Source organism: Ictidomys tridecemlineatus, chromosome X (assembly GCF_052094955.1).
Source record: "Ictidomys tridecemlineatus isolate mIctTri1 chromosome X, mIctTri1.hap1, whole genome shotgun sequence".
Lineage (NCBI taxonomy): Eukaryota > Metazoa > Chordata > Mammalia > Rodentia > Sciuridae > Ictidomys > Ictidomys tridecemlineatus.
The window spans coordinates 105,116,392-105,404,749 of NC_135493.1; the positions used below are offsets into that span (position 1 = coordinate 105,116,392).

The 288,358-nt window shown below is 34.8% G+C and overlaps 2 protein-coding genes, 1 long non-coding RNA gene, 1 other non-coding gene and 5 pseudogenes across 4 annotated transcripts; 2 read left to right on the forward strand and 7 right to left on the reverse strand.

The window, feature by feature from the left end:
• The first annotated feature begins 2,621 nt into the window (after positions 1 to 2,621).
• LOC144371646 (uncharacterized) lies at positions 2,622 to 220,194 on the forward strand. Its single transcript, XR_013431598.1, has 3 exons — positions 2,622 to 2,768; positions 4,479 to 4,519; positions 220,126 to 220,194. It is a non-coding gene; the product is annotated as an uncharacterized LOC144371646 (long non-coding RNA).
• LOC120890590 (small ribosomal subunit protein uS13 pseudogene) lies at positions 90,389 to 90,978 on the reverse strand (annotated as a pseudogene).
• LOC101963244 (melanoma-associated antigen B10-like) lies at positions 114,045 to 114,989 on the reverse strand (annotated as a pseudogene).
• Positions 138,486 to 141,525, reverse strand: LOC106144622 (melanoma-associated antigen B10). The gene is made up of 2 exons (XM_040288148.2): positions 141,435 to 141,525; positions 138,486 to 139,938 (listed from the first exon to the last, which is right to left on the reverse strand). Exon 2 carries the CDS (start codon positions 139,896 to 139,898, stop codon positions 138,846 to 138,848), a length of 1,053 nt encoding a protein of 350 aa, XP_040144082.1. The 5' UTR covers positions 139,899 to 139,938; positions 141,435 to 141,525; the 3' UTR covers positions 138,486 to 138,845.
• LOC101962962 (melanoma-associated antigen B10-like) lies at positions 161,689 to 162,708 on the reverse strand (annotated as a pseudogene).
• LOC120883652 (melanoma-associated antigen B10-like) lies at positions 172,439 to 176,460 on the reverse strand. The gene is made up of 2 exons (XM_040288164.2): positions 176,367 to 176,460; positions 172,439 to 174,042 (listed from the first exon to the last, which is right to left on the reverse strand). Exon 2 carries the CDS (start codon positions 173,981 to 173,983, stop codon positions 172,943 to 172,945), a length of 1,041 nt encoding a protein of 346 aa, XP_040144098.1. The 5' UTR covers positions 173,984 to 174,042; positions 176,367 to 176,460; the 3' UTR covers positions 172,439 to 172,942.
• LOC120890950 (U1 spliceosomal RNA) lies at positions 190,121 to 190,282 on the forward strand. The gene has a single exon (XR_005735420.1). It is a non-coding gene; the product is annotated as a U1 spliceosomal RNA (small nuclear RNA).
• Positions 192,761 to 193,239, reverse strand: LOC101962686 (calmodulin-A pseudogene; annotated as a pseudogene).
• Positions 213,720 to 216,042, reverse strand: LOC101962406 (DDB1- and CUL4-associated factor 8 pseudogene; annotated as a pseudogene).
• Positions 220,195 to 288,358: the final 68,164 nt, after the last annotated feature.

Genomic DNA, 288,358 nt, shown 5'->3' on the forward strand with positions numbered 1-288,358 from the left:
TTAACAACAAAACCAGTGGTACATCTGGGTGTGGTGGTACATGCCTGTAATCCTAGCAGCTAGGGAGGTTGAGGAGGAAAGAATGGCAAGTTCAGGCCAGCCTCAGCATTTAGCAAGACCCTGAGCAATTTAGTGAGACCCTGTCTCAAAAGGAAAAATAAAAAGGGCTGGGGATGGGCTGGTGTTGTGGCTCAGATGTAGAGTGCATGCCTAGCATGTGTAAGCACTGGGTTTGATCCTCAGCACCACATAAAGTAAAATAAAGACATTGAGTCCACCTATAACTAAAAAATAAATATTTTTAAAAAGGGGGCTGGGGAATGTGGTTGAATGGTTGGTTAAGCACCCCTTGAGTTCAATCCCTGGTACCAAAAACAAACCAAAAAAAAAAAAAAAACAAAGAGCAAAACAAAACAAAAAAATACCAGTACATGCCACATAATTTAGCATTTAAACTTTAATATGATAACTAAAACATATATATATATATATATATATATATATATATATATATATATATTTACTTGTTTATAAATTAGGTACTATAGATATAGATAACAGGTATTGATATGGACTTAAATTATTTGATGTGTAAACACAGAATGCAGTGGCAATCACCCATCACCAACCATATTTAAGCCATAATTCAAAGTGATTTGAAAATTGAAATCACTATAGAAATGATCATTGGGATTACTACTAACAACATTAGAAAGAAAACTTGCAATATACCTTCATTTGAGGAAGCATGTTCATGACCTGAATATAATTCAATATAACTATAAAAGTATCAGTGGACTCTGGAATAATTTATTTAATCAGAATAAGGCTCACTATTCATTTAATCAGAATAAGGCTCAGTTTCCTCATTATTAAGATCAGGAATTTGAGTTAGATGTACCTTCTATCTTTGACATTTTGTCTATGATTATGGGTTTTACTTAAATAAAACAAGTTCATTAGATAACCTGGGTTTTGTGATTATAAATGGGAAAATAATACTTTGTTCACAGTACAAATAGTGTATGATACAAATAATTTCACTGTGTGCTTTGCAATTCATTTTCATGTAGTTTGCCTTCCAGAAAGCATGCATTTTGTCTTAGTATTAATCTTATTTTTCTCTTACAATTATACAAAGTAACAAAAGTGTTCATTACCTTTAAAAAATATATGTAAAGATGTCTCTGTATGGTTCTTGAAGAACTGTGAAGTATTTATAACATGGTACAACTTCACTCTCATGTCTTATTACTTTAAATGATATTGTGCTCATATTTATTATATATGATACACAGGATCCAGACTGAAGTTTCATGATAACTACATCTAGTTAACAGTTTCTATGGAATCATTTTTCTGAGCTTTATCTCCAGTGTTGTACAGCACTAGGAAAGAGTATTATGTACTTTTCACAGTCAACAAATTTATCAATTAAGCTAAACTAATTTTGAAAAGTCACATATATTAGGGAAGGAAGCATTCATAGAAAATTGAAGGGAAAAAAGGGAACCACTTTTTTATTTTAATGACAATAATACCTAATAATGTGAGATTTTATTTTTCCTCAAGAAACACCCAAGACATGGGGTATATTGCTCTGTGTATTTAAAATGGCACTAGCAGGCAGGAAATCTTTATCTGTATGTATTTTTGTTAAATTGCTTAATTCACTTCTGCACAAAAGAGCAAGACATTTCAATCCCCCACTCACCTCCCACCACCAGTAACTTTTTGTGACAAGTAACTGAAGCAAGAATTTGGAAGGAACATGCCATTTGAAACCGAGTTGTAGAACTGGTAATTTCAAACCTCAGAAAACTGATTATAGTGTTTGCTCATCTTCTAAGACAGGGAAATCCAAGAGAAGAGGGGAAGAAAAAAATTGTAGCTTGGAAATTGAATTGACTCTCTATACTTCAATAAAACAAATAGCAAAAATAAATAAATAAATAAGACTTCTTTGTATCATTACATAGTTTCATGTTTAAGTCTGAATTTGAACTCCTTGAAGAAACAGAATTTACTTGAGGAAATTCTAAGTGCCGCTGTCACTATAGAAATTTCAGGTGCATACATGGCAACAGTCAAAAGTCCTGGCATAAAACTCTGTTGAAGTGACTTAATTAAAATGTTGCATGACTTGACAAATGTGATAAAACATGGAGTTACAGATATAGTGTAGTTGTCCATTTCTGTGTCTATTTTATGTCAGTGTGAGAAATTTTTCAACTTACAAAAACATGGAGTATAGAATTTTAATGCAGGAAAGAAAACCAAATGATATTTGATTACTCTCCACTTCTCTCTGCCCCCACTTGAAAGATCTGGAAGTTGAGGCTCTGAAAGGGTAAGTATTAGAGCAAAGATTTCTGTTAGTCCATCACAGGGCTGGAATTTAATCTTATAACACTCTTCCCTTAGTTTTCTCTCTTCACTGCCCTGACTCCAGTATTCAGCTTTCATTGTTTTTTTGTATATTTTATGTGATTTGCTTTTTTCATTGCTTATGGAGCAGGAAGATTAATTAACCAGGCCTGCAACCATGTTTGGTTTCCTAGACAATTCCTGGTTGCTATGGCTGTGTCTAGAATGTCAAGGTTTTACATTGCCCTAAGAGTTCTGAAGGAGAAACAGGCAAAATCCAAGTGCCAGGTGCCAGAACATTTTTTTTTTTTCTGCTCCAACTTGATGTAGTCACTCGCTGTGGGATTCCCATACATTAGGATCTATCTCTGCCTAGTACACAGGATGATGAGAAAACTCAGGTAGGATTTTTTTTTCCTAGGGATTTCGTATGAACTGATGTAATATGTAGGTATTTTGGACTGACCTTTTATATCTTATGAGTTCCTGCTCTAACTCCTGCTACTAAGCATTAGTAGATAAATTATTTCCAACCAGTGGCAGTGCGGCCAACCTGTATGGGGTGGAGGTCAGATGTGGCTGTGGTCCTTCACCTAATTTCTGATCTATCATCACATGAAGACAAATTGTTTTGATACAGAATTGTTAAGAATTCAAACTCTGGGTTCAGAGCTAACAGTGTGATCTTGAGGAAATAGCTTGAGAACTCTGTGCCTATTTCTTCATCTACCAGAGGAGATAATAATAAAACATTAATCACAGAATTTTTGTGAGTGAAAAGCAACCCAGCTATTTAATTGAAGAATTTAGCATTATTTCTGACATAGAGTAGCACTTGATAAAATTCATCTATGATTATTATTGTAATGGCTATTCTATTGCCTAAGCAATAATTACTACCACTGTCTCCTCACTTCTAAAAAGAGTTTATTTGAGTCTACTGCTACAAGCTCCTAGGTACATAAATTCCAGATAGGTTATTCATTCTTTACTTCTCTGATAGCACTCCTGTATAAAATACAGATTGCATTATATAATTATTTTAAAAATAAGATGAGATCTGAGATATGACAGTCATTAAGAGGGTTTTTGTTTGTGTCTTTTGGTCAGGTGATGCTGTAGAGATTTTACGGAAATATGTTTGCATGGTGAGGGCAGGGATAAATAAAGGGAATTTATAATCCTGAAAGGTTCTTTAGAAAATAATTTAGTACTGGGAATACTTGTGTATTTTGGTGGTGCTTTGGGAAGTTCTGTAGGTGTAACATAAAAAGTAAATTGTCCAAATGAAAAATAAAATATGACATTATCTGTTACCCCATTGAATGTACAACAGAATTCATGGCAATTTGCAGCTGTTTGTGGATATAGTGTATGTGCTGAAAGCCTAAAGGTCTTTGGAAATTTGAAACCTCATAGCTAATAAAGAACACAAATGAAAATGATAATGTTGCAGTTTCAGTAGGCTGAGTTTTGGATTATTTTATAATTATGATGTTATGATTTTCTCTTATGAAAATACCAACAATTCACTAGACCAGTAAAGCCTAATCAGTTGGTGGCTTGCCAATTATGGTAAGCATAGCATTTGATTTGCTCCTGTGGTTGCAGAAGAGACTGCTTATTTCTGAAGAAGAAACAAAGAAAAAGCTCATTTAAATAATACAATCCAGAAGTTAAATAGAGAAGGGAAAGAAATCTGCCCTGGTCTTCAGGGCTGGCCAGGCTCTGTCCAACATGTAATCATCTATAACAGCCTTTTCCAGAAAGACAGTTCCCATGAAATATCAGAACTAACACCACCAATGATTACATTTTATACTGTTTTTTTTTTTTTAAAAAGTTTATTAGTGAATTATAGTTGTACATAATATTGGAGTTCATTTTGACATAATCATGCATGCATGGAATATAATTTAATATACTTTAGTCTTTAGTACTTCTACTTTCCCTTCACTTCTCATCTTTCCCCAGTTCCCTTTCCTCTACTGGTCTTTCTTTTACTTATTCACTTTTATTTTTCAAAATAAAAATATTTCTCCCCCAAATAGTATATCAATTCTCTTAGATTTTGATTCAGATTCTTACTAGTTGATTTTTCTTTCTCCCAGAGCTGAATAAATGGCCAACAAAGGGAAGCAGAGAAGAAAAGGTAATGTGTTAGATTGTATTTTTGCTGAGAAATTTTTACTTACTCTTGCCTCCCCCAACCCAAGTGGTGGAGTATATTGGTCTGAAGTGTCCTTGTGTTTTACTACTTGCAATCTTATGCTGCTTCCATGTCATGACACTATCTCTGAGCTAGAGATATTCAAGGAGGAGAGATGCATGGAGAAGATCTGCTCCAGGTAATCCTATCCCAGATTAGGTAATACCCAGTTTACTCTCTAATGCATAAAAATTCAGTGCAAGTGTTGTATACAACTCAGATTTTGTGTTTGTTTCACAGTGTCATAGAAATAGGTAACTGACAAAGTAGGATATGCTGGACACCAGTTTTCATTATTTCTGTAACTTTTCAAGTTCCTTTCTCTTCTTACTAAGCCTGAAGAATATTGATGAGGGAGTAAACTGATAGACATACCTCTGCTAAAGTCATTATGTGCTTTCCAGGACCAAGTAAAACAGCCAAAATTATATTTTCTTTTGATGTATATCAAATGGCCTCCTTAAAGCTTGTTGTTTTTAATTTCATCTATTGTTTTTAATCTACATCCTTTCATAAAGACTCTCTTTATACAAGACAAATGATCAGTGGGGGCTCTATTACTTGTCTCTTTTGCTCTGATTTTCTTGAATTTTCCTGTGATGATTTACACAAGCAAAGCCTTGTCTTGGATTGTTTATTCAAACCCAGATCTTTATTCTTAATATTTTCTTTTTAGCTCATTGGTAGTTACTATTTTGTATTTCATTAAGGAAAATACCACTATTGAAACTTCAATAAAATATATGAGATGGAAAATGGAGTAAAGCATATTCATTTTTATTTTTTTTTAGAAATGCCTTTTTACTACTTTTAAAACTTTCAAAATTTTCTTTATCCTCTGAAAACACATGTTACAAAGTTAATCAAATCAATCAGAAGTATAAATTAAAATATCAGCTTACTCTTTCATCTTCATTCAGGTGAATCTTGCCAGTTTTATGAAGGAAGATTCTAGAATTTAGTTCTTTGATAAGCTATGAAAACGTTTCAGTATGTTGAATGGAATACATTCAACAGAAAAGCAGAATTTACATAAGATTTTTGTACATACCTCTGGTAATTGCATGATTTATTTAAAATTGGTCCATAACTTTCTTTTTTTCTTTTCAAAATACAGTTTTCTCTTATTCAGGTCTCCTTTCTTTACTGTCTTATAGCTTGACAATTCTGAGTATTATAATAGTGATTTTTCTTATTATACACTGTTTCTACTATTAGAAAATCTTATAAGTTCTAAAAAATACCACTACTTTTGATCTTTTTTTAAAATATTTTTTTTCTTTTTCAAGTTGTTGATAGACCTTTATTTTATTTATTTATATGCAATGCTGCGAATCAAACCCAGTGCCTCACATATGCTAGGCAACTAGGCTACCGCTGAGCTACAGTCCCAGCCCACTACTTTTGATCTTGATACAACCCTAGTCAATCCATTCTCTACCTGAGTCAAAGTGATATTTTAAAATTCAAATCACAGGGGCTGGGGATGTGGCTCAAGCGGTAGCATGCTTGCCTGGCATGTGTGCGACCCGGGTTTGATCCTCAGCACCACATACCAACAAAGATGTTGTGTCCGCCAAGAACTAAAAAATAAATATTAAAAATTCAAAAAAAAAAAAAATAAATAAAATAAAATAAAATTCAAATCACATTACCTTGAGACAAAAGATGACAATGGGGTTGAGAATAAATCAGGATTGGGGTCTTGTTTTTCTCATATTGAAGATTGAGCACCCAAGAAATGCTGAGGCAAGAGCAAAAAGTTGTATTTAATGAATAGAACAGAGAGAGAGACACACACATACACAAACTCCTCCCCAGAGGAGGGGATCCAAAGCTGGTGCTTGAGGGAGTTGGATGTCCTTCCCCTTTTATAGATTTTAGATTTTCTTGTTCATGCCCCCTCTTCCCATCCAACCCATGTGACCTAAATGGTGGAGTGATCCAAGGGTGGAAAAGAAGCCAGCCACCCCAAAGGTAACAGGCAGGAAGGGAGCCACCCAGCAGGCTACTCATTAACAACTCTTTGCTGGAAGGAACAATTCCCTGGAGGCAGGTGACCTTAGTAACAGGTGAGGAAGGGGAAGTGCTTTGGAAGTATTAGCATTTTATTTCCTTTTGAATCAGCTGCCAACGTCTTGATTCAATCACTCATTGCCTACACTGACTATCTTTTGAGCCCTCCCAACCTTATTTTTTACTTAAACTCTGCAGTTATTTGCAATAGCACTTGTAGTAAAATCTAGTCATAAATATAGTCCTAAATCTTCTCAGTTTCCCACTGTGGTTTCATGCCAGTTTACTATCTTTCTTCATATCTTCTGAACACCCTATTTCTGGAAAACTTTTCCCCATGTCAGTATTTAAAACTTCATCTGCCCAATTTCTCTTCTTCTGGCTCTCAAGTTACACATCACTTCTTCAGATAGCCCTTCCCAGACTTCCTGTCTGAAATAATTGAATTAACACTATCCTTTCTGTACATTTCCTTCATCATACTATTGAAATTCATGATTATATAATTTGTGAGAACTTTAATATCTGAATTTCATCCACACTAAAAGCTGCATGGTTTAAGGATTTAGTTACTTTTCCAAAGACTCCATTCAAAGCAGTACTTCCTACAAGAAAATTTCTTTTTGTGGTAGTCTTTTTTCTTTGTATTAACAAAATCTCTGTACTTATTTTATCTCAGTATTGCTCAGAGTAACCAACACTTTGCAAACATTCACACTCTTGTATAGGTTCTGGATTTGCCTGCTCCTCTGGCCCTGTCTCCTTCATTTTAGGAGAAAATGCTGTGAACCAAATTTTGATATCTCATCTCAACTCCATCACTTCCATTATTCCTGCACAGGAACCAATGAAACTTAGATGGAGAATGGGGCATCTCTAACTTTCATTGTCTAGCCTCCTGATTATTAGTGAATAGCTTGAATAGAGTTCATCTAAACTTACTCTTTCCATGCCTACGAACTATGTCCTTTACAGGTAAAATCTAAGCTAAAATAATAGTGGGCCAAGGCAGAGGTGGGTGGGAATCAACCTGTCCCTCTTCCTACTCCCAATAACTTTGACTTCTTAGGCAAGAATATATAGAGATTTCCAGTCTTGAAGCTTTAGGACAACATGAAATTATTTTTCTTATATATTTTTTATTATTAAATTAAGAAAGATGGAAAATATCTCTTTTACCCTGTAAAAGGATTTCTGGGGTTTGTGCACAGTGCTATACAAGCTACCTTTCCCTATTCACTCCTAGTAACTAGGTCATAACAATCAACACTGTCTGATGGTGCCAATAGGAAAAAAAACAATTATCTGATAATCTTCAAATTTATTTCTGTTGGTTCAGCAAGTGAACTGGAATGAGCCAACATTCCAGGTTCTGATATAGCCAATTTGTTTATAAGAAAAGGCTGAAATTAAAACAAAACAAAACAAAACACTTTTATCTGCCTTTCTAAGTCTACTCATTATTTCTCCTTTAGTTTATGTGTATGCATGTATGTTTGGTATTTGGTATTGAGGGAGTGCAGAAGAAGGAGCGGAGCACCCCACCTGAGTCAGACAATCAACAAGAATTTTACAGGGCTGATTTCTTATAATGCACGAAGGACTTCTCAGAAACTTTAAAAAGCAGTTAAAATTTTGAGTGAAGGTAATACAAATGCCAAAAATGGGTGGAGGCTGAATGCTGATATGAAATTTTTGGACTAAAAGAATGGTAATCCTGTCAGAGAAAATAACTTATAGATTTAAATAAAGTGTAAGCTGTGGGAGTCTGAGGAAAATTGACATTTCAAAAACAAGCAAAAGAAAAAGAAGACAGGGAGACAGTTCTCCATTTGTGTATTGTATTTCTGCATGACTTGAAAGCATAGCCTCCAAGTATCTTTTTTTTTTCTCAATCCCCTTTTTAAAGATGTTTGTATAGTGAACATCCTTGAAAGACAGAGCTAGTGTTTTTTTCTGGAATAAAGGGCAAGCTTGTTCACTGCCCTGAATAAAAGTTTTGGATCTCCTAAGCTCAGGATTCCTTTCCTGTTACTGCACCCACTGTGAATGAGGGTTTCATCTGGCCCTCTTTACAACACCTGTTGGAACCCAGACTCATGGAACACAAATGATGATACTTTGGCTACTGCTACTGCCAGTAATAATAAAGTCTTTTGATTCTGACCAAGGAGTCTTGTGCTTTCTGCAAGCATCTATAAAACTATTTCAAGCTCACTTATGAAAATCTCACACTGTTCATAATGTGCTAATAATAAAAGTAAGAAGCCAGAGAGGTTGAACAAAAAGAATGGAGGTTTCTACAATGTTAAGTATAATACATCAATGGAAGAGAGAATGGGAGAATATAGCTAAACGAATTCCACTACTTGTACACTCTTATGTTGTCAGAAACCAGATCAGGAAACAGAGCATCACTAGCAATTCAAAAATCCTCCTTGTGCTCTCTTCCCCTGCTCTGTCAATAATTACTTTCCTGACTTCTAATAGTAGAAATTAGTTTGGTTTTATATACACCAAAACATATACTCTGTAGTTGGTGTCAAATTTCTTTTCCTCAATCTTTATACTGTGATATTGATCCAAAATTGTTAAGCATAGTCAAAGATCATTAATTCTCTTTGCTTGTGGTATTTCACTTAATGAAAATATTGGGATATGTTTATTGTTCTTACTATTTGGGGGCATTTTGATGGTTTCTAGTTTTTAGCTAATATGAGTGATTTGCTATGAACACTTTATATATATCATTTAATGAACAAATAAACCCATTTCTGTTCAGTTTATATATGTGAGTAGAATTTCTGGCTCAGATTAAAAACATGTTTGGATTTAACAAATACTGCCTATTAGATTTCTTTTTAAAAAATATATATTTTTAGTTGTCAATAGATCTTTATTTTATTTTATCTATATGCAGTGCTGAGAATCAAATCCAGTGCCTCATACATGCTAGGCAAGTGCTCTACCATTGAGCTATACCTCCAGACCTTGCCTATTAGCTTTCTAAGGTGAATTACATAACTCCAAAACCCCACTAACAGTCAATAGGAGTCCTCCTTTTAATTTCCACATCCATGCTAACATATGGTATTTTAAGTCATTTTTTCTCATTTTTTTTGCCATTTTGGCAGGTTTGTAGAATAATAATTAATTTTTAATATAACTCTATGCAGATTTCTATGGAGGGGGAGCATCTGGGATGTATTAACCATATACTGTGTACTGCTCATCATCCTTGAGATTACTTATAAAAAAATAAATAAAACTCATCATAGTCTTCTGAGGAGAAATGAAAAGATGCCAGGAAAGCTTTCCTAAAAAGAAGTGATGCTTAAGTATAGTTTAAATGAGAAGATATACATAGAAAAAGTGTGGAAAAGGACATTACACACTGAGCAAACAGAATTTGCATAAACATGGAAGTACAAGAATTTATGGAAAATTCGGGAAAGGAAAATTGTTCTAATGTGGCTTAGAGGACATATGAGGAGTGGATGGAAAATTAGGTAATGTTTGTTCATATATTACAGAATGTATTTGTATTTTTGTGTAAGTACAAGTGATAATATATGCATTGTATAAATGCATATGTTTTTCTTGGTAAACCAAAATAAGTGCAATAAATTCAAGTTAGCAAGTGTGATTGAATGTCTCTTACAATATAGGTGATATAAATCATTTAAGCTCTTTGAGCCTCAGTTTTTTTATCAAAATAAGAAAATTATAATACAGGATTATTGTATTGAGAGATTGGTTTTTGTAAGACACACTAAGTACTCAGCATATTGGAAATATTCTGTAGGGAGAATAACATCAGGGAGTTAACTGTAGTGAAGAATATTAAATACAAAACATAGATTTTATTCCCAATGAGATTATAAACTCTCTCAGAACAGAATTCTTTAAAGAACAAAAGGGTAAGTACCCATTAACCTACTCATCTTTTAATATAATTACTAAAAACAGTAAAATTTTCTGGACCAATAATTTCATTTCCCAATTGCAGACTCCCACCATGAGGTCACTGAGGAAAGTTTTGAGGGTGAGTACTGACCTCAAATATTAAAAATAAATAAATAAATAAATAAACTCACTATGGTATATTCCTAGGACCCCCTTTCCCTTTTAGGTTCAGCCACCATGTATTTCTCGCAGAATAAGCATATTTTTCCAATATTGACTAACATTTTAAATTTGATTACCTTCTGCTATGTAAAGTTTACATGAAGTCTTAGCCATCTACATTGTTAAACAGCTAAAAATTACTACTCTAGTTTAGTTTTTAAAATATTAAGACCATGATAAATAATGAAGACTATTGAAATGTTTAGAGGAAAATGAATGTATAAAACATCTAAAATCTTTAAGAAAATTTGCAGTCTATATATCACTTTGAAAATAATTCAAACCTTTAGAAATAAACTGAACTATGTTTTTTACAAATTAAAGTGACAATTTATAAGTATAAATTTTTCAGATTGCTAATGCCCCTGGTAACAAATAGCACTACTGTAAATGAAAATTATAATATTCTGACATTCAACAATTTTATTGTATTTGAAACCATAATTGGAGTAAAAGGTTATTAAAACAAATTCAACTTTAAAATGTTGAATATCCACATTTATGCTAACTGGAAAAGGCCTAATGGAGTAGAATGCAAATATTAATCATGACTATAAACTGAGTAATGCATTTAAATAATAATTCCATTTTTCAGAAACATTATTTATTGTTTTTGCTTTGGTTTTGATTTGGTATTTTATTTGGTTCTTGCCAGACCCAGGAATTGGTCTCAGAAATTTTCTGTGGCATAGTTATTGTTTTAGATATACAGTGTTTCCTAAGGGATATTTGATGGCTCTTAATGAATAAGAGAGAAATAGAATATTTATGGTACCTGCATTGTTAATGTTTTGGTGTGAAATGTAGATTTGCATCCTAGGTAGTACTTTCATGACACTGGACAAGTTACTTGAGCTTTCTACATTCCAGTTTTCCTCTGGGGATAATCATAATACCTTCCTCTTACACTCCTTTCAATTATTTGAGATAATAGCTGTAAATTATATGCATCACTGTACAATATTGGGTTCCCCAGAAAACTATGATGTGGAGATTCACTGTAGTGTATTTATGTATGTATACAGGAAAGTTAAGGCAAATTCATTCCATTGTCTTACCTATTCCTGTCCCCCCTCCCTTCCCTTCATTCCCCTTTGTCTAATTTATTGAACTTCTATTCTTCCCCTCCTCCCTTGTTGTATATTAACATCCACATAGCAGAGAGAACATTGTATATTAACATCCACATAGCAGAGAGAACTTTGGTTCTGGAGGTTTGGCTTATTTTGCTTACCATAATGGTCTCTAGTCCTCTATTTTCTCGCAAATATCATAAGTCATTTTTATGGCTAAGTAATATTCCATTATGTGTATATACCACATTTTATTTATCCATTCATCTGTTAAAGGATAACCTAGGTTGGATCCATAGCTTAGCTATTATAAATTGAGCTGCTATAAACATTGATGTGACTGTGTCAATGTGGTATGCTGTTTTTAAGTCCTTTGGGTATTTACTGAGGAGTGGGATAGCTGGGTCAAATAGTGGTTCCATTCCAAGTTTTCTGAGGAATCTCCATACTGCTTTCCAGAGTGGTTGCACCAATTTGTAGTCCTACTAGCAATGTATGAGTGTGCCTTTTCCCTACCTCCTCACTACCATTTATTGTTACTTGTATTCTTGACTGTTAACATGCTGAATCTTAAAGATCACTCATGAGGTGGAGGTAAGAAAAATGAATCTTTTGAATCTATACAGATCAGTGATTCAATGTAGACCATCTGAAATGAAGGAATGACCTTGGCTGAGGCTTCTCTTCAGCTGAGGCAATCAAGAGGGCTTGACAGTTTGAGGGATGTCAATCAGTATCCAACAGCTGTAATAATCAGCTCTTTATTCCTCATGGGGATCTGGGCAGCACACCAGTGTCCATAAAATCAATGAGTTTAACAATATATATTATTATGAGAAGGGTCATATTTCATATTATAAAGAAGCCTTAAAAGTTTCATCTGATGATTTTATTTAATTCATCTGCACTGTTTTTTCTACTCACATTTGCTCTTCTATATTGAACTAAGCACCCTATAGAGTCTTGCATATCATACAACACTTAGTTGTCATAAAATCATGATAGGATTTTTATCATGTTCAACAAATTAACTATGAAGAAATTGAGGTCAAAGTGGCATTTTTAAGTTTTTGATTTTACAAAGCTACCATATGGTAAAATATGAAATCATATTCCAATAATTTTGATTTATGAGTTAATTCTAAGAGTTAATTTAGAAATTTGGTATGCTTGGACTTTTCTATAATTTGTAACTTATTCAAGATATTTTTAGAAATCTCTTAATGCCTGCATGGGTTTTACCTTTTTTATGCTGTAAGCAACAATTATCATATTGAGATTAAAATGCTAATCTTTTTATTTTATATAATTTATAAGTAACCTAATTATATTGATTTCATTTCATAATTAAAATGTGTACTTCATTTGGGTAGACAGGTAAATCTAGAATTTTCATAAGTGGCTATATCTGAAGCAAGTATCATTACATTTTACATAAAATATATCGGCTCCCTAATTTCTTGCTATACTATTTACTCATTTTTATCTAGAAGCACAACTGAACTGATTAAATGAGGAGTTACCTCTTAAACACCAGTATTCAAAACAGAATGGACTGAAAAACTCACAGGATTTAATGTTAAATATATTAAGTAATCTCCAAGAAATGAGGAACATTTATTAGCTTTGCCATATCAAAAAAAAGGGCAAACGCAAAAGTTGGTGAATAAAAGTTGTAAACATTGACAGCACTACAAATACTGGACAAATCATATCTAAGTTTTTTTCTATATTTGGAAGAATAAAGAACATAAAATTTTATATACCAACAGTCTATAATCATAGAGATTTTTGATACAATGACAATAAGTAATCTTCAATGAGAGATCTTAGTATGAAAATAAGTGTGTTAACCAATCAATCAATCAATGGTTAAAAAATGCATTTTCAACATCATTGTCAGTGTAGAAAATTAAACAACCTGGAATTTTTCTTTCTATGATGACCTACAGAGAATTGTTCCTTAAGGGAATCATCCTTTACAAAGGTCACATGATATTTCCACAGGAAAGCCTAGATAAGCTCAGTAAACAAAATTGTAAAACACAGTATACAAAATGATAAAAACACATAGTAAAAAAATATATCATGAGCAAAATTCAGCAGGCATAATAAGAGAAAGTAATACCAGACACTGAAAAATTTGAGAAAATATAACAACTAATGAATATGTTCATTCAAGCATTATCCACAAGAGCCAAGATAGAGAATCAGTTCACTTGTTCATCAATGGATGAATGGTGTGTATGTGTGTGTGTGTGTGTGTGTGTGTGTCTGTGTCTGTGTGTGTATTTACACAAAAGAATATTATTCAACCTCAAAAGCAAGGAAATTCTATCATTTGTGACAACATGTATGAATTTGGAGGACATTATGTTAAGTAAAATAAGTTAGGCACAGAAAGACAAATACTGCATATTCTCACTTAGATATGGAATGAATGAATGAATGAATAAATAAATAAATAAATAACAGAAACAGTAAAATGTTGGCAACCAAGGGCTTGCTTGAGTGTGTATGTGGGGGGAGTTGCTTTTAGGGGGAAGTTAGTTAAAAGATACACAATTTCAGCTTTGCAGGAAGAAAAAGTTTAACATATCCATAGTATAACATGATGAATATTTTAATAGCCATATATTGTATACTTTAAAGTAGCTCAGAGTAGATTTAAGTGTTCTCACCACAAAAAAAATAAGTATGTAATGTAATGCATAATTAGCTTGGTTTAACTATTCCACAGTGCATTCATATATCAAATCATCATGTGAATTACCTGAAATATCTACTATTTTATTTGCCAATTTAAAATAATTTAATAAAAATATAAAACCAATAATATGAAATAAATTTAACATTAAGAAGTGAAATAATAGTCAAACCAAAGATCAGAAATTGTTGAAGAAAGTGTCAGTGCAATCAAAAACAGGTCTGAATTTAGTGTGTAGGCATAAAGAGATGGGAAACATGGAAAATATGTAAAGGTATAAGGGTTGTAGTAGTAATTTCCTGAGACTTCTGTAACAAATTACCACAAACATATAGCTTGAAACAACAAATTTTATTCTCACCTACTTCTGGATGCTAGAAGTCCAAAATCAGAGTGTTGGTAGGGCCATGCTCCCTCCAAAGTTTCCAGGGGAGAATCCATCCTCGCCTCTTCTAGCTTCCCGTGACTCCAGTCATTCCTTGGCCAGTGGCCACATAACTGCAATCTCTGCCTTCATGTTCACATGACCTTCTCATTTTCTCCCTGTGTGTCTCTCCTCTGTGTGTCTCTTATAAAGACACTTGTCATTGAATCTAGGACTCACCTGAATAATTAATGATGATCCCAGCTAGAGATCCTTAATTAGATATTCAAGAACCATATTTCCAAACAAAGCCATATTCAGAGGTTCTTGGGTTTAGGATATGGACATACCTTGTGGGCGCCCATGAAGAGAAGTTCTAACTTAATTTGAATGAGAGTTAGAAACATGAAAGAAGAAAATGAGGGAGGGGAAATATGTGAATTGGTAATAGCTGAGAATTTTCCAGAACTGGCAATATATATGAATATATAAAAAGAATGTACATATAAAATAAGTGATCATGGACAGCAATAATGACTGAAAGATGTTTTCCCATTTAAAAGAATGGTGAGCAATAACACAGTAAACAAATGAGTAAACCTAATTAAGCATTTGCTATATGAAACAAAAGTAAATATGACTAAACTGGGATCATAAAATCAAGATGAAAGTGGAAAAAAAACTTTATGTAGACATTTTTTATCACTAAATCTTCAATGATGAGATGTCTTCCCATAGTCAATATTTTCCAGAAGAATGTCTAAATTTTTCTTGGCTATGTTCACCATTCTATTAACTTATATTTTATTGTCCTATATTCACTGAACTGGAAAATAGGCTAGTGTACACAATTACAAAAACTGTATCAGCAGATTGCAGATACAAAAAGGCAGAATATTAAACTAATCTTGGACCTATTAGGAAGGTGTGATGATAAGAAGATAGCAAAAAAATCATTATGGAGATTGGTAATGAGTGATTAAAATGTTAAGCATGCAACTGAAAATAACAGAAAATGATGGAGTGGATTCAGTGTTGCTGAGAGGTATTGAGGAAGCAAATGGGTCATGTATGGTACAATGAAGTCTGAACCTAGAAATAATGGGATTTATATGACTATGTTAGATGAAAAGGATATGCAGTGTAGGTAATGAAAGATTTAAATGTAAAATTTAGTACCAGAGCTTTCTGAGAAAGGATGAAGCTCAGGAAACTTTCCTTTATTGGAGTGAGTAGTTGGAATAATGAAAACTTGAAGGTCACTGGAAAGCAGGAAATTAAGCACTTGAGAACCTCAATTTTTGGATAGGTAGACATTGAAATCACCCATAATAGCAGGATCTGGGATGGAAAGGACAAGATGAGGCAGGTCTTTAATAAATAGGATATAGTCACTGAGATGATAGTAAATGGTATCAAGGGAGATGGCATATTTTTTTCAAGAGGAAAGAGATGTTACTTGGTCTTTGAGGAAGTCTATCCTGAAAATAGTGGTGGAATACACTATTTTCTCTGAGATAGATGAGAAAGAGGAGCACAAACAGTACACTATGAGAAGGTATCAGACAATAACTGTTTTTTTAAGTAGCTCATTCAGATATAAGACAGGGGAGTGGATGACATATTTAGTGAAGCAAGTAGAATTTAGGAGCATTTTTCCAAATGCAAGCACTTAGAGATAAAACCTTGGATGCACAGACAAAGTGAAAAGGAGATATAGAGGATTAAAAGCATCATGAGCATCATTGAAGCAGATACGTAATAGGAGTGGTTTACATTTTGGGCCATGACCAATGATTGCAAGCAAACAAAGCATGTTGAAAAAGGCTATTTTAGGAAGCTTCCAAAAGTGTTATTGTCACAGTTCAATGGTAGAAGGGAACAGTGACAGCCTCCAGGTCATGAAATTGCAGCTTTGTTACATGAGATTTCTAGAAAATTTGCCCAGGTTATAGCACTAAGTTTTCTGTTTTCATCTTTGTCAGTGATATTTTTTCCTATCTTTTGTTGAGTGTGTCTTCAAGGTATTTTAAAGGTAAATTGGTATATTGCATTAATTTTACACAAGAAATTATATAATTTCTATACAGCAGCCTTTTTCATAGGAATGAATCAATAGCTAGAGAAGAACATCTCATCTAAAATTCACCAAATGAAAGCTGAGATTCAAAGAATTAAGTCTACCCAGTCTTGGACTGGTCCTGACAAAAACTCTTTGTGGGGTGACAATGGCTTATGCCTATTTAAGATAATACCATTCCGTTATTATTCTCAAAGTCCTTAATGTAGAACTAGATAAAAATAAAATGGAGGGCTGGAGAGATAGCTAAGTTGGTAGAGTGCTTTCCTCACATGCACAAGGCCCTTAGTTCAATCCCTGGCACCACAAAAAAAAAAAAAAAAAAAAAGGTGGGACGGGGTGGGGGCAGGAACAAGGTCACTTGGATCTGGGGATTTAGCTCAGTTGGTACAGTGCTTGCTTTGCATGCATAAGGCTCTGGGTTCAATTTCCAGCACCACAAAATAAAAGGTAAAAATAAACTGGTTCGTTGTATAAAAATGGAGGTTTACCTTGAGGATACCAACATTATTTTATTATTTGTGTGATATGTACAAGTGCTTTATCTAACAGATTTAGAAGTTGAAGGCTCAGAAAGTCACTGATGACATTTCAGGAGATTCAGCTTAAACAATCCATTGCCAAACAAGGCCAAGGAACCTGTGATTTCTGAGGGGAATGTCCCCAGTGATCACCGTGTTGATTTCAGTGTATCTAAAACTATCAGGTGGACCATAGCACAAGGAAATAAACATTAAAAAGCATCATACAAGTAGTGGTGTAGGAGCTTGAAATAGGTGAATATAGATGACACAATTGAGAATATTGCTCTGGAAAGGATAATTATAGAGCCATAGCATTATTTTAGAGTCACAATGGCAAATGACCAGAAAAGTTATGAGATAAATAATTGATTAAATTGAACTTGATGTTAGAAGGAGCTGACTCTGGAAAGTGAGAAAGGAGCAAATACAGTTATATTCCTCATAGCAAAACTTTCTTAAGCACTTAGAAAACCAGTTTTCCTTGTATTTTAAAATGTGGTGCTTCCATCAGGGCACAGTGGCTCATATCTGTAATCCCACTGGTTTGGGAGGCTGAGGCAGGAGGATCACAAGCTTGAGGCATGCCTCAGCAATTTAGTGAGGCCCTCAGCAACTTAGTGAGACCTTGTTTCAAAATAAAAATAATAAGGGCTGGGGTTATAGCTCCGGGGTAAAGTGCCCCTGGGTTCAATCCCCAGTACCAAAAGAAAAAAAAATGGTCCTTCCCAAAGGACCAGATTCAATTAGATAAGGACTTTGTGCCAGAATGAAATTCTGCTTTTTTCACTAAGGAAAATGTCTTAGTGGAAAAAAAAAAAAGTTAGTTGAATCAAGTAATGTGTTTAGTGATATAGTTGACTTACATTCTGGCAGAAACTTGGTTTGCAGTCTGGTAATAATAGTTCATAGTCAGGCAGCCAATATGTGAACTTGATGTAGCATAGTTTTACATCTATCATTTAATTTAATCTTTAGATCAACATAATGAGAAATAAATACTAACCCCATTTTTCAGGGAACTGAGAATCAAAGAGTATAGTTTACTTAAGTTTCTGCAGTTAAAAAGTGCTGATTGAGGATTTTCAACGTAGAATGACTCCAGAGTCCTCTTGTTTAATTATTATGCTTTACTGACATTCAGGATATAAATGGACTTTAGACGCTTTTATACAATAATATTTAATGAAATATCATTTACATTACATATTATAAAATGATAAAAATGGATGTGTTTGGTTAGATTTGGAAAAGTGGAAAGTTTGACATCTTACCTCCTCAGAATCCATTGGCGTGACAACCTGCCTTATTCTGTGTCTGTACACACAGGTTGGAACAATCCAGACTAGATTGTCCTAAAGTTTGGCATAGTTATTAGAGCCCAAATAAATTCTATTTTATTCACTAATATAACTGCTATGATTTCAATGTGTCCACAAGGTTCATTTGTTGGAAACTTAATCCCCATAACCCCAGAATCCCTTCTCTAGAACCATGAGCCACATAAGTTTCTATTGTTCATAAATTAGTCTGTGGTATTCCTTTATAACACTTTTAAAGTGGACTAAATTAATGACCAAGATGTATATATTAGAGTATACAAATTATAATTTCACTTTTAGGTGAAAACTATAGTTATAGAACAAAAAGAAATAAGTATTCAAAAGTGTGGGGGAACATTGTTAGGACCATTCCAAAATCTACCTAGGAACACCTTAAGTCCTTATTTCATGGCTCCTACAAATGTCTCTTTACTATGTTTTTATTGGTAGAAAGAATCAAGGGGAAAACTTAAGTATGATAAAAGAAATATGACTCTTCAGTCTATTGCTTTTGGCTAAGTAAATTCATGTTAATTCTATTTTTAAAAAACTTGGAGTCAGGGGCTGGGGTTGTAGCTCAGTGGTAGAGTGCTCACCTAACACCTGGGAAACACTGGGTTTGATCCTCAGCACCACATAAAAATAAATAAAAAAAAGGTATTGTGTCCAACTACACCTAAAAAAATATTAAAAAAAAAAACTTGGAGCCAGGCACTGTGGTGTATGCCTGAAATCTCTACAACTCAGGACGCTGAAGCAGTAGGATTGCAAGTTGGAGACCAGCTTTAGCAACGTAGTGAAGCTCTAAGCAACTTAGTGAGAACCTGTCTCAAAATAAAAAATAAATAAAAAGAGCTGGAGATCTAACTCAGTGCTAAAGCATACCTGGGTCAAATCCCTAGTACTCAAAAAGTAAAAATTTAAAAAAAAAATGGAGAGTACTGAAAGCATATCAAACTATGTCAATGCTATGTTATTCTGAACACCTTGTTAGGATCAGTTGCCTTGTTTGTTTTGAAAGACCCTAGCCCAGTTAGCCTAGTTACCTAAGGCCAAGATATGAAACCAAGATACCAGGCAGGCCATAAACAGGTTCAGGCACCAGGCATGCTCTCCGGACAACCGGTTGAAGAACAGAGCACCTGCATCCTGAGGCATAAATGAATAAACCGGAACAGATAAGCAGGAACAGAAAGAATAGAATGCAGACCTGTGGTTTTTGGAATGCAGACCTGTACCCCCTAGGTGGCCTATGTGCTAGATTTAAACAAACCAATAAGAAACCTGTTGCTTCCCGCGAAACCTGTCCCAAACCCTATAAAAATCTCTGTATCCCCAAGTCCGGTGTGCCAGTTCACCAAAGCTCCGGCTGAGGTTCTGCTGGGCACCCGCAGGCGCCTGTGTCCCAATAAACCAACCTCTTGCTTTTGCAGCCAGTGTTTCGTGTGATTCTCCTTGGACAGGGATACGGGGGTCTTTCATTGGACGGGGGTCTTTCAGTTTGTTTGAAATATAAAATTTTTCCCTTTAGTGAATCAAGTTTTTCTTAATGCTCAGAGGGATAAAGTTTGAATTGCTGCTATGATAACTCAAGTGTGTATATTGAATTATATTGAAGGCTTGACATTGTATTAAAGAAGTCATCAAAAAATCTGTAAGTTTTGCATTTCTTCCAGGCATAAATCTAAGAATAAAAATATAGAGTTAACAAAGGGACTTTGTAACATTAAAATGCATTATATGGAAATAATCATATAAACCAAAAATGCTACATGCCATAACCTTATTTTCAGTAAAATAATTTTATACCACATATATGAATAGTCTTAATGAGTGATCAAGTAAAATAGAAACCTGTTGATGCAATTATTTGGCTTATCCTTCTCAAAATATTTCTTACAATATGCTTCTGTTACTAAAACCATAACTGACAAATCCACAAACATCATTCAAATAAATATTTCTGATTATGCAGTTCACAATTAAAGAAAATACATTATTAAGTATCAAAGCATTTGCTAGTTCCACTCACATTCTGCTAAGTAGTAGTTACTGTCATTTGCCATTCCATAATTTACACTCCACTCAGACTTAACTTCTTGCAGCTTCTAAAACAAACAAAACTGTTTAAGTCTTGGATGCCTGCTGACACTGTTCTTTTTCTTTTGGAACCACATTCCACTTTTAATAGAGTAATTAATGCTCCCTGCTGTGTCAAAACAAAACAACCTCCCCCGGACAATCTTGTCTTACCACATGAAGATTTACTGGATTTCATAAAATCGAAGTCACCATCTATTGTAAGATGCATCATTTTGAGTAGCATTAAAAAAGAAAAATAAATTATTCCAATTAAACTATTGCACAGTGTGCTTCCTTATCATGTTAACTTTTAAGACATTTTACAATTAAAAAATGTTTTAAAATAATGTTGGAGGGAATGGGTCAGTGAAGCACGTAAGAATCAATGTGATACTATATTATTCTCCTGTATATAGTCTAGTGAGGATTCCACAGCTGTAATTGAGGCTATGCTGTGATCAGGGCATCTGGGCTTTTTCCATCTTGAAGCTTCACTGTATCCTGGGGACTTCTCAGAGCTCTTCATAGGATCCCTTTCATCTGGCTGGTCAATAAACCAAGAGAGAGAAAGAGCAGAGGATGGTAATGGTTGTTTCATTTATTTTGGTTAGAATGTGTTGTTAAAAATGCTAAAATTAACTAGAGGACTGTTACAAAGGTCGTATGATAAACTATATTCCAGCATAGAGTTAGAAGTCATTAGCAATGGTGAGTCGATAATATACATTTTGAGATCAGTGATGAATAGTATTTTGTAAAAATACATTTTTAGAAAAAGAATACTAATTTGTTTTTCTAAGTAGAAAGAGGTAAGAATAAAGTACAAATAATCAAGAGATAAATGTATCACTTTAGATTTGAAAATGCTTATACATATAAACATTTATATATAATATATAAAATAAATTTTATATATAATATAATATAAATTAATATATAATATATAAATTTTATAAATAAATTTTTATATATTATATATATATGTGTGTGTGTGTGTGTGTGTGTGTGTGTGTGTGTGTGTGTATGGTGCTTGGGATCAAACCCAGGACTTTACACATGCTAGGAAGTGTTGTGCCATTGAGCTATATTTCTAGCCCCTATTTCTCTGTATTTCAACTACCAACTTTGGGCCTTTCAAATACTACTTATCTATGAAAAATAGAAATAAGTGATTTTTAGAAATCAATTCATATGTTGACGTATATATATTTATATATATAAATATATTTATAGAGAGAGAGGGCATGTGAGATATGTTTGGTATAAATACAGGTAAAAAGGTCGTGTGTGTGTGTGTGTGTGTGTGTGTGTGAGTGTGTGTTTGTGGGTGTGTGAGTGATAATGATAACTAGCATTATTGAGCCTCTCAATGTATCAGACACTATTCTCAGTGATTTTTATATGTTATCACAATAAATCCTCACAACAAGCAAATAAAGTAGGTGTAATTAACATACCATTTTATGGATATGGAACCCAAGGTACAGAAATTTCACATGAAGATAATACATTTATAAAGTTTCAGAGTCCAAACAGTTTGACTCCAGAAACTGGGTTCTTAGCAGATTTAGATAATTCTTACCAAATTAGACAATTTCCAGTAACATTAATGAATCAATTTGGTAATTGATATCTAGAGGAAAATTAAATCTTAATAAATTTTATATCTTTGGTGTATGGATATAAGTAACACTTTACAGTACATAATTAAGAATGGATTAGAAACTCTTCTTTTCTACTCCTGCCAAAACTGTACAAACAGGATATATAACCATAAAGAAATAGCAGACCATCACTCTACAAAATAATTGTAATCTTCCAAACTGTTAAGGTCAAAAATACAAAGGGTGAGTAACTAATTGTTCTAAAATAATGAAGGCCAAAGAGACATGATAGTTAAATGCAACACATTTATTGGATTGGATCCTCAATTGGGAGTGAAGGGGGATAGATATGAAGGAATTTATTGAGTAAATGGACAAGATTCGAATATGGCAGGTTTGGACAACAGTATTTAATCAATGTTAAATTTCCTGTGCTATGATTATATAAAAGAATATACTTATTCTCAGAAAATATACACTAAAGTGAGTGTGCATGTTTGTATGTATGTGTGTATATGTGTATGTGTATGTGTATATAAAAGGAAAGAATGACAAAGTAAATGGGGGAAAATGTAAATAAATATAAACAACTGATGAATCCAGTGAAGGGAATAAGGGAAATTTTCTTGCAACTTTTAGATGTTGAAATCATATCAAAATAGAATGGAATGTTGCATACGGGAAGCAACATTATAAATTATTTAATTTATAAACTTATACAAATATAGATTAAGAAACCATCAAGCATTAAAGCAGGCACTGAGGATCAAGTGAAATTGAAACTAAGTATTTTTATTAGGAATGCAATAATCTGAGAATAAATGTGTGAAAGTAATAAAAACTTTCAGTTAATTAGGGAAATAGGATATATCCATTTAATTTTTAATGAAAAAACTATCAAGAGAATAAAATAATATATCCCAGATAATATAGTATTAAGATATATTGGCCCTTTTCACAGCAAATGTGCATTTTTACCATAAGATTGTTTCTTTTCCAATGCACTTCTGATTGATAACATTTTTTTAAAGAATATAAGATAGGTACTTCCATTATATTCTGTGAGTTAAGAGCTCTAATTCTATTTTGTAGATGAGGAAACTGAGGCTCAAAAGCATTGTTTGTTCAAGGCCACACAGGTACTATACTTCTTGGATTTCATACCCACATCAGTCTGATTCTAATCCTATATTTTTTCTACCATAGCCCCTTGACATTTAGTGAAAGGTAATTCATTAAAATATATGTAAAGAATTGAAATAGGTAGGAACATTTTCAATGAAAAATGAGAGGAGATTCTTCTGGGTGGCAAAATCGATTTTTTAGTTCTCCTTTTGTTATGAAATGCTAGCCTTTTACAAATTAGAAGTTTGATCTTTAAACAATGGCTACTTTCAGTCAGTTTATTGAAGACAAAAAAGAACTAACAATGGAAAGAAAGAATACAAGGAACACTACTTTTATTCAATAATGTTCTACACATAAAAGTGGTTGATTAACTGAAAAATTTCACTTTTCACATAGTCATTCTGACACTGAGCAGTTTTAGACACAGTTGGCTGAAAACCAAATGATTCCTTTGAGACCTTTTTCTACTCCTAAAGCAACGTGCACCTTAAAAAACTCTCCTTGGCAGGAGCCTCAAAGCTGCTGCAGCATTTTGTATGACAAAATATCTGACAGGAATTCTTATGACTGGGACAGCTATTAGGAGCCCAGGAAATATGCCAATAGACTGAGTGATCCATCACCCTAAGAAGATGTGCCTCCTTGGCTTTTTCATTCTATTTTAAACAGAATCATAAAGTAAACTTGAGTCATTGATATATGAAATAATTTTTGAAATCTTGCTATTGCATTAAATAATTATTATATAATTAATATAGCGAGGCATGGTGGCACATACCTATAATTCTAGAGACTCAAGAAGTTAAGGCAGAATGACTATAAGCTCAAGGCCAGCCTGGGCAAATTAGCAAGACCTTGTTTCAAACCAAATGAATAAAAAGGGCTGAGGATTTGGCTCAGTGATAACGTGATTCTTGGTTCAATCTCTGGTACCAAATAATAGTAATAATGATTAATTAATTATTTAGTTATTTAATATACTTTAATACACTACACTTAATGCTCTGCAACAATGATTGCAGAAGTTCATTAGAATCTCTTTTGGGAACAGCAGATTGCTACATGCCACTGTCCAAGTCTCTGCTTTAAATCTGGGGTGATGCTTGGTAATTTATGACTCTAGCAAGTTCCTAGAGGATGTTAATACTTCTAGTCTAGAGACCACACTCAGAGAAGCATTGGTCCAAAATATTTGTAACATTTTCAGATTTTCAAACTAAGATTACTCATCAATCTTCTATAATCACATAAAATTCTTTGTATTAAAAATATAAATATGTAAACATAAGTATCTTTAAAAGACAATGACTCCAACTTATTCAACTGATGGACCTTGATCTTCACTGCCCCTCACAATAGATATTAGGTATATATGGCTATTTAAATTAATAAATGTTAAATAAAGTAAAAAGTTTAGTTCATCAGTCATACTAAGCACATTCAAAGTCTCAATAATGATATGGGACTAGTGGCTATAAGATTGTACAGAAAAGAACATATTCTTCATCAAAGGAAGTTGCTTTGGATAGTTAATGGAGTCTTCTTTTCCTTTTATAAGCTGACTAAACCCAGGATAGCATTTAACATAAACAGAGCAGGCAGATCCATCTGTGACATGGTTTCAGGCATTTGTCCTTCTTCTCTATCCCCCTTCATCTCAGAGAATCTGTGCACACACACACACACACACACACACACACACACACACACACACTTTTTTTTATCATTCAATAGCTAATATCTAAAATCTGACCTTCAATGATTGGATCCAATTTAAAGACATAGATGCATACACATGTGGAAGATTGTCCTTAAACATTTTAATCATGTACAACCCTGTGAGTCATAAGAGTTTCCCAAAGTTCTGTTTGAAGGTTTGGATAGTTGAGAAAATTAAAATTGCCGCAGTCTGGCTGGGCAGAATTCACGAGCCACTTATCAAGCAGAAACAAACTTTATTTTTAGAACACACACGCCAGCACCACACGAGCTCTTCAGGAATTCCCTCAGAGCCCAACTGCCACCACTGGCTTCCCACAAGCCTCTCAACCCCCCTACTCCTCCTGCTCTTGAGGCCGATTGGCTGGGTCTTGGGGGCGGAGCCAAAAGAGTCCCCCCAATGAGCAGCTCCGTGGTATTAAAGGGCAGGGAAACAGCCAAATGAGCATCAATGCAGAGGAGCCAATCAGCTGGCAGCTGGAAGTTTAGTGGGGCCCCTTCGGCTGTGGCTCTCTATTTAAACAACAAGCATGTGGCTTAGGGACCGTGCCTGCCTTAGGTTGTCCAATAGTACATATGGTCCTTACCTGTCATCGGATGAGATGACCTCAAGGCGTCAGCCTCCTGTCTTAGGTTGGTACCATTGCAATTGGATCTTACCCATCACTGACTACCGGTCCAGTATACAGCCACACCTGTGGAGAGGTCTTTGTACCAGCGGGGGGCAGGGGGGGGTGAGGTTCCTTGCCCCACCTCTGTTGGCCCCCAAATTTTAGCTGAACGACCATCACAAGCAGAAGGGAGGAGGATACACCAAGCCAATTCACGGCTTTTTTTGGAAAAATTGTACCACCGATTGCACCATCAGCAAAAATACCCCAATACTACCACAAGTCACTGCACCAACAGATAGTTCACAATGTATACAAGTGATACATAGTCCAGGCAAGTTCTGCAAGCAGTTCAGTGATAGCTATTGCAGAAGCTGTAGATTGGTTTTATCTTTGTCTTCACTGGAACTGGAATGAAGATAGGAATTCTGGCAATAATGGCTAAAGAAAAAATTATGTAACATTCCAGCAGGCACTAAAAGAAAACAATTTTCTTAACAATTTACATTATCCTGAACAGAATTATTAAATATAATGAAAAGGAAAGGTGAAAGTAAACAAACAGATCTGTTAACCTTCTTTTTTGTTCACATATTAAAACAATCCTCAACAGCTGTTTACCCAATTTAAATTAAACCATTTAAATCACGTGAATAAAAAAAATATTTGGATCCATTGTTTCATGAGTGCTTATCATATATGATATATGGACATATGTACATAAAAACATACAACACAAAACACAAGTGTGCACACATAATATAATACATACAACACATAACATAATAGTAAAGGCCTTATAACTTTTTACAGGTGAAATCTCCATTGCAATGGTTAAAAACTCTATAGTCAAAAAATAGAACTGATCAGCAAAACATTAACCTAGGTCTGTAATAGAACTATTCAGCAAAACATTAACCTAGGTCTGTATGAGCTCAAAAAACAAAATAGAACTTCATAATGTGGGAAAGGGCAATAATAAAATAGATATTGAAAAAAGCATCCTGGTTCTGTTGCAGATGTAAGGATAGCCAAACTGGAGTTCTGGATATCTGTTATGGATTTGAGCCAAATCATCTTCTTTTTGGTCTGTAGAAATCGCTTTAGTTAATCTCTCTGGAATCCAAATCGGCTGCTATTCTCCCTGTGGAAACACACAAACAGACCCCCGACTCCAGACAATTACTGGGTCAGGACCTTTCCATTGTCCTGTTAGAATATCCTTCCAAAGTGCCTTGTGCTTATGTACATTTTTTGGACACATATGCCTTTCCACAGCACTAAGCCCTGATGAATCCAAATTTAAATAGTTTAGAGTAAAAAGGGTTATTTTAAGTTTATCTTTGGGGAATATATACCCCTTCCCAATTCCATCTTTTTGCTTTAATAAGTACATTTTAATAGTTTGATGAGCTCTTTCAACTATGCCTTGTCCCTTTGGATTGTATGGGATTCCTGTTATATGAGAGATGCCAAATGATGAGCAAAATTGTTTAAAAGAGGTAGAAGTATAACCAGGGGCATTATCTGTTTTTAACTGTTTTGGAACGCCCACAGTGTCAAAATTTTGTAAGCAATGAGCTATAATATCTTTAGTTTTTTCTCCAGCATGAAGGGAGCCCATCAAAAATCCAGAAGAAGTATCAACTGTAACATGCATGCAAATATTTTAATTTTCCAAATTCTGGCAAGTGTGTGACATCCATCTGCCAAATATGGTTAGGTATCAGTCCACTAGGATTGACTCCAAGATTAACTTGTGGTAAAAAGGTCACACAATTTTGATATTGTTTTATTATTTGTCTAGCTTGTTCCTTGGTTATTTTAAAACACTTTGTAAAGTATTAGCATTAACATGGAACCTTTTATGAAAATTTGTAGCTTCTTCTAGTGTAGAGAAAACATGTATGTCATGTGTAGTTTTATCTGATAAATCATTGCCCAAACTAAGGGCTCCAGGCAATCCTGTATGTGCCCTGATATGTCCTATAAAGAATGGATCTTTTCTGTCCCAGAGTAGACTTTGTATAGTGGAAAACAAAATAATAAAACATATTTGATCCTGGAATGTCAGTCAGAAGGAGCTGACAGAAAACAGGAGAACATGCCATTTAGGAAGTCTGGAAAAGCTTCAATTTACTACCCTGTCTTCTAAATCAGTCTGAATATTATATTGTATCCTTTGTATGGTGCCAACTGGATTATGAAGAATACAGAGCAGGCAAATATGAGTTCCCATAAGAAATTCTATATGCTCATTTCTTCACTTGATTTCTTTCTATGGTTTTGTGAGATGTATTTGGATCTCAATGCCTTAAGAGACAAAACCAATAGGACTGTTGTGGAGAGGACATGAAGAAAGTATGCTTGAATATATTTAGTACACTGTTAAGACTAATGCAAATTTTGTGTTTTGTATTTTTCTCATGTTAAACATTGACCCTCTAGTTGTGAAAGCTGATTAACAGCTTTACAAGAAACAATGGCAATACAATCCCAGAATTTATCATCTTCCTTTCTCTGAAATAGGCCTGTCAATTGAGTCCACTTTGTAGTACTATGCAATGATAAAAAGCAAGATATTTCAGCCTTTTAAAGTTTGACATATTTTATCTATAAATATAGGATGGATATGGTGAGCAATATTCTGAGACCACTCTCAATGTCCCTTGTCCACCTTTGTGATACTCCTCTGCCTTTGAGTGTGGGTGTAACCTTTGAATATGATATTACTCCCATGATTATGTTAGATTACATGACAAAGGGATTATGCACATGTCATTAAGAGCTCAAGTCAGTGTGAAAATAAGGAAATTATCCTAGATATAGTTATTTGGTTACCACATACAACCAAATGAACCCTTAACAGACACTAAGCATATCCTAATTCAAGAGATTATGAATGTGAGAGATTTCTGTTCTTGGCATTGAAGAGGATGGATATAGAACACCTCTAGGAACTGAGAGTAATCTCAGATGATAGCTAACAAGGGAGTGGATAGCTCAGTTAAACAACAAGAAAATTAATTCTACTAACAACCTGCATGAGTTTGGAAGAAGATCCCAAGTTTCACATGAGAAAGCACTCAGCTGATATTTTGATCTTAGTTCTGTGAGATTCTGAGCAAAGAACCTACTCATCCTATATTCAGGTTATGATCTATAGAAACTGATAGATCATAACCTGATGTGGTTTTTAACTGTTAGGTTTGTAATCGTTTGTTACCAAAAGAAAACTAATGCATTGCACCATCACTTAGAGACTGGCTTTTTAGCATCTATTATTTGAAAGTAGGAGACAGTCTGTAGCATATTTATATCTAAAGTATTTGAAATCATAGCATGATATTTGTATTTGTTGTGGTTCAATTCTTCAGGATTTAGAGGAGTTAATGGGAAGAGAGTACACAGAGAGTTGACAATGATTCCTGGGCTCTAATTCAGTAGGTCTAGGGCAGTAGCTTGTAGTTAATCCTACCAGAGAACATCTGTGACTATTTCTTGAGAGGACTTAATACAAATGAAGACCACATGGCCCACACAATGAATTTTATAATAGTTTATGGATATGTAGCATGAAAATCCAGTAATATCATTCCAAAATTGACTTATAGAGAGCATCATATATATCATTGTGCATATTTATATCCATATAATATATATATATATATATATATATACACACACACACACACACACACACACATATAAATCTATTTGTGAATACCAAAATTTTGCCAATATCATAAACTTTCTTTCATCTTCATTTAAAACTATAATACCATACAATGTTCTGTAGGAGAGAGGGTAAAGCAAACCTTATCACAGAGATGTCTTTGTTTTGTAACAACCAATATTTCAGAATGGCGATTATTAGTCTACTTGTCACTGTAGGCTATGTCCTCAATATTTTAATACATTTGTTTTTTTCTTGTCTTAACTTGTAAGTTTATTATTATTACCATTACTTTATTGATGATGAATTCATCTCAATTATATGCAAGATCAAGAAACAAAAGGAAATCATATTCAAGACTGTTTATTAAAAGTCATCCTGCCTTAAGAGCAGAGCCACAGCAATGATTGGAAAATTGAACATTTTCTATCCCTTTTCAAAGTTAATTGCCAATTTCCTTCTAACATTAACATTAGACTTCCATGTGTCTAATTGTATTTTTTCTCAACACCCATGAATCGATCTTTTAATAATTCTTTAATTTGATATTATTACAACTAGTTCATTGATCTACTTTTGAGAATCAATTGGAGGGATTGCTGGTAAAGAAAATTAAGGGTGCCTGAGAGATAGTTTGATCAGACCCTACTATAATTCAAAATGATAAAGTTACCAGATCTGTTTATGTAATCAATGATGACATTGAACTCGTGATATAGGGATTTCTTCCTCTTGGAAATTATCTCCTAGGCTTACACAATGGCATTTCTAAAGGTTTTTCAGAACCACCTAGAAAGCTTGCTAGAATGCCTATTTTGGCCTCCCCTCAGGCCTGCTGAATTAGAATCTTTGATTTTAGGGCCCAGGAATGTACGTTAAACAATGTCCTTATAAGATTTTTATGAACATCCAGGTCAAGAAACAATGATAAATGAAGGGTAAGAAGTGGAGTAGTTCTGTTTCCTTATAAAGTAGTGTCCAGATCCTTTCATTCTCAGCACCCCATAGCTTATGGGCTTCATGAGGCTTATCTGCATGGGTTTTCCTCTCAGATATGGTGAAAACATCTTACCTCAATATTGAATGGATTTATACCCTCTATCAACAGTATATCTCACTTAAGGGGAAATGTCCAGCTTGTCTCAAGTTTTGTAAATCTCTCAATTTCTTCTATTTTAAAAAATATTTTTTAGTTATACATGGACACAATATTTTACATATTCATTTTTATGTGGTGCTGAGAATCAAACCCAGTGCCTCACATGTGTAAGGCAAACATTCTGCCATTGAGCCACAACTCCAACCCCTCTCCGTTTTTTATTTAGAAGAGTAAATCACCTAGAATCATTTTAAATATGACATCACTATTTTATCCCATATGAGTTAATGTGGTAGGAAGTCTGTGTGCTTCAGGAATCCACCTTGATGTCTTTATGAGAACAGAAGAAAAATGGTGAAAAACCAGTGACTTCTTAGTGCACAGCAGATTTCAAGAGAAACATTTTTAAGTCAAGTCATGAGATCATGTGCTTGTGTGAACTTTTGGGGAATCTAAATAGGGATGATTAAGTTGGATGAATAAAGGATGAAAGTAGTCCCACAAAAAGTCAGAAGGTGATTTTTTCACCTATATGTCTTATATATGAAAAAATAGGTAAAATATATGTAATAAACAAATATCTTTATATATAAAATAAATTATGTCTAAAGATTTTTTGTTACATAAAACAGTGTATAGGGGAGAAAAAATTGTACTTTGGAGAGGAATAGATCTGAATTTGAATTCTAATCCTGCTATTATCATTATACATTCAATCCCTATGTGTCTCATTTTTGTTACTTATAAAATTTACTTACCTTTTATTGAAAATTTTCCAGATAATGCATAAGATGCCCAGTTAAATTTGAATTTCAAAATAACAACAAATATTTTAGACTATTTAGAATATGTGTACACTAAGAATTTATTTTTTATCTGAAATTCAATTTTACTAGGCATCCTGTATTTTGCTAAGTCTCACCACCTTACTTTAGGGATAACCTTGCTTATATCTAAAGATTTTTGGAAAAGCCAAATGAGATGGGACACGCAAAACACATAAATGAGTGTTTGGCAAATATTTGGCACCACTGCACACCATTTTCCTACTTCTTTAACATCTGCTCCAGTTCAGATACTCTGCATATGTTGAAGCACTGATAAGGAGAGAGCTGCTGGCCTTCAAAATTTCCTATCTGACTAAACACAACTTTTATAGTTAAATTTGTATTAGGTTTCACAGCTTAGCTATAAGTAAAATTTTATACTCTATCTTTAAAATAGATGCACAAAAATACAAACTATTTATTTTCTGGAACAGATTAAGAAATGTATCTAATAAAAACCAAAGAAAAGCCTTTCTCATTGATAAGAACTATGCAGGTTATAAGTGGAGTATATTATAAAGGAAGTTATTTCCTTTGAGTCTATCTTAAAAATTTCTAAGAAACCTCATGGAATTGAGTAGATAGTTTTTCCTATAATGCAGAAATGTTTCAAGAATCCAAAACAGTAAACCTTTTTCTGTACTACCTCTTCATAAACTAAAATGATGTTTCAGTCTTATTTCTAGCTGTGATTTTATTGCTATGAATTTCTGTATAGAAAGAAAATATTTTTATTTCTAAACTTCATTTAAACACTTATGTAAATAAGTCCAGACTTATGCAGCACAATGAAAATGGGAGGCTTGTTTATTATCATTCACATCAAATTGATGATTTGATTTTCAGTTGGGCACAATTCAGCAGATCCAATTAATTGGAACTTAGCACAGTTCAGCAACTACTGCTAAGTGATTTTCAATTGTCCTCAGGCTATAATTAGGAAGATAATAATTTAGGGCCTTTTTAGATCAAATATCTCAATATTTTAGATTGAACATGTCTAATATTAAATAATTGAGTACACTTAGGATACATAGATAAAACAAAGGAAAATGGCTGCTTTTGGTAACTTATTGAGAAGATAAGTTCATGATTATTTTACTTTCTAGAGTTTCAAGAGTGTTCACTTTTTATTCAATTTCCATATTTATTCCTCAAATATCAAGAGATTTTCACCTAACAAGTGTGTCAAATTTTGGAAGAGATACTATTACCATTGATCACTGAATTGTGTGGTACACATCTTCTTCCCCATTTCAGGGACTTTTGTGTGAGTCAGAGGAGAATTAACATAAAAGAGAAGATCTAGCCTGCTAAAGGGAAAATGGTTCCCTCAACAATCAACCCTTTCAACTTGCAGTGTGGGTAGTTGCAATTTGGAATCTTCTTTCCCAATCCCTTCTAGCAGAAAATACCATGTCTTCTAGCAGCAGCATTGCTCCCATTGGGCCATATCTCTTGACAGTTTCAAGCCTGAAGACTAAGAATATCTTAAGTATGTATCATAGACAGTTACTTAAGTATGCAAGTGCTTCAATTTGCAAGGTATTTTTTAAAGTACTCCACATATATTGACTTTGTTTATATTCTCCACAAATTTGTGAAGTGGATAACATCATCTTCATTAACAGATAAGGTAATTGATACTTAGGAAAGTTAAGTAACCTACCTAGTGTCACAAAGATGGAACTAACTGGTGGAGATTAGATTTGAACCCAGGTGGGCTGATTCCAGTTTGGAGAGGATAGGTCCTTCCTCATAACTCATTTTTTTCTTATCAAACAACTGTTTCTATTAGTGTATCCCAAGTTAAATCTAGGAACAAAACTTTTAAGCTAAACTTATGTCTTCCTTTATTGTCCGTCACATGTCTTTATTTCCCCAGCATGTTAATTCCTTCTATATTTATGTAGCACCCAGTATGGGAGATTATTTAAGACTTCAAGGTTAAGGATGCAGATAAAATAGTTTGTACCTTCAAGGAGACAACAGTCTACTAGGAGTTTTCAACTATTTAAAAACAAATTAAGGGAAGTATTAAAGGCACCATGTATAATACGTGCTGGGAGAACAAATAAATAAGAAGATCCTCATTTCTGCCTGAGGCCTTAGAAATCTTCCTTAATATTTTCTCTCTAAAATTATATGGTTTTGAGATAAACATTAGCATAATTAGAGTTTGACTGTTAACATCAAAGATCTGCCATAATCACACTCTGTCTTTATATGCAAAGATACAATATGAGTCACATAAATATCTACTTACAAATTTGATGACATATAACTTGCTATATCAGTTCTTATTCATAGATTCTCCTAAGCAAGCGTGTAACACTATATTCAGGCTATTTAGTCATAGTAATCTTCACATTGTGTGTGAACTCATTTTGCTATACCCCTGCTATTTTGCCCATCCATAATGAAAAAGAAATGTTGGTAAGTTTATTTAAACTCATGGCATAATTATTTGTCTTCCACTCTTGTTGGTCTCACAATCTTTTCTGTACCTTCAGAAGATGTTTTAAATTATTTCATTTAAGTGGGTGTGTGTGTCTTCAATTGTGTGTAAAATGTGTATGAGTGTTTATGAATATGGTTTTAGATTTTGGGAAACAAGAACAGGTTTGTTGATGTGGTAAAATTACCTGAGATATCTATGATTCCTATGTCTGGCATAAAGTAATAGAGTAAATTGGTACAGAACAAATATCAAACCTTGAAATGTATCTATAGTTTAATATTTTATCTTTAATTCACAAGCATATTTTTCTTCATAGGTGGTTCAATCTTTTCCCATTGAATCACTTGTATAGAAGAGAATGGTAGAAATAGTTATAATAAATCAACTAATTGGAAATTGAATTTAGGGGCTATTGAAAACTTACCATAATTAATGAAGCTTGTAGTAGAGACATCGGGTATTTTCCCATATCCAGTTCTTTTCCTTCTAGAAACACAAGAGATCTATGCATCCTTACTCATCTGCAGGTATATGGAGCTATTATGACTAGTTCTTGCTGATGGATTGTGAGTGAAGTGTCACTTGTATTTAGAATCATTTCTACACTAAAAGATTCAATTTTCACAGTGAGACTTTCTAGTGCTTTTCTTTCCTTATGAACCAAGGAAACAACATGTTCTGCTGGCACAGGGAAAGGATAACAGCTTCCATTAGCTTGGATTCCTATGTCACGACACGAAATATTGCTGACACAAAGAGTTACCCAGACCTACCTGGAAATTTGCATGTTGTGTTAAGCCAGTGAGATGAAAGATTGTGTGTAATGCATCCTAACTAGTCTATACTGCTTAATACATATTTCAAAAGATACATAATTCTGCAAGCATTTATTTCCAAATAGTTTTGTCTACTTGGGATTCTTGCTCTGTTGTGAATGACTGGTAAGATTTAAACTAAGCAACTTACAAGTATATTACAGGTGTATCATTGATTACTTTTACAAAATGATTTCAAAGATATTATGCCATTTGATCCTTGGTTTTTTATAAACACTGAGTGAAGAAATTGAGGCATAGAAATTTTAAGTAATTTCATCCAAAGGCTCAGATAGAGGTGAAATACAGATGATATTTCTTGCTTCTGTATTTCTTCTATTTAACTAGCATTAATAATCACACACTTATTTTTCATGTGAAATAACCATATCCTAGATCTGAAGACAAAGAAAATAATTGAATGTGACTGGACAGATTTGAATTTCTTTAAACTTTTTAAATAATCTCATAATTGTTTTTAAATTGTATTATTATTTACATTCAAATAATATAAGGATGTTGCTTATAGCTATCCTATGTGTTCTACATAGTTGTTTATTGTGTCCACCAAAAAAAAAAAATGGTTTGAAGACCAAACAGCCCCTGTGGGAGTGTTTATTCAGGAAAAATGGGTTCTGATGATGATAAGAACCACAAGATAACAGCTATAATAATGTTGCTTATATTACATCAGCTTGACTCGATATCTTAAATAATGAAACAGTCATCATTTGCTTATTGTTAGAGAAAACGTCTCTTAGAACATTGGCTAAGGGAAGAAAAGAAGCAAATTCCTTCATTCTTTTATTCTCTACACAGTTTTGGCATTTAAATTATAGATGGACTATTATGGTTTTATAATAAACACATTAAATGTCTATACTCGCAAATGTACTTCCCTTCCCACCCACAACATGTGCATGCACATAAAAACAGGAAAATAAAGATTCAGTAAATGTCCATTTATCTCACATTTCATATAGTGCATAAAAAAATACTTAGATTTGTTTTTTTCCTTTCCAGTTTGATTTTCTAAACAATTCAGGATTTATGACAATGAGATGACACAGATATATTACTCTGTGGAGATATGCACTTTCACGACATTGGCAAGTGGTTTGAGATTGATGACACAAAACTGCTCCAGCAGTTGATCTGGCATTGTATGCTCTTCTGCTCTAATGAAAGAAGGAGCTACACATGGATCATAATTATCAAGAACTATCTGTTACTGTCAGTAACAAAAGAAAATCATACTCAGTTTCACTGTGTGTATTAGATATTACTGCTAAAGATTAAATAAAAGTAATCTACTGTAGATACAGAAAGAATACATTAAAATTAGCTTGAGATATTTACAAGATGCCACATAGGAATCAGAGCTTGTGGCATTAACCAAGGTAATGATGTTTTTGGCACTGAAATTGACTTACATATTGACACAATGGTACATATTTTCTTGTTTCAGAAGTTTATTTTTATAGAAAAGGCAACAAGCATGTAATAACTAGTATTAGGTATATTAGGGGAAGTAACTAAGCAGATGAAATCTTTCTGGACATTCTCCAGCATCATAAAAATATACTTAATCACATGGCTGCCATTGAGTTCATGGATTTAAAACAAAATTAAATAAACATAAAGCGCGAATACCTTAAAATATTTTCAGCCTGAAAAGGACCAAAAACAAATTTTGTGTTTTAGGTGGGAATAAATATGTAATTTAATCTAAATTCTATAAACTAGAAGGACTTTACTATGTTGTTTTAAAATCTCTTTAAGTTCAATATTATTTAACTTTGAAATGAAAGTGACATATAGAATTACTATTTATATTAGTGGTTATAAATTTTCAAGTATTCATGATAATAGAAGGGAACCAGGAAAATAGAGGTTTCAATTAAATTTGAATTTGGAGTTGTAGTCACCTATTCACAATCTCAGCATGCAGCTAATTCTGTTTTTCTTTTATATTGTTAAATTATATAAGCTATTTCTGTGCAAATGTTAGAGGAGTTGAGGGGTATAGTAACTTAAATTTTACTAACCAAGGAGAAGTGAATTATTTTCTATCACGTTAATCAATTGCTACAATTGATGACACTGAGCAGAAAGAACTATCAAAATCCAAAGCTTCAGAATTCCCAATAGATACTAGAATGGTTTCATTACAGTATCTGTTCTACTTTGGCTGTGTGCTGCTATGCAGAGCTTGGTCTCCTTAACCACTCCTACAATTATGTATTGATTTTATGCCCTGAAATCCATTTTCAGAGAATCTCCATTTGCAATTTTTTCATCTGTTTATTTTTCTAATGTGAAAATTAAGAGTTCATTTCTTATAAATTCAGCAAATAAGTTCATGCATAATTATAGTTAAGTTATAACTATAAGTTAGTTAAACAAATGAGCCATCAATACATGTTCCATAGACAAATTCCAAAATAGGAGTAGAGTTGTCTAACATATTTAACAGTTTAATAATCACAGGTGTTATAATCATTGATCCAATTTCTATTTTCAGTGCTTTTACCTGTTATTATTTTAGTTTACATTATTTTTATTTACTTCTCATTTTTTGCTATTCTGGTTTATGCTTTTAACTTTTCTGGTATATTGTTTTCTTTTACATCTTTTTCTTGCCAGACTAAGTGGTTTTACATGTTTTTCTTTCTCTCTGTCCTTTAGAAGATAATTTTTTTTTAATTTCTAAAATTGGATGACATTTAGATGACTAAAATGTTTGACATTATCAAGTGTTATCAAGGATATGGAGATATTAGAACACTTGCATTGCTTGTGATGATTTAAATTTGCACAGCTCTTTTGGGAAAAATACTCAGCAGGACTAATTAAGCTATACAGAGATTTCAGTAATTAATTTAAATCTTGATATATTAGAAAAAAAATGTGTTTAAGGATATAGAATGCATGTACAAGAATGACCCCAGAAGTTGTATCCATAAGAGCTGAAAGCTGGAAATAAATGTCCATCAAAAGGTGAATGGGTGAGCCAGGCACAGTTTTACATACCTGTAATTTCAGCAACTTGGGAAGCTGAGGCAGGAGTATCACAAGTTTAAAGCTAGCCTCATCAGCTTATCAAGGCCCTAAGCAATTTAGTGAGACCTTGTGTCAAAATTAAAAATATAAAAAGGGCTGGGGTTGTAGTTCAGTGGCTAAGCACCCCTGGATACAATCCATGGTACAAATAAAAAGTGAATGGGTAAATTGTGATATAATTATGCAATGAAATACTACATAATAACAGAAAAGAGAAAGTTGTCAATACATGCTAATAATATAGCTTAGTTTCATACACATGATGCTGAGAAAAATAAGCTAGGTACAAAAGAGTACACACTCTTGGAAATGGGCATAATTCAATTCATATGAAGTTAAAAAGACACAATTAATCTGTGGTAGTAGAGATCATAGCAATGTTTATCCTCAGGGAGAGGCTACTGACTTAGAATACAGGAGATGTTTCTGGGGTGCTAGAATTTTTGTGTAACTTAACATGAGAAGTGGTTACATATGTATACATACATAAGAAAAAAATCCACACAAATTAATATTTATGCAATTTTATATAATTCCTCAGTTAAGAAAAATCTACTGGTGGTTATGTATCAACTGAATTATTGAGTCAATATTTCTTTACTTGACAATATTAAGAATTAAACTAGACCTTCTAATATTTTCTATACCCAAAGATGAAAATCAACTGATATATTTTTTCTGGATTTTGTCTGGTATCTTAGTTTTAAATATTTTAGTTTCTGTTATTCTTGGTAATTTAAGATGTAGAAATGCTTTTGATTTCTATTTGTGGTCACATTTATAACAATTATTTAATATTAAATTTTTACTAAATGGTTTTAATCATTTCCATCAGTCTTACTCGTCCCTGAGGTTTTTGATTCATTACAAAATATTCCTTCAAGGGTAAATAATCTATTTTTCTAAGCCCTCTACCTGTGACACTTTAACTGAAAACAAAACCTCTTCTAGAGATAAAATTCTTTTTTTATCTAAAACTGCACATATCACTTATTTAATTTCTGGACTTTAAATTAAAAAAAAACAGAAGACTTGGATCAGTAAGGCTCTTTTTCATCGTGACTGGTTATAGAGATTTTAATCATATTGTAAAAATTATATATTTCAAACCTATCTAAAGGTATTTCTTTTTCCATCAACTTTGTCTGAGACCCAAGAGCCCTGGCTTTGGACATATAGTTTTGTGTGTCTTTATTCACATGTACAACTGGATTGGCTATCATATTTTTGTGATATTTAATTCTTCAGTTTTCTTTATTTGATCATAAATTTACTGTATGTTAGATTTTCACTTTATTCTATGATTTTTTTCTTACGTTATGGAGTATATGTTTATATGCCCTCTGAATGCATATTTTGAAATGCTAACCCCCAACATTATGGTATTAAGAGATGGATCATTTGGAAGACAGAATAAGAAAAGTACATAAAAGTGAATACTTAAGGAATGGGATTATTGCCCTCATGAGTTAAGAGACAGTGAGCCTATTTCCTCTCTTTGCTTTTCACCACAAGGATATAATAAGATGGCTCCCTGAGAACTGGAGGATAGCCTTCACCGCATTTCCACCATGTTGGCACCCTGAGCTCACATTCAGCCTCCACAACTGTGAGACATAAATTTGTGTTGTCTATAAGCCACCCAATTTGTAGTATCTGAATCTTGCAACCTGAACTAAGACCATTTATTTTATTTTTTCCATCTTTATTTTTAAAGAGAATCTCAGATTTGCCCTGCGTATTACTATTTCTATACTTGTAGAATTATGATTTTGTTCTTTTTCAATTCTTATTTGATTTAGTTTTTATGATCAGACTTATATTTGTATTAATTTCCTTATGAACCATAGCTCCCTAGTCTTTGCTTCTGAATCTTATTCAGTCTCTTTTCTGGGTAACTGTTTTCTCAGTATCTCGCTGTCTAATCTTGCTTCAGAAATCTGTATTTTCTTGAATTTACTTGTAATAACATGACAAAAACTGATTATGGTTTTTATTTTTTTGCATTTTTCAAATGATTTCCCTGCTTTTGTTTGTGTTTTTATAATATAGTGCATATTTCACAAACTCTACATATCTTTTGATTTGTTTATTTGAGCAATTGATATAAAAAACAGGCCTGGTATTTGTTTTCCCCCATTGTTTTAAGTGAAAGCTACTTTCATTCTTTTTATCCCTTATTTTAGCACTATTACAAAGATTCTATCATTTACTAAGCTCTAGATCTGCTTGAAAATTCAGTTATGTGGAAGCTACAGTTAAGAAAATGATAGTGATATTTGTAAAGTATCTAGTCAGAGAACATTCTTATCTGATCATTTTCTCTGTTTTTGATAAGACAATGCAGTGTTATGTGACTTCTTAGACTGCTTCCCAATGAAATCCTATTTATCATGAAAGAAATGTATTATTTGAGATGTATTGTCCTCACTATACCTGCAGAAGATATTTTTGTTTCCTGTTGCAGTCCATATCCTGGGTTTAACATTTATCTAATCCAAGTGTTGCTGATAAGCTATGGTAAAGAGGATACCAAATGGTGCCTTCTCCATCTGCCTAATAGCTTGGTCTTTAGTTTTGCCCTTACTGTTTTAGCCTCTTTTTCTTTTTAATGTCCATATCCACAGATCCATATTTTCTAAAAATCAAGTTATTTCTTGGTCCCTTTCTAACATTTATTATCATCTTCACCACATTTAACATGATTACCTTTCATGTCTCTGCCATGTGTATAACTCTCTCCCATAACTCACATTATTCCTAGTATCTATAAAACAACAATAAGAATTTCTCAGAAGAAGCAAATGTTTTTCTGGCATTAGCATTATAGGGATTTCCCCCCAAGAGCTATTTTATGAAAAACACTGTATTTTGCACTTTATTATACAATATACTTGACTTTTTAATCCTCAATAAGTGAACTGTTTTTAAAAATCTCATTTTGAAGCATTCTATATTCTGACCAGCATTTCTTATCCTTCTGGATCGCTTATACCAGCACTCTTAATTCAGCAACCGTTCGTCTATCTATTCTCACTCCACTCTTTCTCCATTATGCATGCCTGACTAAAGCCATCTATCCAAATACGTTATGCCTTCAGCCAGGAAGCTGAAATAAGCATAAAATACACACAAATATTCTACTTGGGCATATTTTACATTCATGATCACACATTTCAAATACATACAACATTACCAGATGACCTTATTTTACTTTCTTAACTAGACTGATTTCCCATTTCTCAATTATTTTTTATAGTTTGTCGTTTCTCCTCAAATAGTTATTATTTTTCCATACCCTCCCTTCCTCCCTCTGTTATATTCTTATCTCATTGTTCTCTGGTCAAGTGGAAATAATAAATGAGAAAACTCCCTCAGCTTTCTTTAATCAAATCTATCTTTGTGACAACTTTTTACTCACAATCTTTGCATTTCCTTCTTTGCATTGTGTCTAATGTTACAGCTGGCCTAACCAATTACCACTCTGATCTCAGACTTCATCTTCTCAAGGATATCATTCTTACACTTACATACTCTCTCCCAAAATATCAAGTCTGTCCTACTATGCATCTCCTAAAACATGCAAAATGGTATTTTTTCAACAATCTTAAAAGTTTTGCTGGAGTATTAGGATAGGTTTAGCTTTAATGAAGGAAAAAATTAACCTAGATAACTCAGGCCAAACACACAAAGTTTTCTTTCTTCCTCATGTCACAGCCCAGAATGGATAACTTTGATCTTCTTGGTGACTTTCCTCAAAACTGACTCAGCATCCCAGGTTGCTTTCACTTCATGATTTTATCATCTGGAACACATGACTTTGTTGTTGAAGGGAAAAATAAATGGAAGACTGAGTAAGATGCCTTTAAAGCCCCATGCCTAACTGGGGACCTTAATAGGACAAATTAAATTCCATTCATGTATGAATATGCCAAAATGAACCCAACTATTATGTGTCTATAATGCACTAATAAAAGCATGAAAAAATTCCATACCTGGAAATGTTATCCTATGTTCAAACAGTACCCCCATTTTTCACAATCACATGGTATAAACTAACTGCAAGGGAGACTGAGAAATGTATTTACCCTATGTTGAGGAACAGGAAGCTATTGTGAATATTTTCTCTGGCATAGTGGCCTTGATCCCACATACTCCATCCAGTTGTTGCTGCATGCTTGTGCTCTTATTAATAATACAGTTTTCAAAAAGTTCTCTATTTTGACATCCTCAAATTAATTCTTCTCTTTAACATATGGTAATCCATTTTCCATGTCTAATAATTCATACTGCTCCTCTCAACGATCTGAAAGGTGACAAACAGAATGGTTGGATTTGATCTTCCTCTCATTTGTACTTTCAGCAACATTTTCTTTCTTTCTTTCTTTCTTTCTTTCTTTCTTTCTTTCTTTCTTTCTTTCTTTCTTTCTTTCTTTCTTTCTTTCTTTCTTTCTTTCTTTCTTTCTTTCTTTCAGCCACATCCTGGGCCCTATTTTGTATTTTATTTAGAGACAGGGTCTCACTGAGTTGCTTAGGGCCTTGCTTATGCTCAGGCTGGCTTTGAACTTGCCATCCTCCTGCCTCCTGAGAGCAACATGTGTTTCTTGAGACATGTCATTTTTATTGTACATGAGACTACAGTTCTTATCTTTCATCCACTCTGCTGAGTTCTCCATCTCAGTTTGCATTATAGTTCTTTTAACTCTCAAATGTTTTCCTTAGACTCTTTACTTACTATTCCTAGAGGACGATATCCAGTTTTATATGTTTTAATTGATAGGTGCCACTGACTCCTAAATTTATATCCCCTGTCCCATTCTTATTTAAATTTGGCTTTTTATGAATAATGAATTTTAGTTTATTTCCTTTGTTTTTACTGCCCTTCCAAATAATTTATCAGTGAGTTTCATTATTTATTTCTGTAAAATATGTCTTGAATGTAAACCTCCTTTATTTAATCTTTTTAAATTTGTTTTAATTAGTTATACATGACAGTAGAATGCATTTATGCACTTTTATATATCATACATAGATGGGATATAATTTCTCATTTTTCTCAGTGTACATGTTGCAGCATCATATTGATCATGTAGTCACATGCATACATACAGTAATAATATCTGTTTCATTCTACTATCTTTCCTATCACCACATCCCATCCCCTCCCCTCCCATCATTTCCCTCTATTTAATCTAGGGTAACACTATTCTTTCCTAGTGTCCCCCACCTTATTCTGAATTAGAATCCATATATCAGAGAAAATATTCCACCTTTGGTTTTGTGGGTTTGGCTTATTTTGCTTAGCGTGTTATTCTCTAACTTCAACCATTTACTGGCAAATGCCGTAATTTTACTCTTCTTTAAAGCTGAGTGATATTCCATTGAGTATATATACCACATTTTCTTTATCCATTCATCTATTGAGGGACTCCTAGATAGGTTCCATAATCTAGCTATTGTAAATTGAGCTACTATAAACATTGATGTGGCTGTGTCACTTTAGTATGATGATTTTTAAGTCCTTTGCATATAAACCAAGGAGTGAGTAGCAGTGGAGATAAAAAGGAGATTTACATTTAAAAAAATGGGAATGTAAACTTCCTTTTTATCTCCACTGCTACTCACATATTTTTTCCCCTCTCACCTGGCCTAGTACAGTCATTTTCTAAATGTCTTCTTTTTTTTTCTCATGTCATAGTTTATAAATCTTGTCTACCTAAAATCTATCCCCCAAAATAGCCAGAGAGTTATTATAATAACTAAATTACTTACTCTCTTACATACAGTCTTACAAAGGCTGATCATCATTTATTTATGTAAAGTATGCCTTAAATGTAAACTTCCTTTTTAAAAAAATTGTTTTAATTAGTTATACATGACACTAGAATGCATTTATGCACTAGGCACTGTGGTTTGGGGGTTCTCCATTGAACATTTTTTTTCTCACCTCAGAGCTTTTGCTTCTACCAGAAACGCTATTCACCAATACCTTCTCAAGGATGGCAGCTGCTTACCATTTAGATCTCCTTTTGTTTTTGTTGTTATTGTTGATTACTTATATATTTTTTAAATTAAGTCTTGGGTAATTTACATTGTGGTAAGATTCACTATCATATATTCATATATGTACTCAGAAAAGTTAGGTCAGATTCATTCCACTCTCCTTACCTTATCCCAACCCCGCTCCCCCTCAATCTCCTTCTACTCCACAAGCTTTCTTCTATTTTGATTTAGATCTCATTTCTAATACCACTACTTTAGTGTAATCTTTCTTAATTACCCAACTAAAATGCTTAATATCCCTCTCCTGTTTTTTTTTTTTTAGTTTAAGTTGCCCTCAAAAGCAAATCTTTGTTTTTAAAATTTTTTATTGGTTATTTTTAGTTAGACATGACAGTAGAATCTATTTTGATATTATTGTAAAAGCATGAAATATATCTTATTCTAATTCAGCCCCTAGTAGCTCCTCTTCCTCTCCTCTCTCCTGCCCCTCTGCTCCCTTCCCTCTACTCTACTAATCTTTATGCCATTTGCCCAGTTATTTTTGTAATTAATTTCTTGTGGATGTACATGATAATGAGATTCACCATGGTATATTCATATAAGTACATAGGAAAGTTATATCAGATTCATTCCACTGTCTTTCCTTATCCCTCCTCCCTCTTCTTCATTCCCCTTGGTCTACTCCACTGATCTTCTTTTTTGTTTTTAATCCCCACACCCCGCCCCTCCCCACTTATTGTGGATTACCTTTCAAATCTTGAGCTTAGGAAGTTTACTAAGCATGTGATTCCAGGAAATGCAAATGAAGAAGTGGGGAAAATGAGGCAGATAAGTGATAAAAGCCTATAAAATAAGTCTTAAACAATAGATTGCTTTGAGTAAGTGGGACCAAATCCTTCTAGGAACTTTAAACATATAGAATACACCTGAGAATTGTTCCACCAGAGGAGGCTGTGGTATTTGTATACTAATTCTCATTTCTCAAGGGTTGAGTCAACCCCAACCCCTGAAGTACTAGTTGTTCCTGGTCAAGCATGCTCCTGTGGTACCAGAGAAAGCCCCTGGACAAAGAAACAGAATATGCAGGTGCTTGAGGTTCCAGTTGGTGGTCTTTAATAGTTGCAAGTGGACTCAGAGGTAGGTCAAGGAGATATAAGGCAGAACATCAATAGCACCAATCATACATTTCTGTCCCTCAAACACATACACACCAAATATGCATATACAACTTACTACATCTCTATTACTTCTCATTTAATATTATCAAAGTTATCTTCTTTATATATCTGTTTGCCTGTTTATGTTTGTTCTCCCACAAAGAATATGTATTTCCCAAAAAAAGGTCCTTATATTTCATATTGACCATGTCTTCCTGAGCACCTTAAGCAGTGATTAGATTGCACAAAGCAAATATGTCTTAAATGAAGAAAATAACAATATTCTCTACCAATTTCTTACCAAAAGTCCTGAGAACATTTTCTAGAACCCTCTGAATTGAGATCTACCTTATTATAGTCTTGAAGTTTATCATTTTCCTTTTCTTATAGAAGCAGGAATAGTGCTTTCTAAACCGTGACTGTTTTGTATTATTTATTACTGGAGATGTCAGCATATTTTGTGCAGTTGATGATGCTTCTTCTAAAAAATGCCATCTGCCAGCCATATCAATCAGTAAGTGACAAGGGATATATAGAAAAATGTCTTTAAGCTCAAGTGACAGGAACATATAAGCATGCACATTTGCCAACTGCATTCAGCTGTCCTAAGGAAGAATTAAGTTGTATACAAAAGATGAATTGCATAAAAAAACTGAAAAATGAGAAAGAGATTTAAATAATAGGATTAATAGATCCTAAGTAGGTTCTGAAAAAGAAATCACAAAAGACAGATAGGCTTTAAGTAAAAGTTTGAAGGAACATAAAGACATGAGTTGCTAGACAAAGTATAACATGAAAAGGTATATGCATTTGCTCAGATGTGAGTGGGAGTGCACTGAAGATGAGGGAAATATTTTAACATTAATTTCAGAGAGAACAAACTGACCTTTGGTTGGGGTGGAGATTAATGCTTAAATCACAAGTAATCAGCTAACCTCTTTAGATAACTAATATGATTATCTGAAAAGCTTACATCTGTGAAATGACTCAGCTTCTTGGATAATTTTGTTGGGGTCATAATAGCTATGATTTCTGCACCTACAGCTTCCACATTCCCCCACCCCTGCCAAAATCACTATCATGTTATTGTATTTAGGGTGAGTTGCTATGATGGTTTATGTCTTGAGCATTTCTAGAGAGGACTATGATAATGCATGATATTGGGAATTGGTACAGTAAGTTAAACACAAGCTATCTCTAAAGCAAAATGCGGTATCTTGTGTATAGATTCCCATTTTCTCAGATCACCTCTTGACTTTGTTCCTTCCCTTTGTTTTCAGATCAATCTTTTAACTTGAAATCTTCTATACTTATTTAATGTGTGAAAGTATTTGACATGGGACTTCTTTATAAAGAGAGAAAGGAGGAATCAATTTCTTCAAATTTTTTCTTGCAATATTTTTGAAAACATTTAAGGTGAAAAATTGTTGGTAGAATGCTGAAAAGTAAGATGGAAATTATTTAAAAGAAGCCAACAAGAAACTATTTGTGTTCATTTGTATCCACATACACCTAACTTCATTTTGAAAATAAATCATGTGACATGAAAGCACTTCAAGTGAAAGAAATAATTTTACTATATACTTTCTTTAGTCACTGATATCAATAGCTATCTATATATGATCTTATCTTTACATACATGTGCAGGATTGATGTACAGGTTGTTTGAGCCATGAAATAATTAATCAGAAATAATGTTCAAATTGATTTAAGTATCCACCATATAATAGCCTTGTTAGCTGTGACATTGAAGCCAGAATTAGACAGGTAGTCAGTGTAGATAGGTAAATAGAGTCAGGTCAGATCTAAGAGGCCAATTTTGAGTGAGTCTGGGAAGTTGGAGACTGTCCCCTGAGGGATCTTATCAAGAACCTGCCCCTGCTCCAACCTGTTGCCAAGGTAACCTGTCCCAGGAATTTCCCCTCCCTACAGGAAGCTGTAAGGTTGTTAATTAATGTGTCCTGGGCTGCTCCATCCTGCCCTTCCCCCTTCAGCCCACCTGTTTTCCACCTTTTGGCCATCCCACAGAGCATTCCTGGGCCTAGTCACAGGCACAGGAAGGAGAAAGATAAGGGGGGGAAAGGCAGGAGAACACAGGAAGCCTAAGACATATAAAAGGGTAGAACACCCCGTTTCTTGGGATACCAGGATACCAGCTATGGCCCCCTTCTCCCTCGCAGGGAGAAGTCTATGTTACCCATTTTTAAATAAACCCTACTTCATTTGCTTGCCTTGGTGTGCTTCTCTAATGTTCAAACTTCAGCATGTGGGGAAGCAGGACTTGTCACCAATAACCAACCTGTCACCAATTACCACAGAAGGAAGGGGAAACCATCACTGTAACCTGCAATTTTGTGTGACACTACCTTATTTATTTATTTATTGGTACTGGGGATTGAACTCAGGAGCACCTGACCACTGAGCCACATCCCTAGCTCTATTTCTTATTTTATTTAGAGACAGTTCCCACAGAGTTGCTTAGCACCTTGCTTTTGCTGAGACTGCGTTTGAACTTGCAATCCTCCTGCCTCAGCTTCCAGAGAAGCTGGGATTACAGGCATGTGACACTGGATCATTTTTGCATTCTACATATATCTGTATGTCAGGGCTCAAGAATCATAGCTAAGAAGATGCTTATCTCGTTTTTGGTACCAGGGATTGAACTCAGGAGCACTCAACCATGGAGCCATATCCCCAGCCCTATTTTGTATTTTATTTAGAGACAGGATCTCACTGAGTTGCTTAGCACCTTGCTGTTGCTAAGGCTGGCTTTCAACTAGCAATCCTCCTACCTTGGCCTCCTGAGCCACTGGGACTACAGGTGTACACGTGGTCATGGCATTCTCTTTTAATCCAACAGATTCTCTTCTTGAAAAAAGAAAAAATACAACTGTGATGGTAAGAGGAAAAGTTAAATCATTTAACACTCTTCCAGAGAACCACTACAGGCATGAATAGAGAAAGACATTTCAGTAGTACTCACGGTAGAAAGTCACTGGTCTTAAATTGTTCATATCAGAATTCCTCCAGCCACAACACAATGCTAATCACAGAAAATAGTATTAGCTTTAATCCTGGAGGTTGATAATAAATAAAAATGTAGTAGTCAAGTGAAGTTCAAACCCACAACTAAAAGGCTTTTCCAAGTATAAACACTGTTGCATTTGGATTGGTTTTGTTCAGTATCCTCAAAAGTAAAAATCACAACAGAATAATTGATTTGAGAAGTTATGCATAGAAAAAATTGTATCCAAAAATAAATAAATAAATAAAAATAAAGGGAGAAAAGAAAGGGCAACAATGGGATATAGGAAGCCAAGGAGATAAGGAGGAAAGGAGAAGGAAATGAAGAATCAATATTCTAAGTTTTAGCTCTGTGCTAGGCATGTTACATAAAGCAACTTCAAATTCTACTTATAACTTTACACATAGCATTCTAAAGTATCTAATTTTATTTATGTATTCACATGTCTATAATTGGACTTCTCCTCTAGTTAAGTAAGCTCCATGAGGGAAATGACTTTTTCATTTTTATTCATCATTGTATCTCCTGTACCTAAATGGAGTCTGACTCATAGAAGATATCTAGTGGGTATTTGCTAAATAAAAAAGCCCAATGAAGTAGGACTTTTGTTTTTGAAAACAACAACAAAAAAGCCTAATATGTTGTTGGTAGGATAAAAGAATTTTTCCACAGGAACTAAAGTTATGAGTAATTGTCTTATCTTTTTTTCTTATTAAAGATTGTATTTTCATGGGGATGAGGTTTAGGCTCAGCGGTGGAGCACTTGCCTGGCACATGTGAGGCACTGGGTTCAAGCCTTAGTACCACATAAAAAAATAAATAAATAAAATAAAGTTAAAAAATAAGATTATTTAAAAAAAAACTGTTTTCACATGCCTGATGTCTACTGTCAGGTTTAAGATACTATTAACCTGTGAGAACAAGGTGCTTTCCTATCTAGGTTGTAGTTATACTTAATTCTATTATAAATTCTTATGCATCATTAATATTTTTAATGCATCTACTTGCTCCACAAATTGAGAAGGCAGATTTATTCTTTTTTTTCTAGAAAAAATAATAGTGGTTTCTGCTGTTGCATCAATTAAAATCCCCCCCATAATGTGGGAGTTTTTAAGAGGGTTTTTTAAAAAATATTTTTTAGTTGTCAATGGACCTTTATTTTTTTAAATTTATTTTATATGGTAATGAGAATTGAACCCAGTGCCTCACACATGATAGGCAAGTACTCTTCCACTGAGCTACAACCCCAGCACTGAGAGAGGGTTTTTAATAAGCAACTTTTATGTGTCTTCAGGGGGCAGGAAAAGGACCAAACAGAGAGCTTCAACAGTGAAACTTCAACAGTTAGACAAATAAAAATGATATAAACATTTGAGAAATAAGAAAATCATAATGGCCTTATCAAGAAGCCATTTGATTTTTATGTGGGTATAATTTGAGTGTAATTAATGAATTTAAGTATCTTGGCTTTTACCCGATAAAGAAAATACAATTCAACACTGAATTATCAAAAGTGGAAAAATTGCTTAAAATTTATACTTAAGAAGAGAATTCAGCCCTACTTTTTACTTTTTCACTTTGAACTTTGCTGTTTACATAAATCAAATCAAATCAATGCTTTACAAGCCTTTGTATGTGTTGAATAAATTTGGCCTCTGACTATCTACTCCAGGATCCGAATGTTAGTTTGAAACCCATAAACTGGACTATGGGTTTCAACACACCCGATCACATCTTAAACCCATAAACTGAATTCTAATTTCTACTTCCCTATTTCTAGTTATTGATTAATTGCACATTGCCTATCAATAATTTCCTCCTTTTAAGCCTTGCTGTAATGGGCACATATTTCTCTAATTATTTTACTCTCACAAAAAAAAAGACATTTTGACAGTTAATTCTATAGTCTAAGTACTATTTTGTAAGGAAACTTTGCTTGTATTGCTTGTAGAATAATCCCCTACTCAAATTTAATCAATAAACCTCTTGTTTTTCTAATTAGTTATTACAGTGGCTCAAACAGTTTCTGGAACCAATTCATTCCTTTCTATTTCAAATCTCTGTATCATGCAATGCTCTTACAATTTTATTCTTTAACTCTACCTACCAGTCAACTCTGTCTTTATAATTCATACCCACAACCCAAAAATATTTTTATGCCTCTGACTCTACAATTTTACCTCTATTGTTCTTTTCCAAGCTTATGGAAATTGGAGACAAGCCTGATCTTTTGAATATGATACAACTCCCATTTAATGAGACAGATCTAATAATTTTGAAATTGTTATGCCAGATTCGTGGGAGCCCAATAGACCTCCAGGAGCCGAATCCGATGCAATCACACAAGAGTCTTTATTGCAAGCTGGAGCCTGGACTCACAATCTTTCCCGTCGCAGTGGTCCCAGGGAGTAAGTCCTGCTCCTTTGTTTAGTGAGATTTTATAGGTTTTGGGGGAATACTTTTTGTGTCACAACATCAAACAGCGGGAAAAATCAAACAACTCTTAACATTGATTAACACATTCACTGGTGGGAACAAGTAGAGTAGGGGTGATTGGTTGGTACAATAGGGGGATTCATTTGAACTGATTGGTTTAGGCCAAGAGGTGTGTACGTGGTTTCCCATGGTTTCTACATGGTTTCCCAACATGTTATCAACCACCATAAACTACTTGAGGGTCATCTGGCATTCCAGGTATTTTCACTGTCTTATGCCGATTGGAGGTTGCTATGGGGGTTGCTATGGGTCCTCACCTACCTAACTGAGTCAAGGACACCTGGCGCTGCAGACCTCTCCAGTTATTTACAAACAACTCAGCAGAGTGGGTATGTGCTTAGGAGTGCTCCCTGGGTTTTTCCAAGGACAAGAGTCATGCCCCCTTCCTTAGGCCTTGAGGTAGAAGCTACTGTTATTTATTTAATTTTTAAAATGGAGTCACAATAGTTTCTCAAAATGAAATACACTTTATGACATTTTCCCATTTTGTCTCGTTTGAAAATATCATGGCTTCTGCCTGATCCAATGATGCACTAACACATAGTAAGCTGTGCATAATAAATTTGAATCTGTTATATTTCACAATGGGCCACAATTAAGAATCATTAATAACTTATGACAAATTACAAAATTGTTTTTAAATGATTTATATCATAAAATTCACTTTGTGTTGTGCAATCTGAGTTTTAACAAGTACAGCATCATGTGTCTACAACCAAAATCATAAAGTGGAACAGTTCTTTCAACTCAAAAATTTTCCTCATGCTTTTCCTTTATACTCAACTCTTTTCCCAACCCTGAATTTCTAGCAACTATTGATCACTTTTCCATTCCTATAGCTTTGTCTTTTCTAGAATGTCATATAAACAAAATCATTTAGTTAGGGCCTTTTATCTGGCTTCTTTTAGTTTACAATACATTTTGAGATTTATTCATGTTTTTGTGTGTGTCAATAGTTGTTGGATTTTTTCCCACTGTTATTGCTAAATAGTGTTCCTCTATATGGATGATTTACAGTTTAGAAGAAGGACATTTGGTTTGTTTCCAATGTGTAGTGATTATGTGTAAAGCTGTTCTACATATCTGCATATAGGCTTTCATGTGAACATTAGCTTTGTCTTTTTTGAGGATATGTGGGATTTCTGAGTCACATGGAATATTATCTTTACCTTTATAAGAAATTACCAAACTGTTTCTGATTCCCAAAGTGACTGTATTATTATATAATGTATGTTCTAGTCATTCTGCATCCTTTTAGCAACTAACTTTTTTTAGTCATTCTAATAAATGTGGTTATTATTTCATTGTGGTTTTAATTTGAATCTCATTAATGACAAGGGATGAGGGCAATATTTCATCTATTTATTTACCTTCTTTAATTAAGTTTATGTTCAAACTTTTTGCCCATGTTTTTATTGGATTGTGTACTTTGTCACTGATGAGTTTTTAAAGTTCTGTATGCATTCTGGAACCATGTATTTTGCCAGATACAGAACTGACAAATTTTGCCTGTCTGTGGCTTATCTTTTCATTTTCTTGACAGTGTATTTTGCCCTCATAGGTCTCCTTTCAATCTGTGTATGTATGCATGCATGTGTGGTGGGTGGCAGTGGGGCCCATGGATAACTTAGGTCCTAAGTGTGAATTTACAGTCTCTGTCTATAGTTTCTAGCAGCTCCACACAATCTCTTGACAGTTACTATTTCTCTTTACCATTTTTTAATAATTCCACTTGTATTATTTTTTAGATTTTGTGCAATTTGGTTGCCTATGACTGAAGTTCACTTACAGATATGAGAAAACTTGGAAACCTATAGTTTGTCCAGCTTTTGTTATTGTTTTAAGGGTGGAATAATGTTCCTTTCTAGCTCTCTGTTTCCCAAGAAGCAGAAGTTTCTTGCTGTACTTTTACTGTAACTTTTCATTTCCCTGTGTTGGGAAAGTATGATTAAAACTGAAAGTCACCTGGCAACCCAGAAAACTTCTCCACAAATTTAGAAGAGAAAGAAAAAAATATTATTAAATAAGTATTCAACTGGAATGTGATGTAATTCAAAGACAATCTATAGGAAATGCAAAGCAAGCAAGGAAGCTCACCCTTTTATAGAACCAATCAGATACAACCCATTATTCTCAAGATAAATGATATATAGTCTTCAAGTAAGTTGATAGTACCCTCTAACATATATAATTCATCCTAAATACACTTGGTAATTGGAATAACCATTTGCATTTTCTAACTTTCTTTATCTAAAGGAAGTTTAAATTCTCCTATTTTTAGGAAGGGAGTTAAGTTTCCAACTTTGAACTTGATTGAGCCACAGTTAGGCTCTGGAAACTTCCCATGAAAACTGAGGAGTAGGGGCACTGTATTTTTAATGTTTACATTTTAAAGAGATGACTCATAGTTCTTGAAAAAACATTCTTGAGTTAAAAACTGGCAATGGCTTATTTAGCATTTGAAAAGATTTATGTACATTTTCAAAGTGTCAGAGAAAGAACTTAACAGGACAAGTTTTCTATAGTAAATGTTCTAAGTAAAGGGGAAGAGAGGGAAGCCTGTTTCCCTGTTTGAGTTTTGTATTTTCTCTTAGACCTATAAACATCCAGAGCACCTGGCCTACAAAACAAGTTTACAGGATATATTTAAATGCTTTAGCTTACTTGAATTTCACAACAATATTATATAATAAGCCAGAAAGTGATTATTTCTGTTGATCTGATTTAGTTGATGAGAGAATTAAGACTCAGAGAGCCAGTTGACTTGTCCAGTTACATACTTCTAAGAAAAGACTTCAAAACCATCTTCTCTGGTACCAGCTCCAGTCCTGACACTCTAGGCTGCCTTCTCAAAAGCATACACTACATAATGATAATCCAGAGTTTATGTTTAAGAGAAAAGGACATACATATGTACACTTTGTAAATCACAATAAACTTTTAGGATACATAGGCTAGCCATATTAAATTCACTAGAATTTGTTCAATGGACAAATCATTTGGTTGAGAACAAGAGGACAACAGAATTTATATATATATATATAAAATCATTATGCATTGTCTAATCTAATTATTTCCTTCAACAATCATTTACTAAATGTCTGTTCTAAACCACACCACATTCTGGGGTCTGGGGAAGCAGTAGTAACCAAATTGATAAAATCCCTGCCCAAAGGAAGCTTACATTCTAAGTGTGAGGAAGAGAGAATAACTTTTAAAAAGTACATAAAATGTCAGGTCTGTGATATAGGTTAGTTTAGCTATGAGGAGGTGAAGGGTAGTAACTTATAGAGAGAAAACCAGACCTAGCATCAAAGAAAGACCATAAGTCACAGTACTGGTAATCACGGGAAAACTTATCAAAGCAGACAGGCTTGTGGAAAATGGCAACTGATATAGCAAACCTCTCCCAGCCATAGTTATAACCCCTTAACGGAATTATTGTTTCAATGTAATGTCATACCCAACCGTTGAGACCAGGTCATCTTGACCCTCACAAAGGAAATTTGTTGAAAAAAGGTAATACACCACTTGAGGTGGGGGGTGTGTGTGAAACTAGGGCAAGATCAAAGAAACTCAGAACCCTTAAAAAAAACCCATTCTGTAAGAGCCATGCTGTTCTCTCCAGTGACAGTCCATGCAGTGCCTACACTGTACTTGATCCTTATTCCTCGGTTTTCCAATAAACCCCTGTCTATACTCAGTGTGACTTGATGGAAATTCTCCCTGGGATATCACAGGAACTGAGGGCTATAGACACCTCACCCCCACCCCTGCTTGCCAGGCAGCCTTGCTCTGTGGGTGGATCTTCTCTGCAACAACATATACATGTAGAATGACAAAGAAAGCTAAGGGGAACAAAATGTATAAATGTATAAATTTGGAGGATAGTGTTTGTATTGTTTCTGTTTTACAGTGGCCTGAAAGAAGCTAAGGGTGAGCTGGGATGGATCTGGCAAAGGAACTTATGAACAGAGGAAGATGAAATTAAAAGTGTTTGAGACTGGTCTACGTAAATTCAAGTAACAGCAAAGCAGATATATGATTGGAGTAGGTCATAGGGTCCAGTGTGTTAAGAACTTTTTAAGTGAGACTGGAACTTTGTGTTTTGAAGAGGAGTAATTTGATTGTTTTCTCAAGTTTACTCTGGCTGGATATAGTGGGACCAGGGAAAGAGCAAAGAGACCAGGAAACAATTCATCTAAATTTATGGTACCAAATAGGAGGAAATTTCCCTGCTTTGCTTTATTGTTATAGCTTTAAAATTCACTTTTTCTCAAAATGGTTTTGATGTTTTACAGGAGGTACAGTTAATTAGATTTATGACACTATGTGAATAGAACATATTGACTTTGACACAGCAGAAAGGCATTTGCTTAGGAAATATTTCATTGACATTTCTTGTAGAAAATAACTTCCCATTTGCCTAGATAGGCTGAGACCATGACAGAATGTGTCAGTAAGAACTCTCAGAGCTGTGTTTTCAAATAAGAATTTACTTGATTGCTCATCACATATACAATATACAGGGTAAAAGATAGTTTGTATATTTAAATTCATCTTGTAATAACATTTGGGATTATGATTATGGAGAGATGTACTGAAGTAAATAAATTCCAATCTGCTTAAGAATTGATAAAACCTGACTTGTTTGTCAGTTTCTCGAATATTACTGAATATGTATCAATCCACTAACAAACAGTTGCAAAATATCTTCCACAAACTTAGTAATGTTTTTCTGCATTGTGTCTTTATTTTATCAAATGACAAAGTAATATACTTCAGCTTTAGGATAGTCATCAAATTCCTTTCTATGTTCCATAAAAATCTATCCAAAGGTCTTTTTAATCTTGATATAATTTTACTGAGATCTGATATATAATTTCTCTGGTCTTTCTATTAAGTTTGAAATGACTAACTGCAAGCTTTGGAAGAAAATCAATATTTAAAAATGTTTTCCCGTTTTTAATGTTAGAATGAAACAAAAGTAAGTGTAGAGGTGTCTTTGGCTACCTTTAAAATTCTCATTGTTCTCATAGCATTCCATGTTTGCTGATCCTTAATTGAAGAACTATATAGGCACTCACAATCATAGATCTTACTATACTCATGCAATTTAATGTACTTCTTATGTGGTACTTGTTTCTTAAGAAAAAAAAAATGTTCTTTATTGTACATCTTATTTTCACATTAATAGATACTTGATAGAGAGCATCTTTTTTTTTTTTTTCTCGAAGCTTTTATTGACTCCTCTTCTTTGGCTGTCTCATCATTACTATTATTTTAAAGAATATAGATCCATGGCCAGACGAGGTGGTGCCTACATCTGTAATCCCAGCGGCTTGGGAGACAGAGATAGGATGATTGCTAGTTCAAAGCTAGCCTCAGAAATGTTGAGGTGCTAAGCAACTCAGTGAGACCCTGTCTCTAAATAAAATATAAAATAGGGCTGGGGATGTGGCTCAGTGGTCAAGTGCCCCTGAGTTTAATCCCCAGTACTCCCCAAAATAAGTCTAGTCCTATTAAAAGCCATCTATGTTTACGCTTTTCTTTGATCTAACAGCTAGGTATTTTTCTTTCTCATTTAAATATACAATGAGAATATTGTATTCATTACCATAGTTTCTTCATTACCATAGAAACTTAAGTCATTATTTCATAAATGCACTCATTTAATATAACTCACATATTTAGCATATGGATCTAGTGGTATCATAAAAAACAAAACAAAACAAAGCAATGCACTTTGTGTACTAGGATCACATGTGATTTAGAGCTATCATGAAACTCTTAGACTTTTTGAAACCAGTTCTTTTATTTGTAACTAAAACCAAAGCCTGAGGAGTTAAGTGACATCCTTCAGGTACACAACAAAGTACAGAATAAACAAATTGTTATTTTGATCACTAATTTGTGTTTTTGCTAATCCATCACAATTATTTCAGTCACAAAATAGTCATAGTAATGATATAATAAAACAATATTTGGAAAAGGAGGAAAATTTTGCTATAATGTTGATGGTGATAGTTGCATTACTAAACATCTCGGCTATGCCAGTTCTTCTTTCTTTTATCTAAAGTCACTAAAAGAGACATTACAAAGCACTTAAACAGATATACTTACTTGCTGTCCTATAGTAACTTATAAGGAAGAAATGGCTGTTTTTTATATGGATTATTTCTAAATGTGAATCTAATCATGAAACATCCTCAAATGAGGAAAGTAATCATTTGCATTATAAAATTTAAAAAATAAGTAAATAAGGTGGCAAGGTTTTCATTCATTTAAATGAGAAAGAATGAAAGGAGATTCAATTAAATTTCAATATATCTTTTTATTATTATTTAAGGAGGATAAAATTTTTAATTGGCGATTTCTGTGTGAATTTTACAACATAGAGTGTCAGAAAGTCATAAGGGATTCAAGATGAGAATAAAATAAAATGGTAATTCAACAATGAATCCCATTTACTGCATTCTTAATTTTGGTTCTTAGGGTCCTCAAAGTCTAGTTGAAAGTAGAATGAATTAATACTATTCAGTAAACTAATTTATACAGTATAAGTAGGAAACTCAACACAGAGGACACACACACACACAAAATATGTACTCAATGTGCTAATGTCAAGAAAGGCCTTACTAAGGAAGTGATGATTAATGTCAGTATGAAAAGTTAAGAAGACACTCGTGGAGAGCTATGGAATCTCAGTAGGAGAAGCAATCTGTTTTATGGTGTGGACAGTGGGGACATCATATAATGTAGCATGTTTGAGCAAAAACCAGCATTTTTCCTTCTAAGTTATACTGAATGATATTTCAGGAGATAAGAATGTAGAATTAGAGAACAGTAACTGAGAAGGCTTATACGACATATGCAACAAACAACATTGTCATAAGAAGAGAAACATACACATAGATGGAGGAAACAGCAAAGTAAATAAACAAATCTATATTTCTTTTGGTGAAGTTTGTTGACTCATGGAACATGGAATATATATATATAATAGTGAAAATTAATGTTGTGTTACAGCTTTAGGAAAGAAAGAGATAACTCTCCTCTATATGCCCCTTCTCACTTATATTTCCATGAACAGCCCATTTACTCATTTTTTAATTTACTCTTTTGAGACATGTAGGCCCTTTGTTGCCATTATTCTCATAATTTGTGATTTGAGGAGACCATGGGGTTTTAAAATAATTCCTCAGCAAATAACATTGCACCCATCAATTGCAGGAAAAGAGAAATTATCAAATCAATTAATTCAAGGAGGAAAGAGTTTGGATAAAGGCAATGGAAATTTCATAGGAAGCTCATGTTTAAGATGAAGGAAAATTAAGACAAAGAAGACATAATGTTTTGTGTGAAAGAGAGTAGGGGACTAGAAACTAAACTGAGATCCTTAGAGCTGTACTTTAGAGTGGATTTACAAAGGGATAGTAATTTGAAGCAAAGCTATTGAAACAAAATATAATAAAGAATCCAAATTGTCCCTTTTCATAAGCAAAGACCATGATTTAGTGACATTTTCTTGGTAATGGGAGCTCTATAGGAAATCTAAGATCAATGCTGGATAAAGATTTACTTGCATTAAACATGCTGATTCTACATTATTTTTGAAAGGTTAAGATATTCAGAGACTGGTACAATATAAAGCATTTGTTTGACTTGTTTTTTAACCTGAATAGGTTGAATGAAACCCTAAAATGATTCTGTAAAATGATAGTTGTAGCAGATACAGTTGATATCCCACCACCCGTATCCTCTCACTTTTACCATCTCTGTTCGTACCAGTGCACTTCTAATTGCCAACTACTGAATATTTAGTTTCTTGGCCTCTAGGGCTTGGAGTGCAGCTATCCAGCAGGCCAGAAGTGATGCACAATTAATAGCCCCCAAGAACATTCCTCACTCAAGGACTGAAGGCAATCAGTATATAACTATCCAAACTTTATTGACATTTAATTGGTATACCTCTCAGATGTATCTTCAGCAAAGATAACCTCCATTCATCCACAGTGGTAGGTTGCTTAATAATCATCCTTCATTGCCTCTCTTTTTCCTGTCTCATTTACTAATTTTTTTGGTGCAGTCGCAAAGCCTTGAGCTACTTGAGAGCTAAGGCAGGAGGATCACAAGTTTAAGGCCAGCCATGGTAACTTAGTAAGACTCAATCTCAAAATTTTATAAAAACTTTATTGATTGATTAATAGATTTATAATGGGGATTGAATCCAGGGGTGCTTTGCCAATGAGCTACATCCTAGCCCTTTTTGTTTTATTTTGAGGCAGAGTCTTTCTATGTTGCTGAGGCTGACATTGAACATGTGATCCTCCTGCCTCAGATTCCCAAGTAGCAGGGATTATTGGCAGACATCACTGTGCTCTGTATTTAAAAAGAATTTATATTGAAAGAATGGTAATTTTATTTTGTTCAAAGATTTTTACTTCTTTTTTCATTGAGACATAAAATATTTTACGTGTATTAAAATGATTACTTGTCAGCTCTTAAATTTTGTTGAAAATACAAAAATCTTTCTTATTTGCAGTTCTGCTTTTCCTGTGTTTCAACATACTCATTGCCCCACTCTCTAATTTTGCCTTATCTTAGAAAACAAACACACAAAGTTGCCAAGGTAATCAAACATTTTCATTTCTTGATGAGAACAGGCTAAACATTAGTTTTGAAGATTCGTAAGAGCAGACAAGACAAAGCAATGGATTAATAGGTAAATAGTATCTATGTTTTGTATATCTATTCAATATCTGTACATTTATGTATGTGTTCATGCATACACCTATAAAGAAAGTAGGATTTTTTTTTAAACTTTGAACTTAATTTATATTGTTTTTTCAGCTGTGGTATTGAATCTGTATTACAAAATTTACTATATGATTTATTAAGAATTTTCTATTATTACATAATTAATGAAAGAGTGAATTAATTTCTGATACTCTATTTTTTTTCTCTTCATGGGATTTATATCAAAAGAGTCAAGTTGAAGAAAGAGATTTATCATGAAGATATGCAAATTGCTTCTGCCAAAGAACAATAGTTTATTGCACATAGACAAGAGTTTCTTTCTTTTTTTTCATGTATCTGACAAGATAAAAATCCATATATTTAGTAGGAAAAAGAATAAAGTCAAGTCAACAACTTGAACTTGATCCTATCAAATTGCAAAATACCAATTATATATTTATAAGGAAAGATAGTAAAGTTACAAGTTTTCATCAAATATCTGAGCATCTGTAATTCAGAGCTTTTACAACTACAAAATAATTCATTTTCTCCTAACATATAGCAGAAATAGGAAATCTTTCTCTGCATACTTGCAGGTTTACTATCTAAATAACATCTTTTAGCAATTCTACAGATGACCTCATTTTGAGAACTGACTTAGGATATTGAACTGTAGAAACTGCAAACAACTGCAAGTATGCTAAATGAGATATACAAGTGTGTGCTGAATAGTTGAGTGAAAAGGGAAATGATACACCCTTTTTGAACAGGTCTGCACAACTATACATGTTGTGATCTCTGTCACTGTAGTCTTTCTGACTGTTGATTAATGGAAAAGCAATCACTTTGGCAGTTTAAATTCAGGAAATATAACAAACTCTAAATAAGGCAATCCATAAGTATTTTTTGACATTATTGCCACTTGTTTACAGACCCTAACAATTATAATGGCAAACAATTGGTTTGTTAATCATTTCTTAATTTAAAATACAAAAAGATATGACCATCAGAGAATTTAGCTGTTCATTGCTTTGCCACAACTACTATGGGCCTGAAAATGGAGTAAGAATTAGAACATGAAATTAGGTAATTCTTTGCCTAATATATAAAATGTATTAAGTTCATGGTTTCCTTTTTTCTTAAAAATTTATAGAGTCCTCACTCCTTATGTTACTACATAGATCTCTAAACTCCAGCTTGGAGACAACTATGGGTGAATAAAAGGTAGTAAAATTGTACTTAGTATTTGTGGACTGAATCATAAATATTAGTGAAAGCAAACACAAACTGGACTGGAAATTTTTCCAATATATTTTTTTAAATATACACCAGCCCCTGTGTTTTCCCTAGTTCAAGCTTCTCTAGCCATTTTTGCTAGTAGTCTACTCCTTAGTTTTTCTTTCTAACATTCTTCATAAGAACAGTCAAATCCATTGGTGTGTCTGTCCGGGTTGCTCCTGAAAATAATAAATTTAGATTATTTTTCCCACAATGTGTCTCTAACAATAACCAATGTGGTAAATGTCATTGTGACCATACTCAATTTATTTCAAGCAAGAAACCTCACTACTTTCATTCACTCTGTAAATCATTAACAGTTTCTACTTTTATCATTTTCCCAAAGATATAGTCCTGGTTCTCTCTACACTTAAATATACTTGCAGATTTTCTCCTTCAGTGGACATTGGTTCAATTGCATTCCAGGAAAAATCAAGTTTCTTTCCCTTCCTTTCTTTAAAAATATTTTTTTCTGGGCCACAGTGACACAAAAATACATGACTGAAAGGATTTTTATGCTGCTATCATACCTTAATGGGAAGGCAATTTGATTGTGTAATGTGGGGAATTCACAGTCATTTATTGGTGCATTGAGAGATTCCAACTTGGACCAGTAAAGGGTTGTTTTCATCACCTTTTACACCACTGTGACCAAAAGAACAAGAACAATTTTAGAAGATGAAAAGTTTATTTGGGGGTTTATGGTTTCATAGGTCTCAGTCCAGAGATGGCTGGCCCCCTTGCTCTGGGCCCAAGATGTGGCAGAATATGAAGGCAGAAGAGTATGGTGAAGGAAAGCAAGCAGCTCAGAAAATGGAAACCAAGAAGCAAAGAGATTCAGGGACAAAATATATACCCCAAAGGCAGCCCCCAAATGCCCCACCTCCTTCAGCCACACCTTACCTGCCTACAATTACCACCCAGTTAGTCCTTATCAGGGGATTGATGCACTGATCAGGTTAAGCCTCTCATAACCCTATCATTTCACCTCCAAACTTTCTTGCATTGTCTCACACATGAGCTTTTGGTAGACACCTAATATCTAAGCCATAAGGATACTCTTCTAAATATGATTTTATAAGGTTTATGATTATTTTTAAGTCCCTTTATTTGTTAACAAACTATTATTTTCTCCCAGAGGTCTTACCTTTTATTTAAGTTCTTGTTCCTTGAAGTGTGGTCTACAGAACAGCAACATTATTATTTCCAGAAATCATTTGAAATGTAGAATCTCAGACCCCACATGAAACACAAAATTAGAATCTGTATTTTTTTAAATATTTATTTTTTAATTTTAGGTGGACACAATATCTTCATTTTATATTTATATGGTGCTGAGGATCAAACCCAGTGCCTCATGTGTGCTAGGCGAGCACATCTACCACTGAGCCACAACCCCAGCCCCTGTATTTTTTTTAATATTTATTTTTTAGTTGTAGTTGGTCACAATGACTTTATTTTATTTATTTATTTTTATGTATTGCCGAGGATCGAACCTAGGGTCTCGCACTTGCTAGGCGAAAGCTGCACCTCTGAGCCACAACCCCAGCCCCTAGATTCTGTATTTTTAAAAAGACCCTACTCATAGGTGGTACATATGAACATTAGAGTTTGGGAAGCATTGTTCAAAAATGTTTTTTAAAATGTAAAAGAAAATCCCATTTGGTCACTCCATTTTGTGTATGATATACTCTGTACTCTTTCTATCTTGTCTAATTCAAAATGGGCACACACATCTTTGCCTGGATGCTGTTTAAGGTGCCTCAAAAATATGATTTTTTTGTGGATGCTAGATTGAAAAGATATATTTTCTATGAAAATACTTTTTCTATATTAAAATGTGAAATTTTATTTTCTGGGTCAAAAACTGTACTGTCCAATATAGAAGGCACTAGCCACATGTGTCTATTAGAGTCAAACTAATTAAAATCAAATAAAATTTAAAATTCAATTACTCAGTCCTTTTAGTCACATTTAAAATACAGAGCATGTATTGGATATTGCTGATACTAAACATATATATCACCCCAGAAAATTCTATTGGACAATAATTATCCAGAGACTACTACATTCTCAGTTAGGCTTTGAGAGTGTCAGTTGTTGCAACAGCTTTCAGATCAGATTGGCAGCTTCACAGAACCAGGATAATCAGCTAAAAGAGAAAATCTAGTTAACTTGAGGGATTATTCCTAGTGCACTTGATCTATTTCTGAAATATCAAGCTATTTCATGTAGGTTGGAAGTGCGGGAGGAATGGTACTAGAAAATGCCTCCTCTCCTTGCATGCCTCTACAATTAAAAAGAAATCATGGCGAGAGCATCCTACTGGAATGGAGAGTCTTGGAAATGGAAGCATATGTGTTAGTTTCCAATCACTGAGTGTGTGCTATTGGCTAAATTGCTTGACCTGTCTGGGCTTGAGTTTGCTTCTTTATGCAATGAGAATATTGTATATAGTAGTTACCATCTGTTTCTATAACTCTCAAAACTAAAAATGAGAAACATCTACTGTTGCCATGTGAAATCAACCCATAATTTTCATGGATATTATTTAATGAGGGATATATATTTGCTATATAGCAAACACAAGTACTGATGCTACAAATTGTTTGAAGAAAATTATCAGTTCTTAGGGAAATCATAATTAGAAGAATGGTCATAGAGTCCTTACAAATCAGGATAACCCAAGTTGAATCACTAAATAGAAGAAATGTTATGTTAAAATTTTACTATATTTTCATAGTTTATTCTAAAATGAGCCTTGAAAAATATAATATACAGATCATTATGTGTATATATCAGTGAAATATTGACAACAAAAATATGCATCAATAAGTATTCATGAACACGTTGTTGATGTCATAATGCATACATTTATTGGAGTGCATGTTCAGATATTTTTGAAGTTCTTGATGGACAATCATAGAAGTTTATATAGCATTTGTCTAGAATAAAGTTACACAGGAAAAGAATAATACAGTGAGCAAGAGAATTTCATTATAAATAATACAGGATTTGGGATAGGGGTATATTTCAATGGTAGAGCCTATGCTTAGCTTGCATAAGGCTGTGAGTTCAGTCCCCAGAACCAGAACAAACCAACAAAAAAGAATGTAGGTACAAATAACTCAAAATACTTAACACCCCAAAATAAATGAATAGATAACCCAATCAATAAATGGGCTAAGGAACTGAGCAGGCACTTCACAGAAGAACAAATATATGAAAAAAATGTTCAACATCTCTAGCAGTTAGAAAAATGAAAATTAAAACTACACTGAGATTCCATCTCACTCCAGTCAGAATGTTAATTATCAAGAATAAAGTAACAATAACTATTGGCGAGGATGTGCAGAAAAGTGTTTACTCATACATTGCTGGTGGGAATACAAATTGGTGCATCCACTCTAGAAAGCAGTATGGAGATTCCTCAGAAAACTTGGAATGAAACCACCATTTTACCCAGTTATCCCAATCCTCAGTTCTTACCCAAAGGATTTAAAATTCACATACTATAGTGATGCAGTCACATCAATGTTTGTAGCAGCTCAATTCATAATAGTAAGCTACAGAACCAACCTAGGTGCCCTTCAACAGATGAATGGATAAAGAAACCACAATGGAATATTACTCAGCAATAAAGAGAATGAAATTATGGCATTTGCCAGTAAATGGATGGAACTGGATACTATCATGCTAAATTAAATAAGCCACCCCCAAAACACCAAAGGCTGAATGCTCTCTTTGATTTATGGATGCTGATACACAATAAGGGAGGGGGGATGAATAGAAGTTCAGTGGATTAGACAAAGAGGAATGAAGAGAAGAGAGAGGGTATGAGAATAGGAAAGACAGGAGAATTAATTGAGCATAATTTTCCTATGTATACATATGAATACACAACCAGTAAAACTCCACATCATGTACAACTGCAAAAAAATGGGATCCTAATTACAATAAATTATACTTCATATTTTTATAATATGTCAAAATACATTCTACTATCTAAAAAGAATAAATAAATTTTTAAAAGAAAAGAAAAAAAGAACATAGGAGTGGGAGTGTACAAATGCATAAAAGAGGGACCCTAAGTGGGAGTGCAAAGGCAGGACATTTTAGAAGATGTGGTCCTTGAATTAAGTCATCAAAGTGAAAAAAAAGAAGATCTGGGCAGAATCAGTAGCATGTGCAAAGATGAATATGCACTAAGCTAACATGAAAAATGTAGAAACCACAACTAGTTCAATGCAGCTAGCAGCTATATTATACCAGGGAAGGGTAAGATACAAGCCAGAGAGGAGGTATAGCATGCTTGCAAAAGCCCCTGAGTTCAGTGGTAGAGTATGTGCCAACCTCTATCTATTTGTCTAGTTTCCAGAAGAAAGTCTATCAAAGTATTTCAGCTATATCCTTTTGTCCTTGCCAAATATGGATTTTTAAAATATTTTTTAAAATTGGGGTAACTTATCTTTCTTTGAATAACTTGAATCATCTGCAAATTATTATAAAGAAAAAGGGAACATTTTGATAATTTTTCAGTTTCCATATTTATTAAGCTAGCTTAAGCTTAGTGCAAACATTAAAGAAGACTTAAGACCTCTGAAGAGCTCCATGACTTTTCTAAATGTTTTCAAACATTTGACCTATTCTAAACAGTAGATTATTTTTTATCTTTCTAATTTCCAGTGGTTAGCATTATCCTTAGTTCTACTTCCTTTCTATTATTTTTAAAATCCTAATATTTAGAGAAAAACAAATAACATATGTATATGACCTTGATTCTACTCAGGAGAAAAGGGGAAATATTATTTTTTTTCAATGATGCTACATATTATTGTCAAGGAAAATAGCTGACTATGACATTGATCAAATATACTATCTATATATGTATGAACATATATACCTGTAAATTATAGCAAAAAATTTTTATCAGTGTTTTATTAACATTAATTTAATTAATTACTATTAAAGTTACTAATTTGAGAGTTACCCTAGATTAAAATACATGCTATTACTTTGTGCTAGATTCATTTCATAAAGAAAACTAATATGAAAAACAGAGACATTAAAATGTTTAAATAATCTCATAGGAAATAAATATTTCACTGAGTATGTATACATCTGAAACACATGATTTTATTAAAGGCATAAGAGTACTAGATGGCAAACATTCTTCTGTCATGCCCTTAGTATAAGAAACATCATTACATTTTCCTTTCTGTCCCATTTACTGTCTGAAAAACTTTGGTCTTGGAAACACAACTAGAATGTAGACAATAACAATGGTATTAAGACTTAAGTTACCTTTATGTTTTTATTGGTTCATTAATGACATCAATTCACTTATTCCTACAGACCTTGTCTATTTTGGATTATTTATGATTTTAAGATAGATTAAAATAATGCTAATTAATCATCTCTAAATATTCTATGTAACAATGTGGTTCAATAAGTTTATGTTTAAGGAAGACATTTGTACCATAGGATACAAGTTAAATACTGTACCAATTATGGGCTTGAATCTCAGTAGAAGATTCCCTTAGAAACCTTTTCTAAATCCTTAAAAAACATTCCCTGTGAAAGTACTTCATTCTGAGGTTTACTACATCAGTTTACTGTGTAAAACAAACGTTTCATGACATTTTCTATTAATAATGTTTAAATGGCAGTAAGTAAAGTAAAATTTCCTTTAGTTGCTAAAGAACTGTGGTAAAACTACTTCTGCTATTGATTCGAGGAACAGCTAAACTCTGAAAATGCTGAGAAGTGATAAATTCTTTACACTTCATTATTTTATGGCATATTTCTTTGTTTGTTCTCCATGCTACACAGTTATTTTATAATATGAAAGTATTTTCAGTAATGAAACAGGAACGCAAAATGCTTCTTAAGAGACTTTTTGCACTCTCTGTTAACAATACATAGATATTTGAGAATATAAAATTTTATTAAATCTACTTCTAAATTGATGACATGTGACTTAGATTATGAGTTCTACAGAGGAGGATTTGATCAACTATAATGTATTTACATCAACAATGTAATACGTATAACAGGCCAATTAAAGGCTTTTAACTCACACAATATCTTAGGATGTTAACAACTAAGTTTATATGTAATCCAAAACATTTATTACATACTATAAACCAGTCACTTGCTGGTCCATTACTTAAAATATCTTTTTAAATGAGAACAGATAGGTTTTAACTTTGAGTGTCTTGTGACATGTTATGTAACCTTGAGAAAGGCCCTTTTCTTCTGCACTTCAGTTTCCTCATTTTTCCTTTAATCATTTAGGTATTTGCTTCAATGATGCTGCAAAACAATTGCTAAATCTCAATGGCTTACAACAGTAAACAGTCATTTTTTTTTCTCCCTGATATATTTGTAGGTCAACCATGGTAGCTTTGTTTCAGACTGTGGATTGGATCTAGGTCTCCTTACATGTCTGTCATATTGAGAGGAGCAGTTACTTTTGTGGTAAATGCACAGAAGTACAAGAGGCCAATACAAAACACCCCAAAACAATTGAAGCCCCCACTTACATCATCCTACTAAGTAGTCATTATCTCAAGCTACTCATAGTAAAGCTCCAAGTCAATGGGGCAAAGAAGGAAAAGCCACATATTCTATTAATAGACACTACCAATTTCATGGCAAAAGGAATATGAGCAGAATTCAGATAGAGGAAAGGAATGAAAAATTAGTAACAATAATTGAATCTACTTTATTTCTCTTCATTCACTGAATTTGTAACTGGATTTTTTTGATAAATGAAATGGTTTCAAGAAACTTTATTTGTAGGGGTTGCATATTTACATACTGCTTTAGAAAATGACGTGCATGTGTAAGGATCCTTTGGTAGAACTATGGTATATTATTTACAGGCTAACAACACATTCAAATTAGAAAAAAATGTATTTACATTTAGAGAATTAAATGTTTAAATACATATTATGAGGCTCTGATAGCTTTAATTATTCATTTTATCATCATTATCATATTGCAAGAAATAAAAATCTTACAGAATCCAAGTGATTGGGTGAGTAGACATATGATTTTTAATTTAGTTTTACATATTTCCTTTGCTAAATAGGGCATGCAGTTTACTGGACAGTGCATAAAGCACAGCTCTCCCTTTTGGAACCAAGTTGGCAGGCAATTTGGTCTTAATCCTGTCTGCAGATTGCTTGTGCATTCCCATACATTTCAACTCTGATCCTCTAATGGTCATCTGTTATGCTGTGATTACATAGATGAACTACAAAGAGATCATCTGACTAAACTGTTTGTTAAGGGCATATTATCTGTATAAAGAAAAAACGTTGCAATTCAGAATAAAATATACTGATTATTTACAATGAAGTTTGACCCCTTAAAAAGAATACAAACATGCAACTTAAACATTCTGCCCACAAAAATAGTCTAAGGAGTAATTCTCTACATTGTTGACAATCCCAACAAAATGGTGAGATTCAAGAGGGATTTGTGGACAGGAATATCTTTTTTTATTTGTCCTTTTTAGTTATACAATGATAGAAATATCATTACACTCTAATGGCTACATTATTTTAAAGTTACGAAGTGCTGAGAAGTAATAGTATCTTCTACTGGAACTAATAGTTTTATGTAGCATTTTTGGTACCCTTTTAACAGAAAAAAAACTGACTATTATAAGCTTTTCCCAAGAATAATGTATTACTTGGTTCAAGACATTATTACTTCATCTAATGCTTCCTTCCATCTAATAACAAAGATAAATTTTGACAGTAACCTAGTGGTTTTTTAGAGAGGGATACAAGAGGTTGAGTTCAAAAAGGCCCAATTTAAAGTGAACAATAATCTCCCTTGGCATATAAAGCATGCAAGTCCTTTTCCCTTTTATTCATGCCATAACTAGAATGTTAACAAAGGTTGCATACTTCATTTGTTTTAAATTTTTGTTTGCTCTTTTTAGTTATATATAATTGTAGAATATATTTTGATATACATAAATGAAATATAACTTCCCATTCTTGTGGTTGTGCATGATGTCGAGTTACACTGCTTGTGTATTCATATATGAACATAGGAAAGTTATGTCTTTCCCACTCCCATCCCCCCTCCCTTCCCCAGACTCCCCCGTTCAATCTAGTGAAACTCCACTCCTTCTCCCCCACCCCCACCCCCCCAGCTATTGTGAGTCAGCATCCATTTATCAGAGAGAACATTCATTAGGCCTTTGATTTGGGGGGATTGGCTTATTTCACTTAGCATGACAGTCTCCAGTTTCATCCATTTACTGGAAAATGCCATAATTTCATTCTTCTTTAAGGCTGAGTAATATTCCACTGTGTGTATATATATCACAGTTTCTTTATCCATTCATTTGTTGAGGGTCATGGAGGTTGGTTCCATATCTTAGCAAATGTGAATTGAGCTGCTATAAATATTGATGTGCTGCATCACTATAGTATGCAGATTTTAAGTTCTTTGGGTATAAACCAAGGAGTAGGATAACTGAGTTAAATGGTGGTTCCATTCCAAGTTTTCTGAGGAATCTCCATACTGTTTTCCATAATGATTGCACCAATTTGCAGTCCCACCAGCAATGTATGAGAAGGTTGCATACTTCTAAGCATCATCTTACTTTTAATTTCCCAAAGTCCAGTTTTCCATGTATATGGTTTCACAGACAAAAGCTAATATCTGATTTCTTCTTATCATCTTGAAGGTAGTTGATTCCCCTTTTCCTTTTATCTGTATCACATTATCAGTAAACACCTAGTGAGGATCTTCTAAGTTATCTAGGTACTATGTATGCACAATTATATCTCTACTATCTACTCACTGACCTCTACTTCATTTTCATCTGAAAATTAGAAATAATCATTATACTCACATTCTGAGATGGTTTTAAGGATTAAAATAAATGCTGGATATAAAGCGCTCAGAAAAAAGTGCCTAATTCATCATTCATTGAAAAATACATAGTAAGCATATAGTACATGCCCAGGCACAATTCTAGACACTAGGAATTCAATATTTGAATAAGACAGACAATAATGCTGTTTTTATGATATTGATATTTAAATGAGAAAATAAAAATGATAAAAAATGAACAAAATGGTACTACTAATAATAGTCCATGGTTGGTTAGCCCCATTCCTTTTAGGCCTGCAGTAAGGTTAGTACATCATGGTGTGTATGTGTGGCAGAGGAAGTTGCTCACTTCATGTTAGTCAGGAAGTAAAGGGTGGGGGAAGGGTCTCAAAATACCTTTCAAGGGCACTCTCTTATACAACCAGAAGACTTCCAACTAGACCACACCTTGGAAGGTTCTACAACCTCTCAATAGCACCACTAGCTAGGGACCAAACCTTTAATACATGTGACTTTGGGAGACATTTATACAAACCATAGCATTGATAAATCACTGATACTGAAAGAAATTGCATTCTTCCCTGTTATTTGACTCATTTTTTATAATGTGGTACAAGATATTGCATTAAATGTTTCAAATGGAATATATTTTAACATAGTGTCTTAATTATTTCACCTGAATCTACTAGGAGCTCAATCTTAGCATCACTGTAAGTGGTATTGCCAGACATTATGTGCCTTATGATGTGATGGAATGAAGTATTCTTGCTTTAAAAAAATGAAACCTAAGTCAAATCAGCCTCTAGATTAATTTAGAGTTTATAGGAAATACATAGCATAAAGGAACAAGTTAAATTATGCTACTAGAAAGCACAGAAAAAAATATATATATATATATGTTGAGAGCCACAGCCAAAGGGGCCCCAGCAAACTTCCAGCTGCCAGCAAGCTTCAGACTGCCAGCTGATGATTGGTTCACAGTGGCCCCAGCAACATCTAGCTGATTGGCTCCTCTGCGGTGATGTTCATTGGGCTGTTTCCCTGCCCTTCAGACTGCCAGCTGATGATTGGCTCACAGCGGCCCCAGCAACATCTAGCTGATTGGCTCCTCCACGGAGCTGCTCATTGGGGGACTTCTTTGGCTCCGCCCACGCGACCCAGCCAATCGGCCTCAAGAGCAGGAGGATTGTGGGAGGTGGAGAGGCTGGTGTGTGGGGGGAGAGGCTTGTGGAAGCCGGTGGTGGCAGTTGGGCTCTGAGGGTTTTTCCCTGGAGCTGTTTTGTTTGGCATTTGTAGTTCTAAAAATAAAGTTAGTTTCTTTTTGAAAAGTGGCTCCTGATTTGTGCCAAGCCAGACTTCGGCATTTATATATATACATATAAAAATAAGAAAAATGACTTAGTTTCTCCAGAATAATCAATGATTAAAAGGAACGGAGAGCTTTATAGAATAAAAGAGAATTAAAGGACTAAAGAGACAAACGTGATATGTGGTTCTTGTTTGGTACAATTAAAAATGAAAAAGAAACTGTAAAACTCATCAAATCATCTTGGGAAGAATGAGTGCATTGAATATTGTTTGGTTATTAGATGGCAGTAAAAAGTATTGTAAATTCTGGTAAGTATGAAAAATATGTAATTGTCATGTAGAAAAATTAAAATATATTTATAATAAAGTATACATATGTATGTACAATAAAGTATTACATATACATTGAATCTAAAAGGGCTGATATCATAGAAGTGGATAGTAGAATAATTGTGGTTACCTGAGGCTGAGGAGAGTGGGGGGATGAGAAAAAGTCAATCAACGGGAGCTCAGTTACAGTTAAATAGGAGCTTAAAGTTCTGGGGCACAGTTGCACAGTAGGGTGACTACAGATAATAATAATGCATAGTACATTTCACAAAGAAGAAAGGAAGGTGAAAGTTTTCCCCACAATGATCAGTGTTTAAGGAGACACCAATATCTTATTAGTGTCATATAGAGAAGAAATAATTTTTTAAAAATTTGATATATATATATAACATACAGTATTCTTACTAACTCATTTAAATTTACTTAAACATTAACTAATTTATACATTTATTGAACATTACATAGTAACCAAGTAATATATATAAAACTTTCAGTTTTTAATTATCACTTAAATTAAAATTTGCTAAATTAAAAATAAATAAATCTTTGGGGGAAGAATGGGATTGGAATTTGAGCTATACTCTGTTATAACTTATGGGATAGTGAGATTGCTACAAAACTCATACTCTTTTTTTTTTCTTTTAAGAGGACACAACATCTTTATTTACATTTATGTGATGTTGAGGATCGAACTCAGTGCCTCAAGCATGATAGGCAAGCATTCTACCACTGAGCCATAACCCCAGCCCCCAAACCTATATTCTTTAAGAAGCAAAATATTAGCTAAAATTGCAACTCAATACTCTTTAACTTAAATTTAGTGATTCTTAAATCTGGTTTTCTCCTAGAACCTTAAAAAATCAAACATACAGAGACCCTACTACATATCAATTAAATAATAACCCCTGATATTTGGTCTTATGTATTTCCTATTTTGTTTTATTTTTGGCTTTACAGTTGTTTACAATACGAAGAGTTGTGTATTACTGCAACCCAACCCAACTCTATTAGGTTGAGCAAACCTGGACAGGTAGATAACTATACTAGCTATTTCTTTGTAGTTGGATATTTTATAGAGTCTGCACAAATGATGTCCCAAAAGTAGATCCCACTGGTGGCAGTAAAAAGATGCTTACATGTACCATTCCTAGAGTGAAACACATTAGTATAGAACAATGTTTCTCAAACTTGGTTTTCATAAGAATAATCCAGGGAACTTGTTAAAAATATATTAAATGGCCTACCTAGAACCTGCTGAAGAAAAATCTTTGAGGATTTCCAGGATAGGACCTCAGAGCTTGTGTTTTAAAGAAACATCTTGGACCAATCTTATGGTGAGGGAAATTTGCTAAACACTGGGGAAAGTCAGAGAAACTAATATATTGCACCTAGTCCTTGTATCAACAATTGCCATTTTTCAATCTCCGTAATTTTAGAAGATGGAAATTTTAAAGAAATTCCAAATGTTTACTCACTATATTATACATATTCAGTTTATAAATATATATATTTTTTTCACATACATACATACACAAACACAGTAGCCATTCTAATTGGGTGGACATGATATCACATTTTGGTTTTGGTTCACATTAAATTTTTCTTTAAACACACACACTAGAATTTTAACCAAAAATACAGCACAATAATATTCAGTTTGATTAATAAAATTTCTGATTTTTGTCAACTCCATAATTTCTAGCTACTTAAGAAACCATATCCCTAATTTTTAACAATTCTTCTTGGCCTCATAAGAAATCACTAATTTATGGTCTGACAATGTAAATATGTTTTATATTCAATGACAACAGTTAACCCCAATATCTTATTAGTGTTATATACAGAAGAAATATTTTTTTTAAATTTGATATGTATAACATACAGTATTCTTACTAACTCAATTAGCTGATTCAGAAGTCTCAATCAATACTTTATTTGAAGCCTCACCGTCATTGTCCCCTCAAGTTTTTGTCTACCAGCATGCCTCAAAAGTAAAGATGAGTCTTCAGAATGTATCCTGTTTTTTACTTTATTTTTTTAAGAGAGAGTGATAGAAGAGAGAGAGAGAGAATTTTTAATATTTATTTTTTAGTTGGCAGACACAACATCTTTGTTTGTATGTGGTGCTGAGGATCAAACCTGGGCCGCACGCATGCCAGGCGAGCGCATTACCACTTGAGCCACATCCCCAGCCCCAAATATATCCTCTTTTTTACATCACTGTTTCCCATTGCATCAACGATAGTACCTGGAACATCTTAACTGGTTCATTAATATTTGTTGAATGAATTAAATGCATTAAAAAACACTTTAGGAGTTGAATAGTCTCAGAACATTCAATAGGCCAAGTCATAATTATTTAGAATCAAATATATTTGTTTCTCTGGGACTTTTCTTTTTACACCTAACAGCATGTACCAATCCTAGGCCCCATTAGGGACACATCACACTGTAAAATAAAAATTTAGTGTTTATGCACCTCAGATAGAGCATTAATCTCCAGATTATAAAAGAACTCAAAAAACTTAACACCAAAAAAAAATATAACCCAATCAATAAATGAACTAAGGAACTGGACACTTCACAGAAGAAGAAATATAATCAATCAACAAATGTATGAAAAAAATGTTCAACATCTCTGGCAATTAGAGAAATGCAAATCAAAACTACACTGAGATTCCATCTCACTCTAGTCAGAATAGAAATTTTCAAGAATACAAACAACAATAAATGTTAGCAAAGATGTGTGGGAAAAGGTACACTCATACATTATTGGTGGGACTGCAAATTGGTGCAACCACTATGGAAAGCAGTAAGGAGATTACTCGGAAAACTTGGAATGGAACAACCATTTGACCCAGTTATCCCATGCCTAGGTTTATACCCAGAGGACTTAAAATCAGCATATAATACGCAGTCACATCAATGTTTATAGCAGCTCAATTCACAATTGGAAACAACCTAGGTGACCTTCAACAGATGAATGGATAAATAAACTGTGGTATAAATACACAATGAAATATTATTCAGGCTTAAAGAAGAATGAAATTATGACATTTGCCAGTAAATTGATGAAACTGGAGAATATTATGCTAAGCAAAATAAGCCAATCCAAAAGAACCAAAGGCCAAATATTTTCTCTGATATGCAGATGCTAATTCACAATAAGGGGGGCGGAATAGAAGTACTTTAGATTAGACAGAGAGTAGTGAAGAGAGAGGAGGGGGTATTGGGGTAATAATGATAATAGAATGAATCTGACACTATTACCCTATGTGCATACATGATTTCATGACTTGTGTAACTCTACATCATGTACAATCAGAAGAATAAGAAGTTATACTCCATTTATGTATGATGTGTCAAAATGCATTCTACTCTCATGTATAGCTAATTAGAACAAATAAATTTTTTAAACAAAAGAATTTAGTGTTTAATTTATACTTTCTGTTTCTCAGATGCAATTAACCCCATCTAGAACCTGACTTTCATTAGGGCTTTGCAGTCTCCCTCACGGATTTTATGTTGATGATTTTCTTTATTAACATGTAATTTCTTCATGTTTTCCATTTGACAAAGAGTAAGATTTCTTATTTCTTCTTTTCCTCTTTCCTTCTAGAGTATTCTTAATTGCCCTCTCACAACCTCTTCTAGAATCATCCATTATATTCATGATTCAGTGTTCCTGCCTCCAAAGGTATGGCGGTAATAGATCTAGTGACAGAGACAAAGGGAAATGTTGCCAATTGCTGGTGTTCATGATATATACATACATATATTATATAAATGTATATATGTGTGTGTGTATACATTATGATATGTGGTGTTCGTGATATATTCACGCACACATACATATAAATATGCATATATACACATATCTATTTCTATATTTAATTTTTCTCAAAACCTTGAACTAAAAACTGTATGCACAATATTATATTGTAAAATATTTCAAGCATGCAGAAAATTTTACAATGAATACTCATATACCCAACACCATTATTCTATAATTAACATTTTATTACACTTGTTTTATCACACATCTATTTTCCCACCCATCTCACAGCACATCCATCATGCCATCTTAGTTTTTAGTAGGCATTTTAAAGTAAATGGCACATGTCAGTTCACTTCAGTCCCTAGCATTTCAGCATGCAAATCATAAGCTAGAGGTCAATAAAAGTATTTATTTTTCTAAAATTTGAAGTGACATTTACTTACAATGATAATCACAAATTGCAAACACATAGTTTGGTAAAATAAGTTATTTTGAAAAAATAACTCAAATCCTGTCACAATATAGAAATGTACTACCATCACCCCAGAAATGTATTCTCATGTCCCTTTCTTGTCAGTCCCCAGCTTTACCCTTCCTCTTAGAGGTAATCATCACTCTTTTTACCAACATAAATTAGTTTTCTTTTCTTTTGATTCTTTTAGAACTTCCAATGAATGAAATTATATGCTATTCCTCTTTGGGGAAAGGCTGCTCACAATCAATATGATTATAACATTTATACATACTATTCTGTATGCAAGATGCTTACTACATTTTAATGCTAATGAGTATTTCATTATATGAATATACTACACCTTGTTTTTATGTTTTTCTATTGGTAAATACCTGAGCTGTGTTTCCAATTTAGTTACTATGAATTAAAACTCTAAGAATATTCTTGTATGTTTTCTGCAAACATGTTTGCATGTATTTTGGGTAAATACCTACAAATGTACTGCTAGTTTTAATGCAGGTATACTTTAGATTTATATGAAATTGCCTGACCTTTTTTCCAAGGTACTTGTGTTATTTCTCTCTCTCTCACACACACACACACACCAGTATAAGAGAGTTATATTCTAGTTATTTCATATCCTTACCAACATCTGGTGTTGTCACTCTTAATTTAACCAGTTTTGTGGGTATAGTAGTATATCATTGTGGTGTTAATTTTCATTTACCAGATGAATAATGATTTTGAGCTTTATTCATCTCCCTCTTGGCCACTCCTGAAATAATAATATTTGTTTATTAGAAATTGTTTTTCTAAATTTTTACTTACTAGTATATTACTAAAGATTCTTGTGACCATATTCATTAGAAAATATAGTTGTTCTTATTGTTTAATGTTAGATTTTCATCCATCCATTTTTATATGCATATATATAGCCAAAATATATTTTTATCAGTTTTCCTATTTAAGAATGCAAAGTTATTAGAACTTGCTTCCAGAGATGTAGACCATCAAGTGCTTAGTGTCTATTTTGTCTTTGGTCCATGAAGATATTTATCTTTATTTTGAACCTGTCATTTTTATTTTTATGTTGTTTATTATTCTTTGTGTTTGAATTACAAAGAATACATATCATAATGTCATCTTTCTGTGTCATCTTCACCAGAATTCACATCTTTACCACTGTATCATTAATTTTTGGTTTGGTTCTTGGTTAGAGTTTTATTAGATGCAAAGGTTCTTTTGATGATGGGACCAAACACAAGGACATTCAAATAGCTCTGAAAGGCAGAACACTTTGTTACTTACAGATTCAAAAGAGACAAGGCTGCTAGGCAGGGCTATACAGATGGTTATAGCAAGGGACAAGTTAACTATAAGCTGGAACTATAGGGACCATCACGTATATTAAGAGTTTGTTGGCTATATTGTGCAGGCTACCCACAGATTGGCTAATTTGACTAATTTCAAGTGCTATAAGGAAAGATGTCTGCTCCTATTTGTCTGATACCTAGCCCCAGGGCTATTGAGGCTGGTGTATAGCAGCCCCAATTGTGAAAGTTGATTAGGGAAGTGGTTGAAGTGTGGTCTTCATCAGCCACTTAAGAAGGAGAAATGTCAAAGGCTAGGGTTGTGGCTCAGTGGTAGAGGGCTTGCCTAGCATGTGTGAAGCACTGGGTTTGATCCTCAGCACCACATATAAATAAATAAATAAATAAAATAAAGGTATTGTGTCCATTATACAACTAAAAAAATATATTTAAAAAAAGAAGGGGAAATGCCCTCATCCAAGAACTCAAAACTGGGTCAACACAGCATTTTTTTAAAATATTCTTTGGTTGTTAAAAATATTTTTTAAAAATATTTTTTATTCATTGATATGTGGTGCTGAAAATTGAACCCAGTGCCTCACAGATGCTAGGCAAGCGCTCTACCACTGAGCCATGACCCCAGCTCTGAGACAACATTTTTAAAATGTTTTTATTAGTGCATTATAGTTATACATAATGTTGGAGTTAAGACAGCATTTTTCTAAATCTATATTATCATTAGGCAAACTAGAGGTCCATATATACCAGTTTGTCATTCCTGGCTTTTTCTGAACTTTTAATGGAATAGTTGGAAGATCAATTATGTATGCAAGTTAATAAATAAAGATTTGATATTATAAAATTAAAATTTGATAAATTGAGCTAGCTATGCCAAAATTTAAAACTTCTGGGCATCAAAGGACACAACAGAGTGAAAAATCAATCTACAGAATGGAAGAAAACATTTGTGAATCTGATAATGGGTTAATATCCAGAAAATGTGAAGAATTTTTGCAACTCAACAACAAAAAAGAAAAAAAAAACAATTAAAAATGGGCAAAGGAGTTTGATAGATATTTCTCCAAAGATGTGCAAGTGACCAACAAGTAATGAAAAGGTATTCAATATCATTAATCATTAGGGAAATGCAAATCAAACTTGTAATGAGAAATCACCTAACATTAACATTGCTTGTATCAAAAAGGGAAAATAAACATTAGCAAGGATATGTCAAAATTGGAACTCTTGTGTACTGTTTGTAAAAATGCAAAATGGTGAAGACAACTATGGAAAACAGTATGGTGGTTCCTAAAAAAATTAAAATTAGAATCACTATATGATCCAGCAATTTCACTGAAACTGAAAGCAGGGTCCCATTGAACCCAGAATTAAATAGGCAGTCAGTATAGATAGGTAAATCAAGTCAGGCCAATTTTGAGTGAGTCAGTGGAAGTTGGAGAATGTTCCCTGAGGGATTGATATTAATTCCTTCAGAGCCTTTCCTCCACCCACTCCAACCTATTGCCAAGGTAACCATTCCCAGGAATTGCCCCTCCCTACAAGGAGCTAAAAGGTTGTTAATGTGTCCTTGGCTGCTCCATCCTGTGCTTCAGCCCACCTGTTTCCCTCCTTTTGGACACCCTACCAAGCATTCCTGGGCCTAGTCTTGAGCCTAGTTGTGTAAGCAGGAAGGAAAAAGATGTGGGGGCCAGCGGGGGGCATGAGAACAAAGGAAGCCTAGGACATAGAAAAAGGCAGAACACCTGTTTCTTGGGATACCAGGATACCAGCTATGGCCCCCTTCTCTCTCACCGGAGAAGTCTATGTTACCCCTTTTTAAATAAACCCTTCTTTATATGCTTGCCTTGGCATGCTTCTCTAATGTTCAAACTATTTATAGCAGCATTATTTATAGTTAGCCATAAGGCAGAAGCTGCCCAAGCATAAACTAATAAATGAATAGACAAAGTGTGGTATTTTCATTGTTATTATTATTATTATTTATTCTCAAAAAATAAAGAAATTCTGACACATGTTATAACATGTATAAATGTTGAAGACAATATGCTAGCTGAAATAAACCAGTCCCAAAACACAAATAAAAATTCCACTTATGTGATACCTGTGTACTCAAATTTATAGAGACAAAAAATAGAATGGTGATTGCTAGGAACTTGAGAGTGGAGGATTGGGGGTTATTGTTTAATATGTACATAGTTTTAATTTTGCAAAATGGGAGAAGTTCTGGAGATTGGTTATTCAACAATGTCAATGTACTTAATGCTAATGAATGAACACTTAAATGGTTATTACGATAACAAATGTTATGTCCTTTATATTTTATAATTTTAAAAATTACTAAAAATCTGTCACTTTATTTATTTTGGGGAGTCAATTAAATAGTTATATTTAACTACCATGTATTATATATATAATTGTATCATTACTGTTTATATATCATATATCATAAATGCATGAACTTTATAAAATATAATATTTTTATTAAATATTTGTGCTGAAATAATTTGGATGGCATGATAGAAAAATCTGAAATAAAGAATAAATAATTAATTTTAAAGCATTAAAATTATAAATGCTTTAAAATTAATTATTTTAAAAGCATTTATAATTTTAAATTATAAATGAAGACATAATTAGTTTTTCTTTTCCTATAAGATTTCTCTGATACCAGTGATTGTGAAAAAACCTGAGTAAAAAGTTGTCTGGTGAAACAGTTCTGATAACTATTGCCTATTAAATGTAAAGCATATGATAGTTTCATTGATTTTAAAATTGGGATAATTCCCTTTTTTAAAACATGGGATGTTTATTATATTTGGAAAATTTCAGTTCCAAACTGCAGGCTGTTTATTGAAGAAACATGATACTCCTTGGTTGGAGACTTATTTATACCAAAAGCCTTCTGCCACTAGTGAGAACTGATATCATGTATACAGGGACTAAATTAAAGAGAAAAAGAATGTGAAGACGATACACATAAGTCTCAGTCTCGAAAAGAAATATATTCCTAAAACACAAAGTAATTTTCACAATCATGTTGAAACTACAAAATTTTATGTGACTTTAAACATGATAGTTACATAAGTAATGACACATATTTTTACATAAAGCCACTGCCATTATCTCTGTCCCAATATTTTGTTCATATATTCCTCCTTAGACAGGAATTTTGGATAAACTTGGCATCAATTTGTCAAATATTTTGATCAGAGCAATGCAAACCTGACTAAAACAACTCAGACTTTATAATTAAGGTAAATTTGGATAAAGGAATATATATGTACATAGAGAATTAAAACCATTTACAAAATCAATGTTTGTGCCTATCAATGGATGAATGGATAAATAATTTTTGATTGATATATCTATATATCTGTGTGTGTGTGTATATATATATATACATATATACACAAATATATATATATATAGACATATATATATATATATATATATATATATATATATATATATATATATATATACACACACACACACACACACACACACATCTGTGAATATAAAGCTACAGATATATATACAAAAAGGAATATTGGGCCGGGATTGTAGCTCAGTGGTAGAGTGCTTGCCTAGCATGCATGAGGCACTGGGTTTGATCCTTGGCACCACATAAAAATAAACAAATAAAATAAAAGTATTGTGTCCATCTACAACTAAAAAAATATTTTTAAAAAGTAATATTATTCAGCCACAAAGAAGAATGAAATCCTATCCTTTGCAGCAAAATCAACATATTTACTGCAAATTCTAGCCAGAGCAATCACACAAAAAGTATGTGAACTGAAATAAATAAAAATAAATAAAAACAGATCTTTTTATTAAGATCCCTTCTATTCACCTTTAAAGAGAACCTTCTTTATTTCAGGCTTATAATCTAACACTTTGCTATTACAACAACTTCCTCAGTGTGCTTGTTGGGTAAACAACCAATAATTAGTATCTCCTTACTGGAAATGCTACAACCATTTTTGCAAAAAGCCAACAACATGATCTATTTGAAAAGCAATATTACAAATAGTTTTGCTGCTTAAAATGCTTCTATGGGTCCTAGCCACTTGTAGAATAGGTTCTAAATTTCCTAAAAATGCCTTATGACCCCTCACCCCTTTTTTTCTAACTCCATCATCTCTCATTCCCTATTTCAGACACTAATAACCCTGATTAGTCATTAATTCCTTCACCCACTATGTAATTTTGCTTTACAAAGACTTTTATTATAATGTCCAAGGATATCCTTCATCTCTTTCCTAATCCTACTCTCACAGCCAATGCATACTTGCACTATAACTAAGTAAACACACTATTTTCTTCCTGAATTCCTCATTTTAAATCATGGTATGTGTTTCTCCTAGGCATCCAGTAACACCATGTGCACATTTCTATTAGCATATTTATTGTTTTATGACTTATCTTTTATCTGCAGTGTTTATCAAAATAAATTATTATTGCCATTCAATGCTACTTGGTTTCATAAATCTTACAGAGATTTTTTTAAAAATTGTAAAAAAAGGAAAGAGAGAGAAAGGAAGAAAGGAAGAATGGATGGATAAAGGAAGGAAAGGGAAGGAGGGAAAGAAGGAAGGAATTCTACTGTAGGATATATTTGACATTTGAATATATTTTCCCTCATAGTAAAGTTTCTTTTCATTCCTAGATTCCACCATTTTGGGGAGAATGAAAGAAATTTTAACAATGGATTGATATTTTCCTTTGTGTCTCACACATATATCTCATGGCTGGATATACCATATATCCTCATTCATCAAACCAGATTGTTTGATACAAGACTTCCATGTGATATTTCTCTCTCCATTGTCAAAAGTTTTATTCAGAATGTTGATTTCTAAGATCAGGACTTTTCCAACTATTACTTTTATCTGGTCCTTTGATTGAAAAGAAGTAATGCTTTTTATGGCAGGTAGATTTGCTTCTTAAATTTATTGTCCAGCTATATTCCACTTTAACTTGCAAATTGAGCACTGTGCTTACAAAGAGATATTTTTCTAGTCTTTACAGCTCTAAAGCCAGGTCTTCTTTTATTCAGGAATTAATGAAGTGGTCCCCTGTGACCAGAGAGAAGGAAAGTTTAATGCTCAGGGCTTCTGTTTCATGTCCTCAGCCTCCACTGTTACAAAATATGCAGTCACACAGTTTATTTATTGTCAACTACAGCCTTTATTATGCATTTTTCTATCTTCATAGACTAGTGTAAATATAAATAAAATAGCAAATAAAAAGTATGTAAAACAGCATGACAGAGATAATTCAAATGGAAAAAATGAAATAAGAAATTCTGAGTGTGGAAATGAGTCATAAATGTCGTTTCTATATTTTGAAGAATACAATTATACATTGTTTTGATATTAGAATAATATAAAATTATAAACCTACTTTAAATCCACAAAAGCAATAAAGTTTAAACATCAAGGTTGACAGTCTCATTATATAGTACATTTGCCCATCCTCAAGACTGCTTCAGAGATATCCAAAGAAAATGTATTTCTATGATCCATGGAAATATTTAGTCTCCAGCCACATCTCTGGAGATCATATAGTCCAAAAGCAATTTATTTGAGAAATCTAAGAAATTGAGATTCACCAACCAAAACAAAAACAAAATTAAAAATAAAAACAAAACAAAACAAAAAATGATTTCTGTATTTCTACTCTACCATTTTCATTAAACTTTTTACTCATGCCAGCTCTCACTTATGCATATTTAAAGCAATGTAAGATAATTCTGATAATTACAAATTCCCTAAGCATTGAAAAGACGTCTACTTTAAAACTATGGTAGCAACCCTTGAAAAGAAGTTCATGAAGACTGTTTATTTTCAGTTTTGACTAGTTAACAGTTCCACAGTAAAGTAAAATCCTCTTAATATAAGGAACATGATGGGCTATGAAAACTTCTTAAATTATGCGATAGTGAACTCTACCTTACTTAACGATCTTACTAAGCATCCAGTAGGGGTTTTTTTATGTTTTTGTTAGACACATTACAGTAATACAAACTATTAAGGTCGATTTTGACATCCATGAAATATAATTTGCTCCACTTCAGTTCCAGATACTACTTTCCCTCCTCTCATTTTCCCAACCCTTCCTCTATTTCCCTTCCTCTGTTCTACTGGTGTTTCTTCTTGTTATTTATAGCTCTTTAAAATTGGTGCTTTATAGATATAGATAAAGGTGGAATTCACTGTGTTAAGTCCTTATATGTACATACCATAATTGAGCCAATTTCATTCCACCATTCCTCCCTTTTCCTTTCTTTCCATCCTCCCTCCCGCTGTATCGCCTTCCTACTATACTGATCTCCCTTCCATTTTCTTGGGATTCCCCCACACACAACAGTGTTTTTTGAGAACTAGGGGCAATTAGGAATTAATATAACTTTCTAATGTTAAATGAAATGTTTCAAATTACACAGTGAGAGATTAGTTAGTATAATAATATTGTGATTTTATCCAAAACTTAAAATTAGCATATTATATTATTTATTTATTAAAAATAAAACATTATACCATCATTTTTGTTTTATAAAAATATAAACTCAACATACAATATGGTATGCTATGATAATGGAAGCCTTATTTAATAAAGATATACTTTTCAAAATGAATATGTTTGCTTGTATATATATGTATGTATGTGTAAAATTGAAAAAATAATTGACCACCTAAAATAATTTGGGTGGGCATATTTTCTGACGGAAAGTTTGGTCTTTAATCAATTTTCATAACAGGCATTTCAGGAATAATCCTCTGATCGAATATTTTTTTAAAAAATAGTGGTTTTTTTTTTTAAAAAAATTGAATGATTCCAAAACATTTACAGCCAAATAATATGGGATTATAAGATTTGATGCAGATTTGAACACCATGGTAATGCAATATACCCATTAGAAAGACAAAAGGGCAAAGTTAAGTATCATTCATTCTTTGTATCATCATTATTTTATGAAACCCTTATATAAATAAATCTTAGTTGGCAGAGGATGTAAAAGTGATGTTGTGAAACAATACATAGTACAGAAATTTTAAGAATCAGCTCCTGTGAGTATGAAAATAAATTACAAACAGATCAAGGTTGCTAAATATGTGAAGAATTTCAGCTGGGAAAATTGCGGTTCAAAATTAAGGGTAGAATTTGGTTTTAGTGCTATGAATCAAACTGTCATTCTCTATTTTCTTGGTTTCTGTTAATCTTTGCTACCTATCCTTCTCAGAGTGATAACATTCAGTCACTAAATGTTTTTAATTAATTAAATACAATATATAAATGATCTAACATATATTAGGTATTGATATATTTTAGTTTTACTATATTTGAACAGAATAATACCATTTTAATTATTTTGTTTCATTTATATCCCTATTTTCATTATTAATTATACCAATATATATTTTTTAATTTAGTCGTCTTTTTTTCTTTCCACCATAAATGGAAATAGACAGCAACATTATTGGCCTGATATTTTTTGATTATTCTTTAAAACAAAACTTCCAAATCTGGTTCTTGGAAAAAATACAGCTGATATGGAATATTTAGATTATATCATTTTTAAAAATTTTTATTAGTTATTGTTGGACCTTTATTCATTTATTTGTTTATATGTGGTGCTGAGAATCGAACCCAGTGTCTCACTCATGCTAGGCAAGTGCACTAACACTGAGCCACAACCCTAGCCCCTAGATCATATCATTTTATGTATAAAATGTTTTGTTTTGAAGTATGTTTCTCTTCATTGTGAAATGCAATCCATATAAAAGAGAGAAAGATCCATGCTCACAATTAATAAAATGTTTCACTTTGCTGTGAATTATTTTGAACATGTATATTATTTAAAGATCAAGGAGTGTATTTATAATATTTTCTTAAGGAGAGACTTTACATAGCCAGGCATGGTGGTGCACACCTGTAATCCCAGCGGCTTGGGGATTACAGGTTCAAAGCCAGCCTCAGCAATTTAAATACATATATGGCTTGGAATGTGGCTCAGTGGTTAAGAGGAGATCAACTGCTTAATTATCATCCCAATTCATTGATTAAGAAGGAAATAGAGTCTGTTATCTTAAACCCATGATATATTTCATGATTTATATGAGTATTGAATATATATGTACATATTATGTTGTATATAATTTTAATATTTTTTTTAGCTATCCTGCTCAGTTTGTTACCTCCCCTGGATACTGCAGTAGGTACATGAGGGATAATTTAAAGTAATAAATTACAGAAGAGATAACCTCTCCACACTGCATCAACTCTTCCACACACATAAAATATTGCTGTATCTATGATATATTCTACTTGCATTGTGTTTGTATGGGAGTCTCTAGATTAGTATTATCCAATAGACATTTCTGCATCTATAGAACTGTTGCAGTGTAGTACACTCTAGCAGCATGTGACTATCAAGTACTTGATATCTGCTAGTGAGACCAAGGAATTGGAATTTTTAAATTATTCACTAATAATTTTGATGCAAATGGTAATTATCACAGGTGAATAGTGACTACTAGACAGTGCACTAGATTGGATCAGTCAAAAATCAATCTTATTGCCAATGGAGCAGAGCTTGCTAGGTGGTTCATTACACATTACACATTTCATTATATTAGCCTTTCAGAAAATGGGCTCCAGGCCTACCAAATGAGAATTTCCAATATCAGCATTATTGATATTTTGGATCAGACAATTCTTTGGTATGTGTGTAGGGGAGGTGTTCTGTGTATTACCCCTAACCTTTATTTGTCTCTTGGATGACAGAAACATCAATATCCCCAACTTAGGGCAACACAATGTCTTCAGATATTGTCAAATGTCACCTGGGATTTAAGGAGCATCCATTAGAGAACCACCGTTAAGTGTAATTATTCCTGTTGAAATTCTGACCCTTCTTTGGGAAAATTGTCTTTAAGAATACCTGGCTTATTTAAGGAGGTTCACTGACATGTCCTGTAGACTGAATGTCTGAATATATGTATGGAATATCTGAAGTTATGACTATGTAGTCAGAGGTGGAGAGAAAACAATGCAGGAAAAAAAAGAAGTGGAGAACTAATTCCATTATAAACTCAATAAAAGATTAAATTTTAAATCCGATACTTTTGAGTCTTTGCACTTTTGACTTTGCAATGTGACTTGCTCTGTGTTTCCTTGGAATTACTGTCCATTTGAAGAGTTTCTAATTTTACATTATTTGTTTGGGCACATTTAATTGAACAAGTATTTAAACACATTCTTAAATCTCACCCCTGTGTGATAAGAATAGAAATAAAAATCTGTTCTAAATCTGTTCAGGGTCAGAGTCACATTTATAACCTCAAATGAAAGCAAATTGACACAGTACACGTGAAGAAGGAATGGGTCTGGTCACAGGCAGTGAGGGTGAAGAAGGTATTGTCTATAGGTGTAGTCCTAAATACAAAAATTCTAGAAGCAACAGTTATATACAGTCTTAGAAAGAGGAGTCTCTGGACTCAGAATATGTAGATTCAAGTCTAGTCAGGCATATTCAAGCTGTGTGACCTTTGGAAATTATGTTCTTCATAATTTCTTCATAATATTCTTCATGTTCTTCAGCCTGAATTTTCTCATATTAATTGTATAAAGGAAAACTCTATGTAGGTACTTCATCTTTGATTTAGCATTGAGAATAAACTAAAATGCTCTGAGTATTTGTAGCATTATAAACACAACTAGATAATCATCTCTTTATGTGCTCATCATATAATCTGGGCTGCAATAACTTATATTCATAATGAAGGCCTACAACAATGTAATAATTACCTGTGATTTTTTTTTCAGAGTACATAGTATATATTAATTTTTAGTAAAACATTTCTCATTTATCTGAAAAGCTTGACTTCGGTCTACCAAATTAAAGTTGATTGTATAGACTATAATTTGTCATTGTGTTAATGTCCTCTTTATTTTTTAAACTGAAATATTAATATCTTTGGTGGTTTTAATACAAAATTTTAAGCTTTTTTGGAAACAAATCTACATGTGTTTACTAATAACTTAAGTGCACATTTCATTCTATTTATTCCTACTGAGTGTAGAAAGATTCCTCCATGATTTGTTGGGGATCATCTTGGATATAGAGCTATATATGATAATAAGGAAGATATAATTCAATTCAGCAATTACCAAATGCCTTTTATTTTCAGGTGGTTATTAAGGAAATATGCCAGCATTGTATTTAAAAAATTGTCAATTCTTGACATAATACTTCTAAATATGTTTTAGATTTCAAATTATTTGTTTCTCTCTATACCAAAGAAAATATGAGATAGGAAAATACCCATAATAAAAGCAAAAGAGATTTTGACTGTATGGTATGTTGAGGAATATCACTTTAAAATTGTGCTGTGATGTTTTAAAATCGAAACCTAGAATGCAGAGTTTTGCAAGGTAGGTAGGGATTATGAAAATATGATGAGCTCAAATAAAATCAGTTTTTAAATTTTGAGGGAGTTCTCTAGGAATTGTGCATTATAGACCAAATTGTGAAAGTATGATATTTAAAATAAAATGCATGTCAAGAAAATATATCTTAACTATATAAAAGACAAATATTAAGAAAACTTGGGGAAATTTTTATATAAGTTCCATTTCAAAAATAGCTCTAAGTTTTTTAATTGATGATGTTGTAAACATATGTAAGTAGAATGCTTTGGTTTAAATGTTTGTGTCCCCTGCCCAAATTCGTGTTGAGGTGTAATCCCCAGTGCAACAATATAAACATGTAGAGATGATTAGGCCATCAGAACTCAGTCCTTGTAGATGGGATTGTTGCCCTTCTAAATGAGATTGTTGCCCTTCTAAAACAAACTTAACAAGGAGAAAATCCATCCCTTTTATTCCCTTTGTTCCTTCTGCCATGTGAAGACAGTGTTCTTCCCCACCAGAGGACACAGTAATAGGCTTCATCTTGGAAGTACAGAGTGAAATCTCACAGGACATCAAATCTGCCAGAGAATGCATAGATATTGAATGGATGGATATTTTCAGATTCCAGAACTACAAGAAATACTTTCTATGATTTGCAAATTACCTAGTCTATAGTATTTAGTTATAGCAACATAAGGAAACTAAGCCAGTAAGGATCTCCATAAATAAGTATTTTGAAATGATTGAAGAAAAACTGAGCAAAAGAGCTTGGCCTAATTACTTTCTCTATTTGTTTATATTAAAAAGGTTTGATTGCCTTGATTAAGTGCACTACTATGATACACAGATGGTCTGTTAATAAACAATGTCAGAAAATGAAGTATTTCTAACAGAGTTAATATTTTATAATTTTCCATGAATTCAGAAATATAAATATATAAATATTTTTACAATAATTCCAACCCAATAAAGTACATCGATGATGGAATAGAATCCCCAAATTCTGGATTAAGAATTAATTTATTTTAATGCTCTTGGAAGACACTACCTATTTGGATAAATCAATGTTGGGGTGACCCTCAGGGAGTATATAGAGAACACAGAAAATAGTTCTAAGTTATAAAGCTATTTGAATTACTGCAGTTTTATAGAAGAGCTTTTAAAAATTTTTATTTGTTCTTTTTAGATATACATGACAGTAGAGTATATTTTGACATATTATACAAACATGGGTTATGTCTTATTCTAATTAGGATCTCAGTACAGGATGTGGAGATTGATTGTGGTGTATTCATATATGTACATAAGAAAGTTTTATCAAATACATTCCACTGATTTTCCTATTCCTATCCTGCTCCCTTTCCTTCATTCCCCTTTGTCTAATCCACTGAACTTTTATTCTTCTCCTCCCCAACACCCTTTTTGTGTGTTAGCATCCATGTATCAGAGAGAACATTCAACCTTTGTTTTTTTGTTTTTGTTTTTTTTTGGAATTGGCTTATTTCACTTAGCATGATAGTCTCCAGATCCATCCATTTACTGGAAAATGTCATAGTCATTGTTTTTTTATGGCTAAGTAATATTCTGTTCTCTATATATACCACATTTTCTTTATTCATTCATTTTTAAGGGCACCTAGGTTGGTTCCATAGCTTAGCTATTGTGACGTAAGCTGCTATAAACAGTGATGTGGCTGTGTCACTGTAGTATGCTAAGTTCAATTCCTTTGTATATACACTGAAGAGTGGTATAACTGGGCCAAATGGTGATTTCATTCCTAGTTTTTGAGGAATCTTCATACTGCTTTCCAGAGTGGTTACAATAATTTGCAGTTCCACCAGCAACATATCAGTATATCCTTTTCCCCACATTTATTGTTACTTGTATTCTTGATTGAAAGTGTTCCTAGTCCCTTCGTGATCAATGGTCACTTGGCTACCTTGTCGAGGGGCGGGGCAGGGGGGGGGTAGAGACGCAAAATCAACACAGACTCCGGAAGCTGTTGAGAGAACTGGCTGGAGACCTGCCTCAGGTTGTAGTCCAGTAGCTCAGTTTATTTTTAGAATGCACACAACAGTTATAGGATTTGAGTGGGGCGTGCCTGTCAATCATACATAAGCAAGACAATATCCATAAGCCAATCATCTTCTGCCTAATGTAACCACACTGTGAGGAAACTCTAAATATTGCTGTCTTGGCAGAAAGCAATCTGGAAGGGTCTTTAGCCCTTACTGAGTCAGGGGTTTCATGCCCTGAAGCCCCTGACTCTGTTTCTTGGCTGGGCAGTTTGGTAATGCTAACCACAAGTGCTGAGGATGTGGTTTCACCCCATCCTACAGGCACTCCTGTCAGGCCTGAAGGAAGGTGGATATTTCAAGCACTTCCAAGCTGCTAGTAGCTGCTAGCTGTGACTGAAACTTATTCCAACACTTGATCATTGACATTCTGACTGGAGTGAGATGAAATCTCAGTGTAGTTTTAATTTGCATAGAAGATCTTTTATTATAATGATAAGAAGACTCTTTAAAGATGGAAGGGTGGGGGCGGGGAGTCAATCATTTGGGAGTTTGTGCTTTGCAGTGAATAGAAGCCCAAAACAAATCCACAGATTGTAATCGATCAAATGAAAGAAAAATTTTCCCCTGGTGTGGTTGGAGGAGTAATTTAGGATAAATAACTAACTGACTTCTAGTCAGAGCCATAGATATAATTCATATATGTTGCTTTATTTAAAATTTATGAAGCACATGTGACCTCCTTGAACTTGGAATCAAATCAAATGCTACAACCTCAAATGTTTATGTCAACAAGAACCTTACTTCTGCTTCTTTAGTTCTTATAATACAGAGTCCGGATCTCCAAGTCTTTCACCCATTTTTAATGACACATATGTGGGTGTGCTTGCTGACCTTTTGTGTCAGCAGATCTTATCTAAAATCAACACAAATTAGCACTGAATTTCTAATAATGTTTGAACTCCAATGGGATGTTACAAGTGTTTCAACCCTTTCCTCCCATGTTTCTCATTAGCTCTTAGGCAAATTTATTCATCTCATTCCCAATAAATAAGATCAATACCAAAAGCTATTGAAAGGAGGCTTCTGTGCTTGGCTGACTATAATGTAGATATATATATCTCCCAAGTTTACAAATGACTCATTTTGTGTATTTGAAAAATTAATAATTGACATATAAGAAGAAGTAGAAGGTGAGGGCAAAAAGAGAGAGAGATGAAAAAAGAAAGAGGAAGAGGATGAGGAATTCCAAGATGAATCTTTTTTTTTTTTTTTTTTTAGTAAATAAACTGTTTATTAACAGAAAAAGCCTACTGACTCATTTCTTTTTGGACACATCCACAGTATAGCCACAGTGCCCAGTGTTCTTGGTATGCTGGCCTCAGACATGAAGTCCCAGAAGTGGCATAGCCCACTCTGGGCCCTAATCTTCTAGTTGCTCTAGGTCTTCCCCAAGCTTGTTGTTTAGACCCCTGGCTGGAACCTGGATGTATTTTTCCTTCTTTACATACTTACATATTTTCAAGAACCAGTCTGGGATCTTGTAGTTTCATGGATTCTGCATAATTATAATTACATGTTCAACTTCGTTCTCAGTGAGTTCTCCAGCCCCTTGGTACGGACAATATCTGCTTTCCTCAACACCATATGAGCATATCTTTGCCCCACACCCTTAATGGCAATGATGGCAAAGGCTCTTTTCTGCCACCCATTGAAATTTGTGTTGAGTACTTGCAAAATGTGCTGGAACTTCTAAGGAATCACTATAGATATGGCATCAGCAGATTGGTAGCCTGCAGACCTCCTGTGGAATAGAATAATTACTTTACAGAAGAATTTCAGGTCTTTCTTAAAAATGTTTAAACTTAATGTACCCATGAAGGTTGGATCAAATCCTGTTTCCAACATTCGTTAGGACACATATGCTGCTATTCAGAGAAGACAATTATTATGATGCAGATCATTGTGTACTGTGTCATTTTAGTAACAATAGGAACTATGTGTAGTGAACTGAGGGCTGTAGTGCATGCCTGAAATCCCAGTGGTTTGGGAAATTGAGGCAGGAAGATCACAAGTTCAAGGCCAGCCTCAGCAACTTAATGAGACCATGTCTTAAAAATATATGTGTGTGTATATGTTCCATATATGTGTGTGTATATATAGAACTGAGAATGTGACTCAGTAGTAAAGTGCCATAGGTTCAATCATCAGAACAATGACAAATAAATAAATAAAGATATATAGTGAACTAATCTCAAAATCATTTTATTTCTGTATTTCTAAAAATATACTAGTTTTTGTTTAAAAAGCTGGTTTAAAAATAGATGACATATGGTGTAAAAGACAGAGATAAAACAAATGGAATTTTTTTCTGTAATAATACAATACTCAGAACCATATCCTATTTACAACAGGAATGAGATGCTATATGGAAATTCAGAAAACACAAAAATAATGTAGGAGAACTTGTAATAGCAGCAATCAGACAAAATCCATTCTGCATTACTAGTAAAGAAGATTTAGAGGCCTATACACAAGTTAGAACTTTTTTAGCAAAGGTGAGGGTAAGAAGGATCAAAATCTACAATTATTTTCATAGGAGTAGAAATTGTAGGGACCACAGTCAATTACAACACACTCAATTGACTGATTTTCAAGAGAGCACTTGGTCAACTGATTTGGGGACTTAATGACATCTGTAACATCTGTTCACAGCAATATGTAAATTAGTGTTTGATTGAGTAACTGGGAGGTATATATACTCCAGGGAATGGGAAACTGAGGAGACATCTTAATATTCTCCCTGTCATAATGCCTACAGGCCATAGGTTAATATTTGTCTCCTTCGGGAGCTCTTACAAATTTTCCCAAGGACACATGAGGAAACATGTTTATTAGAGCATTGTTTGTAAGGAACTAGTCAGAAACAATTTAATGTAAATGTCTATTAATAGATTACTGGATATAAAAGGTATTATTTTTATATAATGTGAAACAGTGGGCTGGGGTTGTAGTTTGGTGGCAGAGCATTTCTCTAGCATGTACAAGACTTCATACCTGAGTTCAATACTTCATACCAAAATAAAAAAGGTTAAAAAATATGAAATATGTAATTGAGCCATATGTATCAAAATAGATGAACCTCAAATATATAATGTTGAAAAAAATGCTAGTTTTAGCAGAATCCATAAAATTTTATATCATATTTAAAAGATAGTATCTGCAATACTTCTCTTAGGGGTATCAAAGCAAATAACACCTATAATATAATTAACTTTAAAAAAAAGCAATTAGGATATAGAAAAGAACTTCACAGAATGTGAAATTTTAATTTAATATAAAATAAGCATTTTTATTAAAAAATTGGAAAGTGCACATTATACAACTAGATACTATTTCATATCCTTCTGAAGTTCTGGCAAAAACTAAAAAATGTGAAAAGCCTCATGTAGGTTAAGATCATTCATAGAATGTCAATAAATATGCATATCGATGTAATTATTTTGTCCATTGAGGTACTTTTTGGCAATGACTGGTTATTGAAAATGTCATAATCTGAGTACTTAGAAGGATTCCTTCTATCATGAAAAGGAGATGTACATGATTATATTTATTGACAATTTCTCATAAGAGTAAAAATTTGAAGCCAGGCATGGTGGCACACACGTGTAATCCCAATAGTTTGGGAGGCTAAAGCTGGAGGAGTGCAAGTTCAAAGCCAGTCTCAGCAACTTAGTGGGGCCCTAAGCAACTTCATGAGACTCTGTAAATAAAATTAAGAAAAGTTGGGGATTTTTAAACCTTTTTTATATTGATATGAAGTATTGAACTCAGGGCCTTGCACATGTTAGGGAAGTGCTCTACCACCAAACTACAAAAAAAAAAAAAAATTGCAACTACCTAAATGTCAATAATAAGAGAAGAAATTAACAAATAGGGGGTCAGTATGCGTACAATGAATTTTATATCTCTGTTTATCTAGTAGTCATAGCTGAATGAATGGAAGAGTATTTGTATGTTTCTTAATGTCCATAATTCCACTGATAGGTATTTGCAGACTTTTTAGTGAACTATGCTTGCCCACATGTGTGACTGTTAAAATAAATGTGTATATTCCTTTTAAAGAAACTTTATGTAAGAATTATGAAATGTGTTACAATTTTGAGGCTCATCAATAATTAGCTAAGTGAGTGCTACTACAGCTATTATGTAATATGGCAAGAACAGAGTGATCAGTAACCTGGATTTTGAAGTGATTCAGATAAGGCAGAGAGGAATGATGATCATCATCTCCACAAAATATTCATAATATCTTACAAATACTGATGACACAAACCAGAAAAGTCCTAAATAAATCCAGAAATACACTGTGTAAATGCATTGGAAAACTTAAAATAGTGAAGATATGAGTTCCTCCCAAATTGGTCTATAGATCTGTAGGTTTGCCTTAATTACTTTGAAAATTTCAGCAGTTTTTTGTAGACATAGAAAAAGCTTATTCTAAAATTTATATGGCATGGCACAAGCCTGTAATAGCTAAAACAATCTTCCAAAAGAATAAAGTGGGAAAAATATTTTTACCCAATATTAAGGTTTACTACATAACTATGATAATAATGACAATGTAGTGTTGGTGGAGGAACAGAATGAAGACCCAGAGGCAGACCTTCACAATGTGCCCTACTAATTTTTGACAAAGGTGCAAAACTAATTCAATGGAAAAAGTATAACCTTTTCAACACACACTGCCATAGCAATTGGACATGCTATGTTTAAAAAAAAATCAACTGGACATCCCTACATTAAAGAAAAAAAATCTTGACCTAAACTTCACTTCTTATTTAAGAATTAACTTAAATGTTAAAGGTAAAATTTTAAAACTTTTGAAATAACATACAGGAAAATCTTTGGGTACTGGGTTATGTGAAAAGTTCTTAGACCTTCGACCAAAAGTATGATTCTTAAGAGGAAATATTGATAAATTGGACCTCATAAAAATAAAAACTTTTCTCTGCAAAAGATCCTGTTAAGAGGATGAAAAGCTATCCAACAAGGAACTAGTATATATAACATATAAACTCACAAAGTTCAACAGTAAAAAATAAATGATTCTTGTAAAACTAATTATGCACTCATGGGAATTTATCTCATACAAATAAAAATTCATGTTCACATCCAAAGTTTTATGCTAATAGACTGATTCTAGTGGCTTTATTTTATTAGTCCAAATTGAAAACAACAAAATATCCCTCAAGGGATGAAAGGCTAAACAAACTATGGTACAATTCCTACCATGGCATTTTGGTATAATAACTTTCTTGATATAAGATGTTAGAGAATTGGCAACCAGACTAATAATTTTCAGGGGCCAGGAATGAGGTATACTTGGTATAAAGGCAATACAAAGGATCCTGATGGTGATGAAACAATATATCTTCACTGAGTTAATACTGATATCTTGTTTGACAGATATATAGTACTAACATTTTACAAGATGTCATCATTGGGGAAACATGATAAAGTATACACCAGGTCTCTCTGTATTGTTTGTTATACCTGCATGTGAATATATAATTATCTCAAAACAAAATTTTAATTAAAATTCAGTGTAATTAATGATTAAAATTCTAGGTTCTAGAAACAGACTACCTAGTTTCAAATTCTTATTCTACAAATTCAGGGTTTTTTGCTAGAAGAGTAGATTTTAGGTACTCTTGCCACAAAAATATATAGGATGATGGCTATATTAATTTTTATGACTGAAGTGACCATTTTACTAACTATATGTATATGAAAATATCATATTATACACATTAAGTATATACAAAGACTTTTTTTAAAAGACCACAAGAGGCTGGGGTTGTGGCTCAGTGGTAGAGCGCTTGCCTAGCATGCGTGAGGCATTGGGTTCAATTCTCAGCACCACATATAAATAAATAAAGGTTCATCAACAACTAATAAAATATTTTTTTAAAAAAGATAAGTAGTAAAAAGAAGTTAGGAGCTGGGGTTGTGGTGCAGCAGTAGAGCATTCGCCTAGCACATGTGAGGCCCTGGGTTCAATCCTTAGCACCACATAAAAATAAATAAATAAAATAAAGGTATTGTGTCCAACTACAACTAAAAACTAAATATTAAAAAGTCAGAGTTATAAATTATGTTATGGTTTATCCATACAGTCTTGCAAATTATATTTGTTACATTTATTTACTTATATTTTACAATGTTTCTTTTAGAAATGTAAATTGTTTACTTAGCAAGAAAAATAACTCATTTGCCTTATATTATTTTGATCTACAAATATTCCCATATCCAAGTCTGTCTATATTCTTCTCATTCTCTCAACTTCTGCTATTCAGAAAACCTCTAGGTCTGTCTCTTGCATTCACAGATTTGCAGACTACAAGTAAAATAAATCATGGAGCCAATTTAAAACCAATGTGAAGCTTTGTTCTTCCACACAGAGTAGTGGGGTAAATGGATGCCTAAGAATTTTATTATGATATGGTAGAAGAATGCAAATCCTCATATAGGTTAACAACAGAAGGATATTTAATCTGAACTCCCAAGAGTTATGGAAGTCTATCTAGAGGAAATGGCTCCTGATTTAGGTCTCAAAATTCAATAATGAAAGAGTAAGGAAAAGACAGGTTTTCTACGAAAAGGAAACTTAGGACAAATGATAAAGAGATATGAAGTTGCTTGCTATCGAGGTCCAAAAGCAGTCCAATAATTCAATTGCACAAAAAGAGTGGTGAGCAGTAGTAAGAAATAAAACTGGAAAGAAGAAATAATGAAAAGGTTTCAGTTTATCTAAAACATTTTACATCATGGTAAGACAAGTATTATATTTTGTTGAAGAAAAATAATAATTAAAAGTTTTTTAAGTATATGAGGCATAGGTAATTTTAATTTCATATAAACCACTTTGCGAGTAGGGTTGGGGGAATGGATTTGAAAAACCTCACAATAAAAAAGAGATCATTTTGAGGGTCGCTGAAATAATAATGCAAGCTAGAGTTGAGAAGAACTTAAATAGAACAACGGCATTTGAAAATGAAAGGGTAGATTCCAGAAATGTTTGAGCAATAAAATTGGCAGAATATGGTGATTCACAGGAAGTAAGAGAAACAGAGTAGTTGTATTTGTTATCATAATAAATTACCTCTGCAGCTGCAAACAATAATAAATATTTATTATCTCACACAGTTTCCATGGGCTTGGATTCTGGGGCAGCTTACCTGGATGGTTCTGGCTCAGGTATTCTTATATGTTAATGTCAGCTAGTGTTGCATGTTAGCTGGCCTGATAATGGTTGGAGGATCTGCTATCTGGGTAACTCACTCACATGGAGGCTGGCAAGAGACCTAAGTTCCTTGTTTGCTGTGGCAGGAGAAATAATGTCCTTGCCAATGAACATTTTTATAAGGTTGCTTGAATGTCTCCGTGATATGGCATCTGGTTTTCCCTACAACCAGTAATTCAAGAAGAAGGACAGATAGAAAGCTGTAACCCTCTTAATGATTTAGCCTTCAAGTCAATCAGGCATTTATGAAATACCTTATAGAAGTAGGAGTTGACCACACACAGGCATGAATGACATGAAAAAAAAAAATCATTACAGACACAGCCATCAATAAAGTCCACAGTTTCTTGGATGTTAGGTGGATTACAATGAGAACTACATGATAATCAATAGAAAATGGGCAGGATTATTGTAGTTTATTTGTTTGGTATATCTTGTTTCTTGAAAGTGGAAGGTGTCAAGTTAAATTTTGGAACTATATGACAAATTCCTATATGACAACTATATGTCAAGTTCCTAAATGCTTAGAAAGTGTGTGTGTATATATATATATATATATATATATATATATATATATATATATATATATATATATATATATTTAGTGATGGAGAAATAGATATTTTGGAATCATCAGCTTTTATATGGTACTTAAAAACTTAAGATTAGGGCTGGGGTTGTAGCTCAGTGGTAGAGCACTCACCTAGCACGTGGGAGGCACTGGGTTCAATTTCAGCACCACATAAAAATAAATGAATAAATTAAAAAGGTATCATGTCCATATACAACTAAAACAAGGAAATATTTTTTAAAAAATCTTAAGATTAGTCAAATTTTCCAATTAGAGCATTAAAAATGAAATGAGAGAAAACATTGTTTTAAAAGGTTCAGCATGAAAAAAATTAAATGACCAGAGAAGAAGAAATAATGAAGATTAGAATGGTAAAAATAAAGGAAGTGAATAGTTTAAGAAAAATAGCAGTTAACAAAGTCAAAGAATGAAGAAATATCCAGAAAACTAAAAATGAGGATTGGATTTGGCAATATTTATGCCACTAAATGATGTTGCCAGAGCAGTTTCAAGTGTGGTAATATTAAGACAGAAAAAAGAGAAGTTTTTTTGTTGTTATTGTTTGTTTGCTTGTTTAAAAATTTTATTAGTTTTTGATGGACCTTTTTTTATTCATTTTAATTACATGTGGTGCTGAGAATTGAACCCAGTGCCTCATATATGCCAGGCAAGCATTCTACCAATGAGCCACAGCCCCAGTCCCAGATTTCAGAGTTTTAAGTACAGGAAAATTCAATAAAAATAATTGTAAATATGTATTAGTTGTATTCTTCTCTGGAAAGAGAAACTCTTCAGAATACTTAAAAATAGGGAATATAGGGGGCTGGGGTTGTAGCTCAGTGGTAGAGCGCTTGCCTAGCATGTGTGAGGTACTAGGTTCAACACCACATAACACTAAATAAACAAAATTAAGGTATTATGTCCATCTACATCATCTGCTATGGTTTGGATTTCCCCCTAAAAAACCCATGCAGTTGTGTTCAGAGATGAGGCCTTTGGGAGGTGGTTGGATCATGAGGGGGTCTGACTTCATGAATAGACTTATGAATTCACAGCTTAATGTGCTATTAGAAAGCAGTGGAAACTTCAGGAGGTGGGGCCGAATTAGAGAAAGTAGGTCATTGGGAACATGCCCTTGAAGGGTGTAGTTTGTCCCCCCATCCCTTTTCTTCTTTCTATGTCCTCTCTCTTCTCTCTCTCCTTCATGGTTACCCTAAAATGAGCATCTTTGCTTCACCACATGAACCACATACTCCCTCCATGATGTTTAGTCTCATCACCACAGGCCCAAAGTGATGGGGCCAAGTTACCATAGACTGAAACCTGTGAAACTGTAAGAAAAAATAAATCTTTCTTCCTTTAAGTATATTTCTCTTCGGTATTTGTCATAGTAACACAAAGCTAACACACGTTATCTCAGAAATTCTGAAGGGATAAAGTAAGGATTTGAAGTTGCAAATACCCTAAAATCACAGTATCCTGGAGGAAGTTAGAATCAACTCTTGTGGGACATGGAGCCATAAAACAAAAGCAGCTGTTGCTGAACCTGCCTTGTTGACAGGCCGTGAAAATAACTGTGTTCTAATAGTGTTTCCCATTGGCAGACTACAGCTGAAGACAATTGAGCTGACAATCTAGGAGAAATATTTCTCCTGGGGTCAGTCCCAGTATGATACAAAACATAAAAAAAAAGGAACGGATGTGACATCAAAGAAACATGTGACATAACTATTTTTTTAAATGTACTAACCCTGTAAAGACAAACCAAATTTAGAAGCCCCATGTGAAAAACTTTGTAGAAGTTTAATGCATAATGAAAAATGACTTTCATTTAAGATATTTCAAAGTCTAGGCATATGCTCTAGGTAAAATACCTATAAATTGAAGTGCTTTTATCTCACCACTTTCAATGTAGAAAGATTTAGCCTGACTTGAAATAATTGGGCTTGATATTATCTCTCATAATACAGGAAATCATCAAGAATTCCCTGCACAGAATATATTCATGCAAGATTTAGAACTCATTTTATTTCTAATTAAATATTTCCTTTCTTTTTGATTCAGTGAATTTTTCATTTTTAAAGATATGAAATAGTAATAAAATGAGATGTATACAGACATTCACCCTAGCCATAAGATAGACAACATGAAAAATATAATTTTATCACTCGAGTTACTATAGATATTGGTCCATCAAAAATTTAAATATTCTCAATCTAGTAGGATATTCGGTGGTATACAATTATAATAAGCATTGTTGAAGGGCTCACAACATCCATTCCCTCCCTCTTTGTGAATCCTTATGGAATCTTGATTTAGTTCAAATATTTAATATTCTCATTCAATCTGCCTCAGGGGAATCTGGTTCCACATATCTCAGTGGTGTGAGCTTGACTGGCTTAAGCTAATTAGTACATACTATTTCCTAGATACTGGAAAAAAAAACTGGGCAAGTGGCATAAATGGATTATTGGGGCGTGGGGATAAAGATTTCTCAGAGTGCAGTAATGCAAGAATTCTTTCTTTTTCTCTGCAAAATTGTTACATGCTCTTGTGGGGGACATAACTGCTGAAGCCATCTTGATATCAGCTAGCGAAAAGGAGCAAGGGTAAAGTCAAAATAATTTCAAGAAAATTAGGCAAAAGTTATTGACTTATCCCCAACCTGAAACCTGACCTAAAACTTCTCGGTCAGTTATGGGAGTAAATAAATTTTTAAGAATTATTTAGGTCAGTTTGAATTGTGTTTTCTCTTTCTTGGCTGCCAAAAAACATCATAAATCAATGTACCAAGTATGTGTATATGTTCATTTCTAAACTTATGAATCCTACACTTCATTCTTAACAATGTAGATATCATTTTAAACACTAAGATATTGAGAACAATGTCAACAGAATCTATATGCAATCTCAAGTAACAGTGATATCTAATGTATAGTTGTTTTGGAAATGAATTTTAGCTCAGTAAAAGGACTTCTTTTACTTCATATCTTAATATTCTAAATTAAATCTTTACACTTGAATTGACTCTTCCTCTTTGTATATGATCTATCCTTATGTGAATGAGTCAACATCTGCTTACTGAATCATTAACAAAATACAATTAATAAATCTTAGTATTTAACCTAAAATTCAGTAGTATTGTAAAGGTCGGGCAAACGTCGGAGGAAAAGACCACCAAGAGATGTCTCATACAACAGCAAAGGGTTTATTGGGGGTCCAGCATGCTGGGGCTCAGAGCTCACTTCAGAGGAGCAAAGAACAAAGAGCCCTGGGAACAACTTGAGCAGAGCTTATATACATTCTTTGGAGGGGGCAGGGACTTTACATGCATCATAGCATCCTTTAGCAAATCATCACATACCGCGGGAAAATCAAATAACAACTCTAAAACATGATTAGCACATTCACTGGCGGGAACAGATCGGGTGGGGGTGATTGGTCAGTACTAAGATGGGTATATATTTAAACTGATGGTTTAAGCCTGAGGTGTGTATGTGCAGGACTGCATGGTTTCTGAGGAAAGGGGGTTGTTCTCATTGAGCAACTAGGTGGTCAGAGGAGATTTTCGACACACATCTAATGGGCAGTTCCGGGAATTGTTTTACTGCCACATGAATTTCAGGTTCCGAATGCAACTTAAAAACTTTTCAGGACAAACCTTATCCTTTACATTTCAATTTTTTTTTTAATCCTTTCAGTATAGTAGATACTAGAGCAAAAATTCTCACCAGTCCTGGAATCCCTAACTCTTTTCTAAATCATTTTAAACACTTCAGTTTTTATTTATTTTATTTTTAGTTGACAAATAATAATTTTATATATTTATAAGCTAGACTATGATGTAAATCAAGATAATTAACCTACTACCTCACCTATTCATTTTTTTAAAAGAGAGAGGAGAGACAGAGAGAGAGAGAGAGAGAGAGAGAGAGAGAGAGAGAGAGAGAATTTTTTAATATTTATTTTTTTAGTTTTCAGCAGACACAACATCTTTGTTTGTATGCGGTGCTGAGGATCAAAGCCAGGCCACAGGCATGCCAGGCGAGCGGGATACCGCTTGAGCCACATCCCCAGCCCACCTATTCATTTTTTAATGAGAACATTTAAAATCTATTGTCTTAGCAGTTTTGAAGTATAATACATTATTATTAACTAGAATCTGTAATTTAATAGATCACTAAATTCCTTTTTGTTGTTAGATAATGAAATGCACTGACCCTCTTCCATGGAGGAAAATTATATAATAGGTAAATACAACAAAAACTTGCATAAACTCTACTGGATTCTTAGTGTGAGTAATGACAATTCCTGTAATAGGTTACCCTTTATTCAATAGCAAAATACAGCTTAAGGAAAAACCTCTATCATTGTTAAGGCACATCATTTAAAAAAAAATTAAATAAATCTGACAGATAACCTTTTAATGAGGAAGAATTTACCTTGTAGTTCTGGGTTTGAGACCTAAACTTGGAGAAAAAAATGTTAGCTCAGAGATAACTATAATCTTATTCATTGTGGTGTCCCTGAACACATAACTTGAATATATTTTGTTATTGGTCTTTTTCTAGGGGGTAGATACCAAGGATTGAACTCAGGGGCACTCTACCCAGTGAGCCACATCCCAGTCCTATTTTTAATATTTTTCTTAGAGACAGGGTCTCACTGAGTTGTTTAGCGCCTCACTTTTTGCTGAGGCTGGCTTTGCTGAGGAACTCATGATTCTCCTGCCTCTACCTCCTGAGCCACTGGGATTACAGGTGTGTACCACCACATCCGTCTGTTATTGGTCTTAATGCTGGGGATTTCTTTTATTTTTGCACGTTTGAAGTAACAACTCTTCAAAGATATTCATCTTACATATATTTATATGTGGTTTATATGCTTATATGTGATTTAAGTAATACTTAAATACTCTGAAGGAGTTAATTTGTATTCATCATACTTTAAACATAAGATTTGGTTGATATTTGGAAATACTGTATCACATACTTATTAAAGTGTCTGATAAAACTACACATGAATGCAGAAACTCTACTGGATTCTTAGTGTGAATAATGACAATTCCTGCAATAGGTTACCCTTTATTCAATAGCAAAATACAACTTAAGGAAAAACCTCTACCACTGTTAAGGCACATCATTTAGGACAAATGAACAAACATGAAAATGACATGTGACCACTGGCATATCAAAAGCTAATTCTGACATCTGCAAACATTTAGAAGAATTTAATGGTTTCTATTTAATATTCAATAAATGCTTGTTTTGTAAGTGAATCCACTGATTGTCATATAGAGTAGTTTGCCCGTCCTCACCCCAGTACTGAGGATTGAACCCTATGGTGCTTTATCACTGAGCTACATCTCCAGCTCTTTTTTTTTTTTTATTTTCAGATAGGGTCTTACTAAATTGCCCAGGCTGGCCTCAAACTTGCGATCCTACTGATTGAGTTTCCTGTGGAGCAGGAATTACAGGTTTGAACCACAATGCCTGGTTGTAGTATTTCTTTCAAGGTGACCAAAATGGACATGCCACACCAGGCATTCTAATTACCTGAACCCGTGTCCACTATGTGTTTGAGTTTCTCATATTATTTGCATATATTATTTTTATATCAGCCGGTCTTTATAGTATTTTAAGGAATGAAATAAAATGTTTTGGCTTTGTAGTCCCTAACTGGAAATTATATTGTGTCAAGGAAACAAAAGCTTTTCCTTGCAATTAGGAATTAATTGCTGTTTCTGTGGCATTGGCATTTAACAAGAACATCAATAATGAAATTATTTAATAAATCAGAGTAATTTATTTATAGTGTTTTAGTAATAGGACAATTGGGGATAAACAAACTGGGAAAAGCATCCTCTATTTTCTCTATGGAATAGCATTTGTTTTATCAAAATTTAGGAATTTGTACAGAAACAACAATACTTAAATTACTCAGAGTTCTAAAGTATTCTTATTCAATGCTGTCATTTCTTCATATTCAACTGCTTTTTAGAACGATTTAAAAGACAGAATTTTACCTATTACTGGAAAAAGCCGTCAATATTTTTGTTTTAAATGATGAATAAAAATTGTGTGTATTTGTGTTATACAACATGATGTTTTGATATACGCACACTTTGTGAAATGACTAAATGAAGCTAATTAACGTACCATTTACCTTATAAGCTTGTTTATTATAGTGACAACTTTCTAATATACTCTTAGTGATATTCAAGTATACAATACATTATTATTAACTATACCCACAATGTTTTTCAACAGGTTGCCTGAACTTATTTATCCAGTCTAGTTAATATTTTCTATTTTTTAACCAACATCTCCTCTAGCCTTCCCTTCTCGGGCACTGATAATCACCTTAATCACCTTTCTGTTTCTGTGAGCTCAACTTTTTTCAATTTCACACATAAAGGAGATCATGCAGTATTTGTTCTTCTATTCCTGGCTTATTTCACTTAGCATAATATCCTCTGCATTCATCAATACTGTCACAAATAAAATTTCCTTTTTTAAGGCTAACTAGTATTTCATTATGTATGTACTGCATTTTTTTATCAGTTCATTTCTTCATGGACATTTAAGTTGATTTCATAGCTTAGCTGTTATAATACTGCAATGAACATTGGAGTATAGATATCTCTTCAAAATACCAATTTCAATTTCTTTGGATATATATACCCAGAAGTAGAATTGCTGGATCATAAGGTGGTTCCATTTTTACTAGTTTCAAGGAACCTCATCACTGTTTTCCATAAAGGCTGCACTAATTCACATTCCTACCAATAGTGTATGAGACTTTCCTTTTCTCTACATTGTCACCAACACTTGTTATTTTTTTTATAAATAGCCATCTTAACAGATGTTAGATATAAACTGATTGTGGTTTTCATTTACATTTCCCTGATGAACAGAGATGCTAAGCATTTTTTCATATACTTGTTTTCCTTTCATATGAATTTTTTAGAAACATCTTTCCATATACTTTGCTCATTTTAAAATTGGGTTAAAAACAAAAGACCCTGAATAGCCAAGCAATGTTGAGCAAAAAGAATAAAGTTGAAGTCATCATACTATTTGATATCAAAATTTACAATAAAGCTATAGTAATCAAAACAATATTATATGGGGACAAAAATCAGACATATAAACCAATGGAATAGAGTAGAGGGCCCAGAGATAAATCTATGCAGTTACAGTGAGCTGATCTTCAATTAATGTGCCTAGAACCTACAACAGGGGAAAACTGGGTACCTATATGAAGAAGAATGAAATTGGGCCCATACATCACCCCATATACAAAAGTCAATTCAAAATGGATTAAATATTTAAACATATGACTTGCTATAAAGCTATTGGAAGAAAACTCGGGGGAAAGATTGTTGGCATTGGTCTTGGCAAAGAGTTTTTGGATATGAAACCAAAGCACAGGAAACAAAATTGATTTTAGACAATTTAGATCACAATAAACTAAAAAGCTTCTGCAGAGCAAGGGAAACAAGAGAATGAAGGAACAATTTACAGAATAAGAGTAAATATTTGTGAACCATACAAATATTCTGATAAGGGACTAATATCCAAAATACATAAGGAAATCAAACAGCTCAATGACAAGATGTCAGTATTGTTTAAATATATAGAAATATTTAAGGTTGAATGTTTGAAAGAGCAACACACTGAGGCTTTGTTGCACAACTACAATTCCTATAATATACTTTGTTTATTAATATAGAAAAACATACACATGAAGTGGTCCATTAAATAATACATCAAGATTATCTGTCATTATTAACAATAATCCAAGTCATAGTGATAAATCAAAAAGTATAACTTTCTTGTAGCTCTATGTTATATGAAAAATTAATTCTTACTCATAAAAATGGACTAAATGTAAGATTAAAGTTTTGGTTACTGATTTTGTTCTTGGAGAAATTGCTGTGAAACACTGAGAAGACATGTTTTGAAAGAGCTAGTATCTATACTTCCATGGACCTCTGTTTTTAAAGGCTATTTTTCATAGAACTGAGCCACTGGTACTGTTTTTCCATCTGATACTTTTTTGACATTCATGCAGCAAATATTTCAAATGGGACATTATATCTTGAGAGGATAGATAGCTAAAACTGAGTATGCAATCCTCTTCTCTTCTTTTCACAGTAATCACAACTTGGCCTTTGATCTGACTTGAAACTCTTTATCCTTCTCTAAAACACAGTGGGAGGAGGCTTCTTCTGCTGGAATTAAGTAGGGCAAGATGTCATGTGATAGTAATAACTCCTTCCATCTCTCCTAATGTGAAAAATCTTTAGATACCAACTATTTGGTAAAAACAGATGTATAATACATTTTTGGATTTTATCTCCATTTTTTCTCCTGCCAGTTAGCATATTATTTTTTCTTTAAAAGCTCTAAAAGTTTCATGTCAGTGAACAGGAACAGAATATTTTACAGAAAAATTTCAAAGAGATTTTTTTGTAAAGATGCACCCCTAGTGATGAAGCGTTTGTGCCGAGAATGATAAGGGTAGTTTCCCTATTGTTCACACAGCAGGTTGTCATCTTTTTCTTCTTAATAGGGAAAGGTCTTATCCTCAGCAATGCTGCATGAGTTTTCCAGTTACTTGGCAACAATAATAAAAAAAAAAAAGACAGAAGCAATAAAGGGCCCATCATCAACATCATGACAAATCGGATGCCTCAGCTGGTTTTAATGGTCATATGGAGATATTAAATTCCTTGCTTTCAAGAATTAAACCCAATGCATGTGATCAGGATAAACCCTGGTATGTGTAGCAATGTGAAAATTTCAACTTCTGTATGTGATTTAATATGTAGAAAATGTGAATAAATATGAGACACTTAATAAACAAAGCAACCATGGAATATAAAAGGCATTTTTTTCTAATTTAAATATCAGGATAAATTTATTTGGCACATCCTTAAAATCACTGACAGCTAATATTATGAGGTCATCTACTATGTGTGTGCTGCTGTCTGTTACAGGATTAATCAACAGAAAATTTTGATCAAGAAATACAGCCATTCATAAATGAACTGTTAAGACCAATCAGAATCAAGAGAAATCTTAATATGATACACAAACACAAACAAGTGAAGCTACCTGTAATAAAAAGGAATACCATAACCATACTGAAGGTGAGGGTGAAAAAAGAACTAATCTAAGTAACTTTGGAAAACAGCAAGATGATTGGTTGCTATAAAGATAAAGAAAAAAAAGAACTCTGCACAAGTGCTGTTTTCTGGTCAGTAAATGTATGTCTCATAGGAGTATTAATAAGACATTCTGAAACTAATGTATGTATATAGGTTTAAGCAAATAATAAATATGCTATAGATAATAAAAATCAGGTTCATTTTGGAAAAATGCTGTTAGAAATAAAGACTAAATTGATCTCTCTGCTGTTGAATTAGAATCTGAGATACCAATAAAAACTAATTATATGTCTAAACAAAGAGATATATAAAAATAGATGTGTTTTACATATGAGCTAATGTCCAAATATTTTCCAGTGTTGTCTGCTGCGAGGCCCTAGAACAAATGACTCTTCAGTAGTAATTAGCATACCTAAGTGCACAGATCTTTGTTTCTAGGCACTATTCGTACATAAAAGGAACCAGATTCATCTAGGACAAGAGTAGGAAAAACCAAGAGGAACTTATGGAACCAGAATAATGAATGTTTTCAAAAAATATGGGAGGCAGTTGTTGTAAAACAGAGAAGCCAAACTAAAGAACTTCTAACAGAAAAGCCTTGAGCAGCAAAATAAATAATAAAATAAATAAATATTGAATTAAACTAAAAATAAAATAAATATTCATGATCTTTTGCTAATATAAATAAATAATTCATGAAGTATATTTACAAAATGTGACAGCCCTTCTGTGTAGTGGAATTATAATTAATAAATATGTTAAGAAGTAAATAGAAATCTCCAGTAGGAAAATACCACAGTGGTTATTATTGCACACATGATTCACCAATGGGTACTAGAATCAGTGGACAAGGATTTAAGATGATATTTCCATAGTCTTAATGTTTCTCCCTTGAGATATGTTCTCACTAAAAGAGAAATGATTGGGCTGGGGTTGTGGTTGAGTGGTAGAGTGCTAGCCTAGTATGTGTGAGGCCCTGGATTTGATCCTCAGCACCACATATAAATAAATAAAATAAAGGAATTGTGTCCAACTACAACTAAAAATAAATAAATAAATATTTTTTTAAAAAGAGAAATGATCATAATTTCATAGCAGAAATGATCACCAGAGACCACCTTGATTAGGTAATCAAGGTCAATGTCACACGTAGTAATACATACATAGCAACATAATGAAGCAATTATATGGAGCACTGAGAAGGACTTTGCATCATTTTTATAGTTCTCTTTCCAAGAAAGTAAGATCTGAATCTAATAATAAAAGGATACCAGATATCTTTGAATTTAATTGATGGATATGCAAAAAAAGAACTGATCAGTAATCTTAAAGCTATCAAGGTCATGAAAAACAAGGAAAATCTGAGAAACTATCACAGATCGTAGGAGTTCAGGGACAAATATCTAAAAGCAATGTGGGATTTTTATTTGGATCCTTTAAAAAATTACATTAGTGGAAAAATGGTGAAGTTTGTATAAGACAGTTAATTTGGTTAATGCTATTATGATAATGTGACTTTCCAGTTATGGTTACTGTACTATAGTTGTCTAAGATGTTAACATTGGAAGAAGCTGAGTGAGGGACATATTGAAACTCTATTTATTGCTTTTGAAAGGGTTCTATAGATCTAAGAGTACTTTAAAATCTTAAAAATGTGCCATTATTGAACAAATTCAGGAGAACTTCATTTCTAATTACTACAAACTGTAAAAACAGGTAAAATGCATGAAATGATTATTTTCAGATGCTGAAAAATAGCCCAGAATTTTGATCTCTAAAAGAAGAAAACCACATGATGTAAGCTTCCAAACCTTGAGAATAGAGCATCAAGTTGAATTCTGCCTAGATGCAATGTCTAGACTGATGCATGAAAGATAAGCCTAAACACAACACAATGGACCCTGTACTGAGGACACAGTGATCAGAATTTGGGAATACTAAGACCACTGGATTTGACAGGATAAGTTTTTGGAAAGAAGAAAGCTGTGTAGAGTTAATGCTCCAGAAATTTATACAAAGGTCCCATTGTTCTTTCACTGAACATTACACTGTTCGTATGAAGGGGAGGATTCCATGAGGCTGGACAAAGAATAACTACTGGTGGGATAAAGGAAAAAATACTGGAAAGCAGTGAGCTGAATAACAACTGGAAGGCAAAAATGACTGGGATATCATTAATATTGAATAGCCAGCTGGAGAATCTTCTTTGATCACTAAGAGTCAGTAAAGCCTCAGAAAACAAGAATAATGGCTACCATTGTTGTATAACAGATACAGGATGTGTTATAATCCTGGCATTTAGGTACCTATGTTGTTTGAACTTAGTGATTCCTTACATGGGCTCTGGAAATTGCTCTATCCCAGATCCTCTTGATGTTTCATATTGCTAAAGGTGTCCATTCCCTGACACCTGATCATTTTGATAAAAGTGTTTCCTCCTCAAAGTAAAGGGAAATATCTTGTTGATATTTTATTATTTTAAAGCATGCCCAAAGAAAGTCTGGTACTCAAGACAGAACCAAAAAATTTTTAAAAACCCCACTTTCTATGGCTGAGAGATTAAGTTAATTTTCTGCTCAATCTACTTAGAGAATAGGGAAATTAAAAAATACAACAGTGAGACAATATAGCTTCAACCAAAATTTTGAACAAAATTTAAAAGGTTGATACAATAAAATGCCTGTGAGGCTTTAGAATATTCACAGCTATAAAGAATATGAATTGGTACAGCTTTATAAGAACAAAATTTCAGAAACATTAATAAACATTTGCAATCATCACATTTTCTACTTTAATCCAATTTTTACTTCACTATCTCCTTCCTATAAAATGCATATTTGCACAAGAATTCATGTTCAATGATGTTGATATCAATTCTATTAATCATAGTAACAAATGGGAAACAATGTAAGTGTCCATCAGGAAAAGATTGGTTAAATTAATTATAGCATATCTACACTTTAGAATTCTAAGTGGCTCTGTATGTATTTCCAGAAAGATACTGCATTCATTTTACTTGGTGGCAATGGCAAGAGAAGGAACAATATATAATCTGTTGTTCAAATATGTTAATAACTCACAATGTAGTTTTTTTAACTGGTTCTGTTTAGTTATACTTAGGTCAGTTCCAAAAAGCTGAAGGATAAATTTTTCTCTGATATTTGGAAGCTAACCCAATATAAAAGGAGATTAAAAAAAAAGAATAGAAGAAAGATCAGTGGAATAGACAAAGCGGAATGAAGGGATGGATAGAAGGGGAAGGATAGGGAAAGACAGTGGAGTGAATCTGACCAATGAATCTCACCATCATGTACATCTACAATGTAGTTTTTATAGTACATCTATGGAAGGAAAGTCCTAGAATAAATTTTAAAATTGAATGAGTCTTTAATTGTGGTTACTTCTGAGGAGAGGCATGAGTTTTGGAGGAATATGATAACAAAGGAGAATAGTCATTTCTCCATATTTAGAATTTGGAGGCAATAAGAGTATCAGCAAAATTACCTAAAACCAAAATTTTTCTCAGGAGTGAACATAGAAACAAAGGACAGTGAATAATTCATTAATTATTTATTTTCTTATCAAAGATAGCCTGTTATAGAACCATTTGTCAACTTCCAGAAGGACTCCTATGTTTTTCAGGATTCAGCCTCAGTATATGTTTGTTTACATAGCAATTTCCTTAGTCTTTCTTCATGAACTATTTATTGTATAAACTTTTGGTTTCTGACCTAGGTAAGCTCACTCATTGCTCTAATGTTCAGTGGCCAGTCTCAAATAATTAACCCTAGTAGTATCTGACCTCAGATATCAGGTGATTTCCAAAACCTTTTTTTATAACCACTGGTTTATAAATTAAGAACAAGTAGGTTCTGTACCAAATCAGACTCTACTCACCAGCAGATTTGAAAGCACTCTGTCAGTATGGTGAGGCCACCTAGGGAGGTGAACTCTAAACTTCCCTGTCTAGAGTGAGATGACTGTTGCTGTTACAAGAGGTTCATGGTGCAGGACAGGACCTCCAGAGGGTTGGAATCATCTTTCAGGGAAAAGGCAAGGGAATCTGGGATGTCTGTTCCTCTGGGAGCAGATGTAGTTTCCAGAAAATGATGCTGTGAAGAGTTAGGAAGCAGCTAAATTCCAGTTTGGACAGGAGGGCACAGTGGGGAAGACCCAGGGGAAGGGTTCTATAATGCAGAAAAGTGCTGGAGCTGGGCACAGGTGCTGAGACCAGGGTAGAATCAGCACTAGAGACACCCCAGGCATAGGGGCAGGAGGACCCCAGGTAAATGAAATGAGCTCCACCAATAGTTTGATTCTTTTTCAAATTCCTTCTTTGGGTCTGCTTTTGGTATGTTGGCTACAAGATATTTCTTTTTATTATCTAAGAAGAATTGTGAAGTAGTGAGAAAAGAATTAAGTAGTGGGAAAAGTGGATCACTGTGGCTTTTAGAGGAATTCAGAAAGGGATCTGGTCCTGGCCCTCTGACATTAACTATGTATACTAGGCAAATTACCAAACTAAATGAGCCTTAATTTCTTCGTCAGTGAAGTGGGCCAGGCAAACCCTATCTTCTCGGATTTGTGGGAATGCATGTAATTCACATAAAGCACCTGGTACTGACTGGTATGCATTGAGATTTTGAAGAATGGTAGTTATGGCCAGGCACAGTGCTGCATGCCTGTAATCCCAGTGGCTTGGGAGGCTGAAGCAGGAGGACATCTTGAATTCAAAGAGCCAGCCTCTGCAACTTAGCAAGGCCCTAAGCAACTCTGTGAGACCCTGTCTCTAATAAAAGATTAAAAAAAAAAAAAGATTTAAAAAAAGATTTAAAAATAAAAGATTTTTTTAAAGAGAAGAATAATACAAGTGGAAGAAATGATTTACAGTAGAGGGGGTAGAGAGAGAAAAGGGGAGGGGAGGGGAGGGGAGGGGGGATAGTAGAGAATAGGACAGACAGCAGAATACATCAGACACTAGAAAGGCAATATGTCAATCAATGGAAGGGTAACTGATGTGATACAGCAATCTGTAAACGGGGTAAAGTTGGGAGTTCATAACCCACTTGAATCAAACTGTGAAATATGATATATTAAGAACTGTGTAATGTTTTGAACGACCAACAATAAAAAAAAGAGGAAAAAAATAAAATAAAATAAAAAATGTGAGAATGGGGGAGGGAAGCTGGGGATGTGGCTCAGTGGCTAATGCTCCCAAGTTCCATTCCCGGTACCAAAAACAAACAAACAAAAAAAGAATGGCAGTTATTAATTTGATGTTTTGACCCCAGATGATACAATCCCTTATGAGATGTGGTCTTTTTTGTTTGTTTTCTGTTTGTTGTTTTTTAATCCAAGAGAAGGCCTTGAATATGCAATGCTGTAGGACATGGAACAACAAATTGACCAAAAATTCTGCCTAGCAAGAAAAAAATAACCTAGTAAGTCTTCTCCTCTTACAGGGTAACTTATTTATTTTGGATGTGGGAGAATTCTCTCAATCAGGATGGAACTCAAATCTCCTAAAATGTGTATCAAAAACCAACTCCTGTCACGCAGGGTGGCAGACACCTGTAATCCCAGTGACGGAGAAGGCTGAGGCAGGAGAATTGTAGGTTCAAGACCAGCCTCAGCAACTTACATTGGCTTAGTTAGACCCTGTCTCAAAAAAAGCATGTGTGTGCATGTGCATGCATGCACGTGGTGGTTGGGGGGATGGGGGGGATGTGGCTCAGTGGTTAAGCCCTCCCCTCCCCTCTGGGTTCAATCCCCAGTAGCCCCCCAATGGAAAAAAAGCTCCTTCCCTTCCTTCCTCCCAATTTCCTTTTGATCCACACTTTTCATATTTTCATCATGTAATACATATCCAAAATCAAGCCCTCTCTCAAAGTTTGTCAAATTATACTAAAGGTAACCTAGTGCCCTTCTAATGGAGTGGGCTCTGATTTCCTCAACCTAGAGCAACTTGTATTAGCATAGTGTTTTATGGGCTTATCACCTCAAGAGAGTATTGTCTAAATGTTGGCAAGGATGGAGGAAAAAGGGTACACTCATACATTGTTGTTGGGGCTGCAAATCAGTGCAGCCACTCTGGAAAGCAGTATGGAGAAAACTAGAAATGTAACCACCTCAGAAAACTAGGAATGTAATCACCATTTGACTCAGTTATCCCACTTCTTAGTGTATATCAGAAAAAGATAAAATCAGTATATTACAGTGATGCAGCCACATTAATGTTTAGAGCTGCACATTTGCAATAGCTAGGCTATGGAGCCAACCTAGATGCCCACCAACAAATGAATAGATAAAGAAATTGTGGTATATTCCATACAGTGGAATATTACTCAGCCATAAAGAAAAATGAAATTATGACATTTGCTGGTAAATGGATGGATCTAGATATTATAATGCTAAGTGAAATAAGCCAATCCCCCAAAAAACATAGGGCAATTGTTTTCTCTGATTTGTGGAACCTAACCCACAATAAGTTGGGGAAAGAATAGAAGTTCAGAGGATTAGATGAAGGAGAATGAAGGATAGGGAGGGGGGTTAGGAATAGGAAAGACAGGGGAAAGAACCTGACATAACTTTCTTATGTACATATATGAATACACCACAGTGAATCCCACCATTGGGTACATCCACAAGACTGGAGCCCTAGTTAGAATAAGATGTATTCCATGCATGTATAATTTTATAAAAATGGACTCTACTGTCATGTATACCTAAAAAGAACCAATTTTTAAAAAGAGAGTATTGTCCTTATTTTTAAAAAGCAAACAAAAACTCCTTGGTCATGATGCCGATAAAATCACTAATAGGAGCATTTTATATACTTGCACTGGAATAAAGAACAGGACAATTTCCATCCCTGTTCCAGATGGAGAATTTGCTGTTGTTTACCCATTATTTCAAATACCTGAAAAGAGCACTTTTTCTTTATAGGCTTAGTCTCTCACCTCTGAGACATACCTCCCAAGGGTCCAGTCCCTGATCATCCTCCTTTAACATACCACCCAGCTTAAGTTAAAATCATCTCCCATCGAAAAGCTTGAGGTTTTCCAAGACCCTACATTATCTTGTTTCAGGGCATTTATTCTTCATTGCTCTCATCTGAACCTCCCACTCTCACCCACACTTCACTATACGTTTTCACTTATCTTTTATGTCTTAAAGGATATATTATCATCTTATATGATAGCTGCTACCGGACTAAAATTTTATAGATAGTGGTTCAGTCTTCCTTTTCTTGTCACCCTTACTTTTACCATGGAACTTTCCAAAGAGCAGATGCTCAATTAATATTTGAGGAATAAGAAGTTATTATTTTTTCAATAACTTAAACACATCAGATATAAAATTTTACTATACAGAGTAACAGGATAGAAGAAATAAGGAAAACCATGAATTTGCCATCTTTTACTAATATTTTTCTCTATTTATTAATTTCAACTATGTTACTGCTCGTTTTTTTTTTTTCATGTTTTTAGGGAAATGTCCATTCCAATGTCATGTTTTCTTATTATAGACCATTAAATAAGATGGTAGCTTTCTCAATTTGTTTAATAATATAGCAAAACTCTTAACTCTTTTAAGATTTATAAATAATATTGAATATGTAACCAATATTCATATACTTAGATACTGAAGCTAATTAAACTTTTCTAAAAGAATCAACATTTGAAATCTTTCAACAAGAAAAAAATCTACAAGTTATTCATGTAGAACAGAAACACAGATACGATATGCACTGTGTATCTTCCAATAGTATCTCCAGCCTCCGACACTTGATTGAATGCTCTCTTCAAACACAAAGTAAGGAAAGTGCTTTAGCCATCATTGGGGTGGGAGAAGCTGCTAGAACTGAACCCGGAAAGTGCACTGGCCATTGCACCAGTAAGAAACAGAGCTGCAAATCTGGCTCAGGCTCTCTATTCCTCATTTCTCAAAGCTTCCTCATACCAGGATGGGAAGGCACTAGGGACCACATCATGGATCTTGGCAAGATTCTCATTTTGCTGGTTTTGGCATGGGTCCAGGGGCCCCACAGGAATTGATAGGAGGATCACTGCTGGGCACCTGCTGGTACTCTAGGTACCTTTCCTGCACCAAGTCTTGGGTGATGAGCTTCCTGGGTTCTCCATAGATGGAGCACTTCCTTCCAGCATATATCCCCATCACATTAAGACTTCCCATAGATCTTCCTCAGTGGCACAATTGCCCTTCTTGAAGCTCACATATAGGACAGACATCAAGAAGCCAGTCTTAGGCATGATCTCCTCTCCTTAAAGCCTTGCATCTCTGGTGGGATGCAATTTGCTAACAAAGATATAGCAGTGCCTGGTTGGATCAACTTTCTTTACTTCAATACCAAAGGCAAGCACCGTGAGCTCAGAGGATTTCTTGAGGATCTCAGGGAAGTGCTTCTTATACTCTTTGATGGTATACTTCAGCATGTCTTCCTTTGTTATGGAGTCTCTCATGTTATACTTGCATAGCAGCAACTGCACCAACAAAATCACATTCTCATCTAAAGGAGTTGTGCATGAATGATTGCTGATATGCAGAGCCTGGGAAGTGCTTGGCCTTTCCTCATCTTGGCTTTGAGAATCTTCATCAGATTTATTTTATGAAACACCTAAAAAGGTAGTGGTCATGGATAGGACTCTCTGAGGCTGCTGAGATTTGCTACATGACTCAGCAACAGGGGAGCTTTTAGGATTATCATCAGGAAGAGGAGAGGAGGAAGAGGGGTATTCTTCTTCCTCTGATGCAGTGGCCTGAGCACCCTGAAGACCCTGAGTCTCACTTGAGCCCTGCTGGTATTTCTCACAAGCACAGAGCTTACTTTTCTGACCCCAAGGCATGATGACCCTGGTCAAGGACAGGGGAAGGACAGCAGATAATGCAGGTACCTGGAGGAGTGAAAATGAAATGAATGTCTGCGTTAACCAAGTTTGCCTGTACAAGTATCTGTGAATGCACTATTTTAAGAACCCTCAGGGCTCCTGTTGTAATCAGCCTGTCCCCTGAGAACCCAGTGGAAGAAGTCAGGCTGCAGCCAACCAGCCCTGCCTAGGGCGAGTAAGGGCTAAAAACAGGTGCTAGCTGGTCTACACCCTGCAGGACATGAAGTTTACTATCTGGATCATCCTGTCAACTGTTGACAGAGTCTAGGCCTCCTTCCCTCTTTGGTCCCTGAGAAGGAAATGAGAGTCTTTGCCAAGTACCCCAGCCTGGTTTTCCCAATTTAACAACAGGAGTAGGTTTCTTTGGGATCCCTGCTTTGTAGATGATTAGGGTTTTTGTGACCATCTCCATTAGATCAAGGGCCTCACCTTCCTGAGACCTCCCCATTCCTAACGGCCCTAACAGGGGCCCTTCCAGGGAGGCCAAAGGGGCAGGTGTGTGTATATCTACCCTCTGTTGTAATGTTGAGGGTCCCCTCAGTCCTCACTCAAAATCCTCTCCCTTATTTTGTATAAAGACCAGCCTCAAATAAAATTCTTCATTTTAAGAGACTAAAAGACAGGCCTAACAGCCCTGTCTGGGGTCTTAACTTAGCACTGTGGGTGGGGGACAAGGTGTTGTTCTATGAGTCTTCCTTTGTTCAGCCAGGATATGAGAGGCTTAAAGTTCTAAATGTCTTCATTTTGACTCTGCATCACACCTCTCCTCTGCAGACCAAGGCTTAGATCTCCCCAAGTTTCCTGAAATGGAAGTCAAGGGAATATTTCAAGCTGAAAACTCTGCCTGGAGTTTCTCAGGGGTGAAAGTATGGGTAAGGCTCTGTGCAGGACCTCTCTATTCTGAGGTGCTTCAGGGTTGAATATGGAGGAGAAGTAAGGTGTCCCCATCCTTGCTTTTTTAAGGCTCCTTAAAAAATAGCAACTCCCTAAAAGGTCTGAGTAGTTTCCCTACTGCAAACCTTGCAGAAAATGGGTCATATTTCCAGATGAGATAAAGATAAGAAAGCTGCAGCACAAAGTAGAGCTGGATGTGTAGTGGGTTGTAAGGAGTGGGGGTGGGGGGCACTGTAAGATGCGGTCTGTTTGCCAAACTGCCAAACTTAAACTTTTGGGACTCTTCTGTTCCAAAAGGTCTGCTTTCTAAGGGGAATTGCCTGAGCTGAATGATTTTGTGAGTCTCGGATCTGTTGACAATACTAACATTAGTCTGCCCAGTTTAGTAACTTTATTTTTTGCCCCTCCTTTATGGTATAACCTATATTTACAACCCTAAACAAATACATGTGCATGTGTATTATGTTTCATGAAAGAACTCTTAACCCTTGTTTTATGTGGTTCACTCTTTTTTGCAGTTTGATATAATATTAAATTTTAAAGGCCAGTCATCAGCCAAAAATAAATGAATAGAAGTTTCAGATGGTTTTTAACACAGTTTTGAGAACCATCCTGTCTCAACTAACTCAAACCTTTGTGTTGTTTGATACTATCCCAAGATACTTGCACAAAGGGCCTGATGTACATTTCCAGATACTTCAGTGAAGTAGAAATTCATTGTTCCAAGACACACTGGGAAGAAGCCTAAACTTAAAAACTTGTCCAACCAATTCTATCATCTGCTTCTTTTGCAAGCTACAAACCTATCTCTACTTCAGGGCATGCTCTCACTTGCCCACAGCAAAGTACTAGTTCAACACAGACTTTGTGTCCCTCAGGGATGTCTCACATTTGTTGTTTTTCTGCTGTTCATATTGTTCTTTCGTTCTCTTTTCTGTTGTTTCTCCAGGGTTGATTTTGAGAAACAGCAGCCAGAGTCTGGTTGTCATTCCAGATGTAGGCAGTATGTTAGTCTACTTGGACTGCCATAACTAAGTACCATATACCATGTGACTTAAACAACAAAAGTTTGTTTTTTTTTTTTTTCACAAATCTGGAGACTAGAAGTTCAAGATGAAGTTGGTCAGTAGGATTAGATTTTGGTAAGGACTTTTTTACAGGCTTGCAGACACCAGTATTCTTGCTATGTCCTCACATTGCATATTCTGTGTACCTCTGTAGTGAGATCTATAGTTTCCCTGCCTCTTCTTATAAGGATACCAGTTCTTTCAGATTAGGGCCCCACTCTTATGATCTATATCAACCTTAATTACCTTCCTGAAGGCCTAAGTTCCAAATAAATTCACATTGGGTGCTAGCACTATACATACGTGTGTGTGTGTGTGTGTGTGTGTGTGTGTATGTGTGTGTGTGTGTGTGTGTGTGTGTGTGTGTGTAAAATTGGTGGGAGCATAATTTAGTCTACAATAAACAGTAAATCTGTAAATAAGAAGTGACATCTTTACAATATTCTTTTCCCCATGAATAAACTACTGTGCTGATTTCTTTTATTTTTTGGAACTTATTTTCCTTAAGCTTATTTTTATAATTTCCTTCAAAAAGATTATGTACATGTTGTTGGGTTTCATCTTGGATAAATTTTGGATATTTTCTGCTATTGTGAGGATTCTTTTTATTATCTTTCCTAACTAGTTATTGATTTTGTGTGGCTAGGCTTCTGAGTTTTTGTAGAGATATATAAACAAGAGCTTTCTGAAATCTCTTATTCCTTTGAGTATTTTATACACTTATTGCTTTGGATTTTCTAATTAGAGGATCATATTTTCAACATTTATTGTGTCTGTCTTTACAGTAGTTCCACTTCTTATTTAGTTTGATATTTTTATTGCTCTGGTTATGTATTCAAGTCCATGTTTTAACAGTAGAGATGGTACTGTATATCCATTTTTGTTTCTCAACTTAAAGAGGATATTTCTAACACTTTACATTTATGTAAGTTTTCTGTAGATTTTAGGAAATGAAAATTCTCTTATAATGTTATTATTTTTAAATATTTATTTTTTAGTTGTAGTTGGACACAATACCTTTATTTTATTTATTTTTATGTGGTGCTGAGGATCGAACCCAGGGCCTCACACTTGCTAGGCAAGCTACCCTACCACTGAACCACAACCCCAGTCCTCTAATGTTATTTTGCTATCAGTTTTTATCCTGAATAGATGTTAAATATTTTTTATAAGTGTTTTTTCTGCATGCTTGGAAATGATCAAATGGCTTTATTTTTCTCCAAGCTATCAATATAAAGAAATTTCAACTGGAAGTTTTCCTAATGTTATATCATCTTTGCATTTCTTAGACACAGCCTACTAATTCAATGCCACATTGACATGAATTTGTTTATGATATATGCCTCTATAGGAATGAGTTTGGATCAAGTGATCATTTATTGGGATGTCATTGCATTGTCTTTGTATCAAGGTCAACTCAACTGTTAAAATGTGCTTAAAAACTTCCCATCTTTTTGCATAGCTATCAAGAGTTTAAAAAGGCAATTGGTTTTTTCCATGACCATCTAGTGAAATTGGCCTCCAAAATTTGAAGGTTCTGTAATATTTTGAGGGAGGAATTGAGCCTAAACTGGAGTCTTAAAGTTCATAGCAAAGTACAAGCAACAACAGGAAAAAGAACATCAATAGGACTTTATAAAACATTTTTAAAACCAAACAGTTTTGTATATCAAAGGATATTATTAAGAATGAAAAAAATAACCTTTAAGTTACAAAATTCAAGTAATTCACAGAAAGGCAAAAAGGGGAAATAAAAGAACCAAAAACAGAGAAAACAAACAAAACAAATTGTAAAATGAAAGATATATCAATAATTACATTAAATCTAAATGGTCAAATCATAACAACTAAAACAAACTGGTAAAATAGATATACTTGTCCTAAACATTTTCTGTCTACTAAAATAACACTTCACATTTTATATACATGGGTTAAGAGTAAAAGAAAAGGAAAATACATGCTATACAATGTGGTATGCAAACCATAAGCAAATAAAAACTGATGAATGAGATCCTAGATTCTATCCTTAGTTCTGCCACAAAATATATAAAACAAAGCAAAGAACAACAACAAAAAAAAACTGGATTGAATTGACTTTATTAATGTTAGAAATGTAGATTTCGTAATAAAGAGACTACCAGTGATAAAGAAGGGATCAAATAATGATAAGAGAGCCAATTAATCAAGAAGGTAAAATAATTATAAATGTCCATGCATATAAAACATAGTTTAAAAATATCTAAAAAAAAAAAAACTGACAGAACTGAAAAGTACACATATTCAAGGTTGTACTTAAGATCTTTAAGACCTCTATCTCACGAATCAAAAGAACCAAGAGAAAGGAAATTATTAAAAGTATAGAGTGAAAAACACTATCAGATAACAGTATCCAGACAATACTCATAAAACACTTGATTCCCAAACACTCAAATACATATGGTTCTTATGTACACAGGGAACATCCACCAAGAACAACAATATGCTGAGTCATAAAACATACCTTCAAAATGTAAAATAATTGAAATCATGCATTTACATTCTCTTCCCCTAATGGAATTGAACTAGGAATCACTACCAGAAACAAAACAGGGAAATTTACAGACAATTAAACAAAGCAACATAATTATAAATCACATGTAGATCAAAGAAGACTTCTTACTGGAAATTTAAAGTATATAATCAATTAAATAAAAAGGAAAAATATTTCAAATCTTTGGATTGCATCTAAAGGAATCACTTTAGGGAATTGTATACCATTAAATTTTTTATGTTAGGAAAAAATAAACTTCCTTCTTACGAAACTAGAAAATCAGACAGATTGAAGGAAATACATTAAAACAAAATTAGAAACCAATAATAATGAAAACAGAAAAAATAGTAGAGAGTATCTATTAACTAATAATCTGCTTCTTTTAAGATAATATAAAATTAATACATGTTTAGCATGATTGACAAAGAAAAAGGCACAGACAATATTAGAAACAATATCAGAAAAAAAGGAGAGGAAATTACCAAGGACCCAAGAGATATTAAAAGGATTGCAAGAAAATACTATAAGTGACTCCCTACATAAAATTTGGCAACTCAGAAAAAAATGAACCAATTCCTTAGAGACAACTACCTACAGAAACTCATTCGAATTATAATAGCATGAAGATTTCTATAACTATTTTTCCAAGTATTTCTTATTGGTTAATAATAGTTATATATAATATTAGGATTATTTTGACATAATTATAAATGCATGGAGTATGACTTGCTCTAATTAAGGCCCTAGTACTTACCCTTACCTTCCCCTTCTTCCCCCTGTTCCCTCTCCTCTACTCTACTGGTTCTTCTATTTATTTCCATTTTTTGGTAAAATCAGTGTCATGTGGATATACATAATGGTAATATTCAATTTAATATACTCATATATTTGCATTGGAAAATTATTAGGTCAGATTCATTCCACTGTTTTTCCCTTATATCTCCCTCCTTTCCTCCTCTTCAATCTCCTTCTTCTGCTTCCCATAACTATTTTTAAAATGGCGTTCATAGCTAAAAACTTGAAAGCACATTCTCCCAACTTAGGTGGGAAATTCCACCAACCACTTAAAGAAGAAATAACACAAATTCTATAAAACATCCCCAAAATTAAAAATGAAGATGGTGTTTTCCAACTGGATAATGATTATAAGTACTTTTTTATTTTTTATTTTTAGATATATATGACAGTAGAGTGTATTTTGACATATTATATGTACATGCAGCATAACTTATTCTAATCAGTATCCCAGTCTTGTGGTTGTACATGATGTGGAGATTCACTGTGGTGTATTTATATATGAACATAGGAAAGTTAAGTCAGATTCATTCCACTGTCTTTCCTACTTCTATCCCTCCTTTTATCCCCCTTTGTCCCTACTCCACTGAACTTCTATTAAAATAGACAAAACAATACAGTGAAGGAAAACTACAGAACAATATCTTTCTCTCAAACAAAAATCTTCAACAAAATACTAGCAAACCAAATCCAGAAAAATGTGAAAAAAAATAAGGCATGAAAAATTCTAGGAAATGCAGGGCTGTTCAAAAATTCAAAATCAATCAGTTATCTATTATATTAACAGAAGAAAGAAAACCACAAAATTGTATTGAATGATGCAGAAAAAGAATGTTACAGAATCCAACACTTATTCATTATAAAATTTTACAAAACATTAGAAATAGAAAGGAATTTTGTCAAGGTGATAAAGAACATCTATAAAATATCATAGCTAATATTATACTCCATATGGAGAGAATGAATTCTTCCCCATGAAGATTGGTAATAAGGCAAGTAGGTTGACTCTCACCACTGTGCTTTGACACAGTACTGGGAATCTTAACTAGTTGATATCACAGGAAAAAGAAATAAAAGTCATGAAGACTGGAAGTAGATGAAATAGAAAAAGTTCCTATTAGCAGATGACATGATTGTCTAAAATAAATCCCAAGGATCTACAGGAAAAATGGGGGGAAAAAAGTGCCCAAATCCTTTAAATAGTAAATTATCTAAGCAAGTTTGTGGGCTATAAGCAAGATGATGAAATAAAATCATTATTTTACATATTAGCAATAACAATCTCTTGGAAATCAAAATTAAAATACACAATACCACTTACAACAACTAAAACTTAAATACTAAGTTTAGGTCAAATAATGTGCTTATTTAGTCTGTAAGTTAGAAACTATAAAATGCTAAAGGTGAAATAAAAGACTTAAATAGAGAAAAGCATCATATCCATGAATTTAAAGAATCAATAAATAAAGATGGAAATTTTGCAAAAAGCACTCTGTATGTTTAAAATTTGCTATCAAAATATCAGATGTTTTGTACATCTATACAAGCTGATTCTTTGATAGAAAAGCAAATGAATTAGAATAATTAAAACAATTTCAGAAAGAATTAAATGGGAGGAATTATACTATCTCAGGGTTAGACTATAAAACTGCATTAATCAAGTTTATATTAATTGACTGGGATATATACATAGACAAATAAAACTAAAATAGAAACAGACCCTTACCAGTATAAGCAACTGATTTTTAACCACATACATAGGAATAGCAATTCAATAGAGAAACAGTAGTCTTTTCAATACTGTTGGGACACTTTGATGCTTACAGATTATTTAAAAAAAAAAGGCACATTGGCCTAAATCTCCTCCCTTATAAAAATTATTTAAAATAGATTATAGTTCTAAGTGTAAACCATAAAGTACATTACTTTTAGAAAAGAAAACAGGAAAAACATCTTGATGGTGACTAAGAGTTCAGATATGGATCTGAAACTATAGTTCATAAAATAATTTATGGGTAAATGAAATCATATATCCAACAAAGCATTTGCAATTTCAAGAATTTCTTAAATTCAACATCAATCAAAAGAAGACTCCAATTTTTTAAAAAGACATATAATTGAAACATACACACTTCAACCAAAGAGGGTATATGGATCACAGACAGATGAAAAGGTATTCAAGATTATTATCATTTAGGGAAATGTAAATTAGTAGAATATAACATGGCCTAAGCTCTCTGGACAACAATTCATAAGTTTCTTATAAAATCAAACATGTATTTATTCATATGATGTAATATTTACCATAGAAAATGAAAACTATTCATAGCAGCATTATTTGTAATAAGCAAAAATTAGAAACACCTCATATATCCTTTGATGAGTGACTGGATAAACAGATCATGGTACATCCATGGTACATAAGAAACACTACCCAACATTAAGAAGAAACAGACAGATGATAGAAGCAATAACTTGGATGTATATAAGTATGTTTTGATTAGTGAAAAATACCAATCTCTAAAGGTTACTGTGTAATTTGATTTACATAAAATTCTTAAAATTGTAATATTATTACTGAGGAAGGACCAATAGTTTCCAGGTTAGTTGGAAGACAGTAAGATTATAAGGAGGGTATATAATGTCATTTCTTTAGGGTGTTGGAAAATTTTGCATTCTTATTGTAATAGTGGTTACAAAAATCTAAACATATTACATATACACATATATATCTTTATTGAATTATATATATATATATATACATATTTTTTTCTCCAACATGAAAAACTAACAAAAACAATAAAAGCAATGAATGCATGTTGAAATTGGTTAAATCCAGATTAGATTTTCATTTTAGATTTATTTTACTTAATAACATACCAGTGTCATTTTCTGAGTTTATATCATTGTACTATCATTATTTAAACTGATATCTTTTGAGAAAGCTGAGAGAAAGGTGTTCAGGAACTCAATGTACAATGTTTGCAATTTTTAAGAGCCTAAAATAATGTTAAAATAAAGGGTTTAAGGACTTATGATTTTAATTCCAACATAGAAAGAGCTCAGAAGTCATGACTTCCAACTTCATAAGAACTAGCTGGAAAAAATTGAAAATCAATGACTTTCCTTGGACTCAACAGGGATATTAGGTTACAGAGGTCAGAAAGCAAACTGCCACCCTGAAATCTGAAGAGACAGGCACATTCAGAAAGTTACAGTGATTTGCTTACCTGAAGCAGAAATTACTGTGAGCCACTGAGGCAAAACCAATTACTTCACTAGTAATATTGACAAACTGCTGTAGGTTGAATGCAGACTTATGTGACACTGCAAAACTTCTGGGGGTTACAATCACAGAAGAGACTGTAGACATTTTCAGTCTTTCCCTCCAGGAACTCCCATCAAGTTCTCATTTTTTTTTAATTTATTTTTTTTTATTAGTTGTTCAAAACATTACAAAGCTCTTGACATATCATATTTCATACATTTGATTCAAATGGATTATGAACTCCCATTTTAACCCCGTATACACATTGCAGATTCACATCGGTTACACATCCACTTTTTTACGTACTGCCATACTAGTGTCTGTTGTATTCTACTGCCTTTCCTATCCTCTACTATCCCCCCTCCCCTCCCTTCCCCTCCACTCCCATCTTCTCTCTCTACCCCATCTACTGTAATTCATTTCTCTCCCTTGTTTTTTTCCCCCCTTTCCCCTCACTTCCTCTTATATGTAATTTTTGTATAACAACGAGGGTCTCCTTCCTTTACCATGCAATTTCCCTTCCATCAAGTTCTCATGATGAGGATCTGAGAAAAATCCCTTGGTGGTTCTATCACAGGGGAAGGAGGAATAACCACTATGTTGTCTTCACAAATTCTTTTCCATAACAGAGTCCTATTCTCTAGGGCATCACAGAAAGCTTATCTCACATAGAGGAATCAATTTCCACTCTAACCCCTAGCAGCTTTTCTGTTTCACTTAAGGTGGGGAGGGTATGGGGATCCAAAGAAATATATTGGGAAAGACATAGCCACTTCTCAGAAGATGATATATAATCAATCAACAAATATATGAAAAAATGTCCATCATCACTAGCAATTAGAGAAATGCAAATCAAAACCACTCTAAGATTTCATCTCACTCCAATCAGAATGGCAGCTATTATGAAAGCAAACAAAAATAAGTGTTGGCAAGGATGTAGGGGAAAAGGTACACTCATACACTGCTAGTGGGACTGCAAATTGGTGCAGTCAATATGGAAAACAGTATGGAGATTTCTTGGAAAATTGGGAATGGAACTACCATTTGACCTAGCTATCCCACTCCTTGGTCTATACCCAAAGGACTTAAAAACAGCATACTACAGGGACACAACCACATCAGTGATTGTAGCAGCACAATTTACAATAGCTAAACTGTGGAGCCAATCTAGATGTCCTTCAATGGATGAATGGGTAAAAAAAAAAAAATGTGGTATATATACACAATGGAATATTACTCAGCATTAAAAGAGAATAAAACCATGGAATTTGCAGTAAATAGATGGAGTTGGAGAAGATAATGCTAACTGAAGTTAGCCAATGCCCCCCCCCCCCCCGCAAAATAAATGAACGAATGTTTTCTTTGATATAAGGAGGCTGATTCATACTGGGATAGGGAGAGGGAGCATGGGAGGAATAGAGAAGTCTAGATAGAGCAGAGGGGTTGGAAGGGAAGAAAGGGAAATGGAGTTATTAATGATGGTGGAATGTGATGATCATTATTATCCAAAGTACAGGTGTGAAGACACGAATTGGTGAGAATATACTTTGTATACAACCGAAGATATGAAAAATTGTGCTCTATATGTGTAATAAGAATTGTAGTGCATTCCACTGTCATATATAAATAATAATTTGAAAAAAAGACATAGCCAGGTATGGAAGCTAAGAACAGAGGCAGGCAATATGGTGATAAACTCTTTGAAGAGGAACAGAAACATTTATGATGATCAAATTCCCTAGTAGATGGACCATTAAAATATTGAGATCTTGTTTAAAAAACTATAGAGCACTTTTTCTTTCCAGTATCCTTCCACCACAGCAACAAGAGTGCAGTATAATAACAATGGATTACAATTGAAAGATCTGCAAAACACATGTGTTCTCTGAAGACCAATACAAAGAGATCTTAAAGCAAGTAGAGGAGACAAAATCAAAGATAAGAGAAATTTAAAGCTTCTTGTACCTATAATTACCAGAAACATTAAATACAAGCCAACTCTTAGCCATGTTAATGTCAATCCTTACTACAAAAGCACATTTTTCTCAGTACCTGTCACTAATACACATCTGGCTTTCCAGAAAAAAAAAAAAATTATAAGGCAGATAAAAAAAAATCAAGAAATAACACAATCTAAAAAATAAAGCGAACACTAGAACCACACTTAGACATATGGCAGACATTGAAATTATTAAATAAGTAAAATAATTATGATTAGTATTTTAAAGCCTGTAATTGAAAAAATAGAAAATATGTAAGATCAAATGGGCAATATTGTGAGTGAAATAAAAATTTCAATACTCAAAACTAAATTTTAGCAATACAAACTGCAGTAAAAGAAACAGAGAATACCTTTGACAGGCTTATTAACAGGCATGATACAGTTTTGAAAAGAGGGTTGATAAAAAAAACTTCACCAACTGAAAAGAAAGAGAAATATAATTAACAGAACATCCAAGAACCAAAGGATGAAATCAAAAGGTATAACAGAATAATTAGAATGTCAGAAGGAGAAAAAAAGAATGTGGCAGAAAAATATTTGAGGTGATACTGATCAAGGGCTTTCTATTATTAACAGATACCAAACCATATATCCAAGTTAGAGAATATCAAGCAAGGAAATTATCAAAACTAACAAACTCTACCTAGGCATATCATATTCAAACTGAAGAAAAAAAGACAAAAGAGAAAAATGTGAAGAAATTCAAAGGAGGTTCAATATACCTTTCCTACAAAGAAAGAAAAGTAAAAATTACAACAAATTTCTTGCAACAGAAAATGTGCAAGCAAGAAAAAAAAATAACTGTTTATTCAGTTTAGAAAGAAAAAACATGTCAACCAAGATTTCTATAGTCAATACCATTGGTACCTCAGGTTTCGGGTGATAAATTCTGCTCCCTCACATGTTGAAGTATAACAATAGAGAAGCACACCAAGGCAAGGATATAAAGCAGACTTCTCCTGGGAGGGAGAAGGGGGCCATAGCTGGTATCCCGGTTTCCCAAGAGGCGAGGGCCTTCTGCTTTTTTATATGTCCTAGACTTTCTTTGTTCTCCTGTTCTCTTCCCCTCATCTCAGTCCTTCTGTGTATGTGACTAGGCCCGGGAGATGCTCCAGGGAGAAAAGCCAAGACCCAGACCTGGTTCCTCAGGAGTAGGGGTGTCTTGCTTTTTATAGAACACCCCCCCCAACACACACACACACACACACACACACACACACACACACACACACACTGGATCTCTTTCTTTTCTGCATATAACAAGCCCAAAAGGCAGGAAGGAGTAGCCCCAGGGGGTAATCCTTGTGTTGCAAAGTGAGATCCTCCTTCTGCCCCGGAGGTGTTAACAACCAGTTAAGCAGGGAGGTTACCTATTAACAACTCATTTACTTTTCTTTGATAATCAGCCCTTTTGCCCCAGTCTCCAGTGAAGGAATAAATAGAAGTAAAACAAAATATTTAATTTTTATCATTCTTAACACATCCCTGAACTGACTGGTAGATTTCCATTATTCACAGCTAAATGAATCTCAGAATATTCAAGACCAAGGTTCCTGGAAGTGGAAAGGCTAAACCATCCAGGAAGCTTAGAAAGCTGAACAAAAAGCACATTAAAATTGTCCCAGTTACCAATATACTGTACTGCCAATCAGGCGACTTGTTTTTTTTTTTTTTTTGGTACCAAGATTTGAGCCCTGGGGCGCTTAACCACTGAGCCACATTCCTTTACATTTATTTATTTATTTATCCATTTATTTATTTATTTATATTTTAATACATATATTTTATACATATATATTTATACATATACTTTTTATTGTTTATTTTGCTAAGTCATTTTTACTTTTTATTTTGAAACAGTCTTGCTAAATTGCTTAGGGCCTCACTAAGTGCTGAGGCTGGCTTTGAACCTGTGATCTTTCTGGCTCAGTCTAAAAAATCTTTTTAAAAAAATCTCCTGAAACTAGAAAGTAATTATGATCATCATATTATATGCCAACAATAAAAATTAAAAAGCAAGAATACCACACCACAAAAATAAAATAGTTAGGTATAAATCTAATAAAATATGTACAGGACTCATATGCATAAAACTACAACCAATAAAGGAAGATTTAAATGAATGAAGAAACATTTCCTCTTCATGGATTGAAAGACTTTTTGGAAGATGCCAATTCTTTCTAGCTTGATTCATAGATTCAATGTAATGCCAATAAAAATATTAATTTGAATAACTTGAATCTAACTCTGATATTAGGTAACAAAGATCTTAGAATAGCCAACACAATACTGAAAAAATGTATGAGGATTCACAGAACCCAATTTTAAGATTTAAGATAAAGCAATATCTAACACGGTGTTGATACCACCAGTTATTGGAGTTCTGCTCCCTCACATGTTGAAGTTTGGACATTAGAAAAGCGCACCAAGGCAAGCATATAAAACAGGGTTTATTTTAAAAGGGGTAAAATAGACTTCTCCTGGGAGGGAGAAGGGGGCCATAGCTAGTATCCTAGGATTCCTTTGTTTTCCTGCCCTCTTCCCCTTATCTCTCTCTTTCCTGGGGCAGGCTACCTTAGCAACAGATTGGAGCAGATTATCTTGATAGGGTGGAGGAAGGGCTCTGAAGACATTTCAAACCCTCAGTGGGCAGTCTCCAACTTCTGCATATTCAAATTGGCCTCCTTGATCTGACCTGACTTGATTTACTTATCTATACTGGCTGCCTGTCTAATTCTGGCTTCAGTGTTAGTGAAAGAACAGACAAAGAGAATAGAATGCCCAGAAAGAGGCTCACATAAATAGACAAATATTTTTTTGCAAAGGTATGCAGAAAAAAATGAAAATTATATATATATATATATATATATATATATATATATATATATACACACATAGTTTTTCTTCAGCAAGTGGTACTTAATTGGACATCCACATGGGGGGGCAGGACTGAGACACAAACTTACACTTTAAACAAAAATCAACTGTAAATGGATTATAGATATAAATGTAAATGTAAAACTATAAAGCTTCTAGAAGACAATCCATGTGACTTTAGGTTTATAAATTATTTTATAAGGTAAATTGGATTTAACAATAAAAAAATTTTGTTCTGTGAAAGACATTGCTAAAAGAATGAAAAGACAAGCCACAAACTGGGAGAAAATATTTGCAAAACACATATCTGATGAGTTGAATGGTATCCAGAATATATAAAGAATTCTTAAAATTCAACAAAAATAAAACAAGCAGCCGGTCATAGGTTGAAGCATGGTTCCAAACAGATGTGTCTATCTCCTAAACTATGGAACTTGTGAATGTGACCTTGTAGAGAAAGAGTCTTTGCAGATGTAATTAAGATATGGGGCTCAACAGGAGATCATCTTGGATTGAGGCTGGGCCCTAAACCCAATGACAGGTGTCCTAAGAGAAAGGCAGAAGATTTGAAACAATTGCATAGAGGTGATAGGCCATGTGAAGACATGAGACAGATTGGAGGGATTGGTATATAAACCAAGAATGCTAAGAGTTGCTGGGTAGCCACCAGAAGGTAAGAGAAAAGTATGGAATGTCTTCTTTCTTTCAAGCCTCCAAAAGAAACCAATCTTTCTGACACTCTAATTTCAGACTTCTGGTTGGCATAACTGTGAGAGAACAAGTTTATTTTGTTGTAAACCACCGAATTTGGTACATTTGGTCTAGGTAACTAATATGGATCCCTGGTTTTCAAATGAGCAAATTATATGAATAAACATCTCACAATAGAAAATACATGATGAGATGAAATGATGTATAATGTATTTTGTCATTAGAGAAGCATAAGTTAAAACAACAATTATTTACCAGTATACACCTTTAAAAAGGACTAAAATAACAAATGCTAGAGAAGATGCAATTGGGTTCATCACATACTAACAATGGCAGGGATGCAAAATGGTGCATCCACTTTGGAAAGTTTGGCAGTTTCTTATAAAGTTAAACATAGGCTTATCATATAATCTAGCAATTGTGCTCCCAGATATTTATTCAACCGATCTGAGAATTTTATGTCAACACAAAAATTGCACAAAAATATTTATATCAACATTATTAATAAGCATCAAAAAGCAATATGTCCATAATAGGTGATTGAATAAATAAATTGTGCTACACACAAAGGAATACTATTCAGCAACAAAAACTAGTAAACCATCAATTCATACAAAAATATGAATCTTAAATGCATGTTAAGTTAAAGGAGGCAGTCTGAAATGCTATGTATGATATGATTTCATTTATATGACATTCCACAAGACAAAACTAAAGAGCCTCAGTAGTTTCCAGGGTGTTCAGAGGGTGGTTGAATAGATGAATCACAGGATTTTTTTTTAGAATTATGAAACTATTCTGTATAATAATATAATGATGAATTTGAGGCACTAGGCATTTTTCTAAGCCCATGGAACATTACAGCACAAAAAGTGAACCTTAATGTATAAAAAAAACAGTTCAGAAATCTGGGTATCACAATGTGGAATGCACAGTGCAACAGAAGAATCTAGTTGTATTGCAAATGTATAAAATGGTATCCCTCAAAAGGATGAGAAAAAGGAGCTAATGACCCAAATAATTTTGGAAATGAGTGGTTATTGTAAGACTAAAGAAAAAAGAAGCCATTTTTAGAGACTATGCTCTTGGGAAACTTGGGTTTCACAAGTTTATGAGCTAATGATCTTAAATAAATATATTGGTATTGAATAAATAAGTATAGAGATGTTGAACATTGGGAGCCAATTTTATCATAAAGGTTAGTAAAGGGGGAAGGCTAGATGAAACAGATGATGTTAGATTGGAGTTGGAGACATCATTAGACTCATGTTAATCTTCATATATAGATGGACAAATACAGAAATACACACACACACACACACACAATAAACATTTCACAAGCTCACTTTACTGAGAGGACTTAGAAACAAGACTATAATACCAATGGAATGATTTGAGCAACAAAATAATCAAATATTGGATTATAACCTAAAGTATAAAATAAATATCCATGAGTTCATGCTGATATAAATAAATGATTGAATGACTAAATAAATCAAGAATAAATAAATATTTTATGAATAATTTCAAGTAGTCATATGACTATTCCACCATCAAGGAAATAGAACAAATCTCCCCACCCTTTCAGTGTAAGCTGAGATAGTGACTTCTTTCCAAAGAGTATTGTATGGGCTGCGGGGCGGGGGGCGGGGGGGGAGTAATTTTACAGTGGAAAAACTTGACAAACATTACCTCAGCCAGGTGGTCAAGGTGTATATCACCAGTGATAAATCAATCATGTTGATAGTATATACCCTTAAAATAATAGGATAAAATTTCTCCTGAGGTATTCATCACAAGAACCTATAATGCCAATTTAATCATGAGAAAAATATCAAACACATCATAGTTGAAGGACATTCTCTAGAATATGTGACCATTACTTCTCAGAACTATCTAGGTCATCAGAAACAAGCAATATTTGAAAAACTGTAGCAATATAGAGAAACCCAAATGCCATGTGGTACTGTGAATGGGACCCTTGGATAAGAAATGATTTTGAGGGAGAATAAAGGAAATCTGAATGAAGTACTGACTTGAGTTTTCACAATGTATGGATATTGGTCATTAGTTTTGACAAATGTACCATATTCATGTGAGATATTAGCAATAGAAAAAGTGAAATTTCAGTATAGGAGAATTTTCTGTATTATCTTTGCAATTTTTCTGTAATATGAAAGTGTTTTAATCATTTTCAAGTAAAGGGTTTAAATAAAAAACTTAATTAAATTTAAAAATAAAGGACCTCCCATAGCTGAAATCGGGGACAAATTTCTATGAGGCCCCCTGCTCTGAAGAGGGAAGTTTCTTCAGAACTCCTGTAGGGTTCTTCCCTTGCCATGTGGCAGGGTCTGGATAACTCCATCTACTGACCTGATGCCAACACGCTGGTTCAATACTTATAGCTCCCAGAGTTCCCACTGGGGAAATTCAAAAAGTTAAGTGATTCCTATTTGGGATCTGGTGGAGCCCTCTCAATCTGTGACAGGCAGTCCCTTCTCACTTTACCTCGAATGGCAGAATCTAGACTTCCTCTGATGACCTGAGGCTTCTTTGCTTACATCAAATCCATTTCTAGCTACTCTGAGAAGTTAGAAGAGGAAGTAGAGGAAAGCTGCTACCTACAGCCTCTGCTTAGGACCTCCAAGGATGGACAGTCAGGGTGAAACTCTGTGCTGACCCCCACCCCCCCGCCCCCCTGTTTTGGAGGAAGTATTACCCTCAGTTCTCACTTAGGCTTCTAAACCTGACTCCTGGAAGGTCCTGAGACTTTTCCTTCTGCTAAAATGAGTCCAGAAGCCTTAGAACCAAGGCCCAAACCCTCTATTTTCCAATACTGTCCTACCCACCTCCACCCCAACTGTGAAGCTGTGCCTGCACTTAACAACCATGTTTGGAGGCCTCAGATCTTACACAGGAGGCAGGACTCTGGGTGGAATAGTACATGCTAGTGTGGGTAGTTCTCCCAAATCTTCCTCAGGATCCTCACCTTTACTTTTGTTAGGACCTGGGATTCTTCCCTTTGCTGGCCTAAGGCTAACACTCTGGTACAATGCCTTCACTTGCTAACACTCTGGTACAATGCCTTCACTTCTCAGTGAACCTTAATACAATTTATTACAGATCCTTTAAAAATGTTGGGAATAGATGATGAAATATTTTTTAAAAATTAAAATTGGTTATGTCAGTGTTATTACAATAATATAAAGCTTTTGTCAAGGGTTGAATATTTTCTCTCATTTACAAAAACTAGAGCAAAGTAGAGAAAAAAGAAGGGGTGGGACCTTACAAAAATAGTAGGAAGATCAATGGAGTAGAGGAAGAAGATTGATGGGGAGGGGAGAGGGATGGAAAAATGGAGGAAATATGAATTAAATTTGATGAGATTATGCCATGAACATTTATGAACATACTATCTATCTATCTATCTATCTATCTACATCACCAATTAAAAAATAGATAAGTAGAAAGATGATCAATAGGGTAGAGAAAGGGTAAGGGGGAGGGTGAAGGGGAGGGAAAGAGGAAGCACTGGGGACTGAAATGGAGCAAATTGAGTTCTATGCATATATGACTATATCAAAATGAACCCCACTGGTATGTATAACTATAATGTACTAATAAAAGCATAGAAAGATAGAGATTTTGATCTCACATATCATCATCACCTCTAGTCAATTTGACAATAGACAGCACCATCAGCAGTAATTTTTCACATATCCTTAAAAAGGTTTATGCCTAGGGCTAATCTCCTACCCTAGGCAGTAACTGGTGGCAACATATACCACCAAACAGAGCCACAAGCCACCTGCCCTATAGCTTCAAAGAACTCAGGAACCAAAGGAGGCACCATGGTGGGGATAGCATCTAGTTTTTTGGTTTTTTTTTTTCCTGAGACAAATCCACAAATTTTTATTTGCAGAAACACTTAGTGTAAGGGAATTTCCCCTCCAATTTGCCACTCTTTGCACCTAGAAGCTACTTTCCATTGCTCATTAGTACTCTCTGGCCTGTTTCAACTGTCATCACTCACCATCCTCACCACACAACACGAACCTCAGTGGGTAAAGGCACTGTGTACAAGAAAAGAAATAACTTTTTCCAGCATGCATCAACAGAGCTCACAGCTGCAGTTGAGAATGGCAAGGATACACAGCCCACCAGAGTAGTGAAGATGTATGGTTCTCTCAGATTCCATCAAAAACACCACTCAGTGACACAGGAGAGCTAGCTATACATTACCCAACAGTGATTAGGGGAGATTCTGAGAGAGATGTATCAAGCATTCCTGTGCTCCTTTTATATGATATATCTGCTCATGCAGATCACCCTATAAATTCAGACTGGTAATGATGATTGAGAGATTCCTTAAGCTACTTGTATAAGTTGTTCAGGACCCTCCAAGATTCCTTATCTTCTCTCCTTTGGTCCCTTGTTTACCCCTTGTTGACTATATGCTGAACTCTGAATTCAGAACCTGACTGCCATCTTCTGTGAACCCTCTTGACTTGGTTTAGCTTTTGATTTCTCTCATAGACTCTGGAAATTGTTCTACCCCCAAACCTTGATATTCCTCACTAACATAAAGTGTCTCCTTTGGAATATTTCCTGGCATGGAATCATTATGACCAAATCCTTGTTTCTCAAAGTAATAGTCTTAACTGACATTTTTAAATTTTAGAATTTTAAAGCATGCCTCATAATACTGCAGAAATCACTGCAGAAATTCTACCTAATATGTAAGAACATAAATTGATATAGCATTGTTGGAACAGAATTTCAGCAATATTAATGCAAGTTTATTATCATCACACTCTTTTCACTGTAACCCAAATTTCAGTTTTCTGTCTATTCCAAAAGAAAATATTCATATTTTCCCAAGAAATCCTGTTTGATGATGTTGATATCAACTTTATTAGTCATAGCAACAGATGAAAAACAGTTTATGTGTTCATCAGGAGAACTGTGAAATCAATTATAGCATATATACACCTTAGAAATTTATGGAGTAGTTAAAAGAGGAATATGGATCTATATGTATGTTCATAAAAAAGATCCTTCATTTATTTAATTAATTGACAAGGTCAAGAACAGGCAGAACAGCGCGTGTGTGCACGCACACAGACACACAACACACACACACATACACACACAGACACATACACACATAGGTTAAAATGCAGACTTTTTTTTCTAGTACATCTCTGTAAAGGAAGGTCCAGAAGATATTTTAAAATAATGTTTATAATATTTTAGATTGTGATTACTTATGAGGAAGACAGAAATTTAGAGGAATATAGTAAGGAAAGGGAATTGTTATTTACCTGTATTGTTAGATTTTTTGCAGCAGCACCACCAGCAACCACAATATAGGTACTATTACTTTTGTTATTAAAAATTTTAAATAAAACATAACAAAACAGTGTGTATATTCATATAAAGTAACTGTTAATGTATGTAATGGAAGAAGCTGAAATATGAAAGTTTTAATACAGAAAAAGTTTATTTCTTGTGCACATAAATTCTGATATGACTATGCAGGGATTTCCACAGTCAGGTGATCAGGGAACCAGACTGGCTTCCACTGTGTGACTCCACATTCAGCATGGGATCTGCCTGAAAGCATAGATGTGACATACCAATTCTCAAATACCTTGGCTGGAAATGACACACATTGTTTCAGTGGAAAAGATTCAAATGAACCTTCCTAAGTACTAATGAACTTGGAATGTAGTATCCCTATATGGATAGAAGGAAAGCAAGACAGAAAGTAGATCAGCACTTGCAAATTTTGCATAAACAGTTATATAGTAGGTGATCCGTATGATGCAACTTTTTTAAAGAAATTCTTTAAATAACTTTATTTATTTTTATTGTTTTTTTAGTTATACATGACAGTAGAATACACACACACACACACATATATATAATATATATATATATATATATATATATATATATATATATATGAGAATGGAGTATATCTTATTCTAATTAGGACCCCAGTATGGTGGGAGAGGATTCACTGTATGATGTGAATTTTACAATTTGCATGACAGAAGCCCCCTCATTGTCAGAGAGGTTTCTGAGAGTGCCAAAGTTGGCTTGCAACTCACCAAATTTTTCTGGTGCAAGTGTTTTCATATATGATACCAATTTTCTAAATGATCCTTTATGAATATCAGCACTTGGGGTTAACATTCTTTAGTCAGTAAAACTTTTCATACTTATCTTTACAATCATCTTAATACATGGAATTTTCTTCTTCTTTTCATTAAATGACCAAAATCCTAACTAGTGAGTGTCTGCTACCCCCTCTTGATGAATATGCCTGAACATTTATTTATACAGTTGTCTATACACATATTGGGAAAACAGGATTTTCCCCTGGAGTAGATACTAACAAGTCATCTGAAACATGGGAATTATTTTTACATTTTTTCATAAAGGCTAGCATGCTAGGAGCATTTTCAACATTGGTGGTAGACTAAATAATTGCTAGAAAATGATGTCCATGTACTTATCTTTGAGACCTGAAAATATGTTATGCTTCATGGTCAAAGGCACTTCGTAGGTTTATTAAGGATATAAAACCAGTAATAAAATAGGGAAATTATACTGGATTACTGGGGTGGGCTAAATATAATGACATGAGGCTTATAAGCAAAGATCTTTCTGTGGTTGGAGGCAGAAAAGATATGCAGCAGAGGAGGAAGGTCAGAAGACTCTAAGTGTGAGAAATATTGAAATTGCAATTGCTGATTCAAGATGAGTGGGCCCATGAACAAGAAATAGGGTGATGTCTTGAGGAATTCTGGTTGGGCCAGCTGAATTCAGCCATGAAACAGAAATTTAATCTTATATCCGCAAGAGGACCAAAACCTCCAATAACCTGAGTCAGTTTAGGAGGTTCTTCCCAAAGCCTAGTAATGAGTCCAGGCTCTCATAGCTTTGTATAGGCCTGTGATAAGCCACAACAAGAATATAGTAGAGACATCCTGTATTTTTTAATTCACATATGTGAGATCAGAAGTATGTTTTGTTGTAAAATGTGGATTTGCAGAAATGTGTTATTGCAGCCATAGAAATCAACTACATTCTCCTTGAGGTACTACAGGATTTGTTAGAATCCAAACTCTGTAGATGGTTGGTTGCTGCATAATGACTTCCTTGATCCTTTCTCATTTGCTGATTATAAGAGAAGTTTATGTTCTTGACCACTTAAGTGTACTCAGTGATGAATGGATTTAAAAGCTAGTCTCAAATAAGTCTCCAGATTAATTTCTTCTTTCTAACTAATGTTATTTGCCTTCTAAAGTCTCTAACTTCATAGTTAACATCCCAAGAATCAGTTAACTCTATGTTAAATTTGGCTCTACCCACAGACAATTTTGGGGGAAAAAATCCTTTGAGAGTGGGGTAGAAACATCTAGAACAAAAAACAGATGCTTAAATTTCACTGCTAAAGTAAATAATTGTGTGAAAGGGGCTCTTGTTTTCGGAGGGATTCCACTATAAGTGAAGTGAAAAACAGGGAACATTTGTAGGGAGTCAGGATGCTCTAAGTGAGGGTCAAGCTTTCTTTTGACATAGTGCAGATACAGCATCCATGGAAAGAAGTAGGGCAGAACTTGGTGTCAGGTCACGATGCATATATGGCCATGAGGACCCACTTCGCTGACTCAGGGGAAGAGCAATGTAATTCTTTTTCTAGGCCTGGTCCCATGTGCCATGCCTGGACAGAGTCAACTCTACAAGAGGACTGGAGGGACAGGTGAATGCTAGGCAAATGATGCCCATAGGCACTCTTCAAATGATGTTTAATTCTCATTTTCTCTTTTATTTATTACAACTGTGTTCAGTTCATTGCTCCCTCAGGTCCTCTTTTAATTTCCTAGGAGATATTATGGAGTACTAAGAAATGAATTAAGAGGCTTAAGGTTGGCCTAGGCAAGGAGGAGTGAGAACAATATGAATTCCAAATGAGTTCCATGAGCCTGATTCTTTGTCTTCTAGAAAGTGGACTTGATAATCTGCTGCTCCCTTTCTCATGTTTTCTTTGTGAATGAGGAATATTGAAATGTATTTATGAAAGGAAACGGGTACAGTGCCTGGTCCTAATTTGAAGACTGCAATGCCAGCACAGTGGCTTCTAAGCATTCCATCTCATATGAATATTACCATTTTTTTCTCAGACACTCCCTTGTGCTGATGTGCACAAATCATCGTTTATACACTTACACGGAGACCAGACTATGGGACATCTTACACTCCTTCCCCAGGCAGAGATTTATCTCCCCTTTATTCATGATATAAAAGTATCTTGTAAAAGCAGTTTTCCATTCTAGACTTTAGTCTCTCGACACCGGAACACACCATCTGAGGTTTGGGCCCCTGCCCACTACTTCCACAGGCTAATCTGTCCTACCACTCTGTTTAAGTTAAAATTATTTCACACTGAAAGACTTGCAATTCCTCAAGGTACCAAATCCTTGCCATATGGCATGTATATTGAAAACCTCACCTTCTTTTGATTTTTGCCCTTTTGGTTAGAAGATTCTCATAGCTGTGGACAAAATGTTTGTCCCCCCCCCAAAAAAATCATACATTGAATTTTATATCCCCAATGTGATGGTATCTGGAAGTGGGGCCTTTAGGAGGTAATTAGGTTATGAGGGGGAACCCTCATAACTGAGATAGTGCTCTTATGATAAAGATCCCAGAGAGATCCCTCACCCTTTCTTCTATGTGAGGAAACATTAAAAAGACTGTGGTCTATGCATCAAACACTGTATCTGTAAGTACTTTGATTTTGGATTCTGCAGCCTTCAAAATTGTGAGAAATAAATTTCTGTTAATGGAATAAGGACACCAGAGTTCTCTTTCTCCACTATGTGAGGATACAATAAGCAAACTGTGAAACAGGAAGAGAACTTTCACCAAGAATCTGACCTGCAATATGATCTCAGACTTCCAGCCTCTGGAACTCTAAGAAATAAATGGTTGTTGTTCAAGCAATCTGAAGTGAGACATTCAGCATCTTCCTTTAATCATGGCTGCTCCAAGTCTTTAAATTTATAAGTACAGGGATGATTCCTCTTCATCTTAGCATTTCAGGTATGAAAACAAGCCTCCCAAAGAGTAAATTCTCAATTATTTCTTGAGAAAAATATAAGCCCTTAAGAAAGAGTTCTAATGTATTATTTTACATTCTTCAATAAAGTAAACATAATCTGGTACAAAACAACAATTACAGTGATAAGTGAGACCATTTATGATCTTTTATTTTTTTTTTATCTATTTCTTGACATCAACTTTTACAATTCTGAGTTTTTTCACATTCTTAGGAAATGTCTAATTTACTGCCATGCTGTCATGTCCTAAATGAATAAATATGATGGAAATTTTCCTAATTTGTTTTACAAAAGAAAAAACCCTCTTACTCAATTCCATTCACAGCAATAAATGTTTGAACAATGTCATTCATAAGTTTACATATGAAGGTACTTTAACCTTCTGATGACAAGAATAATATTTTTGAAAACTTGTTGAGGAACACAGAACAGGAAAATAACATTCTTATACATTGTATTGTCTCCAGATCCACCCTTGACCTTCCACTATGTAGATTGTGGACTTTTTGACCACAATGTGGTAAATGACTGAGAATTTACTTGGGGCGGGAGGAATAACTGGACAGGGCCCTGGATCTTGCACTAACTATGGCACTTATGTGAGCCCTTGCTGCAGCTCTGGCTTGGGCTCTTGCTTCCTCATCTCTCAATGCTTCCTCATACCAGGTTGGGTAGGCACTTGGGATGGTATCATGGACTTTGGCTAAAAACTCTAGGACTTTCATCTTACTGGTTTCTGCATAGGCTCTTGGGCCCCACAGGAATTCATAGCGCGGAGGATCACTGTCGGGCACCTGCTGATATTCCAGGTACTTTTCTTTCACTAAATCTTTGGTGATAAGCTTCCTGGGCTCGCCAAAAATAAAGTGCTCTCTACCACTGTATAAGCCCATTGCATTCAAGATTTGCCAGACTTGCTCCTCAGTGGCACGGTTTCCCTTTGTGAAGATCACACCCAGGATAGTCATCAGAAGGCCAGTCTTGGGCACACCTCCATTGTCACTCAGCCTTGCATCATAGCTTAGTTCCAGTTTATTGATGAGGATATAGATATGCTTGTTGGAATCCATTTCCTTGATGTCTAGGCCAAAGACCAGTTCCAAGTGCTCAGAAGCTTTCCTCAGGATCTCAAGGAAGTGGCTCTTGTGCATTTGGATTATGTTTCTCAGCATTTCTGCCTTTGTAATGGGCTCCTTCATTTGATACTTATACAGCAGGTAATGCACCAATATAACTACCTTCTCATCCAGACGGCCCCTGGACAGGTGCCCAGTGGCAAGCTGGGCTTGAGAAGAGCTTGGCCTTTCCTCCACTTGGTTGTTCCCACTTCCATTAGATCTTCTGTATGAAACAACAGCAGAAGTAGTGGTGGTGGATGCAGCTCTCCAAGACCCTTGAGGATTGCTAGTTGTTCTAGCAGCAGCTGAACTCCGAGGATTACTCTTGGAACGAGAGGAGGAAGAGGAGTGAAACTCTCCACCTGCTCTTGCAGTGGCCTGAGCACCCTCCAGACCATTAGGCTGTCCTTGGGTCTGGGCCTGACGGTGTTTCTCACGAGCACGGAGCTTACTCTTCTGACCTCGAGGCATTATGGTTTTAGACCGGGCAGTAGGGAGAGAGACAGGTATTCTGCAAACAACAAAAGAGAGTGAAATTGTTGGGCCACATCAACTAGGAGACAACTCCTTGGCTTTACTGAAAGCTATCTCTGCAGTTTTCCTTGAAATCACTGTTCTAGAAACTCACAATGTGCCTATTCTGTGACCTGTCTGTCTCCTTAGGACTCTGTGGAAATAATTAAGGTATGCTTTTGGATATTAGATGCCAGATCTGCCTGGAGCTTACTGGAGCTTAAGGCAGTGGCATTGTTCTGGGTTGTGGGTCTTTCTTAGTTCACATTAAGGGTTATCAACTGAATCCTAGCAGCACCTGGGGTCCCTATGATCTATTTTTTTGATGATGACCCCTCATTTTACAACCCTCATATTTGTGAGATTCCAGGGGATGAACTGAGGGGAATCTCACCTCACCACATCTACCTGGAGACACAAAGGGACGAAATCACAGGCTTCATGGGAATCTTTACTGGGGTAATTAATGTTCATAGTCATCACACAGTGTTTCACCTTCACTTTTGCTAGGAACTGTGACTCCTCCCTCTTCTGACTTTAGATCTATTGCCCCTGAGCAAAGGTCTCAGTTCCTGAAAACTCCAAAAAGACAGGGAAGCCATAGCATAATACATCTGCTTTTGGTTCATTTAGGCCTGAAGGTGCAGATAGTACTCTTTGTGACCCTTGCAATTCTGAGATTGGTAGTCCCCTCAGTCTACACACCTGCATTGGAACCTCAGGAAAGTAAAGGGATTGGTCTTAGAGAGGTGGTGTCAAATCAGCTGGTGTCAAATGGTGAAGGAAGAGTTCCAGATTCTGCCTAAAATTAAGGTAAAGACCCTGAGTTCACAAGAAAGTCTACACACAGGATCTCACATTGACTTCCAGAAGAGCCTGGGACTTCTCCCTAATAAGATGGGGCTGACCCTCTCAGTCAAATGACCTTATTTCCTTGGCTTCTGAAGTGCAATGTAAGGGAATGCCTCTCCTGACAGCTTTGCCCCAAAGCCTCCCTGGACTAACAGCAGGTGTGGCTTTGTGTGGTACCCTTTATTTGTGGATCCCTGAGACCTCACTCGGTCACCTCACTCTAACCCCTAGCAGAGCTGAGGAATCATCCCTATGTTGACAATACCACCTTGCTCCCATTCTAAGGCATTCACTTCCCTGAGACCCCAAAGGCATTACTCAGGGTTCCTTACATCAATCCACCTTCACATGTAGCCTCTCTGGACCAGAAGTATGAATGTGGGTCTGGACATTTATGGACATTTTGGGGTAACTGCATCAAATCTCTCCCATTAGAACCTGAGAACCCTTCCTCTGCTGGTCTGAAGTCAACACCCTGGCCCTCTCAAAATCCTCTGAGGGAATTTAGGAATGACTCTGAGATCATCTGGATGTCCGATGACTCCAATCTAATTTCTATCAAAACTGACGTCAGGCGGGGTCACTCTGGGAGCCCCACCAGTCTGAGGTGGGCAGTCCCATCACACCCAACTTATTATTTACCTTAATTCTAGGCAAGGACTAGGGCTCTTCCCTCAACTGTCCTGGTGGTGTGCCACCTCACACAGACGCTATCGTATCCCTCAAACGCCAGAGGCGGAAGTTGATATGCGTCACATCCTCCCATGCACCCCTCCCCCAGACAGCCGGGACAGGAGGCGGGGCTCTGTGATGTTCCTTCCGTTCAGAGTGGTTGATTACCTCAGACTTCATTCAAATTCTCCATCTTTTCTTTGATTAAAGTCTGGGAACCTTTCCTCTATTGGTGTGAAGAAAACACCCTGCGTCTAATATCCTTACCCGCCTTAGTCCCTTTTGAAGGAATTTAGAAACTACTCAGAGGTCATTAAGTCCTATGATTCTGGTCTAGATCCTACTAGGGCTGACAGCAGAGTCAGAACTCTCGCCTTCGAGTCAAGTGGGGGATATCCACATACCTAAATTAGGGTCCTTACCTTAATTTCAAGAAGGATCTGGAACTCTTCCCTCAGCTGACTTAACACCACCCCTCTCAGACAAAACCCTTCACTTCCCTGAGGTCCCAAGGCCAGTATCAGGGTGCATCACCTCCTGAAAACTTTGCCTGGGTTCTCCCAGGATTTACACATGAATGGGCTCTGTGGAGTTGACACTGATCTGAAATGGGGGTTTCCTTAGAACTCATATAAGTTTGTTTGTTTATTTGTTTATACTTAATTTTAAAATTTACACCACAATGGAACTCTTCTTTCTGATTACCTGGGTTAGCCTTAAATGAAGGGCATCCTCATGTTACCCTTCAATTTTCAGAAGAAATAGTAAAGGAACATCTGAGCCCCCTCCACTAGGAGGGGCAGAGCTCATAGCCGGGGTGGGTCATTGTACCTCTTTGTATGTCTTGCATGTGTGGTTTCTTCAGAAATCACACAGAGTCCTAACATTCCATTAGCACCTTGGACTCCACTCTTAACAGACTTTGGGCAAATACTCAGGACCAATGCCCTTAATTTCCTGAGTCCCCAGAGGGGCAGTTCAAGGAAATCCCAGATCAGGGTTGACCAGAACTGAGAGCAGAGCAGGATTATGTGAGCAATCACTCACTTCTGCTGGGAGGATCTTCTCAAATTCAGTCATGTGTAAACCATGGGAGAGCCTATATAAGGATTGCAGAAATTGATGTATCCTGATACCCACCTGCGCTGGTACCTCAGGGAAGTAAAGGGATTGGTCTTAGAGAGGTGGTGTCAAATCAGCTGAGGAAAGAGTTTCAGATCCTGACTAAAATTAAGGTAAAGACCCTGAATTAACAAGAAAGTTGTCTGAGATACCACTAGTTTCTCAATCTTCTCTCCTCTGACACTTCGTTACCTAATGTTAAACCCTGGTTATACACCCATGACTGCCAGCTGCTCTAGGCTCTATGAACATGATTTAGCTTGTGATCTCTAGCATGAGTGTTTGCAATTATTCTGCTGTCTGGTTTGCTTGAAATAACTTCATGAACTAAGGTTTTCCTCTGTTGGCCCATTCTGATACCTGATCATTTTGTCCAAATTACTCCCCAAAGTAAAGAGAAATATCTTTGATATATCAGAATTAAATTTTTTTTGACATATCAGAATTAAAAGCACATTCTCAGAAGAATCCTAGTGCTCAAGTCATCACTGTAGATATCCTGCTTTATAGATTAGGGATTAGTTTCATTTCATGTTAAAACTACTGAGAAAACAGACAATTGAAATAGACAATAACAGACAATAATTGTACCAAAATTTTTCCCCAAATTTAAATTGATCAAATAAAATATTTGTGAGAATATGCAACCCTTTTTGGGGAAGGAATTTTAGTAATCCAAAAATTTCAAGTCATCACACTTTCAACTTGAACCTAATTTAAACTTTTAAAAGCATCTTTAAAATAATGAAATAACACTATTTGTCTAAAAATTTATGTTCAGTAATATATATTTCAATCAAAGTAGCAAATGTGAAACAACTTACACGTCTATCAAGAAATGAGTGGTTAATTATTGCATATACAAAGTGATTTTAAACTTGAGAGGGACAGGGTTGTGGCTCAGCAGTAGAGCACTTGCCTAGCATGTGCAAGGCTTTGGGTTCGATCCTCAGCACCACATAAATAAAATAAAGGTATTGTGTCCAATTACAACTAAAAAAATATTAATAAAAAGTGAGGTAGATCTGTATGGACAGTTTCTTCATTCATTTATTTCAGTGACAAGGGTAGGGGAAGAACATGTTTTGACACATATGTAACCAATACAATCAATATAAAAAGCATTTTCATTACTTTTTAAAAATTTGAAATCATACAGATTTTGTTTCCTGCATGACTGATTACATTAGAAATCAATCACTTTAAGATACATGGAACCCCACTCCCACATGTCAACTACTTCAAAATTAAATGGCACACTTATAAATATCTCACAGGTCAAGGAAGAAAGCACAAGAAAAGTAAATAAAAGGTGCTTTGAACTAAGTGATAATAAAAGCTTAAAATATCAGAATCTCTGGGATGAAATAGTACTCATATGAACACTTGTAATTTAAAATACTTGTATCATTAAGAAGTTAGATTAACAATCAAATTATTTTCAAATAAGGTAGTAGGAAGAAAAAAATAAGAGTAGGAGCAGAAATATATGAAATAGAGAAGAAATAATACAGCTAAAATTGATAAAAATCAAACAAATATAATCAAGAAAAAAGCAAGAACACAAAAATTAATATTAATGGAAAGGGAGCTATCATAACTCTACAGATGCTAAAAATATATTAAGGTAATATTACAATTTAATGCCAATATATGTGATAGCTTACATAACATTGTCTATATTAGAGAAGGATCCATGTGCTGCTGAGAAGAAAGTGTATTCAGTTGTTGATGGATGAAATATTCTACATATGTCTGTGAAGTCTAAATTTTCAATTGTATTTTTTAGTTCTATAGCTTCTTTATTTTTTTATTTTTTCGGAGGATCTACCCAGTGGTGACAGAGGCAGGTTAAAATTACCCAGTATAATTGTGTTGTGGTCTATTTGATTCTTGAAACTGAGAAGGCTTTGCTTGATATAGATAGATGCTCCATTGTTTGGTGCATACATATTTCCTATTGTAATGTTTTGTTGATGTATAGTTCCCTTAAGCAGTATGAAATGTCCTTCTTTCTCTTCTGATTAACTTTGGCTTGAAGTCCACTTTATCTGATATGAGGATAGAAACCCCTGCTTATTTATGAGATCCATGTGAATGATGTTTTTTGTCCATCCTTTTGCCTTCAGTTTGTGGGTGTCTTTGCCTATGAGGTGAGTCTTTTAAACACAGCATATTGTTGGGTCTTGTTTTTAAATCCAATCTTATGGTATATGTCTTTTGATTGATACGTTTAGGCCATTTACAGTCAGTGTTATTATTTTTTTTAAAGAGAGAGAAATAATTTTTTAATATTTATTTTTTAGGTTTTTTTTTTTTTGGTGGATACAACATCTTTATTTTATTTTTATGTGGTGCTGAGGATCGAACCCAGCATCCCACGCATGCCAGGTGAGCGCGCTACCGCTTGAGCCGCATCCCCAGCCCCAATGTTATTTTTGAGAAATGATTTTTACCACCTTCCATTTTGATTTATCTCTGGTTTTTACTTCGAATTAATTTATTCTCTGATTAACTATTCTTCTAGCATAATTCCTCCCTCTGCTAGTTTTCACTTTTATTTTTCATTTCTTCTTCATGAAATATCATATTAAAATGTTTTGTAGTGCAGGCTTTTTACTTATGAATTCTTGTAATGAACAGGGAGACAGCAGAGTTTATATAGGATGTGATGATTATGAGGGAGGAGGAGAAAAGACAGAAGTAAAAAAGTAAAGGAAGAGTGAAAGAAAAATAGAGATTGACTCTTAACAGAAGAAAAGAGAAAATAATCAAGGGAAACAGAAAAATATATATGTAAATTAAAAATATATAAAGAAAAATATATATTAAAGTAAAAAAATATATGTAAAGTAAAAATTAAAGAAAAATATATATGTAAAGTAAAAATTTAAAAAATGAATAAAAGAGTACAAAGCAAAACTAAAATATAACAATCATACATTGTAGTCCTCAAAAAATGATTCATGAAAAATAACTGTCTTCAAAAATGCTAAAAATGAGAAGAAAAACAAATATGAGCATATATAAATGTCTATATAATATTAAAGTCACAATTAAACAGAGAAAAGAAAAAAAAGAGGGAGAAAAATCTTGATGAAAAGTTAAAGAATTCTTTCCATTGGAGTTAAAAAGATTCTCAGCTTCTCCCCAGTTTTAGGTGGGGTCATCTGGAGTGTGATGTTCCACCTTCCAGATTGCTGGAGTGAGAGAGGTAATCTTATAGGGGAATTCCTGAAGGTAGGATTTAAGTTTAGGTGGGCTCCAGGCTCTTTGATGAATGCCAATTGCTCTGGAGATTCAAAGCAGCCGAACTCCAGGGCCCAGTAATTGCCAGTACACACTGGAAGACAGTACCCCAGAGATCCCCCTTGGGTTCCACTTGTGTAGTGGAGGAGCTAATTCTTAGTCCCCTATGTCACTGGCAGCCCCCACATTTCCTGGTCTTGAGTTCAGTCTCCAAACTCAATTCTCTCCCACCCTTGCCCTTCCAAATTCCCCACAAGACACATCTCTCCCAGCCTGTCCTGAAAGCAGCCGGGTTGGAGGGGGAAGGGTATAGAGCCAGGTGGGCTTCCATGACCAGTTGTCCACTGGCTAAACCTCACTCCACATTTGATTTTATACTATTCATTTAAGCACTCTCTGTGGTGTTCAGTGTGTGTTTACTGGGACTGTGTATTTCAAGCCAAAATCAAGTTTTCTAGGAATTGGCTCACTCAGCTGTCGGCCCCACCCCAGCTCCAAAATGATTCCTTCTTTTGTCCTCCACATGCCGCCTGGAGAGATGGCAGCTTCTTTCTCCCACAAGGATATTGTGCAGCACACCTTTCAGTTTAGTTAGGCAATGTCTTTGATCTCTAAATACTCTGTATCAAGACATGCTTCAGGTCTCCTAGAAATTTGGGTTCCTTTTATTTCCTTATCCCTCCACCTTGCTTGTGGAGGAACTACTCTGGCTAGTGCTTCCAGCCCAGCTGCAGCAATGGCTGTGCTGCTGGGGATTTCTTCCTTATTTTATTATCTCCAACCTTCTGAATTCCCAGTCTGCTCTGAATGTCCAGTTTTAAATTCCAGTAAAGTTCCCCCACCTTTTTGGGGGGTTCACCTACTTTACTGAGAAGTTGCCTGTCTGCTTTCTTGGTTTCACTCCACGGAACAACCAAGAAAGTGACCGCTTCTATTTTTGCCATCTTGAGAACGCCCCATAAGGCCATTTCCAACTACATGTGGGTGGACTGGGAATATCATAATATTCTCATGTGCCAAGGGAGAAGAGCACAACAGGAAATAGAGTCTCTCTCATGAACTGTTACATGTTTCATAACTATGAAAAAAAGTAATTATTTAAAAACTCTGGCTAAAGCTGCATTAACCAATGCATATTAGAAGCAGCACAACTGAAGCGCTTGCAAGAGAAAAATGAAGAGCTGGGCAATAAAGGAAATTGAATATTAAAAGTATTCAGTAAAACTTGTCACCAAGTGATAGACTGGACAAAAATAGGAGACTTGGGTCCACAGCATTGAAGCTAAAATATACTGACAACATAGGAATTATTATAATGATATATCTATTACCCCCTGATAAATGAGGAAGAGTAATCTATCTAATCATGAAGAAACAGGCAAACAAGCCCCCCCCAATTTACAATCCCCCAACAAAAGGATCCACACATATTTAAAGGGATGAAATTCCAGAGAAAGAGTACAAAAAAAAAGATTATTTAAAGGATTAATGACCTAAAAGAAGATATAAGGAACAATCAACAGAGAAAATACCAGAGGTGAAAAATTATTTTAAAAAGGAGATAGAGATTCTGAAAAGAATCTAATCAGACCTGAAAATGAAAGAAACCATAAAACAAATACAGCATTCAGTTGAATGTATCACTAACAGATTAGATTATGTAGAAAAAAGAATTTCAGACCTTAAAGACAGGGTAAATAACCTTGTAGATCAGTAAGCAGTAAGAAAAAAAGACAATCATCAGAATGTACAAGAAGTCTGGGACAACATTAAAGCAACAAACTTAAGAGACATTAAAATTGAAAAAGAGATGAATACACAAGGCAATGGCATTAAGAACATTTTCAGTGAAATGAGAGCAGAAAATGTCTACACCTTAGAAAGGGGATGGGCATTCACATATGGGAAGCACATAGAAACCCAAATAGACAAGACCAAAACTGAACCCCACCAAGACACATCATAACAAATGCCTAACCTATAAAATAAAGATAGAATGCTAAGTGAAGCTAGCCAATCCTTAAAAAACAAATGCCAAATATCTTCTTTGATATAATGAGAGCAACTAAGAACAGAGCAGGGAGGAAGAGCAGGAGGAAAAGATTAACATTAAAAAACGTGAGGTGGGAGAGAAAGGGAGAGTAAAGGGAAATTGCATGCAAATGGAGGGAGACCCTCATTGTTATACAAAATTACATATAAGAGGTTGTGAGAGGAATGGGAAAAAAACAAGGAGAGAAATGAATTACAGTAGATGGGGTAGAGAGAGAAGATGGGAGGGGAGGGGAGGGGAGGGAGGATAGTAGAGGATAGGAAAGGTAGCAGAATACAACAGTTACTAATAGGGCATTATGTAAAAATTGTGGATGTGTAACTGACGTGATTCTGCAATCTGCATTTGGGGTAAAAATTGGGAGTTCATAACCCACTTAAATCTAATGTATGAAATATGATATGTCAAGAGCTTTGTAATGTTCTGAACAATTAAAATAAAATAGAAAAAAAGATAATAAAGAAAAAAAAAGAATATTAAAATCCACAAGAGAAAAATGTTGGATCACATTTAGTGGTAAACAAATAAGAAACACATCAGACTTCTCAGACACTAAAGGCCAGGAGAAATTGGTATGAGATAATCCAGACTCTGAAAAAAAACAAATGCCAGCCAAGATTGCTATATCCACCAAAATGTTCATTCAGAATAGAAGAAGAAAATTAAAACTTTCCAGGGCTGGGAATGTGACTCAGTTATAGAGTGCTTGTCTAGCATGTGTGAGGCACTGGGTTCAATTCTCAGTACCACATGTCAATACATAAATAAAATAAAGGTTCATCCACAACTGAAAAATAGATGTTAAATAAAAAAGACGGGGCTGGGGTTGTGGCTCATTAGAGTGCTTGCTTAGTATGTGTGTAGCACTGGGTTTGATTCTCAGCACCACATAAAAATAAATAAAGTTCTACCAACAGCTAATAAAATATTTAAAAGAAAGAAAGAAAGAAAGAATTTCCAAGATAAAGATAACCTAAAAAAAATTTGTGACCATTAAGTCAGCAGTAGAGAATATACTTAAAGAAATACTACATTACTGATGAACTTAAAAACAAACAAAAAACCCTAGCACTCTTGAGTGGATGAAGCTAACTAGCAAAGCAGATAAACATAAAATTAAGATCAAATTAAATGTATGAAACAAAATAAAATGGCAGGAAATAATACATATCTCTACATAATAACTGAATGTAAATTGTCTGAACCCTTTAATGAAAAGACATAGACTGGCAGAGAGGATTGAAAAATAAGAACCAATATATACTGTTCACAAGAAACTCATATTACAAGCAAATATATTCACAGGCTGAAAGTGAAAGGATGGAAAATGATATTCCATGTAAATGGGGTACGAAACCAAGCAGGAGTAGTTATTCTCATATTTGAAAAAGCAAATTTCCAGCAAAAATTAATCGGAGCAGACAAGGAAGGTTACTACATACTGGTAAAGGGAACTATCCAGCAAGAAGATATAAAACTAGTAAACATTAATACCCCAAATGTTGGTCCATGTAAAGCAAACACTCCTTGGGATTCAGTCTGAGATAGATTCCAATAAGATAATGCTGGGTGACTTAAACACACCCCTTTCACCAACAGACAAGTCATCCAAACATAACATCAATTAAGTAATTTCTGACCTAATTAATACTATAAATCAAATGGATCTAACAGACATTTATAGAGTATTCCACCCAATAGCAGTTGAGTTTACTTTATTCTCAACATCTCAATGAAACTCTCTCCAAAATAGAAAATATTTCAAGTTACAAAGCAAGTCTTAGCAAATGTTTTTTTTAAAAACCGATTTGTACTTTGCATCTTACTAGATCACAATGGAATGAAATTAGAAATCAACCACAAGAAAAATTATGAGACCACATAAATATGTAGAGATTGAATACTACCATTTTGAACAAGAAATGAACCATAAATGAAATGAGAGGAAATATTTAAAAGTTCCTAGAATCAAACAAGAATAGTGCTACAGGGCTGGGGTTGTTGCTCAGCGGTAGAGCGCTTGCCTCGCATGTGCAAGACCCTGGGTTCGATCCTCAGCACCGTGTAAAAATAAATGAATAAAAAAAAGGTATTGTGTCCAACTACAACTAAAAAGAAAAAAGAAAAAAAAAAAAAAGAATAGTGCTACAATGTATCCAAATCTCCAAGACACTATGAGTGCAGTTCTAAGAGGAAAGTGTATGGCACTAAATGCCTACATTTAAAAAATATAAAGGGTTTGGGGTTGTGACTCAGTGGTACAGTGCTTTCCTAGCATGTCTGAGGCACTGGGTTGAAGCTTCAGCAACATAAAAAAATAAATAAATAAATAAGGGTACTGTGTTCATCTACAGCTAAAAAAATTCTTTAAGAAAAAAGATCCAAGGGGCTGGGATGTGGCTCAAGCGGTAGCGCGCTCGCCTAGCATGCGTGCGGCCCGGGTTCGATCCTCAGCAGCACCACATACCAACAAAGATGTTGTGTCCGCCGAGAACTAAGAAAAAAAAAATAAATGTTAAAATTCTCTCTCTCTCTCTGTCCCCCTCTCACTCTCTCTTTAAAAAAAAAAAAAAAAAAAGAAAAAAGATCCAAATAAACAATCTAATGTTACATCTCAAGACCCTAGAGAAGCAGTAACAAATGATTTTCAAAGCCAATAGAAGACAGGAAATAGTTAAGATCAGAGCTGAAATTGATACAATAGAGAATTTCAAAATTACAAAGCATCAATGTAACAAACAGTTCTTTGAAACAAGATTGTAAACCCTTAGCCAAACCAAAAAAAAAGAAAGAAAGAAAGAAAGAAAAGAAAGAGAAAGGAGACCCAAATTCACAAAATTAAAGATGAAAAAGGAAATATCACCACAGACACTTCTGAAATCCCAAGGATCATTAGAAAATATTTTGAAAATGTATACTTCAACAAACCGGAATATATAGAAAATTGACAAATTTCTAGACACATGACATGCCCAAATTGAATCAGGAAGATATAAAAAAGCTAAGCCAACAATTATCAAGTAATAAAATTTAAACATCAATTAAAAGCTCTCCAACAAAGAAAAGTCCTGGACCAGACATATTTTTAGTAAACTTCTACCAGAACTCTAAAGACGAATTAACACCAGTCTTCCCCAAATTAGTCTACAAAATTTAAAGGGAGAGAATGCACCAAGATATATTTTTAATTGTAGATGTAGTTATTTTTATTTATTTATTTTTATGTGATGCTGAGGATTGGACCCATAGCCTCACATATGTCAGGCAGGTGCTCTACCACTGAGCTACAATCCCAGCCCACACCACTATATAATCTATGAAGCCAGTATAACCCTGATATCAAAAACAGACAAAGACACATCAAGGAATAAAAATGATATGCCAATATCCCTAATGAAAATAGATGAAAAAATCCTTAATAAAAGATTACCAAACTATATTTGAAACCACATTGAAATGATAGCACATCATGATCAAGTGAGTTTCATCCCAGAAATGTATGGTTGGTTCAACATATGCAAAACAACAAATGCAATTTATTACATAAATAGAATCAAGGACAAAAAAATCATATGATTATCTCAATAGATGCAGAAACAGCCTTTGATAAAAACCAGAACCCATTAATGCTAAAAATACCAAAGAAACTAGTGATACAAGGAACTTACCTCAACATCATAAAGGCTATATATGACAAACCCAAATCAAATATCATACTTAATGGAGAAAAACTGAAAGCATTTCCTCTAAAATCAGAAACAAAGAAAAGGATGTTTACTCTCAATACTCTCATTGAATACAGTTCTTGAAATTCTAGCCAGAGCAATCAGGCAAGAGAAAGAAATTAAAGGGATACAAATAGGAAAAGACGTCAAATTATCTCTGTTTGCTGATGACATGATCCTATACTTAGAATAACCCTCCCCCCAACAAAAATCCAGCAGAAGACTTCTAGAGCTAAGAAACAAATTTAGCAATGTAGCAGGATACAAAATCAACATATAAACATCAACAGCTTTCCTATATGTTGATAATGAGAAAGGAATCAGGAAAACAATTTCATTTTCAATGGCCTTTAAAATACCTGGGAATAAATTTAATCAAGGAGGTGAAAGACACCCTAAAATGGAAACTATAGAACACTGAATAAAGAAATTGAAGAAGGTTTTAGAAGATGGAAAAACCTCCCATGTTCTTGGATAGGCAGAATTAATATTGCCCAAATGGCCATTCACCAAAAGCAACCTATAAATTCAATGCAATCCCCATCAAAATATCAATGAAATTCTTCAGAGAACTAGAAAAAAGCAACCCCCAAATTTATTTGGAAGAATGAAAGACCCAAAATTGAAAAAAGCAATCCTGAGCAATAAGAGCAATGCTGGAGGCATCACAGTATCAGATGTAAAATTATACTACAGAACTTTAGGAACAAAAACAGCATGATAATGGCATCAAAATACACATGAAGACTAGAAGTAATAGACTAGAAGTCACACAGCTAAAAACCCATATAAAAACAGTCATCTGATCCTTGAAAAAGGTACCACAAGCATACATTGGAGAAAAGATAATATTTTTTAACAAATTGACTATCCATATGTAGAAGAATAAAACTAGATCCTTATCTTTTAAACTGTACCAAAAAGAAAAGCAATTTAAAGTGGACCAATGGCCTAGGAATTAGACAAGAAAATCTGAAATTGCTAGGAAAAAAAAATAGGGTCAACACTCCAATGTATTGGCATAGGCACTGTCTTTTTTCAATAAGACACCTAAAATTCAAGAGATAAGACCAAGAATTCATTTCATGGCATCAAACTAAAAAGTTTCTGCATAGCAAAGGAAACAAGAGTGTGAAGAGAGTACCTACAGAATGGGAGAAAATCTGTGTCACCTACCCTTTTACAGGCAATTAATATTCAGAGTATATTTTTAAAATATTTTTAGATGTTGGTGGACATTTATTTTATTCATTTTTTTATATGCAGTGCTGAGAATTGAACCCAGTGCTTCACACATGCTAGGCAAGTGCTCTACCATTGAGCCACAACTCCAGCCCCAGGATATATTTTTAAAATCTCAAAAAAACTTAATGCCAAAAAAAATTAGCCTAATCAATAAGTGGTCAAATGATCTAAAAAGACATTTCTCAAAGGAAGAAATACCAATGTTAAAAAATCATGAAAAATTTCAACCTCCTTAGTAATCAGGGAAATGCAAATCAAAACTACACTGAGATTTCATCTCACTCTAGTTTGAATGGCAACCATCAAAAACATAAATAAAAATATTTACTGGCTAGGGTGTGGGGAAAAAAGTTACCCCTGTGTATTTTCGGTGCAAAATTGGTAAAACCACTTTGGAAAGCAGTATGAAGATTTCTCAAGAGACAAGGAATGGAATTACCATATAATCCAGCTATCTCACTCCTTGGCATTTATTCCAAAGAACTAAAGTAAGCATACTAAATGATATATGCATATCAATATTTATAGCAATGTAATTCACAATAGACAAGTTATGGAAGCAGCATAGGTGACTGTCAACTGATAATCTGATAAAGAAAATGTGGTACATATACCAAATGAGATTTTATTCAGCTATAAAGAATGAAATTATGGCATTTGCTGGCAAATGGATGAAACTGGAGAATATCATGCTAAGTAAAATAAGCCAGAATCAGACAGTCAAGTGTTGAATGTTTCCTTTCATATGTGGAAGCTCAAGAGAGAGAAAAAAAGGAATAAAAGAAGGATCTTAGGAAAATAGAAGGGAAACCAATAGAGTAGAGAAAGGGGATTGAAAGGGAGGGAGGTGGGAGGGCATGAGGAAGTCCTAGGGAATGAAATCTACCAAATTATGTTATGTCCATGTACAAATACACCTCAAGGAATCCTGTTTATATATGTAATTATAATGCGCTAATTAAAATAATAATAATAATAACAACAAAAACAACAGAAGGGAGATAAGTAGAGTAAGGGGATATGGGAGGAAGGAGTGGAAGAAAGAAGTTACTAGGGAATGAAATTGATCAAACTATGTTATGTGCATGTATAACATGGCATAATGTTTCCCACTATTACTTATCATTAAAATGCACCTGTTGAAAAGTGACTATAGAAATGTATCATGACAATAACCTCTTCATTCTCAGAGAAGTTTCTGATAAGACCAAAATTCCTGTGCAATTTTTTTTTTTTTTTTTTTTTTTTTTTTTTTTTTTTTTTTTTTTTTTTTATTGTTGGTCGTTCAAAACCTTACACAGTTCTTAATACATCATATTTCACAGTTTGATTCAAGCGGGTTATGAACTCCCAACTTTACCCCGTATACAGATTGCTGTATCACATCAGTTACCCTTCCATTGATTGACATATTGCCTTTCTAGTGTCTGATGTATTCTGCTGTCAGTCCTATTCTCTACTATCCCCCCTCCCCTCCCCTCCCCTCCCCTTTTCTCTCTACCCCTTCTACTGTAAATCATTTCTTCCATTTGTATTATCTTGTCTTACCCCTCCATTACATAGTTCTTGATATATCATATTTCACATTTTGATTCAAGTGGGTTATGCACTCCCATATTGCCCCTTATACAGCTTGCAGAATCACATCAGTTTCACTTCCATTGCTTTACATATTGCCATCCTAGTGTCTGTTGTATTCTGCTGCCTTTCCTATCCTCTACTATCCCCCCTCCCCTCCCCTCCCCTCCCCTCTTCTCTCTCTACCCCCACTACTGCAATTCATTCCTCCCCTTTGTATTATTTTTCCCTTTCCCCTCACTTCCTCTTGTATGTAATTTTGTATAAACCCGAGGGTCTCGTTCCATTTCCATGCTATTTCCCTTCTCTCTCCCTTTCCCTCCCACCTCTCAACCCTGTTTAATGATGGTCTTCTTCTTGTGCTCTTCTTCCCTAGTCTGTTCTTAATTACTCTCCTTATATCAAAGAAGACATTTGGCATTTGTTTTTTAGGGCTTGGCTAGCTTCGCTTAGCATAATCTGCTCTAATGCCATCCATTTCCCTCCAAATTCTATGATTTTGTCATTTCTTAATGCAGAGTAATACTCCATTGTGTATAAATGCCACAATTTTTTTATCCATTCGTCTATTGAAGGGCATCTAGGTTGGTTCCACAGTCTTCCTATTGTGAATTGTGCTGCTATGAACATCGATGTAGCAGTGTCCCTGTAGCATGCTCTTTTTAGGTCTTTAGGGAATAGACCCAGAAGGGGGATAGCTGGGTCAAATGGTGGTTCCATTCCCAGCTTTCCAAGAAATCTCCATACTGCTTTCCAAATTGGCTGCACCAATTTGCAGTCCCACCAACAATGTACAAGTGTACCCTTTTCCCCACATCCTCGCCAGCACTTATTGTTGTTTGACTTCGTAATGGCTGCCAATCTTACTGGAGTGAGATGGTATCTTAGGGTGGTTTTGATTTGCATTTCTCTGACTGCTAGAGATGGTGAGCATTTTTTCATGTACTTGTTGATTGATTGTATGTCCTCCTCTGAGAAGTGTCTGTTCAAGTCCTTGGCCCATTTGTTGATGGGATTATTTGTTATCTTATTGTCTAATTTTCTGAGTTCTTTATATACTCTGGATATTAGGGCTCTATCTGAAGTGTGAGGAGTAAAGATTTGTTCCCATGATGTAGGCTCCCTATTTACCTCTCTTATTGTTTCTTTTGCTGAGAAAAAACTTTTTAGTTTGAGTAAGTCCCATTTGTTGATTCTAGATGTTAACTCTTGTGCTATGGGTGTCCTATTGAGGAATTTGGAGCCCGACCCCACAGCATGTAGGTCGTAGCCAACTTTCTCTTCTATCAGATGCCGTGTCTCTGATTTGATATCAAGCTCCTTGATCCATTTTGAGTTAACTTTTGTGCATGGCGAGAGAAAGGGATTCAATTTCATTTTGTTGCATATGGATTTCCAATTTTCCCAGCACCATTTGTTGAAGATGCTATCCTTCCTCCATTGCATGCTTTTAGCCCCTTTATCAAATATAAGAAAGTTGTAGTTTTGTGGGTTGGTTTCTGTGTCCTCTATTCTGTACCATTGGTCCACCCGCCTGTTTTGGTACCAGTACCATGCTGTTTTTGTTACTATTGCTCTGTAGTATAGTTTGAAATCTGGAATCGTTATACCACCTGATTCACCTTTCCTGCTTAGTATTGTTTTTGCAATTCTGGGTCTTTTATTCTTCCATATGAATTTCATGATTGCTTTCTCCATTTCTATAAGAAATGCCGTTGGGATTTTGATTGGCATTGCATTAAACCTATAGAGAACTTTTGGTAATATCGCCATTTTGATGATGTTAGTTCTGCCTATCCATGAACAGGGTATATTTTTCCATCTTCTAAGGTCTTCTTCAATTTCTCTCTTTAGGGTTCTGTAGTTTTCATTGTATAAGTCTTTCACCTCTTTTGTTAGGTTGATTCCCAAGTATTTTATTCTTTTTGAGGATATTGTGAACGGGGTGGTTGTCCTCGTGTCCATTTCAGAGGATTTGTCGCTGATATACAGGAATGCCTTTGATTTATGCGTGTTGATTTTATAACCTGCCACTTTGCTGAATTCATTTATTAGCTCTAACAGTTTCTTTGTAGACCATATTGGGTCTGCTAGGTATAGAATCATGTCATCTGCAAATAGTGATAACTTAAGTTCTTCTTTTCCTATTTTTATGCCTTTAATTTCTTTCGTCTGTCTAATTGCTCTGGCCAGTGTTTCGAGAACTATGTTGAACAGGAGTGGTGAGAGAGGGCATCCCTGTCTTGTTCCAGATTTTAGAGGGAATGCCTTCAATTTTTCTCCATTCAGAATGATGCTAGCCTGAGGCTTAGCATAAATTGCTTTTACAATGTTGAGGTATGTTCCTGTTATCCCTAGTTTTCCGAGAGTTTTGAACATAAACGGATGCTGTACTTTGTCGAATGCTTTTTCTGCATCTATCGAGATGATCATATGGTTCTTATTTTTAAGTCTATTGATGTGGTGAATAACATTTATTGATTTCCGTATATTGAACCACCCTTGCATACCAGGGATGAATCCTACTTGATCATGGTTCCTGTGCAATTTTTTAATGCATGACATGACAAGTTTTTTCAAATATGGTGTCATCTCAATTTTCTAAAGGAACATGCAAATCTTCGTAAGATTTTTTCCCCTCATCACCAAATAGCACCTTTCTTCATTGACCTTTACATTAATCTCAATATGTGACGAAATTTCTTCTTCCTTTATGTTCATGGTCTAAATCATTACTTACGAATCTGTTTCCTGCTCATCATGCCTGACCATAGTTATATTGGTGCCCTTAGGCACATTGAAAATTGATGTTTTTTTCCCCTGTGCCAAATACAGACAAGAATCAGGAGAATGATGGTGAATTTTTTTTTTTAAGTTTCTTATCAAAGTTGACGTATCTGCCAGGGAGACAATATCTACATTGATGGTAGGCTAAGTAATTGTTCCACAAAGATTCCCATACCCTTGTCACAGAAATATGAATATGTTATGGTACATGGCCAAAGGCACTTTGTACATTAACATTATAAAATAAAAGAAAATAAAGATATATGGGATTATCCAAGTGGACCCAAGCTAATGACATGAGAACTTAAAACAGAGAACTTTCTCTGACTGGAGGCAGGAGAGGGAGGCAGGAGAGAGATGCAGCAGAAGGGGACGTTAGACTCCAAGTATGAAAAGGACTCAAAATGTGTAGATCTACATGCAGGGACTGGAAGGAGGCCTTAAGAAAATCTGGCAGTGCCAACTGAATGACAGCAAGGGAGCATGGTCTCAGTCATATTACTGCAAAGAACTGAATTCTGCAGCAACTTGAATGAGCTGAGAAGAGTCTCCTGAAAGCCTATGATAAGGTAACTGCCAGCTGAAAGCCTGATTTGAGCCTTGGGGTAAAGTGAGTCCAGAATCTAGCAGAATCATCTCATCCTTCACACCTATGGAAATATAGCGAATATTTATACACATAATAAACGTGTGCTTCTTTAAACCACTAAATTTGTATCAATTTGCTTTAGCAGCCATAGAAAACTACCACAGCTTCCTAGAAAGACTACAGAGTTTATAAAAATTAAGTGTCTAAAATAATTATAACACAGTGACTTCATTGGTACTTCCTTATCTAATCACTCAGGAAGGAGATTTTGGGGTTTTGTTTTGTTTTGTGGTGCTGGGGATTGAACCCAGGGCCTTGATAAATGCAAGGCAAGCACTCTAACAACTTAGCTAAATCCCCAGCCTGAGAGTTTGGTTTTAAGTTAAGTTCACATATTAATGTGTGGATTCAGTAGTCAGTTTCAAAAAAGTTGTCAGATTAGAACCACTTCTTTTTCTAATTTCATCTGCTTTGTAATATCTCCTCTTTATTTCAGTATTATATCTCTACTTCAGGGAATAATATCAGTAAAATCTGCACCAAATCAGATTCTTCTCACCTTTGGATTTGAAAACACTTTGAAAGTGTGATAAAGACACTCAAAGAGATGAAGATGTCTCTAAGCCTCACTATAGAAACTGATTGATTACATGGTAGGAGCTGTTGCTGTCATAAGACATTCAGAGGGGGGCAGGACCTCTGTGAAATTGGAACCCTTTGTGTCAGGTGAGAAGGCAGGGGAGTCTGGGCTATTTCTTCCTCTGGGAACAGAAGAGGCTGCTGTGAAAAGCTGACCAGCAGGTCAGTTTCAGTTTGGACAGGAGAGCACAGTAGGGAAGACCAAAGAGCAAAGGGAAGGACTCAGTAATGCAGGAAAATGCTGGGACTGGGAACAGGTTCTGGGTCAAAGGTAAAGTCAGCTCCTGAGAAGCCCTAGGGCTAAGGGCATGAGGAACCCAGACAAATGAGCCCCACAGCCTGAGTCTCATTCTCACCTTCCTTCTTTAAGCCTGCTTTGGTATTTGGCTACAGGGTCTTTATATGTTGTGATGTTGAAGTAGTAAGAAGAGAAATGAATTAAGAGATTCAAAATATGCCTCAGTCTGGAAGGAAAAGAAAAATGTGGGCTGTAAAAGAATACAGACCGGGAGTTTTTTCTTGGCCCTGTTTCTTATAAACTATGTGAACTCAAGAAAATTGCAAAGTTCCACAAACTCAAGGTTTGTATCTGTGATGTGGGTTCAATGTTATCTTGTTCTCTGGCTCATGTATATATATGAAGTTTTACTATTGGAATGTAAGTAACATATAAGAAATCTGCCAATGCCAGCCTGTATGAGTCTCTTGACAGTTACTAGTAATTAATAATATATATTTTTATTGCAAGCATTACTGAGCTCCCTTCTTGGAAAGTTTTAGTTTAATTTTAATCCTGGGGATGTCAAGAGAATATGCAGTCCTCTAGAATATGGGACACCATTATCAGCTAGAATGTTTCTAAGCAAACAAAGGTTACTGAAAATCAATCAATCTATCTTTTGATCAATTGATCATGCTTGGGAAAATCTTCCCCAACTGGATGCAACTCAAGACTCCTAGAAAATGTGTAAAATGCTTTCTCACTTCCATCAAAACATGTATCCTTCAGCTTTGAGTTTGCCAAATTATGTTTAAGATAAGCTAGTTTAAATAATCTATTAATAGAATGGACTCTGCTATGATTTGAATGTGTCCTCCAAACAAACATGTATTGGAAAGTTAATCCCTAGAGTGCAATGCTTTTGGGAGGTGTAGACTGATGAGCAATGATTGCACCATGAGGGCTCTCCAATCATTAATGGATTAATGCCACTATTCTGGGATTGATGTTATTATTCTGTGAGTAGGGATATTGTAAATGAAAGAGTAAGTTTAGGCCCCTTTTCTGTCCCTGTCATCCTCTCATCTTTTGCCATGGAATGATGTAGCAAGAAGCCTTTTTTTTCAAGCTGGATACTGTGGAGAACAGCTATAATCCTAGTGACCTGGGAGGCTAAGGAAGGAGAATTCTAAGTTCAAGGCCAGCCTCAGCAACTTGGTGAGATTCTATCTCAAAATAAAAAATATACTGCCAGGTGCCAAGGTGCATGCCTATAATCTCAGCAACTGGAGAGGCTGAGGCAGGAGGATCGAGAATTCAAAGCCAGCCTCAGCAAAAGCAAGACATAAGTAACTCTGTGAAACCCTGTCTCTAAATAAAATATGAAATAGGGCTGTGGATGTGGCTCAGTGGTCTAGTGTCCCTGAATTCAATCTCCAGTACCCACCCCAAAAGACAGAATTATCCTAATTTCACAGAAACTTGTAGGAAGTGATGTGTATAGAATATCTAGTTTGTACATCATGTTCAACTGCACTGCAGTAGAGAGAACACAGGGCACTTTCCATTCCTGCCCCAGGTAGAAACTTCTCTCTGGAGAAATTATCCTAAGCAAATACTAATAAGTAGTTTGTTTTTCCATTACAGGCTTTAGTCTTTCAACTGTAGTCACATCTTCTAGGAGGATGGTCCCTGCTCACCACTCAGAGCTTCATCTGAATAACCTTACCCAACTTAATTTAAAACCCATACCTCTGAAGGACTTGCATTTTCCTAATGCCCCAAATCACTTGCCTCAAGCAATTTATACTAGATGCTCTCCTCTAGATACATTTTCCCCTACATCCTCACTCTTTCTTTTGACTTGTCCTTTAGATCTTATATCTCCCCATGTAATGTCTACTCCTAGATTCTAAAATTTATTGGGCATATATAGGTCTTGTTTATTCTGTCATTCCTAGTTCAAGCACAGACTCTACCAAAGAGTGATGTTCAATTAATGTTAGAGTAATAAATGAGTTAGTGTGCAGTTGGTCTACTTTGTTACTATGTAATTATCCCATATTCTTGAATAACCTATCTAAAGTGTGTGTGTGTGTATATGTGTGTGTGTGTGTGTGTGTGTGTGTGTGTGTATGTGTTTGTATTTGTACCAGGGATTGAACCTCCAGAGTGTTTAACCACTGAGCCACAGTGCTAGTTCTTTTTTCTGAGAGAAGTTCTCACTAAGTTGCTTAGGACCTAATTAAATTGCCAAGGCTGGCCTTGAACTTGTGATCCTCCTGCCTCAGCCTCCCAAACCACTGGGATTACAGGCATGTACCACTGTGTGCAGCTAAAGTGTGTATGCTTAATCTTATAGGGCAATCGAGTAAAAGTGAATAGGGAATGCAATAACTAATCATTTTTTATCTTGTTTTCTGTTTCATGATCCTCATTATTACATTGTTCCATTCTTTCATATGTCTAAGGAAATGCTTAATTTACTACCATGGTATCTTTTTCCAAATCACTAAATAAGATGAAGAGCTTCTCAATTTGCTTTTCAAAATAAGCCGGGTATGGTGGCACATGCCTGTAATTCAAACAGCTTTGGGAGGCTGAGGCAGGAAGATCGCAAGTTTAAAGCCAGCCTCAGCAATTAACAAGGCCCTAAGCAACTTAGCAAGATCATGTCTCAAAATAAAATATAAAAAGGGCTGGGGATGTGGCTCAGTGGTTGAGTGGCCCTAGGTTCAATCCTTGTTACAAAATAATAATAATAAACAAAATAATAAATCACTATTAAATCTCATACACAGAAAAAGGTTGAGCAATGTCATTCATAAACTTAGATTCTAAAGTTACTCAGATTTCTAATAAAAGGAACATTGCCTTAAACAAATTATTAAAATTACTACATAGAATATAAACACCAACATGTTACATGCTGTATTGCCTGCAGCCCCACCTTGACCTTACACTACTGATATTATGAACTTATCAATTTCCTAGAGATGAATCTGACTTAGACTTTACTAAGGGTGGGAAGAACTCCTGGATGTGGCCTTGGAGCGCACATTGGCCAGGGCACTAATGCAAGCCTTTGCTTCAGCTTTGGCTCAGGCTCTTTCTTCCTCATTTCTCAATGCTTCCTCATAGCAGGCTATAGGAACAGAATCATGGATCTTGGCCAAAAACTCCAGGACTTTCATATTACTGGTTTCAGCATGAGCTCTTGGGCCCCACAGGAATTCATAGCATGGAGGATCACTGTTGGCCACCTGCCGATACTCCAGGTACTTTTCCTTTCACTAAATCTCTGGTGATCAGCTTCCTGGGATCCCCAAAAGTGAAGTGTGCTCCTTTCCTTCATAGAATCCCATCATATTTAACACTTACCAGACTTGCTTCTCAGAGGCACAGTTTCCCTTTGTGAAGATCACAGCTAGGATAGTCATTAGCAGGCCATCTTGGGTGCACTTCTTTAGCCTTGCATCAGAGCTTGGTTCCAGTTTGTTGATGAGGACATAGATGTGCCTTTTGGGATCCACTTACTTCAACTCAAGGCCAAAGACCAACTCTAGGAGCTCAGAAACTCTCTTAAGGATCTCGGAAAAGTGGTTCTTATGAGTCTGGAAATCATTTTTTCAGTATTTCTGCCTTTGTAATGGGCCCCTTCATTTGAAGAGCAAGTAATGCATCAATGTTACTACCTTCTCATCTAAATGGCCTATGAGAAAGTTCTCAGTGGCCACTGGGCTTTCTGGGGATCTTGCCCTTTCTTCTACATTATTGTTTATACTTTCAACAGATCTTGTGAATAAAATAGCTGCAGAAGTGATGGTGGTAGATGGGATTCTACCAGGATCTTGGGGATCATAAAGTGTCTCAGCAAGGCAACCATGAGGAATACCCTTGAAATGAACAGAAGAGGAATAGGCATAATCATCTTCTTTTGCTACAGTGGCCTGATCACGCACTAGATCTTTAGGTTCTTTTGGAGTCTGGCGGTGTTTTTCCCTGGCCTTGACTTTGCTCTTCTGACCTGAAAGCATGATGACTGTTCAGTTGCAGCAGGCAAAAGTAGATGATCTAGTGACCTGGAGAAGAATGGACTAAGTGTTTTGTTCTTCTTCACTAGAGAGACACACACTTTGGCTTTGTAGATGGGTCTTTTGCATGTTTTGTGTGGTATGTGTGTGTGTGTGTGCGCGCGCGCGCATGTTATTCAAGGAACCCATGCAGCCTTGAATCTCTGATCTGCTTGTCTCCTGCCTGAGACATAACTAGGATGTGTCATAGTTTGCTACCCACCACATCTGATTTCTGAGGAGAGAAAACAAGGCCTGGCAGGTCCCAGCTTTGAGGCAGGGGATGTCTCTTTGTTCCCATTCAGTGTTTTCTGGGATTCTTCTACGCTGTTGCTTTGATGTTGACTCCTTATTTCAGTGCCATCATCTCTCTTCTATCCTGGAAAAGAAACTGAAGGAGATTCTTATCTGACCATATCTACCTGGTGATACCCAGGATGACAGAAGAGCTCTGAGGAAAACTGTTTATACTGAGGTCAGAATTAGGGTTCTCATTCTTCATTCAGGGTCCTCATCTTTGCTTCTGGCATGGCGCGGGCCTCCACCTTCTTCTGATGTGAAACTTATCTTCCCAGAGAAAGTACCACAGCTCTGAGAATTCCAAAGCAGGAATTGAAAGAGCCCTCACCCTCAAATAGCTCTCTGATAGTCCCTTGGTGCTTAAAGTATGGGCAGGACTCTGCCCAACTTAAGCCTGGAGTGGATAGTTCCCTCAGGATTCAAGATCCTTTCTTTTAATATTCCTGTTCAGGGCCTGTGACTCCTGCTCTGAATTAAGATTGATACTCTGTTTCAGTGACCTTATCTCTCTGAGTTTCCACCAGGAGAAATCAGTATGTTTCATCAGGTGATCCTCCTTTAGGGCCCGTCAGGAATCTTTGGAGTCCACTCTGTTATGGGGAAGAAATAGCCTCAAGCTTCACTCAAAGTCCTTACATTACTTCTAAGCAGTGGGGAAATAGTTCCTCTGAAAACCAAATGCCAGTGTTACATTCAGACACTCCCATCTGGGGCCTACTTGGGTTGATATCAGGGGTGAGACTCTGCACCAACCCTGCCCTTCTGGGTTGGGTGGTTCTCTCAGATCTCAATCACTGTCCTTACCTTTAGTTATGTTAGGATCTGGAAACACCTCCATCTGTTAGCCTGAGGCCGTAATCCTTGGTCAATATTTACCCTTTCAGTCAGAGGGAGCATTCAGCCAGTGCTAAATCAGGTGTTCTCTTCCTGATGTCTATCCCCTAACACCAGGGCAGGACTCTGTGGGGCCCCCTCTGACTAGGGTAGTTGGTGCCCTCATACCTCACAAAGGGTCTTTACCTTACCTCCTGGCAGGTTCTGGGACTCCTCCCTTTTATGACTTACTGTTGTCTCTCACACCAAGTTTTTCACTTTCATGAGAGATCCAGAGCTGGAATTCAGGGTATATTACATTTGGCTACTACAGTGGGTCTATCATGGGCCTCTAGACCCATAGAACTTGGGTCTATGGAATCCTTCTTATCTGGTGTATATTATTCCCTCAGATCATACTTAGGGTCTTCACCTTCATTGCTGGAAGGTCTGAACCGCCGCCTTCTGCTCATCTGGTGCCCAAACCTGGTTCAATGTTGTCACCTCTCTGAATCCTAGGATGTCAAATAGTGCTGCTATATCAGGAAATTCCTATCCAAGGCTTCCAAGGGCTTACATAGGGGTGGAATTCTATTGGCCCTTCAATCTTCTGGTATAGGGATTGCCCTCAAACCTTACTCAGGCTCTTTACCTTCATTCTACACAGGTCCTGGAACTGTTCCCTGGAATCTGTCTCCTCTGATGACCACAGCAGCCGAGTTCAGAACAGCAATGTCTTTACTTCTCTGTGAAATCAGAAACAGATATAGAGAAACCAATGTATGCCACCCCCTTTATATAGGGTCTCTCAGGGCTCAGAGCAAGGGTGTAGCTCTTAGGAGTATTGAGGTAGCCTGTGTTTTGTAGGGATTATTTATTCTGAAACAGCTCACACAGGGGTCTTTCTTCTACTCCTGTGAGGGCTGGGACTCCTCTCTCTCTCCTGATCTGAGTCATCCAGTCAGAAATCAATGTTGTTCTCCCCAGTCACCTCACCTTATACTCTATGATCCTCAGTCTCCATATGAAGTGAAAAGGTACCTCAGCCTATCATCTGGGCATGGACTTAGCAGTACTAACCAGGCACCAGGTTCTGGGCTAAACGGTCTTTTCTGAAGTGAGCAATTCTCTCAGAACTTCCTTAGGGTTTTCACTTTTACTTCTCTTAGGGTCTGGAACTCTCCCTTAGTCAGCCTAAGGATGGTAACTGGTTCAATGCCCTCATCTCACAGTAAAAGTTGACATAAATTTTTACCGCATAGAATGCATGCAATAATTTTGGCAATCGCTAGTACAAAATCCTTTTTTTTCTTTAAATTTTCAATTCAATCAAGTCAAGGTTATGACAGTAATAAATGTAGAGATTTTGATTCCACATATACCTGTCACCCCTTCAATTTATAAAGGAACTGTACTATCTTTAGTGTTTATGCAACCACCTGGAAATGTTTGTATTGAAGATAAGCCCCCTCCTTTAGCATCTGATAACAACAAAGGCCACCAGACATAGTCACAAAAATAGCATTGTTCTGCAGAGAAATCAGGGACTATGGGAAGCAATATAAGCTGGGGATAACATCAGGATCATTTTTCAAGATATATCTACACTCAACCCTTTACTATAGAGTCAGTGAAGTAATTAGCTTCAGGGACTACCGCCTCTTTACACCCACATACTCCCTTGTATTATTCATGGCCCCTACTTGCCCTGTTGTAACTGTCTTTAATCACCAATCACACCCAGTTTTACAGCATCAACCTCTGTGGTGGAAGGGACACATATACAGCGGAAGAAATATCCATTCTTGTCAGGGATCACAAGAATTCCTAGGCCTGGAATGCTGGCAAGAATGCATTGAACCACCTGACACCTGGTTTATTGTCCTCACTTCATAGTAAAAGGTGATAGAAATTTTTACTACAGGTCACACAATAACTTTGGGAATGGCTAGTACAGAATCCGTTTTTTAAAAAAATTTCCAATTCAATCAAGTCAGGGTTATAACAGTAATAAAGATACTGAAGAGATGTAATAAAAGCACTGAAGAGATGCTGCTCTTCCAGAATCCATTAATATCACTGAGTGATGCAGAGGAACTTGACATACTCTACCTGACAAGTGAGTGGGTAAAGGAGATTCTGAGGGTGGGTGTCTGTAATGCCTCTGATCATTTTGTCCAATTGATCCATTCACTCAGATCATCATGCTAATAATGATTCAGAGACTCTCAAGCTTTGTCATCAAAGTTATCCAAGATTCTCCATTTTCTCTCCTTCCTTCTTTACCCTATTGTAACAGTGGTCCACTTCAACTTTGGAATATAGCCCTCAGCTGCTTATTTTAAAAGGGACATTATTTTTTTTTTCTTTTCCTCTTCTTCCTCTTCCCCTCCCTAACCTGGGACAAGGAACAATATTACCTTTTCCCCATCCTTGGCCTATAAGTTATCTGTCCTTGAGTGCACACACCCAGCACAGGAAGGAGATATCATCAGAAGATCTAGGAAGTGACTTTCTTCCAAATTAACAAGTGAATTTCCATACACCATCAGGGCACACAGGACCGGGTGGGACACACCTGGAATGCAGCCTTTGAGGAGCTCCTTTAAAAGCCCTATTCTCCCTTATGGGCAGAACCACAGCCTGTGGGACTGGAGTCCCCATGCTCTTCCTTTGCTAGCAAAGCAATAAACCTTCATCTTCCTTTTTCTCAAAACCATGCCCTTGTTATCCAATTGGCCATGAATTGGCATCAGGGACAAGGACCGAACTTTCAGTAACACTATGCTACAAGTCAGAAGTGGATATTTGACTTCCAGCTTCTGTAGGTTCTCTGGACTAGGATTAGCTTATGATATGTCTCATGCATTCTGAAAATTGTTTTACTCTCCTGAAACCCCTCATTAACTGTGGGTTTCCTGTGTGGGTCCATTCCTGGCATTTGATCATTCGACCAAATTGTTTCTCCTCAAAGTAAAGAGATATATTTTATTGGCATATCAGTATGCTAAATTATGTACCCACTGTTGTTCAAGACAACATTATTGAAATTTTACTTTATGTATGTAAGGAATTAAGTACAATTCCTGCAAGACTTTCTTAGAAAACAAGGAGATACAAATTAAAATAAGAGTGACAATCAATTTTCAATCAACTTTAACCAAAATTTTAAAAATTTGATAAAATAAAATGCCTGTGAGATATTAATTTATTCACATTCATTAATATGTGAGAATATAAATTGGTACAGCTTCATTGGAACAAAATAATGTGAGCAATATTCATAAAAATTTACAGTTCTCACACTCTTTCCACTTTAATTTGTGTTTTTACACATCTTTCTTATAATGAAACATGCATGTTTGCTCAAAAATTGATGTTCTATAAAATGTTGTTATCAATTGTAATCATAGCAACAAATGGGAAGCAATTTGTGTGTCCATCAGGAGGAGATTGGTTCAGTTAATTGTGGCACATACATACTTTGTAATTCTAGGGAATAGTTAAAGTAGTGAAGTGGATCTATAAGTATTGACACAGAAAGATATTGCATTCATTTTAGTCAGTGGCAAGGGTATGAGGCAGAATGATATTATGACAGTTATAAATTTATGTTAAAACTTGTATATAGACGAAAAAGCCTTAAATAAATGTTAAAATACTACATGCAGTATTTTTAATGTGGTTATCTTTGAGGAGAAACCGAATTTTGGAGGAAGCAGAGTTTGTATTTATCTGTATTTTAGAATTATTTACTACAATAATATGTCCTTTCTTCTTTGTAATTAAAATATTTCAATAAGAGTAACAGCAGAAAAAGTAGCTGTGTGTTATACACACATATAGGATATATACAACGTAATAGGAGAGCCTGAAATCTGAATAGCTTTGAAAGGAAAGTGACCACAACACTCAGAACGACCAAGAGAGCTTTATTGCAGCAGTGCAAAAGCGAGGAGAGAGAGAGAGAGAGAGAGAGAGAGAGAGAGAGAGAGAGAGAGAGAGAGAGAAGAGAGAGAGAGAGCGAAAGCAAGAGAGGGAGACAGAGAGAGCAAGAGCAAGAGAGCAAGAGAGACAGAGAGCAAGAGAGAGAGAAAGGCCCCATAGGAGGGAGTTTTTATAGCCCAAATCTAATGGGGTCTCTGGGTCTGCAAGCTGCCTTCTTGGTGTACAATGATTGGATCACATAGTAGTTGCTAAGGGTGTCATCTTCTGCCTTCAGGCAGATGGGGCAGGGGTCAGATGTGGGTTTCTGTTACCAGACTGGTGTTCGGCCTTGAGTGGGGTTGAGTGTTCAGACTTGACGCAAACAGGTGATAAAGCACCAGACAGAGTGGGGTTTGAGTGCGAGGGTTATCCTGCAGCTAACAAGCTTAACATATCAAAAGTTTATTTTGTGGTGGAATGAGATGAACATCATTACCCTAGGTACATGTATGACTGCACATATGGTGTGACCCTATATTGTGTACAACCATAGAAATGTAAAGTTGTGCTGCAATTGTGCATAATGAATAAAAATGCATTCTGCTGTCATATATACCTAATTAAAATAAATTAATTAATTTAAAAAGTTTATTTCATATGCAAATAAAATTTGATGTGAATTGGCAGGTGTTTCTCTGCTGTCAGATGACCTAGGGATCTAGGTTACTTCCAACATATGGCTCCACATCTAAACATGGATTTTACATGGTCATTACTGGATGGAACAGAAAGCATGAAGATGGCAGACAGGCTCTCAAGTGCCTTGATCTAAAGTAAAAAATCACAATTCTGCTCACATTTTTTCAAGGTTAGTGACATGTCCTTTCCTAACCACAAATAAACTGGCAATATAGTCTCCATATAAACCAAGAATAGAAAGCAAGACACAAAGTACATGAGAAATTGTAGTCTCTTCAATTAACTGTTACTTTGTAGGCACCCAATAAAAAGCTACTATTATAATTTGTTATGATGATAGCCTTCTTTGTTCTTGGAAGGTTTTTATGAAAATATAAAATATCATTGCTATTCAGAAGCACTTTCTTGTGCCTATCTATGACAAGTGTTTTCAAATCTAGGATCACACCATTTTTCAAAATGATTCAATAAATCTCTGCAAGAAGGGTTCACCCTTTTCTATTCAGTAGCATCTTTCCATACTAACCTTTACACTAACCTCTATAATCTCTAAAGACTGAGAAATTTATTATTTTGTTTTGTCTTTGGTCAAAAATCATAACTTGTGAGTCTCTGCTATCACCACCCCCCACCTGATGAACATACCTAAACACTTGTACAGGTGCCCTTAAGCGCAATGAAAAAGCCAGAATTTTCCCTTGGGGTAGATATAGACAAAAGTCAGGAGAATGATGGTGAATTATTTTTTATTTTCTTATCAAAGCTGGAATTTCTTCCAGGGAGACATTTTCTACCTCTGTGGTAGACTGAATATTCCACAAAGATTTCCATACTCTTATCCCTGAAAGGCATGTTATGTTACATGGCCAAAGGCACTTTGCAAATATAATTAAAATTATGGAATGGACCTTAAAAATAGGTTATACTGGATAGTCTGCACAGACCATTCTAATTGCATAAGCCCTTAGAAGCACAGAAATTTCTGACTAAGGCAGAAGAGAGATGCAGCAGAGGGGAATGTTACATTCCAAGCATGAGATAGGTTTAATGTGCCATTTCTCATTCAAAAAGTAGGAAGCCACATTCAAGACTTCAGAGAGGCCTCAAGGAACTATGGCAGCTCCAGCTGATAGTTAGCAAGGAAACTCATTTCTCACTCAAAACTACCAAGAACTAGATTCCTCATAGGACCAGATTCTGAGAACAACCTGAACAAAGCTGGAATAAGATTCTCCCCAGTGTTTCCAAATAAGAAGCCAAGCTTTGAAATTTCTATTTGGACTTAGGTAACTAGGAAAATAAACCAGAAGCAGCAGCAGCACACACTTCTCACCTACAGAAGTGTGAGATAATAAATGTGTGTTGCTTAAGTCCCATAATGTATGGTAGTTTGTTACATCAGCATAAAAAAACAGGGCTGGGGTTGTGGCTCAGCGGTTGAGCACTTGCTTAGCATGTGTGAGGCCCTGGGTTCAATCCTCAGCACCACATAAAAATAAATGAAATAAAGGTATTGTGTCCAACTACAACTAAAAATTAAATATTTAAAAAAATATTATGTTCTCTTGGAAGGACCCTAGGATTTTAAAGAATCTAGCTTCTAGGGCTGGGGTTGTAGCTCAGTGATAGAGTACTTGCCTAACACGTGTGAGGCACTGGGTTCAAACCTCAATACCACATAAAATTAAATTAAATTAAATTAAATTCTTCAATAACAACAACAACAAACGAATCCAGCTTCTAGACATGTGGTTAAAGAGTGATTTCTTGGGTCTTTATTTATTAAGCCACCACTAAAGAGGGAGTTTTCAATTTTATTTTTTGCCATTTAGTTAAGCTCACTCATCAGTGTATTTATTCAGTGCCAGTCTCAAATAAATCATTAAATTATGTTCTTCATTCTTTTTAATCTCACCTGCTTCCTAAAAACTTTCTAACTTGAGTTATCTTTCAAGAATCAGTAGATTTTGTGCCAAATTTGACTCAACTTACAAGGCAATTGGAGGAAATAAAAGAGAAACCATTGGTGAAAATACCCAAAACAGATATAAGCAGAACTATACATCACTGCCAAAGTAAAGAATTATGTGGAAGGGGCTATTTTATCAGGGGTATTCTACAGTGAGTGAAATGAAGGACAAGGGCACATTTGTAGGGAGTCAGGGTTCTCTAAGTCAGGGTAAAGGAAGGACATTCAGAGCTTTCTTTCCCACATGGTGATCTCAGATACAACCTCTGTTGGAGGAAGCAGGGAAGAGCTGGACAGCAGGTCATGATGCAGATTTGGCCTTGAGGGCCCACTGGTGCTGACTCAGGGGAAGAGCGTTATAAATCTGGAATGCTGGGCCTGGTCCCATGTGACAGCTCTTGGGCAAAGTCAATACTCCTGGGGTCAGGGACAGGTGGCTATCAGGCAAGTGAGGCCCATAAGCAATCCCCAGATAATATGTAATTCTCATTTTCTCCTTTATTTATTACAACTGGGATTGGTATATCAACCCTAGGTTCCTTCTTTTCACTGTCCAGAAACATTATGTAGTAGTGAGAAGGAAAATTAATGAAGACATAACATTTGCCTCATGTAGGAAAGTGCTCACTATGTGGCTTAAACAAATTGAGACCAGGGTTCTGACACATAGGAGCCATGAAGTCAGGTACACTGCAAAGTTCTATAAGGCTCAAGCTTTTTGTGAAGTGAGCTTGATAAGCACTGCCTTTTAGGACTCTTGGGATATATGTAATGTCTGAAAGTCTCTGGCACAGTGCCTGGAATTTATTGCCTCTTTAATAATTGACAGCCAGTACTATTAATTTGACACAGACCCTATCAAAATCTGCTCTGTGATTTTTGTAAAACAAGAGATGTCAGAGAGTATGCAGCACTCTGGTAATAGCACACAACTCATCGAAAATAATGTATAGCAAGTAAAACTGAGTTATTTACTATACAACTTTTTTGGGGGATGCAGGAATACTGGGGATTAAACCTGGGTTAATTTACCACTGAGCTACATTCTGAGCCCTTTTTCTTGGGACAGGGTCTCACAAAGTTGCGTAGGGCCTTGCTAAAGTTGTTGAAATTGCAGGAGTGCACCGCCACACCTGGCATTATATAACTTTTTAGGGACATGTTATTTATTGTGGGTGTGACAGATTCTTCTCCAGCTGGATGCAACTTAATGATTTCAGGATTACTTTCAAGGACTTACTCCTTCCTTCCCTTCTGTCTTTTCATCCAAACCACACTTTTTTCATTTAGTTCACAACCATTCAAAATCTATCCCTCATTTAGGAGTTTGCAAATTATACTCAAGACAACCTAAAAAGATGTGCTTTTAATTGACTGGTATCCTTTCCAGGCCACAGCAAATATTTCCAGCAGGGTGGCTTCCAAGGACATTCCTATCAGGTGACCCTTATTTCTCAGAAACTTCCTAGACCTGATCTGCATAAAACACATAATTTGTGCAATGTGCTCTACTATAATGTAAAAAGGATACTGGGACAGGAGGCAGAGCCCCTTTCATTAGGAAGAAATCTGTTTTATCTGTGACTCCAAAGTAATTTCTAAAAGCAGTTTCTATTTCAGGCATTAGTCTTTTAACTATTGACACTTCATTTTGAGGATCAGGCCCCTGCTTACCACTCCCATAGCCTCATCTGATCCACTCCCCAGCTAGTTACAACTTGATTCATACTGAAGGACTGACAGTTTCTTAAAGCCCCCCACCCACTTGTCTGAGGGCATTTGAACCTGACTACTCTCATCTGTATTCTCCTGACTTCTTTTAACTTGCTATCTTCTTAAAATGACAGCTGTTCCTAGATTCTAAAATTTAGTGGGCAAGGGTGGATCTTGTTTATCCTGATATTCCAAATATTAGCATAGAGGCTTCTATAAGCAGATGCCCAGGTAATGTTTAAGAAATAAATGAGGACAGCTGTGTGCAAAAGAATTTATTATGATATAGTTTCTACTATATTCTTGAAGAAGCTAAACAAATCCAAGCATATATCTCTTAATTTTATAGGACAGGCCAAAAGTGATAACAAAATACAGCAATTTATCATCTTTTACTTTTTTTTCCTTTAGTTATTTCAGTCTATTTAGCTGCTGAGTTCTTTCATATTTCCAAGGAAATGCATAATCCACGTTCTTCTGTTATCTTGTTTCAAATCACTAAATAAATGGAAAGTCTCTCAATTTATTCTGTAAAATATTAAGACTCTTGCAGCTTATAAGCATCAATAAATGCATAAATCATTCCATTCATAAGCTTGGATTCTGAAATTATGTAAACCTTCTATTAAACAGAACAATAGTTAAACAAATAACTAAGTTACCATATAGAACAAGGATACACGTTATACACTGTGTTGTCACCAGCTTCACCCTACCTTTTCACTGAAGAGAAGATTAGCTTTCCTGTTCAAAATCATAATGCATTTTTCTTAGCCTTCACTTGGGACAAGAAAAGCTGCTGGATGTGATCTTGGGACGAGAATTGGCTATGGCAGCATTATGGGCCTTAGCTGTAAGTTTGGCTTGGGCTCTTTCTTCCTCATCTTTCAAAGCCTCCTCATACCAGCCTGGGAAGGCATTAGGAATGGTATTATGGATCTTAGCCAAAAACTCTAGGACTTTCATCTTGCTGGTTTCAGCATGGGATCTTGGGCCCCACAGGAATTCATAGCGTGGAGGATCACTGTTGGCCACCTGCCGATACTCCAGGTACTTTTCCTTCACTAAATCTCTGGTTATCAGCTTCCTGGGATCCCCAAAGATGAAGTGCCTCTTCCCATCATACACCCCCATCATATTTAGTACTGCCCAGACTTGCTCCTCACTGGCACAGTTACCCTTTGTGAAGATCACACCCAGGATAGTCATCAGCAGGCCGGTCTTGGGTATACCTCTGTTATCATTCACTTTTGCATTGTGGTCTAGTTCCAGCTTGTTGATGAGTACATAGATATTCTTGTTTGGATCCACTTCCTTCATGTCAAGGCCAAAGACCAGCTCCAGGTGCTCAGAGGCTTGCTTCAGAATCTCAGAGTAGCGATTCTTGCACATTTGGATTACATTTCTCAGCATATCTGCCTTTGTAATGGGCTCTTTCATTCGATACTTATACAGCAGGTAATGAACCAATACTGTAACCTTCTGGTCTACAACGTTTTTGTGCCAGTGCTCAATGATAGCCTGTGAGACATTTGGCTTTCCCTCAACCCGGTACTTGGTGTCTCCATTAGCTGTTTTATGTGAAACAGCTGTAGCAGCAGTCACCACAGTAGATGGGGCTTGCCCAGGTTCTTTTTGATTGCTGATTGCTCCAGGAGTAGATGAACTCTTGGGGGTATCTTTGAAATGAGAACATGAGGAAGAGTGAGTCTCTTCTTTGGCTGCAGTCGCTTGAACATTACCCTTATTCTTGGGTTCTTCTTGAGCCTGGCGGCGTCTCTCCCGGGCACGGAGCTTACTCTTCTGACCCCGAGGCATGATGACTGGCCACAAAAAGTAAGCAGGAGTGTCAGAAAAAGGACAGGTGATTCAATGTCCTGGAGAAAAGAGAGAGAGATTATGTAATCACCTTCTGCAAGGAGATACCAACCACCTTCCTACTTTTCCTGGAGGGCACTGCTCAAAGAATTCATGAAGTTCCTTCTCCCCATGAGGCTTCCCACAAGGCACTGTGAAAATAGCTAGTGTGTTTAGGCTGCAGCCCTCCAGTCCCACCTGTATCCCATTGGGGCTGACACAATGTCTGACAGTTGCAGATCCTGTGAAGCCTCTTTTATTTTGGGGTAGGGAATATTTTCCTCAATTCACATTCAGGACCATTACTTTGGTTTCTGGAAGGACCTGTGATCTCTGTGCTTAACCATACTGACTGACTCCCTCATTACAAAGCTTTCATCTCCCTGTGTGAGAAAATGAGAGAATCTCATATGACTTTATCTGCTGGGGACAACCTGGAAAGGTTGCAATGGAAGAACTCTGTAAGATCCTTTCTATCCTGGGGTAATAATACCCATCAATCTTCCCTCAGGGTCCTCATCTTTGCCTCTTCTGGTATCTTATTGCTCTTCCTCTACTGACCTGAGACCTAGACCCTCACACAAGGCCTTCACATCGCTCAGATTACTGAGGAACAAATTAGGGAGGCTTCATAGTAACATATCTTCTCCAGAAATGCCTTTCAGGAATCACAACCCTGCTAGAGTTTTCTGAAACCCCCTATTTTCTCAGTATGAATTCACCATTTCTCACCAGAACTCCTCACCTTGGCTGCTTAATACATTTCCCTCTGCAAACTTGAGGTTAATACCAATCAGACCAAGGCCCTCACTCACATGATATTCCTAAGTATGTTGTGTATATGTAGAGTCAAGGCACTCAGAATGACAGATATACTTAAGGCTTCCCAAAGTTATCAAAAAAGGCAGGGTGTTCCTCCCTCACTCTTCACTTTGACTTTCAGAAGGGCCTGGGTGGCTACCCTCTAATGACTTGTCACTGCCCTGTCAGGCCAAGGATTTCATCCTCCTGTGACCACTAAGAATAAAGTAAGGAATACTTTAACCTGACAGTACTGCTGATGAGCTCACAGCAGTAGGAACAAATTAGGTGCTCTGTGGGGCTTCCTTTGTTCTGGGAGAGAAAGTCTCCCTGGTCCTTGCTCAAGTTTCTGAATGTAACTCTTCATTACCCTGGAGAATCCTCCCTCTGCTGAATTTAGCCTTACACCAAGGTTCTTAAGTACTCTGTGCCCACCAGAAAATTAAACTGAGGCCTGGAGGGGTGGTGCATGCCTATAATCCCAGCAGCTTGGGATGCTGAGGCAGGAGGATTGCCGAGTTCAAAGAAAGCCTCAACAACTTAGCGAGGCCCTAAGCAACTCAGCCAGACCCTGTCTTTAAATAAAATATTAAAAAAGGCTGGGGCTATGGCTTAGTCGTTGAGCGTCCCTGGGTTCAATTCCTGGCGCGCGCACACACACACAAAGTTAAACTGGGGGCGTCAACTGTTTTTTTTTTTTTTTTTTTTTTTTTTACAGCAAGCCATTGGTTTCAGAGGGCTCAAGTCAGGGGCGTGGCTCTGTAATACTTCTGTGGGGTAAGGGAGAGGGGAGCGGGGAAAGAGGAGAGGGATGGAGGGGTAGGATGAGGGAAGCGGGTAAGGATGAGGGAGGGCAGAAGGATGGGGGGGAGAATGAGGGAGGGCAGAAGGATGAGGGAGGGGGGAAAAGGTGTGGGGGAGAGAGGAGAGGGGTGTCCAGGGGGAAGGATGAGGAGGGGAAGGGGAGGGGAGAGAGGAGCGAGGGGAGAAGGGGGAGGGGGAAGGAAAGGGTCGGGATTACAGGCATGCACCATGTGGACAAACCTCAGTTTACTTTTGGGGCGGGAGGAGGAGGAAGGGCAGTTTTCCACCAAAGTCACGTGGAGGCATTTCACTGATTAATGGCAGAGCTTGGGCTCCTTTCTCTACTTGTCTGGGATAAACACTCTAGTCTAATACCTTCAATGACTTGGAGTAGTTAGAGGTGGCAGTGGGGCACAGTTCTTCCAACCACCTCTGCTTGAAATCTCCCAGGGTTGACAGCAGGGCTCATACTTTGTCAGAGGATTCCACTATTATGGGGGAGGGGTAGTTTTAGAGAATTCACATAAAGCCTTTGTTGGTTCTAGGCAGATGTCTACAGGCCAACACCCAGGTCTAATTTTCACTTCAAACGCTTGAGCCTCTATAAATGGAATTCGGAAGGTAGTATACCAGGCAGTCCCCAACCAGGGTCCTCTGAGGCTGATGGCAGAGGCGGGCTGGGAGGGCTTTCTGTTTTCGAATGTAAGGGGTCCCTTCAAACCTTATTTAACATCTTTACCTTGTGGAAAGACCTGGGTTCCTCCTGCTGCTAAGCTGACGCCATTTCTTTTACAATAAAGTTTCATCTCCTAGATTTCAGTGGCGGAAGTCAGTGGGGGGAACATATCCGGCCCCTCGCCCTTGCGTAGGAAATTTTCAGGGCTTCCTGCACTGTGGTACAATATGGGGGTGACTCTTTGGCGCCCTCTCTGTTTCGGAGTGCCTGGTAACATAAGAAAATAGAGCCACATTTTGTTTACTAGCTCATAGATTAAAGGCTCTGTGAGGAGAAAGAAAAACAAAAATTCCCAGCAAGCTCTGGACACTTTTCCAGCTTAAGCCTTTACCCATCACGGGTTTGCACCGCAGATGAGAGTTGAAATGGAGAGGATGCAGCGCAAGGTAGGCAGCCCGGGAAAAGTTCTGAACTGTAAGAGAACATGCAGAGTGATCCTGGGGTTCTCCACCAGCCAAATTCAGTCTTTGGCGACTTTCTTTGAAATCTCCCAGGGTTGACAGCAGGGGTCATACTTTGTCAGAGGATTCCACTATTATGGGGGAGGGGTAGTTTTAGCGAACTCACATAGAGCTCTTGTTGGTTCTAGGCATATGATAGGACCCTTCCCTCAGTTGGCTACAGGCCCACACCCAGGTCTAATTTTCACTTCAAACGTTTGAGCCTCTATAAATGGAATTCGGAATTTCAAGACATATTCTCTTGAAATTATGCAAATATGCATGTTTGCATAATTTCAAGAGACTCAGATCTTTTATATTTTTATTTTTTAAAATGTAATTCCATTTATTTATTTATACCGGGGATTGAACCCAGGAGTGCTTAGCCACTGAGCTACATCCCCAGCCTGCCCCCACCCCTTCTTATTTTTTTATTTATATGTGGTACTGAGGAGCAAACCCAGGGGCTCACACATGCAAGGCAAGTGCTCCACCACTGAGCCACAACCCCAGTCCCCTCAGCCCTTTTTATTTTTATTTTGAGATAGAGTCTCACTAAATTGCTTAGGGCTTCCCTAAATCCCTTAGGCTGCCTTTGAACTCAAAATCCTCCTGCCTCAGCCTCCAGAGCTACTGAGATTGCAGGCATGTGCCACCACACCCTGGGAGACCCAGATCTTTTGGCCTTATCTAACATTGCATTGAACTGTGCAGTGAAATTCATTTTAGATTTGATCCTCATTTGTGGTATCAAATATATTACATGTATGTTCTAATATTACTGCTTTGTGCAGCAAGACTTTTGACTTTACTATAGTCAAAGTTTGTATAGATCTATACACCATCTTTCAGAAGTTAACTTATTTATTTGAATAACCCATGGCCTTGTCCTTGGGTCTTTGAAAATGACAATTTTTTTTTTTTTTTTAGAGAGAGAGAAAGAGAGAGAAGAGAATTTTTAAATATTTATTTTTCTGTTTTCAGTGGACACAACATCTTTTTACTTTTATTTTCTGTGTTGCTGAGGATCTAACCCAGTGCCCCGCGCATGCCAGGTGAGCGCATTACCGCTTGAGGCACATCCCCAGCCCGACAATCATGTTTTTAACAATGAAGTTCTGTTTCTTTTTTAATATTCCTAACATTTATTTAATTTTGTATCTTATTATCTCTGGCTATATTTCCTGGTGATATACTGCTATGTCTTGCTCCTTATGTTAACAGGAATGCTCCTAACAGTTCGTATTTTACACTTAAGTTTGAATACTGTAGAATTTGGCAAACGAAACTTCCTTTTTAATGTTAGTTTGTTAAATGTTATTAAATGCATTTGTGGTTTTTTTTCCCCCCAAAGTCTTTTTTGAACCTTAGGACATGATTAAATGCCTTAAACAAAACAAAACCTAATCTGTTAATGTGGTGATATTTTAGACCATTTTTTATTCTAATAATATTTTTACATTCCTTGGACACAGACTGTATTCACAGCTGTACTGTAAGGATTTATTTAGAATCTTGGCCTCTGCGTGGATGATGTTGGCTCAAGTGTTCTTTTTGCAGTGTGTCCTCAGATGGTGGTTTTCTTACCAAAGAGAGCTAGCCTAGGAAAATGAGTTGAAAAATTTCTGATGGTTTTGTGTTCTTTAGATGTGTTTATGTGAGATGGTGGTTACTTATTTGCTTATTATTTGGTAAAATTGCCCCCCAACTACCTAATGTTGAAATATTTAAGAATGGCTGGAACTTTGTTCACATTTAAACTTTGTATTGCTTAATTACATTTTTCTATTTCTGTTTAGACAAGTTAGTCTATTCAAATATTTTTAAATAATAGGCTCCTTTCATTTGGGGTTTCAAATTTAATGGCTTTATATATTTCTTATATTACAGAAATTCTCAAACATATTCAAATGTAGAGAGAATATATTAACACTCAGAATCAGCAGTCATCAACACATGAGCTGATCTGGTTACATTTATATTCATACTTGCCATCATCTCTACATAATGTGAAACAAATTATATATATCATGCTATTTAATTTTTAAATATTGCAATATCTAGTTCTAAAAGATGAAAGCATGACAAGGTATACTATCTTAAAAAGTAACTCCTTAATATAATCAAATGTCTGGCTATTTTTCACATTTACCTAACTGACTTACATAATTTAAAAATGATTTTTCCTTGAACCTGAGTCCAAAAAGATCTATTTTTGTCCCTGTTTTTATATCCATTAATTTATAGGTCCTTCTCCCATCACATCACACACACACATATATATATATATATATATATATATATATATATATATATATATATATACACACACATAGACATACCTCTTTCTCCTAGTAATTTTTTGTTTTAAAAAAGCCAGACCTGTGGTCTGTCCAGCTTCACATAGTATGAGTTTTGCTGATTACAAAACTGGTATCTTTCCCCCCTTGTATTTATTTAAATTGGTAGAAGTTTTTTCTAGATTAGGTTTAATGAATGTTCTCTTTTTTTGTTTGAAAAAAATCACCAAAGAGCTAATACAGTGAATTTCCAACATGAAAAATGCCTTCCATCATGAGGGAAACTAACCCTAACCCAAATGCCTGTCTTGCTTTCTGATAATACTGGCAGTCTTTGAAGATTAGCACATTTATCTATTAGTTAATTAAAGGTTGCACAAAGTTAATTTTCTAGTTCTATGAGTCCCTCTGAGTTTATTAAATGAAATATATCTTTATGTAGAAATCATTCTTTGTCTACCATTTGGTAATGGCATTTATTGTGTTCTCTTATAATATTTAAATTTTTCCTGTTCCTATAATTTATATAATATTATTTAACAAATGTCATTTGTTTTCCTGTCTTTGTTTTATAATTAATAGTACCTGTGAAATGACCTGTTGTGTAAATCTTTTCAAAGAATGGGCTTTTGTTAGTTGCCTCCACTGTCTTCTAATTGATAATTTCTTCATTTATATTCATTATTGCCTACATTCTGTTTCTTTGGGATTTTTTTTCTATTCTTTCTTAAACTTCTTGAGTTTTCATGTTTTAAATATTTCTGATTTTTCTATTCAATCTATTGAAGGCTGTTAATATCCCTCTGAGTAACTATTACTTGAGCTATTTTCCACAGGTAATGTTATAGAAATTTATGTGTAGTGCTCCAATATTTTACAAGTTGAATGTATGTCTACTGTCATGCTCTTATACCTTTTTGAATGGGTGTGTAAATACTATTGAGTGAAAAATTATTTTTGAGAAGTATGTGAAAGAGTAGAAAAGATCATGGACTCCAGAGCCAGAGGTAGATGTAGAAAAGATTACACTTACTGGGAGAATATAAATTGACACATTTATTTTGGACAAAGGTTTGTCAGTTGCTTAAAAAGTTAATTATACATCTGCAATATGACCTACCTATAATACTCCCAGGTATTTTTCTGAGAAGAATGAGAACAAATGGCTATGCAAGGATGTATATACAGAAGTTCATGGCACCTTTATTTGTAATTTTGAAAAAGTAGAAACAATACAAATATCCATCAATAGATGACTAGATAAACTGTGGTGTATACAATGAAATATTATTCAGCAATAAACAGAATTAATTTTGTTTCCAGGACCAAGGGCCAAACTCAGGGTCTTGTGTGTGCTAGGCAAGCACTCTGCCTCTGAGCTAAAACCCCAAACCTCAGAATGAATTATTGATATAGAGTATAACATGGATGCATTTCCAAGCAATTATTCTGAGTGATAGAAGCCAGACAAAATAGTTGGTGCTGAATTATTCCATTTATGCTGAAATACAGGAGATGAAAACCAATTCATAGTGACATAAAGAAGATCAGTGGTTACCTATAGACTCAGGGATTTACAAGAGATTACAGAGTAGCATGAAAAATCTTTTGGAGGCAATGGATATATTCATTATAATGATTGTGATGGTGGTTACATGGATGAATACATGTGTCAGAGCATATCAAATTGTATATTGTAAATATATACAGTTTATTGTAGATATATATTTGTTAATAATAATAGAACTATGAAATCAACATAGAACAAAAGATAACTTTAAGGAAAATGAATCTCCAGTAAGCTTTATGTTGGGAGTGCTTAGTCTATTTGTTTAACTCATTTATAAACAGGCCAAATATTACTTAATTCTTTTTAGCTTAGTAGACACCAACTATTTAAGTAGTTGTACTGCATTTTCACATGGGTGTGATGCAATTGTATATATATATTCTTCAACTGATCTTTCTCTTAGATAATTTTGGGCTCATCTTCTTTCTTTCTTTCTTTTTTTGTTTTTTAGTTATTGATGGACCTTTATTTTATTTATATATTTATTTATATGTGGTGCTGAGAATAGAACCCAGTGTCTCACACATGCTAGGCAAACACTGTGACTGAGCTGCAACCCCAGCTCCTCAGCTTATTTATTTATCTATAATTGATTTCTAATATATTTGGCCATAATTAATCAAATCCCAAAGCTCACAGTAACAAAATCAACAAGTTAATAGTACCTTTAAATTAAGGTTAAACAGCCAGATTTGGTGGCACATAACTGTGATCACAGTGATTCTGGGGATTGAGGTAGGAAGATCACAATTCAAGGCCAGCCTCAGAAACTTGGTGAGACCCTCAGCAATTTAGCGAGACCCTGTCTCAAAATAAAATAAAATTAAAGAAAGGACTGGGAATGTAGCTCAGTGGTAAAGCATCCCTGGGATCAATCCCCAATACCAAAAAATTAATAAATCATAAATAAATAAAGTGACTAATTAAGGTTAAATGAATTCTATATGAGTAACATTTTAGAGCCAGGATTATAATTGTTATTTTGGGGGGTACTGGGGATTTAAGTCAGGGGCACTTGACCACTGAGCCACATCCCCAGCCATATTTTATTTAGAGACAGGGTCTCACTGAGTTGCTTAGTGCCTTGCTTTTTGCTGAGGCAGGCTTTGAACTTGTGATCCTCTTGTCTCAGCCTCCTGAGCCGCTGGGATTACAGGTGCAGGATTATTACAAAATAATCATGCAGATAGTTTAACCATGTAAGGGTGGCTAATAAACATTAATTATATCATAGTAGATGCTCATTATTCTGTAATTACCATACAAATGTAAGAAATATTCAGTAAGTTTCTTTAAACAAAAGAGAATAATAAACTAGCTCATGACAAATGAACATGTTCAGGTGAGCTCAATTACAACCAGCAGTTACAAGGCATAAGCCCCCAAACAGAGAGTAAGATAAAGTGCTTGAGAAATTTGTACACTGACTAGACTTTGTTTAGAATAATTACTTTTTTGCTCCTTTCACGGGTAGGTAGCACTTTACTAAAAATGAGTTATTTCTTTTTGAGATTGGCTACCACATCCAATATTGTGCTTTGCTTATACATTTGATGTGACTATTATATAGATTGTATTTTGATATTCACATTGATTTTATAATCACAAATGAATTACTAAGATCTAAGATTACCTTGGCAAGTAATTCATTCTAAAAGCATCTTACTCCTGCTTTGATATTTCTGTTAGCCCTGAAATCTCTATCTAATCAATGAATATATGGTCACTGATTACTCCTTTGGGTAATATCTCATGCCCTTATATTTACCGCATCCTTAATCTCTGCTGTCATTTTAAATACTTAAACAATTACTGACCTGGTTTTCATATCTAGCTCCAATAATTAGAATTGGGGTGGAGTTGAGATTTGGGTCAGTATATAATTAGTTCTGAAAAAAATAATTAATTCTATCATCTTAAGACTTATGTATACCAACTGTCAACATTTGGGTTTTAATTTTTTACTTATCTATACATTTTAGCATGCTGTCTATAAATAAGGACCAAATGTTACCATTGCATTTTTATGAGTTGCTAGGTCTGAGAATAGGAATAGTAGAAGCGTAAGCATAGATTTCAAACATCATCAAACTAATAGTACTGTGATGAATGTCCTAAATTTTTTTTTCATGTCTCTTTATATCTGGGTTTTTAGGGTCCAAGATTAAGCACAGAGTGATGCTGACACTGTATTTGAAAGACATTTAGTAATAATCATAGACTACTGAGATAGCAAGATGGTAAGAAGATGGTCCCTGGGCAGTGTAATGGCCTCCCTGAGGTAGAATCTGACTTTCTTTTCCCATCTCCTTTGCTCATGTCTATCTAGCTACCTATTCTAACAGGGAGGGTAGTAGGTAGGACATGAGCCTATGATAGAAAGTCATGCAGTTTCAGTACTTAAATGCCATTGTTATACCCCTGTAGTCTTGAATATAATCTTATGAAAAAGTAGCATGTAAATCTTTTTCAGAATTAAATAAGATAACCAGTGGGAATTATGAATAGAATGGATTTGTGTACTTTCGATTGGTATACTTTCCTCATTGTTTATGTTGCTTACACATAGAGAAAAGAAGAAATAAATTCATATGAGTAATTAGCAAAGGCGCTTAGAGTGTTGTGGTTTAAATATTCACATATAGTACTCCAATTTTATATTTGTATATGAAATAGAAAAAAGTATAATATAATAATATTATAAATTATATTTATACTATATATGTATTATATATAATGTCTGACAGTTCTAACATCTATTTAAAATAAAAATGAACATAAACAAATGAAAACAAAATTTTAACAATTATAGTGTTATCATCATTAAGACATGCATGTGTGTGTGTGTGTGTGTGTGTGTGTGTGTGTATGTGTGTATGTGTGTATGTGTGTGTGTTTTCCAAGGATTTTTACACAAACTTTCTTGAAAAGACAGTCTAGAACAAAGGGCAACCAGTATCCCACTTGAAAGACATACAGAAACAAGTGGACCATGGAAAATTGTTCCGTATCCATTACATGTTCTATATACTCTATTTAATAGTTGAAGTCATTGGCATGGTTTATTTTCTCCTACTTATACCTAAACTTTTGATGAAGTAATAGAGATGGAGTTAATTTGGGAGAACACATTTACAAAAATGATTGTCTCACCTAATACATTTTCTTAACATCCATATGGATATTATATAATTGGAAGAAAATAAACAGCAGGATATAAATTTAAAAATTCACATAACATACTGGTTTCAAGTATTGTATGTTTTAGTGACAAGTTACAAAATGTACTCATTAATGTGAAGCCTGTTCTAGATGAGTTTCTTTAGTAGGAAGTTAAAGTTTAACTGTAATGAAGTTAAGATCCTTCTTTTTCTATTTTGTCTGTAAAATAAAATATTCTGTAAAAATATATCTATGTGTTTCTAAAATAAATTGAGGATATGAGGGACAGACAGGTGAATATAATGAATGAAAGCTGAAAGGCTGGGGAAATGTTCATTTCACTTTACATACCCCATTAGTATATGACAGGTAAATGTTCTTGATTGTTCTGACCCCAAAGTCCTAAGTTTTTCCTTTTTAAAGTTTTCTTTTGTTTTTAATGGATACATAATAATTGTATAAGGTCTAAGGCTTTCAGTGGCATAATTATTAGCATTCATTCTCTTCCCTAATAAAGCATGTTTAAACCACTTTCCAATATCCTATGAAAAATGAATCAGTGAGAGATAATAATACATAAGTCCTTACCATTGTTCTAATGGTAGTATCTTCTGGTTACAGGAAGACTTTTGAAGCATTAAAAGTAAAATCAGATTTAAAGATTTAAAAGTTTTAAGCACTGTAATAATCTATTCATGAGAAATCTGAGTGCTCATGATTACTTTAGAATTAATAAGAAAATGCATAGCAGTGCCAAGAAAAAGAAAAAGTTGCTTAAAGCATCCAAGGGAGAGGGAGGGGCACATCCCAAAGACATATCCCATCCTATTTCCTAAACACCAATAAAAACAAATTGAGAAACAAAAGGAAAAAAGAAATGCCTCTTCTTGTACTTTTCAAATCCCTAGTGACTTTAACAGATGAAATTTCTTGTTGAGGAGGAATGGGGTGTGCTTTGGGAGTAAATCGTCTTCAGATCAACTCAAATCACAGATACACACAAAACTGCTAAAAATCTTCTGGTTATTATATCACTTATCAGAATGTGTTGAAGCTATGTTTCAAAACCAAATATAGTCATATTAAAACTGGCTGTAAAATAGTCCAAAACATATCAGCTCTGCCTCTAAAAATTCATGAGAGTATAAAAATAAAAATACAGAATATACCATGTGAAGCTGAAGATTCCTTATCATTAATTTTATTTCTTGTTATAAATTAATGAACATGACAATAATTACTGCACTAAATGAAAAAAATCTTTCTTATGAACTGACCCTGATGGCAAGAAGACAAAAATCCACATTTTAAAAATATGAATTCAAATTTCTCCTTAACATTGACATAAAAACAGACAGTGACTAGAGTTGCATCAATCCTTCCCAACTGTCTCAAAAAATATGTGCACTGTTACAATAAAAACAGTTCACCAGCTGTTTATGTAAAAATTATTTGATGAAAAACAAGCATGGCCATATGGCACTCTAGCTCTGCTGTGGGAGCATGAAGAATAATTTTGTAGGCTGTAGTACATAATGGTCATGCTAAGTAGGGTGTCAACTATTGCAGGCATATTACATTAATAGTTAATCTGTCCTTTTATCCTCTAAGTACTTACATATCTTAACAGCTTGTAGTTTGGAAACAAGTTAACAACTCACTGATTAAGAATTAAAATTTTGGAAATGACAAAATATTTGATGTAATGTGGACATACAGAATATTCATTTACTAATTAAAGGTATTGTTTAAATAATACATTAATTGGCTAATATGAATGTGATAGGGCAGCTGGTTCTCATTTCTAACTAAAGGTTTTAAAACTATGAATATGTTGAAGGTACTACAAAATTGATTTAGAAGAAAAAATTTAATTAGAAGAGGTACTTCATGTAAGAGCCAAATCAACATACCCACTTTGCATTCCCAAGGTGTGAGAATTGAACCTATTCGCCTTTTATAGTCTTTGTCATGTCTATTGTTGTGGCTTGCAAATAGTAAGCATATAATAAATGTTTGCTGAATAGAATCCTCTTAGAAAGAGTGAGTTGTAAATGCCACTAGCAGATCCTCAAGCCCTTAAGTTTGTTTAGAACTTCTGGAATACTCAAGGACTAACTCTTAACCATTATATAGGTTTTGTACTTGAATGTTTATTAGGTTATGAAATTTTAATATCTATCTTTCACTTTAATTTTTATATTTTGAGTTGTTTACATACTTAGAGCTAGAGTCAACTAAAAAGCAAAACAGAAAGATTTAGGTCTCATTCAGCAAATCTGAGTACTTGACCTAAGAACATTTAAAAGAAGGTGGAACCTAAAATGGAAAACAAAGCCAGGTTAGAATCCAGTCATTCACATTTGTATGTTTTGGTCGATATCTTGACAAAAATTGTTCGTTGACATGTGGATCATTTATAACTTCCAAATGTCAATTGAGTGTCATGGTGACATTAATAACTGAGAAAGAAACCACAGCAGAGATAGTTCTAGGAGAAAAATGTTGCAGACATGCCATCTATTTCTAGAATGCTTATTCTCTATGGTTTCCATGGTTCATTTGATACATGAATGCCTAGTTTAAAGTCATGATCTATGTGTTTTTCCCCATACCAATTTCAAGACAAATATATTAATATTTTGTTTCAGAGATTTAGAACTACACATCAAATAATTTCAGATTGGTAATGGACTTCTTGCTCACAAATGATAAACACAATTAGTATGTGGGTAATGTGTCTCAGGATAATACAGTAAAAAGGCTACAAACTCGAGTATGGATACATATCTGGTATTGGTTTGCAGAATGTAACAGTCATAATCAATAAAGGATAGATAGGAAAGTCATTGGAAAGAACTTTCTAGGAAACAAAGTCATTAAGTTGATATAGACTGAAAATGACAGCTCAAGGCTTAATATTTGAGTTGAATATCAATGGTCAGTCTTATTTAAACACAAGAGCCACATTAGGAGGCTAATCAGTAGATGTGTTAATGAGCACCATCAAAACATATTTCAAGTGTAAAAGACCTTGAGGCTCTCCTGTGGGAATGCCTCCAGCCTGCTCTTTTGTTTCAGAGGTGCAAAACAGGAAGACTGGGGTTAACCCAGATGAAAGTTATAGGAAACCTGTAAATTTGGTGCTGTATTCAATTTGTGTTTTACACAGAAACTAACCTAGTTGCGGTTTAAATTATAAGACTGTACTCCATTTTGGCAAGACCTAGAATTCACCTGGACTTCAAACCTATCACAAACATATTTGGCCTCCCAGAAGGCTTCAAGAACACCAAGTATTGATTTTACTTCTAGATTTCTGTCTTCTTCAAAGTATTTCCTCTCTACTTCCTCATGGTCTTGTTACTTTTCTGATTATGTATGTATATAGGTTTTTCCCTTGTCCACATTTTTTCACTAATGTTTTAGATTATGGTGGTTTTAGATTATGCAATCTACCATTACAGAGTTGGGCAGACATTTTCTTCTAGTAGGTGCCAAGTTTTTTGTCTAATGTCTAGGTCCTTGTTCTACTTTGAGTTGATTTTTGTGCAGGGTAAGAAATAGGGGTTAAATTTCATTCTACTACATATGGATTTCCAGATTTCCCAGCACCATTTGTGAAAGAAGTTATATTTTTTCCAATGTATGTTTTAGGTGCCTTTATCTAGTATGAGATAACTGTATTCATGTAGGTTTGTCTCTGTGTCTTCTACATTGTATTATTAGTCTAAATGTCTATTTTGGTGCCAATAGCATGCCGGATGGCTCAGTAGTATAGTTTAAGATCTGGAATTATGATGCTTCCTGCTTTACTCTTCTTGCTAAGGATTGCTTTGGCTATTCTGGGTCTCTTATTTTTCCAAATGAATTTCATGATTGCTTTTTCTATTTCTATGAAGAATATCATTGGGAATTTAATAGGGATTGCATTAAATCTGTATAATGCTTTTGGTAGTGTGGCCATTTTTTACTATATTAATTCTGACTATCTAAGAGCATAGAAGGTCTTTCCATCTTCTAAAGTCTTCTTTAATTTATTTCTTTAGTGTTCTATAGTTTTCATTGTAGAGATCTTTCACTTCTTTTGTTAGATTGATTCCCAAGTGTTATTTTTTTGAGGCTGTTGTGAATGGGATAGTTTCCCTAATTTCTCTTTCAGATGATTCATCACGGGTGTATAAGAATGCAATTCATTTATGGGTATTAATTTTATATCCTGCTACTTTGATATATGCAACTTTAGCAGTAACATTTATAGTTTATACAGATTTGAATTTTCAAGTTAATATTAATTTCAGAGAAAGAAAAATTATAATTTGTCACTTGTTTTTAAAGTCTTACATTTTACTATCAATAACAAACCCTCAAAAGAGTATATTCATTTCTGAAGTAAATATGCCCTTCAGTTGATGAATGGATGACAAAAATATGGTATATATACACAATGGAATACTATTCAGCATTAAAAGAGAATAAAATTAGGGCATTTGCAGGTAAATGGATGAACTTGGAAAATATAATGCCAAGTGAAGTTAGCCAATCCCAAAAAAACAAATGCAGAATGTTTTCTCTGATACAAGAATGTTGATTCATAGTGGGGTTGAGAGCAGGACCATGGACAAACTCTAGATAGAGCAAAAGGGAGAGAGGGGAAAGGAGGTGGCATGGGTGTAGGAACACAGTGGAATGACATGGATATCATTACCCTAAGTATATGAATGAAGACACGAATATTATGAATATACTTTTTGTATAACCAGGGATATGAAAAATTGTGCCCTGTATATGTAATATGAATTATAATGCATTCTGCTGTCATAAATAACAAATTAGAATAAAAAGGAGTATATTCATTTCTGAAATAAATAAAATTATAAATTTATAGTTATAAATTAACATTAAATTATAAATTTATCAATAGTTACATGGAGTAATGATTTCATATATAAATACTTGGTGATCCCTATTAAGGAAAAATACAGAGCAAGAAATAGTAGTTAACACAAGTAAAACAATAATTTCATAAACTAGTCTGACATATCTTCAGCATAAAGCTAATAGCACACCTGAAAAAAATGAAAAAGTAAATAACATCTAATAAAACTGATAATAAATAAAATCTCCTCCCTTCACAAATGAGCTATTGAAAGAAAAATTGTTTTTTAATCGGAAGAAAATATACTCACATATGTGACCTTGATATATATATATATTTGCTTATATATATAAAAATAAATATAGAGTGGAAGACAGGGCTATTGTATATTTTGCATTAGCAGATGCAACAACTTTTCTGACTTTTTAACCTAGCTTTTGAAGTTTTAAAATATAATGAAATACTTGTACATAGGCGACGATAACCAAAGAAATATCCCCCCAAGCCCCAAGTAAATTAATATATTTCTCAAATTAAGATTAATAATTATAATATTAGAAAAGGCAAATGTTGTACTTGTCAAATCAAAATATGATCTTCTTGAAGAATCAAGCATGATAGCTTAATGTACCTGAATGGAAAACAAGAGTCACAGAAAATATCTTATTCTTTCATTATTTAGTTATCCTATTGAATATTAGTGAACATCTACTGTCATGGTACTATTAAATGGTACAAAAAGTACAATGTTTTTGCCTTACTGTTGGATATTTAGATTGTATCTATTTTTCTTTTAGTGAGAAAAGATGATTATTTTTAAATATCCCCTATCTCTGATTATTTCCTTAGGACACAGTCTAAGAAGTTTACTGGTATACTTCTTGAGTTGATTTTTAATTGATCAGTTCCGAATAATTTGTGACATTTTTATCACTTTTTTTTTTGTACCAGTGATTGAATCCCAGCATTTAAAATGGTTTTTTTTTTTTTAATTTTTAGACAGAGTCTCTCTAAGTCAGCAAGCCTCACTAAGTTGCTGAGGCTGGCTTTGAACACAACTTAATTGTGTAAAAATGTTATCTGGTGTTCTGATTGTCATTCTAGGCAACCTAAGAAACCCTTACATAGTTGAATATATGATTTCCATTTGAAAGATCTTCTTAAACATTTTTCTCTGTTACACCAACATTGACTTCAATGATTCCAAAGTTACTTTTTAAATATATTTTAAAATAATTTTAATTACATTTTACAGGATATATCTTACTTTGGCAGTGCGATGAAACGTAGGAAAACTTGCCTGTTTGCTTAACACTTAAACACAGAATGTTTTATGATTCTATTGTTCTAATGTTTGTGATCAAATCCATGTGTTCTAAACTGCTCATTTTAAGAATAAAATTCTAATACTTACCTAGCAGGGGAGATTCCATGATCATGAAGGTGGTTTTCCCAGGGCAAGGCTTCTCCATTGCACTCTGCACGCGCTGACCCCTGCTATTTCCCAAAATGTGAGAAGCTTGACTGCATAGTTTGTGATAGTGGGGACTCTGTTCATGCTCTCCCTGGGGAAAAAAAAAGAATAAAATTCTACATGTTATTTATATTTCATCCCATTTTTCTTAAATTTAGAATGCAAATTTGACTCTGTTGTTACTTTAGTATGTAGGTCTTGAAATTAACATGTCAGTCCTAAAAGTAGTTACTTTGAGCACTTTTTATGAAAAACATGACACTCTGAATAAAAGAAACAAAGCTAAGCAACAAAAACAGAAAAGTTCTCATAAGTTCATTAATTACTCTTTCTAAGAAAAACACCCAAAGCTCTTAACCAGGCCTATAACTCTTCACATAGCCACACGATCTAGCTCCTGGTCCTCTTTCCAAGCTCAACTCCTGTCATTCTTTTCTGCCCTTCCTTTTCCTGGTACTGCTACCTTATTCACAATACCTTTACTACTTGTTGTTCTATCAGGAAACTTCCAATAGATATTCACATCAATCACCCATCTAATATTTTTGGAGCTCTGGATCTTTCCTGACTACCCTCATTATTCTGTAAGCCTTTGCTTGCTTTGTTTCTTTATTTGTCTGTACCTGTCATTATGTGTATAATGCCATACTACCCAATAAAACCCGAGCTTCATTAGGACAGTGACTTTGTTTTCTTAACTACTGCATTCCCATCACCTAAAGCATAGTTTATTAAAGTAATAGGCTTCTCAATTAATATATACTGGGAGCCAAAACCGAATCAATATAATCTTCATATTCTCCATGTGAGGCCAGTTAATACTCTATTTTGCTTCTGACACAGAAAATTAGCAAGTTAGTACACAGATTAATGCATGTAATCAAGTGATACAAATTCTGTCATATATTTAACAATTTTATGAAAATGTTATCAAATCAATGTAATATTATTATAATTGATGACATTTTTGTGTGTTGAAAAATATATGGCCAAGTTATATATTATATTTTAACTGATTATTTCCCTGATAATTATCTCTTTTCTTTCTCACTCCTCTTTCCCCGCAGTCACCCTTTCAAGTGTCTTATTTTGTTGCTTCAGGAGAGGGATATGCAGGAAAGAAATATTAAATCTCTTCTGGATTTAGAAACTTAATATCTAAAGTTCTTAGGACGATAAATGTCAAGGACTGAAAAAACAGAAGGAAAAAAAAACACAAGAATAAACAGCTGTTAAGTTTTGTATATGCACTATCCCCCATTAGGCTCACGTACAGAGAATGCAGGAATGTTCAGAGGTGAAATGATTTGATTATGAGAGCTATAACCTAATAATTTGAAAGGACTATTGTACTAGGTGACATCTGTAGGTAGCTAGGATATAGCTGAAAGAAGTAGTTAACTGGGGTTTGTATTTTGTCCGTGCTTCCTCATGCACATGCTCTCTCTTCCTGCCTCCCTCTCTTTCTCTGCTTCCAGGAGCCAAGATCTAGCAGCTTGCCTCCCCAGTTGCATTCTACCAAGATGTTCTCCCTCACCTCAGGCCCAGAGCAATGGAGTCAGCCGATTATGGACCGAGACCTCTGAAATTATGATGCTAAAATAAACTTTTCTAAGTTGTTCTTGTCAGGTATTTTGGACACACAATGAAAAGCTGACTAACACAGCAGCATTTCTTTATTTACTTGATTTTATCTACAAAATACATTTTCTACATTGAGGAGTAGAAGTGTTTAAAATATAAGATTTGGGGTACTAATCTGCTGACCTATCAGGCACATCTATTGGTCATAAACAACCTATATGAACTATTTTTGGAGGTAACCTTCTAGATAAGAATACATTTTAGAGTATTCTAGAGAGAGTGGCCAAACCCTGGGAAGGGAAAAAGACTCCAAAGAAAAAAATGGCTATGTACTAGAACTAGATACACTGTGTCTTCAATGGCCTTAGTAAGGATGATCTGTTCTTTTTTGTGGCAATAGGGCGGGGGGGGGGGAGGGGAGTAAATTACAATTTTTAAATTGGAAAACAAATAGACAACTTGGAATATTTTTGAGGCAAATTGTGCCATCAGCAGATATTCTTTAAATGGCTAAGCAAAGTTTAAAAAACAACTAACAATAAAAGAAAATGTTTCTGGTACAAGATCAACAGAACAAAAAAATAGTGTGAGTTCCTAGATAATACACCTGTTTTGTAATAGTGCAACTTTTAAGTATTGTTGACTGTCCCTAGTCCATGTAGAGTTACAACTTCACACTTCAACAGCAACATGCTGACAGTTCCTACAGAAAACTACTTTTAAAAAAGGCATAATCCAGATGTTCCCTCATTTGACCAATTCCATCTAAAGTTTGGATGCTCAGAGGGCTTAGCTATATCCAGAGTAAACTGCATACAACATGTTACTTGATCAATTTTCTAAAATAAGGGTTCAGGACAATGACAAGGGAAGAAAACATGGAGGAATGAATTCCTAATTACTATTCATGCATATTGTTTTTGATAGTAGGGGGAAACCTTTTACAGATAAGTTACAAAAGGCAAATGAACAATTTTGAACAAGAAATTTAACACATTCTGTACAATGTCTTCACTTTGCTGTTATCATTTATATAAAACTCTTCATAGTTTACTTGACCATCACCATCAATATCTGCTTCCCTCCTTATTTCATCAACCTCTTCATCTGTTAACTTCTCTCCGTGGTTTGTCCTCACATGGTGAAGCTCTGCTGCACTAATATAGCCATTGCCATCCATATCAAACACACAGAATCTTCTCTAATTTCTTCTTCACTGTCTGTATCTTTCATTTTTCTTGCTATCATTGTCAGAAATTCAGGGAAGTCAGTTGTGCCATTACCATCAGCATCTACTTCATTAATCATGTCCTGTAACTCTGCTTCTGTGGGATTCTGCCCAAGAGACCTCATTATAGTTCCCAATTCCTTTGTTGTTATAGTTCCATCACGATCAATGTCAAATAGTGGAAAAGCTTCTTTGAATTCTGCAATCTGCTCTTCAGTCAGTTGGTCAGCAATGCCGCAAGCACTGCTGGTTTCTGACACATGACCACACATGACTACTTGGCTCACTCGTTCCACTTGAACTAATCAATGATGATCTGTTCTAACTCCTTAGCACTTTGAAGCTTCCTTGAAATTTGACCAAACCTGTAAGAAAGGTGTTTAAGCCCCAGTTAACCAAGAACAAGTTTCCACTGCTCCAGTAAATTGGGGATCTTAAATAGATATTTGCATATAACAGGAAAAAAATAAGTAAAATAAAATGATTACATTACATTTACTGTAAAGCTCTATACACTTGTTTCCCATATTCCATATACCATCTCGCAGATTGTGTGAGTAATGAATTTTAAATTTCAGGGCCTTTCCCTTGTACAAGACCTCACTCAAAACTGTAGTATGTTCTGGCAGCTAGTTTGCCCAGAAAGTGTTCTCTACAAGCATTTCCAGAAAATTGTCTAAAATGCTCAGAGACTTGATAAGAAATGAATTTGAATTATTAAGTCTGCATCAATCAGTTATGATTTACCTTCTCATTCAAAAAGGAACCTCATATATATTATACTGGAAATACATATGTGTGTGTGTTTGTGTGTGTGTGTGTGTATCTTAACCTAATTACAAATGTATAATTTTGTATGCTTTTTCTTGACAAGGCTATCAAATTATTTAAGTTTTGTGTTTCATCTAAACTGAACCAACCCTTGTATATATGTAGGACTTTAGAAAGATACACACCAGGCTGATTAAGTGTGTGAACATTTGGGAATCAGTTGTGATGAATCAAGTAGGGAAAAGCTTTTCCAGTTTACCTCATGTGCTTTTTATAAGTTTTGACTGCTTTCTGTCTTATACATCTCTTTTTCTAATTTCCTAATAAAGATAAATTAATAAAATATAAAACAAACAAACTGCCAAACAAAAGGAAATCAAGTGTTCTGATCACTTATTGAGACAAAATAATACCACATCTTTTTCATTTCTTTCAAATCCAAATTTACATAAATTTTATTATTATTTTTAGAATGTATAATAATTTCATTTTTCAGCTTTATTGAGGTAAAATTTATATATCATAGAAATGCATTTTAATTCAATATTTTGTATTGAATTTAGACCAGCATCACAATTTAGAAGCACTCCTTTGATATTTCTGATGTTCACCCTATAAATTAATATTTTCAAAAATGTGTTTTTATTTACTAGTCCTTTTCCTCCCTTGTTAACTGTTTTAGTTGGCTTTTTTGCTGTTGTGACCAAAAGATCCAATGAGAACAATTTAAAAAGTGGAAAAGTTTATTTGGGGCTCATAATTTCAGAGGTCTTAGTCCATAGCTGACTGACTCCATAGCTCTGGGCTCAAGGTGAGGCAGACTTCATGGCAGAAGGATATGGTAGAGGAAAGCAGCTCAGGTCAGGGCAAACAGGAAGCAGAGAGAGAGAGCTCTGTTCACTAGAGGCAAAATATAAACCTCAAAGGCCCATTTCCAGTGACCTACCTCCTCTAGCCATATCCTCCTGCCTATAGTTACCACCCAGTTAATCCCTATTAGTATACTAATCCACTGATTATGTTACAGCTTTCATAATCTAATCATTTCACCTCTGAAAATTCTTGCATTGTTATCTATCACATATGGACACCACGTAAACAAATGATAATATTCACCTCCTGATGCTTACTTCACTTCTTTTGCCTTCTGCTATATCACTCATTGAATGTTTCTTGGCCATGGTCATGAGTAACTTTTTGTTATAAAAACTAATGGATGTTTCTTACTTTTTGTCTTACTTGATTTTTCAGGTATTCTTGCACAAAGTACTTTATTTTTGGCCTAATTTGATAATTAAGGGCATACTTAGTATATGTTGTACTGCAATGATTTGCAATGATTACACTTTTACTAGGAAAATGTTTGAAATGATGATGAATCTGAAATACCATCTTCATTAATTATATGGGAAAAGCCACTATACATGATTAGGCCAGAGGGAATATTAGAAGTGAAAATTTTATTTATTTTTATTTTTGTTACTTGGGATTGAACCCAGGGTCACTTAACCACTGAGTCATATCCCCAGATCTTTTTATTTTATTTTATTTTTATTTTGAGACAGATCTTACTAAGTTGCTTAGGGCCTTGCTTAGTTGCTGAGGCTGGCTTTGAACTCTCAATCCTCTTGTCGCAGCTTTTCAAGATGCTGGGATTACAGGCCTGCGTCGCCATGTCTGGTTTGATATTTTCATTTATTGTAAAATCAAAGAAATATGTGATGATAAAAGATTACTTTACATAGTACTTATGGATCTTAGAAACATTTTACAAGTACTTTTAAATAATTATATTTTGTAAATGAGACATCTGAAAGTGTGTTTATAATCTTCAGTTTTTTTGCCAAGAAACTGAGTGGGAAAATCTTGCAATGTAGCATGACCTGGGACTTTCTTCTGTCCTGTGTAACAAAAGTATATATAATAATTTATTCCAGAAAACCGTTATTTGTAGACACTAACCAACCTTCCTCCACATGATCTGACGTTCTTCAGGGAAGTTCTTTAAGCCTCAAAAACAGAAGATGGAGCCTTGCCCAAGGCTATAAGACTTGGCAGGTTTTCTAACTTCTGAACATTGTGACTCTCTAAGAATTTCAATTCTTTTGTATTATCTTCTTCCTGTTCAAAAATCTTCTTGAGGTCTTTAAATAAAAATGATACCTCAGGGTGAATTGCCAGAAGCTCATCACCTCACTCTTTCATGGCGGGTATCAAATATAGGAGATCAAAACTCCCTAGAACTTTCTAGACATGGAATACCCAGAGTTAACCACTTTGGGTAATTTTATAGAGCCTCAGATTCAACACTCTTTTCAGAACTTGAAAAACATAAATACATTTCATTTATTTTGCTCCTAATTGATTTATCCCTCTAATTTTACTTTTAAATTTAAGGAGATTTTTTTCTTTTCAGATTTAATACCTTTACATGGTTACCTTTTTTCATATTCTTTACCCTGAATTCTGAAAAGAAGACTCCAAAATGAGAAAACATCAACAATTGAAAGTACTGATTTAGTTATCTCATAGACACTAAATTAATTTTTTCTTAGGTCTACTGAAGCCAAATGATCTCTGCAGAGCAAATGTTAACCCATTTTCTCTTCTTGGATTCCACTGCAGCTCTTTATTGAACAGTAGCATGGAAGGGTTATGCCTCTCTTTTCAGTCATGAATACCACATTCCTTAGGTTTGTAAATATTTTCTTCATTTTTTAAAATACCATAATAGGAAAATAGTTATAAATATACTTTCATAAAAATTTTTAAAATCATCAATTAACTGCTCATGGATAATTTGTATATCTTAGGGTATTTTGATGAAAGGATAGGATATCAGAGAATCCCAGTAAATAACTGAAGGAGAGAAATGGCAAGAATTAGGTAGAATTTCACAATTTAAAGTGCCAGCATTGCTAATAAAAACTTTTTAAAATCCCCCAAAGAGATAAAAATGTCAACGGTCAACCCATGAAAGATAAGAAATATACATACTTTGTTAATTATTGTATTTAAAAGAGGAAAGCACTTGCAATGATGGTACAGCAAACAAGCAAAGTTTTATAACATGGTTCTAGTGGTTACTAATAAAATACTGTGGATAATAAAAAAACCATGAAAAAGTACCCCCAAACTACAAGTCTTCTGGAAAATATATGGAGTACCTATAGTGGAACAGAATCAGTAAAGTAATATTGAAAGACTAAATGCAAACTAGATTATGTGTGTAAAAAAGAATGCTGCAAAACATACAAACAAATCTGACTGTGCTCCATGACTAGAGGGGATTGATGGAGAAGAAAGTCCTGAAAAACCAATAAGCTGACTGTTGAAATGATGTTCTTCCTTGTTGAAGTCCTCATCCTCAACCTCCTACTGGAGCTAGGGAATTACAAAGCAAGGGTATGGTTTCCTTATAATTCCAGGATTTTTTTTTTTTTAAAAAACAGTAGTACTTTTTCTACAAGAATGTTAAATTCATACTCCAACCTGCTCCAAAACCTATCACTGTTGTAGAAGAAGGCCATGGTAACCAGATATTTTATAGAAAAAAAGAAGATTAGGTCAAAAATTATAACAGTGGTGGAAAGGATAGTAGAAAAGTTAAGTAAGAGGCTGTAGCAGACTTTCCAAGAATCTATTGAATAGCCACCATAGTTAGTCAGAACTGGAAAAGAATATGGAAAAGTGCAGTTGGGAAGTTCTTTTGAAGTAAATGTGAAGATAGAATAGATGCTTCCATTTATATACCTGCTATCACATGGTTACATATAACTGGAGGCTGTGAAATGAAGTTTAGCTCTGTGGTAAGAAAGAACACATTTGTTTTTGGTAGACAACTGGCAGTCCCCAGTAATCTAGAGCAGTAAAATTAAAATCTCATGCTCTAAAGAGTTTGGTAAAATATATCAAAAATTGACAAACATAAACAAGAAAAAAGGAAAAGGTGCCAACATACACCAAGAATGAAAAGACATCATGATTATAATCAGTACCATTCCCATAGAAAACAGGGGAAATGCCTCAGGACATTGAATAGGCAAGGATTTTTTTGGACAAGACTCCAAAAGCACAGCAAACAAAAGCAAAAACAGACAAATGGTATTAAATCAAACTAAAAAGGTTCTTCACATCAAAGAAAACAATCAACAGAGTGTAGAGACAGTCTACAGAATGAGAGAATATTTGTAAAATAAACATCCTGCAAAGAGTTGATATCATGAATACATAAGGAACTTACAAAAACTCAGTAGCAGAAAACAAAACAAACCTGATTTAAAAATGGGCAATAAATAGACATTTCTCAAAAGAAGACACACAAATGACGAACATGTTTGTGAAAAAATGCTCAATGTCACTAATGATCAGGGAAAAGCAAATCAAAAACCACAACAAGATATCATTATACCCCAGTGTGAATTGCTATTCAAAAGACTAAAGGTAAAAGTTCTGGTGAGGATGTGGAAAAAGGAACTCTTGTACATCTTGGTGCAAATATAAATTATTTTTTATTTATTGTGGCATGGAGATGCCACAAAAAATTAAAAATCAAAGTACTGTATGATCTAGCCACCTAACTCTTGGGTAGATATCCAAAGGAAATAAATGAGTATGGAAAAGAGACAGCTGCACTCCTGTGTTCACTGTACCACTATTCACAATAGTGAAGAAAAAGAAACAAGCTATGTATCCATTAGTTAATGATTATATAAAAAATGTGGTACATACAACCAGTAGAATATGAATCATCCATAAATAATGAGATCCTGTGTCGTGGTGGGCAAAGGTGTGACATATGCTGTCAAGGGGAGAAATAAAGAATGTTCACACGCTAATGCCCTTTTTTAATGCTTTATTCATCAAATCACTTAATACAATTTCACTCTATAGGTTCTTAATCAAGAAAATGACAATCCTTAATGCTGGACACTACAAACACAATAATTCAGGCTGATAAAGCAACAAACACAACTAATTCAAAGCAAACGAATTCTAAGTTAATTCTTAGCACTTCACTCTTAATCATGACATTCCCTCTTATTAATCATGACATTCACTCTTATTACAGACATTCCCTCTGCATGCTAAGCTTAATTGCCAGATTTAAAGTCTTAAGTCTTATTCCTTAGTTCAGCAGATGCACACTCACCCAGACCACAGTGATCCGGTCAGGAACTGATGGAGGCTTCTCCTGGCATGGAGTTGTGTGGCTGGTTGAGAAGACAGTCGTAAAGAGAAGTCGTCTTTCTCACCAGGGTCACGAGGCTGCTGCAGAATTTCAGAGTGGTGAGGACAGTGAAGAGGATCAGGCAGATGATGAGAAGAGATGGGATGTCAGTCCAGGTCCTCATCAGGCTCTCTGGCATGTGTGCATCAGTATTGGCTGGCTGAAAGTCTGTTCATTTGTTCCATTATTTATACTAAATTTTGGGAGCTCTATCACCTGTTACCAGGTTTCTTAGTGACATATTACATCTTAGAGAGGACATATGGTCTGGTAGTTTCTGCCCTGATACCCTTCTGACTCTTATCAGGGTTACAACAAGGTTACGACAAATGACATGTGACTTCACCCTCTCATCGGGGTTGTAGAAAGTGACTTGTTTTATCAGGCTATGCCCAATGACATATCAGAGGACTCTGTGTCTTTTCTGGTGAGACTACAGGTTTATTTTAAGATGGAGTTTTAAAATGGTGTTGCTTAGGCTAAGGCCATCCTTACATCCTGCCAATTGGATAGAACAACATGGATAGAACTAAAGATCATTAAGTTAAGTGAACTAAGTCAGCCACAGAAAGACAAGTAATGCATTGTCTCACTTGTGGAATCTAAAAAGTACATCTCATGGAAAGTTGAGGTTTGAATGGTGGTTACTAAAGGATATGGACTACAGTACCCAGGGAGGGAACTTCCTTTACTAGTTCCCTACCTGCCCTACTGCCCCACCTGAAATTAATTTCTCACCACCACCAAAACTCCTCCCATGACCTGGCTCTGCTAAGGTTCTATAAAACCCAGAAACTTGTAGTGGCTGGCCACCCTACCCCTTAAGTTGTGCCCCTCTGATGTTTCCTACTCAGTTCATTCCATTGAGAAACTGATGACTGCATTTTTGAGAAACCAGCCTCTACCTCAGAGGAAGGCCTGTCCAGAGGGAGGGGCCATGACCCTTGTCCTTGGAAAAACCCACAGAGCATTCCTAGGCACATAGCCACCCTGCTGAGTTGTTTGTCTGTAAATAACAGGAGAGATCTGCAGGCACCGGTGTCCCTGACTCAGGCTAGATGAGGACCCATAGCAACCCCCTAGAAACCACCAATCAGCATGAGACAGGGAAAATACCTGGGATGCCAGATGACCCCCCAGTAGTTTTGGTGGTTGATAACATGTTGTTTAGCACGTACACCCCTCATGGATTAAACCAATCAGTTCAAATGAATCCCCCTCTTGTACTAACCAATCACTCTTACCCAACTTGTTCCTGCTGGTGAATGTGCTAATCAATGTTAAGAGTTGTTGTTTGAAATGATTTGCTGTGTGATGTTGTGACACATAGAGTATCCCCCCAAACCTATAAAATCTCACTGAACAAAGGGCCAGGACCCACTCCTCGGCACCACTGTATTGGAAACAATTGTGAGTCCAGGCTGGAGCTTGCAATAAAGATTCTTGTGTGATTGCATCAGAATCAGCTCCTGGAGGTCTATTGGGGTCCTACGAATCTGGCAGATTACAGAATAAGGCATCACTGGTCCATGAGGTCTCACTCCATTTTCTTTTCTTTTTTGTATTTTCTTTTGTGTGCTTTCATTTGGTTCCCCGAGCAGGAATGGGATGTTTTGAGGGTTCTTTTTACCCCTCCCCATTCCAAGGCATCTCCATTTTTTTTTTTTCTCTCTCCATTGAGACCTCTGGATCAGAGGCCACTTTCTGCCATTTTGTTCCCACAAGGCCTTCTCATTCCTTGGAGAGGTAATATCCCTTCCAGTCTCTCAGAGAAGGTGCCCTGCCTGAGACCTCCCCCTTTGGCTTGTCCAGATCCCAGGGGGTTCCCACCATTAAGCCTGTAGAGGGTATGTCCTCTTATTCTCTGGTAGAACTCTATTGGTTGATGGGTGATATCGGGGGACACCCTGATCTTGACTGTCACATGGGTCAAACCTCTCCAACATGGGAGCTACTCAGTTCATTCCATGGAACTTCCTCTTAGGTTGCCTCATTGCTCACCCAGACCTCAGGGGTCCTCCATCAGTCTGGCCACAATCTAAATTAGGCAACCTAAGTCAATGGCCCAAATTCTGAATTTGTGGCCTTTGACCCCCAAATCCTCCAAGACTTAGATAATTTCCACTAACAAAATGGCAAATGACCTGAGGTTCCCTACCTCCGAGGTTTTTGTTTTTTTTTTAATCTCTGCTCAAAGCCCTTATTATGCCAAGCTCTGCTCTACAATTAATCTCGCCAGCACCTCAGCCCTCTTCTTCATTTACTGTCCCCAAAATAGCAGTCCAACTTTTTCTGTGCATCAGTGCTGCCCACAACAAAGTCTATGTGTTGGGGAGAACATGGGTCCCTGTTGGGTCTGCACCCAGTGGCAGCCTGCTCACATGTGCCAATCCCCTTTCCTGATCTACCTCCCCATTCTCTGGATGCCCACATGGCCCAGTCCACTGTGGGGCCCAGGCTATTCAGGTCACCACTGCCCTTGTCCACCCTGCCTGGGATCATGGGAGAAAGTGCAGGCGTGGGGCTGTGTCTTGGGGGTGCGTGCCCCAGCAGTGACCCACAGGGCACACAACATCATCCACCATCCTGTCATAAGTGGTGGATTGGATTCCCCTTCACCCAGGTGTTGGGAATGTCTGTTCTAACTTGGCTTCAGTTTCTTTTCTGTGGGAGAAATTTGATGGGTGAGACAGAGGAAGGTTTGAGACAACTGAAGGCAGCTGGCCCAGGCTACCCCTGGTATTGCATGAAGGTCTCATGTCCCAAATATGACCCACATTACTGATAACTCTGGTAACTAATATCCTTAAAGATTTATATTCCTAAATAAAGCCCTTGTCCTAAGTGGCCTTGTTATGGGAACAACGTACCTCTTGTATCTGATGAGAGTTTAGTAGTTTCTGTCATCCTCATGATATTCATTGACATGTTCCAGGTGCTGCAACATTTATGTATTAATCTCATTCCAGTACGCATGTCTTTTTGTTCCTCTCATAGAAGCATACACCACCCTAGATGACTTTACAACCCATTCTTTTCGAACTAGACTTTTGCCATGGACCGGACCCCTCCACTGACCAAAATATTCCTAAAAGGGAAACCCTAATTGCTTCCTTGTGTTGCCCCCTCTCAACTCAAAGCAGCCATAGCAATCATCATCCAGTCAGTGTAGGTAATAAATGAGTGCGTCAGAAAGATGGGGGCTAATTCAGGAAGAAAAAAAAATGTTGATCCTCAGGATACTTTCCCCCTTTCTACCTGCTACTAAGGTAACCACCTCTATGGAATTGTTCTTCCCTGCAGGTAGTTGTAGGAGTTGTTAATAAAGTACCCTTGGGCGGCCTCCTTTCTGCCCTTGGATCACTCTACCTGTAGCCCACCTTTTGTCATATAAGGATGGGGGAGGAGGTAGGCAGGATGGGGGAGGAGAGACACAGGATGGGGGGAGGAGACAGCATACTAAATGCTGGTCCCCACATGCTTTCTTTTCCAAAAAGCAGTTTACCTGAAGCCCTGCCTGGCCTCTGAGGAAGGATATGTCACATTCCTTAGTAAACTACCTGCTCACTGCAGGAGAAATGCAGGCACAAAATAATGTTGATTAGAGGAACCAAGTTTCCTGAAGGAAGAGTCTTTTGTGACCAGATCCTGAAACTCTGTGAGGTTCTCTAGATAGAGCTCTCCTAGCTTAAAAATTAGACTATCTTCTCTAGACTCTCATAAGACACATTTTCCTCTGTACTCCCCTCATCTGTCAGGAAAAAGACCAAAAATATGTCTCCAGTTAATTAGAGTAAAACTACCCCTCAACTGTCCTAGTTCAGGAATCCAAATTATTTATTTTCTCTAGTGGAGAAATCACCCAGAGCATTAACAGGCTTGCCTCCAACTTCAAATTGAGGAACATAATATGAAGTCACCGTCCTGTGATTATGAGGACCCAAAAGGACAAAGGGAAGTTCCCTCCCTGGGACCTAGTGTCTATATCCTTCAGTTACCAGATGCTGGGGAGAATGGGGCAGAAAGGAATAGTAAAAGGTTGATCAATGGGTACTAAGTTACATCTTGCTTATGTCCCATGTGGGCGAGGGAATGGGTACCCATCTGAGGGATGGCTGGATGCAAAATAAAGCTATGGAAATAGTACCATGAAATGAAGACAAAAGACTAGAAATATAAAGAGTGGGGGAAGTGATGGGTTAAACCCATTGGAGGGGTAAGGCTTCTAACCAAGGAACCGGCACTTGCTTTATTAATAGCGGATTAGATGAAAAGTGATCTACAGATCAAAAGGGATTGGTAGGAGCTTCTTCAGAAAAAACAGAATAGGGGTTGGGAGTAAGAAGGCTGTTTGGCTCTAGCAGGTTACTCCATCTCTGGGGCTGTGTTTGAACTTGAGCTGTGAGCTAGACCAGGGGGCCAACATGAATTGGGCATTCTCGAACCAGGGGGTTCCTTCTGGGAGTTCCCAAGACTGGGCTTCCCAGCCTAATGGCTTCAACAGTCTGTTAGTTCATACAGGAATCATAGATGGCTTCCTGCAGTTACAGTCAGAATTAAGTTTTAGTCAGATACTGTGTAACTGTAAATTATCTGACAGGAGCAAGAAAGTCTGGCATGCTGCTACATGGTATGGTAACTATAGACAACAATAACAATCTGTATATTTCAAAAGGCCAGAAGAAAGGAATTCAAAACTTTTTACTATAAAGAAATAACAAATGTTTGATGAAATAAATGTTTAACCTAATTTAAAGAATAAGCAATATATTCATGTTTCAAACAATGTTTACATGGTATCCCATTAATATGTGCAAATTCTATGATTTTATGTATCAGTTAAAAAGATTGTTAATAAAAAGAGGGGGGAAAAGACCCCTAGAGTCTCCTATGTGAAGGAAAAATACCCTAACCTTATCTCAAATTCTTGCAAACTCTGTAAATTCAATTGAAAAAGGTGGTAAGAAATTTGGGTCTGACTTTACTTGAAATTGTCCTTTGGGGGTTCATTTGCATATCACAATGAGTGAAAGAGTGCACATACAACCCAATACACACTATGATTTCAAGTATATGAAGTTATAGAACAAGTGAAAGTAATCTGTGAACCTAGAAGCTAAAATAACAGGTTTACCCAGGATGGAGGCTATGGAGTGTGAGGAAATTTTCTGGGGTGATGGAAATATCTGTATTATCATATTGGTTGTGGTTAAGTGCAAAATTCAAATATCTTTATATTTTCAATCTGTGAATTTTAATATACACAACTTACCCAAGGTATGTACAAACTTGTTGAGAGCCAGTGGTCAGAATGACGCCTGGCATTTGCCAGAGGGAATGTTTAAAAGGTAAGGGCAGCGAGCCGCGTGGGTGGCGTTAGAGAGAGGTTCTTGGGGAGCTTGTGTGGAGAGTGCTGGTGAGAGTTTGGGAATAAAGGTTGCGTTTGAACCTACAAGGCTGTGTGGCTGCTCGGTTATTTTGTGCCCAGCCAGACTGCAGCACAAACTAATATGCATATTAACACCATTACCATTTTTCAGGAGATCCTAGCCAATGTGGAAAACAATGAGAGAAATAAGAGGTCTAAATAGTGCAAAAGGATAAATTAAAGAATAATTGATTACAAACAATACAATAGAACATATAGACAATCTGATAATATATAGTTAATACATGAGTAGAATTAATATGAGAGTTTAACAAAATGATGATTTACACAAAGCTCACATGTGATTCTTGTGGTAAAATATAAGAATAATTGCCTTAATTGCCTTATTGTCTTTGCCCTTCAATTGGATCTAACATAGTAATTGCCCTAATGTGACTTCTGATTTCAGTGGAGAGTTCTAGCCTTTAATGGCAATCCCATTACCCCACTGTTTTCTTTAAAACACACCTGTACTCAGAAATTGAGGGGATTGTTTTACCAAACTTTTTCTTTACACACTGTTCTGGACTCTATTGGTATGGTTAATTTATCATAATGGAGTATCTAATACTCATTACAGAGATTCTCAGGCTTTAGGCCAGTATGCCTGAGAGCTAGTGTTAATATAACTATGTTTCTAAAATGGTACTAAAGCTTTGCTGCCTGTGATCATACTCTGCAGAAGGCTTTTTTCCTGATCACTCCAGGAAGGTCCTAGATTTGTATAACACTGGAGTTCTGAGTGCTTTCTTTATGCACATGTGTCTGCATAATCAACAGAAGTCTTTATAAAGATTGTGATGGAAATTAAAATTACAAAATGAATCTTAAATGAAACCGATTTGACATTGCACATGAATGCCAGATAACGTCTGTTATCTAAATCAGAGAAAGCACCTCTGCTGACACTAGTGGAGCAAGGTTTTAATGTACATCTTTTTAAAATCCATTTCCAAGCTACATTTGCATTTCAAATAGCATTCATTAAGGTGATGGCCACAGCAGATTCTTTTAGTTATGATTTTATTTTTGAAATTCTAAATTCCTGGAAAAGGGTACATTTCCTTAGTAAGTTCACTTTCCTATGTTCTGAGAAAATAAGTTCCAGTAGTTTCCCTTTTTTTTTATAACTACAAAACTTTTTCCCACTGGAGTCTAGACTGATGACCTTATCTCATATTTTACTGGACAGGGAGTCAAAGCAGTAATATGAGACTTCCCATACTCATCTTCCTACTACCATACCTGTTGATTTAGTTGCCTCTGAAGTTATAAAATCTGGCTTAATCCTAGTGAAGTTTATTCTTTCACTGGTTTCTAGATTCTATCTCCTCAAGGGCTTGAATTGGGGAGTTTTCCACTATGTCCTACATCATTACTTCATTAATTACCCTCTCATTCCTAGATGTTTACTGTCAACATATTTATTCTGTTAGCCTCCATCTTTAGAAAAAAAAAGGTGGTAACAATCCTCCTTAATTGTTTTGTTTCAGCTAACACTCCATTTTTATATTCCTCTACATAACAAAATTTCTTGAAAGATTTGCTTACACTCACCATTTTTACATTCTCTCCTATATATCTTTCAACAAACTCTGGCTTTCACTCTACTTCTATTTTAAAGATTTTGAAAAAAAATATAAGCTCCAAATATATGCAAGTTCTGTGTTAAATGATCAATGGTTTAAATAAAGAAGCTATGCATGAATACTTCATACACTCCTCAAATACTAAGTACTCTTCAATTTAGTTTGCTAATGTGTCTCCCTTTAAGAAATTTTCTCTATATTTGGAATTTTCTAAATGTTGTCCTTTGAAATTTTCATCTTTATTTCAAAATTTACAGGGTTTTAAAAAATATTTTAAAGTTGTTGAGGACCTTTATTTTATTTATTTGTATGTGGTGCTGAGAATCGAACCCAGTGCCCCATGCATGCCAGGCAGGCACACCACCACTGAGCCACAACTGCAGCCCCTCAATTTACAGTTTTTAATTGAACTTCTATTAGAAGTAACTTAGCAGAAGTACATCACTGAACAAAATAGAGAGTGAAATAAAAGGACATTTTAAAAGGTCACAAATAATGAAAATTACTAAGCACGAATCACAAAATAAGTATAGACTGCAAAATCCAAGGGAACTAAATTATTTCTGCTCACATGATGAACATCAGAATTATTATTTCATTATTATTATATAGTCAGGGATTTTCCCCCCAAGGGTTTTTATTATTATTATTATTATTTATATTTAACAGGGTTTTTATCAGCACTTTGGAAGAATTTTAGATTTATGGAAAAATTACAAAGATAATAGTCCTCATATACCCCTCAACCAATTCCCCCTAATGTTTACATCTTCCATGACCTTAGTGTTGTAGTCAGTTTTTGTGTTGCTGTGACCAAAATACCTGACAAGAACAACTTAAGAGAAGGGAGAGTTTATTTGAGGCTCACCATTTCAGAGGTCTCAGTGCACAGATGCTGTGGGTACAAGCTGAAGCAGAATAACTTAGGGTAAGTGGCTCCCCTCAGCCTGGAAGCAGAGAGAGATATGAAGTGGAAGGAGCCACAGGGAAGATGTACACTTCCAGGACACACACCCAGTGACTCACCTCTGCCTGCCAATACCTCACTTGCCTACAATTACCACCCAGCCAGCCTGTTCAAACAAGGATGGACTGATTAGGTTATGGCTCTCACAATTCAATCATTTCACTTCTAGATATCCCTGCATTAATACATGAGCTTTTAGGGGACACCTCGTAGCCAAACTGTAATAGTTGGTTTAGTTGTTAAGACTAAGAAACCGTGGGGTGCAGTGGGTCTCACCTGTAATCCCAGTACCTGGGAAGGCCCAGACAGGAGGATCTCGAGTTCAAAGCCAGCCTCAACAATGGTGAGGCACTAAACCACTTAGTGAGACCCTGTTTCTAAATAAAGTACAAAATAGGGCTGGGGATGTGGCTCAGTGGTCGAGTGCCACTGAGTTCAATCCCCAGTGAAAGGTGAATGACTCACCCAAGATGGAGATTCAACCAAGAGATTTTATTGGGGGGCTGCCCAAAGGAGAGGCAGAGAGCAGAGAGAGAAGAGGAGGAGGGCAGAGAGGAAGAGAGGAAGAGGGCAGAGAGAGAAGAGAAGAGAAAAAGAGAAAGAAGAGAAAGAGGGAAGAGAGGAGAGAGAAGACAGCATGTGTTTACAAGCTTTGGCTTAAGAAGGGTTGCATAGGGGACTTGGTGGGTGCTGATTGCCAGGGTGACTCAGGAACAGTGAGCAGACACTGTGTCCTGTGGGGATTGGTCTAGGAAACCTTTGAATTTGGCGCTCTTGGCTTGGCACTCTTTGGAGAGGAGAGGGAGGGGTAAAGGATTCCATGATGTTCTCCAAGAAGGGGGAATCTCCCACACACCCAACAACTAGTACCAAAAAAAAAAAAAAAAGTACACAAAGAAACTAACACTGGTTCACTACTATTAATTAAAACTTCAGTTTCATTCAGATTTACCACTTTGTCCACTAATGTCCTTTGTTCCAGGATCTCCTCCTGTATACCACATTACCAATCACCATTATGTCTCCTTATATTATTATGATAGTTTCTCATTCTTTCCTTGTTGTCCATGGTCTTAGAAATTGTGAATAATACTGGCCAGACATTTTGTAAAATATCTCTCAATTTGGGGTTGTGTGATATTTATATCATGGCTAGACTGGTGTTATATGTTGTTTGGAGAAGAATAACTGTAGAGGTGAATGTCTTTATCATTGTATCATATTGTAGGCATATTATATCAATATGATTTATCACTGGTGATATTAATCTACATTTCTTAGTCAAGCCATATTTGTCATAATTCTTTACTCTGAAGTGACTATATTTTCCTCTTTTTATACTCACTTATATGGATGCAAGGCACTAAATCTAGCCCACATTCAAAGAGGGAGGGGAATAATCCTCCATCTTTGGAAGGAGTATCTACTTAGGATATTTCAAATTTTTCTGTGGTGAGATTTGTAACTTCTTGCCCATTTTCTTAATTATTCATTCATTTATATCAGTGTAGATTCATAAAAATTTATACTTTGAGTTGTAACTAATACCACATTTTTTTTATCAAATTACTTTAGCTTTGACTTTTGGGAACTTTTTCTTTTGTTTTATGTACCCTTTTGATATGTTTCCATCCTTTGGAAACCTGCTTGCCATCTAGCACTTCAATATGCTCAAGGTTCATCTCCTGTATTCCCCACCCTGGTCCTATATTCAGCCATTTCTTCAAGGATTCTTGGTTCCTTTTATTGTAGATTAGTATTAGAAATCAAGATCTGGGTTCTGGGTATGTGTATTGCTATCAAGTTGTCACTTCTCCCAGAGTCTCTCAGTGGAGAGAGTTATGAATTTTGTGTAGAGATATTAATTGATGTATATTCACATTTCTAAATTATTTCTGCATCTATCATGTATGATATCATCTTGTATGATATCATACATGATGTCTGTAATCCAGAAGTGGAGAGTTCATCTACTTTTCCTTCCTTGTTTATCTATAATTTCTTATGACCATGAGAAACTTTATTCTCACCATCTGTCATCCATTTACTGGTTTATTCAGACCCAATGATACATGAAAAGCAGGTTAAAAATTAGTAGCCCAAACGTCAATGAGAAACAAACTTACCAACTGGTTAGCTTCTCTCTAGTGTTTTTTTTTAATTTTTAATATTTATTTTTTAGTTACCATTGGACACTATTTATTTATTTATTTATTTATTTATTTATTTATTTATTTATTTTTATGTGGTGCTGAGGATCGAACCCAGGGCTACGCACATGCTAGGTGAGCTCTCTACCACTGAGCCACAATCCCAGCCCCATTTGCTCTAGTTTTATTGTTGCCCTTTAAAACACCACTTTCGTTATTTAAATCAGTTACTTTTTCTCCTACCTGCTTCAGTAAGGTTTTGTCATACATTTGTAATATAGTTTGATTCATTTGTCATTGTCCATATTCCATTCCAAGATTTTCTAACATTCTAGTTGAAATTTTTTTAGTTAGCATATATTAAAATTTAATCCTTTGAGATACAGTTGCTCTTTCTTAATTTCCTGAAGTGGCCCCAGAACCTGTGAGAATTTGACTTAGCAAATATAATGAAATTTAAGGATCTTAGGATGTGGAGATTACCCAGGATTATCTGGGTAGACCCAATGTCATCAAAAGGATCGTATAAGAGGGGAAGGAACAGAGTCAAGTCAAAGTGACAGAGATATGGAAGCACAAGGTGACATAATGCTTAAATTTTCATAGGGATTTTTTGTTGAGAGGGAGTACTATGATAAATCATGTGGAAAAAAATCTTCCCTCCTCAAATATTTGGTTTATATGATGATGTTAATTTTTATTTATTTTCATATTTCCATATTTTTAAAAGTTTTACAAATACCCTTATTCATTTCTCATGGATCTCAGTCCCTCATAGTGTTGGTCATACCTGTCAAATGAGGAAGATAGCCCTTAGATTATCTGGCCCACTACAGTTTTTTAGCAGAATAATCCATACAGCCAGTCAACCAGTATGAGTTGTTATTTGAATTTGATTCTAGAGAGAGCTTTGTAAGAACAAGCTTTTCAGATAATGTCCTCCAGATTTATTATGTAGCTGAGAATTGAAATACTGTCCCTATCACAATATGTAGTTTTTATATTTTTAATTTGTTTTCTTTTACCCATTGTTATTGATTTGCTTTGATTTTTTTTCAGCGACCTTCATTTCAATTCAAGAGGCTTGCATTTTAAATATGGCTGCCATTTCTGCTTTCTCATATAGCCGACAGAAGTCTAAGGAGAGATTATGGCCACCTTAATAAATGGAAAGTAATTTTTAAATGTCATAAAAGACTCTGAGCCATTAGGCTCTCAATTTCTATCGTTGACTAAACTAGATTGTCATGAACTAAAACAATGATGAGTGTACCACTATTCTATGGATTAATTTAGTTGTAAATTCTATTTGAGCCCCTTCTTTCAACCTTCTTAGCTGATGATTTTGGAGAATACATTTAACTTCGCTAAACTTAAGTTTCCTTTCCTCATTTTTAACATGGTTTTTATAAATAACCACTGAGAAATTACACTTGAATATTCTTTTGACAGTATGTGTCTTTAATTTCCATACATGATTGCCTATATAATGGTGCTAGAAACAGAGACTACTAAAACTTGGAAGAAATAATATATGTTGTATTCTGAATGAAGCAGCATGATAGGGACCTTCCAAACCCCCTTTTAATGAAAACTTTCAAAGAAAGTTTTTCTATGATCTCTCACTAACCAGCAAACAAATACATATTAAGTGCTCCATAAGGACATGAGAACTAAATCTGAAAATTTCAAGCCTCACGTTTTACTTTTGAGATTGAAGTTGAGACAAATTAAGATCGTGAAGTTCATAGGAGTTGATCACAGGATATCTAAAATCAAATCCACTGTGGATTCACTGCATTCTTATTTGGTTCATTGATTTTAGAATCAGCAATGATGAAGGTTTCTGCTGGATTATTCAAACTCTCCAAAAAATTTTAGGTCTGCCCTTCAGTAATTATGCTCCATTATATTTTTTCCATTTCTATTCTTTTCTACACCTGTCTTTTTAAGGAATGGCTGCCAAAATATGTCTTTTTAAAAGAATAGTTTAGCATCGATTACAACTTTATGTGGTTAAATTCTGTGCATAATTAGGAGACAATTATAATATTGCATAAAGGCCATGAGGGCCTACACAGAACTGTCCTATAGACATTTCGTGTTGGAATGAAAATAATTGGTGTTGAAAAATTAAAACTAAAGGTGCAGTTTCACCTGCTTATGGAATTGAGAAAATTGTTAGTTTTGCCCACCATCTCATGACAGGTATTGTTATATTCTATATACTCATAAGGCCAATATGTGCATAAATTAAAATTGTAACCATTACTTCACTAACTTGCCTTTTACCTATAATCATAACTGTACCTTCAATATAATTCCCTCCTTTTGGGTGTATGTTTGTGTGTGTGTGCACACACAATCCTTTAGGGAACTTAATTCCTCCAAATGGCAAATATTCAAGAACTTGAAATATAGCAAAGTATGTAGAGTTGAGGTTTTATCACACAGATTTCAATCAGAGAAGCAGAAACATATATATTTAACAAGGGACTTACAAAATTATAATAGAGTCTGTATCTTATTTAGTTGTGGAAGCTGCTTAAGCAGTTCTTAGTATGGTGTTTGTCTTTGCTTCAGACGCTGGAACCTGAAATCAGTAGGGAAATGAGGATGGAGAGATGGATGTAAAGTGGAGGAAGCAAAGATAAATGGAATCCATGAGTATTATCTGGGACAACAAAGACAGACTGGAATCCATGTTGATCTTTCAGTGCCTCCCGACCTCCAGCTCTGTTGATATGACTCTCCAGCCTGAAAAGCAGGCACTCTTTTTCATGGAGCTGGTGATGCTAAAGGAGGATATGAGGGTAAGTTAGAGTAGTTTAGGCCCAGCTGCTACTCCATACCAACAAGGTAAGCCAGCATGTAAGCAAAGTGTGCATGAGCTGCAGCAACACCTGATGCCCTGGTTCCTACTGTCTGAGCATAAAACAAATATGGCTACTATGTTACCTTTGTCTTCCAAATCTTTTGCCAAATGCATCATAGCACAAGCAATCCAGAGATACAAGCAGGGAACCCTGAACAGTTTTAGCTTAGCTAAATTGACAGGGCATGAATTCCCCACAGAGGAAGAGCTGTTCACAAACAGCAGGTGGAAAAAGACCTACCTAACTAATGTGCTTTTTGCCATTGTTCTGACACTCAGTGTCACTTGAAATCCCAAATGATGCTTTTTCAATGTTTTGTTAATATTGCTAATATACATCCCATCCAGTTACACAGGGTGCCCAAAAGTTGAGATCATAGTTTATAATTCTCTTTATGTCCTGTTTTAAAACACAATGCTCAGAATCACTGGGTTATCTAAGTAAGTGCCCCTTTGTTGACTATTAAGGTCCTTTCCTAACAGCAGACAGGTAGGGGCTTCTCTGCTTGCTAAATCCCCAGGTCCCTAACTTTGAATCTCAGTGTACAGGAACTTTTCTCAAGATATCATCCATTCCAAAATCTAATCTCACTATGCGAATTTATCTATTTGGACCCCAAACAGGAGTGATAATACTAATTTTAGGGAGTATTACCAGAGGAAAGGTATTGTCAGGTCATGGGATGTTTCATTACATCATTATTTTTTCCTAGACAAAAGTCTGAAAACAAGGATGTGTTATTTAGTTTGTATTTGGAGGAAAGTGATATGCATTTAGTTATACAAAAAAACATAAAACAAAAATGGATATTATTGGGGTTGGGGTTTTAGCTCAGTGGTAGAGCACTCGCCTGGCAGGTGTGAGGCACTGGGTTTGATCCTCAGCACCACATAAAAATAAATAAATAAACAAATAAATAAATGTGTCATACTCATCTACAACTAAAAATATTTGTAAAAAAATGTATATTATTGGGCTGGAGTTGTAGCTCAGTGGTAGAGCATTTGCCTAGCATGTTTGAGGCACTGGGTTTGATTCTCAGCATGGCACATAAATAAGTAAAATAAAGGAAAAATTGACAACTAAATTTTTTTTAAAAGGATATTGTTGAATAGTAATTGGACATTCAAAATTTACTTTAAATATGGCTAAAATACATTTTAAATACTTTAATCTCTTAAAAATAATTGCAAGAATTTTAAACAGTGCACAAATGTCTAATATGATTTTTCTAATGGTCACATCAAATGTTTATAAGTATAAAAAAATCTTTTATGGCAACAATGCTATTAGTAAGTTAACTTAAATGGTATGTCAACTATGAGGAATTCTTACATTCCTAGTTAGCATGTTATAGAAGATGGTTGTCCCAGGAGTTCTCACTGGAAGGTGATCCTGTGAGATTTTTCAACCAAAAAAAAAAAAAAACCCAAAACAACAAAAAACAAAGAAAATTGAAAGAGAAGTATATAAACAATATCATATGGGTTAAGTTTAATTTAGTTTTTACCAAATTTATCAAATTATTCAATATTACTAATATATGTATTCAGAAAATGTGGATAACACCAAGTTATTTATTCTAAGGGGGTGAATTATATGGTTAGGAAGTTACCCACCCACCTTTTCTTCTCATTTCCTTTTCTATAATACACACACACACACACACACAAATTGTGTTTGGTATATGTATGGTCAAGGGTCAGCATTCAAGGAAGAAAAATACTGTTTATCTAACTTTATTTCTTAAGCGCAAACATATTTCTGAAATTTTGGGTCAAATGAAGATCTTACATTTAATCAGCATTAAATTACTAAATATTTAAAATTGGCAATTTCTATAGTGTCAGAAATGAGAAGATAGATACCAGAATTGGGAAATTTTAGAGGTGAACTAAAATGGAAGAAAGAAGCGTAACCAATTTACTTATATATTCACATATATAATGGGGAGGAAAAAGAAAGGAAAGAGGAAGAAAATAATAAAAATGTTTCTTAGTATATCTTATAGAAAACAGAACCAACAAAAGGTAAATCTATATTTAAACTAAATTCTGAAGTCCACTGAGGTGGCATCTAGCTTGAGGGGGGTTGAATCCCTCAGGATGACAAGCACTGCATTCAGTCTTGGCTTTCTTCTTCCTCAGATGTATCTGAGGTGCTGGAAGACTCAAGTAAGTCTGCACTCATGCCCTGAAGGCCAGGACCTCCCCAGTGCTGGTAATGATTTCTCTGTGTAAGGTGACTTGTGAGGAACCAAAGCATGTGACTGTCAAACATGTCAGGATCGTACAAGTTATCTATATCTCTTTTCTGCTTGTTCTGCTTAAGCACATTCTTTAACCCAGTAAGCTCAGTGGAGGCTGTAGCTGTGGGTGCCCAGATCTTGGCATCGTGGTCCAGGCCACAAGTTGCCATCACAGGTAGGTGAGGATGGGCTTCAAGATAATTGACTGTACCTCCCTTGTCTCCCACCATGAACTGAATGATCTGGCAAGATGCTTTCTCCCAGAGAAAGATGTGCCCACAATCACTACCACTCATCACAAACTCACTTCTGGGGCCATAGAAATTGACACCTTTCACTGTGGCATCATTTCTGTGGCCCTTATATCTCTTAACATAGTGAGCTCCATCACTGTCAGAGGAGTTGAAGAGGTAAATATCTTCATCACTGTAGCTGGCTAGGAGCTCTGTGCCATCATGGTTGTACACAAGACTGGTGATACTTGTTTTGAAATCACAGGTGAGCATGTGATGAGGAACGAATTTCTTAAGTACTCCATTGTTCTCATTCTCATCAATTTTTCTTTGGTCATAAATCCTTACAAACTGATCTCGTCCACCCACTGCAAACTGGTAGGTATTGCTGGGATTCACAGAGATTGAATAAAGTCCCACTTTCTTCTCCTTCTCTTTTGTTACCACCACTTTTGAAGCTGGCTGCCCTTGTCTGAGATCAATGGTATAAACAATGGCATCTTCACCTGAACTTAAGAACTTAAAAGGGGAGTCTGGCTCCAGGGCCAACTTGTGAGAAGCTCCCTTATGTTTGGCCACACACTTACTGTTCTTCCCACATGTTGGAGCAGATAGTTCTGCCACCCGTACCTGGCCATCACGGGAACACGTAGCGAGGATGGAATCACCACAATTAGGAAGGAACTTAGCCTGGAAGATATTATTTTTGTGGCCACTCTCAAAGTCCAGTACTGGCCGCTTCCCTATCCAATCCCACACGATCACTCGCAGGTCATCACTACCAGTAGCCAACCAGGTGCCACGCTGATTAAAATGCACCGTGTTCACACAACCTAAATGGCCCTCAAGGCCATATTGGAAGCTGAAACGCCGCACAAAGATTCTTGACCCACAGGCCTCATATATAAAACGAGCACTGGAACCCAGCTGCCGCACCCCCAGTGCAGTAACGACTTGCCAGTGAGGTCGCGGGAGGGGAGATGTCTCTGAGGTCATCCACTGCTCCAGGGCCTGATCCTCATCCTCACAGCTGTTCTCCCGGTACTGTGCACAGACCTGAAGCTGTTGTCGTCCTTCATCTTCCTCCTCGGTCCCCTCCTCTTCCTCTAGGGGGTGATGGTACAGGCTTTCCTCACTGCTGACGAAATGGTGAAAGTCCTCCTCAGTGTGAAAATCGACGACGGTGTTGCTTGAACTTTCTGGGTCTGCTCCTTTACCTTCTGTGCGGACATGGGTAGGGGCATCGCCATCTCCAGTCAATTCCGCCATCAATTTTGGGGCCTCCTTTTCGACCTCTGAACAGGCATCTCTCCCCGCCTCTAAGCCAGACATCTCCTCAGAGACGCCAAACGGGCTTCGGTTTTCTAAGTTTGGTGAGGCAGTTGGGCGGCTCTTGGGATCAGACATTTTGAAGGATGTTTCTAGTGGTTGGCTGGAATGAGGAAAAGCGGACTGCTAGGGCAAACGGGAAGAACGGATAGCCTAGCGGCAATAAAATCCCAACTGCAAAGGCTGAAGGAAAACCGGAAATATCTGCCTGAGGCAGTTACAGGATGGTGGCCGATGAAGTTCAGAAGGCTTCATACCTTATAATCTCTCGCGGTATCTTCAGATGACTGTTTTCTTCCAGGCCCGCAAGGTCGTAGCCGGCAACCTGTTATTTCTACTCAGCTGCAGAACTATCAGCAAAAGTGATCTTCCTTAAGCAAAAATGTTTGCCTGAGCCTGTCATCGCTGGGGTTTGAAGATCATGTGCTGTGTGAAACGAAGATAAAGGGAAGGACTGTGAAAGGTTAGCTAAATGCCCGCATGGCTAGTGACTTCCTTACTTAAAAGAAGTTAAGAACTAGGCAGTGGCCCAAGTCTTTAATCCCCGGGCCTGGGGCAGCTGAGGCAGGAGGATCTCAAGTTCAAAGCTGGCCTCCGCAACTTATCAAGATCCTGGTTCAAAATGAAGATAAGAAGAGCTGGGGGTCATACCTCAGTGGTTGGTCGCCCTTAGATTCAATCCCCGGTACCAAAGAGGAAGGGGAATATCTTAAACAATTCAAAAATTCAAATAGCAACTGCCAGAATTGATATATGGCTATCAAATAAAATACAGGATGCCCAGTTAATTGCATTTCAGGTAAATAATAAATACTTTTCTTCTAGAATCAGTAGATGTGAAATATCATATTAGACATACTTCCTCTAAAATTTTATTCATTATTTATCTGAAATTGAAATTAAACTTGGTGCCCAGCATTTTTTATTAAATCTGACAGTTTCCCTTTGTGAGAAATTTACTCCCTCACTGTAATCAAGGCTGAAATAAGCTGGTCTCTCTCTCTCTCTCTCTCTCTCTCTCTCTCTCTCTATCTATCTATCTATCTATCTATATATATATATATATGCAGGCACACACAGAATACCTTTATTTTTTTGATTTATTTTTATGTGATGCTGAGAGTTGAACCCAGTACTTCACATGTGCCAGGCGATTGCTCTACCACTGAGCCACAACCACAGCCCTCAGCTGGTCAATTTAAAGTGGACATTGAAATGAATGACTATTTTAACAATTTAAGATAGAAGTATGCCCTTTTTTCTTTTTTGATCAGAGACTCCATATATTTATTTGGAGTTAAATCAATCAAAGATAATTAGGGAATGCCAACTTAATTTTATGAAAAAAAATTCTGTGATGTTATAGAGCTACCTAAATATGAGCTGTATCTCTTAAAATATCTTAGAAGCTTCTTTGGGGCCCTTTAGGAAAACAGCTTTGTGGAGGCAGCTAATTGGCATTGCTGCATTGACTTCAGAGCTTCTCTGAATTATCTAATGTGTTGTGAGTACATTTTCTAAGGCCTACAGTAAACTGCTGACTAAGAATGCCAGAATGAGGAAAATAAAGTTTTCCTTAAAGTAATTGCAAGACAAATGCAAAATTGATTAAATATATAGTGTAAAGTCTTGTGAAGAAAAAAAGATGGCTTCAAGGCTAATATTAATGGAAAGATACATGAAAGAATATTCATGGCAACTTGTAAAGAATTGCACAGTAGCCTGAAAACTACATGAAAGCCCAACATGAGTAATGTGGATAAATGAATTAGCATATATTCCTATAATGAATAATGTGCAGAAGTGAGAATGATTGTTTTAAATTTGAATACATCAACATAGATGAATCTTAAAAACACAATGATGAGTGAAAACACAAATGACAGGATAGTCTATAATTTTATTTTTATTTAAGTCTGTAAGGTTTTCTTATGAAATAAAACTATTTTAACAGGCAAGGAAATAATTGACTCACAATTTAGAATAATCCTTATAGGGGAGGAAGAGTTTGAAATCTAGAAAAGAAACTTCAAAAATTCTTGGTAATATTTATACCTTCCTATAGTGTATTGTTATTTTTATTATCTGTTGCAAGGCATATACATTTATATTCTCTTTATATGTATTATATATTGCACAGTAGTTTTTAAAAGTAGATATTGATCATTAACACGGGATTCTGCTCAGCTGTGGATCACAAAAACTAGGAAACTTAGTGTATCAAGCTCTAATATGCTTATAGTGATATTGTGCAGCAGAGGAAACCTTATTAATTGGATTTGAATAAGTCTTATCACATTGCAAATTCAGTGTCAGTGTGTTAGAGGATGAATCAGATACTATGGTATCAATATACCTTTTAAAAGCTTGTGCATGAAACAAGCTTTGACTATGAATTGGCTATTCATTGAAATTTGGCTTTATATCTCACTGAGCAATATGGTGTATTTCCATTCCCATTGAGTCATTCATTCATTCACCACACAATTTATTTAGGGCTTCTATGTGTCATGTACTTTTCTAAATATTGATAATACAGTGGTGAGTGAAAGCATCATCCCGATCACTCATGGAATATATAACATAGTGGAGAGAAGAGATAATAGACAAATTAATAGACTAGATTAAGCAGATATAATATTATGGAGAAAAATAGGTGGATATAGAGTATAGGTTGTTATTTTAGGCAGTACACTTAGGGAAAGTCTGCTCTGTAGTATAACATTTAAGTAGTGGGCTAAGTTAAAAGAGCTAGATCATCAAATATCTAAGATAAGAATATTCCCTATAAAGTGGCATTAAGTACAAAATTTTTGAAATAGTAGTATAATATGAGTGTTGGTAGGACTTCAGAGAGGCTGCATTGCAGCATTCCAAGTAAGCACTGTGGAGAGTGGCAGGCAATGGGATTAGAAAAAGCTACAGCCAATTAAACAGAGTCTTGTTGATTATCGTAGGAATTTGGAATTTATTTTATTCTAAGCATGCTATGAAACCTTTGGAAGCCTGTGAACAGGGGAATGCATTATGTGCCTTACATTTTAAAAGGATGATAGTGGTTGCTGTTTGGAGAATAGCATGGGGTGGGAAGAGAGTGCAGGAGTACTAAACTGTTGCTCTAACTCAAATGAGAACAGAGTTTAAATTTGGTTTGAAATGGTGCAGGTGGTGAAAATTAGTTAGTTTTGGAATATATTTTGAAAGTAGAAATGATAGCATTTGCTGATGGGTTGAAATGAATTTCAGGTGAATTAGTTAGCCTACAGACAAGAAACACAAACCAGTTGGGTAATTTGAAGCAGTTCAACCAGTGGGCTTCCACAAAGGTGAGAGCAGACTGTAGGGAAATCACAAGGTAAAGATTTGGACTTACATGTTATTGTGAACAGAAAGGCATTATACCCTTAACCCTAAATGTATGGCCAAAAGAAATTAGTTATGAAAAATATGAGGCAGGGAATTGTGAAGAATCGGTCATGAAATTAGCCATCCCTTCATGTCCCCATAAGGAAGAGATCAGGAAAATAAATTCCTCAAATGTATTCTCCCTACTCTCTGTTTTTCTGCAAGTCCTTCCCATCAAATCATGAAAAGAAGGAAAGAGAAGGAATCTCAATAGGAGTTATAAACTAACTTAACTTTTGGGGAACAGATAGGCGTAAATGACAACTCCTAATTATTTGCTAGACTCTGTAGGTGGATGGTAGTGCTATTTACTAGGAGGGCTAGAGATGGAGATGGGGAATCAAGAATTCTATTTTATTTTTATCAAGTATAAAAATATCCACTAAACATTGAGAAAATAGAGGCATTGATTTAGCAATTGGAATTAATTAAAAAAAAATAACTATGGGTAAATGGCAGAAATGTCCAAAGAGTAGAGGGAAGGAAGCAGAGGAGTATATATATATATATATATAGGCAGATATATATATATATATCTGGAGTTTACAGGAAAGATATACAATATAGATATAAATTTGGCAGTCCTTCACCACTTGTAATAAAAGAGATCACCTACTGAGTGAATATACAGTGAGAAGAACCAAGATCTTGAACTGGACACTGGAAACTTCAATATTATTTTAAAAATAAAAGGAGAAAATAACCCATATGGAACAGAAGGAGTGGCCAGGTATAAAGGAGAAAACACAAGACTATGATGCAAATGTCAAAACTACTTCAAAAAGGAAGAACTTATCAATTGTGCAAAATATTGCTGATAAATTAAGGTAGGGCTTGAGAAATGACTGTTGCATTTGGTAACAGTGAGGTAACCACTGACTTGTTGGAATTCTTTATAGGACTTATGAGATCAAATACTTAGCCAAGGAAGTTTGGGGAGAGAAAAGAGAGAGAAGATGTGAAAACAGTGAGTAGAGACAACTCTGTTTTTTTCTTGGTTCTTTTTAGATATACATGACAGTAGAATCCATTTTGATATGATTATTAAAGCATGGAATATATCTTATTTTAATTCAGTTTCCAGTACTTCCCTTTTCTCTCCCCTCTCCCCAGCCTCTGCTTCCTTCCCTCTACTCTTTGGACATTTCTGCCATTTACCCATAGTTATTTTTTTTTAAATTAATTCCTTATGGATGTACATGATGGTGAGATTCTCTGTGGTATTTTAAAAATGTACATAGGCAAGTTATGTCAGATTCATTCCACTGTCTTTTCTTATCCAATCCTCCCTCCTTGTTGTTCATTCCCCTTTGTCTACTCCACTGATCTTTTTCTCTTCTCCCTATTATTGTGGATTAGCTTCCACATATCATAGAAAACATTTGAACTTTGGCCTTTTGGGTCTGGCTTATTTCACTTAGCATGAAATAGTCTCCAGATTTATCCATTTACTAGCAAACATATAAAGTCATTCTTCATGGCTGAGTAATACTCCATTGTGTATATAAACCATGTTTTCTTTATCTATTCATCTGTTGAAGGGTACCTAGGTTGGCTCCATAGCTTAGATATTGTGAATTGAGCTGCTATAAACAGTGATGTGACTGTGTCACTGTAGTATGCTGATTTAAATCCTTTGGATATATACTGAGGAGTGGGATAACTAGGTCAAATGGTGGTTAAATTCCAAGTTTTCTGAGGAATCTCCATACTGCTTTCCAGAGTGGTTGCACCAATTTACCAACAATGTATGAGTATACTTTTCCCCCACATCCTTGCCAACATTTATTGTTTCTTGATAATTGCCATTCTGACTGTAGTGAGACGAAACTCTTATAAGGAGTTTTGCTGCAAAAAAAAAGAAAATGGGAGTAAAAGCAAGGGGAAATGAGGTTAAGAGATTTTTTACTTAATTTATGGTCATTACATATGTTATATGTTAATTATAGTTATTTAGTAGTGAGTGGTAAAAGTAATGCATTGGAGATAGTAGAACTTTCTTTTTTTATTGATTTTTTTAAAATAAATGACAGCGGAATGCATTACAATTCTCTTTTTAATTTATTTTTTAGTTTTAGGTGGACACAATATTTTTATTTTATTTTTATGTGGTGTTGAGGATCAAACCCAGTGCCCTGTGCATGCCAGGTGAGCATGCTCCCACTTGAGCCACATCCCCAGTCCAGCATTACAATTCTTATTACACTTATACAGCACAATTTTTCATATCTCTGGTTGTATATAAAGTATGTTGACACCAATTTGTATCTTCATACATGTACTTTGGATAATGATGACCATCACATTCCACCATCTTTGCTAATCCCCTGTCCCCTCCCTTTTCCTCTCACCCCTCTGTGCTATCTGGAATTCATCTATTCCTCCCATGCTTCCCCTCCCTACCCCACTATGAATCAGCCTCCTTATATCAGAGAAAACATCCAGCATTTGTTTTCTTGGGATTGGCTAATTTCACTTAGCATTATCTTCTCCAACCCCATCCATTTACCTGCAAATGCCATGGTTTTATTCTCATTTATTGCTGAGTAATATTCCATTGTGTATATATGCCACATTTTTTATCCATTCATCCACTGAAGGGCATCTAGGTTGGCTCCATAGTTTAGCTATTGTGAATTATGCTGCTGTAAACATTGATATGGCCTTGTCCCTGTAGTATGCTGTTTTTAATTCTTTTGGGTATAACCAAGGACAGGGATAGCTAGGTCAAAAGGTGGTTCCATTCCCAGATTTCCAAGGAATCTCCATACTGCTTTCCATATTGGCTGCACTAATTTGCAGTCCTACCAGCAATGTTGGAATGTACCTTTTTCTCCACATCCTTGTCAACACTTATTGTTGTTTGTCTTCATAAAAGCTGCCATTCTGACTGGAGTGAGATGATATCTTAGAGTAGTTTTGATTTGCATTTCTCTAATTGCTAGAGATGATGAACATTTTTTTTCATATATTTGTTGATTGATTGCATATCCTCTTCTGAGAAGTGTCTATTCATGTCCTTAGCCCATTCGTTGATTGGGTTATTTGCTATTTTGGTGCTTAACTTTTTTTTAATATTCATTTTATTTTATTTTTTTTTTAGTTGTAGTTGAACACAATACCTTTATTTTATTTCTTTTTATGTGGTTCTGAGGATCAAACCCTGGGCCTCGCACATGCTAGGCGAGTACTCCACCACTGAGCCACAACCCCAGCCCTTGGTACTTAACTTTTTGAGTTCTTTTTAAACTCTAGAGATTAGTGCTCTATCTGATGTGTGAGGGGTGGAAATTTGCTCCCAGGATGTAGGCTCTCTATTCACCTCACAGATTGTTTCTTTTGAGAAGAAACTTTTTAGCTTGATTCCATCCTATTTATTGATTCTTGATTTTAATTCTTGTGCCACAGGAGTCTTATTGAGGAAGTTGGGGCCTAATCCGACATGATGAAGATTAGAGCTTACTTTTTCTTCTATTAGACAGAGTGTTTCTATTAGACATAGAGTCCCTTGATCCACTTTGAGTTTTGTGCATGGTAAGAGATAGGAGTTTAATTTCATTTTGTTGCATATGGATTTCCAGTTTTCCCAGCACCATTTGTTGAAGAGGATAATGTTATCCTTTCTCCAATGCATGTTTTTGGCACCTTTGTCTAATATAAGATAATTATAGTTTTGTGGGTTAGCCTCTGTGATGTTAGAAGTTTCATGAGGAAAGTATCAAATAGGTGAGGGAGGATAGGATTCAATACACAGGTGGATGACTTATAATAGGAGAGGAGACAAAATATTTGGCACAGAGAAAGGTAGATTGTTAGATTTAATGTAGAAGATATTATGTAGAAGATATATATTCTCTTCTCATTGCTTTTATCCCTGAAGCTAAGGAATGAAATCAGCTATGAATGAAGAGGATTAAAACTGTGCTGAAACTTGGAGGCAGATGAAGGTTTTGAACAACCAAATCAGAATTGGAGCATAAATCCAATAGGGGAATGAAATCTATTGCCGAGGAGCAGAGAGGGTCTAATTGTGGTTTCATGCCATAAAAATAAAGCGAGATAGCATTTTTGTTTGTCTTTCTCTAAACATTTCAGATGCTTAAGTACAGGAATAGAGTAGGCAAATTCCCTGATTCAAGTAAATTCCGAAATTCTTTTGCTAGTTGAGAATGGCAGAGTTGGGGAGCAAAGGAACTTAATAGATTCTACATAATAATGTTATTTATAATAATGAACCATGGAATTTAGCTAGATTAAAAGGTAATTAGGAACATAGGAAGGTGAAGACAGCAAATGCTATCAGATCAGCACATTAGAGATCCTAGAAGAGTCAAAGTTTGCTGTGCTCAGCAAGTATGATCAACTAGAGAGGAACTGGAGTTCCCTTTTGTTTTACTACCTTGTGGCTTATACATGTATATGAAGCTTAGAAGAACAGAATGATCCAGAACACTGACATCTGTACTCAAGATATTAAAGCAAAGACAGTTTGATTAAAAGACTAAAGATGTTCACTCTAAATTATTGCTCAATGATAAGCTTAATTTATCCAGTAGCTATTTCCTTAATTTAAGGGAAACTTCCTATTCTAGGGGAGGTATTTTTTAGAAGAAACATTCCAGTACCATTTGACTATTATGGAACATTACTATAACTATTCCTGAAGACCAGGAATTTTGTATGGTAGCCAGATTCTGAAAATGTCAAAGAAAAGAAAAAGCTTTCCCATTGCTTCAGTGGGTTTATGGATTCAAAATGCTATTTTAACTCTTTCATGTAATAGGATTGTTTTATATTCTGCCTTTAGGGAAAAAACACACAGGCAAAGGAGATAGACTTGTAAACCAGTAAATATATCATGAAATTAAATGCATACTAAGATTAGTAGAAAAATTCCTATGAAGAATTCATGAGATATTGAGAAGACTTATACTTAAGTTTGCTTTCTAGTATTTAGAAGCAACTATTGAAACTTCTAGGAACCCCATGAACTTCAGACTGTTATTCAGAATCAAAAGAGATAAAAAGCAAAATTATCACTCTTTTAGAAAAAATTCCATCATAATAAATTAAAATAGAAAATGTATACTCATGGAATTATCAACAGAGGATTCTGTGAAAGAAGGTTGGGAAGACAATATTTTGGGGTAATTTTAGTCTGAAGATTGGTTTCCAGGAAAAAATATTCGAACATAACATTGAAGCAACAGTAAGAGAGTACGCCACACACAGCCACCTAACATGAATTTTCTTCTGGGCCCATGAGTGGTGCTTGCCCATGCCTCTCTGGCTCATCCTTTTTCTGCTTCAGTCCCTCTTCTGTTTGAGATTCAGCAAGATGAGACAGGATGGAGGAGAGAGCATGGCACATTGTAGATAATGTAAAGCCAAAGTTTGAGCTAAATTAAGTTCATGACATGTCATGCTTTATTGCAGCATTTCTTAAACTTTTTGGTGTCAGACCCTTTTACACTCTTAAAAATTATTGAAAATCCTAAATAATACCTTATTTGAATTATATATGTTGATTTTTGCCATATCAGAAATTAAAACCAAGGAATATTTAGGTATTAATTTTTTAAAAATTAACCCATTACATGTCAACATAAATAATATATTTTATGAAAGATAATTGCTTTTTCCTAAACAAAACAAATTTAATGAGGAGACAGGCATTGTTTTGCAATTTTGCATATTTTTTATTGTCTAGTTTAATAGAAGACATCTGGATTCTCACATTTGCTTCTTTATGCAATCTGTTGCAACATCACACATTATGCAGTATCTGGAAAATCTGACTGTAAAAGAATGGGATTTGAAAAAAAGCAAGTAACATTTTAGGATTATTATGAATATAATTTTGACCCTGTAGGCCCACTAGAAAAGTTTCAGAGACCTCCCTGCAAAGATCTCCAAACATACTTTGTGAAGTGTTACTTTGTTTCAAAAGTATACAGAGAAGTTGACTATAACTAGTAGATAATGCATAACTACTTAAATAATTTAGGCATGGACTTGCCTACTCAGATTTGAATTTTATAATTATTGCTCTCAGTGTAGGAAACAAATTGGAAAGAAGCAAGGCTGTGTGATTGGAAACTAAATAAATTTGAAAAATGTATCACATTCTACATGGAAGAATTGTGCTTACAAGCACATACATAATGCTGATGATATTTTGTTTTGTGTCTTGTTTCTTTTATTCAAGAGTAAGTTACTTTAGGGGCTGGGGGGATATAGCTCAGTGGTAGAGTGCTTGCCTAGCATTTGTGAGCCATTTATTTTGATTCTCACTACCACATAAAAATAAGCAAATGAAAATAAAATTATTGTGTCCATGCACAACTAAAAATATATATATATATATTTTAAAAAACAGTAAGTTACTGTAAAGCAAGTACTTTTTTTCCAGTATGGGGGATCAAATCCAGGGCAAGTATCAAGCAAATACTTCTTTTTAATTCATCTCTCTAACTATGGCTTTGATAGAGTGTACAGAGTACTTACCAAGTAAAGATTTCTTGAAAATAAATGAAAGAACCAATGAAGTGACTATCAGAATAGTGCTGAAAAATGCTGGTATTGTCCTGAATTTAATGGCAGTGGCAACATGGAGGAGTAAATGCAGGATATATATTGAATTCACTCTTATCTGACGGGAAATGCCATTGACCTACTTATTAGATAGGGCTATGAAGGAAAAGAGAAGGAATACCATCATAGTAACCATCTGTTTATGGCATCTGGTCCTAATTCGTGGAGTATAGAAGGGACAGAATGGAGTGGAGTTTGAAAAGGTGATTTCTGGGTTTATTTTGAATATGATGAATTGTAGGTGCTTGTGGGACTTAAACCTCTCCTAGCACCTTAGGCTTTAAAGTTACACAAGTGTCTTATCTAATTCAGTATATTCTAATATTTGTTTTCAAACCTTTAATATTTTAGCATTTGTTTTTTTATGTTTGATGTTTTGGTGTTTATTTTTAATGTCTTACTATTTTAAATATTTAATCAGAATTTTGGATTTCTGCTGGCCTATATTTCGGGTTCTATCAGTGAATGCTGATCTACATCATCCAATTGGGATTAATTTCGCTGTTGCACAGTGGAGGTTATTTTGTTTTCAGATTCACTATAATGTACTTCCCAATTCCATCCAGAATGTGGGAAAGTGATTTAGCCATACATGTGTAATAGAAAGTAGGAAACCCAGCATTTGACATATCTTGCACACACACATCCACCAAATATCCTGTCATCATCTTCCTACTTCACAAATCCTAGTTAGGGTTAATGACATATTTAAAAACAAATATCAGAAAGCATGGATTTTAATAATTCACAATTAATTAAATAGATATCATGTGATTGAAAATAAATAAGCCTTATGCAGAGTTCATGGTGGTGACTTAAAAGGAGTTCAGGAGGTAACCAAACAATCTGGCTTAATGTTTTCAAAAGAGTAGCCCCAATAGAAAAGAAAGAACACTTAAAACACTAAACGGATTTAGTTCTCATGTGTTTTATGGCCCCTCATCTTTCCATCTGGCCAAAGTTGGCTATTTGATCTAGTACTTCTCTATTTTAGCACAGTCCTGTCTTTATGTTTTGTTTCCAGTGTACTCTGCAAGCCTATGTCCCAAGAGGATGTAAATAATTTTAAAGTTAAAAAGACAAGCATCTGAGGTTGGAGTTGTGGCTTAGTGATAGAGCACTTGTCTAGCAAATGTGAGATACTGGGTTCAATCCTCAATAAAAAGAAATAAATGAAAGGAAGGTATCATGTTTGTCTACAACTAAAAAAAATATTTTTAAAAAAAGAATATGTGAAAAAAAGACAACCCCTCATCATTATACAAAATACATGTATGAAGATGTGAATTTGGTGTCAACATACCTTATATACAATCAGGGATATGATAAATTGTGGTATAAAGGTGTATTAAGAATTTTAATGCAAAAAATAATAAGAGAGCTCATGTATAATGGCATAATTTTGAGTGAACATACTATATATATAGAATTACGAAAAATGGTGTTGTGAATGGATGATTATGATTGTAATGCATTCCACTATTGTCATGTATGTAAGAAATAAAAAAAGTTTAAAAAAGACAAGCATCTGAATAGATAGAAAATAGTAGTCATTACATTATAATTATTCTATTTTCCTTTAGTCATGCCAAAAATGTATTAGTATCTCCAAAGAATGAATACCACCTGCCATAAAAGCTGAAGTCAGCCCCGAGCTTTTATAATTTTCATCCCTTCATGTTTAAAAAAATAGTGTTTGTGAAAATTTCAGCTTTTGATACATATCACATATTTCTATTGGCTGCATAATTCAGTGAGTTACAGAAATTGTACCATTTAGGAAAATTAAAAATATTCTTTTAAAAACTCTATTATTTTACTTTTCACTAATTATTAATTGTATATTTGAAAAATCTGACATTGAACAGAGATAGCAGGATTTAAAGCATCTTATTAGATATTTATATGATATAAATTCATAACATTATTTCTGAGGGTGTGCAAGGTGGATATTAATGATAATGTGAGTGTTATGGTTAGATGTGTGGTGCCCAGAAGGCTCATGTATGAGACAATGCAAGAAATCTTAGAGGTGTAATGATTGGGTTATGATAGCTTTGATCCAATCAGTGAATTAGTTCCCGGATAGGGATTAATTGAGTGGTAACTGAAGGCAGATTATGGCTGGCAGAGTTGGGTCCCCAAGGGTGTGCCTTTGGGTTATTCACGTTGTCCCTGTTTAGCAGAACTCTCTTTCTGCTTTCTGAGCTACTTTCCTCCATCACACTCTGCTGCCAGGATATTCTTCCTCACCTCAAGCCCCAAGGAATGGAACCAACCTTCTGTGGACCAAGACGTTTGAAACCATGAACCCCAAAATAAACTTTTCCTCCTCTAAAAATGTTTTTGTTGGATCTTTTGGTCACAGAAGTGAAAAAGCAGACTGAGACAGTAAGAAATAAAGCTATAATACTACAGTGAAAAAGATTCTGGTATAATCTAATAAAATTTTTACTCTCTCTAATAGAGAATTAGACACATTAGTTTTAAAACTAGACAAATGAATGTTTTATTAAAAATATATTATTGGGTCAAATGGTGGTTCCTCTTCTCGGACTATACCCCAAAGACCTAAAACCAGCATACTACAGGGACACAGCCACATCAATGTTTATAGTAGCACTATTCACAATAGCTAGACTGTGGAGCCAACCTAGATGCCCTTCAATGGATGAATGGATAAAAAAAAAAATGTGGCATATATACACAATGGAATATTTCTAAGCACTAAAAAATAATAAGATCATGGCATTTGCAGTGAAATGGATGGCATTAGAGTAGATTATGCTAAGTGAAGTTAGCCAATCCCCGAAAAACAAATCCGGAATATCTTCTCTGGTATAAGGGGGGTGACTCAAAATGGGGTAGGGAGGAAGAGCAGGAGAAGAAGATTACCTCTAGATAGGGAAGAGAGGTGGGAGTGAAAGGGAGGGAGAAAGGGAATTGCATGGATGGTGGAAGGAGACCCTCATCATTATACAAAATACACGTATGAAGATGTAAGAAAAAAAAAAGAATAGTGCTACCTTATATTAGGTAGAGAGAAGTTATGGGAGGAGAGGGGAGGGGTCGGGGAGATAGGAAGGATAGTAGAATGAAACAGACATTATTATTACTGTTGTATATATGTGAATGCATGACCAGTGTGATTCTGCAACCTGTACACTCAGAAAAATGAGATATTGAATCCCATATCAAATATACGATATGTCAAGGTCATTGTACTGTCATGTGTAACTAATTAAAACAAATTTAAAAAATATGCAAATAAAAAAAGCAAATACTGTTTAAAAATTTTTTAAAAGTATATATTATTGGGAGTGGTGTCAAGATCTCTTTCCCCTCTCATTTGTATAAAGGAAATTTCTGCTCTTCTTTCTTTTTGGGTATGTCTACCTTTACTTTTTTTAATTGTTAGGAAGGTTTTAAATTTTTTAAATTTATTTTTATTTCTTACATACATGCTTTTTATGTGATCCTTTATAGTCTGATATATGGCAGGCAACATTTCAATGTTAGCCACTTGTTGTGTGTGACATGCCCTATTGCTCTTGCCCTCTTGTCCTTTCTTTTGCCTCTGTGCTCAGGCATGGTGGATACTTTTGTTCTTCTTGTTGACATGTAGTAAGTATGCTTGGACAATGCATAGGATCTGTCCTTGGAAGAAGTAGGAGTCATACTTTCTGGTGCTTTCTGTCACCACTGAGTCTGTTAGTTGGATTTGGCATTCTTGTCTCTGAACCATTTGAGTACATAGATTACTACTCTATAGGTAACATATACTTTCTGTTTATATGTTTTTTCTTTAAACTCTGTCTCTCATAGCCCCCGCCCTTCCCACCATACAGCCAATCCATCTACTTTCAATAACAATTTAGTTCCAGATTTATATTTGGGTTGAGTTAGGAAACCCTTCCTTCAACCTCCAACCTTAATTATGTTTTCCAATCCAGATTTTACTAGAAAATGTTATTTTAGAGGAATCATAAAGTGCTTTAAAAATTAATGAATCTACTCTAAGAGATTAGTGGTATATTTGGTTGCTTGGGTTCAGTTTTCTAAATGCAAATAAAGGGCCAGGAATACATTATTTTTGTAGATGATTTTGGTAAAATGTGAGCTGAAGCTGTGAAACAACATAGCTAATTTTCTTATATGGCTTCTAAATAAGCCTCAAGGTCACTTTAAAAAATGAAGCTACAAGCCAACCGTGGCGCACATGCCTGTAATCTGAGTGGCTCCAAAGGCTGAGGCAGAAGGAGCAAGAGTTCAAGCCAGACTCTGCAACTAAGTGAGGCCCTAAGCAACTTGGAAAGACCCTGTCTATAAATAAAATATAAACAGGGCTGGGGATGTGGCTCAGTGGTTAAGGAGCCCTGGGTTCAACTCTGGTACAAAAGAGAGGTATGAGAGAGGGGTAGGGGAGAGGGTGAGAAGGAGATACAAATTTAGTGTACTACTACAGTGTTTGGAAAAAAATGCATAGTTTTATATAGTGAATACTTTGAAAGCTAACTCTCATTTAGAACACAATATTTTTCGTAAATTTGTTATAAGTCAGTATACATTTTCATTCCTTTTAGTTTAACCATTTACAACCCAAGGGAAAGTCACTCAAATAGCATATATTCATTACTAAGTGAGCTGTAAAGAGAGTTATAACCACAAATGTTCAAAGGAAGGGGATTCCAATGGTGGGAAGTTAGGGAAACAATTTGAACTAGATGAGAGAGACTAAACAATTAGCAAGAAGAAAGAAAGAGTTCTCCTGGCAAAGATTTAAAGAGTCACAAGTTTGAGAATACACAGTTTCTTTCTTTTAGAACATGAGCAGACATATTTTCATCAGTTTGATGATTTATGTAGAAGGACAAAAATTAAAAATCACTTGAAGAAAAAATTGTTAAATGTTAAACTTGCTTAAGGAAAGACAATGTGCTACAATTTAACACAGAGGTTTTAACTGCATCACCATGAAATATGGTTTTCTTTCATAGGAACTGGGGTATTTTGGTAAGCAGAATAATCCCCACCCCTCACAAAGATGTCCATGTCTAATCTTTGGAATTTATGAATATATTACCTTACATGGTGAAGAGACATTGAAGATAGGATTAAGTTAAAGCTCTTGAGATGGAAAGATTATTCTGGATTATCTATGTGGGCCTGATGTAATTTTAAGAGTCCTTGTAAGAGAGAAGTGGAAAAATCAGAGTCAGAGGGAGATGTGACTATGAAAGCCTAAGTCAGAATGATGCAGAACTATGAGGCAAAGGATGAGAGCAGCCTCTGGATTCTGAAATAGGAAGGGAAAGAGATTTGACCCTATAGCCTCCACAAGAAACATCTAGCCTGCCAAATTTAGGTTTCTGACCTACAGAACAAAAATTGTAAGATAAATGTGTGTAGTTTTAAGCCACTAAATTTGTGGTAGTTTACAACAGCAGAAATAAGAAATTGAAACAGGGACATATATTAATCTCAGCAAAGAATTTCATAGCATTTTAAAATACTTCTCAACCAAGATGGAACTTTACCAAGTTTTAACATTTCCAAGTTAAAACTTTTTAATGATGTGTGCTGTCATATTTGAAACTGTCACAGTACATATGCCCAAACATGGCATCCTGTACCATACTCTTCTATACAATAACTTTGTAATATAATTTTACATCAGGAAATATGATGCCTCCAGCTTTGTTCTTTTTCAAGATTGCTTTAACTATTTGGTGTTTTTGTGTTTCCATATGAATTTAAGAATTGTATTTTATTTTGTCTCTGAAAAATGCTGTTGGAATTTTTTTCTTAGTGCATGCTAATTATGCAGAATAATGGGTTTCAGTGTGACGTGTCTATCTGTATATGAATATGATTTACTTTGAACATTTTTACCTCCCATTCTCTCCTTGCCTCTCTTCCTCCTCCCACTGATCCCTTTCCTCTTCTCTAATAGTCTGCCTTCTATTTTCAAGTCATGTCCTCCCCCCTACATTACACATATGAGAGAACACATGTAATAGTGTTTTTTTTTCTGAGTCTGGCTTATGTTTCTTAACATCATCATCTCCACTTGCATACATTTTCCTCCAAATGACATGCTTTTGTTCTTTATGGCTGACTAATACTCCATTGTGAACATATGACATATTTTCTTTACCCATTCATTAGCTGATGCATACTTAGATTGATTCTATAATATGTTGTTGTGAATTTTGCCACAATAAACATTGGTATGAAGATATCTCTACAAATGCTGACTTCCTTCAGGTATACATCAAGGAGTAGGATAGCTGGATCAAATGGTAGTTCTATTTTTAGTTTTCTGAGTAAAATCCATCCTGATTTCCAAATTGGCTGTACTAATTTACATTCCCACCAACAGTGTAAAAAGTTTCCTTTCTCCTCACATCCTTGCCAGCAGTTATTTTTTTGCATTCATGATGATAGCCATTCTGAATGGGGTGAAATGGAATTTCAGTGTAGTTTCAATTTGTATTTCCTTGATGTCTAAAGATATTGACATTTTTTCATATAAATTATTACCCATTTGTACTTCTTTTGAGAAGTATCTGTTAAATTCCTTTGTCTGTTTATTGATTTTTAAAATTTTTGCTATTAAGTTTTTTGAGTTCATTATTAATATTCTGGATATTAATCCTTTGCTGGAAAAGCAGCTGGCAAATATTTATCTCTATTCTGTAAGTAGTCTCTTCATTCTGCTGTTTCCTTTGTTATGCTGAAGCTTTTTAATATGATACAATCCCATTTGTCAATTCTTGGTATTATTTCCTGAGCTATTGGAGTCCTATCCAGGAAATCATTGCCTGTGCCTGTATTTTGAATTGTTTCCCCTATGATTTCATCTAGCAGTTTTAAATTTTCAGATCATATATTTAGGTCATTGATCCATTTTGAATTGATTTTTGTATATGGTGAGAGATAAGAATCTAATTTCAAAATTCTACATATATCAAGTCTTCTCAGAATGATTTGATAAAGAGAGTATCTTTTCTCCAATGTATGTTTTTGACATTTTGGTCAGGAATAAGATGGTTGTAGCTGCATGGGTTTATTTCTGTGTCCTCTATTATATTCTATTGGTGTACACATCTGTTTTTATGCCACTGTCATGCTATTCTTCGTTATTATGGCTCTGTATATATTTTGAAATTGGTTATTGTGATATCTTCAGCATTTCACTTTTTGCTCAGGATTGTTTTGGCTATTGTGGGTATTTTAGTCTTCCATATGATATGTGAAATTTTTCCCCTAGTTCTTTGAAGAATGTTATTGATATTTTGTTGGGGGTTATATTCAATTCTGCCTATCCCTCAGCACGAGAGAGCTTTCAATCTTACAGTGTCGTCTTCAATTACTTTCAGTGTTCTGTAATTTTCATTGTAAATGTTTTTCACCAGCTTGGTTAGGTTTAGTCTTAGGTATTTTTATTTTTTTGAGGGTATCACAGATAGAATTGCTTTTTATAGATAAATAGAATCAAGGTATATCCATGCTTGTAATCCCAGTGACTCAGGAGGCTGGGAGAGGAGGATCACAAACTCAAGGCAAGACTCATCAATTTAGTGAAACCCTGTATCAGAAACAAACAAAAAACTATTTTAATATTTATTTTTAGTTTTCGGTGGACACAACATCTTTGTTTGTATGTGGTGCTGAGGATCCAACTGGGCGGCACGCAAGCCAGGCAAGCGCACTACCGCTTGAGCCACATCCCCAGCCCCCCAAAAAATATTTTAAAAAAGAACTGGGGATTTATCTCAGTGCCCTTGAGTTCAATCCTCAGTAACACCACCACAAAAAGGATAAATATTACATGATCATGTGAATATATGGAGAAAAATCTTTGACAAAATTCAACATTGTTGCTTGATAAAAGTCCTGAAGGAACTAGGTATAGGAGGATACTATTTCAACATCATAAAGGCAAATAGGGCCGGGCACCATGGTGCACCCCTGTAATCCCAGCGGCTCAGGAGGCTGAGGCAGAAGGATTGCAAGTTCAAAGCCAGCCTCAGCAAAGGTGAGGGCTAAGCAACTCAGTGAGATGCTGTCTTTAAATAAAATATAAAATAGGGTAGGGGATGTGGCTCAGTGGTTAAGTGCCCTGAGTTCAGTCCCCAGCACAAAAAATAAATAAATAAAGGTAAATAGGCAATCCTAAAATCAGCATTGAATGGGGAAAAACTGAGAGCATTTCTTCTAAAATCAGAAGCAAATCCTAATGTTATGTATAACTAAAAATAACCAATAAAATAAATTTAAAAAGATGTAACATTAAAATATATATGTGTGAGGGAAATCTGTGTATCCTTGGATGAATCCAATACTTTTAGGTCTCATTTAAAGAAAAACAAAAAATCAAGAATAAGAAAAGGATGCCCACTCTCACAACTGCTATTGAATATAGTTCTTAAAATTTTATCCAGAGGAATTAGGAAAGAAAATGAAATCAAGGGATAGAGATATGAAAGAAAGTATCCCTATTTGCAGATCATATGATCCTATATTTAAAAGAACCTAAGGGATACACCAGAAGATTTCTAGAGCTGATAAATTCACCAATTTAGCAGTATTACAAAACCAACTTACAAAAATCAGTACCTTTTGTATATACAAGTAATGAATATACTATTTGGATTTTGATAGAAATTCTATTGAGTATACATATTGCTTTGAGTAGTATGAACTTTTTAAACAATATTAATTCTTCCAATCTATGCACATATTTTTTCCATTTACTTGTGTCTTCATATTCCTTCATCAACGTTCTATGGTTTTCTTTAATCTGTACTTCACCTTCTTTGTTAAATTTAATCCTAGATATTTAATTCTTTCTGATGTTATCATAATTGGGATTGTTTTCTTGATTTTCTTTTCAGACAGATCATTATTAGAAACACAACTAATTTTGTAATTTTTTTTAGTTGTAGATGGACATAATACCTTTATTTTATTTATTTTTATTTTTGTGTGGTGCTGATAATCAAACCCAATGCTTCACATGTGGTAGGCAATGCTCTGCCACTGAGTTCACAACCCCAGCCCCAATTTTTGTATATCATCTTCTACAACTTTACTGAATTCACTTATTGACCCTTACACTTTTGCGTGTGGGTCTTTAGGGTTTTCTATAAGTAGGATCATGCCATCTACAAGCAAGGATACTTTTACTTTTTCCTTTCTGATTTGTATGATTTTATTTTTCCTTATTTGATTGCTATTACTTGTGCTTCCAGTCCCATGTTGAACAGAACTGGTGAGTGTGGGCATCCTTGCGTTGTATCAGATCTTACAGGGAAAGCTTTCACTCTTCTCCACTGATAATGATAGTGGGTGCTTTTCTTAAATAGTCTTTATCGTGTTGAGAAAATTTACTTCTACAGCTATTTTGTTGATAGTTTTCATTGTGAAATATATTGAACTTTCTCAAATTATTTTTCTGTATATATTGAGATCATCCTGTGTTTTTTTCTCTTATATTTTGTCAATGCTGTTTATCACAATAATTGACATCAAACATTAGAACAGAATAGAGATGCTATAAACAACTTAAATGTATATGGCTAATTAATTTTTGACAAGGGTATCAAGAATACACAATGGGAAAAGGAGAGTCTCTTCAATAAATGGTCTTGGAAAATAGGATATTCCCACACACAAAAATGAAATTGTATTCTTATACCATACAGAAAGTTCAACACACTGGGTTGGGTATATAGCTCAATTGGTAGAGTGCTTGCCTTGCATGCACAGGCCCTGGGTTCAATCCCCAGCACCACACACACACACAAAGTTCAACACAAAATGAATTAAAGATCTAAAAATAAGTTTTGAAACTGAACCATTTAGAAGAAAAAATTGGGGAAACCTCTCTGATATTGTCGTTGGTGTTGATTTCTTTGGATTATCACACCAAAAGCTCAGGCAAGAAAAGCAAAAATAAACAAGTAGTATTACATCAAACTAAAAACCTGTACAACAAAGGAACATCAAAATGGAAAGACAGCATATGGATTGGTGGAAAATATTTTCACATCATATATCTAATAGGGGATTAATATACAAAATATGTAAGAATTCAGTCTACTCAATAGAAAAAAGCCCCCTCCAAAGTAACCCAATTAAAAGTTTGGCAAATGACCCACATAAAAGTTTGGCAAAGGACCCAAAGAAAACATACAGATGGCCAACTGGTATAGCAAATAGGGTTCAACATCATTAATTGTAATTAATCTTGGAAACACAAATCCAAAACACAATGAAATACCATCTCACAGGTGTTAAGATGGCTATATAAAAAATGCAGGAAAAAATGAGTGTTGGTGAGGGTGTGGAGAAAAGTATACCCTTGTACACTGTTGGTAATGTAAATTCGTTCAATCATTATGTTAGACAATTTGTAGGTTCCTCAGAAGATTAAAAATAAGGTCAGCAATCCCTCTTCTGCATATATACTCAAAGTGAATTAAATCAATTCAGAGAGATGGTGCATAGTAAGTACTATGTGATGGGCCTTAACTTTCATTATTATTAATGCCAGCCTGTTATGTACTTCATGTTTGTGTTGCCTCCAAATTTGTATGTTGAATTCCTTACCCTACAATATGATGCTGATGCTTTTGAGAATTGATTAGAGTTACATGAGATTATGAGGCTAGAGCCCTCATATAGGATTAATGCATTTATTAAAAGAGGAGATACAGGATCTCTCTCTCTCTCTCTCTCTCTCTCTCTCTCTCTCTCTCTCTCTCTCTCTCTTTTTCTCTTTCTGCCTTAAGGGGACATAACCATGAGGGTAGATCTCATCAGTAATCAGATCAGCTGGCACCTTGATCTTGTACTTCCTGGACCTATGATAAATAAATGTCTAGTGTTTAAGCCACCCAGTCTATAGTATTTTTCTTGTTGTAGCCCAAATTGACTAAGACATAGCCAGAGAAAATTCTGCAGTATCAGTTCAAGGCTTTTGATACTAAACATTTCAGCATTTGTATCAGAGACTTGAATAATATCATGAAAGGCTTGTGACATAAAATCAGAAACTAACTCTACTGTTAGGCTAAACCCAATGAAATGAAATATATTTATGCAGCCTTAATATTGGTCATCATTATACATTTACTTTAAATGTATGAACATCATCTGATCTGTTTCACAGCTTGAGTTGTGAACACAGTTAAACAAACTTTAGCTTTTTTCAAACATAAAATATGTGGTTCATTTACACGAAATGAATAAATTCTATAAATTTGTTGTAAACATTGTGTCCATAGTTAACAATACCGTACTTTGCACTTAAACTTTTGTCGAGAGTGTAATCTCATGTTAAAGGTTTTACCACAGAAAATGAATAAATAAATAAAATAGACAGTTTCATATATCATAGGATTAAATTCATAAAATATTCAATATCTTTCCTCCTGCTCTAACCCCCTATCACCTCTAATTTGTTAAAAACATAGGGCTTATAGGTATCTAAATATTTTCAGTTTGTCATGAAAAGAATGAGTCGTTCAGTTCAATTTGTAAACCCAAACATATTATCCAATAAGTTTTTTAAATGTTTTGTCTTAGTATTTCCACACAAAGGCATTTTTGACAACAATTCTAGTCTTATAGCTAATCCCTACTAAAGCTACCAGTGAGACTCAAGGGAGGCAGATGAAATCCTGAAGTGCTTAGCTCCAAAGCAAAGCCTTCTAATTTGGGAACTCATGTATAACACTTCTTAAGACTCAGTGTTTTTCATACCATATCCAACTAGGAGTTCAGCATCACAATAGTTAAGAACTACAGTGGACTAAATGCTTATGCCTCTACCCTCAGATTAACGTGCTGAAATCCAAACCCCAAGTTGGTGGTATTTGGAGACAAGGGTCTTTGAATAATGATTAGCATGAGAATAGAACCCTCACAAATGGCACTAACTTGACTATTCTACTATGTGAAGATACAGCTAGGAGGCATCATTTGTGAAACAAAAGCAAGTCTCACCAGATACTGAATCCGCCTGCACCTTGATCTTGGACTTTCCAGCTTCCCAAACTGTGAAAAATGTTTCTGTTTATCATCTTCTGATTTTATGGCAGTTTGTTATAGAAGCCTAAATAGACTAATATATGTCAGTTATAGGAGAAATATTTTAAGAGATTAGTCTTTGGTACCCTAGGTCTGGAGTCAAGGGAGAGAATCAAATGTAAAGGAGCATGAGGAACCTTTTGAGGGATAGGATGGAAATATTCTATATCATGATTGCTTTCATTTTCATAGGACTGAATATATTTGCTGAAACTCAACAAACTATATACTTATATGAATAAGTTGCATTGAATATTAATTATACAATACATATTAAAGCTACTTCCTCCCAGTCTCGTTCTTTCTCAGATACTAAAGTACTGAAGACACTTTCTTTTCATCTTGCTAAACATGGAGTATACTACTCTATCTACAGGGAGTTTTATATTCCATCTATTTTTATTTTACATATTAATTTAGATTTAATAAATTATCATGTAATAGTTATTACAAACATTTTCTTATTATGAACTCTTTTTGCATAAGTAGAAAAATATTTACACTTTAAGAAAATTCACTCAAAAATTTAACAAATGCTTACTAAGTGTCAGATAGTGTTATAGGTGCTATGGATACAAGAGTGAGAACAGAAAAACGTAAATCTTAATATATTATTAGTAGATAATATGCTAAGTAGAAAAGTAAAGCAGGAGATGAGGATAGGAATGTTGTGATTTTTTTTTTTCTTTTTTTGCAATTTCAAAAGTCTGGACAGAAAACACATCATAGAGAATGTACTGATTGACTTTAAGGAGAATTAGAAAGCCACATAGAGAAATATCTGTATTTACAATTCCAAGCAGGGAAAGCAACAATTAGGACTTTCCTCAGAGGAAAGGATACCTGGAATGATTGAAGAACAACTCAGAGGTTACAATGGGTGGAATTGACTGTAAAAAGGAAACATACATAGACATGAGGCCAGACAGCTAACAGGAGGCTGGATCATTTCACCATATGGCCCATTGGAAAAGGCTGTGACTTTTCCTTAAACATGATCATGGGCCGGGAGTTGTGGTGCACGCCTGTAATCCCAGTATTTCGGTAGTCTGAGGCAGGAAGATTGCAAATTAAAACCATCCTCAGCAATTTAGCTAGTGAGGCCCTAAGTGAGACCCTGTCTAAATAAAAAAAATAAAAAAGGGCTGGAGGTGTGGCTCAGTGGTTGAGTACCCCTGGATTCAATCCCTGGTACCAAATAAATAAATAAACATGATCATGAGATGATATGGCAAGAAAAATGGACTGAACAAGGGTTTCTGTGAGTTCCTTATTAGAGAATGTATCTCAGAAAGCAGCAGTGAGGAACAGAGGAATCTAAGCAGAAAAGAAAGAGCAAAAACAAAAATGTATTACTGAGTTGACCACTGATACAAGTGACTAGTTGCTCTATTTGTTGTATCACCGAAAGTGTCATATTAAATATGCCTCTGGAGCATTTATGCAGGGGCTTAAATGGAGAAATCTTTATTCTTGAGATTCCACTATATTTTGATTAAAATTCCCAAAGAGATATTAATCATTTGCAATTATGTGCTGTGTTTTATTGTTTCATGTTATTCCCAGATTTAGAAGAGAATCCTAAGGCAGGAAATATGAAACGTTAGGTAAGTATGAAATGATATGTTACCAGGTTACTACTGCATTAAATTGTTATGATTCCAAATAGAATTTAGTCATTGCAATTATATTTCTATATACAAGTGAAAATTAGTATGGAATGAAATGATGGGTTTTTTTTTGATAGCATCAAAGGATAACAAATTCCTAGCAATATGTATTTATATAAAGATTTTTTTTCTGGCATAAAAAAAATCAATTTAATTATATGAGATGTGTCTTACATTTTATTTAATTAATTAATTAATTTATTTTTTTATTGTTGGTCGTTCAAAGACAGAAGTAAATGAATTGATACACATGTTCATAGATAAGAAAACTAATTATTGAAAAGATATCAGTTTTCCCAAAATTGATCAATATATTAAATATATATATATTTTAAAAAAATGACAGCAATTTTATTTTTTTATAACTTTGTTTATTTTTTTATGTGGTGCTGAGGATCAAACTCAGTGTCTTACATGGACTAGGCAAGCGCTCTACCACTGAGCCATAACCCTAGCCCTCAATACAGTTTTAGTAAAATTCCCAGGACGGTGTTCATGTGTGTGTTCATGGGGAGAGGAAAATGTGAACAATGACAAGGGATTTATAAAATGTATGTAAAATGTATAATAAATGCAGGCACAGATTAAACAAATTTGAAGAACAAAGAAGTTGGAGGACTAATACTCATATATATTAGGATTGTGATTAAAAGAGTGTGGTGTTGGAACAGGGAGAAAGAAATAGATCAAAGGAATTAAACAGTCCAGAAGCATACCTTCACATGTAAGGACATTCATATTAAGGAAAAATGGGCAAAATTGTGTCATAAGACAATATTTTAATGAGTTTGGGGAAGGACAATTTTTCCATCCATAAAGGAAAAGTTTGAAATATTGGACTATCTTAGAATTTGGAAGTTCTGTTCATCAAATAAGAGACAGTATATTTTCAATCCATATTACTGGTGAAGCAATATATTCAGAATACACAAAAATACCTGTGGATTAATGAAAAAAGATGGAAAACCACAGTGTTAAGAGAGATAAAGAGATTTTGAATAACATTTATGAAAGAATATGTAAAATAGCACATAATCCTATGGAAAATGCTTAATTTCATTATTAACCAGGTAAATTTAAATTAAATCCACAATGAAATGTCCATTTGAAATAATACAATGAAAATGACTGAAAATGTCCAATATTATTGGCAAAGATACAAGTGAATGGAACTTACATATGCTCTTTATTAGGATACATGGTGAGAAGAACTATTTGCAAAATTTTTGTCAGTTTCTACTAAATTTTGCATATATGCATATCCTTTTCTCTAACAATTTTGCCACTAAGTATATAAAGTAAAAAGTACACATGTGTTAAAAGACATAGGAAAAAAACTGTTAAGACAAGCATTGTTCATAACATCGCTAACTTGAAAACAGCCTAAATATCATGCAAAAATGAAATGGATAAATGTGTTGTCTGATCATACAATGGAATTCTATATAGCCAAGAAAAAGGGACTGTTACTATACATGATATTATGGATAATGGTCACGAATGCATTGAACAAAAGAATAGATAAAAGAGAATATATACTATGTAATTCCATCTGTAAAATATTCCAAAAAAGGCAAATAATCTGTTTTTGGAAACCAATATAGTCATTATATTTTTAAAGAAAAGAGAGAACATGATGAGATCTCTGGAGTTATGGTAACACTGTATATTTCTTGATGTGGGTGTTTTATAGTGTTATTTCTTTGTGTGAATGATTTATATGGATGTGTTCTTTCTGTGACAAATAATGTTATACAAGTTGATTTCTTTAGTTTTGCATGTATAATACATAAATTTTAAAAGCTTATAAAATTTGTACCTTCCTTGATGTGTTCTTAAATATACATTAGATAATAATACATGTCTTACGATTAGTACATAGTTGGTACATAACTGATGTTAGTTAATGGCAGAAAAAAGGGACTACATAATCTTTGGATTTAAGTAGGTCTGTGAATTAGTCTGGAGAAAAAAATGTTAAGAACTGATCTTCCAATTTTCAATCAGATTAAGGTGGGAAGAAATAAGGGGAAGAATAATTACATAGCTTTCCCTGAGCAAATTTATTATGAGGGAAGTGAATGCAGAGGGATTCCCTGGGAATATTGAAACATGACTAATAGAGGGTGGCCTTTGGTCTTCACTGTGATTTGTTACCAAGCTTCTGTTAACTGAGTAGGATATGTACACAGAGGGTATAGCTGTATTGATTGAGATAATACAAAACTATTAAGATAAGCGGCTAACTCATTCTGCTTGTTCTTTTCAAAGATGGCTACATTATTGATGGAAAATAAATGGAAAGGACCTTGTACTTGCAGTATTTTGTTTTTAACACTGCCCCTGGTTTATATTTATTTATATGTATATTGATTTATTTAATGTTTCTTATATATTTACACTTCAAAGATCAACAACTGATTTCTTGGTCTTAACAATTTCATAAACTACTTTGTATCACTCTGAGAGATTTATATTTTAACTTCAAATATCATTTAGTTCACTTATAATAATTTCAATTTGTAAGTTATATTATTCTGTATATAACACACTCCTGTGTTTTCAATTGTGCTTAAAATGCAATGTACGATCTTTACAATTTCCAGTTGTATGTATTGGACTCAGCTAGACCCTTATTAAACATAAAATCTGAAGATAAAAGTTTAAAAGATAAATATAATTCCTATTAAAATATCTGCATCTATATTCAGCAACTCAAGCTTATTATTTATAATTATCATGAATAAATCTTTTGTTGGGTGGAATAAAACTCTCCAATTCTTGCTACTATTAACTCTCATTGTGATGTTCACTTGGGGATTGCTGATCTGAGTCTCTATCTTAATACTTAACTTTTTTTGAAAGAGAATGTATCCCTTTGACAGTTTGCATGTCCATTACAAATGAGGTATTTGATTATGCTTTTTTTACTTATTACCAGTTTAACTCTTACTGGGTATGAACCTTACAGGGCTGGAAAGGTTCAATTAAAGATTCTGCCATGGCCCATGCAGTTTGCCTTTGTGGACAGAGATTTTCTGTTCCACAGTTAGTATGTGCCAAAACTGATAATTACATCTCAATTTTTAAGAAAAATTATAAATATAGAATTGCAAATATGGAACATGAGTGAAACATTTGATATGAATCCTGTAACAACAATAATGTTTTGTTTCCTTTCCTTAATAATTACTTAGAACTAAATATTTTTATGTAATCTGTTTGCTCCCTTTCCTCAGAAATATACAGAGCATATACACTTCTGGTAGAATCACATGGAGAGTTCTTTTTATTTTCCTTCCATTTTAAAATATACATGAGATGGAGGAATTTAAAATAAATACATGACTATAGCATGCAGCCTATCAATAAATGTGAATGTAGTTCTGTTGCTATTTGAAGAATCACTTCTGAAGCAGTGAAGAGCAGAGTATGCTTACATATTTTCTCTTTAAAAATGAATTGATAAAATGGGTCTTTATAACCTGCTTTTCTGTTGCTTTATGAATTTAATATATTTCAGCAAAATTAGTAGATAAGTAATCAATTGAATTATACTATAATTACTGCTGGAATTAAAAAGGTGACTGTTTTCTCTTGTTCTTAGCAGAAAATTAAACAATTTCTCTATTTTATAAACTCAATTTTCTACTAATTATCTATTTTTCAGTAATATGCAAAATAAGGAGTACTGTTTCTATAAAGAGGTCTTATATTCGGGATATACATAAAGCCTCTTATATGAAATTTACTCAGTAAAATTTTCTTTTTCTCCACATGTAACCATATCATATAAAATTAAGCAGAAAAATAAAATTATTATGATATGGTAGATTTGGAGAGCAAGGACATATTACTATTGATGATGATGATGATGATGATGGTGATTTTGTACCAGGGATTGAACCTGGGGATGCTTAACCACTGAGCCACATCCCCAGCCCTTTTTTAATTTTATATTTTCAGACAGGATCTCACTAAGTATATTAGGGCCTTGATAAGTTGTTGAGACTGGCTTTGAACTTGTGATCCTCCTGCCTCATCTCCTACCTCCGGTGCCTCCCCTCCTGCCCCCCCTTCCCCCCTTGCCGGTTGCTGGGATTACAGGTATGCACTATCACATTGGGCTTGATTATTATTATTATTTTTTTTTTAGCATTTAAAGCATCTTTCAAGGGTTGGAGATGTACCTCACTGATACTGTAATTGTCTTATGTGTGCAAAGGCCTGGATTTGAACCCCAGCACTGCCAAAATGTTTTTTGAATAGGTGACATTTGTATGATTCAAAATCATATCAAATACAGACTTGGAAGTCTTGATACCCTCCATCCCCCAACCCATTCTACTCTAGTATATAGTGATAAATATTATTATTAGATGTTGCTTATTCTTCTAGTATTTCATACAAATATATACATTTGTATGAAATACTATAATATATTCACTAGCTTAATTTCTTAGAAAAAAGGTGGCCCACACAATATTGTGTCTTGTTTGTTTGTTTTATTTTAAAATATTATTGGGCATTAGTTTGTCTTTGCACATAAAGGCCATACTCATTCTTATAGATGTATAACATTCAATTTTGTATTTGTAGCATGAATTATACAATTAATTTCCTATTGAGGTACACATAGTTTGTTTCCAATTCTTTATTATTACAATGTGCCAATTAGTAGCCCTGTTCATATAATATTTGGAATGTATGTATATTTCCGAAGGACAAATCCTTAGAAGAGATGACATGGGATCAAAGGGCAATTCCACATGTATTTTAAAAAATAATGTCAGATTTTCATGTATAGGAGTTGCATCATTTTTCACTTCTACCAGCAATTAGAATTTTTCAGAGCCATTTTCCCAGCACCATTTGTTTAAAAAGGCTATCTATTCTCAACATAAGTTTTTGGTACCCTTGTTGGGTTTGTTTCTGTGTCTTTTATTCTGTTACAATGGTCTTCATTCTGTGAAGCCAGTATTACCCTGATATCCAAACCAAAGACACATCAAGGAAAAAGAAAGAAAAAAGTCAGATCAATGTCCTTGATGAACATAGACAAAAAATCTTTAATAAAATATTGGCAAACCACATTCAAAACAAATTAAGGAAATAGCACACCATGATCAAGTGATTTTCATCCCAAGATACAAGGTTGGTTCAACATATGCAAATGTATAAATGTAATTCACCACATAAATAGAATTAAAGAGAAGAATTACACGATTATCTCAATAGATGCAGAGAAACAAAATCCAGCACCCATTCATATTAAAAACACTGGAAAAACTAGAGATATAAGTAAGTTGCCTCAATATTATAAAGGCCATATATGATAGCTTAACAACCAATATCATACTGAATGGAGGAAAATCAAAACCAAAAAAAAAAAAAAAAACCCAAACCACAAACATTCTTCTAAAATCAGGAATAAGGCAAGGGTTACCACTCATGTCTCCAATTAAACATAATCCTTGAAACTCTAGCCAGAGCAATCGGGCAAGATAGGAAAATGAAAGGGATATATATAGGAAAAGTAATCAAATTTATCTCTGTTTGCTGATGACATGGTCCTAAATTTAGAAGACCCCAAAAAATAAAACTTTACAAAAAGACTTCTTGAGATGATGGACAAATTCAGCAAAGTAGTGGGTTACAAGATCAACATCCATTAATCTATAGTTCCTATACTCCAATAATGAATATTTTGAGAAAAAAATTTAAAAAATATTCCATTCACAATAACCTAAAAAAATACTAGGGAATATATCTAACCAAGGAGGCAAAAGATTTCTATATTGAAAACTATAGAACACAGAAGAAAGACATTGAAGAAGACCTTAGAAGATGGAAAGACAGCCCATGTTCTTAGATAGGCAGAATATTGTCAAAATTGCCATACTATCAAAAGTTTTATATAGATTCAGTGTAATCCCCATCAAAATACCAATGAAATTCTTTACAAGAATTAGAAAATACAATTCTTCAATTCATTTCAATGAATAAGAGATCCATAGTAGCCAAAACAATACTAAGCAAGAAAAGTGAAACAGGAGGCACCATGATACCTAATCTCAAATTATACTAGAGAGCTGTAGTAACAAAAACAGCGTGGTATTGGCATCAAAACAGACATGAAGGCCAATAATGTTTTTTAAAGTTTGGAATCAGCTGGGAGCAATGGTACATGCCTGTAATCCTGGTGATTTGGGAGACTGAGGCAGAAGGATCCGAAATTTGAGGCCAGCCTCAGCAACTTGGCTAGACCCTGTCTCAGGGAAAAAAAAAAAAAAAGGACCTGGGTTGCAGTTCAATGGTAAAGCCTTGCTGGGCTCTATCCCCCTATTCCAGCCAAAAAAGAAAAGAAAGCAAAGAGAGTTTTGATTCTTATAAACAAGAAAAGGCATGTTTGTAGTGTGCTTTTGCTCTTTTTAAAATTCTAAGTGAAAAATTTGAGTCTTTTTTTATTTTAAAATACCATTTTTACCTGTTTTTCCAATAATTGTCACTTCATGCTCTTTTCCTATTTTTTGTTGTATTGCTAGTCTTATTATTCTTGATTTCTAAGGGATTTTATTTAATTCTTCAATTTTTGTTAAATTTATTTAACTGATACATAAAAACATAAGAATTGCTCTTATTAATGGGATACCCTATGGTATTTCAATACATACATGTAATATAATGTTTAAATTGTGTTAAACTTCTGTCTCCTCAAACATTTATCATATCTTTATACTGAAAACTTTCAAAATCCTTTCATTTAGCTTTTTGAAGTGTATTAAAACATTATTGTTATGTACATCCACCCTATTGGACATTGCATCAGAACTTGGCTCTTATCTGTAACTGTATTTCCATTTAAGCCCTCTGGGTTTTGACTTTTGGTTAGAAAATGCTCCTTAACTACTAACTTCCAAATTCACACACACACACACACAAAGCACATATGTATATATATTGAGGAATTGGTTCATGTGATTATAGAGACTGAAAACTACCAAGATGTGCAACTGGCAAGCTGGAGATGCTGAAGACCAATGGTGTAAATTTCAGATTGTGCTTGAAGGCCTGAGAACCAGAAGAGTTGATAGTGTAAGTTCCAGTTACAAAGCCAGCAATTCTGGGCCTGGGGCTGTGGCTCAGTGGTAGAGCGCTTGCCTAGCATGTGTGAGGCACTGGGTTCAATTCTCAGCACCATATATAAATAATAAATAAAATAAAGGTCCATAAACAACTGAAAAATATTTCAAAAAAACCATCAAGTCTGAGACCCAAGAATAATGGATCTTTCAGTCCCAGTCTTCAGGGTAAAAGAGATTAGCATACCATCTCAAACAGTTAGGCAGGCAGAGTTACCTTTTACTTTAAGGAACCTTGGACTTTTTATTTTCTTCAGGCCTTCAATTAATAAAATGAACACCACCCCCCAAATAGTGAGGGCAATATGTTACTGAGTAGACCAATTCAAATGTTAATCTCATCTAGAAACATCCTTACAGACACATCCAGGATAATGTTTGTACAAGTATCTGGGTCCCTTCTGACCTAGTCAAATTGTCACATAAGAATAACCATTACAGCCTGGCAGTGTGGCACACCTGTAATCCCAGTGGCTCAGGAGGCTGAGACAGGAGGATCACAAGTTCAAAGCCAGCCTCAGCAACTTAGCTAGGCACCAAGCAACTCAGTGAGACTCTGTCTCTAAATAAAAATACAAAATTGAGCTGGGGATGTGGTTCAGTGGTGGAGTGCTCCAGAGTTCAATTCTCTGTACCAAAAAAAAAAAAAAAAAAAAAAAAAAGCCATTACAGATTACTTATTTTTTCTTTTTTTAAAAATAATTCTTTGGAATTTATTAAATAATGAGTTATTACTACTAATGACCTTAGGCATTAACTTAGGAATGATGATATAATATTAATGGATAACAATAATTATTTTTTTTTAAGTTACATTAGTTATATTTGTCCTAAGTGGGGAAAAAAAAATTTATGGTGACTAAATCCACACACCATTGTACATTAATACTATTGGACACTATTTGTTAATAAAACAACTGAAATATTGATTCAGTAACATGGACAAATCTCAAAAAATACAATGCTAAGTTGGAGAGTGAAACATAAAGGAAACCATTGTAAATGATCCTGAGATAGAAAAGGATAGGCAGTCAGGAGAAAGGAAGGGTCAGTAAAGGTCATCAACAAGAGGATAAGCACAAAGACAGCCATTTTAACATGCCCCAATATGTTTAAAACAGTTTCTGTTTCTCAAAGGGTGTAAGTTTCCAACTCACAGAGATCAAGTGCGTCATCTAGAAAACTGCGTCATCTAGCCCCCACACATGCTCAGGGACAATTGAACTATCAAGAATCAATCAAAAGGAACTTATCAACTTCTCAAGGCCCTTTAAAAGAAGGAATGCTCTAAGACACAGCAGCACTCTTGCCCCTCCCCGGGGGCCTTTCGCTGGAAGTTCTGAGTCTCACCTTCCCTTTTAATAAAATTCCTCTCCCTTGCTTACCTCAGTTTTGTGGTCTTCATTCTTGGACTCCATGGAACAGGAAGCTGATCCCTACACCGGCTGGTAACAATCCCACTTATATGAAATTCTAGGAAATGTAAAACTATAGTGACAGAAAGATGATTAGGTGATTGCCCAAAGTAGAGGAAATTTAATGCCTAGAGTCACTAGGGAACTTTTGGCGTTTATTTAAATCTCTCTTGTTGTACTTGTGGGGATGACTACAGAAATACACACATTTATGTGTGTGTGTGTGTGTGTGTGTGTGTGTGTGTATGTAAAATATTCCCCAGTAGATATGAAAAGAATGTTAATTACAACACTGTGAATAAAACACAAATATTCTCTTAATAGAAAAATAATGTGGACTTACAAAAAGGATGGAATTGAAAATGCAACTGGAACCATACATGTTAGGTATATTGTGCTTGTAATCAGCAAATTATGCATTTCTATAGAGACTGAAAAGAGAACATAAGCATTTTCAGAATGATGTTTTGGGGTTTGTTTATGTTTTTGTTTGGTACTGGGGACTGAATCTGGGGTGCTTTGCCACTGAGCTATATCAACAGCCCTTGTTTTTTTTTTAATAAGGTCACAGTAAGTTGCCCAGTGCCTTACGGATTTGTTGAGACCAGCCTTGAATTTGGAATCTACCTACCTCAGCCTCCCCAGTCACTGGGATTATAGGTGTTCATCACCTTTCTCAACCTCAAAACAATGTTTTCAGGGAGTAAAAAGTCATATATATTTTAAAGGTCATTTAAGTTAAGAATAAGTGTGGTCCCAAAGCAAATAAAATAGTTGGATATCATAAGTTTCATAGCCTCGGAAATACAACTAATCTCAGTTTTCCCTATTTTTAAAATCGAATGACAATTTCCTAAAGAAACTAATAGTAAGGCTTAGAAAGTCAATAATGCAAACGCTACAGTATTTCAAATTCTTTAAAAGGTGAAAATTTTATAAATATATGAGGAAGATGTAACATATAAGGGAAGGTTGTTTGATTTATTTCTAGTTATTGTCCCATTTTATGATGACATTTCTCTTTGTGCAAATGACACTACTATTCAAGAACTTTTATTAGGTACACTATTATTTGTAATGCTTTCAGAGTTTTACATTTTAGTTAGATTATTTCTGTGCCTAAATTATTCTCTGTTAATGAGTTGGGCACTGGAGGCACATTAAAGCTTTTAACCACTAAGAAATCACAGATCTTTTAGGAAATTGCTACTGCCATGCATAATTTGGTACTCATAGCACTCACCTGTGCCAGTAGCAATTAGAGATTTCCCCACTGATTCCACAACATCCTGAAAGAGTTAATGGACCTCTATAATAGTGCAACTTCCTAACAGGATCAAATAAATTGTTTCAGAGCATGTCTAATCAGATGTCTTTTAAATTTTATTTTTAATTAATATTTTAATTATACAAGTTTAGGGGGTCACAGTGTGATAATTCTTAATAAAGATAATAAAGTTATGGAATCACTGACATTTCAATGTATTTGACACCAATGAGGAGGAACAACAAATCTAAGTTTATGAAATGTGTGGTTCAGAAATGTTCAGTAATAATAATGCTAAAAGCTCTGATACAGAAAAGCAACATTTTCTACAATTTTGTAGAGAAAGATATTATTAACCTTGTATTAGTCATGTTAGCTAGTCTGGATGAAACTGTAGATAGTGTAATCAAGGCAGAAGGACTTCAGGACATATAAGTACAATTTTTTCGTACTCTTTATTTTTTGTTACATCATCCTTGACACAGTGATGCTACCAAACTCTTTTTCTATGCCACTTTCTATTGCATCAAAAAGTTCCCCTCACTCATTATTTGTTTCTTATGTAACTGACAAGTTATGCCAGGCACGGGTCTAAGTTTTTGACAAATTTTAAAAGACTACTTGTAATAACCTGTGAAGAGAACATTACTGATTATTTCTACTTTACAGATGAGAAAAACAGAGATTCTGAGATATTAAATAACTTTTCTAGGCTTATGAGTCTGGATCTTGAAATTGTGCTCTTAACTATTAAGTGAAGGCATCTTTATATTTCATTACATTTTCCAAATTGTACTTCTTATATCAAGAATAGATCCAATATCAGTTGCTTTTTACTCCCATTTTTCCTCAGATGTATTATTTTCTATAGGAATTATGGAGCATCAATGCCTTGCAGATGGAAAAATATTAGTGCTCTAGTAAAAGCATTTTAATTCCCCAGCATGCAAGTGAGAAGCTATGTTCAAAAAGTTCTGTCTGAATCCAGAAATACTTGCCTTTGACTTTTTAAAAATATCTCTATGCTGTTTCTACTTTAAACATGTTTTGTAAGGTGGCTGCAGGCTTCTTACCTATAAGACTGAAATAATATGGCCTCAAACCCAATAGAGTCCAGGGAACTGATATTTACAATTACTTCAAAATTTGGAGGAGTAGGAAAGATGGGCAGACTGGAAAGCACTTGTCAATATATTCAATCTCTGAGAAAACATGAGTTTCTCAAACATCAGTATCCTTACTGCTATTACTTTTGCAATCTCTGTAGCTTACAGTATGTTCTGTAATGTAATATTGGCTGCCGGAAAAGTGGACCCTCACCAAAATAAAATTCTTTCTAAATCTTAGTGATGTTAAAATGTAGTAATTTAATACAATGGGAATAAACATTACAAAACTAAGCATATTTAGAGAAAAGTTCTTTGAAATTGAAAACAGATGGCTAAGAAAGGAATTCTGAAGCAGGTTTCTTTGCCTTCTTATTATGATGTACAAACTCAGGAAAAAGAAGTGTTAGGTGTACGTTTAGAACATTCTTGTGTGAACAAAAACAATCGGCTAGCATATATTTAGAATTTGGTTTGGTATAATAATGGGTTAAAAATACTTCCAACAGCTTGATTACTTATACTGATTTATCTTTTTTAGATATTTTAAGAACAGGAAGCCAAATTAGGGTTATGTGAAGACCCACTATCTTGTAGTATAAAATTATTCTGTTAATGTTAACAAAGGGTTGGACAGAGGTAAGCAAGGCTGAAGATGTTTGCCAGAGAGGGACAGTTTAATTAAAGTCAGGTGGATGATTTAACATTTCCTAATATTGGAAAATGGAAGCAATCAGAAGTTCTTCAACCATGATATACCATTCTATATCTATCAGGGCCCATATTATATTTTAAATTTCTATTAAAATGGATGATTTTGTTTTCCTTTTTAACAAGTGATAATCTCTACATTTGTATGCTGGATCTGATCAAGGGTTCCTTACTCAAGAATTTAATTTCTGATTTTATCTTTTTTTCTCCAGTATCAAAGATCAGGAAGCTAAACCCCATATCTAAACCCTGTCTTTTGTTTATTAGAAAATAACATTTTACCATAACACAGACATGTCTATTCATTTACAATGGCTGCTTTTGGGCTATAATAGCAGAGCTTAGTAACTGTGACAAAGATCATAAGACCCTTAAATCTAAATATTTAATATCTGACCCTTTAGAGAAAATGATGTCCTACATTCCTCAGTTTCTCCCCTTTTTTTTAGTTTACTCCTGTCAACAAGTAAACATTGTGTGATATTTCTCATAAAATGATGCTTTATTTCATGTTCCTCCTTCAATTACTTTCACATTTCTCTGTTCCTCTTTACAGCAAATGTCCTCAAAAGGTTTGTATATATCTTAGCTACTTCTGCGTCTCCTTGCCTATATTTTCTTAAATCCTTGGAAGAGTTTTTTTCAGTACTTTCATAAAAACTTCTCTGTTAGGGTCATTAATTATATACATAATTCCAATTTCACTGGTGAATTTTCAGTCCTTATCTCTTTGATTCATTAGAAACATTTGGCATTATTCTAATCCAGTGTTCTTGAAGCATTTATTTGATTCTCTTCATAGCCTTCAAGCCAATTATTCTATTGTCAATCTTCTAGCTGGGTTCCTCCTTATTTTCCTCTCTCATGAACTCTGAATTATTCCAAGTATAAGTCTTTAGACCTTTTTTTTCTCATTTAATCTACATTTATTCCCATCATTATTCTGTCTAGTATCATAGATTTAAATACAGTATTTCCAAAATTCTATTTCTAATTCGGATCTCTTTCTCAAATTCTGGACCTCTAACGGCTTCAGTATATTTAATTGGATCAGAAGTATGTATTTAACTGTTAATTAGTCCAAGACAGGCTCCTTAGGCACATTTTCTGATGATTCCATTTTGTTAAGTCCCATGCCTTTTTGCTCAATTACAAATGAATCCTGTCTGTCTTTATAGAAATAGATAAAATATTTATTTTAAAGCTTCTACTAGGGGTTTCTCTTTGTACTGTGGTAGAGTACAAACCTAATATGTCAATCCAGAAATATCAGCTATGATGTTAGACAAGAACAAATCATCCAAGATAAGTGGGGATCTAAAGACTGCATTTGTAGAAAGGAGTTAAAACTTATAACAAGTAAATCCTCTGTTTTTAGCAGCTTTGTCTAGGGTAGCCTCAGTCACAGCAATATGGGAACCGCTAAGTCTAAAGCCAGAAAATTTTCTGGTTTTGTAATGAGCAAGGAACCCTGGAGAGGAGATAACCAAGGAAGGGAAACCCTAAATTTTATGTTTCAATTTAGCGCAACTTGTAAAATATGTGTAGGGCAAACTGGAAACAGTTAAAACTTAAGGCAAAAAGAACACAGTGGGAGATCTGAGTCACTGCCTCCTTCAGTTAGGGTGCTTTATAGTTTGAGTCTTACTATGTTATATACCTATAAAAGAAGAATATGTCACTGCACTTTGGGGAAATATAACAGAATCTAATGTGTCCACAACATGAGAGTCACAATGGTCATGATACAATTCAAATTTATCTGAAACACAAAAAGCCAGGAAGTTTAGACCCAACTTCAAGGGAAAAGATAATAATTGCTAACCCTGAGATGACTCAAATTATGGAAATATGTTAATTGGACTAAATACTTCAAATAAAAGCATGTATTATTAGATTTTGGTAAAAAGCAAGATGGATATATGCTAGCTATAAGACATTCACCTTAAATATAAAGAAACAAATAAAATTTTAATTAAGTGGAAAAGATATACCATGCAAAGAGTAAACCTAAGATGCCTGGAACTATAAATTAATATTTGATAAAATGGACTTTGAGACAAAGAGTTTTACTAGAAATAAAAAGGACGTTTCATAAAAACAAAAGGGTCAATTTATCAAGATATAATGATTAACGTGTGGTAGAGCTTAAAATGATTAAAGTAAAGATTGAAATCATTAATGAGGAAACATGCTTACTTAGATTCATAGAAAGAGATTCTACACCTTTTCTTAAAAAGGAGATTGTAAAATAACCATCAAAAAATTAGCTAAATCAAGAGGATTTGGAACAATACTATAAAGCACTGTGAACTAATTTATATAACATTATATGAAACCAATATAGGATTTGGGGCCATAAAATGAGCTCAAAAATTAAATTCATTGATTTTGTACAGAGTTTATTTTCTGACCACAATAGAAATAAATTAGAAATTGATACTAATAAGACAACTACATAAACCTCTCTCTATATAGAGAGAAATAGAGATGAGAGAGAGAGGGAGAGAGAGAGAGAGAGAGAGAGAGAGAGAGAGAGAGAGAGAGAGAGAGAAACAGTGAAGAGTGCTAAGAGGAAATTTTATTTTTTAAACATGTTTTTAGTAAAGGTAAGATCTATAAACCTTGATCTCATGCTTCATATCAAGAAAGTACAAAAATAAGAAAAAATGAGCCTATCACTAAAATAAATAAATTAATGTAAGTAGAGAAGTCAAAGGTATATAAAATGTATTAAATAATGAAGATATTAAAGCCAAAATCTGGTTCTTAGAAAAGATCAACAAAATTTCAAACTCTTAGCTATACTGATCAAGAATAAAAAGTGATCAAAAGTGGGCTGTGGTTGTGGCTCAGTGATAAAGCACTTTCCAAGCATGTGTGAGGCACTGGGTTCAATCCTCAGCACCACATAAAAATAAATACATAAAATAAAGGTACTGTGTCTATCTACAACTAAAAAAAGTGATCAAACATTGAAATTCAAGGAAGAGAATTTTAGTATGAGTGAAAATAGAATAAGGTTTAAGCAGAGAACAAGAGGTGGGTGGAGAGGGGAAGAGAGAGAGAGAGAGGAGAGAGAGAGAGAGAGAGAGAGAGAGAGAGAGAGAGAGAGAGAGAGAGCGAGAGCGAGAGAGCGAGAGAGCGAGACGTTTCTGAGCAGAAAATGACAAAGGAAACAATGCTACTTCTAAATTTATTAGTTGGATGTTTACCTGGAGAATTGGGGTCCACCTTCTTTGGTCTTTCCCAATCAGATGTTTTTGTGGGGCAGGGGAGTTTTTGACCCTAGTTGGTCCTTTCAGGAACTATCATGGTGACTATCCCATTCAGGAGGATTTCATCTATAAGTAAATTCTATGTTAATGTGGGTGCTGGGGTCAATGACCCAACAAACTTCAAATTATTGCTCCTACACTATTAATGAAATTTCCCTTCCGAAAAATGTTGAGAAACTTATGGTCATAAATCCTAATTTTACAATTACCTCAGTTAGACCCTGTTAGGAATTAACCCCATTGATCCTTCCTTCTTGACATATTTCTTAATTGGCTTCCTTTGTTTCTACCTGTTTATTCCTAGGGTTAATATACCTGTTATTTTTCTATAAGTTCCTTGATTATTCATTACCCTTAATAGCAATTTAAGGAAAACTAATAACTCTGCTATGTTATTGTTTTGCATTGTATTGCTTATTACTATTATCTAACAATCCCAGATCCTAAAGACATTAAAAGGATATGAGATCATCATGAGCAACTTAATGCAAACAAATTCTAAAACTTAGATGAAATGAACAAATCCCTTGAATGATACTAGCTACCAAAACTTGTTCACGAAGAAATAGATAATCTGATATATATATAATAGAGACCATGCACATGCAAGCAAGCAAGCACATGAGGGAATAGAAATTAATGAAAGTCATAAAGATGTTAAAGGAAGAAGTAAAACTATTTCCATATGCAGAAGACATGATTGTTTAGTAGGAGAATGCTGAGGAATTCACAAACCACTACAGGACAAAAATAAGTGAATTTAACAAAGTCACAGGATATAAGGTTAATATAAAAAATCAATAAAATTTAATTTTTTTTTCTTAAAATCAGTTTTCAAAATCACCAATCACCATATACTTAGGAACAAATTTAACAAAGGATATATAAGACAGAACAATTGAAACTAAAAAACACAAAGAATATAGAGAATGTCTAAATAAAGAAGTATGCTATAATTCTGGATTGAAAGAATCATATATACTTTACACAATTCCACCAAAAATTCCTATAGACATTTTTTTAAAGTAGAAATTGACAAATAGATTCTACAATGTATATGGAAATTGAAAAGACCTTGAATGTCTGACTTACTTTAGAACTTAACTACTTGAATCACTTGAATGGTGCATCACCACATTGAGCTAAGGGATGGGCATATATTCAAAGAAATAGAATAGAGTGTACAGAAAATAGAACATATACAACTATGTGTTAGCTTATTCTCAGCAAAAGTGCCAGGGCAAATCAGTGAATCTTCATTTGTTCCAAAGCAACTGAGTATCTGTGTGGAAAATAATGAGTGTACCCATAACACAAATCATACACAAAAATTAACTCAAAGTGCATCATTTCATCTAAACATGACAGCTAAAATTATAAAACACTTAGAAGAAAAAAAATAGCCAATTATTTGCAAATATTTAATAGGAAATACAAAAAGCATAATCATAAAAAGATGAATTAGAGATTATAAGATGAATTAGACATTATCCATTCTTAATATTCAGCTTAGCTTTTTAAAAGATATTTTTTACATAAAATGGATGTGCAAGCCACAATAAAGATTCAGAGACACAGGACTAGTATGGAGACAGTATTTTTTTTTAATACTTTAACCTGAAGTGTTACTCCTGTTGACTATTGTTACCTGGAAAAAGGGACTTTGAAAATGGAATAAAGCCTGCTCATCAGCTTACAATGAAAAAGAGTGATCGTTCATGATTATTCAAGTGAACACACTGTAATTATATGGGTAATTAAAAATGAAAGGAGGGCTGGGGTTGTAGCTCAGTGACAGGGTGCTTGCCTAACATGCATGAGGCACTGAGTTTGATCCTTAGCACCACATAAAAATAAAAAACAAATAAAATAAAGGTATTCTGTATATCTACAACTACAAAAATAATTTTAAAAAATGAATGAAAAGCAAAAAATCAGAAAGATTGCTGTTGCTAATATCTTCTTTTATGAGGAGTAGTTAAAAATGGGCTTGTTCCTTATCTTATATAGACCTTGAATCAACAAACTCAAAAGGAAGTTCAATTTTGTATCTTTTTCTATGTACTAAGCCACAAAATAAATCAATATAATCTGTATAAAAAAGTTAAATCAGCAAAATATAGTGATATAGGCGCATCAATGTTTATAGAAGCACAATTCACAAAATCCAAGTTATGGAACCAGCTCAGGTGCCTGTCAACAGATGAACAAGATAAAGAAAATGTCCAACAAACACACACACGCACACGCACGCACACAAAATGGATTTTTACTCAGCTATAAAGAAGAATGAAATTATGTCATTTTATGGTAAATGAATGGAACTGGAAAACACCATGCTAAATGAAATAAAATATTCAGAAAGTCAAGGATGACGTGTTTTCTCTTACATACATAGCTAGAGCAAAATTAGGGGGAAAATGGGGAGGATACCATGAAATTAGAAGGGAGATCAGTGAGGTAGAGTAGGGGGATAGAAAGGGAGGAACTATGGAATAAGATTGACCAAATTATCCTATGTACATATTTGAATATGCTACAGTGAATCTCACCTTTACATATATCTATAAAGCACCAATTAAAAACAAGAAATAAATAGAATGTAGATCAGTAAAGGAAAGGGAATAGAGTGAGGGATGAAGTGAGGGAAAGAAGAAGTACTGGGGATGGAAATGGAGCAAATTCTATTCCATGTATGCATGATAGTGTCAAAATGAATCCGGATATTATGGATAATTATAATGCAGTAATAAAAGCATTTTTAAAAGTGGTACATTAAAATGTGAGGAAAACTTAAACTAAATTTCTTAACATCTAGTTAATAGAGCTAGGCTGGTATATAATAGAGTGGAAATAAGTCAACTTAAGAAGTAGGATGAACTATGAGAAACTCAACTGAGCTTCCGCAGAAAAGAAAATGGAACACTGGACGCATGTTCTAGTAATGATAGAGAAACATGAGTAGTGGAAAGAAATGCTTCTTGATATCTGGAATATTAAATAAAAGAGGAATGCAGTGCTTTAAGGAGAAAGGGGAGATACCAGTCCTTAATAAGTATATAGAAATACAAACTTCTGTGAAGTATCTATAGCAATGCCTTTGGCAATCTACTAAGAATCAATCTACCTAGACTGAAACAAATGAGTAGATAATAGTAGAAATATTCCTTGAAATATCTCTGAAGAAAGATTGCATAGGTGCAGGCAATTAAACAACCAGAGACAGTAGACTGATAGCTAATGTACTACAAAGTTGAAAATGCCACTTCATGAGAGTTAAGTATAGCATATGTGACAGACTATGGAACTCACAAATGAAACATATTAAATGCTTTTGAACTTGAAGGTTGGAAAAGAAAAATGCCTCAAATAAGATGCCAGTTTTAATTACCGGAGCCAAAATAATTACAAAATTTTACTTTGTCAACAAAGGCAGCAGTATTTCAAATAATATGCAGTAATCAGGTATGTGTACAGGTGCATTTCCGCCTAGATAAGATAAACCCATAGTGTAAATATTAATATTGTATGATGCACATATCCCAGTTGAATCTTAAATTCATAAATCATAGATTCCAGGCAAAAGTAGTAGGCTGATTAGTGTCCCATTGAAATGAAAACCAAAAGGATTTTCAAATATAATCTTTTTAGCAGATACTACTGAGACTTTTCTATGGATTGTAACATTCATTTCTGGTTCATTGGACTAGAGTTTGACCTTGAATTATGTTTTAAAAATTTCAACATTATATTTGAAAATTTTCAAGCATATGGAAATATTGTATTCATATGTCCACCCACCTAGATTTTGTGATTAAGAGTTTGCTTTTGCTTCATTACCTATCCATGCCTCCATGCATCTGTTTACTGTTTATTCAATTACCAATCCATCATATTTTGATGAACTTCAAAAGTCATTTGCAGATATCATGAAACTGTACTCCAAAACAGTACAGTATGCACATTATTGATTTTAAAACAAGTTCATTGAGGTATAATTCATATTCAGTAAAAATCACTTATTTAAAATATACAATCCAGTGGCTTTTAATATACTCATAGTCATACAACCATCATCACAATCTAATTGTACAATATTTTTACCACTCCCAAATGAAAACTTATTCTCTTGGCAGTCACTCCTTATATCCCCTAGTTCCCTCACCCCAATCCCTGGGCAATATTCATCTACTTTCTGTCTCCATACATTTGACTACTCTGAATATTCCATATGCATGGAGTTATAAAATGTGTGGCCTTCCATGATTGTCTTCTTTCACTCATTCATGTTTTCAAGGTCCATTCATATGATAGCATTGTGTGTGTGTGTGTGTGTGTGTGTGTGTGTGTGTATAGCATTCCATTTTATGATATATCATGTCTTGTTTATCTAGTCATTGCTTGATGAATATTTGTACTTTTCAGGCTTTTGAAAAAATGCATTGCTAATGTTGGTGTACACATTTTATGTTGTAATTTCTCTTGGGTACATAAATAAGAGCAGAATTTCGGGTCATGTGGAACCCTATATTTAAACTATTTCAAGAACTGTCAAACTGTTTTCTAAATCCACTGCACAACTTCACAGTTTTACTCACCTCTCCAACATAAGATAAAGATTCAAAGACAATAAAATCTGTAAGTTTTATGCTCTATTGCTTATCCTATAAAAGTTTCTTTCAGGAGAGTTCTTCATTTATGATTCCAAGTGGTCCTTATTTAGAAGCTTGATTATGTTTGATTGTGTTTTTACTGAAATCAATGTAATTATTTCAGGGCAGAGTTTTTATTAAGTCAATTCCAGGGCTGGGGATATAGCTCAGTTGGTAGAGTGCTTTTCCTCGTATGCACAAGGCCCTGTGTTTGATCCCCAGCACCAAAAAAAAAAAAAAAAAAAAAAGAAAGAAAGAAAAAAAGTCAATTCCAAGATCCTAATATTCTTAAAATTTAAAAAATAATTCAAAAAATAGGGAATTAAAGTCAAGGAACAAGGAAGATCATCACAACATTGTGTGTACAATTACAAATTTTAGGAAGAATGATAATCCAACACATTTAATAATGAATAGAAAAATTCAAAAGAACAAGGATATATAAGACTTTAACAACACTCCAAAATGACTACATCTAAAAGACATCTACATAACACATCACCCAAGACAAAAGAATACACATTTGTCTTAAGGGCAAGTTGAACCTTCTCCATAAGCCAGTCTATAAATCAAGCCTCAATAAATGTGAATGAAAGGAAATTGGTAAAATATATGTTCTCTGAATAAAACAGAATGAAATCAGATATCAATAACAGAAGGAACAACAAATATGTAGAAATTAAACAATATACTCCTAAATAACTCAATGAATCAAAGCATAAACCACAAGGGAAATTAGAAAATTCTGAGTAAAAAGAAAAAAATTACCAAAACTCATGGCTAAAGTACAGCTATAAGTAATGCCTAAAGGGAAATATAATGCTTCTATCAAATAAGAAGGAAGTTCTCAAATTAATTACTTAAAATTCCACCTCAAGAAACCATAAAAATAAGAGCAAACTAAAACCAAGAAAGCAGAAGAATAAAGACTAGAGTGGACAGAAATGCAACATAAAAATAGAGAAATAATTTTAAAAAATCAAGAATCCAAAAGTTGATTTTTTGAAATGATCAATAAAATTGACAAATATTTAGCTAAACTTATGAAGAAAATAGAAGACTAAAAAATATCAACAACTGAAATTAAAGACGGGATCCATTAATGACTTTATACCCACAAAGGTAATTTCAAGGAAATATTGTGAATAACTGTATGTCACAAATTAGATAACTGATTAACAGATTTTTAAAATTTTTTAAAATTTATTTATTTTTATGTGGTGCTGAGGAAAATTAATAGATTTTAAGCAAGTGACTGAAACTGGGGAATCTGAATAGACTTAAAAAAAGTTACAAGCTTGAATTTGCAATTAGTACTCCTCTCTCAAAAAAGCAAAGCAAAGCAAAACAAAAAAATCGTCCAAGCCAATGGTTCCATTAGGGAGTTTGGTTAAACATTTAACAATAAATAAAACCAATTCCTCCACAAATTCTTAGAAAAAAATAGAAGAGGAAACAATCCCCAATCATTCACTGAGTCAAGTGTTACTCTGATATCAATACCAAAGATATAACAAGAAACTATAAATCATATTCTTAATAAATAGAGGCACAAAATTCTTCAACAAAATACTAGCAAACTAAATCTAACACATATAGAAAGGATTACATATCATCACCAAGTAGGACTTGCCCCAGGAATGCCTTTTTACCCTCTAAGAAACAAAAATATACTGAATAAGCATTTCATAAAATTCAATACCATTTCATGATAAAATATCTAATTTTCCATGCCTGAATATTAAAGAACATTTATCAAACATGGAAAAAGCAAGATTACAATCTTATAAGATTACAATCTTATAAGTATCTTGAGCCGGGTGCAGTGTTGCATGCCTGTAATCTCAGTGGTTATGGAGGTTGAGGCAGGAAGATTGCAAGTTCAAGCCAGCCTCAGCAATATATAGAGGCCCTAAGCGACATAGTGAGACTATGTCTCAAAATAAAAAATAAAAAGGGCTGAGGATGTGGCTCAATGGTTAAGTGCCCCTGGGTTCAATCCCTGGTACCAAAAATAAAAATAAAAAAAGAGTATCTTCAAGAAGATGGCTAATAATTGCATCTAGAAAATAATAAATAAAAAGAGAAGAATAATTGATAAATATTATAAAGTTTATATGATTTAGGTATATTTTAGTTGAATTGCTTTTTAGAGTTACTGAAAAATATTACAGTTGTCAACTCTCCATTTTAATATACAGCCATGCACCAAGAACACTTAATGAAAGGCATATCGAATATATATATGTAATTTTATCACAAATTACTAGACATTATTTTCATTATCCCAGCCCTTAAAGCTATCAGGAAACATAAACACCTTTCTATAAAAAATGTACATATTGGAGGCTGGGGTTGTGGCTCAGCAGTAAAGTGCTTGCCTCGCACATGTGGGATGCTGGGTTTGTTCCTCAGTACCACATAAAAATAAATAAACAAAAGGAAGGTATTGCGTCCATTTACAACTAAAAAAAAATTTAAATGTACAGATCCAGACGTATAGTTTCAGATGGAGGATTATATTAATGGTAGAAAATACTATAAAATGCTGAAATTGGGATGAGTATCTTTGTTTTAGCATTTATTCAGTAGCTTAACCATTGCATATTTTAGTACCTCTATAAAGTTATTTCAAGACATTTTCCCTGTCAATCAGATTAGTGTAAACTGTGACCTCATTCTCTTTTGCTGGAAATTTTTACCTTAAAAGAAGTGCCATTCTGCTTTTGCGAAAGTCTCAGGGGTTAGGTCAGGTTAAGAGAATATTTTGTACATTTTTTTTTTAAAGAAACTGTTTTCAAACTCTTCATAGTGCATGCAGTATTCCCCTTCTCAACCCCATCTGACCTGATAAAATGATACCAGATTTAGTTGTGGAAATCTCCTTTTGGGGAGATTGTTAATTCTATAGTTATAAAAAAGTGTTACTACATTTAAAGGACACAAAACATTCCATCCTGACTCTAAATGTCTTACCTGCCATTGTATTCTTTGTCTAGGCTGCTCTATAGAGTCTATTTAAAGAGAGATCAAGAATCAAACCCAATGATAGTCTCTCAGAAGGATTTGCTTTTGTACTTTACAGAATGGCTTAATCATCTGGAGGCTTTTTGTTTGAAAAACTAATATTAAAGAGAAACAGTAAAGCAAACTTTATGGCCACTTGCTCACATGCTTATGTGTATTAAATTAGTTCTTTTGTTAAGAGAATATCTATATATAACTTTTTTATATGGCTGCTTTTTCTTAAATAGTAAATATGAGGACTAGGTATCATAGAATTATAGAATTAAAACAGAAGGTGTCTTGTGGAAGTATCAAGACTCAAACCTTATTTTTTGAAGAATATTTAGCTAAGGAAGGGACAGAATTTTGTTTGAAGCCCCACAGGTAGTCATTATTGGCTATGGTCTTTCTAGTATATGACCCAAGGGCCTACATTTCAATTTTTGCTATCAATATTAACCTGTTTACATTTGATTGCAGAAATTTACATTTGTATGCAAATTAAAATGTAAATTTTAAAATGTAATATGTTAAATGTGAATAATAATTTGCAGTGCTCAAATGAAAATAAGCTGGAGGAATTCCTCTATAAGGTTTTAACTATAGGCATTAAAATGTTTATTTTAATAAGGGCACAAATATTGAATACTTTCTTAATTATAGAGAAGGTCATAATCCTTATATAACTGTTATTCGCTATGATTATATTACATGCCAGGCATTATACTAGCCCTAAATATACTTTATTTTGAAAAGTATGTCCCATTTATTACACATGTATTTTGAATAAGGACACTGAAACTCAAAAGGGTAAAGAACTTCTCAAAGATGCATAATTAAAGAGTGAGGACAGATTCCATTTTAGATCTATTTGATTTCAAAGTTCAAGCTTTTTAAACAAATTCATTGGTTCTTTTTAGTTATACATGGTAGTAGAATCAATTTTGATATAATTATACAAACATGGAATGTATCTTATTCTAATTTTACTAATCCAATTTTTGTGGATGTACATGATAGTGGGATTTCCTGTGGTATAATCTTTTTCAGATTCATCCCACTATCTTTCCTTTTCCTATCTCCTCCTTTCCCTTCATTTTTTCAATGAAGAAATAGAAAAATTTGTGTTTTCCCTCTCCCCTCTTATTGTGGATCAGCTTCCACGTATCAACGAAAACATTCAACCTTTGTCCTTTGGGGACTGGCTTATTTAATTTAGCATGATTGTCTCCATATTTACTGGCAAATGTGGTAAATTCATTCTTCTTAATGGCTAAGCAATACTTCATCGTGTATATATACCACATTTTCTTTATCCATTCATCTGTTGAAGAACATCTAGCATTATTCTGTTGGGTCTCTCTTCACACTCTTGACTGTTTTCATTGCTGTGAGGAAGCTTTTGAGTTTGATGCCATCCCATTTATTAATTATTGATTTTACTTCTTGCACTTTAGGAGTCTTATTAAGGAAGTCAGTTCCTGAGCTGATATGTGGGAGTGTTGGGCCTTCATCACTTAAATAGAATTAAAGACAAGAATCATGTGATTATCTCAGTAAACGCAGAAAAAGCATTTGTCAAAATACAGCATCCATTCATATTTAAAATACTAGAAAAAATAGTGATAGAAAGAACATACCTAAACATTGTAAAAGCTATATATATATGACCAACCGAACACTAATATTATTCTAAACAGAGAAAAACTGAAAGAATTCCCTCTCAAAACAGTAATTAGACAGGGATGCCCACTTTCACCACTTCTGTTCAACATAGTCCTTGAAACTCTAGCCAAAGCAAGTAGGTGGAAAAAACAAACACACAAACAAACCAAAAACAAAGAAATTATGGGGGTACAAATAGGAAAAGAAGAGCTCAAACTATCTCTGTTTGCTGATGACATTATTTCTATATTTTGAAGACAAAACCTCCACCAGATAACTTCTAGAACTCATAAATGAATTCAGCAAAGTAGCAGGATACAAAATTAACACCTAGAAATCAACAACTTTCCTATATTCCAACAATGAATCACCTGAAAGATAAATTAGGAAAATCATCCCATTCACAATAGCCTCAAAAAACCAAAAACAAAAACAAAAAACAAACAAACAAAAACTTGGGAATCAATTTACCAAAGAGGTGGAGGACCTATAAAATGAAAATGAAAACTATAGAACACTAAAGAAAGAAATGGAGGAAGACCTTAGAAGATGGAAACACCTTCCATGTTCTTAGATAGGCAGAATTAATATTGTCCAAATGGCCATACTACCAAAAGTGCTACAAAGATTCAATGCAATTCCTATTAAAATTCCAATGAGGGCTGGGGTTGTGACTCAGTGGTAGAATGCTTGCCTTGCATGTGTGAGGCACTGGGTTTGCTTCTCAGCACTGCATATAAATAACTAAAATAAAGGTCCATCAACAACTAAAAAATATTTGAAAAATAATTCCAATGATCTTCACAGAAAAAGCAGTCATGACATTCATTTGGAAAAACAAGAGACCCAGAATAGCCAAAACAATCTTTAGAGAGAAAAGTGAAGCAGGAGGCATCATAATACCAGACATTAAATTATATTACAAAGCTATAATAACAAAAACAGCATGGTATTGGCACTAATACAGGCATGAAGATCACTGGTACAGAGTAGAAGACACAGAGACAAACCCAGAAAAATACAGTTACCTCATACTAGACGGAAGCACCAATAACATACAATGGAGAAAGGTAACTTCTTCAACAAATGATGCTGAGAAAACTGGAAATTCATATGTAGTAGAATGAAATTTAACCTTTATCTCTCACCCTGCACAAAACTCAAAGTTAATCCAAAAACTTAGAAATTAGGCCAGAAATCAAACTCTTAATCACCTTGATAAATCCCAAATGTAATCCATTCAAATAGTAAATGAGAACTTATTTATTTTCTTTAATTTAGAACTTGTATATATACTTCTATTTTCTGCTGTTGAAATTTCCCTGAATAATTTCCTATGTTTTATCATAAACATAATTTGCAAAAATAATAGTCTTTTAAAAATGATTCTTAGGTCATGCCTTAGCCTTCTCTTAATTGAACATAGTGCTTTAACAAAAAAGAATTTCAGACTTCATGAAATAAAATCCCAACAATTTTCAGAAGGTAAAATTGAGACCCATTACTTTGACATGTCATGAAATACATTTGGTTTTAGGTGGATATGAGCTTAAGCTGAAGGACAGATCCAAATAGCAAATCACCAAATATTCTGTCTGGTCTGAATGGTGTGCATAGTTGAGGTAGGAAAACAGAAAAAATAGCAATTTAGTACCCATTATATAGGCAAAATTCAATTCCATAATGTGGTCTTTCCAGAGTAAAAGTGACCTACACTGTAATTGGAGTGTTATACTAGGCATTTTTACATTTCAATTGTGACTGTGTTTCTGTTGTCATATTATTGAGAGACAAGAGTAGCATCATATGCTTAAAACCTCATAGATATGAGACAAGAATAATTTATATGACTGTCTCCAATCTAGTTGATGTCTTTGGATATATAAAAGTTATCTGTCAAATATTAATTTAAAATTTGATTTTGCATTCTCTTACTATCAATAGAATTATATACACAGAAAAAGGAAAAAACCTGAAACTAAGGCTTTAGGTAGACAGAAACAGATTTTTAATTTTTTTCAGATAGTTGAACTTTTAAGGTTAATTTAGTGGTAGTTAATAGTTGATATGAAACATCCAGTAATATGATCTTTAATAGATACATTAATATTGAATTGCATGCTTGATAAGTAAGATTGTTCATTTAAGATTTACTTACCTTACTGAAATATCAGTTTGATAGACATAATGATATTTTTAAAGTTTTTAAGTAAATGTAAGCATAGTTAAATGGAGATACTCAAAAATAAATGAAATTGTCAAGAAATATAATGATAAAATTGCAGATGAGGGTTCTACATATAAAGGAATACAACAAACAAGAGGATACGTTTATTTAAAAATTAAATTATTTAGCTAGAGCCAAATAGAAGGGAAGCCAAATACAAGCTATACATCTTGTGCAACTCTGAATGATTCTAATATGAAGAATAGTTGATAAAATAATAATTGATAGATAGCTGGTTTCCTCTTTCTACCTAACATTTAATTTTTAGTAAACTTGAATACTCATAGATATGCCAAAGTGGCTACACTTTTTATAAAGTTTTTGACTTATAGAGCTAAGTTTGCATAGTTATTTTTAAATGGGTTCCACAGTTTTACTGATGAAACAAAGCATTTGGAAGATTTATCTTCATATACTTTAAATAGTAAAATGATAGGTTTCTGATTAATGGCTCATAATACAACTCACACATGAATTATATCTATTAATGATCTGGTTAAAATATTTTTTTTCTACTCTGGCACATATGTCATATAACAAAATATCAGAGACTATTTTTTTGTTATCCAAGGACTTTACATTGACTAAGGCAAGGGTTTCCAATCTTGTTATTATTAACATGTCCAGTTACATACCTCTTTGTTTTTGGAAGACTATACTGTGCATTGTAGGATGTATAGGAGTCTCTGTGGCCTCTACCCACCAAATGCTAGTACATTTCCTCTTCTGTATTTTAACACAATCAAATGTGTCCTCAGACACTTGCCAAACATCCACTGGGTAACATAATCATTCAAGTTGAAAACTACTGTCTTAGGGATATAAAAAAAATGTCAGCAAAGTAGAGAAACTATTTGCTTGAAGACTTTGATTCTTCACTGTTTAGAATTCTGGATCTGTTTGAGACTCTCACTAACCCTCTCAGAAAAATTCCAAACAGAAATGACATTTTGCTTACATTTTTGTGTTAAGGACCTTTTTAACCCATCCATGTTCTCTTGTTTAAAAGGTCTTCTCTAGACAATATTTATAAATAATAGATTGGAATAAACATGACCACAAACTGCAAAGATGAAAGAAGTGCATGTTCTTTGGACACTTAACATATTGCACAATTTTACAAAACCCCTTCTTACACCAAAGATTCATTTCAACTGTGAATCAAGTCACATTTTGCATATCTACAGGTAATTATATCTTGTCTTTCTTACAATACTATGGACAAGTCCATTTCAGACTGTTTTTTCTTCCTTGACATTCATCTTAATGTTCAGCTTTAAGAACATATCTCTCAGAAAATAGAAATCTGACTGTAACAACTTTAGTGTCAAGCAATTTTATAGTAAATCTTGGTATGTTCATACTAATAAAACAAAGGGGAGAGTTATGCTATTTGGAAGATGCCAGTCACTTCTCAAAATAAACTATAACCTCTCCCAAGCCCAGTTGAATGATATGCTAAATCAATACTTACATTTCCAGCTGCTTATAAAATATCTTCAGCTATATCGAATGTATCAGCTATATCTTCAACAGAAGCATATAGAATTAAGTTCTTCATAATGGAATTAACATTTCCCAAACTCAAAGTCAAACTTTTCTTTTTCTGATAACCTTATTTCTACTACTGACAACTCTATATATTTAATTTCCAAGGCTTTGTGCCTCACTGTCTCTCACTATACACCACCTACACTTCATTTAACCATCAGTGTGAATTCAATCTCTGCCACTTCCAGCATGCAATTTTTGACAAATGATGGGCAAAGTGCTGAAGGCATTCCTTAATTACAAAATAAAAATAATAGTAGCTATATCATAAGCCTGTTAGGAGGACTATTATATTCAAATTCCTTGGATATCCCATCATCTAATGTTAATAATAACATTCTTATTTGTTATGAAAAGAGGATGAGAACAGAAATAGAAGTTTCAATGAAGGTTAGCTATAATTATTTTTTATGTTTCTTACATATGACCACAGTTTTCCATTCCAATAACTAATACCAAGTTCTGACATATGTTAAATGATTTAGTTGGAATTTAATTTTTTTTACTTCTTAATTAATTGCAATTATGTCTGTTGTCCCTCAGCCATAAACTTGATTTAAATTTCCTTTATAAACCCTTAGGAAATTAGGAATTTCTTAGCTCCATTTCTCTTAAAACAACTTTCTAGAAATAAATGAGGCAAAACCCCCATCTATTTAACTTAAACAATATTTCATAGCATAAAATCAGTTGCTTTATGAAGAACTATAACCTTGTTAGGTTCATGTAGTTAATGAATTGCTATCATTTGATTTGGATCTTAAATGTGATATTTTGTAAGCTTTTTTCCTTAATATATTAAAAGTCATTCTGATAGAATGATAAATGTGCATATTATCTAAAGAAGTTTCAGGTAAATGTGCAGAGAAATACAGAAAAATTGCTTGGTACAGGGAAATGCATTTTTGTCCTTCATTTAAAAAATGCTTATTTCAGTAGTATTTGATGACACTTGGGAATATTAATAGACATGGTCTTTTATGCTCTTGATTTGTAGTTTCCATCTTAGTCAAGAAAAGCTTTAAACCTATATCTAATTGAAGGAAATTACTTGTTAAATAGAATCATTTTTTGTATCAATTCAATTGAGTTGTAAGTTGTTCATGCCAGAGAGACTACTAAATTTGTAGGTTCAAGAGAGAAAAATATAATAATTTGGTGTGTTGTGATAGGCAATGAAGGACACAATGGAAAAAAATGAGAAAAGATGAGTGAGTTTAGATCTGAAATGTACCCCAAAGCCTCATGTACTTAAAGGCTTGATCCCCAAGCAGCAACGTCCAGAGGTGAAGTTTTTAGGTAATGATTGTATTATGTGTGCTCTAACTTCATCAGGGAAATAATCCATTGGTGAATCTAAAGGCCATAAAAATGAAAACTTGTTTGATAGAATTTCTTTGAAAAGAAAGTCCTAGGGTTCATTGCTCCCATTAGGCTGCCTAGGAAGCTGTTTCCCAGAATTTGTTTCACCCTGATCAGCTGCCTAGGCAGCAGTGGTCCAAAGGAGAACCTACTGTTTCTGCTGGCAGTACATCTTGGTATCACCCATGTAGTGCTTGTTTTGCAGGCAAGAAAAACAAGAGTCATAGGGTCAGGGGAACTTCCTCTGAGATTTTAAAAGAAGGCCTTCAAGCCCTGACAGTGTGTCCCAGAGTTGTAATCCCTGAGGGCAGCTCCTGAGAGGTTGTGTCTGAAACTATGAGAAGGAAGCTGAAGCTGTAGTGGAGACCTGGGGAATTTAGAAATGCCAAGAACATGGAATGTCCACCAAGGAAAACTACAGGCAGAAATAAAGCACAGTCAGTCTAAAAGAGAGGTAACATGGGGTGGGAAAGGCCGTAGATATAGCCTTTTAGAGCCTTCATCTCACCATCATGTGTCCCAGATGCCAGAGGTGGAGCTACAGGATATAATGTTTGCCCCGTGGGTGTTTTTCTTCGTTGCCATTCCTCTTCTCTATGTCCCCCCTTCTACCTTTTTGGAATGGGAATGCATACCCTATGCCATTTTGTATATTAGAAACATGTAACTTGCTTTATTATTTTTAGAGGGGCTGACAGCTGAATGTTTGCCTTAAGTCTAAGAGGAGACTTAGAATTGGACTTTTTAGCAGTTCTGGAACTGACAGCTATGGGGACTCTTGGAGACAGACTGAATTTTGCCTTGGGAGATGTATATGAGCTTGTGGTAACCAGGAACAGAATGTTATGGTTTAGGTCTGGAATGTCCTCCAAAAGTTCATGTGTTGAAGACCTGGTCCCCAATGCAACAATATCCAGCACTGGGGCTTTTGGGAAGTGATTGGATCATGAGGGTTATAACTTCACCAAGTAGATGAAACCATTTGAGGGATTAATAGATTAAAAATTTGAATGGACTATTAGGAAGAGGTAGAAACTTTAGGTGGTTGGGATATGGTTGGAGGAAGTAGGTTATTTGGGGCATGACCTTGGGGCTCATATCTTGTCCCTGGCCCCTTTATCTTCTCTCTCTCTCTCTTTCTTTCTCTCTCTCCTCTCCTTTCCTTTCTTCTTTTCTCTCTCTCTCTCTCTCTCTCTCTCTCTCTCTCTCTCTCTCTCTCTCTCTCTCTCTCCTTTCCAGCCACTATAAATTGAACAGCTTTCATCTACTGTATCTTCTACCATGATGTTCAGCCTCATCACAGTACCAAAGCAAGGAGTTAGCTGACAATAGACTGAAACCTCTGAAACTGTAAGCCAAAATAAACCTTTTCTCCTTTCTGTTGATCATGTCAATAACATAAATGTATGTACCAGGCTGGCTAAAAATGGAGAATTACAGAGTATGTGATGATCTACATCATATTTTTCAGACAAATGAATTTAAAAGTATAGAAAAAGAGACAAATTTTCAACTCTTTGTTCTTATCAAGTGGTAGATAATATTTGACTCATGCCCACCAAGGTCTACAAACCAGATCCTTGCAAAGTGATCTTGCTGACACACAAATTACATCAAATTGTCCACTGATGAAAGAAAAATGTATTTATTATATTTTTATGATAAGATGTCAGATTATTGCAATAGTTCTTAAATCCTGTATTATCTTGCTCTGCTATTTCTAATGATGGCATACGTGTGTAACCCAGATAGATATTCATACCAACAAATCCCATTCTACTGCTCATAGATTGCATGTATCTAATCATCTGACTTCCTCTACATTTTTTGTTTTATTATTTGGGAAATAATGTGTGCATGTGTTTATCATTATATACAAAATGTATACCACAAAAATCAAAATTTAATGTTAAGATTTTAATATTTTTGTTATAACTTAGTCGAGTGACTAAGTTACACACATATGCTATTACATATGTATATTCTCTTTGCTTTTAGTACAGATAGGGTTATAGTAGCCAAGTTGTTCTGGTTTTTTTCTTTGTTTTTACTGAGTAATATATACTTTTTTGTTCCTACTTTCTTATTTTCTTTATAGTAGTTGTCATGACATTTCATTATATGACATACATTAAATATTTGTTTTTCTATTTAATGTCTGCTTCTGTCACTACATTGTGAAATCCGTAAAGCAAGGCATGTTGCCTTGTTCACAACTGCATCACTAATGCTTGGAACTTGGTATGAACTTAAATATTTTCCAAATATATGAATGAATGAATCATTTATATTGTCTCATGTCAGCCCATATCCCATTCATCCTAGTGGCTGCACAGCATTCTATGGTACAAGTAATACCAATTTATGTAACCATTTTTCAGTTGCTGGTTATAAAGGCTGTAATGTGGTAATGTATTTTTGTATATATATCTTAATCTATATATGTGAGTGTGTTCATAATATAGACACTTTGAGTACTTTCATTTGATGAATTCCTAAAGGAATATTGCTAAGTCAAAGTACATATACTTTTAAATTTTGTAGAGATGGCCAAATATTATTCCTATAAAAAATACTCATTTTTTTCTTTCTATTTTTAAGTCAAATTTGTTTTTAGCTGATAATTAAAAATGTAAAAAATACATAAAATATATATATATAAAACATAAAAATATAATGGGGTGCCTGTGATATTTTGATACAAGTATATGCTATTATATATATATATATATATATATATATATATATATATATTTAGCATGAGAGTCTCCAGTTCCATCCACTTACTGGCAAATGCCATAATTTCATTCTTTTTTATGGCTGAGTAATGATTCACTGTGTATATGTACCACATATTCTTTTTATTTTATTTTTATTGGTTGTTCAAAACATTACAAAGCTCTTGACATATCATATTTCATACGTTAGATTCAAGTAGGTTCTGAATTCCCATTTTTACCCCAAATACCGATTGCAGAATCACTTCGGTTACACATCCACATTTTTACATAATGCCATATTAGTGACTGTTGTATTCTGCTACCTTTCCTATCCTCTACTCTCCCCCCTCCCCTCCCCTCCCATCTTCTCTCTCTACCCCATCTACTGTAATTCGTTTCTCTCCTTGTTTATTATCCCATTCCCCTCACAACCTCTTATATGTAATTTTGTATAACAATGAGGGTCTCCCTCCATTTCCATGCAATTTCATTCAATCATTGCTATATAATATTTAAATAAGGCTAAACATACATATTTTTTCACCTTATGGTAAAAAATTTCAAAATTATTGTTTTTTTTAAATGTATACTTTATTATTATTTGTATATTTAATCACCAGAAGTTCTTGCTCTTATCTAACTAAAACTGAATACCCAATTTATCAACTTTTCCCTATTCATACTTTTCCTCTTCTTTTCCCAGTCTTGGATAACCACCATTCTACTCTCAACTTCTATGAGATGGACTTCTTTAGTTTTAACATATGAGTGAAATCATTTGGTACCAATCTTTCTGTACCTGACTTAGTTCACTTAACATAATGATCTCCAGTTCCATCCATATTGTTAGAATTGACAGGATTTCACTGTTTATATGGCCAAATAGTATTCTGTGTATATGTCTCACATTTCCTTTTCTATTCATCAGTTGATAGACATTTAAGTTGTTTCCATTTCTTGGCTTATTGTAAATAGTGCTAAAATGAATGTGGAGGTATAGATGTCTCTTGGACATATTGATTTCATTTCCTCTGGATATATACCCAGTAGTGGGATTGCTGGATCAGACAGCAGTTCTATTGTTAATTTTTGAGGGACTTCTATACTTCATTTCATAATGATTGTACTAATTTACATTCTCACTGAAAGTATGTAAAGGTTTCTTCTCTATATCATTGCCAGCACTTGTATGCAGTCTTTTTTATAAGAAATATTCTTACTCTGTAAGTAAGAGATCTTGTTGTGATTTTTCTTTGCCTTTCTCTTATAATTACTTGTGATGATCAATTTTTATGAACCTGTTGGCCATTTGTATTCTTCTGAGAAATGTTTATTGGGATAGCAACTTAGAATCACAGCAAAACAATATTTTTTCTTATAATCTTTCTGGTCATCAGCCTGGGATTCTTATGCAAGATAAAATGAACACATCAGAGAGAACATTAACAAGATATTTCACTTATTGGAGACTTGGCTTTCTCCATTAACAAAATAGGGGTGATAATAAGGCTTACCTTGATTGTGGTTTCAAATAGAGGAATTTTCTTTTTTTTTTTTTTTTTTTTTTTTAGAGAGAGTGAGAGAGAGGGGGGGACAGAGAGAGAGAGAGAGAGAATTTTAACATTTATTTATTTTTTCTTAGTTCTCGGCGGACACAACATCTTTGTTGGTATGTGGTGCTGCTGAGGATCGAACCCGGGTCGCACGCATGCTAGGCGAGCGCGCTACCGCTTGAGCCACATCCCCAGCCCCTAGAGGAATTTTCTTGTATTATTGAAAAAGCATAACAAATGATAATGAAAATATAGCCTCCATATAGTTACTCATCAGAATACAGAAAACACTTAGATAATAATATTTTATGTGGTTGTTTTCTCATTGGCAACATTTAAGATAACATTTTCTCTCAGGGAAACATTATCAACTTTTAACATTTTGGAGTTTTATGACCTTGTCTTTTGTATGAAAGATGACTCATAAAACAGTTCTAGATTATCCTATTTGTTGTTGTTTATAATGTTGGACAGTATGTTTTAGGAAAAGCACTGTGCAGTAATATTAATACAGCAACAAAAGAAACCACTGCTTTTTGAGCAATTATTATAAATGGTCATCATGCTAAATGCTTTCTAAATATCTACTTGAAACTATAGTTTTCCTTTTGGCTCAAATATGATCATCTCCATTGTATAAAGGTAAAACAAAATAAAGCAAATACAAAATAGTTTTAAACAACATATCCAAGGCCACAGACCTAACCTAGAAGTTAAGCTCACCAGTCCTTCATTTGCCACTGACTTGCTGAGACGGGTTAAGCAATTTAATTTGTCATTATCTGTTGATCTCAATAATGAAGAGAAGAGGTCAGATAGTCAGGTTAACTTGTATCTACAATTTATAAATCTGATTGCTATATCAATCATCATGATGTGCCAATTCTAATCCTTATCAATTATATAATTAAAGGTTCTTCCTGTGTGACTAAAATCTTTCTCTATTAAATTTAAACATATTTTATTTAATTTGATGCAGTGCATACAAAATAGCATTCTACTCAAAAACAACAATTAATTTACTAATTTTATTCCTTTTTTGAATAGGAAAAACTTTATCTAGCCTTTTTAACTAGACTTCTCCCTCCATTATTTAAAAATATTATTTGGCATATACTTCTGTTTCTTCATTTCCTTATTTAAATAGCATTTCAATTAAACCTCATATTCTAATATGACTTTTAGCTAAGGGACTAAGACTAAGGACTTTTATAAAGGAAGAATGATTTCTCAATGCTTAAATATCATTGTATTTTAACATACTCATGTGGATTTTATTCTTATTTTATTGGTTATATGACTTAAGGATGAGTATTTGTTGTGTTGTTGAAAAATAATTTCAGTATTTGTAACTAGTTATTTTTCTCTTGTTATATTATTTTGAGGTTATGAATATCTATTTGTATTTTTTCTCATTCCATTTTATTCTTTCTTTAACTGGTTTCCTCCCATAATTGTTCAAGTACATTTTATTCTAAAAATGTCAATGTGATCAAGAAATTTGATAATTATATTTTGTATGATTTATACAGTTCTTTAGAATAGTAATTAAATGAAATTGTCTTGTGAGACAAAGTCTTGTTATCCACAAATTAACTTCTGTGCCCCAAATTATGTCAAACTCTTGATAGATATTCTTTTTTTGAGGCCAACCCCTAGTGTTTTGCTTTCTTAAGAATGATAGAGGCGGGCAGGGGATGTGGCTCAAGCAGTAGCACGCTCGCCTGGCATGTGTGCAGCCTGGGTTTGATCCTCAGCACCACATACAAACAAAGATGTTGTGTCCGCCGATAACTGAAAAATAAATATTAAAAAATTCTCTCTCTCTCTCAAAAAAAAAAACCCTTTTCTTTTCTAGTCACTTAGATTATATATATATATATATATATATATATATATATATACACACACACACATACATATACATATATATTTTTCAGTTTGAATTGGAAAACAAACCTCTTTTTGATTTATTCATAAGGGATTAACTGGAAAACATGAAGTTTCTTTATCATATCCTAATTTGCCCAGGAAATACCACAGCATATAAACACAGGAATGGTGCTGAAGAGATGATACCGCATCTCATTCTAAAGCTGATCAGTGCTGGAGGTGATGCAGGCCTATCATCCCAGAGACTGGGGAGGCTAAGGCAAGGGAATCTCAAGTGTAAGGACAACTTCAGCAATTTAATGAGATTCTGTCTCCAAATAAAATTTTAAAAGGCTAGGAATATAGTTCAGTGGCCAAATGCCCCTGGGTTTAATCCCCAGTATCAAAATTTAAGTAAATAAATGGAGCTGATTAGGCACAATGATTCAAGACAATGTTGATCAAAAGGGTACTATTATAAAGGGGATGTTAAAGTAAACAGAATTGTCATTCTAAGAAGAAAAATATAAAGAAGACTATAGTGTGGTACCTCACAATATTATAAATAAGATTAGTCAGTGAAAAGTTACCATGTTTGAGCCATGTGTGGTTGCATACCCATATGCCTATGATCCCAGAAGCTCAGGAGGCTGAGGCAGGAGGTTTCAAGTTCAAGGCCAGCCTCAGCAACGTAGTGAGACTCTGTTTCAAAATAAAATAAAGTATGAAAAGGGCTGGGGATGTTGCTTAGTGGTTCAGTCCCCAGGACCAAAATAAGAAAGAAAGTCACCATGTTTGTAATTGTGCAAGTCTATATATGATTAATAACATGACAAGTAAGTGAGTTTTGCATCATTAAAATGCTGAAAACAATATAATCAAGGGTAAGAATTCATATCTGTGTAAATGAGTATCTTGGACTTGAAGTTCCATACAATTATATATATTTAGTTCATTTAAAAACTATTCTACCACATAGTACATTATATTAAGCCAAGCCATATGAAATTGATTTTCTGTTTTTAACCTATATTACTGATACATGATTTCACTGAATATAGGATTCACTATTACATTTTGAATGTCTTAAATACAGAGTATTTGTGCCTCTGCATTTATTAAGGGAATTTTGTTATCAGTCTCTGGACTAGTCTCAGCTTTTCTTTTTATTGTCTTCACCTCTTTGTGCCATTCTGCACTCTGCTTTCACTGAGTATAAGCAATTCAAGCCTGCAACAATTGGTTGTGTTTTAATACATATAAAATTCTGCTTTAGCCTTTTCCAATGATAAAACATGTTGAGATGGGACCTGTAAATATCTGACAGGTCTTAGATGATAGATCCTGTGGCTCTTATGCTCAGAAAACTGCTTTCTTCCATATACTGTTTCCCTTTTGCTTCTTTTTTTTAATGCCTTTATTTTATTTATTTTTATGCAGTGTTGAGGATTGAATCCAGGGCCTTGCCTGTGCTAGGCGAGCTTTCTACCACTGAGCCATAACCCCAGCCCACTTCTTTTTTTAATATTTATTTTTTATTTGTAGTTGGATACACTATCTTTAATTAATTAATTAATTTTTATGCGGTGCTGAGGATTGAACCCAGGGCCTTGCCCATGGTAGGTGAGCACTCTACCACTGAGCCACAACTCCAGCCCCCTCCCTTTTGCTTCTTAATAGCACAGGTATGTAGATATTACTTCTGTTCATATTTGCTGTCATTTATTTTTGCTCAAGACATCATTTATTCTTTGAGGGTAGACACAACGGCATTGTCTTTGCATCTCTCTCATTATCTCAGTGCCTGCTATGGAGTAGGTGTTCAATAAAAGGCCTTCTGGTGGATGCAGAGAACAACAATGATATTCTTACTGTTGTGACTAGGTGGCAGTATTTTGGCATGACAGCAAGGTCTCTAATGTAGGTGTATCTTAAGTTAGAGGTATACTCCTGGATGAGGACGTACATTTGGATAATTTAAAGAAGTGGTTCAAGGGAATTTTGGAATGAAAATAAGAAACCAAGGAAAGGTGCAATCCCATGTGAAAATTCCCCAAAGGGTAGCTTCAGCCTGATCCTCTTGGGGAACACAGGAGAGTAGGTTATGCCTCAGAGTTATCTTTATTCCAGGCAGGAATCTAGAATATCATATTCTTATCTTGATAATCATTGGTTAATGGTTACGCTGGATATGGGAACATTAATTACCAAATGTTTTAAAATAACTGTACTTGGTGGCAAAAGCCGCTTCAATAGCTTAAGGATAGAGTAACTGCAAACTGGTACTGGTGCTTGAAAGGGAAATGAATGTGGGTGGTGCAAAAAGTGATTTCAGGGATATGGTAGGAGCATGAACATTAATAGCCACAGGGTATCTAAAAGCTGACTATTGGGAGAGTTTTGTTGCTACAGCGTATGCTAATGAAACTACTAAATAAAACAATAAATACAATTTTAAGAATTGTATAGAAGCCTGATTTGGAAAGTGAAACTAAATCTAAAGTCATGGCAAGCTAATTTATTCACTTTAGTATCTTGTTGGAAGATGGGTTAAATACCACTGTTGTCATACTCCTCTTCACTCCCATTGAATGATTAATCTAGAGCACAATGGTAGAAAGCAAACCATGGGAAAAGCATTTGAAGCTCAACAATGACCACTGGCAAATAAGCACAGATAAAACCAGTTTTTTTCCCCTTTTGTTGCATGTCATTAAAAGAAAGCTTTGTCAATCTGAAATGGAAATTTGAGTTAGGAATGCTCAAAACTACAAGGACAAAATTTTATATAACGATTCAATGTTCACCTACTAAAATCTTTTCTGAAGACTTCAATTTCAAAGAAGTCTTGGATATGTTTATAATGATCTTTGGACAAACTTTTACATGTTACATATGAGGTGTGGTTGGGTCTCATTATAATAGCTGCTAGTTCCTTCTAGTTCTTAAAGACTAAAGCTTTAAAAATTTATTCAAATGGAAGAGTGACCTAACTCAGAACTTCCCATTCAATATCTTGTGGCTTTAACAGGAACTATTAAATATGTCAGAAAGACAAAGAGTCAATATAAAGCACATAAAACTTTACAGGATTTTTTCTTTAGAAATACAGTCTTCTTTCTCTAAATAAAGCACTCTAGGAAGACTTTTGGTGGCCCCAAAAACATATAAAAATATTCATTTTGACAATGTTAGGAACTTGTGTTGACCTGAATCACAATGACCTATAATCTTTTGTTATATGGGAATTTATTGTTTATTATCTGTAACTACAAAAATATAATTCCATTATATAAATTAATTTTATTGACAAAGTTGAGGTGTTTACCCATTATATAATGACAAAAAGTTTTTCCAGAATATCTAAAACCAGATAAAATAAGCACTCTAAAGTGGAAGGCAATAATCCATCTTTACTGGATAACTTTACAACAAATTATTAAATTTTGCTTTCTCATATATCATTTTCAATATTTGTCTTTCTCTTACCCAATTTCATAAGAAATTCATGTATTCAGAGATCATTCTTAGAATTCATTTACTAAATATACCATGAGTTTGACCTTAGAAAAAGATTTTTAAGTGTTTGGATTTTAAAATTAACGCCTCTACTCGAAATGTGACACAGTTTTATTGTGGTATTCTAGGACTGTGGGAAGCCATTCTCCCACGTGATTGGGCACCTCCCTGACTGGGTGTGAGGCATTCCAGCTAAACTGTGTCAGAACTAATCCCCACCCTTTCTAGGTGCGAGAGCCCATCCCTGTGGGGGTGTGACTGACCATTGACCCTGAGACCAATCACTGACCCTGACCTTGGAATGCTGTCCCCCTCGACCTTCATTGGATGGAATTTTCCCCTGAATTTCTTGTTCCCCAATAAAAGGCCATCCTCTGGTGTGTGCTCTCTCTCTCTCTCTCCTGATAGTCTCTTGTGTAACCTTGCTGCCCCACCGGGTGGCTGGAGGCAGGAGCAGGAGGGAGAGCCGTCTCAGACCTGGTCAAAGAAAAAGTTAATTTGAGTTTATGTGTGTTTATTTTGATCTCACTAGTTAACTTCTATGCTTCAAACCTCTAGTACGAAGCTAGCGTGCTGGTCGCGTGGCTGATAGGACCATAAATAATTCTCTGAATTTCTCTGATATGTTAGTTGCATAGTAAGTTTTCGGAGCATAAGTATACATTTTGGCAATTTTATACTAGAAAATACATAATATCTGAACAGGCATATAGCTAGACTACTGATAATAAGAAAATTGGGTCCAGAAAGATTTAGAGAGTATTACTTAAAATGTGGATCATTCCTAAAGATACTTTTAATAACAAATGGTTTATAGAATTGTTATACTATTTCAGATAACTATAATTTTAATCTAGTAACATTAGGTAAATATACAGCTCATTTTAATACATTACTACTAACTGATTACTATATTTTTATATTTTATACTAATTACTATATTTTTCCTTTGTAAATTGTACAATAGATGATTAATCTGATTGAATTGGATTTGTTTTTACCTTGATTTATTTTAGTTAATAGAATTCAGTTTTAGAGTGAAATACCTAAAGAACATGAATGATGTTTTAATGACCTGATTGTTATCCTATAGAAGAGAAGCGACCTAGTGTTTTACAATCTAGGGATAGTGCATTATGCCAGAATTTTCCCTGTCTCTACTCTTATATTATCTCTGCTTTTGCCACTACTCAATCCTCTTTATACTCTTACTTCTTTTGAAAAGCCTGTGTTGACTCACTGATTCGGCTTACTGATATGGGGTGTGTGTGTGTGTGTGTGTGTGTGTGTGTGTGTGTGTGTGATTTCTTCCTTTGCTATAAATTGATATGTCATTTTTAGATTTCCTTTCACAGAATATTCAGTTGTTCCCTTTATTCACTGCTGAGTTCAAGGGCTACTCCATTAGCCCACCTGAAGAGCACTAGCCAAACTATAGATATCTCAAAGACAGAACCCTTTCTTTGTTTACTAATCTTTGTTCAGGGAAGCTTCTTGCTTTTTCTTCAGCTTTATATTGTGTCCAGTCTTCAGCAAAGCCATCCTTTAATAACATCCTTTAACAGCATCTCCCAGGTTATGTTTCTAGGTGAACAAGAATGAAGATTGACCTTACTGGTTTCATCTTTCCAATCACTTAAAACTGACTAAATCAAGTTTTCATATGCAAAGAGTATTCACATATTTTAACTTATCAAAATGTATTTCCACTTGCTTGGAAATGCCTGAAATTCCTCTTTTAGAGGACACAGATTTTCACTTAACAATGGAAGCATTAAAGTACCAGTTTTTGGCTGAGGCAATGCATGGAAGTCAATTAGCGAGTTCTGTAACTTCCTTAAATGCTTGAGTTTTGAGACTTCCCTGTTTCCAAGAAAAATTCTACACTGGGAATTGGATGGGCAGAAAAATAAAGAAGGGGATAGATAGCCTGTGAAGTGTAGGGGAAAAATATTAAAAGGGAAGGCCAGGCTTCAGTGAATATAATTTTCAGTACATAGGAGATTTTTTTCTTCTTATTGTTTACCTCCAACTTTGTGCAAAAGGAGAACAGTGATTTACAGAGTGTTTTATTGATTTTTCTCATACACATTCATACCCATGCTTACTTTAACACTGCTATTAAGATCCTGCACAACTGCGGCAGTGGTTGACATGCTTTATGAAGTTTATTTTCCCTAACTCAACTACACTGTAGAATGGTTTTATTATCCTGGGATTTGCAGGGCAGGAGCAAACTTTCACAGTCCCACCATAGAAATATTGCCATCTCTTAGGCTGTGCACCACTGTTTAGACCACAGGGACCCTGACTAACTCATCCTCCTACAGGTTACTATAATGACTTCTTGCAGTAGGATCTAGGAAGAAAAAAACAAAGGACACTCTAAATGCCTGAATATGGTGCTAGGAATTGAGAGAGCAACAGGGTTTTACTACTTCAGGAAATTTTTTCTGGAGTTTCATTGATCTGGTACAAAAAAAGGAAATATTTATACATTTATGCTCTTGGTTTCCTTACTACTAAACATGTTAGGAGATTTCTTGATATATATGGAAAATATACCACGTTATGTTTTTCCACCTAGATATATTTACCAGACAAAGCAAGAACCTGTTTATCTTAGATCAGACCTGACAAAGCCTCTTTAGCTGGTCAAAGGTACAGGACAAGTAACTCTGTCAGCTAACTCTAATAAAACAGTATATGCTGTGGAACTTGAAGGGTCAGAAGCAGGTGGGTATATGTAATCTAGCCTATTGTAAACCATGTGAGAAAAATCATGGAACAGGACCTAAGACTTTCTATTTTAGTCAGTTTTTCTGTTGCTGCCATCAAAAGACCCAACAAGAACAATTTTAGAGGAGTACAAGTGTATTTAGAACTTGCATTTTCAAAGGTCTCAGTCTACAGACCACAGGCTCCATTGCTCTGGCCCAAGATGAGGCAGAATATCATGATGGAAGGGTGTGGTGGAGGAAAGCAGCTCAAGACATAATAATCAGAATGAAGAGAGAGAATTACTTTCCCTCACCATGAACAAAATATAAATCCCATGGGCATGCCCATAGTGACCCACCTCCTCTAGCCACACCCTACCTGCCTATAGTTACCACCCAGTTAACCCAATCAGTGGAGCAATGCACTGATTAGATTAAGGCTCTCATAACCCAGTCATTTCACCTCTGAACTTTCTTGCATTTTCTCGCACATGAACTTTTGATGGATACCTCATGTCTGAGCCATAACACTTTGGTAGCAAAATTAGTCCTGCAATAGCAAGTTTATTTTGTTCTTTTGAAGAAGTTCTGTATCATTTTACAAAGACTTAATTTCTGGTCCAGGGAACCATTCGATTATTTGACTCCAGCTTCTCATCAGGATATCAGTACATTCTGCTTCATTTAGCTATCAACTCTGGTATACTCAGAAACCCTTAAATATCAAGTGAAAAGACATATATACAGCATTGATCTTGGAGCAGGTTCTAAAGGCCTAAGTAATTCACATAAGCAGATAACTCATACATCTAAAATACCTTACTCCTGTCTTGCTTTTTCCTTTCTTCAGATTGCATCCGTGGCCTGATAGGGAATTTCCTATGATAAATTAAATAGAAAAAAGAAAAGCTGGAACTGAAATTATAGAGAGCTTTTCCTTACAGCAAAACTGAACTGCTATAGCATTATAACCCCTTTAACCACTTTAGGATAAGTGAAAAATGGAATCCTTCCACCAAGAGAGATTTGAGTAGCAATGAAACACTAGGGATATGTGCTCCTTAAAATATATTCTCCCCTAAACTGTCCTGGCATTACTCTTTTTTTTTTATCTCATATCTCTACACATATCTGCTTTGTCCCTTTTGAAAACCACTCTTCCTCAGTATAGCCAATATTTGATTTCATCAGGTTTAGTTCTCTACTCTTTTCCTTCCATTCTACATTCAAAATAGGTCACTTTGCACACCTCCGTTTGTCATAGATACAATGGTGACACTTTTAGTTACATCTCTATCCTACTATTCTGAATTTCAGATCTACATACTCTTTTTGTGGCAAAATACACATAACAAAAATTTAACATTTTGTCCCTTTTGAAGCCTCTAGTTCAATGGAACTAAGTGCATTCACATAATTGGGCAACCATCAGGACCACCTATCTCAAGAATATTTTCATCTTCCCAAACTAAAACTCCATACATATTAAACAAGTCCCCTCCAACCTCTGGCAACCACCATTATAATTTCTGTCTCCATGAATTTACCTATTCGATTTATATCATGTGAGTGGAATCATACAATATTTTCTCAACCATGTCTACTTTCTCAAAACTCTATATGCCTAATAGGTACCATAGTTCCTGGTAGAGTAGACACTCAGTGTTTGTAGGATGAAGGTTATGTCTCTGTGTTCCTTGCCATAATTCAAACTTCCTTCTCAGATAAGGATCTGGCATTGACTTATGTTGCCATCCTCAACATCTAGAATATTAAGGATCATTCATTTCTGCTGAACTAAACACCATAATTCCAAGTTCAACAGAGATTTTAAAATTAGTCTGAAGCATTAATTTCCCCACAGTTATGTTTCTCCCCTCTCTTAAAAATATTCTACAGGGCTAGGGTTGTGGCTCAGCGGTAAAGTTTTTGCCTAGCACATGCAGGGTCCTGGGTTCAATCCTCAGCACCACATATAAATCAATAAAATAAAAGTATTGTGTCCAACTACAACTAAAATATGAATATTAAAAAAAATATTCTACAAACTATGTCCCTTTTCATTGCAGAGGATTACCTTTCTTTTTCCTAGAGAAAAGGAGAACATTTTGTTAGGGCAGGAAATTAAAGCAAACAGAGAAAAGTCCAGGGAGAGCTGGGAAAGGGAGGCAGACTAGGAAAACATATCCCAGGGTAATTGCAAACTATTTCTGGTTGGTTGTCTCAATTTGTTGATGTGGAGAAAAATGCATTCAAAATCAATATATGAATACTGAATGCTAAGAGTTAGTTAAGAAAATACATCTGTAACAGCAGAAACAGTTGGAGCCATTGCCTCATTAAGGTTATGGTAATCTTTTGTCCTTCTCCAAGTCCCATAAACATTGTCTGCTGACCAAAATGAAGAACTGGATAGTGATGCCCTGACAGTTGCCACTTCTGCTTATTTTGATTCATTCATGGTGGTTCTAATTTCTGCTCTCCCTTTAGGGACGTTTTATTCAATATTTTGGCAGGAAAATAGGAGGTTCAGAGGCTTCTATTTGAAAATTTCTAAAATAACATATTACTAATGTTAAGATTCTCATATTGTATGAGTAGGTGTGCATTTATTCAAACATACATATGCAAATATCTGGGATTCTCTATTACATAATATAGATTCACATTGAAACTTCCCTTGAAATCTGAGCACTGTATATTCCTATTCTAGACTATAGTGACAACTGTGTCTTTAAAAAATAGTGTTAATCAATGTCTTTTACAATTGCACCTGAAATATTTGGATTTCCTGTTTCATCACCCCATGACTCAGGTTAATCACTATAAGTCACTTTGATAAGCCTACAAAGAGGTACAAAGTGCTTTCATGCTGTATTACAGGAAAGACCTCAGTGGTATTGCAGACCGATTGTCCTGAGCTTGGAGACTGACTCAGGGTTAGAAATGGGGTGATAAACTGTGACTCTCTTTCATGTTGTCTTAAGGCAGGTGTAAAGTTTTGTTTTGGTTTTTCTCTGTATTTGATTATGCAAATTAAATGTATCTTATGATCAATGTATCTTATGATTAATTAATCATAGAGATCTCTGCAAGTTAGTGAATCCTTTGGCAGCTGATTACCATGCTTTCTCTGTTACCTGTTGTGATAACAATGTCTACATTTTTTCTGGTGGTTGACTGTATTCTGGAACCTTAAGGTCCCATGGAGATTAGGAAAAAAAATAAGTTACATTTCATCCTACCAGCATTCCTGGACTAAAGTCAATAAGGCACTTCTGTGTTTGTATGCTCACATCACTTTTATCTTCCTGAAGACCTTGGTGAAATAAGACTCTGGGTTTGAGAGTGGACACATTTCAGTTTCACTCAACATTCTTATTCCTCAAAAAAATTGACTACTTTCTATACTATGCATAAATAATTTAAATTGTTTAACATACTGCATCTTAGTTTTTGCATTAGTCAACTAGAAAACTGTTAAGCTTCTCAACTAGCATATTGGAATAGTAACCTCTATGAAATTAATACAGGTAAATAATCAATGTGATCTAAAAATATATTATACTTTCCTTGGTCTAGTGTTTTCAAAATCTATTTCAATGATTATTTTGTAGATATTTTACATTTTAAAAAGTTATACATCTTTTAGTTGTATATAAATGCAATACCTTTATTTATTTTAAGTAGTGCTGAGGATCGAACCCAGTGCCTCATACCTGTGAGGCAAGCCACAACCACAACCCTATTTTTATATTTTTTAAACAAAGACCTACAAATATTTTTTTCTTGGCTGCTTCTTTTCACTATTTTTGCTCTTCATTTCACTCTCTCTCCCCAGTAGACTATGTTGAATTTGGAGGTCGATTCCCTGTCAAAAAATAATGGTGACAAAATGGGACTTGTTATCTTTCTCAGCCAAGAAATGGGAGACAGATAGTGGAGGCAAGGGTGACATAGTGGAGTTCTAAAGGACATTTTGGATAATTCAAGTCTTCCATGTCTTCTAAATCTAAGTGTTACATTTATTAAAATGTTGTTTTCTCAGATCAAGGTTTTAATTTTCATATTATTAGAGATTGACTTTAAGTGGAAAAATAGTACTTGGAACAAGAAAAAAAACCACAGGAAATATTCATAAAAGCATTCTCGTTTTTGTCCTCTTCCATAACTATAAACCTGTTTGTTTAAAGTTGTCCACCTCCCATGGGTTGTTAAAAAGCACAGACACCTTATTTCTCGGTTCACACATAAAATCCTTTGTTCATTCCAAGTCATGAATAAAGCCTCATTTTTTTTTCTTTGTAGCACTGGGAATTGAACCCAGAGCATTGCCATATAAATATAGTTGATATATAGATGAATACTTCCTAGTATTCATGTTTAAGGAATAGTGTGTGTATGTATGTAGGTGTGGGGGGGTTGTAAAGGTGATGAACCTATGTGCAACTTTCTAGGGGTTTGTGTGGACTCTGGTAGGTCTCAATTGTGCACGTAAGTCAAGATGTCCTAAGGAGAAATTTCATCTCTTCCATCTAAAATAATATAGAAACAATTGCTAGCTTCATAATTAATTTAAATACCATGCAGTCTTTTTTTTCTTATAGCTCCAACTAGAAAGACAAATTTGACCTGTGAAAAGGCAAATGGAAGATTTTGAGGAAATAACCATGAATTCTTTATCTGAAATTGAGGGATTTTATTTACCAAATATAAAGGTTTACCCTTAGTTGTCTTGGCTTGGCCTCAAGTCTTCAGACCGCTTTCGTCAGAAATAACTTTTTGCCAACCTCGTTTATTCTTGCTATAAGTGAAGGCTATTTTCTCAAAGTGATTAACTGGCAGTAGTACTCAATCCATTTATCCTTCTTAGGTTTGCCTATTGTAATGCATTGCAACACACTTCTCTCTCTCTGAAGCTACAAAGAGTCAGTGGCTGTGAAAACTTGAAGTTGGAGTTTCTTAAAATGAAAGTCTAAGACCTAATGAAATTGCTCCAACAATATGTTGGTAGTGCTTAAGAAAATGTAGTGTTCTTCATCTCCTTGAGTGGTCTGCTTGGTGGACATTATATTTTAACTGATTGCAAGCTAGGGAAATGATGTGAATGTCGCTGAATATTAATTAGGATAGGCAGAGCAGTATTCAAAGTGATTACCCAAATAACTCAGGCTTTGTGTTTTGTATTGCTGCAGTCATATGACTACCTTTGGATAAGTTGACCTGTACAAACTGGAGCTCTCAAAGAACATTTCCATCCTAATGATATTAGACAGATAATTGTGCAACAATTTACCTGAAAGCACTCTATTTGATATTGAATCTTTATACATGAGGAAATTGCTTTAGTATAATGTTTTAACATGCTTCTCTTTAGATCGTCAGTTTCTAATGTTAAATATATAAATATTTTTCCTTAGAAAGTTATTTTCATTTTGAAGATTTTTATCATATATTAATAGATTCTTTATGAGTTTAATTAAAACATTTTAGTATACCATGCAAATTATTATAATACTTTGTTCTGAGTTCATTGTTCTAAATATTGACATGCCTTCAGTTTCAGTGAACTCAATTTATAACTTATTTTGAAAATAATTCTCCCCCAAATATTAGTACAACTGAGTGATTATGTATTTCAGTTAAATTATTTTATTTGTAAACAAAGGAAGACAAAGATAAAAATTAGCCCTAGCAAATAGGAATGCAATCTCTATAAGCTACAAAGAACAGGTAATGGGTTTTCAGAGCTTAGGAATAATTTTAGACCTAGGATACCTCTCTCTATCTCTTGGCTTTCCTTCCTCTGGGTTGATTTCATTGAAAGTAGGTTCTCACTGTACTGAGAATTGGAAACTCTCAAAATAAGGTGGACTAGATGCTGACAGACAAAAATGTTCACTATAATATTTAGAAATATATTCTTTTTCTGTGTATTCAGAAGTGCTTCCTGCTTAAGACTATAAATTTGAAGTATGGGAAAGAAGAGAGGCCTGATCATTGAAGCACCCAGGAACTGCTCATAGAGCATTTTTACTAATATTACTTAAATATTACTTAAGGATATAATAAGTTAAATGAGAACTACATAGCAGCATTTAAGGTGTAAAAAGGGTGCCTTAAGTGAAATATAAAACATAAAGTCTAGAAGATTGATTTTTATTTTTTAACAGCAAGGTTGTAGTGAGGTACTGAGAAGTAACAAATTGGTAGAATTTACCCTATTGTTGTGGTAGATACAAATTAGTATGACCATGACGATTATATTTTGCCAAGTGGCCATGTCTGTAGTTACTACAATATAGTAAAATCCACTAGATTTGGGACTAGGAGCCTGATTCAATTTTGAGCCATCTCAGAACCTCATTCTTCTCCTTCACCAGTATATTCAGTCTAAAGAATGAACACAAGACCCAATCTGGGCCATGTGGATTCCTTCCCTGATATTCTTTAGCTGGTGCTGTGAAAGAAAACAACAACCTTTTCAAGTAAGAGTCACAGCACTAAAAGAATGTAAAAGTAAAAGAGCCTGCAGCAATAACCCACTTCACAGGAGAGATTGTTTTGAGAGAGTGATTTGGTACCTGGAGACAAGCAGCTATGTCAGATGAAGGGGAAAGCCCAGTGGCATTTCACTTAACCAACTCCAGAATTCTCTCAGGCCAGTCCCAATTCTACTTTCTTCAGATATTCTAGCCAATAGATATCACTAGCTTAATTTGAGTTTTAGTTGCGTGTTTTTTTTTTTTTTCATATGAATCAGAGTCCTGGTGAAAAAATCAATTTAGAAAAAAATAGAAAACATTAGGAAAGATTTTAAGAAGTATTTACAGGCAAAAAAAAAAGCAAAATAAAACAAAACTTGAGAAGTAAGGTAGTAACAAAGTTATCAAAAATTATAAATAAAGATGGAAGAGTTATGGAATTGAGACTAGAGAAAATTGTTCCTTAGTTTCATTTTTAGGTACATGGATAGGTGATTTAGACTAATCAACCCTGGGCA

What these genes read in the sequence shown, in the direction of transcription:
- LOC106144622 (XM_040288148.2), bottom strand. Translation starts at nt 139,898, where the DNA reads ATGCCTCGAGGTCAGAAGAGTAAGCTCCGTGCTCGTGAGAAACACCGT.
- LOC120883652 (XM_040288164.2), bottom strand. Translation starts at nt 173,983, where the DNA reads ATGCCTCGGGGTCAGAAGAGTAAGCTCCGTGCCCGGGAGAGACGCCGC.